The sequence below is a fragment of the Phyllobates terribilis genome, unplaced genomic scaffold (genome assembly GCF_046119375.1).
Source record: "Phyllobates terribilis strain yellow unplaced genomic scaffold, ASM4611937v1 Scaffold_2__4_contigs__length_985480577, whole genome shotgun sequence".
Taxonomy (NCBI): Eukaryota; Metazoa; Chordata; class Amphibia; order Anura; family Dendrobatidae; genus Phyllobates; species Phyllobates terribilis.
The window spans coordinates 675,659,729-675,948,086 of NW_027362762.1; positions in this window are offsets into that span (position 1 = coordinate 675,659,729).

The window sequence follows — 288,358 nt, forward strand, 5'->3', positions numbered from 1 at the left end:
GACAGCCAGTGCCTGATTATGTTTACTAGACTTTACTTTTTCAGTTGGCCATTATCATTTTTTCTTTTCAATATTTATTTTTGTTGTTTTTTTTTGTTTAATTTAATTTTGTTAATTTTCTTAAACTGCAAATAAGCAATGAAAAATTTCACACTGCAATTGAATAAAGCATAGGACCAAAAAAAAACTCTGACAACCCCAAGGGATTTTCATCTGAGATATGTTACATTTACTTTACAAACTATACAAAAAATTGACAAATGTTCCTGCTACTCCCTATACTAGTATATTCTTTTTTTGGTAGGGTGCTTCCACAGTACGAGTATATATTTCTTCTTTCTTGGCTATTTCTTTGATGTAACAAGCTTTGCGTTCCCTCCCAGCCATTTTTGGTGTTCAGAGTAGTGTGATGACACAGAAAGACATAAGTCAGAGCTGCAGTAAGCATCTAGCTCTCCGGGGGAGCATCTGATACAACATTAGACTCCCCACTAGAGTCTCTATGGCAACAATGTGAGTTTCGCTGATAGAACTTGTATTTTAAATGTCATCCACACCACTGAGCTATATAAAAAGTGTCTTGCGTTTGGCAATGTTGCAGTATTTTTGCTGTGTAATTTTCATTTGGATCAAAAGAACTGAGGAAAAGTAAAAAACTAAAGTCTTCAAACTTCTGACAAGTAAATGTTTTGCGTGTTTGTTTCCAAATAGGAAGTACAAGACAACAAAAAAGAAAAGTAATTGATGTAAAATTGACAAGAAAAGTAAACGGAAAATGCAATAGGGTAGACCTGACACCTGCCAGCAATTTTGTTTCTAAAAGTAGCTAAGTGATATTTTAAAGAACAAGGAAAGGAGATCCTGTGGTGATGCCATTGTGGGCCAAGCCTTTCAAATATTGGCTGATTTGTACTGTGCAGCATCTAAAAGTCAAAGAATTCGCAATAGAATTCAGTAGGTAGCATTAAGGAACATTTTTAGCTACTGCACCCAAGACCAGATTTTATAATGTAAATATTATGTAACATTTAGATTAATAGTTATAATATAGCTATTTAGACTTCTGTTTGGCAAAAAAATAATAAACTAAGAAATAGCTTGAAAATATATCAGTCCAAAATGAGTTACAATGTGACTTTAAAGGTGAATTCACTCCAGTGCCATAAAAGTCAAATTGTCGAATCCGCTCTGGACTAATTTCTGGAAAATGTAAGAGAGAAAGAAAATGATCATATACCCTGTTGTAAGTAAGTAAAAAACAATAGTACATATAAGTAACATAGGGTATTTAGTAAACACTGGTTTAGATTAAAAAAAAAAAGTGTTAAAAAGCCATCCCACCAGCAACAAGGTGTATCCTATCGGGGCAATTCTAACCTCTAATATTAAAAGCTTACCATTTGTCAAAAATGACCTCAATGTGAATAAGGGCCGAGCAGGACCAGGGCCGGATTATGGACACCCAGCCTTGAGAAGCTATATAAATTTAATGCCCAGCTCAAAAAAAGGAGACCACGCATTGAGTGCAAGAACCTAAAGCAAAACCGAATGAAATGAACTAGAGTAGAAGTTGGTATACATACATACTGAGGTATATATAGTGAATAATAGCCCCTGATATACTGGGTGGGACCTGGGGGGATCCACTCCTTGACAGAGGGTGCATTCATATTTACACAGTACCACTTTATGTTACATAGAGGGTTACCCAAATTGATTTTGGTTTGCTTTTTTTTGGTGTGTGTGTGTGTAGTTTACAATTTTAATGTATATCAATAAAGATGATTTTAAAGGAATTTTTATGTAAAACATTTTACTTGATTATATTAAAAAATAGTTATGTGCAGTGTGATTTCTAAGCAATGTGATGCTTAGTTGTGGTATAATTATTTCTGTACCATAACATAGGTTTTATGATGCTGTCCTCTTCTTACTGATATAATTATTGAATAAAAAGCACACAAAAAAAACGAGCTTGGTTTAAGTTGGTGTAAGGCAGAAGGGTTTGGGTTCATGGAGAACTGGGCCGACTTCGCGGTCGGCTACAGGCTCTACCGTAGAGACGGGCTGCACCTCAATGGGGAGGGTGCAGCGGTGCTGGGGAAGAAGATGGCTAATTGGTTGGAGGAGTATTTAAACTAGAGACTGGGGGGGAACCAAGGAAATAGGTGGGATGTGAGGCAAGCAAGGGGGACGGGGAGAAGTGAATATAATGAGGGTGGAGAGGGGGGTGGGGATTGTACAGTTAGATCGTTAGAGAAGAATAGGATGCTAAATAACCCCAAAATTTTATCTTGCATGCTGACCAACGCAAGAAGCCTGACCAATAAGGCGGATGAGCTGCGGGCGCTTATATCGGAGGAGAGGTATGACATCATAGGTATAACAGAGACTTGGCTAGACGATAGCTACAACTGGGCGGTAAATTTATTAGATTATAGTTTATTTAGAAGGGAGCGGAAACAGGGGAAAGGCGGAGGAGTCTGCTTATATGTAAAGTCATGTCTAAAGCCCAGACTAAGGGAACATATAGGAGAAGGAGAAGAGGGGGTCGAGTCCATGTGGGTAGAGATAGAGGGGGCAAAAAATAATAATAAAATATTACTGGGGGTCTGCTATAAGCCACCCAATATAACAGAGGAGAATGAGAATCTGCTATTAGGACAAATAGACAAAGTAGCAAAACATAATGAAGTGATTGTAATGGGGGATTTCAACTACCCGGATATTGACTGGGAAACAGAAACCTGTAGATCTCAGAAAGGAAAAAGGTTCTTGACAAATATTAAGGATAATTATCTCTCCCAACTAGTGCAGGAACCAACGAGAGGGAAGGCCGTGTTGGACTTAATATTGACTAATAGGCCTGATAGAATAACTGAGGTACAGATAGGGGGGCATCTAGGTAATAGCGATCATAATATTATCAATTTCAAAATGCCCTTCAGTAGGGTTATCAATAAGGGAACAACAAAAACATTTCATTTTAGGAGGGCGAAGTTTGATCAGCTGAAAGAAAACCTTCAACTTATAGACTGGGACAAAGTTCTTAATCAAAGGAATACGAATAGTAAATGGGAAACCTTCAAAAGAATTCTGAATACTCAGTGCGAGAGGTATATACCGTATGGGAATAAAAGGGCTAGAAATAAGAGGAAACCAATATGGTTGAACAAGAACGTAAAAGGGGCGTTAAATAGCAAAAAAGAGGCATTCAAGAGATTAAAACAGGAAAACAGTAAGGAGGCACTAATGTGTTACAAGGAAAAAACGAGAACTTGCAGAAAACAAATAAAAATAGCGAAGGAGGAAACAGAGAGACGTATTGCTAGGGAAAGTAGATCAAATCCCAAACTCTTCTTTACGTATATAAATAGTAAAAGGATTAAATCGGATAATATTGGACCGATAAAAAGTGATGAAGGCAAAATCATAGAGAAAGATGAGGATAAAGCTAATCTATTAAATAATTTTTTTTCGACAACTTTCACAAAGGAAATAGAACTAACAGGCGAAATGAGAAGTGACAAACTTAATCCTCCACTAAGTATGACAAATCTAACCCAAGTTGGGGTACAGAAACGCCTCAGTAATATTAAAATAAACAAATCACCAGGACCTGATGGCAAACACCCACAGGTACTAAGGGAACTAAGTAATGTGATAGACAGACCGTTATATCTTATAATTAAGGACTCTGTTGAGACTGGGTCTGTACCACTTGATTGGCGACAGGCGAATGTAGTGCCAATATTCAAAAAGGGAGCAAAAAGTGACGCCGGAAACTATCGGCCGGTGAGTCTGACGTCTGTTGTGGGCAAAATTTTTGAAAGCTTCATTAAAGAGGCAATTAGGGAGCATCTTGATGCTAATAATCTATTAACCCTGAACCAACATGGTTTCATGAGGAATCGCTCCTGCCAAACAAACCTGATTGACTTCTACGAGTAGGTTAGCTCTCGATTAGATCAGGGGGAACCAGTGGATGTCGTGTATCTCGACTTCTCAAAAGCGTTCGATAGCGTGCCACATAATAGGTTGGTATACAAAACGAGAATGATGGGGCTGGGGGAAAATGTCTGCAAGTGGGTAGCTAATAGTGTTGAGCCACCCCCGTAGTGTTCGGGTTCGGTTCGGTTCGTCGAACACCGGGATGTTCGAGGAACTGTTCGTCGAACTGTTCGTCGAACACCTTAGAACACCGTCGAACACCGTTAAAACCAATGGCAGGCAAACAAAAACACATAGAAACACATAGAAAACACCTGCAAAGGTGTCCAAAAGCTGACAAACTGCTCAGAAGACACTCTCTTTAAAAAAGCCGGCCGGCAAATTCAGCAGCGGCATACACCGGTACCCGACAATTTAGACAAGAAGGAATAGAGCATCACACATAGATTAGATAGATAGAAACATGTCAGTCACACATATAAGAAGCACAGTGACAGTGTTGGTTACTGCACTTGTCATTTAGTGTAAAGGATTTATTAAAAAAAATATTAGTGTTTTCATGCACCGTCTCTTTAAAAAAGCCGGCCGGCAATTCAGCATCTGTACCCGACAATTTAGAACAGAAAGAATAGAGCTTCACACATAGATTAGATAGATAGAAACATGTCAGTCACATATATAATAAGTACAGTGATAGTGTTGCTTACTGTACTTGTCATTTAGTGTAAAGGATTTATTTAAAAAAATAATAGTGTTTTCATGCACTGTCTCTTTAAAAAAGCCGGCCGGCAATTCAGCAGCGGTACCCGACAATTTAGAACAGAAAGATAGAGCATCACACATAGATTAGATAGATAGAAACATGTCAGTCACATATATATGAAGTACAGTGATAGTGTTGGTTACTGTACTTGTCAATTAGTATTAAAATAAAGGATTTATTATTAAAAAAATTGGCGTGGGGTTCCCCTTAATTTTAGGCTCTAGCGGAGGTTAAGCAGACGGCTGGGGCAGATGTTTGAAGCCTGGGAAGGGGGTAATACCCACGGAGCTTCCCAGGCTACTAATATCAGCCTCCAGCTGAATACATAGCCTTTACTAGCTATTAAAATGGGGGACCCCCCAAAAAAAATGACGTGGGGTCCCCCCTAATTTAATAGCTAGCAAAGGCTAGGCAGACAGCTGGGGGCTGATATTAATAGCCCAGGAAGGGAGCCATGAATATTGGCCCCCTCCCAGGCTAGAAACACCAGCCGTCAGCCGCCCCAGAAATGGCGCATTCATAGGATGCGCCAATTCTGGCACTTAGCCTCGCTCTTCCACGCTGCCCTGGTGCGGTGGCAGGGGGTAATAGGGTTGGGGTTGATGTCAGCTTATAATGCCAGCTGACATCAAGCCCAGGTTAGTAATGGAGAGGCGTCTATAAGACACCCCCATTACTAACCCCATAGTCAAAGTTAAAAAAAACACAAACACCCAGAATAAAGTCCTTTAATTGAAATAAAGACACAATCCTTTATTGTTCTAAATTAAACCATACTTACCATCACGCCCATTCCAGCTGAAGCCAACGATCTCCTGCAATAAAAGAAAAATAATAAAGCAACCTCATCCTTACCTTTCCATGGTTCCCACGACAGCTTCAGCTCTGCTACATCGAGATGACAGGCTGGACCGCAGCAGAACGCTGCCATCCAGCCTGTCATCCCGCAGACACTGAGAAGCGCAGGCTTGCTTGCGCTGCTCAGCGTCTCTCTGTGACGACATCCAGATGAGCCGAGTTCATGTCCAATGAACTCGGCTCACCTCATGCACGTCACTGACAGCGTGGGAAAATTCTCACGCTGAAGCGCTGATTGCAGGAGAATTTTCCCACGCTGTCAGTGACGTGCAGGAGGTGAGCTGAGTTCATTGGACATGAGCTCACCTCATGCACATCACTGACAGCGTGGGAGTATTCTCCTGCACTCAGCACTTCAGCGTGAGAATTTTCCCACGCTGTCAGTGACGTGCATGAGGTGAGCCGAGTTCATTGGACATGACCTCGGCTCATCTGGATGCCGTCACAGCGAGACAGTGAGGAGCGCAAGCATGCCTGCGCTTCTCAGTGTCTGCGGGATGACAGACTGGATGGCAGCGTTCTGCTGCGGTCCAGCCTGTCATCTCGATGTAGCAGAGCTGAAGCTGTCGTGGGAACCATGGAAAGGTAAGGATGAGGTTGGTTTATTATTTTTCTTTTATTGCAGGAGATCGTTGGCTTCAGCTGGAATGGGTGTGATGGTAAGTATGGTTTAATTTAGAACAATAAAGAATTGTGTCTTTATTTCAATTAAAGGACTTTATTCTGGGTGTTGTGTTTTTTTTAAATACTTTACTAGAAATTCATGGCGGTCATGTCTAATACTGGCGTGACCCCATGAATTTTGGGCTTGGGGCCAGCTGATAATACCAAGCTGGCCCTAACCCCTTTATTACCCAGTGAGCCACCGCACCAGGGCCCTGGATGAGTTGGGTACAGCACCAGAAGATGGCGCTTCTATGAACGCGCCATTTTCCGGGGTGGCTGCGGACTGCAATTTGTAGCGGGGGGGGGCCCAGAAAGCTTGGGCCTCCCTGCGCTGCAGATTCCAGCCCCCAGCTGCCTAGTTGTACCTGGCTGGACACAAAAATAGGGCGAAGCCCCACGTACTTTTTTTTTAATTATTTCATGAAATTCATGAAATAATTAAGAAAAAAAGGGCTTCCCTATATTGTTGTGTCCGGCCAGGTACAAATAGGCAGCTGGTGGATGGGGGCAGCCCGTTCCTGCCTGCTGTACCTGGCTGGACACAAATATAGTGCGAAGCCCCACTTCAATTTTTTTAAATTATTTCAGGAAATTCATGAAATAATTAAAAAAAAATTGACGTGGGGCTTCGCACTATATTTGTGTCCAGCCAGGTACAGCAGGCAGGAACGGGCTGCCCCCATCCACCAGCTGCCTATTTGTACCTGGCCGGACACAACAATATAGGGAAGCCCTTTTTTCTTAATTATTTCATGAAATAATTTAAAAAAAATTGACGTGGGGCTTCGCACTATATTTGTGTCCAGTCAGGTACAGCAGGCAGGAACGGGCTGCCCCCAACCACCAGCTGCCTATTTGTACCTGGCCGGACACAACAATATAGGGAAGCCCTTTTTTTCTTAATTATTTCATGAAATAATTTAAAGAAAATTGACGTGGGGCTTCGCCCTGTTTTTGTGTCCAGCCAGGTACAACTAGGCAGCTGGGGGCTGGAATCCGCAGCGCAGGGAGGCCCAAGCTTTCTGGGCCACCCCCGCTGCAAATTGCAGTCCGCAGCCACCCCGGAAAATGGCGCGTTCATAGAAGCGCCATCTTCTGGCGCTGTACCCAACTCATCCAGGGCCCTGATGCGGTGGCTCACTGGGTAATAAAGGGGTTAGGGCCAGCTTGGCATTATCAGCTGGCCCTAAGCCCGAAATTCATGGGGTCACGCCAATATTAGACATGACCACCATGAATTTCTAGTAAAGTATTTAAAAAAAACACAACACCCAGAAAAAAGTCCTTTAATTGAAATAAACACACAATTCTTTATTGTTCTAAATTAAACCATACTTACCATCACGCCCATTCCAGCTGAAGCCAACGATCTCCTGAAATAAAAGAAAAATAATAAAGCAACATCATCCTTACCTTTCCATGGTTCCCATGACAGCTTCAGCTCTGCTACATCGAGATGACAGGCTGGACCGCAGCAGAACGCTGCCATCCTGCCTGTCATCCCGCAGACACTGAGAAGCGCAGGCTTGCTTGCGCTCCACAGTGTCTCTCTGTGAGGGCATCCAGATGAGCCGAGTTAATGTCCAATGAACTCGGCTCACCTCATGCACGTCACTGACAGCGTGGGAAAATTCTCCTGCACTCACCGCTTCAGCGTGGGAGAATTCTCACACTGAAGCGCTGAGTGCAGGAGAATTCTCCCACGCTGTCAGTGACGTGCAGGAGGTGAGCTGAGTTCATTGGACATGAGCTCACCTTATGCACGTCACTGACAGCGTGGGAAAATTCTCCTGCACTCAGCGCTTCAGCGGGAGAATTCTCACGCTGAAGCACTGAGTGCAGGAGAATTCTCCCACGCTGTCAGTGACGTGCAGGAGGTGAGCTGAGTTCATTGGACATGAACTCGGCTCATCTGGATGTCGTCACAGAGAGACGCTGAGCAGCGCAAGTAAGCCTGCGCTTCTCAGTGTCTGCGGGATGAGAGGCTGGATGGCAGCGTTCTGCTGCGGTCCAGCCTGTCATCTCGATGTAGCAGAGCTGAAGCTGTCGTGGGAACCATGGAAAGGTAAGGATGAGGTTGCTTTATTATTTTTCTTTTATTGCAGGAGATCGTTGGCTTCAGCTGGAATGGGCGTGACGGTAAGTATGGTTTAATTTAGAACAATAAAGGATTGTGTCTTTATTTCAATTAAAGGACTTTATTCTGGATGTTTGTGTTTTTTTTAACTTTGACTATGGGGTTAGTAATGGGGGTGTCTTATAGACGCCTCTCCATTACTAACCTGGGCTTGATGTCAGCTGGCATTATAAGCTGACATCAACCCCAACCCTATTACCCCCTGCCACCGCACCAGGGCAGCGTGGAAGAGCGAGGCTAAGTGCCAGAATTGGCGCATCCTATGAATGCGCCATTTCTGGGGCGGCTGACGGCTGGTGTTTCTAGCCTGGGAGGGGGCCAATATTCATGGCTCCCTTCCTGGGCTATTAATATCAGCCCCCAGCTGTCTGCCTAGCCTTTGCTAGCTATTAAATTAAGGGGGACCCCACGTCATTTTTTTTGGGGGGTCCCCCATTTTAATAGCTAGTAAAGGCTATGTATTCAGCTGGGGGCTGATATTAGTAGCCTGGGAAGCTCCGTGGGTATTACCCCCTTCCCAGGCTTCAAACATCTGCCCCAGCCGTCTGCTTAACCTCCGCTAGAGCCTAAAATTAAGGGGAACCCCACGCCATTTTTTTTAATAATAAATCCTTTATTTTAATACTAAATGACAAGTACAGTAACCAACACTATCACTGTACTTCATATATATGTGACTGACATGTTTCTATCTATCTAATCTATGTGTGAAGCTCTATTCTGTCTGTTATAAATTGTCGGGTACCGCTGCTGAATTGCCGGCCGGCTTTTTTAAAGAGACGGTGCATGAAAACACTATTATTTTTTTTGATAAATCCTTTACGCTAAATGACAAGTACAGTAAGCAGCACTTTTACTGTACTTCGTATATATGTGGCTGACATGTTTATATCTATCTAATCTATGTGTGAAGCTCTATTCTTTCGGTTCTAAATTGTCGGGTACCGGTGTATGCCGCTGCTGAATTGCCGGCTTTTCATGTTTCACTGTTGACACTGTTCCCATCGATTTGGGCAATCACTGTAATGCCACAACCACCATGGCTGTGGCATTACAGTGAGTGACAGACAATCCCTGCATGATTGGTGCTCTAAATAGCGCCAGACATGCAGGACAAGCTTTTGGTGCACGAACAGTTATCGAACATAACCTCGAACAGCCGAATTTTTTGCAAATCGTTCGGGTTCGTCGAACAACTCGAACACCGCCCAAAACAGCTCGAATTTGAGATTGGCGAACAGTTCTAGTCGAACACCGCTCATCTCTAGTAGCTAACTGGCTAAGGGATAGAAGGCAGAGGGTGGTTATAAATGGAATATACTCAGATTGGGTAAGCGTCACTAGTGGGGTACCACAGGGATCTGTACTAGGCCCAATGTTATTTAATATCTTTATTAACGACATAGTCAACGGGTTAAATAGTAAAATATTAATATTTGCAGATGACACAAAGTTATGTAAAACAATTAATACAAAGTGGATAGTGCAGACCTACAGAGGGACTTGGATAAGCTGGGTAGGTGGAGCATTAAATGGCAAATGAGGTTTAATGAGGAGAAATGTAAGGTCATACATATGGGAAGGAAAAATGGAAGTCACCAGTACTCACTGAACGGCAAATCATTGGGGAATTCAGAGATGGAGAAGGACTTGGGCATCTTAATTGATAGCAAACTAAATTGGAGTGCCCAAAGTCAGGCCGCTGCTGTAAGGGCAAACAGGGTAATGGGATGTATCAGAAGAAGTATAGGTGCAAAGGATGAGAACATTGTTCTTCCACTGTACAAAGCACTGGTCAGACCACACTTGGAATACTGTGCTCAGTTATGGGCCCCAATATATAGAAAGGATATAAACGAGCTTGAAAAGGTACAAAGGAGGGCAACAAAATTAATAAGGGGAATGGAGGGACTGCAATACCCAGAGAGGTTGGCAAAACTAGGACTATTCAGCCTGGAAAAAAGAAGGTTGAGGGGGGATATAATAAATGTGTACAAATATGTTAGGGGACAGTATAGAGACCTTGCCAGGGATTTGTTCAAAAGGAGGGATATTATGGTAACAAGAGGGCACTCACTAAGACTGGAAGAGAAAAGGTTTCAGCACCAGCATAGGAAGGGGTTCTTTACGGTAAGAGCAGTGAGAATATGGAATTCACTGAGTGAGGAGACGGTAATGTCGGATTCACTAAACCAGTTCAAGCGGGGACAGGATGCATTTCTAGATACCAGGCAGATTTCATCATATACTTAAAAATAGAATAAAATAGTAAGTTGATACAGGGATTTATTCTGACTGCTGGTTTCAGAGTCGGGAGGGAATTTTTCCTCAGGTGAGGATTGGCTAAATCATTTGGGGTTTTTGCCCTCCTCTGGATCAACTTTAGCAATTACAGAACTAATAGGTCGAACTTGATGGACGCAAGTCTTTATTCGGCTTTACAAACTATGTTACTATGTTACTAAGTTGGTATACATGCAGCACAAAAATGCACGTTTACACTGGCCATAATTCAGAAAAAACTAAAAGAAGCAAAAATGATCGAAAACCCTGCTGTAAAAAAATAAAAATCAAAAGTGCATTTAAATAACATAGGGTTCTTAGTAGATCAAAAATAGTATAAAAGCTTTCCCCCCACGGCACGTTGACCCCATTCGGGATGGTCCTACTTGGTCTAATATTTAAAACCTTACCATATGTCAAAGCTGACCTCAGTGTGTGAATAAGGGCAGACAAGAGAACGGGTCCGGAACTGTGGACACCAGCCCAGGGAAGCTATATAAATGTGATTTCCAGCTCAAGGAAAGGAGGCGATACCCTGGCTAGCACATAATACAAGAATTTAAAAAAAAAAACACAAAAACAGAGCTTGTTCTTTAGACAGATAGGTGATAATCAGGTAAAGAAGTTTTCATTGTTTAATCGTCTACAAAATAACACTACAGTAGATTTGGTAGCATCCTGTGAACTTATAATAGCCCTTAGCCATCAACTTCTAGAATTCCGCTTTGCAATTGAAATAGAATATGTGGAACTGAAATTAAATGTTTCAACTCAAAGCACAAAATGACAAATAGCTGAGTGAAAAGATAAATACATTTCCACTCCATAAACATATTTGAGAGAAAAAATTATTAAAATTCCTATCTCCAATATTCAATTGATTAGCTAGTTCAAATGTGAAAACATGCACATCAGCATTGTTAAAATTGAAACCGCTTAAAGGGACACTCTAACTTTGGACAAAATTATCTGCTAGATATAGTGATAGATGCATGTTGACTTTTGCAAATATTATAAAATATTGCCTCAAGTATTAAAAGACAATACAATGTATCTATATATAAAATAAGTTAAAATGAAAATGAATATGGCTATGGAAGGCAGTAATGTTTTATACGACATCTCTAGAAATGATCAGTTCAGGAGGAGAAAGAAGCAATTTTATGAAATAAAATTTAAACAATGGTTACTCTTTAAAATACTGTACGTTGCTAGTGGGAAGATGTTATCAGAGAACAGTGCAGTGCATTTAGGCTAAGTGCCCACGTTGCGGAACTGAAGCATATTTTTTACGCTTCTCCCTGGCGGGAAAATCGCATGCGGATTTTACATGCGGTTTTCCCGCCAGGTAGAAGCGTTTGTGAGGCGTCTTTGCAGCGTCTTTGCATGCATTTCCGCATGCAGGTTATCAAGCACTTCTCCAAGTGATTTAAGCATCACTTGGAAAAGTGCTTGACAACTTGTTCACACTATATAAATCCATGCAACCGGCATGGATTTATATAGTGTGACCAAGTAATAGTTAAAAAAAAAGAATCAGAATGGTAAAAAATAAAAAAATAAAGTTTATACTCACCTTCCGATGCATTCTATGCCCCGTCCGGAGTCTTGAGCGGCTCACGCTGTTGTGTGCAGGACCTGCGGTGAAGTCATTGAGTCATGTGATGGGTCACATGACTCAATGACGTGGCAGGTCCTTCACACAACAGCGCGACGGAGGGAAAACATCAGAAGATAAGTATAAACTTTATTTTATTCTTTTTTTTACAGGTTCTTTGGTACCCAGGTCTGGATGAGAGTCTCCTCTCATCCAGACTTGGGTACCATCCGCACATTGATTCCGCTGCGCTTCCGCAAAATTAATGAACATGCTGCGGATTTTTGACCGCAGCATATACGCTGCGGAAAAATCCGCAGCATGGGCATTGACATTGCGGAATGCCATTGGGGACCATGGGGTGCAGATATACATGCGTTTTACAAGCGTTTACGCTGCGGAAATTCCGCAGCATATACGCTTGTAATACGCAACGTGGGCACGCAGCCTTACAACAAGAAGATTGTGGACTATTACAGGTAGTGTGTATGGAGAGCTGTACAATGCCTATAGAACAGGGAGTAGAGCAGTACAAGAATATAGTACTGGAATACAGTAAACGAATATACAGTGGCAAGTAAAATTTTGGGCACCCCTGGTCAAAATTATTGTTATTGTGAACAGTTAAGCAAGTTGAAGATGAAATGATCTCAAAGAGACCTAAAGTTAAAGATTAGTGATGAGCGAATGTGCTCCTCACTCATCGGTACTTGCCGGAGCATCTCACTGCTCAAGATAATTGGCGCTCTGCGAGTATTTCCTGGTTGCTCGATCGGGAGCTTGGGTGCCCTCCCTGCATGCTTGGCGCTCTTTAGAGAGCCAATGAACATGCAGGGATTGCCTGCCACACACTGTAATGCTGTAGCCATGTTAGTTGTGGCATTACAGTGATTGGCACAGCGTCATCAGGTCAATATCAGACCTGGTGCCGCAGTGTATGTGGCAGACTGCAGTGCATACAGCAAAAGAGGCTCCATTCCAGTTCTGTCTGTTGCTACTGTTACAGATATTTCTAGACATATCCCCAGGTATCAGGGGCCAGGGATAATTTTTTTTATCTTAATCCTGATTATTTGCTTAAAAAGCAATCCAGAGAACACCGTTTTTCTGCTAAATTTGCTTGTTGCCACTGTAGAATACAGCCAGATCCTTTCCATATTACAGCGACAGAAAGAGCAGGCAGATCTATGGCTGACACCGCTGAACCTACAGCCAGGCATGGTCGTGTGTGACAATGGGCAGAACCTGGTGGCAACTCTGAGGCGAGGCGAGCTCACACACGTACCATGCCTGACCCATGTGCTTAACCTTGTGGTTCAGCGGTTTCTTAAAACCTAGCCGGATCTCCTTGTCAAGGTACGCCACCTGTGTGCCCATTTTAGAAAGTCAGCTACAGCTTATGCCGCCCTCGCCATGCTTCAGCAACATTTGCAGCTTCAGGCTTACCGACTTATGTGTGATGCCCCCACACATTGGAACTCTACATTGCAGATGTTGGGAAGGATTTCAGAGCAGAAGAGGGCGGTTGTTGACTACCAGCATCAACAAGGCCATCGGTATTCAGTTCAGACTTCACATATAAGACCTCAGGAGTGGACATGAATATCAGACATAAGTACCATCCTCCAAAACTTTGAAGATGGTGAGCGGCGATGACGCCATAATTAGCGTCACCATCCCGCTTCTCTGTCTTCTGAAATGCTCTCTGCTCTCGGCAGGCAGAGCACGATGAGATGCAGCAAGGAACCATACAGGGTGATTTCACACAGCCAAGCCTCATCTCGTCCCAACGTGGATTGGGTGACAATGAGGAAGAAGAGGAGGAAGAACAGGAGCTAGTTTCCAGCGCTATAGATGGTACTACCTGCACAACTATCATACTGTCTGTTCAGCGTGGATGGCCTAAGGACAGGGAGGAGGAGGAAGAGGAGGAAGATGAGGAGTAGAACATGGTCAGTCATCCTCTTGGTGAGGACTCAAAAGTCTTGCCTCTTTGCAGTCTTGCACACATGGCTGAGTTTATGTTACGCTGCCTTTCCAGTGACCCTCGCGTTGTCCAAATTTTGGGTGACAGTCATTACTGGTTGGTGACGCTTCTAGACCCACGCTACAAGGAGAACTTTCTGTCTCTTATTACCTTGCGGGACAGGCCTAATAAAATTATGCAGTACAAGAAGGCCCTTGTTGTAGAATTATTAAAAAAATTCCCATCTGAATATGCTGGCGGCAGAGGTCACAGTTCATTGGACAACCGAGGAGCACAGGCGAGAGAGACACAAATCCAATCCAGCAGAGACAGTGGAACACTGTCAAAGTTCTGGGACAGTTTTCTCAGACCCGCCCATCGCACAGGCCCTGATCCTCTCACAAGGAGGGAAAAGTTTGGGAAGATGCTGAGGGAGTACCTTGCCTCTGTGATTCCTCTGTGCCTTATAATTATTGGGTATCCAAGCGGGACATGTGGCATAAACCGGCTCTCTACGCCTTGGAGGTCCTGGTCTGCCCTGCCGCTAGCATTTTGTCAGAGCAGGATTTTAGTGCCGCTGGTGGAATTATAACTGATAGACGCATCCGCCTGTCAACTGAAAATGCTGACAGGCTGACTATTATAAAAATGATCAAGGGCTTGATTGAACCAGACTTCTCAACACCACCGAGTGATAGCAGCTTAACATAAACTCAAATACAGTGTCTTTTTTTTGGGAGATCAAACTCTATTCCCATGCACCTCTGTCTTCACACCCAGACATGGGTATACGCTTCCTCATTTTGTCTCTTGTCCGCCTCCTTCTCTGCATCCTCATCCTCCACCACCATATCACCACTATATGTATCATATGAACATATCTACGTCTCTTGCAATGGGCATTGGAGTTTCTCCAAATTTTTGGCAGCCGTTGCTTCACTGCATAGGCAAACACTATGGGAGACCCACTTCCTAATAATGGGAACGTTGCTTTTAGCAGGCTCTCTGACCTCTACGTTTCTTGCAAGGGGCATTGTAGTGCCTTCAAATTTTCGACAGCCATTGTAGTCACTGCATAGGCAAACAGTATAGGAGACCCTCTCCTTTCTAATGGGAATATGTCGTTACTGTGGCCCTGCTCTATGTGTCTTTAAATTGTTAGTGGGGTTTTTCCTAAATTTTGTCAGCTGCTGGACTGGTACCCTCGTGAAAATTAAAAAATTGGGGTCTGAAGTAAAATTTTAGTGAAAAAAAAGTTAAATGTTCATTTTTCCCTTTCACGTTCAATTAATTGCTGTGAAGCATGTGAAGGGTTAATAAACTTCTTGAATGTGGTTTTGAGCACCTTGAGGGGTGCAGTTTTTAGAATGGTGTCACTTTTTGGTATTTTCGGTTATAAAGACCCCTCAAAGTGACTTAAAATATGGCGTGGACCCGAAAAAAAAATGATTTTGTAAATTTTGTTGTAAAAATGAGAAATTACTGGTTTAACCCTTATAACTCCCTAACAAAAAAAAATGTTGTTTCCAAAATTGTGCAGATGAAAAGTAGACATGTGGGAAATGTTATTAATTACCTATTTTGTGTGACATAACTCTCTGATTTAAGGGCATGAAAATTCAAAGTTTTAAAATTGGGAAATTTTCGAAATTTTTGACAAATCTCCATTTTTTTCACAAATAAACGCTAGTGATATCGAAAAAATTTTACCACTATCATGAAGTACAATATGTCGCGAAAAAATAATCTCAGAATCGGGGGATCCGTTGATGCGTTCTAGAGTAATTACCTCATAAAGTGACAGTGGTCAGAATTGTAAAAATTGGCCCGGTCATTAACGTGCAAACCACTCTGGGGGATAAAGGGGTTAAAATAGAATTCTTTGGCCACAATGATCAAAGGTATTTGTGGAGAAAAAAGGGCATAGAATTTCAGGAAAAGAACATCTCAGCAACCATCAATCATGGAGAACACTTCACGGGTAGAAGGAAGAATGGATTCAATGAAATTTCAACAAATTCACTATCTGTAAAAAATCTGAAGTTGAAAAGTAGATGGCTTTTACAAATGGATAATGATTAGTGATGAGCGAGCACTGAAATGCTCTGGGACTCATTGTTTGAGTTGAGCAAATTGGAATGCTCGAGTGCTCGGACTGAGTAACGAGCCCAATGTAAGTCTGTGGGAAATTCAAGCATTTTTCCAGCGGCTCCCCCCAGGGGTCTGCAGAGGGCCTTAAAAATTGCCCAAATTGATGGGAACAGTATTCAAATGACACGGGAACAGCATGGGGAAGACACCTGGAAGCATTTCTGACTCCCAGGTCACTGCTGTCAACAACGTTATCAGAAGTATTACGCAACTTTACGGACTCACAATAAAACATACAAAAACTAAACCTCAATGGATTTTCCTGGGAAAAATGTTAAGGAACATCCTTTCCAGGGTAATGACTAGTATACAAGGCAAAATAAATATACAAAAACAAAAATGCTCCTCCACTACATGGACTACGTTCACACGTAGCATTTTTGAAGCATTTTTGTACTTTTGCATTGCTTTCAACCAAGACAAATGCATTCACTGGGAAATGTCATTTTAACATTTTACAACCTTATCTAGCCATGTGGTGTGTGACACATGATCAGATACATCCTGTTTCATTTATGATGGAGGGACCCTGAAAGTCACAAAGCCTATTTTTATAGAGCCATCAGGCAGCCCTTATTATTCTTAAAGTTCCATCAGTCGGCCCTCGCTATTGTTAGAGAGCCGTCAGCCGGCTATGCTTTGTTGTTCTCATTATTAACGAGTGGGTCTCCTATACTGCTATTGCATATGCAGTGACTGCAACGGCTGTCAAAAATTTGTAGGAACTCCAATGCCCCTTGCAAGAGACTTAGAGGTCAGAGGCCCACCTGAAAACAATGTTACCATTATTAGGAAGTGTGTCTTCCATACTGATTGCCTATGCAGTGAAGCAACGGCAGCCAAGAATTTTGAGGAACTCCAATGCCCCTTGCAAGAGACGTAGATATGTTGATATGGTGCATATGTCAGCCTGTCAGCATTTTCAGTTGACATGCGGATGCTACTATCGGTTATAATTCCACTGGCGGCACTAAAAATCCGCTGACAAAATGCCAGCGGCAGGGCAGGCCAGGACCTCGAAGGTGTAGAGTGCCAGTTCATGCCACGTGTCCAGCTTGGATACCCAGTAATTATAAGGCACAGAGGAATCACAGAGGATGTTGGTACGGTCAGCAAGGTACTCTTTCACCATCTTCTGAAACTTTTCATTCCTTGAGAGAGTACCCTGCGCATCAGGGCTTGTGCGATGGGAGGGTCTGAGAAAACTGTCCCAGAACTTTGACAGTGTTCCTCTGCCTCTGCTCGATTGCATTTGTGTCTCTCTCGCCTGTAGTCCTTGGTTGTCCAATGAACTGTGATCTCTGCCAACTGTTTCATATGGGAATTTTTTTTAATAATTCCGGAACATGGGCCTTCTATTACTGCACCATTTTATTAGGCCTGTCCTGCAAGGGAATAATAAACAGAAAGTTCTACTTGTACCATGGGTCTAGAAGTGTCACTAACCAATATTGACTGTCACTCAAAATTTGGACAACGCAAGGGTCACGGGATATGCAAAGTAACATAAACTCAGCCATGTGTGCCAGACTGCAAAGAGGCAAGACTTCCGAGTCCTCACCAAGAGGATGACTGACCATGCTCTCCTCCTCATCCTCCTCCTCCTCCTCTTCCTCCTCCTTCCTGTCCTCAGGCCATCCACGCTGAACAGACGGCATGACAGCTGTGCAGGTAGTATGGTCAATAATTCAAGAAACTAGCTCCTGTTCTACCTCCTCCTCATCTTCGTCATTGTCACCCAATCCATGTTAGGATGAGATGAGGCTGGACTGTGTTGAATCACCCTGTATGATTCCTTGCTCCATCTCATTGTGCTCTGCCTCCAATGCATCCTCTTTAATTGTGAGCAGAGAAAATTTCAGAAGACAGAGAAGTGGGATGGTGACGCTAATTATGGCGTCATCGCTGCTCACCATCTTGTTGGAGTCCTCAAAATTTTAGAGGATAGTACATATGTCTGACATCCATGTCCACTCCTGAGGTCTTTTGTGTGGAGTCTGACCTGAATACCGATGGCCTTATTGGTGCTGGTAATCAACAGCTGCCCTCTTCTGCTCATAAATGCTTCCCAACATCTGCAATGTATAGTTCCAACTTGTGGGGGCAGATCTGTCCTGAGCTGGAAGCTGCAAATGCTTCTGAAGCACGGCAAGGGTTGCGGAAGCTGTAGCTGTATTTCCAAAATGGGCACACAGGTGGAGTACATTGACAAGCAGATGCGACAGTTCTGGGTAGGTTTTGAGAAACGGCTGAACCACGAGGTTAAGCACAAGGGCCAGGCATGGTATGTGTGTGAGCTCGCCTCACCTCAGAGCCACCACCAGCTTTCGGCCATTGTCACACACGACCATGCCTGGCTGTAGGTTCAGCGGTGTTATCCACAGATCTGCCTGCTGTTTCAGAGCTGTCCACAACTCTTCAGCGTTGTGCGGTTTGTCACCTAAGCATATTAGATTCAGCACAGCCTGTTACCGCTTGGCCGAGGCAGTGCTGCAGTGCTTTCAGCATGTGACTGATGTGGTCATTTCAGAGATAGAAGTGGAAGAGGAGGAGGCGGAGGTTCAGGAGCTGTAGAATGTGGGGACAACCTTGAATGACCAGGGCCCGCAATCCTCGGCGTCAGGAGGACGTGTTCCGTTCCAAGGTCCGACTGGGTCCCGGCTTCCACTATATTTACCCAATGTGCCGTCAGCGAGATGTACCGTCCTTGCCCACAAGCACTTGTCCATGTGTCTGTAGTTAGGTGGACTTTCCCGGTAACTGCATTGTTGAGGGTACGTCTAATGTTGTGGGACATGTGCTCGTGTAATGTGGGGATGGTACACCAAGAGAAATAGTGGCGGCTGGGGAACGAGTACCGAAGGACGGCCGCCGCCATCATGTTGCAGAAAGCTTCCGTTTCAAAGAGCCTAAAAGGCAACATTTGGAGTGCAAGAATTCGCGAAATGTCTGAATTTAGTAGTTTGGCCTGTGGAGCATTTGCTGCGTATTTGTGCTTGCGTTCCAAGGACTGGGATATGGACAGCTGAACGCTGTGCTGAGATAAGAATGTGGACGTGCTTGCTGATGGTGCTAGTTGAGAGTTTGCAATGACAGGTACAGGGCATCTTGGCATGTGCCATGGACAGGCGATTGGTGTGCACGCACAACAGCTGAACAAACAGTGGTGTCACCTGCAGACACTGTTACTGGACCCTGGGGTTCGGCCCACTTAGTCGGGTGCTTTTCTGCCATGTGCCTGATCATGCTGGCGGTGGTCAGGCTGCTAGTTTTGCTACCCCTGCTGATGCTGGCCTGGCAGGTGGCGCAAATTGCCTTTTTGGGGTTATCTGCAGAGTTTTTAAAAAATAACCAGACTCGGGAAGACCTAACAGTTGTACTGGCAACTTTCGTTGTGTTGGCGTTTCGAGGAATGCTTTTCCACCTTGTGTCTGTGGCCACCACGCTGCTTCTTCCTGCCTGTTGTGGTGCTACACCTCTCTCCCCCTGTGTGCTGCTGTCCTTGCTCTGTATGTCCCCCTGCCAGGTTGGGTCATTTACTATATCTTCCACCACCTCGTCTTCCACTTCTGCACCCTGGTCCTCCTCCTGACTTTCTGACAATTGTGTCTCATCATCATCATCATCCACCTCTTGTGACAGTATTTGCACTTTCCCACCATCGCCTTCATATGACCGTGGCTGCTCCAATTTTTGGGCATCGCTACACACGTTCTCCTCTTGATTCGCTTGAAGCCCTCTGTGAGAGATGCCCGAATCTATAAATGGAAAAGTGAACAGCTCTTCTGAGTGTCCAAGTGTGTCATCAGTTGTCTCTGGTCACTCGGCATGGTGGGAGGAAGGAGGATCAGGGTGAGGTATATGCGATCCAGACTCATGGCTACTGAGACTTGACCGTGTGGAAGACAGGGTGGTGGTGGTGGCTAAGTGACTGGAACATTATCTGCTATCCAATAAATAACCTTTTGACACTGCTGTGTTTTCAATAGTGGTGTTCTGCGGTCCCCTATTAATTGGGACAGGAAGGTCAAGCGACAAGATATGGGTGTTTGTTGTGGCACAATTTCAGCTTGCCCGCGACCACGGCCTCAGCCTCTGCATGCACCATTATGTCCAGTTTCCCATCCCTTGCCACACACCTTGCCTATTTTTAATGGAGGACAATATTTTCCACATTCACGAGAAATGGCTGATTTTGGAACGCAGTTATATGTGATACGTCTGATAGAGAACGACAATTTTAAATAGCAGGCCTGTAATTTGCTAATACTATTCTTCACAGACATCTAGCGTGAATAGCTTGACCGACACACTGCAACAAAATGAAAATGGAAGAAAAGTCTGATTATGGAACACTCTTATAGGTGATAAGTCTGACAGAGAACCATGCAATGACTAAGGACTAATATCCAAAACACGTCTGCTACTGAACTGCTCTCCCATGCTTGAGATGGTTGCGACTTAAAACTGCATCTATTTGGCGATATGAAATATTTTAAAATGAATTAATAAATATGGTTTTTATTCGAGATTGTTTTTGCTGGATATCCTTTTCCTGCTCACAGAGAACCATGGTCTTAAATAGAAAGCCTTTAATTTACTAATATTATTCTACACACAGACCTAGTGTGATTAGCTTCACCGACACACTGTAATGGAATGAAAATGGAAGAAATGTATGATTTTTGAACAGTCTTATAGTTGATATGTCTGACAGAGAACCACAGTTTAAATAGCAGGCCTGTGATTTACTAATATTATTCTACACAGAGACCCAGTGTGAATAGCTTTACCGACACACTGTAACAGAATGGAAAAGGAGGCCAATATTTTCCACGTTCAGTTCAAATTTCTGGATTTTTATCGCTGTAATATGGAACAGATCTGGATTTATTCTGCAGTGAGAACAAGCAAATGGATCAGAAAAATTGTGTACTCTGGATTGCTTTTTAAGCAAATAACCAAGATTAAGATAAAAAAAATTGCCTTTCTATGTATAGAAATATCTGTAATTATTACAGCAGCAGCAGACAGGACATTCAATGGACCCTTTTGTGCTGTATCATACACTGTAGTCTGCCACATACACTGCCTGCCTAGCACTGATTATTTGCAGCTGGATTAGTCCTCAGAAGGACTGTTAGTTCAGATGGAAATATATACTGTATATATGTTGTGGAATACCTATACTAACAGGACATTCAATGGACCCTCTTGTGCTGTATCATGCACTGCAGTCTGCTACATACACTGCTTGCCTGCCTAACTCCTGCTATCACCACTGAATATATGCAGCGGGATTAGTCCTCAGAAGGACTGTTAGTTCAGATGGATATAGATATATGTTGTGGAATACCTATACTAGCTATAAACAAGCAAATCTCTCCCTGACGCAGCAACAGCTCTCCCTACTGTGCCTGATTCCAGGGTAGACTGTGACAATCATGGCGGCACCCGGTCTTATATACACCTGATGATGCTGTGCGGCCAGCCAATCACAGTAATGCCCACAACCAACATGGCTACGGCATTATAGTGCATAGCAGGCAATCCCTCTAAAGAGCACCAAACATGCAGGGAGGGGACCCTAGTTCCCGCCCGTGCAACCTGGAAATACTCGCCGAGCGTGGAGCTCGTCGAGCACAGTGATGCTCAGGCGAGTACTGAGCAGTGGGAGCACATTCGCTCATCACTAATAATGATCCTAAAAATACGTCAATATCCAGAATAGACTACCACAAAAGGCTCTAGCTGAAGGTTTCCAATGGCCCTCACAGTCCCCTGATCTGAACATCATTGAAAATCTGCGGCAAGACCTCAAAATAGCAGTGCATGCAATATGACCCAGTAATCTCACAGAACTAATAGAATTTTCCGAGGAAAAATGTATGAAAATCCCTCAAACAAGAATCGAAAGACTCTTGTCTGGCCACAAAAATTGTTTACAAGCTGTGATACTTTCAAAAGGGGGTGCTACTAGGTACTAACTATGCAGGATAGGAGAGAGAGAGAAACAGAGAGCTCTATACAGTACATGTAGTACAGCAAGACAGTAAACAAATAAAAGAAAACTAATTAATATACTATAGCAAAGATTAGTACATGAAAAGTAGAATATGCAGAGATCAGTAGACATATTACAAGATAATAATAGTACTGTATATGTAGTTCAGGTACAGAGTAGTAGAGTATCTGTAATATAGGTAGAGAGCAGTATAGTGCATTTGCCAACTTCTACAGGAAAATAATAGAATAGTATGTATAGTACAGGTTGCTGTAGAGGCTAAGTTGTACAAGCAGAAAGCAGAACAGTACTTGTAATACATGTAGATAGCAATACAGTGCATTTAGTACAGGAATATAGCAGAATAGTGTATATAGTATTTGTAGAAAGCAATATAGTTCTTCTTGTATTTGAATTTAATAGACTAGTACATGTAGTACAGATTTAGTTGTACTAGTAAAGGCCAGTACAGTGCATGTAATATAGGCAGAAAGCAATAACAATGCATGTAGTCTAGGTAACTGACAATACCAAGCATCAAGATTCATCAAGATTTTCTTGTCTTGATAAGGAGGCATGTAGAAGTTAGCCGCTCTTGATTTCGGCAGAGCTGGGAGAAACTGTCAGGAGAACGACAAAAATCGCAAAATTTTTACACAACTTCGAGTTGCACCAAAATGTTACAACTTTTCAACTTTTTGTTGCAACTTTCAAAGCAATTTACTCCAGAATTCTGGCGAAATTGTTTTGATGAATCGGCGTTGTAGTTAGGGATGAGCAGATCCATGGAAGTTTGGGTTCTGGTAACTGACCCAAAATTTATTCCACAGTTCCTTTCGGATACCAGAATTGGTCCCAAACTTGAACCAGAACAATGGGACCTGGACTTTTTAACCTGAAAATAATCACTTTCTGCCTCTCTCTCTCTCTGCAATGAACTTCCCCCAAAACTTTGAACATTGCAGCGAACTTCAGGGAAAAGTCCATGTTTGGTGTTTAGCACCGGACAGTAACTCAGTAACTGTCTGGTATGAACGCCAAACTTTAATCCCTTTACTGCCCCAAGCCTGTTTTCACTTTCACGATCAGGCCAAATTTTACAATTCTGACCAGTGTTCATTTATGAGGTAACAACTCTGGAACGCTTCAGTGTATTGCACTAATTCTGAGATGTTTTTTTCAGGAAATACTGTACTTCATGATAGTGGTAAAATTTGTTCGATATGACTTGCAATTATTTGTGAGAAAAACAGAAATTTGGTGAAAATTTTGAAAACTGAAATTTTCAAACTTTTAACTTTTATGCAGTTAAATCAGAGAATTATGTCAGAAAAATAGTTAATAAATAACATTTCCCACATGTCTAATTTACATCAGTACAATTGTTGAAACAGAATTTTTTTTTGTTAGGAAGTTATAAGGGTTAAAAGTTGACCAGCGATTTCTCATTTTTCCAACAAAATTTGCAAAGCCATATTTTAGGAACCACATCACATTTGAAGTTAAATTGAGTGGTCTATATGACAAAAAATACCCAAAAGTGACATCATTCTAAAAATTGCACCCCTCAAGGTGACCAAAAGCAAATTCAAGAAGTTTATTAACTCTTCAGGTTCTTCACAGGAATTAATGGAATGTGGAAGGAAAAAAAATATATAACTTTTTTTCTAAAAAATGTTACTTTAGACCCAAATTTTTTACTTTCACAGGGGTAACACGAAAAAATGGACTAGCAAATTTGTTGTGCAATTTCTCTTGAGCTTGCCAATACCCCATATTTGGGGGAAAACCACTGTTTGGGTGCATGGCAGGGCTCGGAAGGAGGACCATTTGAGTTTGTGAATGTAAAATTTGCTGGAATAACTAGCAGACGTTAAGTCGCATTTGGAGAGTCCCTGATGTGCCTAAACAATGGAAACCCCCCACAAATGACACCGTTCTGGAAACTAGACACCTGAGGGATCTTACCTAGATGTGTGGTGAGCACCTTGAACCCCCAGGTGCTTCACAAAAGTTTGTAACGTTGAGTCATGAAAATGAAGAAATCACATTTTTCCACAAAAAAATGTTTTTTTATCCCCATAGTTTGCATTTTCAGATATAATCTGCGTGACAGAGTGGCAAATCAGGGATGTTCATGGGCGGAGACGATTTTTTGACGTGAGCAAGCCGGAACCCCGAACACGAACCCGAATTTGAAATGCCGAACAAATTTGCTCAACACTATCTATAACCACCAAAACCACCATTGTGCCTGCAGAAACCGGTAGGTCAGTAATAAAATCCATAGACAAGTGTGTCCATGGCCTGCTAGGGATAGGTAGCGGAAGAAGAGTACCAGACGGACAGGTATGCGATACTTTAGAACTCGCGCAATGCTACAAGCAGATATGTGTTCAACCACATCCCGATGCAACCCCGGCCACCAAAAACGACAATAGAGGAGGTCCGCGGTTGCCTAACCACCTGGATGCCCAGCAAGCACAGAGTTATGATGTTCTTTAATTACTTTGCGGCGCAAATTAGATGGTACAAATAACCTTTCTGAAGGGCAGGAGGCAGGGGCATCCTCTTGGGTTTCCAACACCTCACCCTCCAGTTATAATAATAATAATAATAATAATAATAATAATCTTTATTTTTATATAGCGCTAACATATTCCGCAGCGCTTTACATACATTATCGTCCCTGTCCCCATCGGGGCTCACAATCTAGATTCCCTATCAGTATGTGGGAGGAAACCGGAGAACCCGGAGGAAACCCACGCAAACACGGGGAGAACATACAAACTCCTTGCAGATGTTGTCCTTGGTGGGATCAGTTCAGGGTACAATGCCAAAATGACTACCCCCTTCTGTAATATCAGGGCAGGGTTCTCATGGTCAGCACCACCACCCGGGAAGCTTCGGGACAAAGCATCAGCCTTGACATTTTTGACCCCTGGACGAAAAAGTGACAACAAAATCGAACTTAGTAAAAAACATGGACCATCTAGCTTGCCTAGTATTGAGACGTTTAGCTGATTGAAGATATGGCAGGTTCTAAAGATCAAGAATAACATTAATAAGATGGACAGCCTCCTCCAATCAATGTCGCCATTCTTCGAATGCCAATTTGATCGCCAAAAGTTCTCTATTACCCACGTCATAATTTATCTCAGCCAAAGATAATTTCTTACAAAAGAAAGCTCATTGACGCCATTTACCAGGGGACGGACACTGAGACAACACAGCCCCAACCCCCACTTCTGATGCATCAACTTCCACAATAAATGGTTGGGAAACATCAAATTGACTGAGTATAGGTGCCATGGCAAAACAGTTCTTTAAGGAGGCAAAAGCCTGCAGGGAGGAGTCCGACCATTTGGAAAAATCAGACCCCTTCTTAGTCATGTCAGTAAGGGGTTTCGCAATTACTGAATAATTTTGGATGAATTTCCAAGAAAAAATTTGGAAAGCCCAGAAAACATTGCAGAGCCTTCAGGTTCTCGGGATGTTCCTAATCAAGGACCGCACGGATCTTCTCCGGATCCATCTGAAAACCCGAAGATTACAACAGGTATCCCAAAAACACAAAATACAAGCTATGGAGGACACCATCCAATCTATTTGGGATCAACATGCAACATACCAACTCCATATAACCAGTAACCAAAAGAAAAGAGGTATGCTAGTATGCAGTGATCACACAATATAAACAATACACCAATGGTATACAAAAATACACATGTAAATTTTATTCATGTCAATACAAATAACATCACAGACACATCAAATTCATTAAAACAAAAGTAAAAATATAGTGGAATTAACCGCTGATTAAAAGCCCATCTACTTCAGTGGTAGACGGGCGTTCAAACAACCCACCTATAACCGAGACAATTGGCCTACCTGGTGGCTCCACCAGTGACTTGTGCACTTTGGGCAGCAGATAAAAAGTCGGCACAATCGGATGTAGAGTGGTGAGGAAGTCCATTTCTTTTTTGTTCAGAATGTTGTTATATCCAGCCCTCCAAATCAATGTATCCAATTTGTCCTTAAAAAAGGAAGTAGGGCCAGATGGCAACATGTGATAACAGGAAATGTTTGATAACTGGCGGTTGGCTTCCTTAATGTACAATGCATTCGGCCACAAAACAATATTGCCGCCCTTATCCGCCTCTCGGATGATAAACTCCTGATTCGTCGTTAACTTAATAAATGCATCCCTTTCCTCTCAACTGTATTTGTGTGGGTCGGGCATTAAATAGTTAATGTCCCTGCACATGTTGTCAAAGAAAATTTGTACCGCAGGGAACATAGAAAACAATGATGTAGCCTGAGAAAGGAGTCTACCTGAAAATCTATTCCGAAGCCAAGGATCCTCATTTTCCTGCAAGAGGTCTAAGAGGTCCTGAAAAGTCTGTTTCTCTTCCAGTGGTAGGCCATCGATAAGAGAGGGCTGATAATATAAAAGTTTGAAGGTGAGTTGTCGACAAAAAAGGTATATATCCTTGACCACATCAAACTTATTTAAAGTATTCATCGGTGAAAAAGAGACAATACCTCATTCCCCATATATATACTGTGCACAGGTCACTTTAGCAACGGTGCATTTCTTGTACTATTGGGGGCTATTAGCCATTTATTTATTGTGCAATATTGATCACCAGGGATAGCCTGCATTTAGATTGTATATCTTTTTCTATCATGTATTCGATTTATTGTGATTATGCTTTGGGATGGTTTCTGAAGTAGATAGGCTTTCTATCAGTGGTAAATTCTAATATATTTTTACTTGTGTTATAATGAATTTGATGTGTCTGTGACGTTGTTATTTGTATTGACATGAGTAAAATTTACATGTGTATTTTAGTATACCATTGGTGTATTGTATATATTGTGTGATCACTGCATACTAGCATACCTCTTTTCTTTTGGTTGCTAGGTGTTAAGGGGACAGTTGCAAACAACTTTATTATAATGAAACGCAACCGAACCCTGGGGTCCGTGATGCAGCCTGGTGGACTGCGGCCGAACACCTTCCTGGTTAGAAGGAAATAACCAACTTAAATAACAATCCCCTCCATGTTACAGCACACCGGAGCGGGAATAGGAATCTGCACTATCTCCGTTAACTTTACGAGAGATGTGAGATAAATAAAGTATTCATAGTCCTGTTGCAGCACAGGGACTACAAAGTTGGCGCTAGGATGCGTGTGTGACTCACGCCGGCAAGTAAGAGCTCTCAGCCGGCGTGCTACGGGACTGAGGAGAATCACTCAACGTGGCTCACAGGCGGTACTGGGAATAGGGCGTCTAAAGACTGCTCGGGGTGTATGGCGACCCCCTAGTTGGAGCCAGTCTGTACGACGAAGCTACCAGCCTATTTCCACTAACCTGCCTATTTCCACTAAGCCTGTCTATTTCCACTAAAAGCACACGTGGAGCTCAAAGGCCAAGCGTCCACACAACACCATCACTGCTCAAAGATCAGAGCGCGCCGCCATGTTTGTGGGCGGGCCTTTTAAAGATTAAGCCCTGCCCACCGTTGCCCCATTGGTGACGTCACCCGTGACCAATCAGGCGGTGCCAGGTCACCGGATCATCTGACTCCCAAACCACCAATCACGGTCCACCATGACACGGGCATGCTCAGTGCGGTATATCCTGGACTTAGGCTGCAGTAGCCCTGTCTCCCTCCGCAACCTATGCTTCGTGTTGCTAGGCACAAATACCCAAGAGACAAGCTGTACATCTCGAGCACCAGCTAGGCGTTGGGACCGACGACAATGCTGAGCAGCATCTGCCCTGGCTGGACTAGAATGGGAAACCACAGAATCCACTGATGATTCTGAACCCATTTCAGATCCAGCAGACGCCTAACATTATCCCCCCTTCTAACATCCCCTCCACTTGACGCTCATATTCCTTAATGAGCAGGGGAGCATGAATGTGGTCCACTGGTTCCCAGGAACGATCCTCACATCCATGGCCCCTCCAGTGTACGAGGTAATATTTTTTCCCACGAACCATCTTAGACCCCACAATTGCCTGTACCTCGAAATCATCACCCCTGGTGTCTAGAGCAAATTGGGGTTCCGAGAATTTTGTCAGGAGAACCGGCTTAAGGAGCGACACGTGAAAAGTGTCGTGAATCCTCATGTGTCGTGGTAACTGTAACCGGTACACTACGGCTTTTATTTGGGCCAAAATCCTGAAAGGACCAATAAAACAGGGGGCAAACTTAGCGGACTCCCCGCGTACTCTGATATTGCGAGCCGCGAGCCACACCCTGTCGCCCGGGGAGAATACGGGGGCTGGACGGTGGTGAGTGTCAGCCGACTCTCTCATCCGATTCTTGGAGGCCAATATAGCATCCTGGGTATGATCCCAAACCTCCCGCGCCTCCAGAGCCCAATCTCTGACCCCAGGTTCCACAGAGGAAACTGGCATAGGAACCGGGACTCGCGGATGTTGGCCAATATTTAGAAGAAACTGAGTCTGACCTGTGGAATCCGCCACTGCGTTGTTTAGGGCAAACTCTGCCCAGGGAAGCAATATCGCCCAGTTATTCTGGTTGGCCGAAACGAAATGATGCAAGTATGTCACAAGCGTCTGGTTAGTGCGTTCCACCAGGCCATTGGTCTCCGGGTGATAGGCAGTAGAATGATTCAGTTCAATGCTGAGCAAGTTACACAATTCTTTCCAGAACCGGGAGGAAAACTGTGGACCCCGGTCACAGACAATCTTATCAGGCATCCCGTGGAGACGGAAAACGTGACGAATGAACAGTGATGCCAGAACCCGGGAAGAGGGAACCCTAGGCAGAGGAACCAGGTGAACCATCTTAGAAAAATGGTCAGACACCACCCATATTGTCGTGTTTCCCCGGGACTTAGGTAACTCGACAATAAAATCCATCCCAACCAGCTCCCAAGGTCTATCCGCCACGGGTAACGGTAGAAGAACAGCCGGCCTCTGACGGGAGGATTTATTTCTACACAGGAGACACACGCTTGGACATATTCTTTAACGTCCTGGGATAACCGAGGCCATTAATACGACCATTGGAGAAACTCCATGGCACGCTTGACCCCAAAATGACCACCGATCTTAGAGGCATGTGCCCAGGAGAGTACCTCATTCTGTAGATTAGGAGGAACGAACGTCCTCCCGGGAGGAACCTGGTTTAGGGACACTGGAGCCACCGTCCGCATACATTCTGGAGGAACAATAAGCCTAGGCTCGTCCTCGTCCTCAGCCATATCCATAGACCGGGACAAAGCGTCCGCCCGGGGGTTCTTTTCCCCTTTTAAAAAGTGAGTAGAAAAATTGAATCGGGAAAAGAAAAGGGACCATATGGCCTGCCTCGGGTTAAGATGCTGCACCGTCTGTAGGTACGAAAGATTTTTATGATCGGAATATACCACGAAAGGATGTTTAGCTCCCTCCAAGAGATACCTCCATTCCGAAAAAGCCATCTTAATAGCAAGTAATTCTTTGTCACCAATCGTATAATTCTTCTCTGATAGAGAGAAGGTTTTAGAGAAGAAAAAACATGGTCTTGTCCGACCCTGTTCATTCTTTTTAGAGAGAACCGCTCCTGCTCCCACAGAGGAGGCATCGACCTCCAGGAAGAATGGCTTGTCCACATCCGGGCGATGGAGAATGGGGGCTCTAGAAAAATAGGATTTAATCTGCCGAAATGCCTCGGATGTCTCTTTAGACCAATTCTTGGGATTGGCACCCTTCTTGGTTAAAGCGGCTAAAGGAGCCACCAGTGTGGAAAAATGTGGTATGAACTGCCGGTAGTAGTTGATAAAGCCCATGAAGCGTTGTACCGCTTTAAGGGAGTGGGGCTCCTGCCAGTTCTGTACCGCCACCAACTTTTGAGAATCCATATCCTTACTGGATATGATGTAACCCAGGTAGAGACTCTCGTTCAAACTGACACTTCTCCAGTTTACAATACAAAGAATTTGCTCGCAATCATTCAAAAACTCTGCGAACATCCTCTCTGTGTGTGGAGAGGTCCGGGGAAAAAATAAGGATATCATCAAGATAAACTACCACGGAAGATAGCAGCAAATCCAGAAAAATATCATTGACAAACTCTTGAAAGACTGCAGGGGCATTGCATAACCCGAAAGGCATGACGAGATACTAGTACTGACCATCACGAGTGTTAAAGGCTGTTTTCCACTTGTTACCTTCATGGATTCGCAGAAGATTATATGCCCCTCGCAGGTCCAATTTAGTGAAGATGTTAGCCCCTCGCAACCTGTCAAATAGTTCAGAAATAAGGGGTAGGGACTATTTATTTTTGATGGTGATGGCATTTAGCCCTCTGTAATCAATGCAGGGACGTAAATCACCCTCTTTCTTCTGGACAAAGAAAAACCCCGCTCCAGCAGGAGAGACCAATTTTCTGGTAAACCCCGGGGCCAGATTCTCTTTGATATAGTCTGACATGGCCTGGGTCTCGGGTACAGACAGGGGGTAAACCCTACCACGAGGGGGCTCCGTGCCAGGGACCAAATCAATAGGACAGTCATACGGTCGGTGGGGATGTAGAGTCTCTGCACCCTTTTTGGAAAAAACGTCCGCAAAACTCCGATATTGTACAGGCAGAGTGGACAAGTCGGGAGAAGGCTCAGAGACTACCCTCCGGGCGGCTGTAACCATACATTGAGGCACACAGTTCTTACCCCAGCAGAAATTCTCCCTGAACTCCAATCAATGTGTGGAGTGTGACAACGTAGCTAAGGGAGACCCAATAGCACCTCATCTAAACCCCCGGGGATAATAAGGAAGGAGATAACCTCCCGGTGACCCTGAGGAAACGACATGGTGAGGGGTACTGACTGGTGAGTGATTTGTGTGTCCAGCAGAGCACCGTTGACCTCCCTGATGTTCATCGGCTTTGGCAGTAACTCCATAGGGATGGCATGCCTCTGGGCAAATGTTGATGACAAAAAATTGCCATCGGCTCCAGAATCCACCCACACCCTGGCCGTAACCATGGTTGTCCCAAAGGACAACGACACCTCATACAATAATTTGGAGGAAGAAACCGCTGAATCTAACACACCTCCTCCAACGGTGGTTAGACACCTTCGTTTCCCGACTGCTTGGAAACCTAATTAATGGGGTACTCCAAGAGATGTTCAGGTCGGGAACGAGGGGGCTTAGACTTAGTCCAGGATATATCCATAGCCTCAGGCTCCGGGTCGGAAGCTGCGGGTTTGGAGATAGGTCTAGAGAAAGAGGGTGCCAACCGAAACCGAGGTCTAGAAACCTCCAGCTCTAACTTGCATTCTGCATGACGCAGATCTATTCGGTTAGTGAGAGTGATTAACTCTTCCAGAGAGGTTGGGATCTCTCTGGTAGCTAGAGCATCTTTAATATGCCCAGCCAGACCCCTCCAAAACACCGGGATTTGCGACCGCTCTGGCCAATCCAGTTCAGCCGCTAAGGTTCTGAACTGGATGGCATAGTGGCTGGTGGTGGCTGAACCCTGGATCAGCACAAGAAGCTTAAGAGCCATATCATGCGTGACCTGAGGACCAAGGAATACACTCTTTAGAGCCTTAAGGAAAAGACCCGCATTAGCCACAACCAGATCATTCCGCTCCCACAGAGGAGTAGCCCACTCCAGAGCCCTGTGGGAGAGTAACGAGATGACATAACCCACTTTGGCTGTTTCGGAGGGGAACCATGCCTCCATCATCTCCAAGTGAATGGAGCATAAATTAATAAAACCCCGGCAGGATTTACTGTCCCCAGAAAATTTTTTCCGGGGAGAAAAACGGGGTAATGGGGCAATTGCAGCTGTCGCAGCATTCACAGCAGCCGAGTTAACCAGATTGGCTGCTTGAGATGCCGCCTGGGTAGCTACTGCAGTGATATCAGCTACCGGGTGGGCTTGTTCCAGAGTCCAAAGTCTGGCCTCAAGCTGCTGTATATAGCGCTGCAGTTGCTGATTGTCAGCCATGTTCGGCAAGACCCTGGCGCTCTGATACTGTTAAGTGGACGGTTGCAAACAACTTTATTATAATGGAACGCAACCGAACCCTGGGGTCCGCGATGCAGCCTGGTGGACTGCAGCCGAACACCTTCCGGGTTAGAAGGAAATAACCAACTTAAATAACAATCCCCTCCGTATTACAGCACACCGGAGCGGGAATAGGAATCTGCACTATCTCCGTTAACTTCATGAGAGATGTGAGATAAATAAAGTATCTGTAGTCCTGTTGCAGCTCAGGGACTACAAAGTTGGCGCTTGGATGCGTGTGTGACTCACGCCGGCGTGTAAGAGCTCTCAGCCGGCGTGCTACGGGACTGAGGAGAATCACTCCACGTGGCTCACAGGCGGTATTGGGAATAGGGCGTCTGCAGACTGCTCGGGGTGTATGGCGACCCCCTAGTCGGAGCCAGTCTGTACGATGAAGCTACCTGCCTATTTCCACTAACCTACCTATTTCCACTAAGCCTGCCTATTTCCACTAAAAGCACACGTGGAGCTCAAAGGCCAAGCGTCCACACAATACCATCACTGCTCAAAGATCAGAGCATGCCGCCATGTTTGTGGACGGGCCTTTTAAAGATTAAGCCCTGCCCACCGTTGCACCATTGGTGACGTCACACGCGACCAATCAGGCGGTGCCAGGTCACCGGATCAGCTGACTCCCAAACCACCAATCACGGTCCACCATGTCACGGGCATGCTCAGTGCGGTATATCCTGGACTTAGGCTGCAGTAGCCCTGTCTCCCTCCGCAACCTATGCTTCGTGTTGCTAGGCACAAATACCCAAGAGACAAGCTGTACATCTCGAGCACCAGCTAGGCGTTGGGACCGACGACAATGCTGAGCAGCATCTGCCCTGGCTGGACCAGAATGGGAGACCACAGAATCCACTGATGATTCTGAACCCATTTCAGATCTAGGTAGATGCCTGACATCTAACACTAGGTATCCCAAAAACTGCACCTCCTGGACAGTGAAAACACATTTCTCTAGTTTGGCATATAGTTTGTTATCCCTTAATATCTGGAGCACCTGTTTAACATGTCCCAATGTGTCTCAAAGTCAGGTGAGTAAACCAAAGAAATCGTCCAGATAGACCACCACAAACCTCCCCACCAAATGATGAAAAATATAATTTATGAAATGCTGGAACACCGCATGTGCATTGGTCAAACCAAAAGGTATAACCGGACTCTCAAAATGCCCTTCAGGGGATTTAAATGCCATTTTCCACACCCCCTTCTCTGATTCTAACAAGAATGTAGCCTCCCCTTAAATCCAACTTGGAGAATACCTTGGCTCACATAATCTGGCTGTAGAAATCAGAGGAAGAGGATATGGATCTCGGATGGTAATTTGATTTAATTCCTGGAAATCTAAACAGGAACGTAGGCCGCCATCTTTTTTCTTCACAAAGAAGAACCCGGCCGAAACAGGCGAAGATGGGGGTCTGATATTTCCCTTCTCCAGACTTTCCGCAATGAAATCCTTCATGGCTTGTCTCTCAGGGCCAGAAAGATTGTACAGTCTGCACTTTGGTAGTTTAGCTCTGGGGGTCAGGTTAATAGGACAGTCATATGCACGATGAGGAGGCAAATCCTGACACCCCCTCTCAGAAAATACATCCTCAAAACGAGACAGAAAAGAAGGTAAGTTTTCCGTAGAGACTGTAGAAAGTGAAATATCTAAACAGTTCTCATGGCAGTAATCCCCCTATTCAATGATCTCCCTTGCTTGCCAATCCACCAATGGATTATGTTTCACCAACCAGGGTAGACCCAAAACAATTGGGGTGGCAAGACCGTCCAGGACATAGCAAGGGATTATCTCACAATGATCTGACCCCACCATCAGTTTTACATTATGTACAATCTGAGTTATAGCTTTCTGTGCAAGTGGTGCTGAGTCGATGGCGAAGATGGGAATAGGCTTAGCTAAAGTACAGCAAGCAAAACCATGAGTTATCACAAACTCAGCATCAACCATAGTGACTCCAGCTCCACTGTCAACAAACACAGAAATTTTTTCAGTTTTGTTCTCTAGCACCTCCTCTGCTGACAGGACAAACCGGGAACTGCAGGTTGACAATAAATGCACCCCTTGCTTATTCAACTCCAGACTACCAAGGGTTAATCGAGTTTCCTTTTGCTTAGGAATCAAAGGACAGGCCCAAATAAAATGTCCCTTTTTCCCACAAAAAAACCATATGCCTTTTTTCTATCAAATCTCCGGGGAAATGTACGATGCAGAGGCACCCCCTAACTGCATGGGTTCCCCCCCCAGTACTGGTTCACCACCAGATTGCTTCCCCCAGCAAAGGGGCTTAACCCCAACAAGATAGCCCCAGAGAATGTGGTCTCATTCATCTATCCTGAAGGCCCCTATCAACACTTATAGCCAACGAAATGGCAGCCTCCAAAGACTAAGGGGTCTCATACACTGCCAAAGCATTTTTCAACCTTTCAGTAAGGCCCTGACAAAATTGGCTTCTAAGAGTCATTCCATTTTGTATCCATTGCCCATCTACGGAATTCAAAGCTGTACGTCTCCACTGACCTACTCCCCTGCAGGAGGCGACGTAGCCTAGACTCAGCCAAGGCGACTCGGTCAGGATCATCATAGATGAGGGCCAGGGCCCCAAAAAAAACCTCCACAGACTGGACACAAACCGAATCCTGCGGCAGAGAGAAAGCCCAGGATAGAGGATCTCCCTGCAGCAGTGAGATCACAATTCCCATTCATTGTTGATTCCAAATATGTATACATTTTTTTTTTTCATAAAAATATTAATTTATGGGTACAATATATATTTATTTTTTTTATTATTATTTTGTGCTTTTTTTATATTTTTACAATTTTTTTAAAACTTTTTCTTAACTTTTTTACTTTGTCCCACTACTTTCACTTTTTGCAGGCTGACCGCTTATAAAGCATAGCAATGATGGGAGGGCAATGATATGCATTACAAGCTGTCAGCACTGCACTGACAGATAAACTTGCTACACCATGCTCTGTAACAAGTTTGCTAGCTCTGGTGAGCTGGATGCTGTCATGACGACATCGGGTCACTATGGCAATGATCAGGACCCCGCGGGGGTCGATTGTGCCACACCGAAACACATGTCAAGGTTCTATCCAGGGCAGGGGAGATGCTGGTATCCATTATGTTACTATGACAGCGAGAATAACACTGAATATTTCACACTTACCATCACAATACTGCATGTACAAGTCTTTGCCAGTAGCAAATGTTCTGTTGAATCATCATGGAGACGCTGGTGTTCATTATATTATTATGATTGCAGGTATTATATTTTCAAATATCTCTTTCACCGTCATAATATTGTATATACAAGTTCTTGCCAGCAATATTCAAGTTGATTATTCATGTCACATTGTATGAATTAACATTTATTCTTTAGAATTACTACCTTTTGTGACTTTTGTCGCTATAGCACTTTCTATATGTAATTTGGACTATTATATTAACCATTTGATAATACTCCCCATTCTCTGTGTGTCTCTTTCTTTTACATTTATTACTGACTAGATGGAGGGCCGATGCTATTGCATCGGGAGGGTGGTAATGTCACGCCGCGCTGCTGCGCTCTGCCTGCTCAAACCGCGCTGCTGCGCTCTGCCTGCTCACGCCACGCTGCCGTGCTCTGCCTGCTCACGCCAAGCTCTGCCACGCTCTGCCTGCTCACGCCAAGCTCTGCCACGCTCTGCCTGCTCACGCCGCGCTCAGCAAGCTCTGCCTGCTCACGCCATGCTCTGCTGTGCTCTGCCTGCTCACGCCGCACTCTGCCTGGTCATGCTGTGCTCTGCCACGCTCTGCCTGTTCATGCCGCCCTCTGCTATGCTCTGCCTGCTCATACCGCGCTCTGCCGCACTCTGCCTCCTCATGCCGCGCTCTGCTATGCTCTGCCTGCTCATGCCGCGCTCTCCCGCACTCTGCCTGCTCATGCCGCGCTCTGCCGTGCTCTGCCTGCTCTGCCTGCTCATGCCGCTCTGCTCTTCCTGCTCATACCACTCTGCTCGTACCACTGTGCTCTGCCTGCTCATGCCTCTCTGCTCTGCCTGCTCATACCGCGCTCTGCCGCACTCTGCCTCCTCATGCCGCGCTCTGCTATGCTCTGCCTGCTCATGCCGCGCTCTCCCACACTCTGCCTGCTCATGCCACTCTCTGCGGTGCTCTGCCTGCTCTGCCTGCTTATGCCGCTCTGCTCTGCCTGCTCATACCACTCTGCTCATACCACTGTGCTCTGCTTGGTCATGCCGCTCTGCTCTGCCTGCTCATGCCTCTCTGCTCTGCTTGCTCATACCGCAGGGCTCTGCCTGCTCATGCCGCTCTGTTGCTCTGCTGTGCTCTCCCTGCACATACCGCTTTGCCTGCTCATACTGCTCTGCTGTGCTCTCCCTGCTCATACCGCTCTGCCATGCTGCCCTGCCTGCTGAGACCGCTTGACACCGCTCTGCCCTGCTCCTTTTCCCTGTTCCTGTATCATGTCTTCTCAGACCAATTATTCAGTATAATGAGGTTATGTTGTATCAGGACTTAGTGCGGTAGTAAGCTCTGAATTGTACAGGTGGAGAGCTGAGTTTGTCTTTTGGTTCTGTGACGTTACTGCATAAGACTGCAGGGAATCCTACTGTCTCATAGATCTTATAGCACAAAGGCTGTCAATTCTGCCTGAGGAAACCCTGACATTAGATATGGCGGTCAGTGAATCATTCGGTTGATCCCGGTGGCAGCGTGTACGGCGTGCTCACGATGGTGCGCAAGAGACTGGTACCACCAGCGGTTTCCATATTGAGACACCCATCACTTGGGTGTACCAATATGGCGGTCCACGAACTTCCGCCGCTTGGAATTCTGGGATCCGGACATATCTGGACGGAACAGTATGTGAAGACATTACAAGGTAAGTATATATTAAGAAATTGTAAAATCCCCCCCTTTTTTCCTATTGCTTTTACTTTTCAAAATTACTGTCAATTTTTGTACCATTATGTATAATAAAGTACTGTAATTGATATATTATTGTCATGCTCCTGGGTTCAAACCTTTAAGCCTGTGTTTTTTGGTCAGTTTCTTTGTCCGCTGAGCCACAGTAGACACACCTTTTTTCTGGGTGTTTAGGTTCTGCTATTCTGGCTGCAGTCTTTTTAGCATAACACAGGTGTTTTCATTAGCCTGCTCTATCACCTTTCGGGTGTGGCTTTATATTCTGTCCCCCTGCTAGTATTTCCTATTGTTGATATTTTTATTTGGATGTTAAGCCATCTGCTTAAACTTCTGCTGTAGGTTAAAGCCAGTCAGTGAATTTCCAGCTAAGGTTTATCTCTTTTTTGTTTCTGTTCTTTGCTCCGCACCTATCTTCTGTTTCTTTTTAGAAAGTAGGGGGCATATTATCTAACAGTATGTTCTTTACTCTTTATTTTGCATTTTGTAGTTTATTTTACTCACTCTGGGATCTTTTCTTTTTTCCGCTTACTTTCCCTTTTGTAGGTAATTCTCACTCTGCTCTGCCCTCCAGTTCTTTAGGATGAACGTGAAACACTTGAAGGCCTTTTAGGGAGCATAGGTCCAATTTGTCATCTTCTAGTTTGTGATTAGTGCTATCTCTGCTTTCGCAGGAACCACAAGGGACTGTGGGGTCAGGATCTCTTGTCTGTACAGGAACTGGAAGGATCAGTTGCAGTATTTAGCTTTACCTTTTATGCCAAGTGAATAGTTACACCAGCATAACATTTATCTTCGCTATATCTCCACCTTCTTTTCTGCTTGGTTTTAACTATACTTTTAGAAGTTGTTTTCTATCATCTATAAGGAATTTTTTGGGTCTTCCCTAGCGTAAAGCCTGTATCCAAGAAAGAACTTGACCCAGTTCCTCAGAAATCCCAACCTCTCTTTCCTACACAAATACCTGAGCCAATTAACCTTACTTTTCTCCCGCTGCCTCTCTGACATGGTACACACAGCATTTCATAAAATGCTACTTTCAAAGTCTTTGCCTAAAGCTTACAGCCTAATTCCCTGAAATTATTTTTAAGGACCTTTCACCTACCTCTAACGTTTTAATTGGTGTCGATTAGTGATGAGAGAGCACACTCGCAAGTACTCGGTACTCGCCCGAGCATCACAGTACTCGAAATGCTCAGAGCTCGCCGAGTACTTGCGAGATGCTCAGACGGATGCTCGGGTCCGCTACCTGCATGTTTGGCACTCTTTAGAGCGCTAATCAACATGCAGGGATTGCCTGCCACTGATTGTAATGCCGAAGCCATGGTGGTTGTGGCATAATAGAGATTGGCTGGCCACACAGCATCATCAGGTCTATATCAGACCTGGCGCCGTTGTGCTTGTCACAGTCACTCCGGAATCAGGCAGTGTAGGGAGAGGTGCTGCTGAGCTAGGGAGAGATTTGGTTGTGTATTAGGTAGTGTAGGCAGAAAACAAGTGCATTACACATATCTATCTCAACAAACAGTCCATCTGAGGACTAATCCATCTGCAGAGATATCAGGCAGGTAGTGTATATAGGCAGGCTGGCAGTGTATAAAGCAGACAACAGTGCATATAGCACAAGAGGCTCCATTCCAGTTCTGCCTTCTGCTGCTGTTAGATATTTCTAGACAAAGGCCCAGGTCTCAGGGGCCAGGAATAATTTTTTGGGGATCTTAATCCTCATTATTTGCTTAAAAAGTAATCCAGAGAACATAGTTTTTCTGCGCCATTTGCTTGTTGGCACTGCAGAATACAGCCAGGTCCTTTAGATATTAGAGAGCTAAAAATCCAGCTATTTAAAACTGTGTTTTCTCTGTCACACGGATCACATATACGTTTTCAGAAAATACTGCAATTTTTGGCCTCCAATCAAATTTTTTTTAACTGTGTCAGAGAAGTTACCTACAGGCCAGGTATTTAAAATTGTGTTTTCTCCATCACACGGATCACATATACGTTTTCAGAAAATACTGCTGTGTTTGGACTCCACTCAAATTTTTTTTCACTGTGTCAGTGAACTTTTTGACACCAGTTTGCTGTTCAAAATAGTAACCTACAGGCCACGTATTTAAAACTGTGTTTTCTAAGTCACACGGATCACATATACGTTTTCAGAAAATACTGCCATTTCTGACCTCCATTAAAAAAAAATGTCAGTGTGTCAGTGAAGCAATTGACACCAGATTGCTGTTCGAAATAGTTACCAACAGGCCAGCTATTTAAAACTATGTTTTGTCCGTCAACACGGATCACATATAAGTTCGCTCCAAATTTAGTCATTTGTAGTGAGCGTGGAAGATATTGTCCTCCATTTAAAATGGCAAGGCACGTGGCAAGGGACGAGGAACTGGACGTGATGGTGATGGTGCATACAGAGGCCGAGGCCAAGGCCGTGGGCAAGCTGAAATTGTGTCACAACAAACACCCACATCTTTTCGCCCGACCTTCCTGTCCCAATTCCTAGGGGACCACAGCACACCACTATTGAACCCAGAGCAAAGTCAAAAGGTTGTTGGTTGGATAGCGGATAATGCTTACAGTCACTTAGCCGCCACCACCACCACCCTGTCTTCCACACGGTCAAGTCTCAGTAGCCGTGAGTCTGGAGCGCATATTCCTCACCCTGATCCTCCTTCCTCCAACCATGCTGAGTGCCTGGAGACAAATGATTCCACTCTTGGACACTCTGAATAGCTGTTCACTTTTCCATTTATAGATTCGGGCCTCTCGCCCAGTCCACTTGAAGCGAGGCAAGAGGAGATCGCACGTAGCGATGCCCAAATATTTGAGCAGCCACGGTCACACGAAGGCGATGGTGGGAAAGTGTCACAAGAGGTGGACAATGATGAGATGATGATGAGAAAGTCAGGAGGAGGACCAGGGTGTGGAAGTGGAAGACGAGGTGGTGGATGATATAGTAACTGACCCAACCTGGCAGGAGGACATGCAGAGCAAGGACAGCAGCACACAGGGGGAGGGAGGCAGAGCACCCCAACTGCAGAAAGAAGCAGTGTGGTGGCCACAGAGAGAAGGCAGGCAACCGTTTCCTGTAACACCAACATGAAGGAAGTTGCCAGTGTAACTGTTAGGTCTTCCTGAGTCTGTTCATTTTTTAAAAACTCTGCGGATAACCCCAAAAAGGCCATTTGCACCTCTGCCAGGCCAGCATCAGCAGGGGTGGCAAAACTACCAGCCTGACCACCACCAGGCACATGGCAGCAAAGCACCTGACTTTGTGGGCCGAATCCCAGTGTCTGCGGGTGGCACCATTGCTTCTTCCGCTGTTGTGCATGCAAGCCAATCCCCTGTCCATGGTGCATGTGAATATGCCTCCTGCCCTGCACCTGTCATTGCACACTCTCAAGTAGCAGCATCAGGAGGCACGTCCACATACTTGTGCCAGCGCAGCGTTCAGTTGTCCATACCCCAGTCCTTGGAACTCAAGTGCAAATATGCAATCAACGCCCCACAGGCCACACTACTAAATTCTCATATTTCAAGACTGCTTGCACTCAAAATGTTGCCTTTTAGGCTCGTGGAGACGGAAGTATTCTGCAATCTGATGGCCTCGGTACTCGGTCCCCAGCCGCCACTATTTCTCCCGGTGTGCCGTCCCCGCATTACACAAGCACGTTTCCCAAAACATTAGCCTTGCCTTCAACAATGCAGTTACCGGGAAAGTCCACCTAACCCCAGGACACATGGACAAGTGCTTTTGGGCAGGGACGGTACATCTCACTGACGACACACTGGGTTAACATAGTGGAAGTCGGGATCCAGTCGGACCTTGGGAAGGAACACGTCCTCCCGACGCCAAGGATTGCGGGCCCTAGGTCAATCAGGGTTGCCCCCACGGTCTACAGCTCGTGCACCTCATCCTCCTCAGCCCCCTAATCCTCTTCAACCTCCATCTCCGAAATGACCACATCAGTCACAAGCTGGAAGCACTGCAGCACTGCCTCGGCCAAGCGGCAACAGGCTGTGCTGAGGCTAATATGCTTAGAAGACAAACCACACAATGCTGAAGAGTTGTGGACAGCTCTGAAACAGCAGGCAGATCATTGGCTCACACCGCTGAACCTACTGCCAGGCATGGTCGTGTGTGACAATGGCCGGAACCTGGTGGCGGCTCTGAGGCAAGGCGAGCTCACACACGTACCATGCCTGGCCCATGTGCTTAACCTCGTGGTTCAGCGGTTTCTCAAATACTACCTGGGGCTGCCGGATCTGCTTGTTGAAGTACGCTGCCTGTGTGCCCATTTTAGATAGTCAGCTACAGCTTCCGCCGCCCTTGCCGTGTTTCTGCAGTGTTTGCAGCTTCCAGCTCACAGACTGGTGTGTGATGTCCCCACACGTTGGAACTCTACACTGCAGATGTTGGGAAGGATTTGTGAGCAGAAGAGGGCAGTTGTTGAGTACCAGCATCGACAAGGCCGTCGGTATTCAGTTCAGACTCCACACATAAGACCACAGGAGTGGACATGGATGTCAGACATATATACCAGCCTCCAAAACTTTGAGGACTCCACCAAGATGGTTAGTGGCAATGACGCCTTAATTAGCGTCACCATCCCACTTCTCTGTCTTCTGAAATGCTCTCTGCTCACAATCAAAGAGGATGCATTGCAGTCGGAGCACGATGAGATGGAGCAAGCAACCATACAGGGTGATTACACACAGCCCAGCCTCATCTCATCCCAACGTGGATTGGGTGACAATGAGGAAGTGGAGGAGGAGGAGGAAGGACAGGAGCTAGTTTCATGCGCTATAGACGGTACTAGGTACTACCTGCACAGATGTCATACTGTCTGTTCAGCGTGGATGGCCAGAGGACAAAGAGGAGGAGGAGGAGAGCATGGTCAGTCATCCTCTTGGTGAGGACACGGAAGTCTTGCCTGTTAGTAGTCTGGCACGCATGGCTGAGCTTATGTTACGCTGCCTTTCCCATTACCCTCGCATTCTCAAAATTTTGGGTGACAGTCATTACTGGTTGGTGACACTTCTAGACCCACGCTACAAGGAGAACTTTATATCTCTTATTCCTGAGGTGGACAGGTCTACAAAAATGGGGCTGTACCAGAAGGCCCATGTTGCGGAACTATTAAAAAAATTCCCATCTGATAACGCTGGCGGCAGAGGTCACACTTCATTGGACAACCAAGGAGTACAGGAGAGAGAGACACAACTTCAATCCAGCAGAGGCAGGGGAACACTGTCAAAGTTCTGGGAGAATTTTCTCAGCCCCTCCCATCGCACAAGCCCTGAGGCGTGGGGTACTCTCACAAGGAGTGAAAAGTTTTGGAAGATGCTGAGGGAGTAACTTGCCGACCATACCAACGTCCTTCGTGATTACTCTCTGCCTTATAATTATTGAGTATCCAAGCTGGATACGTGGAATGAACTGGCTCTCTTTGCCATGGAGGACCTGGCCTGCCCTGCCACCAGCTTTTTATCAGAGAGGGTTTTTAGTGCCGCTGGTAGAATTATAATTGATAAGTGCATCCGCCTGTCAACTGAAAATGCTGACAGGCTGACTCTTATAAAAATGAACAAAGGCTGGATTGGGCCAGACTTCTCAACACCACCGAATGATAGCAGCGTAACATAAACTCAAATCCAGTGTCTTTTCTTGGGAGGTGTATTCCCATGCACCTTTTCACACCCAGACATGGGTATACGCTTCCTGATTTTGGCTATTTGCTCTTGTCCTCCTCCTTCTCCTCATCCTCCACCACCATATCACCAGGGTGAACGTGGTCCGTGATGCAACACCCACATAATTTTTTTAAAGGGTGTTTATGATGCCCGCAAAAAAAATATTTTATACAGTATGTTCATGTATACCCCCCAGGGGTAAATGTTTGTCAGCCCATATACTTAGTGCATGGGCATTACAAGTATAGGAGGCCCGCTCCTTTCTAATGGGAACATTTTTTTATGAGGACCTACTCTCCGTCTCTTCCAAGGGGCATTGGAGTGCCTCCAAATTTTTGGCAGCCCTTGCATTCACTGCATAGGCAAACACAATGGGAGACCCACTTCCTAATAATGGGAACATTGTTTTCAGGAGGCCCTCTGACCTCCACGTCTCTTCCAAGCGGCATTGGAGTGCCTCCAAATTTTTGACAACCCTTGCATTCACTGCATAAGGAAACACAATGGGAGACCCACTTCCTAATAATGGGAACATTGTTTTCAGGAGGCCCTCTGACCTCCACGTCTCATCCAAGGGGTATTGGAGTGCCTCCAAATTTTTGACAACCCTTGCATTCACTGCATATTCAAACAAAATGGGAGACCCACTTCATAATAATGGGAACATTGTTTTCAGGAGGCCCTCTGACCTCCACGTCTTTTCCAAGGGGCATTGGAGTTCCTCCAAATTTTTGGCAGCCCTTTTATTCACTGCATAGGCAAACACAATGGGAGACCCACTTCCTAATAATGGGAACATTGTTTTCAGGAGGCCCTCTGACCTCCACGTCTCTTCCAAGAGGCATTGGAGTGCCTCCAAATTTTTGGCAACCCTTGCATTCACTGCATAGGCAAACACAATGGGAGACCCACTTCCTAATAATGGGAACATTGTTTTCAGGAGGGCCTCCTCTTAGTCTCTCCAAAGGGGTATTGGGGTGCATCCAAATTTTGGGCAGGCCTGCCACTCACTGCATACGTAATAACAGTATAGGAGACCCATTCTTTAGTAATGGGAACAATAAAATATAGCCGACTGATGGCTCTCTAAAAAGAGTGAGGGCCGACTGATGGCCCTTTAAGAATAGTAAAGGCCGCCTAATGGCCCTATAGAAATAGGCTTTGTGATTTTCAGAGTCCCTCCTTCATAAATGAAACACGATGTGTCTGATGATATCTCACACACCACATGGGCAGATGAGGTTGTAAAATGCTAAAATGAAATTTCCTGGTGAATGCATTTGTCACTATTGAAAGCAATGTAAAAGTGAAAAAACACATAAAAAATGCTACGTGTGAACATAGCCCAAGGTGTGGAGGAGCATTTTTGTTTTTGGTTATTTATTTTGCTTTATATACAAGTCATTACCCTGGAAAGGATGTTCCTTAACATATTTCCCAGGAAAATCCATTTTGGTTTCATTTTGGTATGTTTTATTTTGAGTCCATAAAAGTGGCGTAATACCTCTGACAACGTTGTTGACAGAAGTAAGCTGGGAGTCAGAAATGCTTCCAGAGGTCTTCCTCATGCTGTGCCCATGTCATTTGAGCACTGTTCTCATCAATTTGGGCAATTTTTAGTGAGTCCAACGGCTGCCAAAATTTAGGAAAAACCCCACTAACAATTTAAACACACATAGAGCTGGGCCACAGTAATGAGTACAACATGTTCCCATTAAAAAGGAGTGGGTCTCCCATACTGTTTGCCTATGCAGTGAATGCAATGGCTGCCAAAAATTTTGAGGCACTCCAATGCCCCTTGCAAGAGACATAGAGATTGGAGGGCCTCCTGAAAACAATGTTCACATTATTAGGAAGTGGGTCTCCCATACTGTTTACCTATGCAGTGAATGCAATGGCTGCCAAAAATTTGGAGGAACTCCAATGTCCCATGCAAGAGACGTAGAGGTCAGAGGGCCTCCTGAAAACAATGTTCCCATTATTGGAAAGTGGGTCTCTCATACTGTTTGCCTATGTAGTGAATGCACGGCTGCCAAAATATGGTACATATGGTAATAAGGAAGATATGGTAGTGATATGGAGGAGGATGTGGAGGATGAGAAGAAGGAGGAGTACAAGAGGAAATTGACAAAATGAGGAAGCATATACCCATGTCTCGGTGTGAAGACAGAGGTGCATGGGAATAGAATTAGTCCTCCCAAAAAAAACCACTGTATTTGAGTTATGTTATGCTGCTATCATTTGGTGGTGTTGAGAAGTCTGGCCCAATCCAGCCCTTGTTCATTTTTATAATAGTCAACCTGTCATTTTCAGTTGACAAGCGGATGCGCCGATCAGTTATAATTCCACCGGCGGCACTAAAAACCCGCTGACAAAACGCTAGCGGCAGGGCATGCCAGGACCTCCAAGGCAAAGAGAGCCAGTTCATGCCACGTGTCCAACTTGGATACCCAATAATTATAAGGCACAGAGGAATCACGGAGGACATTGGTATGGTCAGCAAGGTACTCCCTCACCATCTTCCCAAACCTTTCCCTCCTTGGGAGAGTACCCCGTGCCTCAGGGCCTGTGTAATCGGAGGGTCTGAGAAAGCTGTCCCAGAACTTTGACAGTGTTCCTTTGCCTCTGCTGGATTGCATTTGTGTATCTCTCGCCTGTACTCCTTGGTTGTCCAATGAACTGTGACCTCTGTCGCCAGGGTTTTCAGATGGGATTTTTTTTAAATAATTCTGCATGGGCCTTCTCGTACGGCACCATTAAGCTCAGCCAAGTGTGCTAGACTGCTAACAGGCAAGACTTCCATGTCCTCACCAAGAGGATGACTGACTATGCTCTCCTCCTCATTCTCCTCCTCCCTATCCTCAGGCCATCCACGTTGAACAGATGGTATGACAGTTGTACAGGTGGTACCATCTATAGTGCAGGAAACTAGCTCCTGTTCTTCCTCCTCCTCCTCTTCCTCATTGTAACCCAATCCACATTGGGATGAGACAAGGCTGGGCTGTGTGAAACCACCCTGTATGATTCCTTGCTCCAACTCATCGTGCTCCGCCAGAAATGCATGCTCTTTAATTGTGAGCAGAGACCGTTTCAGAAGACAGATAAGCGGAATAGTGACTCTAATTATGGCGTCATCGTCGCTCACCATCTTGGTGGAGTCCTTAAAGTTTTGGAGGATGGTACATATGTCTGACATCCATGTGTGGAGTCTGAACTGAATACCCATGGCCTTGTTGATGTTGGTAGTCAACAACTGCCCTCTTCTGCTCCCAAATCCTTCCCAACATCTGCAGTGTAGAGTTCCCTCACGTGGGGACATCGCACACCAATCAGTGAGCTGAAAGCTGCAAAAGCTGCTGAAGTACAGCAAGGTTGGCGGAAACTGTATCTGACTTTCTAAAATGGGCACACAGGTGGCGCACTTTGTCAAGCAGATCCAACAGTTCCGGGTAGGTTTTGAGAAATTGCTGAACCACGAGGTTAAGCACATGGGCCAGGCATGGTACGTGTGTGAGCTCGCCTAGCCCCAGAGCCGCCACCAGGTTCCGGCCATTGTCACACATGACCATGCCTGGCTGTAGGGTCAGCGGTGTCAGCCACAGATCTGCCTGCTCTTTCAGAGCTGTCCACAACTATTCAGCATTGTGCTGTTTGTCACCTAAGCTTGTTAGCTTCAGCACAGCCTGTTGCCGCTTGGCCGAGGCAGTGCTGCAGTGCTTCCAGGATGAGACTGATGTGGTCATTTTGGAAATGGAGGCTGAAGTGGAGAAGGATGAGGTGCAGGAGCTGTAGACTGTGGGGGCAACCCTGATTGACAAGGGACCGCAATCCTCGGCATCAGGAGGATGTGTTCCGTCCCAAGGTCCGACTGGGTCCCGGCTTCCACTATATTAACCCAGTGTGCCATCAGCGAGATGTACCGTCCCTGCCCACAAGCACTTGTCCACATGTCGGTGGTTAGGTGGACTTTCCCAGTAACTGCATTGTTGAGGGCACGGCTAATGTTGTTGGACACATGCTCACGTAATGCAGGGATGGCATACCGGGAGAAATAGTGGCAGCTGGGGACTGAGTACCAAGGGATGGCCGTCGCCATCAGGTTGCGGAAAGCTTCTGTCTCCACGAGCCTATAAGGCAAAATTTTGAGCGCAAGCATTCGCGAAATGTGTGAATTTAGCGGTGTGGCCTGTGGGGTGTTGGCAGCGTATTTGAGCTTGCATTCCAAGGACTGGGATAAGGACAACTGAATGCTGCTCAGGGACAAGGACGTGGATGTGCTTGCTGATGGTTGTACTTGAGAGTGTGCAACGACAGGTGCAGGACGGGAGACATCTTCACATGCACCATGGACAGGCGATTGGCATGCTTGCACAACAGTGTAAACAGCAGTGGTGTCACCCGCAGACACTGTTACTGGACCCTGGGGTTCGGCCCACAAAGTCGGATGCTTTGATGCCATGTGCCTGATCATGCTGGTGGTGGTCAGGCTGCTAGTTTTGCTACCCCTGCTGATGCTGGCCTGGCAGTGGTGCAAATGGCCTTTTTGGAGTTAACTGCAGGTCTTTAAAAAATAACCAGACTCGGGAAGACTTAACAGTTGTTCTGACAACTTATGTTGTGTTGGCGTTACGAGTAATGCTTTCGTGCCTTGTGTCGGTAGCCACCACACTGCTTCTTCCTGCCTGATGTGGTGCTACGCCTCCCTCTGCCTGTATGTTGCTGGTACGTGTGTGAGCTCGCCTCGCCTCAGAGCCGTCAACAGGTTTCGGCTATTGTCACACACGACCATGCCTGGCTGTAGGTTCAGCAGTGTGAGCCACAGATCTGCCTGCTCTTTCAGAGCTGTCCACAATTCTTCAGCATTGTGCGGTTTTTCACCTAAGCATATTAGCTTCAGCACAGCCTGTTGCTGTTTGGCCGAGGCAGTGCTGCAGTGCTTTCAGCTTGTGACTGATGTGGTCATTTCGGAGATGGAGGCTGAAGAGGAGGAGGAGGCTGATGAGAATGAGGTGCAGGAGCTGTAGACCGTCGGGGAACCCTGATTGACCTAGGGCCCGCAATCCTTGGAGTCATGACGTTTTCCGTCCCAAGGTCTGACTGGGTCCCGGCTTCCGCTATGTTAACCCAGTGTGCCATCAGGGAGATGTACCGTACCTGCCCACAAGCACTTGTCCACGTGTCCGTGGTTAGGTGGACTTTACCGGTAATTGCGTTGTTGAGAGCACGCCTAATGTTTTGAGACACGTGCTTGTGTAATGCGGGGACGGCACACCGGGAGAAATAGTGGCGGCTGGGGACCGCGTACCAAGGGACGGCTGCCGCCATCAGGTTGCAGAATGCTTCCATCTCCACGAGCCTAAAAGGCAACATTTCAAGCACAAGCAGTCGTGAAATGTGAGAATATAGTAATGTGGCCTGTGGGGTGTTGGCTGCATATTTGCATTTGCGCTCCAAGGACTGGGGTATGGACAACTGAATGCTGCGCTGGGACAAGGACATGGACGTGCATCCTGATGCTGCTACTTGAGAGTGTGCAATGACAGGTGCAGGGCAGGAGGCATCTTCGCATGCACCATGGACAGGGGATTGATTGCATGCACAACAGCGGAAGAAGCAATGGTGCCACCCGCAGACACTGTATCTGGACACTGGGGTTCGGCCCACAAAGTCGGGTGCTTTGCTGCCATGTGCCTGATCATGCTGGTGGTGGTCAGGCTGGTCGTTTTGCCACCCCTGCTGATGCTGGCCTGGCAGGTGGTGCAAATGGCCTTTTTGGGGTTATCGGCATAGACTTTAAAAAACAACCAGACTCGGGAAGACCTAATAGTTGTACTGGCAACTTCCTTCGTGTTGGTGTTACGGGGAATGGTTGCCTGCCTTCTGTCTGCGGTCACCACACTGCTGCTTCTTCCTGCCTGTTGGGGTGCTCTGCCTCCCTCTCCCTGTGTGCTGCTGCCCTCGCTCTGCATGCCCTCCTACCAGGTTGGGTCAGATACTTTATCATCCACCACCTTGTCTTCCACTTACGCACCCTGGTCCTCCTCCTGACTTTCTGGCAATTGTGTCTCATCATTGTCCACCTCTTGTGACACTTTTCCACCGTCGCCTTCATGTGACCGTGGCTGCTCAATTATTTTGGCATCGCTACACGCGATCTCCTCTTGCCCCGCTTCAAGTGGACCGGGCGAGAGACCCGAATCTATAAATGGAAAAGTGAATGTGTTGCCGCTGAGGGTTCAGTCACCACAGAGGTACTGCACCTCACCCAGAGGTGTGGTGTCTCCTTCTCTCAGGTAAGGAGGGAGTGCTGCCTGGAACCCCAACACCCGCATTCAACACTACAGTACTCCAGGCCGGCTGGAAGGGAAAGATGCACTGTGTCTCCTGCTGAGCCCTGTACCTGGCTTGAGTGGGGGGAACCAAAGAGAGGGGGAACCAGTAGTTGGTGTGGGTGGAGGTTGTAGAATAGGGGAGCACCATAATAGGAGTTATATATAAAGGGAAGCCATCTTAGGGTGGCAGAGGCTAGTCAGTGTGGATTCAGTAAGGAGAGGAGGGGAGCAGAGTCTCTTCAGGAGCTCTGCTCCACTAGTGGGGCCTAGTGATAGAGGCCCAGGAGGGGAGCAGAGGAGAAAGGCTCCGTTTTACAGAAGTGATCCCAGGGGGTACGGTGAGTGCAGGACGGCACCCGTACGCCCCGAATCTTCCAGGTGTCAGAGGGATCAGGCCGCAAGAAGGGGACCGGCCCCTGGACCAGCCGTGTTACTCCTGGTCTCAGCTGGAAAAACCGGAGGCTTCTGCACTTCCATGTTGCAGTTGCCGCAGTCTCACCCTAGTCACCGTGAAGGGCATCAAGTAGGTTCAGGAACTCCAGGTTGCCCAGAAGGACTGCAGAGCACCCGATCGGGAGTGTGTGTGGGAAGCGCAGGGCAGGAGGGAGAAGACCCAGCGCGGGAAGTCGGTCTAGTTAGGAACATAAAGAAAGCGAGGTTCCGTCATGCGCTCCTGACATATCTGAGGTAGAGCTGAACCCCTGTTCTGGTGGACGCAGTGCAACGTGGGAGGATGACACCCGTACAGTGTACCTGAGAACCTTGAATAAGAACTGTGAGTAAAACTCGGATGACTGCACCGCACTGCCTCCGTCAGTTATTTCAGCTGCGCCATCCCGACTGCACTACAAGCCCCAGCATCACCACCAACCATCAAACTCTACACTGCCCTGAGGCCCGCTCCACCTGTGGGGAGCTGTTCCATCCTAGCTGCCTATCAACTACCTCAGTGGTTTGCAGCAGCGCTGGTACAAATTACCAGAAACCACAGGTGGCGTCACGATCAAACTACAAATCCCATATAAACTATCCCCTTTTTGTTGACCGCCCTGGGCCCACGGACCGGGCCAGAAACTGTGACATAACCCCCCCAGCATCCATAGGCCTGGACACCGAGTACCCCACTGCCCTCGGGGCGCGTCATCTCTGGCGTCACGAACAGGATTTCGTGCCCGTTGCCACCGGGTACTGTGTGCTTTTATCTACTCCAGAATGATATAAATAAAAATGTCATCTCACCACCCCAAAAATGCCTCACCCAACATTGATTATAGAAAAACCCAAAGACAAATTGTCTTTGGCTTTGTAGTGCAATTTCACTGCATTTGGATTTTTTCCCATTTTTCAATGCATTCAATTGTAAAATGAATGGTGTCATTCAAAACTACAACTTGTCCCGCAAAACACAAACCTCATATCGTTATTTGGATGGAAAAGTTAGAAAGTCATGGTCTTTGGGAGAAAGGGAGGAAAAATAAAAGTGCAAAAATGAAAAATTGTCTGGTCATTAAGGGGTTAAACTTTCATTTGTAGACTTTATAATTGCTTTAAATATTCTGCAATGCATACATTCTTTGCATTAAGTGGGATAATCAAATTTGGGAAAGAATTTGTTTAATATCATTTGTAATGCTTTATTTCAAAAGGTGATATATGCCATAAAGTGCTGAAAATCCTGCAGTGAGGAAAAGCTTAAAAATGACATGCGGCTAAGAAGAATGAGGAACAAGAGTGCACTGAGCAATATTATACAATTATGATAATATGAAAATGGAACTTAAGGGACACTGTCGAAGAAAGATCTTTCACCATATAGTTTCATGGAACTCACTAAATACAAATTTGACATTAGACAAAGACAAAGTTATTACTAAAGAAAACCCTTACACTATCAATCATCTGAATTATATACTTCTTTCAATGCTCTTAAGTTACAATTTTTTTAAATTACCATATCCTTTCTAGAGTGATCATGTACCAAACTACATTCTAATTAGAACAAATTGGTGAGCATTGTATTATTATAAAACATTTAGTGATATATTGTCTAATATCATCTCTCTGCTGTATATGTTAGAACCCTCCTGTATGTTTTTTCCATCTTGTGTTTTGCGGTCACGTGACCATCTGCCTTTATATTCCAGCTCCGCCCTTTTGGCTTTGCTGGACTTCAGTGTTTGACTGTTTCTCTATCCAGGTGCTTCTGTGCCTTTCTCTGTCAGTTCGTTTGGTCCTTCTGAGACCTCTAGTACTTTTTTGTCTGTTTGTCTTTTTGTGTTCTGCAACAACTTCTCTGTTTAGGAGATGTCCCTTTTTGTCCCAGTCCTTAGTTCTTTTAGGGACCCCTCCCTTTATGCTGTAGGTCTCCGTTCAGACTAGCCGAGGACTAAGGCGGGTCTGTTCGCTAGGAACAGGCAGCCCGCTAGATCATAGGGATTCAGCTTAGTTTTACTGTAGGGACAGTTTTCCCTTTTCTTTCCTTAGTACTTGTTGCAGATCCTAACAGTATAGTTATTGCAAAAAGTTTTCAGATTAGCACAAATTTTGGTTTTCACAAAGTTTTCTGCTTCAGTGTTTTTAGATCTTTTAGTCTTTTAGTTAGTCTTTACATTTTTATTAACAAATACATCAAGTTTATGCGAGACTCAATGTTTACAGTTTTGACCCTTATTTTTCAAGACTTCTGCAATACCCCCTAGCATTCTGGATTTCAGTTTCTGGGCCAAATTCTGAGTGATGATAACCCATTCTTGTCTAATCAGTGCTTGGAGTGTATCACCATTTCTGTTTTTTGTTTGCCCACCCACTTTTTGAGGATTCAGCACAGGTTCCCAATGTGATTTCATTCTGGGATTTCAATGTTTTGCTCGCGAAGCCACTTAGTTATCATTTTTTCCTTGTGACATGGTGCTCTATCATGCTGGAAAAGGCATTGTGCATAACCAATTTGCTACAGGATAGCTGGGAGAAGTTGTTCATTAACAAGTTTGCTAAGTTGGCAGATGAGTTAGTGTCAGTACAGGGGTTAGCTATGTTGCAAGAAGACTAGTTCTCTGAAATCTGGATGAGTCTGTGCTCCAGTAAGGGGGAAAAATAGTAGGGCAGGGAAGACCAGACAGATGTTGGTAGTGGGGGATTCCATTATTTGGGGGAATAGATAGGGCAATCTGTCATAAAGACAGGGATCGCCAAACAGTGTGTCGATTTACTGCCGCTCAAGTTTGGCACATTGCTGTTGTCATGATTCATATCGGCACTAGTGATGAGAGAACATGCTCGCCACTGCTCGGTATTCACCTGAGCATCACAGTGCTCGGCAAGCTCGGCGCTCATCGAGTATTTCCGGGTTGCTCGGGCGGGAACTCGGGTCCTCTCCCTGCATGTTTGGCGCTCTTTAGAGAGCCAATGAACATGCAAGGAATGCCTGCCATGCACTGTAATGCCGTAGTCATGTTGGTTGTGGGAATTACAGTGATTGGCTGGCTGCACAGCATCATCAGGTCTATATAAGGCCTGGCGCCACTATGCTCGTCACAGTCTACCCCGGAATCAGGCAGAGTAGGGAGAGGTGCTGCTGCGTCAGGGAGAGATTTGCTTGTTTATAGTTAGCATAGGTATTCCACAACATATATGTATATCCAACTGAACTAACAGTCTTTCTGAGGACTAATCCAGCTGCATATATTCAGTGGTGATAGTAGGAGTTAGGCAGGCAGGCAGGGTATGTGGCAGACTGCAGTGCATATAGTGCAAGAGAATCCACTGAAAGTCCTGTTAGTATAGGTATTCCACAACATATATATATATATATATATATATATATATATATATATATATATATATATACTGTATATACACTGCTCAAAAAAATAAAGGGAACACTCAAATAACATATCCTAGATCTGAATGAATGAAATATTCTTATTGAATACTTTGCTCTGTACAAAGTTGAATGTGCTGACAACAAAATCACACAAAAATCATCAATGGAAATCAAATTTATTAACCAATGGAGGCCTGGATTTGGAGTCACCCCGAAAATTAAAGTGGAAAAACACACTACAGGCTAATCCAACTTTGCTGTAATGTCCTTAAAACAAGTGAAAATGAGGCTCAGTATTGTGTGTAGCCTCCACGTGCCTGTATGATCTCCCTACAATGCCTTGGTATGCTCCTCATGAGGTTGCGGATGGTCTCCTGTGGGATCTCCTCCCAGACCTGGACTAAAACATCCGCCAACTCCTGGACAGTTTGTGGTGCAACGTGACGTTGGTAGATGGAGCGAGACATGATGTCCCAGATGTGCTCAATTGGTTTCAGGTCTGGGGAACGGGCGGGCCAGTCCATAGCTTCAATGCCTTCATCTTGCAGGAACTGCTGACACACTCCAGCCACATGAGGTCTGGCATTGTCCTGCATTAGGAGGAACCCAGGGTCAACCGCACCAGCATATGGTTTCACAAGGGGTAGGAGGATCTCATCTCGGTACCTAATGGCAGTCAGGCTACCTCTGGCGAGCACATGGAGGACTGTGCGGCCTTCCAAAGAAATGCCACCCCACACCATTACTGACCCACTGCCAAACTGGTCATGCTGAAGGATGCTGCAGGCAGCAGATCGCTCTCCACGGTGTCTCCAGAGTCTGTCACGTCTGTCACATGTGCACAGTGTGAACCTGCTTTCATCTGTGAAGATCACAGGGCACCAATCCTGGTGTTCTGTGGCAAATGCCAAGCGTCCTGCACGGTGTTGGGCTGTGAGCACAACCCCCATCTGTGGACGTCGGGCCCTCATACCATCCTCATGGAGTCTGTTTCTAACCTTTTGTGCAGACACATGCACATTTGTGGCCTGCTGGAGGTCATTTTGCAGGGCTCTGGCAGTGCTCCTCCTGTTCCTCCTTACACAAAGGTGGAGGTAGCAGTCCTGCTGCTGGGTTGTTGCCCTCCTACCGCCCCCTCCACATCTCCTGGTGTACTGGCTGTAATGCACACGCCCGGACTGACTGGCGTGTGCGTGTTTATGTAGTGATTCCACTGTGCCATGAACCGGAGAGTGCCTGAAGGGGCGTAACTAAGTATCTGCCCGATCCGACCAAGGTCGCAAGACGGCATACGACGCCAGTGCACCAGGGAGGAACCGAGCAGAGGAACCAGGGTCTACTCCAGGTCAGACTCCGGACACGGCTGTTGACCCACACCGGGGAATACAGGAACAGGCAGACTAGAGCACAGGCTGGGTACGGTCCAGTACAGACTGGGAGACAAATTTGAAACCGCAGACGCGGTAGACAGAGCTGAGCAAAGCGAAAACCGCAGACGCGGTGGACAGAGCTGAGTAAAGCGAAAACCGCAGACGCGGTGGACAGAGCTGAGCAAAGCGAAAACCGCAGACGCGGTGGACAGAGCTGAGCAAAGCAAAAACCGCAGACGCGGTGGACAGAGCTGAGCAAAGCGAAAACCGCAGACGCGGTGGACAGAGCTGAGCAAAGCGAAAACCGCAGACGCGGTGGACAGAGCTGAGCAAAGCGAAAACCGCAGACGCGGTGGACAGAGCTGAGCAAAGCGAAAACCGCAGACGCGGTGGACAGATCTGAGCAAAGCGAAAACCGCAGACGCGGTGGACAGATCTGAGCAAAGCGAAAACCGCAGACGCGGTGGACAGAGCTGAGCAAAGTGAAAACCGCAGACGCGGTGGACAGAGCAGAGCAAAGCGAAAACCGCAGACGCGGTGGACAGAGCTGAGCAAAGCGAAAACCGCAGATGCGGTGGACAGAGCTGAGCAAAGCGAAAACCGCAGACGCGGTGGACAGAGCTGAGCAAAGCGAAAACCGCAGACGCGGTGGACAGAGCTGAGCAAAGCGAAAACCGCAGACGCGGTGGACAGAGCTGAGCAAAGCGAAAACCGCAGACGCGGTGGACAGAGCTGAGCAAAGCGAAAACCGCCAACGCGGTGGACAAGGCTTTGTTCACACAGAACAGACTAGAGGGGAAAGGCAGAACCAGATACCCACAGGGTACTTGCAGAGAAGTAGCGAGTGGACCACAAACTCACAAACGGAAGTACAGTGACAACGAGCAGGAGTTAGGTACGAGTACAGACTCTGCAGAAAAAGGAAAGGAACGGACATAGAGAAAAAACAGGTAAAAGATAGGAGAGAGTTCAGACTGGAACTGAGTGTACGGAGGAGACCGACACTACAACGGGATACAGGAGCGGGTCTGGGAATACGGCCCCCAGAGAGGCGGGACGAACAGGCAAGGAGCGTGTTCAGACTGGCCTGGAAATACAGCCTCCAGGAAGGCGGAACGAACAGGCAAGGAACGAGTACAGACTGCAGGTTAAGATACACAGATAGGACACAGTACAGACATGGAAACAGATACTGCAAGACAGGTAACATAGACAGGACCTGGCATGTCAGAGACAAAAGCCAACTGACAGGGCAAGATGCTCAGGCATGGGTTAATTGGAGCAGCTGTTTTAAATACCAGGTGACAGACAGCCATAGGCTGAGGACGCACAAGGGGTGTGCCTGCAGCAGGTACAAAAAGCAGGAAGTGATCGGGCGCCGCCCTTAAGCAGCAGACACAGAGGCAAACAGACAGCATGGAGGGAAGCCAGAGAGACACTCTGGACTGGAGATCAAGTGCGCGCTCTTGCACAGTGGGAGATGGACCACTATGCAAGGACGCCGCCAGGTATGTTACAGTACCCCCCCCTTACGCCCCCTCTTCTTCAGGCCTGCCAGAATGTTCCGCAGGGAATTCGAGGGCCAATCCTTCACTTCAAGGAGATCACTTCCACTGTCCACTGGAGAAACTGGTCTCATCTGGTTAGCTAGGATGCTACCTCCTATCCAGCCATCCTCAGCAACAGACAAAACGGGTGGAGTACCAGGAACAGCACACAGGGAAGTCTCTCTCCACTTATTATCAGGTAGCACCCCAGAGGGTTCAGGAGACAACTGGAAGTCCTCCGCCGGGTTGGAGGGGTGCAGAGACTCGGAGGTAACCTCTGCTTCGGGGTACAGCTTATCAAGCTCACAGGATGAAATGGGCGAGGTATCAGGTACAAGATGTAGAATAGTCCCTGTTACCTTGTTATCTGGTGGTACCCAGGAGGATTCAGGAAACAACTGGGGGTCCTCCGCCGGGTCAGAATAGTGCAGAGACTCGGGGGTAACCTCTGCTTCGGAGTACACTAGGTCGGACTCGCTAGATGAAGCGGGCGAGGTATCAGGTACCGAGTATAGGAAAATACCTGTCCATTCGTTATCAGGTAGCACCCCGAAGGGTTCAGGAGACAACTGGAGCTCCTCCGCCTGATTGGAGGGGTGTAGAGACTCGGGGATAACCTCTGCTTCGGAGTACACTAAGTCGTACTCACTGGAAGAAGCGGCCGAGGTAACAGGTACCGAGTATAGGAAAGTCTCAGTCCATTCGCTATCAGGTAGCACCCCGAAGGGTTCAGGAGACATCTGGAGGTCCTCCGCCTGGTCGGAGGGGTGTAGAGACTCGGGGATAGCCTCTGCTTTGGAGTACACTAGGTCGGACTCACTGGAAGAAGCGGCCGAGGTATCAGGTACCGAGTATAGGAAAATACCTGTCCATTCGTTATCAGGTAGCACCCCGAAGGGTTCAGGAGACAACTGGAGGTCCTCCGCCTGGTCGGAGGGGTGTAGAGACTCGGGAGTAACCTCTGCTTCGGAGTACACTAGGTCGGACTCACTGGAAGAAGCGGGCGAGGTATCAGGTACCGAGTATAGGAGAGTCTCTGTCCATTCGCCATCAGGTAGCACCCCGAAGGGTCCAGGAGACAACCGGAGGTCCTCCGCCTGGTCGGAGGGGCGCAGAGACTCATGGGTAACCTCTGCTTCAGAGTACACTAGGTAGGACTCACTGGATGAAGCAAGCGAGGCATCAGATCCAGGATATAGGAAAGTCTCTGTCCATCCACCACCAGGTGGCACCCCAAAGGGTTTTGGAGACAACTGGAGGTCCTCCGCCTGGTCGGAGGGGTGTAGAGACTCATGGGCAACCTCTGCCTCAGAGTACACCAGGTCGGACTCACTGGACGAAGCAGCCGAGGTATCAGGTACCGAGTATAGGAAAGTCTCTGTCCATTCGCTACCAGGTAGCACCCCGAAGGGTTCAGGAGACAACTGGAGATCCTCCGCCTGATCGGAGGGGCGTAGAGACTCAGGGGTAACCTCCGCTTCGGAGAACACCAGGTCGGACTCACTGGACGAAGCGGGCGAGGTATCAGGTGCAGGGTATAGGGAAGTCTCTCTCCAATTGTCCTCAAGTGGTATCCCGGGAGATTCAGGAGGCAACAGGGGGTCGTCCGGTGTGAATTCTGGGGGGGCAGCAGTCTCTTCAGGCAGGAGAACTGGTGCACTACCCACGCACATTACCCGTTGGGCTTCTCCGGGATACAGGGAGATGAAGCTTCAGTAGGGACTTTAAGGTTGGGGTCAGGAGGTCTCAGGGAGGACAGACCCTGTTGTGACGACTTGCCTCTACGTCTAGCACGTCTGGACTGCCTCTTGAGGTTGGGAGAAGTATTCCGGAGAGTGTAGTCACCCTGTGAGGATTCTGGGTGGGCAGTAGTCTCATTGGGCTGGAGGACTATTGCGCTACCCACACACATTACCCATCGGAGCTGCTCCGGGATACTGGGAAGTGAAGCTTCAGCAGGAGCCTCCGGGTTAGGATCATCGAAGACCATTAGAAAGGCCACCAGGAAGGCCATTATGTCTAGGACGATAGGATCCTCTGCGTCCCATAGGGGAATGATCCAATTCAAGGCATCACCCGCTAGGTAAGACATCATGAATCCCACCTTAACCCGATCTGTGGGAAAACATAGAGGGTAGAACTTGAAGTGTAGCATGCATTGCTCCACAAATGCACGACTCTGTCTTGGATCCCCATAGTAACGTGGCGGATCCGCAGGAACGAGAGCTGATAGATCCATCTGGACGGGTGCGTAATTCGCCTGGAACTCAGCTAAAAAAAAAAAAAAAAAATTATTTATTTTTAATGCACGTATTCGCTGGAAAAAGTCTCAGAGAGCGAAGGCCGTGGGGCTCAACGGGAACCATGGCCTGAGCATGCTGTAATGCACACGCCCGGACTGACTGGCGTGTGCGTGTTTATGTAGTGATTCCACTGTGCCATGAACCGGAGAGTGCCTGAAGGGGCGTAACTAAGTATCTGCCCGATCCGACCAAGGTCGCACGACGGCATACGACACCAGTGCACCAGGGAGGAACCGAGCAGAGGAACCAGGGTCTACTCCAGGTCAGACTCCGGACACGGCTGTTGACCCACACCGGGGAATACAGGAACAGGCAGACTTGAGCACAGGCTGGGTACGGTCCAGTACAGACTGGGAGACAAATTCGAAACCGCAGACGCGGTAGACAGAGCTGAGCAAAGCGAAAACCGCAGACGCGGTGGACAGAGCTGAGCGAAGCGAAAACCGCAGACGCGGTGGACAGAGCTGAGCGAAGCGAAAACCGCAGACGCGGTGGACAGAGCTGAGCGAAGCGAAAACCGCAGACGCGGTGGACAGAGCTGAGTGAAGCGAAAACCGCAGACGCGGTGGACAGAGCTGAGCGAAGCGAAAACCGCAGACGCGGTGGACAGAGCTGAGTGAAGCGAAAACCGCAGACGCGGTGGACAGAGCTGAGCAAAGCGAAAACCGCAGACGCGGTGGACAGAGCTGAGCAAAGCGAAAACCGCAGACGCGGTGGACAGAGCTGAGCGAAGCGAAAACCGCAGACGCGGTGGACAGAACTGAGCAAAGCGAAAACCGCAGACGCGGTGGACAGAGCTGAGCAAAGCGAAAACCGCAGACGCGGTGGACAGAGCTGAGCAAAGCGAAAACCGCAGACGCGGTGGACAGAGCTGAGCAAAGCGAAAACCGCAGACGCGGTGGACAGAGCTGAGCAAAGCGAAAACCGCAGACGCGGTGGACAGAGCTGAGCAAAGCGAAAACCGCAGACGCGGTGGACAGAGCTGAGCAAAGCGAAAACTGCAGACGCGGTGGACAGAGCTGAGCAAAGCGAAAACCGCAGACGCGGTGGACAGAGCTGAGCAAAGCGAAAACTGCAGACGCGGTGGACAGAGCTGAGCAAAGCGAAAACCGCAGACGCGGTGGACAGAGCTGAGCAAAGCGAAAACCGCAGACGCGGTGGACAGAGCTGAGCAAAGCGAAAACTGCAGACGCGGTGGACAGAGCTGAGCAAAGCGAAAACCGCAGACGCGGTGGACAGAGCTGAGCAAAGCGAAAACCGCAGACGCGGTAGACAGAGTTGAGCAAAGCGAAAACCGCAGACGCGGTGGACAGAGCTGAGCAAAGCGAAAACCGCAGACGCGGTGGACAGAGCTGAGCAAAGCGAAAACCGCAGACGCGGTGGACAGAGCTGAGCAAAGCGAAAACCGCAGACGCGGTGGACAGAGCTGAGCAAAGCGAAAACCGCAGACGCGGTGGACAGAGCTGAGCAAAGCGAAAACCGCAGACGTGGTGGACAGAGCTGAGCAAAGCGAAAACCGCAGACGCGGTGGACAGAGCTGAGCAAAGCGAAAACCGCAGACGCGGTGGACAGAGCTGAGCAAAGCGAAAACCGCCAACGCGGTGGACAAGGCTTTTTTCACACAGAACAGACTAGAGGGGAAAGGCAGAACCAGATACCCACAGGGTACTTGCAGATAAGTAGCGAGTGGACCACAGACTCACAAACGGAAGTACAGTGACAACGAGCAGGAGTTAGGTACGAGTACAGACTCTGCAGAAAAAGGAAAGGAACGGACATAGAGAAAAAACAGGTAAAAGATAGGAGAGAGTTCAGACTGAAACTGAGTGTACGGAGGAGACCGACACTACAGCGGGATACAGGAGCGGGTCTGGGAATACGGCCCCCAGAGAGGCGGCACGAACAGGCAAGGAGCGTGTTCAGACTGGCCTGGAAATACAGCCTCCAGGAAGGCGGAACGAACAGGCAAGGAACGAGTACAGACTGCAGGTTAAGATACCCAGATAGGACACAGAACAGACATGGAAACAGATACTGCAAGACAGGTAACATAGACAGGACCTGGCATGTCAGAGACAAAAGCCAACTGACAGGGCAAGATGCTCAGGCATGGGTTAATTGGAGCAGCTGTTTTAAATACCAGGTGACAGACAGCCATAGGCTGAGGACGCACAAGGGGTGTGCCTGCAGCAGGTACAAAAAGCAGGAAGTGATCGGGCGCCGCCCTTAAGCAGCAGACACAGAGGCAAACAGACAGCATGGAGGGAAGCCAGAGAGACACTCTGGACTGGAGATCAAGTGCGCGCTCTTGCACAGTGGGAGATGGACCACTATGCAAGGACGCCGCCAGGTATGTTACACTGGCCTGTCTTCTGGTAGCGCCTCCAGCCTCTGGACACTACGCTGACAGACACAGCAAACCTTCTTGCCACAGCTCGCATTGATGTGCCATCCTGGATGAGCTGCACTACCTGAGCAAATTATGTGGGTTGTAGAGTCCGTCTCATGCTACCATGAGTGTGAAAGAACAACCAACATTCAAAAGTGATCAAAACATCAGCCAGAAAGCATTAATACTGAGATGTGGTCTGTGGTCCCCACCTGTAGAACCACTCCTTTATTGAGGCTGTCTTGATAAATGCCAATAATTTCCATCTATTGTCTATTCCATTTGCACAACAGCATGTGAAATTGATTGTCAATCAGTGTTGCTTCCTAAGTGGACAGTTTGATTTCACAGAAGTTTGATTTACTTTGAGTTATATTCTGTTGTTTAAGTGTTCCCTTTATTTTTTTGAGCAGTGTATATATCCATCTGAACTAACAGTCCTTCTGAGGACTAATCCAGCTGCAATAATCAGTGCTAGGCAGGAGTTATGCAGGTGAGCAGTGTATGTGGCAGACTGCAGTGCATATAGCGCAAGAGTGTCCATTGAATGTCCTGTCTGCTGCTGCTGTAATATTCACAGATATTTGTAGACATAGCCCCAGATATCAGGGGCCAGGGCAAATTTTATTTTGATCTTAATCCTGGTTATTTGCTTTAAAAGCTATCCAGAGTACACCATTTCTCCTCCATTTGCTTGTTAGCACTTCAGGATACAGCCAGATCTGTTCCATATTTCAGAGAAAAAATTGAGAAATTTGAATTGAACGTGGAAAATATTGGCCTCCTTTTCCATTCTGTTGCAATTAGTGTTGAGCAAGCATGCTCGACACTGCTCGGTACTCGCCCGAGCATCTCACTTCTCGGGAAGTTCAGCGAGCACCGAACATTTCCTGGTTACTCGGGCGGGAGCTTGGGTCTCCGCCCTGCACGTTTGGCGCTCTTTACAGAGCCAATGGACATGCAGGGATTGCCGGCCAGTCACTGTAATGCTGCAGCCATGTTGTTTGGGGGCATTACAGTGATTGGCTGGCCGCACAGCGTCACCTCGAGTATTTAAAACCGGGCGCCGCCATCTTGGACACAGTCGCTCCGGATCAGACAGTGTAGGGTTAGTGCTGCAGAGCTAGGGAGAGATTTATACTGCAAAATAGTTAGTGTAGGATCTCTAAAGCCTGCCAAATCAAACAAACAGTCCTTCTCAGGATTAATATCCATCCCAGATATCAGACAGGCTGTATAGGAGATGCAGTGGTTATACCAACAAACACTGCATTACAGTCATGTATGCTCCTGCTGGTCAAATTTCTAGACTTAGCCCCAGGTCCCAGGGGCCAGGGAAAATCCTTTTTTTTTCATCTTAATCTTGTTTTTTGTTTTTTTTCCCTCAGTCAGACTGTACAAATACCCGTCTTACTAATTTTTTGGAATTCCCCCCCCCAAAAAAAAAATAATTGAGTGTGTCTGTGAGTTTTCAGACACAAATATATCTGTTTAAAAGAGTCTGGTGTAGGCCAGAGAACTAGAACTGTGTTTATCCTCTTCCATGGTTCAAATCTGGGTGTTATCAACCTGCTTGCCCTTTTTCCATAAAAAAAAACAGTTTGAGTGTGTCGCTGACTGTTCAGACACCAATATATCTGTTTTAACAAGTCTGGTAGACACCAGGAAATTATAAAGGTGGTTTTGCAGTTCCACGGGTCAAATCTCTGTATTATCCACGTTTTTGTCATTTTTGCATAAAAAAAAACAATTTCAGTGTCTCGCTGACTGTTCAGACTGTTAAGGAGACGGTTGCAAACAACTTTATTATAATGGAACGCAACCGAACCTGGAGTCCGCAATGCAGCCTGGTGGACTCCGGCCGAACACCTTCCGGATGAGAAGGAAACAACCAACTTAAATAGCAATCCCTTCCGTGTTACAGCACACCGGAACGGGAATAGGGATTCACACTATCTCCGTTAACTGCACGAGAGATGTGCGATAAATAATATATCTGTAGTCCTGTTGCAGCACAGGGACGACACTGTTGGTGCTAGGATGCGTGTGTGACTCACACCGGCGAATACGTGCCCCCAGCCGGCATGCTACCGGACTGAGGAGTATCTCTCCACGTGGCTTACAGGTAGTACCGGGAATAGGGAGTCTGCAGACTGCTCGGGGTGTAAGGCGACCCCTTTGTCAGAGCCAGACTGTCAGATGAAGCTACCTGCCTATTTCATCTAGCCTGCCTATTTCCACTAAACCTGCCTGCCAGAAACTAAAGCACATGTGGAGCCCAAAAGACCAAGCGTCCACACAACACCATCACAGCTCAAAGATCAGAGCGCGCCGCCATGTTTATGGGCGGGCTATTTAAAGATTAAGCCCTGCCCACCATCACACCATTGGAGACGTCACACATGACCAATCAGGCGGTGCCAGGTCACCGGATCAGCTGACTCCCAAACCACCAATCATGGTCCGCCATGTCACGGGCATGCTCAGTGGAGTGCATCCTGGACTTAGGCTGCAGTAGCCCTGTCTCCCTCCGCAACCTATGCTTCATGTTGCTAGGTACAAATGCCCAAGAGACAACCTCTACATCTCGTGCACCAGTTAGGCACTGGGACCGACGACGACGCTGAGCAGGCTGGACCAGAATGGGAGACCACAGAATCCACCGATGATTCCAAACCCATTTCAGATCCAGCAAACGCCGACGCCTAACATTATCCCCCCTTCTAACATCCCCCTCCACTTGACTCTCATATTCCTCAAAGAGCAGGGGAGCATGAATGTGGTCCACTGGTTCCCAGGAACGATCCTCAGATCCATGGCCCCTCCAGTGTACTAGGTAATATTTTTTACCACGAACCATCTTAGACCCCACAATCGCCTGTACCTTGAAATCATCAACCCTGGTGTCAGGAGCAGGTTGAGGTTCCGAGAATTTTGTCAGGCGAACCGGCTTAAGGAGCGACACATGAAAAGTGTCGTGAATCCTCATGTGTCGTGGTAACTGTAACCGGTACACTACGGGGTTTATTAGGGCCAAAATTCTGAAAGGACCAATAAAACGGGGGGCAAACTTAGCGGATTCCCCGCGTACTCTGATATTGCGAGCCGCAAGCCACACCCTGTCGCCCGGGGAGAATACGGGGGCTAGACGGCGATGAGTGTCAGCCGACTCTCTCATCCGATTCTTGGAGGCCAATATAGCATCCTGGGTATGATCTCAAACCTCCCGCGCCTCCAGAGCCCAATCTCTGACCCCAGGTTCCACAGAGGAAACTGGCATAGGAACCGGGACTCGCGGATGTTGGCCATTATTTAGGAGAAACGGAGTCTGACCTGTGGAATCCGCCACTGCGTTGTTTAGGGCAAACTCTGCCCAGGGGAGCAATATCACCCAGTCATTCTGATTGGTTGAAACGAAATGGCGCAAGTATGTCACAAGCGTCTGGTTAGTGCGTTCCACCAGACCTTTGGTCTCCGGGTGATAGGCAGTAGAAAGATTCAGTTCAATGCTGAGCAAATTACACAATTCTTTCCAGAACCGGGAGAAAAACTGTGGATCCCGGTCAGAGACAATCCTATCAGGCATTCCGTGGAGACGGAAAACGTGACGAATGAGCAGTTATGCCAGAACCCGGGAAGAGGGAACCCTAGGCAGAGAAAGCAGGTGAACAATCTTTGAAAAATGGTCAGACACCACCCATATTGTCGTGTTTCCCCGGGACTTAGGTAACTCGACAATAAAATCCATCCCAACCAGCTCCCAAGGTCTATCCGCCACGGATAACGGATGAAGAAGACCAGCCGGCCTCTGACGGGACGATTTGTTTCTCGCACAGGAGACACATGCTTGGACATATTCTTTAACGTCCTGGGATAACCGAGGCCACCAATTCGACCGTTGGAGAAACTCCGTGGTACGTTTGACCCCAAAATGACCTCCGATCTTAGAGGCATGTGCCCAGGAGAGTACATCATTCTGTTAATTAGGGGGAACGAACGTCCTCCCAGGAGGAACCTGGTTTAGGTACACTGGAGCCACCGTCCGCATACACTCTGGAGGAACAATAAGCCTGGGCTCGTCCTCGTCCTCAGCCGTATCCATAGACTGGGACAAAGCGTCCGCCCGGGGGTCCTTTTCCCCTTTTAAAAAGTGAATAGAAAAATTGAATCTGGAAAAGAAAGGAGACCACCTGGCCTGCCACGGATTAAGATGCTGCACCGTCTGTAGGTACAAAAGATTTTTATGATCGGAATACATCACAAAAGGATGTTTAGCTCCCTCCAAGAGGTACCTCCATTCCGAAAAAGCCATCTTAATAGCAAGTAATTCTTTGTCACCAAACGTATAATTCTTCTCTGCTGGAGAGTAGGTCTTGGAGAAGAAAAAACATGGTCTTGTCCGACCCTGTTCATTCTTTTGAGAGAGAACAGCTCCTGCTCCCACAGAGGAGGCATCGACCTCCAGGAAGAATGGCTTGCCCACATCCGGGCGATGGAGAATGGGAGCTCTAGAAAAATAGGATTTAATCTCCCGGAACGCCTGGGATGTCTCCTTAGACCAATTCTTGGGATTGGCACCCTTCCTGGTTAAAGCGGCTAAATGAGCCACCAGTGTGGAAAAATGTGGTATGAACTGCCGGTAGTAGTTGATAAAGCCGATGAATCGTTGAACCACTTTAAGGGAGTGGGGCTCCTGCCAGTTCTGTACCGCCACCAACTTTTGTGGGTCCATAGCCAATCCCTTACTGGATATGATGTAGCCCAGGAACGGTAGAGACTCTCATTCAAACTGACACTTCTCCAGTTTACAATACAAAGAATTTGCTCGCAATCATTCAAAAACTCTGCGAACATCCTCTCTGTGTGTGGAGAGGTCTGGGGAAAAAATAAGGATATCATCAAGATAGACTACCACGGAAGATAGCAGCAAATCCCGAAAGATATCGTTGACAAAATCTTGAAAAACCGCGGGGGCATTGCATAACCCGAAAGGCATGACGAGATACTCGTAATGACCATCACGAGTGTTAAAGGCTGTTTTCCACTCGTCACCTTCACGTATTCGTACAAGATTATATGCCCCTCGCAGGTCCAATTTAGTGAAGATGTTAGCCCCTCGCAACCTGTCAAATAGTTCAGAAATAAGGGGCAGAGGGTATTTATTTTTGATGGTGATGGCATTTAGTCCTCTGTAATCAATGCAGGGACGTAAATCACCCTCTTTCTTCTGGACGAAGAAAAACCCCGCTCCAGCAGGAGAGACCAATTTTCTGATAAACCCTCGGGCCAGGTTCTCTTTGATATAGTCTGACATGGTCTGGGTCTCGGGTAAACCCTACCGCGAGGAGGCTCCGTACCGGGGACCAAATCAATAGGACAGTCATACGTTCAGTGGGGAGGTAGAGTCTCTGCACCCTTTTTGGAAAAGACGTCCGCAAAACTCTGATATTGTACAGGCAGGGCGGACAAGTCGGGAGAAGGCTCTGAGACTACCCTCCAGGCGGCTGTAACCATACATTGAGGCACACAATTCTTACCCAAGGAAGAAATTCTCCCTGTACTCCAATCAATGTGTGAAGTGTAACAACGTAGCCAAGGGAGGCTCAATAGCACCTCATCTAATCTCCCAGGGATAATAAGGAAGGAGATAACCACCCGGTGACCCTGAGGAAACGACATGGTGAGGGGGACTGACTGGTGAGTGATTTGTGTATCCAACAGAGAACCGTTGACCACCCTGATGTTCATTGGCTTTGGCAGTAACTCCATAGGGATGGCATGCCTCTGGGCAAATGTTGATGACAAAAAATTTCCATCGGCTCCAGAATCCACCCACGCCCTGGCAGCAACAATGGTTGTTACGAAAGACAACGTCACCTCATACAATAATTTGGAGGAAGAAACCCCTGAATCTAACAAACCCCCTCCAACGGTGGTTAGACACCTTTGTTTCCCGACCGCTTAGAAACCTTATTAATGGGGTACTCCAAGAGATGTGCAGTTCGGGAACGACGGGGCTTAGACTTAGTCCGGGATATATCCATAGCCTCAGGCTCCGGGTCGGGAGCCGCGGGTTTGGAGATAGGTCTAGAGAAAGAGGGTGCCAACCGAAACCGAGGTCTGGAAACCTCCAGCCCTAACTTGCATTCTGCATGACGCAGATCTATTCGGATAGCGAGAGTGATTAACTCTTCCAGAGATGTTGGTATCTCTCTGGTAGCTAGAGCATCTTTAATATGACCAGCCAACCCCCTCCAAAACACCGGGATTAGTGACCACTCAGACCAATCCAGTTCAGCCACTAAGGTTCTGAACTGGATGGCATAGTGGCTGGCGGTGGCCGAACCCTGGATCAACGCAAGAAGCTTAAGAGCCGTATCATGCGTGACCTGAGGACCTAGGAATACACTCTTTAGGGCCTTAAGGAAAAGACCCACATTAGCCACAACCGGATCATTCCGCTCCCACAGAGGAGTAGCCCATTCCAGAGCCCTGCGGGAGAATAACGAGATGACATAACCCACTTTGGCTCTTTCGGAGGGGAACCGTGTCTACATCATCTCCAACTGAATGGAGCATAAATTAATAAAACCCCGGCAGGATTTACTGTCCCCAGAAAATTTTTCCGGGAGAGCAAAATGGGGTAATGGGGCAGTTGCAGCTGTCGCAGCATTCACCGCAGCCGTGTTAACCAGATTGGCTGCTTGAGAAGATGCCAGGGTAGCTACTGCAGTGATATCAGCGACTGGGGCAGCTTGTTCCAGACTCCTAAGTCTGGCCTCACGTTGCTGTATATAGCGCTGCAGTTGCTGGTTGTCAGCCATGTTTGGCAAGACCCTGGTGCTCTGATACTGTTAAGGGGACGGTTGCAAACAACTTTATTATAATGGAACGCAACTGTCTGCGATGCAGCCTGGTGGACTGCGGCCGAACACCTTCCGTGTGAGAAGGAAACAACCAACTTAAATAGCAATCCCCTCCGTGTTACAGCACACCGGAACAGGAATAGGGATTCGCACTATCTCCGTTAACTGCACGAGAGATGTGCGATAAATAATATATCTGTAGTCCTGTTGCAGCACAGCGACTACACTGTTGGCACTAGGATGCGTGTGTGACTCACACCGGCGAATACGTGCCCCCAGCCGGCGTGCTACCGGACGGAGGAGTATCTCTCCACGTGGCTTACAGGTGGTACCGGGAATAGGGTGTCTGCAGACTGCTCGGGGTGTAAGGCGACCCCTTTGTCAGAACCAGACTGTCAGATGAAGCTACCTGCCTATTTCCACTAAACCGGCCTGCCAGAAACTAAAGCACACGTGGAGCCCAAGAGACCAAGTGCCCACACAATACCATCACAGCTCAAAGATCAGAGTGCGCCGCCATGTTTATGGGCAGTCTATTTAAAGATTAAGCCCTGCCCACCGTCGCACCATTGGAGACGTCACCCATGACCAATCAGGCGGTGCCAGGTCACCGGATCAGCTGACTCCCAAACCACCAATCACAGTCCGCCATGTCACGGGCATGCTCAGTGCAGTGCATCCTGGACTTAGGCTGCAGTAGCCCTGTCTCCCTCCGCAACCTATGCTTCATGTTGCTAGGCACAAATACACAACAGACAACCTCTACATCTCGTGCACCAGCTAGGCATTGGGACCAATGACAATGCTGAGCAGCATCTGCCCTGGCTGGACCAGAATGGCAAACCACAGAATCCACCAATGATTCCAAACCAATTTCAGATCCAGCAGACACTAATATATCTGTTTAAAAGAGTCTGGTGTAGGCCAGAGAACTAGAACTGTGGTTTTCCTCTTCCATGGTTCAAATCTGGGTGTTATCAACCTGCTTGCCTTATTTCCATAAAAAATACAGTTTGAGTGTGTCGCTGACTGTTCAGACACCAATATATCTATTTTAACAAGTCTGGTATACACCAGGAAATTATTACTGTGGTTTTGCAGTTCCACGGTTCGAATCTATGTATTATCCACTTTTTTGTCTTTTTTGCATAAAAAAAAAACATTTTCAGTGTCTCGCTGACTGTTCAGACACCAATATATCTGTTTAAAAGAGTCTGGTGTAGGCCAGAGAACTAGAACTGTGTTTTTTCTCTTCCATGGTTCAAATCTGGGTGTTATCAACCTGCTTGCCTTTTTTCCATAAAAAAAACAGTTTGAGTGTGTCGCTGACTGTTCAGACACCAATATATCTATTTTAACAATTCTGGTATACACCAGGAAATTATAACGGTGGTTTTGCAGTTCCACGGTTCAAATCTCTGTATTATACACATTTTTGTCTTTTTTGCATAAAAAAAAACATTTTCAGTGTCTCGCTGACTGTTCAGACACCAATATATCTGCTTAAAAGAGTCTGGTCTGGGCCAGAGAACTAGAACTGTGTTTTTCCTGTTCCACGATTCAAATCTGGGTGTTATCAACCTGCTTGCCTTTTTTCCTTAAAAAAAAACAGTTTGAGTGTGTCGCTGACTGTTCAGACACCAATATATCTGTTTTAACAAGTCTGGTATACACCAGGAAATTATAACTGTGGTTTTGCAGTTCCACTGTTCAAATCTCCTTTTTATTACCCTTTTGCCATTCATAGTGCGAGTGTAAGCTATTTTCCTTCATTTACAATGGGCAAGGCGCGTGGCAAGGGACGTGGAACTGGACGTTCTGGTGATGGTGCGTACAGAGGATGGGGCCGTGGCCAAGGTGAAAATGTGCCCCAACCAACAGCCACATCTTCTCGCTCCCAGTTCTTGACCGAATTACTAGGGAAGCACACAACAGCACCACTATTGCGAACTGATCAGTGTGAACAGGTTATTAATTGGATAGCAGATAATACTTACAGTCACCTGGGCACCACCACCTCCGGTCTGTCTTCCACACGGTGAAGTGTTAGTAGCTGTGAGTCTCGACTGCATACTCCTCCTCACCCTGATATTCCTTCCTCCCACCATGCCGAGTGTCGTCAGACAGCAACTGATCCCACAGTTGGACACTCTGAAGAGCTGTTCACTGGTCCATTTCCATATTTGTGCCCCTCGCCTGCTCCGCTTGAAGTGGTGGAAGAGGAGATCCCATGTAGCGATGGCCAAATATTTGAACAGCCACAGCCACAGGAAGGCAACGCTGGCAATTTGTCACAAGAGGTGGACGATGACGAGACACAATTGCCACGAAGTGAGGAGGAGGACCGTGGTGCGGAAGTGGAAGAGGAGGAGGTGGTGGATGATCTAGTAACTGACCCAACATGGCAGGAGGACACACAGAGCAAAGCCAGCAGCACACAGGGGGAAGGAGGCAGAGTACCCCAACAGGCAGGAAGAAGCAGTGTGGTGGCCGCAGACAGAAGGCGGGCAACCGTTCCCCGTAACACCAACACGAGGGACGTTGCCAGTACAAACGGTAGGTCTTCCAGAGTCTGGAATTTTTTTAAAGACTCTGCTGATAACCCCAAAAAGGCCATTTGTACCACCTGCCAGGCCAGCATCAGCAGGGGTGGCAAAACTACCAGCTTGACCACCACCAGCATGATCAGGCACATGTCAGCAAAGCACCCCACTTTGTGGGGCGAACCCCAGGGTCCACGACCAGTGTCAGCGGGTGTCACCACTGCTTCTTCCGCTGTTGTGTGTGTAAGAGAACCCCCTGTTGTGCGTGCAAGGCAATCCCCTGTCCATACTGCATGCAAAGATGCCCCCTCCTCTTAGTCTTCACTTGTTATGGCAGTTTCTCAAGAAACAGCATCAACGTCCACGTCCACGTCCCACCGCAGCGTTCAGTTGTCCATATCCCAGACCTTTGAACGAAAGCGCAAATTCGCAGCCAACGCCCCACAGGCCACAGTCCTAAATTCGCACATTTCACGACTGCTTGCGTTGGAAATGCTGCCTTTTAGGCTGGTGGAGACAGAAGCCTTCCGCAACTTTATGGCGGTGGCCGTCCCTTGGTACTCGGTCCCCAGCCAACACTATTTTGCCCAGTGTGCCTTCCCCGCACTACAAAAGCACGTGTCCCAAAACATCTGCCATGCCCTCAACAATGCAGTTACTGGGAGAGTCCACCTTACAAAGGACAAGTGGACAAGTGCTTGTGGCCTGGGACGGTACATCTCCCTGACGGCACACTGGGTAGACATAGTGGAAGCCGGGAACCAGTCGGACCTTGGGGCGGAACACATCCTCCCCACACCGAGGATTGTGGGCCCTATGTCAGTCAGAGTTGCCCCCACAGTGTACAGCTCTTGCGCATCATCCTCCTCCTCCTCCTCATGTTCAGCCTCCATCTCAGATATCACCACATCAGTTACAAGCTGGAAGCACTGCAGTACTGCCTCAGCCAAGCGGCAACAGGCTGTGCTGAAACTCATAAGCTTAGGTGATAAACCTCACGCTGCTTGTGAGTTATGGACAGCTGTGAAAGAGCAGGCAGATCTGTGGCTGAGACCGCTGAACCTACATCCAGGCATGGTCGTGTGTGACAATGGCCGTAACCTGGTGGTGGCTCTGAAGTGAGGCGAGATCACACACGTACTATGCCTGGCTCATGTGCTTAACCTCGTGGTTCAGCGGTTTCTTAAATCATACCCCGAGTTGCCAGATCTGCTCGTCAAAGTATGCCGCCTCTCAGCTCATTTTCGGTAGTCGGCTACAGCTTACACCACCCTTGCTGTGTTGCAGCAGCGTTTGCAGCTTTCGACACACTGACTGGTGTGTGATGTCCCCACACATTGGAACTCTACCCTCCATATGTTGCAAAGGATTTATGAGCAGAAGAGAGCAGTTGTGAAGTACCAACTTCAACAAGGCCGTCGATATTCAGGTCATACTCCACACATAAGACCTCAGGAGTGGACCTGGATGTCTGACATATGTACCATCCTGACAAACTTTGAGGAGTCCACCAAGATGGTGAGTGGCAATGATGCCATCATTAGAATCAGCAACCCACTTGTCTGTCTTTTGCAACGCTCTCTGCAGAGAATTAAAGAGGAGGCATTTCAGCCAGAGTATGATGAGATGGATCAAGAAGCCGAAGCGGGTGATTACACACAGCCCAGCCTCATCTGATCCCAACGTGAATTGGGGGACAATGAGGGAGAGGAGGAGGAGAGCATGGTCAGTCGTCATCTTGGTGAGGACACAGAAGTCTTGCCCGTTACCAGTCTGGCACGCATGGCTGACTTTATGTTACGCTGCCTTAACCGTGACCCTCGAGTTGTCAAAATGTTGGGTGACAGTCATTACTGGTTGGTGACACTTTTAGACCCCCGCTACAAGGGGAACTTTCACTCTCTTATTCCTGAGGTGGAGAGGTCTACAAAAATGGGGCAGTACCAGAAGGCCCATGCTGCAGAACTGTTAAAAAAATTCCCATCTGAACACGCTAGTGGCAGAGGTCACAGTTCGTTGTCCAACCATGGCGTACAGGCGAGAAAGACGCAACTCCAATCCAGCAGAGGCAGGGGAACATTGTCAACATTCTGGGAAAGTTTTCTGAGACCCGCCCTGCTTACAGGCCCTGAGGTGCGGGGTACTCGCACAAGGAGGGAAAGTTGCAAAAGATGGTGAGGAAGTACCTTGCCGACCGTACCAGCATCCTCCGTGATTCCTCTGTGCCTTTTAATTATTGGGTATCCAAGCTGGACACTTGGAATGAACTCGCTCTGTACGCCTTGGAAGTCCTGGCCTGCCCTGCCGCTAGCGTGTTATCGGAGCGTGTTTTTAGTGCCGCTGGGGAATTACAACTGATAAGCGCACTCGCCTGTCAACTGACGATGCTGACAAGCTGACCCTTATCAAAATGAACAAGGGCTCGATTGGGCCAGACTTCTCATCACCACCAAATGACAGCAGAGTAACATAAAGTCAAATCCACTGTGTTGTTTCGGGATGTGTATTCCCATGCACCGCTTCACACCCACACATGGGTATACGCTTCCTCATTTCAGCTGTTTTTTGCTCTTCTCCTTATCCTCAACCTCGACCACCACTATACCACCAGGGTGACCGTGGTCCGTGTTGCCAGCATTGCAAGTTCCTCCGTCCTAATTTTTGGCAGCTTTTGCACTGTGACTTCCACGTCTCTTCCAAGGGGCATTAAAACCGTCTTGTTAAGCTACTGCGACCTCCACCACTCTTCCAAGGGGCATTAAAACAATCTTGTTAAACTACTGCGACCTCCACCACTTTTCCAAGGGGCATTGATATTGTCTTTTTATTCCACTGTAACTTCCACATCTCTTCCAAGGGGCATTAAAAAAGTCTTGTTAAGCTACTGTGACCTTCACGTCTCTTCCAAGGGGCATTAAAACCGTCTTGTTAAGCCATCTGCGACATCCACCACTCTTCCAAGGGGCATTAAAACCGTCTTGTTAAGCTACTGTGACCTCCACATCTCTTAAAAGGAGCATTAAAACCGTCTTGTTAAGCTACTGTGACCTCTACGTCTCTTCCAAGGGGCATTAAAACCGTCTTGTTAAGATACTGCAACCTCCACCACTCTTCTAAGGGGCATTAAAACCGTCTTGTTAAGCTACTGCGACCTTCACCACTATTCCAAGGGGCATTAAAACCGTCTTGATAAGCTACTGCGACCTCCACCACTCTTCCAAGGGGCATTGATATTGTCTTTTTATTCCACTGTGACCTTCACGTCTCTTCCAAGGGGCATTAAAAGCGTCTTGCTAAGCTACTGCGACCTGCATCACTCTTCCAAGGGGCATTAAAACCATCTTGTTAAGCTACTGCGACCTCCACAACTTTTCCAAGGGGCATTGATATTGTCTTTTTCTTCCACTGTGACCTCCACGTCTCTTGCAAGGGGCATTAAAACCGTCTTGTTAAGATACTGCGACCTCCACCACTCTTCCAAGGGGCATTAAAACCATCTTGTTAAGCTACTGCGACCTCCACCACTCTACCAAGGGGCATTAAAACTGTCTTGTTATCCTACTGTGACATCCACGTCTCTTCCATGGGGCATTAAAACAGTCTTGTTAAGTTACTGAGACCTCCACCACTCTTCCAAGGGGCATTAAAACCGTCTTGTTAAGCCACTGCGACCTCCACCACTCTTCCAAGGGGCATTAAAACCGTCTTGTTAAGCTACTGTAACCTCCACGTCTCTTCCAAGGGGCATTAAAACCGTCTTGTTAAGCTACTGTGGCCTCCACGTCTCTTCCAAGGGGCATTAAAACCATCTTGTTAAGCTTCTGCGACATCCACAACTCATCCAGGGGGCATTAAAACCATCTTGTTAAGCTACTGCGACCTCCACCACTCTTCCAAGGGGCATTAAAACTGTCTTGTTAAGCTACTGCAACCTCCATGTCTCTTCCAAGGGGCATTAAAACCATCTTGTTAAGCTACTGTGACCTCCACGTCTCTTCCAAGGGGCATGAAAACCATGTTGTTAAGCTACTGCGACCTCCACCATTTTTCCAATCAGCATTGATATTGTCTTTTTCTTCCACTGTGACCTCCACGTCTCTTCCAAGGGGCATTAAAAACATCTTGTTAAGCTACTGTGACCTTCACGTCTCTTCCAAGGGGCATTAAAACCGTCTTGTTAAGCTACTGCGACCTCCACCACTCTTCCAAGGGGCATTAATACCATCTTGTTAAGCTACTGTGACCTCCACGTCTCTTCCAAGGAGCATTAAAACCGTCTTGTTATCCTACTGTGACATCCACGTCTCTTCCATGGTGCATTAAAACCGTCTTGTTAAGCTACTGCGACCTCCACTTCTCTTCCAAGCGGCATTTAAACCGTCTTGTTAAGCTACTGCGACCTCCACCACTGTTCCAAGGGGCATTAAAACCATCTTGTTAAGCTACTGCAACCTCCACCACTCTTCCAAGGGGCATTAAAACCGTCTTGTTAAGCTACTGTGACTTCCACGTCTCTTCCAAGGGGCATTAAAACCGTCTTGTTAAGCTACTGCGACCTCCACCACTCTTCCAAGGGGAATTCAAATCGTCTTGTTAAGTTACTGTGACCACCACATTTCTTCAAAGGGCCATTAAAACCATCTTGTTAAGCTACTGTGACCTCCACGTCTCTTCCAAGGGGCATTAAAACCGTCTTGTTAAGCTTCTGCGACCTCCACAACTCTTCCAAGGGGCATTAAAACCATCTTGTTAAGCTACTGCGACCTCCACCACTCTTCCAAGGGGCATTAAAACTGTCTTGTAAAGCTACTGTAACCTCCATGTCTCTTCCAAGGGGCATTAAAACAGTCTTGTTAAGCTACTGTGACCTCCACGTCTCTTCCAAGGGGCATTAAAACCATGTTGTTAAGCTACTGCGACCTCCACCATTCTTCCATTGGGCATTGATATTGTCTTTTTCTTCTAATGTGACCTCCACGTCTCTTCCAAGGGGCATTAAAAACATCTTATTAAGCTACTGTGATCTTCACGTCTCTTCCAAGGGGCATTAAAACAGTCTTGTTAAGCTACTGCGACCTCCACCACTCTTCCAAGGGGCATTAATACCATCTTGTTAAGCTACTGCGACCTCCACCACTCTTCCAAGGGGCATTAAAACCGTCTTGTTATCCTACTGTGACATCCACGTCTCTTCCATGGTGCATTAAAACCGTCTTGTTAAGCTACTGCGACCTCCACTTCTCTTCCAAGCGGCATTTAAACCATCTTGTTAAGCTACTGCGACCTCCACCACTGTTCCAAGGGGCATTAAAACCATCTTGTTAAGCTACTGCAACCTCCACCACTCTTCCAAGGGGCATTAAAACCGTCTTGTTAAGCTACTGTGACTTCCACGTCTCTTCCAAGGGGCATTAAAACCGTCTTGTTAAGCTACTGCGACCTCCACCACTCTTCCAAGGGGAATTCAAATCGTCTTGTTAAGTTACTGTGACCGCCACATTTCTTCAAAGGGCCATTAAAACCATCTTGTTAAGCTACTGTGACCTCCACGTCTCTTCCAAGGGGCATTAAAACCGTCTTGTTAAGCTTCTGCGACCTCCACAACTCTTCCAAGGGGCATTAAAACCATCTTGTTAAGCTACTGCGACCTCCACCACTCTTCCAAGGGGCATTAAAACTGTCTTTTTAAGCTACTGTAACCTCCATGTCTCTTCCAAGGGGCATTAAAACCGTCTTGTTAAGCTACTGTGACCTCCACGTCTCTTCCAAGGGGCATTAAAACAATCTTGTTAAGCTACTGCGACCTCCACCACTCTTCCAACGGGCATTCATATTGTCTTTTTATTCCACTGTAACCTTTACCACTCTTCCAAGGGGCATTAAAACCATCTTGTTAAGCTACTGTGACCTCCACGTTTCTTCCAAGGGCCATTAAAACCGTCTTGTTAAGCTACTGTGACCTCCACGTCTCTTCCAAGGGGCATTAAAACCATCGTGTTAAGCTTCTGCGACCTCCACCACTCTTCCAAGGGGCATTAAAAGCGTCTTGTTAAGCTGCTGCGACCTCCACCACTCTTCCAAGGGGCATTAAAACTGTCTTGTTAAGCTACTGTAACCTCCATTTCTCTTCCAAGGGGCATTAAAACCATGTTGTTAAGGTACTGTGACCTCCACCATTCTTCCAAGGGCATTAAAGCCGTCTTGTTAAGCTACTGTGACCTCCAAGTCTCTTCCAAGGAGCATTAAAACCGTCTTTTTAAGCTACTGCGACCTCCACCACTCTTCTAAGGGGCATTGATATTGTCTTTTTATTCCACTGTGACCTCCACGTCTGTTTCAAGGGGCATTAAAACCGTCTTGCTAAGCTACTGTGACCTCCACGTCTCTTCCACGGGGCATTGATATTGTCTTTTTATTCCACTGTAACCTCTACCACTCTTCCAAGGGGCATTATAACCATCTTGTTAAGCTACTGTGACCTCCACGTCTCTTCCAAGGGGCATTAAAACCGTCTTGTTCAACCACTCTGACCTCCACGTCTCTTCCAAGGGGCATTAAAATCGTCTTGTTAAACCACTCTGAACTCCACAGCTCTTCCAAGGGGCATCGAAATGTTGTTTTTAATTAACTCTAACCGCCATGACTCTTCCAACGGGCATTGCATTTCCTCCTAATTTTAGTCAGCTTTTGCTTTTCAATGCATAGGTGAACACTAAGGGAGACCCACTCCCCTATAATGGGTAAAAGGTTTTTAGTACGCTGTAATCCATGTCTGTTTCAAGGGGCATTGCAGTTCCTCATAATTTTTGGAAAGCCTTCCATTTACTGCTTAGGCCAACAGTGTACAGGAGACCCAGTTGTTATAAATGGAAAAAACGGTTTAGTTAAGGCCCTCTGACCTCCATGTCACTTCCAAGGGGCATTGGAGTGCCTCAAAATTTTTGGTAGGCATTGCACTCACTGTATGCCCTATAACTGTGTAGCCGAACATCTCCTTTTGGTACAGAAACATATCCTTCAAGACATGTGTGGTTGACTGGCCTGATATTGATGTGAATGGTCCCTGTTCCTCCTGCTCTTTCTCCTTTGCCAACACCTCATCCATCATTCAACACCTGAAGCTTTGTTTTAACGGGAGTCATAGAACTGGGATAGTAGCAGGAAAATATCCAGCAATCCTCGGAGGAAGTAGGATATGCACCAAAACGCTGACCACCTCAGGCCTAGCCGCTACTACATACATGCGCTTGCATTCCAAGAAACAGAAAGCTAAGGAGATGGATGGCCTCATGATCATGAATAATTTACTCATTGTGTAGGAGGCCGACCACTGCTGCTGTCTACCTTCTGAACTTTGTGTTGAAGCCTGATTGACGCAGTACCCGCAATCCTCTATGTCTGAAGGACGTGTTGCATCCCAGTGTCCAACTGTGTCCCGGCTTCCACAATATTAACCCAGTGTGAAGGGGTCAGTCAGATGGACCATCCCTGGCCACATTCACTTGTCCACGTGTTTTTCGTTAGGCTGTCCTTCAAATAGGGGCGGCTGAGGACCGTTTATGGACACCCGGCCGTCCCCAGGCGGCTGGGGACCAAGCGTGGACACCTGGCCGCCGGGCGGCTGGGGACTGAGTATGGATACCAGGCCGCCAACGCAGCCATGATGTGGTGGCCAGATTCCGCCTCCACATGTCTAAAAGGCCCAATTTCAAGTGCAAGCAAGCAAGCAATATGGTATTGCAGCCTGGGGGAGGGTGGGTGGCAGGCTGCATACTTGCGCTTGCATTGCAAGGAATGGGGGAGGTACAATTGAACACTGCCCTGGGACAAGGACTTGCACGGGGATGGTTGCAAGTCTGCATCTTCTGATGCGTCAAGGATCACTTCTGATGGGCACACTTTTAGGCAGTGACCTGGGTGTCAGAGATGCTTCCTCGGGTCTTCCCCATGCTGTTCCCATGTCTTTTCAGCACTGTATGCATATGTCACACAGCACATGGCCTGATAAGATTGTAAAATGTTAAAATGACATTTCCCGGTGAATGCATTTGTCACGGTTGAAAGCAATACAATAGTGCAAAAATGCATAAAAAATGCTACTTGTGAACATAGCCCAAGGTGTGGAGGAGTATTTTTGTTTTTAGTTATTTATTTTACCTTATACACAAGTCTTTACCCTGGAAAGGATGTTCCTTAACATATTTCACAGGAAAGCAGTTTCAGTTTCCTTTTTTGAACGTTTTGAGCCCGTAAAAGTGGCTTAATACCTCTGACCACATTATTGACAGCAGTGACCTGGGGGTCAGAAATGCTTCCTGGGGCGATCCCTATGCTGTCCCCATGTCATTTGAGCACTGTCACTATCGTTTTGGGCACCTTTTAGGCTTTCTACAGACTACCGGAGGTGCTGCTGCAAAAATGCTCGGGTCTCCCATAGACTAACATTGGGCTCGTTGCTCGGGTCGAGCACCCGAGTATCACGGTGAGCTTGGCCCGAGCTTCGAGCACCTGAGCATTTTAGTGCTCGCTCAACACTAGTTGCAATGTGTTGGTCAAGCTATTCACACTAGGTGTCTGTAAAAAATAGTATTAGTAATTTACAGAACTGCTATTAAAAACCGTGGTTCTCTGTCAGACATATCTCCTGTAAGACTATTCCAAAATCAGACATTTTTTCTATTTCTATTCTGTTGCAGTTTGTAGGTCAAGCTATTCACACTAGGTGTCTGTGAAGAATAGTATTACTAAATTACAGGCCTGCTGTTTAAAACCGTGTTTCTCTGTCAGACATATCACCTATAAGACCGTTCAAAAATCAGACATTTCTTCCATTTCCCTTCTGTTGCAGTGTTTCGATGAAGCTATTCACACTAGATGACTGTAAGGAATAGTATTAGTAATTAACAGGCCTGCTATTTAAAACCGTGGGTCTCTGTCAGACATATCACCAATAAGACTGTTCCAAAATTACATTTCTTCCATTTACATTCTGTTGCAGTGTGTCGGTCAAGCTATTCACACTAGGTCTCTTTGTAGAATAATATTAGTAAATTACAGGCCTCCTATTTAAAATTGTGGTTCTCTCTCAGACGTATCACATATAACTGTGTTCCAAAATCAGCCATTTCTCGTGAACGTGGAAAATATTGTCTTCCATTTAAAATGGGCAAGGTGCGTGGCAAGGAACGGGGAAGTGGATGTGATGGTGCATGCAGAGGCCGAGGACGTGGCAATGGGAAAGTTAAAATTGTGGCACAACAAACACCCACATCTTGTAGCTCGACCTTCCTGTCCCAATTAATAAGGGACTGCAGTACACCACTATTGAACCCAGAGCAGTGTCAAAAGGTTGTTGGTTGGATAGCAGATAATGCTTCCAGTCACTTTGCCACCACCACCATCACCCTGTTTTCCACACGGTCAAGTCTCAGTAGCCGTGAGTCTGGACTGCATATTCCTCACCCTGATTCTCCTTCCTCCCACCATGCCGAGTGCCCGGAGACAACTGATCCCACACTTGGACACTCAGAAGAGCTGTTCACTTTTCCATTTGTAGATTTGGGCATCTAGCCCTGCCAGCTTCAAGCGAGTCAAGAGGAGAATGCATGTAGTTTTTTTCTAAAATTGTAACTGTATAGCAGACCCTCTCCTTTCTAATGGGAACATGTCGTACCTTGTTACTGTGGCCCTGCTCCATGTGTCTTTAAATTCTTAGTGAGGTTTTTCCTAAAATTGGTCAGCCGTTGGACTCACTGCATATCTTATAACTGTATAGCAGACCCTCTCCTTTCTAATGGGAACATGTCGTACCTTTTTACTCTGGCCCTGCTCTATGTTTCCTTAAATTCTTACTGGTATTTTTCCTAAAATTGGTCAGCCGTTGGACTCACTGTTTACCCTATAACTGTATAGCAGACCCTCTCCTTTCTAATGGTAACATGTCGTACCTTTTTACTGTGGCCCTGCTCTGTGTGTCTTTAAATTCTTAGTGGGGTTTTTCCCAAAATTGGTCATCCGTTGGACTCATTGCATACTCTATAACTGTATTGCAGACCCTCTCCTTTCTAATGGGAACATGTCGTACCTTGTTACTGTGGCCCTGCTCCCTGTGTCTTTAAATTCTTAGTGGGGTTTTTCCTAAAATTGGTCAGCCGTTGGGCTCACTGCATACCCTATAACTGTATAGCAGACCCTCTCCTTTCTAATGGTAACATGTCGTACCTTTTTACTGTGGCCCTGCTCTGTGTGTCTTTAAATTCTTAGTGGGGTTTTTCCCAAAATTGGTCAGTCGTTGGACTCATTGCATACTCTATAACTGTGTTGCAGACCCTCTCATTTCTAAGGGGAACATGCCGTACCTTGTTACTGTGGCCCTGCTCCGTGTGTCTTTAAATTCTTAGTTAGGTTTTTCCTAAAATTGGTCAGCCATTGGACTCATTGCATACCCTATAACTGTATAGCAGACCCTCTCCTTTCTAATGAGAACATGTCGTACCTTTTTACTGTGGCCCTGCTCTGTGTTTCTTTAAATTCTTAGTGGGGTTTTGCCTAAATTTGTCAGCCGTTGGACTCACTGCATACCCTATAACTGTATAGCAGACCCTCTCCTTTCTAATGGGAACATGTCGTACCTTTATACTGTGGCCCTGCTCTGTGTGTCTTTAAATTCTTAGTGGGGTTTTTCCTAAAATTGTCAGCCGTTGGACTCACTGCATACCCTATAACTGTATAGCAGACCCTCTCCTTTCTAATGGGAACATGTCGTACCTTGCTACTGTGACCCTGCTATATGTGTCTTTAAATTCTTAGTGGGGTTTTTCCTAAAATTGGTCAGCCGTTGGACTCACTGCATACCCTATAATTGTATAGCAGACCCTCTTCTTTCTAATGGGTACATGTCGTACCATTTTACTGTGGCCCTTCTCCATGTGTCTTTAAATTCTTAGTGTGGGTTTTACCTACAATTGGTCAGCCGTTGGACTCACTGCATACCCTATAACTGTATAGCAGACCCTCTCCTTTCTAATGGGAACATGTCGTACCTTGTTACTGTGGCCCTGCTCTATGTGTCTTTAAATTCTTAGTGGGGTTTTTCCAAAATTTTGGCAGCCCTTGCAGTCACAGCATGGACATTACCACTATAGGAGACCCGCTCCTTTATAATGGGAACATTTTTTTACTGAGACCCTCCTCTATGTCTCTTCAAAGGGGTATTGGATTGCGTCCAAATTTTTGGCAGCCCTTGCAGTCACTGGATACGCAATAACAGTATAGGAGACCCACTTGTTAATAATGGGAACAACAAAGCATAGCCGGCTGATGGCTCTCTAACAATAGCCACGGCTAACTGCTGGCCTTTTAAGAATAGTAAGGGCCGTCTGATGTCCCTGTTAAAATAGGCTACATGATTTTCAGAGTCCCTCCATCATGAATAAAAAAGGATGTGTTTGATGATGTGTCACACACCACATTGCCAGATAAGGTTGTAAAATGTTAAAATGACATTTCCCGGTGAATGCATTTGTCTTAAAAAATAACGTAAAAAAACCAAAACAATAGGATCTTTCTTTAGTATAAAAAACAGTGTCACCAATTTATCCTCAATAAAATCACATTGTTCAGCTCATGCACCTCCTCCTCCATCTCCGAAATGATCACATCAGTCACAAGCTGACAGCACTGCAACACTGCCTTGGCCAAGTGGCAACAGGCTGTGCTGAAGATAACAAGCTTAATGCTTAATTGACTAACTGCCCAGCACTGCAGAGGAGTTGAAAGCTGTAACACAGCAGCCTGATCTGTGGCTCTCACCGCTGAACATACAGCCAGGCATGGTCGTGTGTGACAATGGGCGGAACCTGGTGACGGAGAAATGACAGCCGGGGTAGATACGGTTTCCCTCTATGCCAGCCCTTTCACCGAGCTAAAGAATATGGCTGTGGTGAAATACAACTCCCACTGAGAAGCTGTTTCAGATTGAAAAACATTGTGCCCACAAGAGGATTTGATTCTGAGGGCTATCCTTTCTCACCCGCTCAAGAGCCCCATAGCAGCTGCAAAGTTAGCGCTATCATGAACTCTCGTGAGGTAGAAGCCAAGGCACACCGGAGGATTCTCTGGTGGTACCGACCAACCCTGCTGAGAAGCAGTCCTGTCTAAGAAAAGTGTGTGGGAAGGTTCTTGGACACTCTATGGCTGCTTTTTTACTGAGGAGGAAACACATGCAAACATGGGGAGAACATACAAAGTCCTTGCAGATGTTGTCCTTGCTAGGATTTGAACCCAGGATCCCAGCGCTGCAAGGCTTCAGTGCTAACCACAGATCCAATGTGCTGCCGTTCACTCTCTAATATCTAACAGGCTGGAGAAACTTGCACCTACTGCCACTCTATCTTCAGCTCCTTTGTGAGAAAATGTATTCGGGCAGCCACTCAGTCTACCAAATAAAATTCCAGAGAAGGAAATTGGGGATGGCTTCGCAACTGGTACTGGGGGCAGTGCTAATACCATGGCGTCGTACCATAGTTTGCTGGAAATATTCCAGGCTGGTAGGAGGCAAGAAAATTCCCACAGAAAAGTACCAGCAGTAATGTTCAGGCTACATTTCAATTGCAAGCAGCTTTAGAGGACTTCCTGGGAGAAATGACATGCATGGTAGATATGGTTTCCCTCTATGCCAGTCCTTTCACCAAGCTAAATGGAACTCTCAGCCAAAAAAGTTGTGGACTAGCTCCATACCGTCCCTGGCCAAATTCACCTGTCCACGTGTTTGTGGTTAGGAGGTCCTTCCCAGTGAGTGTACTGGGGAGGGCACGGGTAATGTTGTGGGATCCGTGCTTGTGGAAGGCAGAGTCGATACCGGGAAATAAAGTGGCAGCTGGGGACCGAGTATGGACACCCGGCCGCCGCCGGCATGAGGTTGTGAAAGCTTCAGCCTCCACGAGCTTAAAAGGCCATATTTCAAGTGCAAAGAGTTGCCCAGAAATCTGGCAGTTTAGTGTTGCGGCCTGTAGGTGGGTGGGTGACTGGCTGCATACTTGTACTTGCATTCCAAGTAACAGAAAACTAAGCAGATGGTGGCCTCTTTCATCATCATGGCCTCACCTCAACACTATGAACTCTCCTGAAGGAGAAGCCAGGGCCCGCCGGAGGAGTCTCCGGTTCTCTGGTGGGCCCGTCCAACCCTGCCGAAAAGCAGCCCTGACTAACAAAAGTGTGGGGGAAGGTTCCCGGACACTCTATGGCTACTTTTTTAATGTGGATCGGCCATGCTTATGCATGTTATTTCTCAAAACGCATTACAGATCAGGCCATTGTCCAACTCTGTATTCAAGAAATTAAATGCGCAAAGAAAGATGTGTGTGTGTGTCAAAGCACCACCGACAAGTGCGAGTTGATGTTGGATGGGCTGCCATTGCTTCTGCAACAAGCTTAATTACAGGACTTCCTGGGAGAAATGACACGCAGGGTACATAGGGTTTCCCTCTATGCCAGTCCTTTCACCGAGCTAAATACAACTCTTAACAAAAAAGTTGTGGACAGGCTCCGTACCGTCCCTGGCCACATTCACCTGTCCACGTGTTTGTGGTTAGGCGGTCCTTCCCAGTAAAGTGCACTGGGGAGGGCACGGGTATTGTTGTGGGACCCGTGCTTGTGGAAGGCGGAGGCGATACCGTGAAATATAGTGGCGGCTGGGGACCGAGAATGGACACCCGGCCGCCGCCGGCATGAGGTTGTGAAAAGCTTCAGTTTTCACAAGCTTAAAAGGCCACATTTCAAGTGCAAAGAGCTGCCCAGAAATCTGGCAGTTTAGTGTTGTGGCCTGTGGGTGGGTGGGTGGCTGGCTACATACTTGCACTTGCATTCCAAGTAACAGAAAACTAAGCAGATGGTGGCCTCTTCCATCATCATGGCCTCACCTCAACACTATGAACTCTCCTGAAGGAGAAGCCAGGGCCCGCCGGAGGAGTCTCCGGTTCTCTGGTGGGCCCATCAAACCCTGCCGAAAAGCAGCCCTGGCTAAGAAAAGGGTGGGGGAAGGTTCCCGGACACTCTATGGCTGCTTTTTTAATGTGGATCGGCCATGCTTATGCATGTTATTTCTCAAAACGCATTACAGATCAGGCCATTGTCCAACTCTGTATTCAAGAAATTAAATGCGCAAGGAAAGATGTGTGTGTGTGTTTCAAAGCACTACCGACAAGTGTGAGTTGATGTTGGACGGGCTGCCATTGCTTCTGCAACAAGCTCAATTACAGGACTTCCTGGGAGAAATGGCACGCAGGGTAGATATGGTTTCCCTTTATGCCAGTCCTTTCACCAAGCTAAATACAACTCTTAGCAAAAAAAAGTTGTGGACTGGCTCCGTACCATCCCTGGCCACATTTACCTGTCCACGTGTTTGTGGTTAGGCGGTCCTTCCCAGTTAGTGCACTGGGGAGGGCACGGGTAATGTTGTGGGACCCGTGCTTTTGGAAAGCAGAGGCGATGCTGGGAAATATAGTGGCGGCTGGGGACCGAATATGGACACCCGGCCGCTGCCGGCATGAGGTTGTGAAAAGTTTCAGCCTCCACGAGCTTAAAAGGCATATTTCAAGTGAAAAGAGCTGGCCAGAAATCTGGCAGTTTAGTATTGCGGTCTGTGGGTGGGTGGGTGGCTGGCTGCATACTTGCACTTGCATTCCAAGTAACAGAAAACTAAGCAGATGGTGGCCTCTATCATCATCATGGCCTGACCTTGGCACTATGAACTCTCCTGAAGGAGAAGCCAGGGCCCGCCGGAGGAGTCTCCGGTTCTCTGGTGAGACCGTCCAACCCTGCCGAAAAGCAGCCCTGGCTAAGAAAAGTGTGGGGGAAGGTTCCCGGACACTCTATAGCTGCATTTTTAATGTGGATCGGCCATGCTTATGCATGTTATTTCTCAAAACGCATTACAGATCAGGCCATTGTCCAACTCTGTATTCAAGAAATTAAATGCGCAAAGAAAGATGTGTGTGTGTGTTTCAAAGCACCACCGACAAGTGCGAGTTGATGTTGGACGGGCTGCCATTGCTTCTGCAACAAGCTCAATTACAGAACTTCCTGGGAGAAATGACATGCAGGGTAGATACGGTTTCCCTTTATGCCAGTCCTTTCACCAAGCTAAATACAACTCTTAGCAAAAAAAGTTGTGGACTAGCTCCGTACCGTTCCTGGCCACATTCACCTGTCCACGTGTTTGTGGTTAGGCGGTCCTTCCCAGTAAGTGCACTGGGGAGGGCACGGGTAATGTTGTGGGACCCGTGCTTGTGGAAGGCGGAAGCGATACCGGGAAATATAGTGGCGACTGGGGACCGAGTATGGACACCCGGCCGCCGCCAGCATGAGGTTATGAAAAGCTTCCGCCTCCACGAGCCTAAAAGGCCACATTTCAAGTGCAAGCAGCTGTCAAAAATTTGGCAGTATAGTATTGCAGCCTATGGGTTGGTGGGTGGCTACCTGCACACTTGCGCTTGCATTCCAAGGAATGGGGTTGGGACAACTGAACGCTGCAGTGGGACAAGGATGTGGACAGTGATTGTTGCAAGTCTGCAACGACAGGTGCATGGCGGGAGGCATCTTCGCATACACCAAGGATCACTTTTGATGGGCACACTTTTAGGCAGTGACCTGGGAGTCAGAGATGCTTCCAGAGGTCTTCCCCATGCTGTTCCCATGTCTTTTCAGCACTGTATGCATGTGTTTGATGATGTGTGACATACCACATGGCCAGATAAGGTTGTAAAATGTTAAAATGACATTTCCTGGTGAATGCATTTGTCTTGGTTGAAAGCAATTCAAAAGTGCAAAAACGCATCAAAAAGGCAACGTGTGAACATAGCCCAAGTTGTGAAGGGGTATTTTTGTTTTGGTTATTTATTTTGCCTTATATACAAGTCATTACCCTGCAAAGGATGTTTCTTAACATATTTCCAAGTAATATCTATTTTGGTTTCGTTTTTGTATGTTTTTTTTTGAGTCCGTAAAAGTGGTGTAATACTCTGACCACGTTGCTGACAACAGTGATCTGGGAGTCAGAGATGCTTCCAGGGGTCTTCCCCATGTCATTTGAGCAACCATTCCCATCGATTTGGGCAATTTTTAGGCCCTCTGCAGACCGCCAGGGGGAGCCGCCTGAAAAATGCTCGAGCTTCCCCTAGATTTACATTGGGCTTGTTGCTCGGGTCGAGCACCCGAGTATTCCAATTTGCTTGACCCGAGCAATGAGTACCCGAGCAATTTAGTGCTTGCTCACCACTAGTAAGCGCTACTAAAAGGAAACCTTTCACCTTGGAAAATGCTGTTTAACTACATAAAATATATAGGGTTAATCTTCATATATATACAATAGTGTAACAATGCTACTTGGCAACCTAAATAAAAGTGAAAATGAGCTTATATCTTCCATGGAGCCACTGGCTTTCAGTCACCGACCTTGCGTGAGCACCTGTAAGCATGCTTCAGAACTTTGATTGACAAAATACTCTGCAGAGCATCTGCAAAGCAAGCTATCAATCAAAATGCTGGGACATGCTTCCAACCGCTGCTCACAGAATGATGAGCAGTTCAGTATTAGCGATAACTGTAGCGGCTCCATGCATGCCCCCATAATTGAAAGCCGGTCAGAGGAAATTAGTTAATTTTCTCATAGCGGTAAGGATGGCAGGCAGCATTGTAATGCTATTTACCTGCAGATTAATCCTATATCTGAGGGTAAATAGTGTTTTCAAGGTGACAGGTCCCTTTAACAAACATCCTTACACATTTATTAAGCAGCTCAGCTAAAAGAACATTTCGCCCACACCGTTCCTGGATGCTCTATCTCAATCATACAATTTAAAGAAACTCACAACACTGTTTGGCTGTTTTTGATAAACTGTTTTTAAGTATTCTAGCAGTGATGACCATTCACAGTCTCAGAGATCACTTGATTTACCCATTCTAGTTGTATTCATGCTGAAAATGATCCATAGAACACTTGTTCACTAATCTTAGGTCCCATGTGTAATTTTCATACAGGGAAGCGACCATCCTGAAAAGACAGGTCTCTAAAAAAGTGATCATTCAATGTACAGTATGTAGAGGATCTTTCTTTAGCATGCTGCACTGGCCACATCATGGAATTGTGGCTACAAAGCTGAATAAAATGTATTTCTCATTTTCTAATTTTTCATCTCTATTCTAGAGATTATAGCTTGTAAAGTTTAGGTTATAAATTATGATAAACCCAATTTGGAATTACCAGAGATTATTTTCTGTAGTCATGTACTTTGTCCCTTGCATGACATTAACCAATCATAAGTAGGAGAGAGAATACAGCAAACTGAGTGTGATTACTAACACTTCCAGAGCTCTTCTCACAGCAGTCACTTTGGTGGTATGGGTCCAGCAGAGCTGTGTGTGCTTACAAACAGTTCTTCTCTCAAGACAGTATCAATGTTTAGGGAGAGACAGTTATGACAGAGCCATGAGATTAGAATTGCAACTGCAGATGTGTTAGTAATGACACTCAACTCTGCTGAATTCCCTCTCCCTCGCCACTGATTGCCATGAAAAGAGATCTGGAAATGTTTGTGATCACATTCAGCTCTGCCCTATACTACACAGTAGCTGCAGAGATGAAAGACCTCTGACATAAATACAAGAGGACTGAAGGGTACAATTTCTCCTTTCTGAGAATATCAAGGGGGTGTAAGGAGACTTATAAGCCATGCAATACTCCTCTAGAAATTTAAATGTGCAAATAACCTCTATAGATAGAAAGGGGTCAGAACTTGAGTGTCACCTATTGGAAGTAGCAATTCTAAAAGTCTATATCAACCCTTTAAAAGGTCTTGTCACTTGACTTAGCATAAAAAGACAAACTGGAAGCTTCATTTGCACTATAAACGCAAAAGTTTTGGCTGTTTGCTTTCCTGAAGCATTCAGGCATGTGTGAACCCAACGCCAATGAGAATAGACATCAGCAATTATCTTACAGAAGCAAATAATGCTGTTCATTAATCTGAGAATAAGGCCATTTCCAAATAATTCAGAGTCCGGAATTCTGCAATAAGAAAGATTATTCACAAATGAAATTACATTCAAACAAGATGACAATCTTTCCAGAAGTGGATGTCCCAACAAATTCACATCAAGATCAAATTGTGCAATGCTTGGGAAAATAGCAAAAAAAAAATTGCGACCTACAGACCAGACTTTAAAGGCATCATGTTTAAGTTCATGACAGTACAATTAGAAAAACACTCAACAGGTATGACTTGTTGGGAAGGGTTACCAGGAGAAAGCCTATTTTTTTCTAAACAGAACATGGCAGCATGGGTAAAGTTTGCAAAGTTTAATCCAAGCAAACCACAAGTCTTTCAAATGTCCTTTTAACAGATGAGACCAAAGTGGAAGATTTTGGCCATTATGCCTTGCACCATGCTTAATGAAAACCAAACACAACATGTCAGCACAAACACCACTTACCAACACTCAAGCATAGTGGTGGAGGTAATTTGATTTTTTCTTATTTTGCAACCACAGGACCTGAGCTACTAGCAGTCAGAGTAAACTCTTCTGCATAGAAACATTCTAGAGTCAAATTTAAGCACATCTATTCAAGTTAAAACTTAGCAGAAAACTAGGTCATGCAACAAGACAATTATCCCAAGCACTCGAGTGCTGACATCAGAATGGCTGAAAGATAAAAATAATCTAGTTGTTGCAAAGAGTTAAAGTCAAGACTTCAACCTAAATGAAATACTTTGGTGGAACTTTAGGAGTGCTGTGCATAAAGGAACAACAACAAACCTCAATGGACTTCTGCAATGTTTTATAGAAGAACAAGCCAAAATTCCCACCCAAATGATAAGAGAGACATAAAAAATCCTAAAAAATCTGATTAGTTCAAGTCATTGAGGCCAAAGGTTCTACAAGCTATTGTTTCATGAGGTGTACATAGATTTTCACACATGCCATCTGCATTTTGGCCTAATTTTTGTTAAATAAATAACGACACGATGTAATTTGTCTTGTGCTGTTGTTCATCTGAGATTATATGTACCTAATTTTAAGACCTTAGAAGGTCCAGTTGTTTTTTTTTGTTATATCCTGATATGTAAAACTATAGTATTCAAAGAAGGCAGTGTGTAATGACTATCATTTTTCTTTTTTTTTTTACTACTATAAAAATGTTAGATGATATTCTGTAAAACTTGGAGTGTAAATTTATGGTCTTACTAACCAATATGTATGCAATATTTTTTTATGAGGTACTGTGGTGTAATGAGAGAGATTCATGTAGAAACATGGTTATGTAATTCTGTTTTTCAGCATTGAGCTGGTTAATGTCAAGCAGCTCAGGGTACCATATTGAAACAGACAGGTAACATCATACATTTCTTCTACTATGTAATTTTTTATACAATGCTCGGCTGACAAAGCAATTCTGTTGACAGTAGATTGTCATGGATATTGCATTCTCTTTGTAAATAATGAGCCAGCACAGTATAATAAAATATTCATAAGCGTTTCCTGATTGTCCCAAATCAGCTTTTAAACACATTTAGCACTATTAGGGTAAACAAATTGCCAAGGTTTGTGAAACAACTCATCAATTTAAGTATGCATTCATTCTCAGCTGAAGGGTCAGCGTGAGTGCAAAAATGTAAAGTGTCTTTGTTCTTAAGCAAACAAGAGCATTTTCCAAATCAGAGTTACAACATCAAACATCGGGACCATCAAATGCAAGATTTTCCACTGAACAGTCATATGAGTTACTGAGAGTTAAATAAATTTATACATTTTCTGATAATTTCGCAATTACATCTAAGAGGATAATTTCAATGTCTAATTAAAATTACAATTTTATCAAAAGGTGTAATATCCTTTAAAAAAATTAACAGAAATAGTTGCTCTTTGGCTACATATATATATATATATATATATATATATATATATATATATATATATATATATATATATATATTATATATATATAGTACAGACCAAAAGTTTGGACACACCTTCTCATTTAAAGATTTTTCTGTATTTTCATGACTATGAAAATTGTACATTCACACTGAAGGCATCAAAACTATGAATTAACACATGTGGAATTATATACTTAACAAAGAAGTGTGAAACAACTGAAAATATATCTTATATTCTAGGTTCTTCAAAGTAGTCACCGGAAATGGTATTCACTTCACAGGTGTGCCCTGTCAGGTTTAATAAGTGAAATTTCTTGCCTTATAAATGGGGTTGGGACCATCAGTTGTGTTGTGCAGAAGTCTGGTGGATACACAGTCCTACTGAATAGACTGTTAGAATTTGTATTATGGCAAGAAAAAAAACAGCTAAGTAAAGAAAAACAAGTCCCCATCATTACTTTAAGAAATGAAGGTCAGTCAGTCCGAAAAATTGGGCAAACTTTGAAAGTGTCCCCAAGTGCAGTTGCAAAAACCATCAAGCGCTACAAAGAAACTGGCTCACATGAGGACCGCCCCAGGAAAGGAAGACCAAGAGTCACCTATGCTTCTGAGGATAAGTTTATCCGAGTTACCAGCCTCTGAAATCGCAGGTTAACAGCAGCTCATATTAGAGACCAGGTCAATGCCACACAAAGTTCTAGCAGTAAACACATCTCTACAACAACTGTTAAGAGGAGACTTTGTGCAGCAGGTTTTCATGGTAAAATAGCTGCTAGGAAACCACTGCTAAGGACAGGCAACAAGCAGAAGAGACTTGTTTGGGCTAAAGAACACAAGAAATGGACATTAGACCAGTGGAAATCTGTGCTTTGGTCTGATGAGTCCAAATTTGAGATCTTTGGTTCCAAGGTAAACGAATGGACTCTACATGCCTGGTTCCCACCGTGAAGCATGGAGGAGGAGGTGTGATGGTGTGGGGGTGCTTTGCTGGTGACACTGTTGGGGCTTTATTCAAAATTGAAGCCATACTGAACCAGCATGGCTACCACAGCATCTTGCAGCGGCATACTATTCCATCCGGTTTGCGTTTAGTTGGACCATCATTTATTTTTCAACAGGACAATGACCCCAAACACACGTCCAGGCTGTGTAAGGGCTATTTGACCAAGAAGGAGAGTGATGGGGTGCTACGCCAGATGACCTGCCCTCCACAGTCACCAGACCTGAACCCAATCGAGATGGTTTGGGGTGAGCTGGACCGCAAAGTGAAGGCAAAAGGGCCAACAAGTGCTAAGCATCTCTGGGAACTCCTTCAAGATTGTTGGAAGACCATTTCCGGTTACTACCTCTTGAAGCTCATCAAGAGAATGCCAAGAGTGTGCAAAGCAGTCATCAAAGCAAAAGGTGGCTACTTTGAAAAACCCAGAATATAAGACATATTTTCAGTTGTTTCACACTTTTTTGTTAACTATATAATTCCACATGTGTTAATCCATAGTTTTGATGCCTTCAGTGTGAATGTACAATTTTCATAGTCATGAAATACAGAAAAATCTTTAAATGAGGTGTGTCCAAACTTTTGGTCTGTACTGTATATAAATATATATATATATATATACAGTATATATATGTATCTATATTTAAAAACTGGTTTGTACCTGTTAACATGGGGCTCTAGTCTGCAGTAGCTCTATGTAACTGCAGACTTGTGAATCCTTATAGCGCACACAGTCAGGATTCTCATGATGTCGGCATCGAGAGCTGGAGGTCATGTAACCAACCGTAAGTATACGATTAGCATACTTTCGGCCACATTCCGAATACACATATCTAGCCTCACTCAGTTCACTTGTATTGAGTGAGACCGAGCACGTCTGGTTGGCATGTGACCGGATGACTGCAAATTGCATACTTACGGTCATGCGCCTGCCACTCCTGGCACCAGAGAATCCTGATACTGTGCACACTGTGCGCTGTGAGGATTCACAAGTCTGCAGTCACCATTAAGTGAAGCTTGTACGGTTAATTATTGAACAACATTGTATGATAATACTGCATTTATCAAACTAGTCAGACCAATCTACCCTATAGACCCACCAGTGGAAATCATTCTGAAGGCTTGTAGAGAGCATTTGCTCATCCATTTACTGAACTTTGCTGTTATCATTGCCCATACAGGATACATTATCAGTAAGATCAATTAATGTACAGATGTGTCTACCCTAACCAGGGGCATATACTAAATACAATGGCTTTTGAGTCTGTGTCAGCAGTTTGAGAACCCACCCCCATCATTTTCATCAGGAATTTACATACACACACGGGAAATAAGCTAATTCACATACATGGCCATATTACATATACAACGTAAATAAGATAAATATGTTCTACAAAAGAAAGTGAGAAAAAAACAAAAGCCACACAGTTAGTAATTCAATATTCTACTGTTATAATTTAAGTGATACATTTGTTCAGATTCCCACATTCAAAGAAATTGCAGCCATACCTTTTATTTCTATTTAAGTATTAATATGTAAGGTTTGGGGGTTTTTTTGTGCAAAATGAACTGTATTTTATTAGGTGCAATTTTGAAACAAACGTATGTAAGCATTACATTTATATTGACATTTATAATGGATAAATGCACACAAAAAAAACAAATGTGCTATTTCTATTTATGTAATTTACCAATCACCATGAATAAGTTCTTTAGTGGTAGCTGTATTGTATGAGTTGTAACATATATGGTGATTCCAAATAGCTCTTTAATTATCAGCTTCTGATGTTTATTTAAAACTTAACTGTGCCTGACTCTGCTTCATCTGTACTACCTGCTCCACGTCTGTCTGCCATCCTGCATACACTGCTGTTCTAGTCCTTTCTGATCCATATAGTATGTCGTCCGTGAAGGCTCACTTTGCTTCACTGTTGCATTTGATCCGTGCGCCTACACAGACATACAGCTTAAAGAATCTAGCTCACTAGTTGACCCCATAACATAATTGTGTTTGCACTATTACATTAAAGACATTTTGGAAAATATCTCTTTCTTTTTTACCTATATACTGGCAAATAGAAAAAGATTTATATACAGTATACTGTAAATCAGCACATTATGCCTGCAATAAAGAAGGAGATTTTTAGGCAGAAAAATGGCTTGCTAATAATGTTTTTGCCTTCCATACACGTGGTCCTGAGTTTGAATCCTGCTAGACAATGACTATATTTATTTAACAATAAATATATAAAACCATCTAGTGGGTATTTAATATGTTTTCTTTAGCAACTGTTTGTATTTTTTTAGTAATAAAGCTTGCATTTTTTCATCAGTATGTATTTAAGGTTATTGAAATTGTATTATAAGTAGGGATGAGCGGATCTAATGAAATTCAAATTCATCAACTTCCTTGACATCACAACATGCGCCGCGACCTTACGATGCACACCCTAGGCCAGGGCTTCCTTCCATGATTAGGGATGACCCTGCGAGTGTGCAAGGCTTGTCTCGGACTTAGTCGTGGCCTAGCAAGAAGATGCAGCATGCGGCAGCAGTAAGATGTGCCGAGAACCATTAGGGATAGAGTATCGAAGGTGGTCGGAAAGGTGAATGGTGATGTATTAGTTTTGAAGTTTTTTTAACCTGTTGCCAGCCCTCTACTGTTCAGCAAAATGGTGGTCAGTCACTAGCCAATTCCGCTGAATTCACATAAAGCAAATTACCAAAAAATCTGCATTCTGGAGAATATGGATTTTTGTAAAATTCAAGAAGAACTCTATTGCACTTGAATAAAATTGCCCAACTCCAATTATAACTGCTCTGGGCTTGAGAGTAACTTGTAGGACATTGCATATTTATTGAGACTCTCTAGTACTGGTAGGGATCTATTATGGGTCTTGAGCTCCGAAGTTGGTTACTCATCTAATAAGCATATTCGGATGTTGGTAGGGCCATCATCTCTTTGTCCTTAGAGTATCAACTTGGCAGAGACAAGAACAAATCAGCATTCTGTGTATTATGTGTAAAAAAACAAGACCAAACACCTAGTAAGAAAATAGTAGAAGTACCTGCAAAAGCTGCATAAATGCTCAGATAGTCACAGATCAAGTTCCTGAGTGCTCTTTTCTCTCACCATGGACCCAGCTTCACAAGCACTATCTCTACAAATTGAGTTTTATCCTTTGGTACTTTAAACCCTTTACAACCTATGACGCATAAGTACGTCATAGTTCGCCTCCCCATTTTTGGTGTGGGCTTCGAAGCTGAACCCACACCTTTTCAGGCACATGGCAGCTGATTTCATCAGCTGTCATGTGCCTCTAACAGCCACAGGTGGAATCGTGATCCACCCGCGGCTGTTAGCATGTTAAATGCTGCTGTCAATCTCCGACAGCGGCATTTAACATGATCACTCCGGAAGTGTGTCATTAGCCCCGCCTATCGGCACCCCTGTCAAATGATCATGGGGTGCCGATGGATTGCTATGATAACCCGGGGTTTGCAGGAGACCCCTTTGATTGTCATTGCCAAACTGTTATGAGAGCCACCCCATGGTCGGAGGTCATAGCAGAATAACATTTTTGTTACACAAAGCAGGGCTAAGGCTAAGTGGTCAAGATGCAGAAATGCTCCAGATTTTTCCCGCATCTCCCTGGCAGGATTTTACATGCGTTTTTCCTGCCAGGTAGAAGCGTTTGTCAAGCGTTTTTGCATGCATTTCTGCATGCGTGTTATCAAGCTCTTTTCCAAGCCATTTTAGCATCACTTGGAAAAGTGCTTGACAACTTAGCCACACTATATAAATCCATGCAACCGGCATGGATTTATATAGTGTGACCAAGTAATAGTTAAAAAAAAGAATAAAAATGGTAAAAAATAAAGGACCTGCGGCCATCGGAAGGTGAGTATAATGTATTTTTTATTTTAAATTCTTTTTTTTACAGGTACAATGGTACCCGGCTCTGGAGGAGAGTCTCCTCTTCTCCAGACCCGGGTACCATCCGCACATTGAATCGCTTAATATCAGCATGTGCACATGTAGTCATGCGGATATTAAGTGATTCAGTGCCAGTCAATGGCAGCAATTACACTGCGTGTCTGCAAAATTAATGGACATGCTGCGTATTTTTCCGCAATGATAATGCACAGCGGAAAGAGGATTGATACTTCCAATAGGGGGCTCTAGAAAGTCTTCTTACTCTCTGAAGAGGCAATTTGCATATTTAATTTCTCAGAGGATCACTGCATTTTCTATAATTCTCCTTACACTGGCATATCAGGCATGTCACTCACCACAAGGAGAGATGTTACACCTTGGCCACCCCAAAATATGGTGATGCACCTCAGAGTTCCTTAACCTATATGAATGTTGTCATTGTGAGACCTTGTGTTGTATTTGGTCATGGCACTCCCCATTGACTACTAACTATCTTATTATTTACTGTAAGACGTACATCAAATAACCAAAATATCTCAGTCTAATCTGTGTGTCTGTTAGAAGTTCACAATCTTAATTCATATATGACCTTGCTTCTTTATCTATGATTTAATGAAGCATTACTCGACACCCCCACACTACTAATTGTTTGCTGGCATGGACAGGCACAGGAATTCTAGTACAAGTTATGTGATTACTTCTCCAGGGTCACATTGTCAGGTCTTACAGGGCAGTGTTTGGGTGCCTCCAATTACTCTCCGCTTCACAAGGGCTCCAAGGCTGAGATGCATCAGCTTTTTAATTAACCTTTCATCCATCTTAGCTAGATAAACAGTCTGATCAAAGCACAGAATAATGTCCTGCTAACAGTTGTGGATATGCATGCTGTGCCAGGGATAGTTTTGAAAAGCAGAAAAGTCAAACTTTTTCCTGCAAGGACACAGTTATGTCCAAGTTGGAGAAAATGGGAAATTAGCATGCTGGTGTTGTTAACATGGTATACTGTGAATATAATTTTTTTAACACTAAGGTTGCAAAGAAAGCTTGATAGAAAAATAGATATATAAGGTAAATCTGGTATTTTACAGATCACAGATATACAAAACTGCATAGTCTTAGTGAATTAGGTGCTCGTTTCCATTCATGTTGATATCTGAAATGCAAATTAACATATATTATTTTATAAGGTTATTCTGTTGAGGTGGTTTAGGTTGTAGGATCAGTAGAAATGATTGAATGTTTTCAAATTTGAATTCGCCAGCTTCGGCAAATATAAAAAAAAAATATTCATTTGAATAAATTTGCAAATCGCAGGTACTCCAATGGCCCTGAAAAGATGTGTATAATACTTTGAGGACGCCTTGAACTGTATCCAACCCTTTTCAATCTCTTTAGGGCAAATGCAGCCTTAGTAATGTCCAAGTAACCTGACCATAGAAATAGATGGCAAGGCACTAAACCATCAGTCCATTTACTGACAGTGCACTTTTAAAAATAAAAAAAATGATACAAGAATTAGTCCTCTTAGTAATTTGTGATTAGGCAGACCATTCTGTGCAGTACACTGACTCAAACTGATGGTGTCACTGTTAAAGGTAAAATATGAAAAACATAATAACAGTTCATTACAACAGCAGAACTTTATTCCTGTTGTTAGACGCATGCCGCTAGGTTCAGATAGGGTGAGACGGGTTTCATGAATTCTTTGGAATCCTGGGGGAACCATTACTCAGAGCGACCACAGGCTGCAGCTTCTCTCAGGCACACAATAGATTCAACTGCTGACCAGACACATCTGACAAGAGTCTTTTTCAACAGTTTAACAGTGGAATTTAATCTGAAGCATGACCAGTGCAATTCAGGGATATTACAGCAACAATCTTCATTACAGTACAGTCTGAGTTTCTTGAGCAACCAGCTCCAGTAACAATACAGTAGTTTGTTCACAAGGCACAGTATTACAATAGCATAATTCAGCATAGATTAGATCTCTTAGCAGCACAATTCTATGCATACACAACCACAGGCTTTTCATTCACAAGTACACAATTGTACACAGCATTCTTTATCCTGCATGGAGATGGAGGGGGGAGGGTTTGATAAGGGAGATGATCCTTGGGACACAATTCCTTCCAGTCCTTATCTTCCTGCCCAATAATACTCTGCACTGTTAGTACAGGGAGTTTATCTGACCTGTGTTAAGTTTCTCTCCTGATCTGAATCCTGTTCTCTTGCCTTCTGTCAGATCCAGATAACACACCACCTTTCTCTTCGGCTTCAGCCAGACTACAATAACAAGTTCCCCACAATCCCCCTGGGGCTCCGCTAAAACACTCCCTGTCTCCTGTGACTGTGTTAACCTCTCTAGTTGCTGGATGATTCTGAAGCACAATACTTCCTGTCTCCTGTGTTTGTGTTATTTGTAACAGTTGTTGGATGCTTTGGAAGCAACATCACTACTTCTGCATGTCACACTGATACTAAGAGCAATGGCAGCAAATCCAACATGAAAAAAGTTTAATTCCATAATGAGTGAGATGTCTGTAGACTTGTGTTTATAAGTGTTTTTTAATGCTTTGTTGAAGAAAGCCGGACGTGTCGGCTTTTATAATATTGCTGTTAAAAGTAGCAACATCTTGCTATGGCTGAGAAGAATGATGCAACATGTATTCCATAACACCTTCTGCTTCTTCCCCATTAACATACTTGCTGGAGGCAGAGGAGGTCAATTGTGACCTGCAATTGGCATTACTACTTCCTGGATGACTGGTGCCAGTGGTGGTGATGGTGCTTCTATTCCTACTACCGGCTCCCACATTCATAGCCATGGTATGTATTTTATTCTTTTACACTACCCCACCCATTGCCATTGCCACTTTTTCTTTTACCATAAATTTTGTACAACACTTTAATTCACTTTTTATAATATTTTAAACCCCAATTTTACAACCCTTGCCAAAAAGGACGTAGTAAGAAATGCTAGGTACGTAGGTACAAGTACAGAAAGTTTTATATGGCAGCAGTATTAGTGTGTCATGTATGGTTGACATTTGAACAAGATGGGGACCCAGATGAGGGACATTACTATAAGATAAGATGAAGTAAGATAATTTTACAGGGGGACATTTTTCTAGTATGGGAAACATTATTACAGGATGAGAGACATGATGGGGACATTATTATAGGAAGAGGGGACATTATTAGAGGATGGGGCCAGAATGGGGGATATTATTATAGAATGCTAGCAAAGATGGGGTACATCATAACAGGATGGGGGATATTAAGACAGGATGGGGACAGAACAGGGGATATTGTTACAGGACATTACCTAGGACAGAAGGACATTATTACAGGAAAGAGTCATTATTAAAGGACAGGGCGACATTATTACAGGACGGGAGACATTATAATAAGATGAGGCTAGGAAGGGGGACAATTTTATAGAGAGACATAATTGAAGGATTGGAGACATTATTACGGGAAGAGGGACAATATTATAGGATGGGGGACATTATTACTAGATGGGGGCCAGGATGAGGGACAATATTACAGAATGGAGGACAATATTACATGATAAGAGACATTACTACAGGATGGGGAACATTATTACAGTAAGGGGGGTCAATATTACACGATTGGGCCAGTACAGGGGACATTATTACAGGAGGGTGGACATTATTAAAGTATGGTGGGCATTATTACAAGAAAGGGGGGACATTATTAGAAGAAAGGGAGACATTTCTACAAGATGGGGTACATTATTACAGGATGGGGGTCAAAATTACTATATGGTGCCAAATATAAGACAAATATTGCTGTAATGGACCAATTGGGGGACATAAAAAACAGAAAAATGTGGTTAAAAATTATAAAAAAAATAAAGCATGAAAAATAACAGAAAAATATTTTGCCACTTAAAATGCTGTTTTATGTAAAAACTAAAGTAAAAAAGTACACATTTGTTATTGCCACATCCATAATGACCCAATAACCCATACAATAAACAACATAAAAATGAATAACAAATAAGCAAAAATTGTTTAAAATACTGATCAAAAGGCATTTAGACAAAAATGTTATCACTGAAAATGTAATTTTGCACCTGCAAGGAAAGTGGCCTGTCAAATTCAATTTTTTTTTTATGTGCAGCCCATTTACGCAGCCGAGTTTGTGACCCTTGACACAATGCCACCAATGTAAAATCTAAAGAAATCCTGTCATGCAGTCTGATGGATGGACAACATGGTATAGAGGAGAAGCTGAGCAGAATGATATATATATAAGTTTGTTTGAAGGATAAAGAACCTGTTATGTTGAAAATGGTACCTGATCTGTAAGCAGTGTGTTATAGAGCAGGATGAGCTGATCAGATTGATATAGATGTTTGTATGAAAAATTTCAGCATTACTTACTTTTTATTCATTGAAATTCCTGGTGTTTATAAGCATATGAATCCACGGAGCAGTCCTTTTAGTGATTAATCGTTATTTCCCGCATGCTTAGTCATATCGGAAAGACTTACAGTCTCTGAGTAGAACCGCCCACTGGACTCATACATAAAAACACAAGGAAATCCAATGAATAAACTGTAAGCTTTACTAAAACTTTTCCCTCAAAAATATCCATCAATCCGATCAGCTGCTCTTGATCTACATTCATGGCCGAAAGTGTTGGCACCCTTCAAATTATTCCAGAAAATGAAGTATTTCTCCCAGAAAACTATGGCAATTACACATTTTGTTATACACATATTCATTTCCTTTGTGTGTATTGGAACAACACAAAAAAACAGAGAAAAAAAGGCAAATTGGACATCTTTTCACACAAATCCCCAAAAATGGGGGGGACAAAATTGTTGGCACCCTCCATTTAATATTTGGTTGCACGCCCTTTGGAATAAATAACTGCAATCAGTCACTTCTTAAAACCATTAACAAGTTTCTTCCACTTCTCAACTGGAATTTTGGACCATTCTTCTTTTGCAAACTGCTCCAGGTCTCTTATATTTGAAGAATGCCTTCTCCCAACAGCAATTTTAAGATCTCTCCACAGGTGTTCAATAGGATTTAGATCTCTTTTTGTGTTTTTTCAATACACACAAAGGAAATGAACATATGTATTACAAAACACGGATAATTGCAATAATTTTTTGTGAGAAATACTTCATTTTTTCAAACAATTTCAAGGGTGTCAACACTTTTGACCATGACTGTATAACACCTCGACTCCAGATCTGATGACATTTTCAACATAACAGGTTCCCTTTAAGATTACATTCTGGGGTATTTAGAAGAGCTTTGCGTTGAAATGTTTTTTGTGTCATTTTACTTGCAATACAAATATGACTTTAGCAAAACTTCAGAAAAAATAATTTGCAGCAAATGCTAATTATTGCGGTTCCATTTAAGAATGTTGATGTTTGAATGTGTAAATGAGAAATGGATGGCTTTGTTCTCATTTGCATGTCGGTGCTTGGTTATTCCTGTCTGCAGAGCACTCGCTCTATGTTTTTTATGCTTATGTAAACATTTGCTTTTATTTGTAGTGCTTTGTTTAGTACTGCTGAATACAAAATTCTTACCGTTCCTGGAACCAGCACAGTCCTTCAGTACATTACATTAACTTAAAATGGAGATTTGCACTACCATTTACTTTAGCTGCAGACAACCAGTTTGACTCTCCTATTATATTGTAACCCTGTTTTTACAAGAAGTTTCTAGCGAAAGCCATTTTTTCACTCAAAGTAGGTTCCTGTAATAACATGCTTATTAACAGAACTATGGACAGATCTTGTCCGGTGTGTACTTAGTGCCTCAGCCTGAATTGTTCCTCTCTAAAACACACCTGGTCCATCAAACCAATTTCAGAGCTATTTATTTCTAATAATCATGAAAATAACTAGTCATTGTCATCCTTCTTCAATCATTTTAAGGAAACATAGTTAAAGAATGATACCTGTCACTCAAGTTTCATTGAAGTCTACATTTCTACACTTAAACGGTTGGCCATTGTGAAGTACCATCCACTTATTAGTGTAGCCTTCCTCACAGAGCCATTTAACCAAAATTGTCCACCAGTCTGTTTCAATTGAAAAAACAGCATACATGAAATAAGTCTATTTCTACTGTATCATTCTAAGAAACATATCTGAAGAGTTCTACCAGTTTTGATAAAGGCTCAGAAAATGGAAAATCCATCCTTCCTTGTCCTGGACTGATCAAAGAATTCCTGGTGTCCTACTTTATCTCCAAGAAGCTGAAATTGTGGAAGAATCTCTCAGTTAAATACCAAAACACAAAGTGAAAAACCGCTCCAACACAATTAAAAGATGGAAGCCAGAGATTTTATTATATTCAGACGTAGAGGCAGATATAACATTGGTGCAACCTGTGCTTCCACACAGGAACCTGAATTGTAGGGGGTCCACATTTTGCTCCAAAACAGGTGGAATTATGCATTAGGGCCCATGCACATGTAGGGGATCGGCCCTTATAGGAAGTAGAGACCTCATGTGGATGTGTGTGTGTCTGAGGTAACAGGGAGACAAGTGCAGGTACCCTGATCAGCAGAGACTATAAAGAAGACATTGTTAATCTATGGAAAGAGAAGATTGCGGACTATAGCAAGATTTGTTTTTTGGTACTGTGTCAAGGAGTAGAGAAATTCATACTTTTCTTGAAGAGTGTTTTCCCTGGAGACTGAGGACCTGAGATAACACACAACACAGCGTGTCCACCATTTCTGTGAGAGTGAAGCAAGGTTTGCCTGCCGGATGGAAGAGAGGGACCCCGTACACAAGGAAAAGACTCAAGTTAATTCATCTGGCTCTTTCACACCAGGAACAAGCGGCGGCCGCCATCTGCGTCTGATCTGCGCATTCATGAGTGACCCATCGATGTGAACTGTGTTAGGCTTTAGCGTAGTTTTCTGTAGCTAGGATGCTGTAGCATCATGACCTGACAAGCGGAAAGCCAGATAGAGAATTAGCTCAGAGTAGTTTGTGAAACTTGTTGTGCACTGCTTGTTCTGAGCTTTCATTGCCATAGCTGGAGTGCAGTTTGTGACTCGCTCCAGCTATTTCTTCCTATGTTCATGTTGGTAATATTGTTATTGTAAATATTGTTATTCTCATCTCCCAGCATATAATTCCTTTCAGAGGGGGGAGCTAAAGAGCAAGGAAAAACGATCAAGGGATCACTTAGTATAAAAATACAAATCTTTATTGAACCAAGCCTTTGAAAAAGAAGGGGTAAACATTACACAGACATATATATAAAAACAACGAATGACATACAACATATGCAAGGACCACCTATTTTCATATAATATATCATTTATAGAGCCCGTATATAATTTGGTGGAAAAACGGAAACGGATGGGCACACCTCCGGGCAAATATTAATCACTTTACTACTCATATAAATATTTCAATTACCAAATTTTCAAGGGAGAAAGGCTAGCTCCGAAATGAGCGTAGGGGGACGCATCCCTATGCAGGTGTATACAGTGGTCACTCTCCCTATTAGGTAAGATAAGCTATAATGATTTGGTAATCGACATATTTATATGAGTAGTAAAGAGATTAATATTTGCCCAGAGGTGTGCCCATCCATTTCCATTTTTCCACCAAATTATATACGGGCTCTATAAATGATATGTTATATGAAAATATGTGGTCCTTGCATATGTTTTACGTGATTCGTTGTTTTTATACATATGTCTGTGTAATGTTTACTCCTTCTTTTTCAAAGGCTTGGGTCAATAAAGATTTGTATTTTTTTACTAAGTGACCCATTGATCGTTTTTCCATGCTTTTAGCTTCCCCCTCTGTTAGTTTTGCTGTAACGTTGGGTCCATATACATCACAGACCAAAAGTTTGGACACACCTTCTCTTTAAAGATTTTTCTGTATTTTCATGACTATGAAAATTGTACATTCACACTGAAGGCATCAAATCTATGAATTAACACATGTGGAATTATATACTTAACAAAAAAGTGTGAAACAACTGAAAATATGTCTTATATTCTAGGTTCTTCAAAGTAGCCACCTTTTGATTTGATGACTGCTTTGCACACTCTTGGCATTCTCATGATGAGCTTAAAGTGGTAGTCACCAGAAATGGTTTTCACTTCACAGGTGTGTCCTGTCAGGTTTAATAAGTGGGATTTCTTGCCTTATAAATGGGGTTGGGACCATCAGTTGTGTTGTGCAGAAGTCTGGTGGATACACAGCTGATAGTCCTACTGAATAGATTGTTAGAATTTGTATTATGGCAAAAAAAAGCAGCTAAGTAAAGAAAAACGAGTGGCCATCATTACTTTAAGAAATGAAGGTCAGTCAGTGCGAAAAATTGGGAAAACTTTGAAAGTGTCCCCAAGTGCAGTTGCAAAAACCATCAAGTGCTACAAAGAAACTGTCTCACATGAGGACCGCCCCAGGAAATGAAGACCAAGAGTCACCTCTGCTTCTGAGGATAAGTTTATCAGAGTCACCAGCCTCAGAAATCGCAGGTTAGCAGTAGAGTTAAGCCAACCCCATAGTGTTCGAGTTCGGTTCGGTTCGTCGAACACCCGTATGCTCGTTGACCTGTTCGTCGAACTGTTCGTCGAACTGTTCGTCGAACACCATTAAAACCAATGGCAGGCAAACAAAAACACATAGAAACACATAGAAAACACCTTCAAAGGTGTCCAAAACCTGACAAACTGCTCAGAAGGCACAACTAACACATGGAAAAGTGACAAGTACATATAGTCATGCGAAAAGAAAACAGGTGGAGGAGTAAAAGGAGGGGGAGACACAGATATAGGCATGTCTTGCCCTTCTAAAACCAAAAAAGTGCGAATCTGACACGGCCAGTCCGTTCCTGCCCGTGTGACCTCCGTGTCGCCGGGTTTGTGCCAGAGCTGCGGTGGACCCTGACGGCAAGTCCCCCTCTCCCAATACTGTTGCCTGTCCGCTGGTGGGTCGAGCGAGCCCCCCTGCGGTGGAGGCAGGTCTAAGATTTTTAATTTAAATTGTCTCTGTAATTTGAATGATTACACTTTAAATCCTTTTACAAGGATCTATTGGAGGGTAAGTCTGATGCCAGCAGCCGCGGGAATTCCAGCTCCAGTAGCGTCCACTAAAGCTGCTGCAGTTAAAAAGCTTTTATAACGATCGAGCTTGGCGGTCCACCACAAGGCATCCTACCGCCAATCCCAGCCCCTGTGCCTTGGGGTGCCTCCCCAATGCTCTTCACTGAGTGTCCCGGGGACCGGAAGCATTTCCTTTGAAAAAATTAAGTGTCCAAACTACAGGTGGTGTAGCTTGCTTAACAGGTGGGATAATCCGCTGACTAGCAGACACTGCTACTAGGTCCAAATTATTTCCTGGGCTAGATGCAGTTAAAAATTTGTAATTAGATCTACAGGCGGTGGCTACTCTGCTGACTAGCAGACACTGCTACTAGGCCCAAAGTATTGCCGGGGCTAGATGCAGTTTAAAATTTGTAATTAGATACTCTCGTTGGATGCTGAGAAAGCATTCCATAGAGTCTCCTGGCACGCCATATATTATTCTCTTAAAAAGATTGGGGTAGGGGTCTAGGGGACCCTTTTGTAGCCAAAATCTTGGCCCTGTATCGCAATCCGTCAGCTAGGCTGAAGATAAATGGAACATTTTCATCACCTTTCATAATCACCAATGGGACAAGGCAGGGATGTCCTCTGTCCCCTCTCTTATACATCCTAGTGATGGAGCACCTGCTCTCATCAATTCGCGATAACCCCAATATTAGGTGGATTGAGGTGGGAGGCACTGAGTACAAGTGCTCTGCATTTGCTGATGATGTCCTAGTATATATCACTCAATCACATATATCCATCCCTGCTGTTATGGCTGAAATAGATCACTTTGTTGCATGGTCAAATTTTAAAATCAATTCAGCGAAGTCTGAGGCCCTCCATGTCTCCCTCCTCAAATCCATACAGGATTCCATCCAGTCCAACTTTCCCTTTGCCTGGCCCTCACAGGGTATCAAATACTTAGGAATTTGTATTCATAGAGACCTCTCTCGTCTATTTTATCTTAATTTTGGGCCCTTTATTGAACAACTCCATAAAGATCTTACTTCTTGGACGGTGAAGGTTTTTTTCCTGGTTCGGCAGAATAAGTATACTAAAAATGAACGTCCTACCTAAACTCTTATACCTCTTCCAAACCATTCCCGTGGTAATTCCCTCAAATTTTTGGAAAAGACTGCACAGTAGCTTTTAGTCTCCCCAGGATGACACAGGTGGGGCAGATGGTGGTTGTCCCGGCCCGCTAGGCCGCATTGAGGCACAGTGAGCTTCGCTCTGCAACTTATGCTTCATATCCATGTGACGGATCATGCATGAAGTGCTCAAACTATGGATTTTTTGGCCTCTACTTAGCTTTTGGTGACAAATGTTACATATAACACGAGTTGGGTCATCCTTAGCGATCGGAAAAAATGCCCAGGATATGCAAGGTTTAGAGCCCATGCGACTCTGCTACTAGCAATACTATCAAATGATTGGCTGGGTTACATGCAGAGCATCTGGATTTGGTTGGGGTTCCCCACAGTCTGCCTATGCTAGATGCAGCTAAAAATTCTCATTAGATACACAGGCGGTGCAGCTTGCTTAGCAGCTGGGCTAATACGCCCAAAGTATTGGTAGACTCTATACTAAATAAGGAAGGATTCACTGACTGTGGTGGCCCCTCCGTGGGCCGTGGCGATTGGTGGAGATTTGGTGGATGATTATAGGAGAAAGCTCCTTAATAGAGAAAGTTGGTGGATTTATACTTTAAATACACATGTACCAGTGGGTTTAAACATCAGACATGATTTGATGTATCATTATGAGTGATCATTTATAGATTATTATTATATATGTTCCTTTTTTCTTCTTTTCTTTTTCTTTTTGATTATTTACATTTATATGCATTGTTTCTATGCTATACGATTTTAACATGGTATATGTGTTTAAATTTCTGATTAACTCAGCCTTGAACAGGTGCATAGCAGGACATGACATATAAATACCACTTCCTTGCTGTTTTTTGCTATGCAATTGACGCGCCCCCTGGGCCTAGTGTGGACGTGTGTGGGTTACCCGGAGCCGGGTCTCTGGGGGTTATAGTCTCCGTGGCGGCGACCCGGTCCCGTGGCTCAGGGTGGTCAGGCCGATGGCAATCAGGATGAACCGCCGCTGCAAGGCAGTCCGCTGAGGCCGGTGTGGTGTGTGCAGCTAAAGATGGGATAACTCCCCACGGGAAGAGTGTGGCCTCAGGGCAGGGAATGTGGATGATGGGAGTGGTGGTGCACGGGCGTCCCAGCACTAGTAGTGCTGGTGCAGCGATGAAGCCCAGAGACGTGGGGTTGCAGTTCAAGTTCTTTACTCACAGTTCTTTATATTCCAAGTCACTCCGCCGACAATGACTGCCCAAGCCGTGCTGCGTCCACCAGGCAGGGGGCTCGGTCAACCCCCAGGTAATTCCAGAGTGTGGCACAGGACTCCCTTCTATTCCTTTCTCTGGCTGTGCCCCACCAGTGACATTACTTTTGTCCAGCTGTCTCAGGTCTTCTCTTGGGAGGCTGGTTGTCCACTTCCCTGACCCTATGTGGTGTGCCTTTCTAGTAGGTGTAGTGAGGGGTCGCACCAAGATATGATCACGACCGCCAGTCCTTGGCTGAGGATTAGTCGCCTCCACCAACTTGGGATCCGGTACCCTGTTCTGCCAACCCGTCACCCGCAATCTCCTGGGCCTTTTGGGTTCCTTCTATCTTCGTGTCTCTGGGCCTCTCTTAGTGCTTTGTTTCTTCTTACTTCCCTTTCTGTTCCTCTCTGTTCCTTTCTTCTGGCTCTGGCCTCCTCTCCAGGCCTGCCTCGTGGAGCTGGGCCCAGACTCAGCCACAGCTCCCTGTCAGCACTCTTGGCTGAACTCCTTCTCTCCACCTCCTCACTGTCTGAACTCACTTCTTCTACTCCCAGAACTAAGATGGTGCCCACCTTTTATACCTCCCTCTCTGTGTATGAGCCCAGGTGACTTGCAACCAATGGGCTCCTGCCTATGCTCAGAAACCGTCCCCTCCTGCTCCTGCTTCACTGGGTTTTCCTCCCCCCTCCCCACTCCAGCCGGGGACAGATTCTGTCGTGCCTGCATTACTGTCTAATGGGAGCACCGTTGAGCTGTCCCCCGGAAATGGGGTGTGTGTGATGCATGCCGCCTACCGAGCCCTGGTCCACACTCCATCCTCACCCGGGAGTGGAATATCACACCTCTGGCACAGTTGCAATACCCCTGTAGCGGCCGAACCCTCGGGGCACTACACAATGATTAAGAACTCCTATATATATTGAGCAGAAAGAAAGGTGAAAGTCCGCCCAGGCGGGAGGAAATTGGAGTTTCATAACACATATTTGAACTGGAGAGGTAATAAAGGCCTGCAATGGCCACAGGTACTAATGGAGGTAATCAAGGTAGGGAGAGAGGCAAGAGGTCTGGTCATCTTAGTTATACAGGCCGGGGGAAACGACATAGCTTATCACAAGAGCGCATAACTAATGGCAATAATGAAACTAGACACTGTGCGCTTCAGAGAATTTTTCACAAAACTAACTATAGTATGGTCAGAGATTGTGCCGAGAACGGTATGGCAAGGTGCGTGAGACATCACGGCCATCGAACGGACAAGGCAGGTAATAAATATTCGGATGGCAAAATTTATAAGAGACAGAGGCTGTGTGGTGATACGACACCGACAACTGGAAGGAGATAAAGCAGGCCTCATACGGCCCGACCGTGTTCACTTAATGGATATTGGACTGGACATATTCCTGTCAGGACTCCAGGATGGAGTGGAACAAGCGTTAAGAGTGATGGATGGGGGTCGGAGTCCTGCATACGAGTAAGCAGGATCCTCCGTGGCCTGGAAATAGAAAGGACATGTTGGAGAGTTACACTTGTTGGCCAACTTGCCGTTGTGGAGACTGGAGACACAGGGCATGCTGCAACAAGCTGAATTATTTTAGAAATAAAATGCATTTCTAATGGAATGAGTATAAACAGTTAATAAAGCTGTGACCGATCCTCACCCATCCAGTTGTAAGAGTTACATGATTGTATTGTGAATGAAAGGGGGGCGTTAGGGGGTTGAGTGTCTGGGTTTGGTTAGGGGTCCCCACAGTCTGCCTAGGCTAGATGCATTTAAAAATCATTATTAGATACACAGGCGGTGCAGCTTGCTTCGCAGCTGGGTTACTACGCTGACTAGCAGACACTGAAGCTTTGGAGCAGACCTCTGAGTAAACAACTCTTCAGACTCAACCATCTATGTTACCCCAAGCCATAGTGTATGTATTTTCTTACTGTTAAAAGGGGGGGAGAGACCCAACCCACCTCTAATTGACGATGGCAACATCACGTAAAACAAAGCAAGGGGACTCCAAAAAGCGTCTCCTTTTTTTCAAAAAATTTATGGCACAGACACCACTTAAGTGGCATCAATTGCCCCAGAGTTGCTTAAAACGGTTGGTTAGAATGAGTACCACACACTGCTACTATGCCCAAAATTATTTTCCAGACAAGATGCAGCTAAAAATTATTATTAATTTGCAAGCTGGTGGAGCTTAGTATAGATGGCATAATAGAATGAGTACCGCACACTGCTACAGGCCCAAAATTATTTTCCAGGCAAGATGCAGCTAAAAATTATTAGTAATTTGAAAGCTGGTGGAGCTTAGTATAGATGGCCTAATAGAATGAGTACCACACACGGCTAATATGCCCAAAATTATTTTCCAGGCAAGATGCAGCTAAAAATTATTATTAATTTCAAAACTGGTGGAGCTTGGTATAGATGGCCTAATACAATGAGTACCACACACTGCTACTATGCCGAAAATTATTTTCCAGGCAAGATGCAGCTAAAAATTATTAGTAATTTGAAAGCTGGTGGAGCTTAGTATAGATTGCCTAATAGAATGAGTACCACACACTGCTAATATGCCCAAAATTATTTTCCCGGCAAGATGCAGCTAAAAATTATTATTAATTTCAAAGCTGGTGGAGCTTGGTATAGATGGCCTAATACAATGAGTACCAAACACTGCAACTATGCCCAAAATTATTTTCCAGGCAAGATGCAACTAAAAATTATTAGTAATTTGAAAGCTGGTGGAGCTTAGTATAGATGGCCTAATACAATGAGTACCACACACTGCTACTATGCCCAAAATTATTTTCCAGGCAAGATGCAGCTAAAAATTATTATTAATTTCAAAACTGGTGGAGCTTGGTATAGATGGCCTAATACAATAAGTACCACACATTGCTACTATGCCCAAAATTATTTTCCAGGAAAGATGCAGCTAAAAATTATTATTAATTTCAAAACTGGTGGAGCTTGGTATAGATGGCCTAATACAATGAGTACCACACACTGCTACTATGCCCAAAATTATTTTCCAGGCAAGATGCAGATAAAAATTATTAGTAATTTGAAATCTGGTGGAGCTTAGTATAGATGGCCTAATACAATGAGTACCACACACTGCTACTATGCCCAAAATTATTTTCCAGGCAAGATGCAGCTAAAAATTATTATTAATTTCAAAACTGGTGGAGATTGGAATTGATGGCCTAAGACAATGAGTACCACACACTGCTACTATGCCCAAAATTATTTTCCAGGCAAGATGCAGCTAAAAATTATTAGTAATTTCAAAACTGGTGGAGCTTGGTATAAATGGCCTAATACAATGAGTACCACACACTGCTACTATGCCCAAAATTATTTTCCAGGCAAGATGTAGCTAAAAATTATTATTAATTTCAAAACTGGTGGAGCTTGGTATAGATGGCCTAATACAATGAGTACCACACACTGCTACTATGCACAAAGTTATTTTCCAGGCAAGATGCAGCTAAAAATTATTATTAATTTCAAAACTGGTGGAGCTTGGTATTGATGGCCTAATAGAATGAGTATCACACACTGCTACTATGCCCAAAATTATTTTCCCGGCAAGATGCAGCTAAAAATTATTATTAATTTCAAAACTGGTGGAGCTTGGTATTGATGGCCTAATACAATGAGTACCACACACTGCTACTATGCCCAAAATTATTTTCCTGGCAAGATGCAGCTAAAAATTATTAGTAATTTGAAAGCTGGTGGAGCTTGATATAGGTGGCCTAATACAATGTGTACCACACACTGCTACTATGCCCAAAATTATTTTCCAGGCAAGATGCAGCTAAAAATTATTATTAATTTCAAAGCTGGTGGAGCTTGGTATAGATGGCCTAATACAATGAGTACCACACACTACTACTATGCCCAAAATTATTTTCCGAGCTTGATGCAGATAAAAATTATTTGTAATTTGCAAGCTGGAGGAGCTTAGTATAGATGGACTAAGAATAAGTCCTAAACACTGCTACAAGCACAAAATTATTTTCCGAGCTAGATGCAGATAAAAATTATTACTAATTTGCAAGCTGGTGGAGCTTAGTATAGATGGCCTAATAGAATGATGCTATGCCCAAAAGGTTTTACTTGGCTAGGTGAAGTAAAAAAAATTATATTCTATACACAGGTGGTGTAGCTTGCAACACAGATACACTACTCCACTGACTAATACACACTGCAAGAGGCCAAAAAGGATTTGCTTAGCTAGATTTAGCCAAATGCTGTGAAAAACACTTGCACAGCACTGGCACAGACCAGCCTGGCAAAAAGTCCTAGGAAATGCTATAAAATAGTCCTCAAAAGGACTGCAATTACAATTAGTCCCTACTTCCAACCTATCTATTTCAGAGCAGAGACCTGCCTGCTAAAAGTCGTAGGAAATGCAGTAACCTAGTCCTCAAAAGGACTGCAATTACAATTAGTCCCTATTCCCAACCTAACTATTTCAGAGCACAGACCTGCCTGCTAAAAGTCGTAGGAAATGCTGTAACCTAGTCCTCAAAAGGACTGCAATCATAACTATTCCCTACTCCCAAGCAATCTGTATATTTCAGAGAAAATTGGCTTGAAATTAACACTGAAATTATAGCGCACACAGCAACAGCGGTGCCGTCTAACAAGCAGCTGCAGCAGTGAGAAAATGGTGGCGACGGGGAAAATGGCTGGGTCTTATAGGGCAAGGACATGTGACATACACAGCCAATGACACATGCCCTTGCTTGTGTAAAAAAAAGCAGTTCGCTCCGTGTGTGCACTGCTGATAGGCTGACAGATTGCACCTCCCCACTGTAAATGCGGGAAAGAGAAAAAAAAATGGAGATCTTCATTATTTCTGCAGAGATACATCCCCTGCCCCTCCCCCCACCCCACTGTACACTCAAACTGCATATTAACATTGATTATCAGCATTACTGTGAAAAAATCCAGTTATGATTTTGGTGCACGAACAGTTATCGAACATAACCTCGAACAGCCGGACTTTTTTGAAATCGCTCGAACACCACTCAAAACAGCTCGAATTTGAGATTGGCGAACAGTTCGAGTCAAACAACGCTCATCTCTAGTTAACGGCAGCTCAGATTAGAGACCAGGTCAATGCCACACAGAGTTTTAGCAGCAGACACATCTCTTCAACAACTGTTAAGAGGAGACTTTGCGCAGCAGGCCTTCATGGTAAAATAGCTGCTAGGAAACCACTGCTATGGACAGGCAACAAGCAGAAGAGACTTGTTTGGGCTAAAGAACACAAGGAATGGACATTAGACCAGTGGAAATCTGTGCTTTGGTCTGATAAGTCCAAATTTGAGATCTTTGGTTCCAACCACCGTGTCTTTGTGCGACGAAGAAAAGGTGAACGGATGGACTCTACATGCCTGGCTCCCACCGTGAAGCATGGAGGAGGAGGTGTGATGGTATGGGGGTGCTTTGCTGGTGACACTGTTGGGAATTTATTCAAAATTGAAGGCATACTGAACCAGAATGGCTACCACAGCATCTTGCAGCAGCATGCTATTCCATCCCGTTTGCATTTAGTTGGACCAGCATTTATTTTTCAACAGGACAATGACCCCAAACACACCTCCAGGCTGTGTAAGGGCTATTTGACCAAGAGGGAGAGTTATGGGGTGCTACACCAGATGACCTGGCTTCCGCAGTCACCAGACCTGAACCCAATCGAGATGGTTTGGGGTGAGCTGGACCGCAGAGTGAAGGCAAAAGGGCCAACAGGTGCTAAGCATCTCTGGGAACTCCTTCAAGATTGTTGGAAGACCATTTCCGGTGACTACCACTTGAAGCTCATCAAGAGAATGCCAAGAGTGTGCTAAGCAGTCATCAATGCAAAAGGTGGTTACTTTGAAGAAACTAGAATATAAGACATATTTTCAGTTGTTTCACACTTTTTTGTTAAGTATATAATTCCACGTGTGTTAATTCATAGTTTTGATGCCTTCAGTGTGAATGTACAATTTTCATAGTCATGAAAATACAGAAAAATCTTTAAATGAGTAGTTGTTTCCAAACTTTTGATCTGTACTGTATATAGGTTCATGGGCTTTGCAATATGATGGGCCCTAGCAACTATTATTGCTATATATTTCTGATATGGGTTACCATTACAAATGTGTGCAATACTGTGCCCTTCTCTAACAGGTCTTCTAACATATAATTCCTTTGTATATAATAAAGCCGGAGTTTTGTTTCAGTCTTCTCGTCTGCTGTGTCGTACTTGAATCCTGTCTTGCAGTATTCTTTGGGCACCGCTACAAGTGGCACTGCGAGCAGGGTACAGTTACAGAGATGGAGATAGCCGACAGCAATGTGGCTAATGTGAGTACCGCAGGTAATGGTGGAACCCCTGCAAGGGCCCTCCCTATGAGCAAGTTGTTTAGTGTTCTGTCCAAATTTGATGGCCAGAATATACCCCTGACAGACTGGTTCACCAGATTGCATAGCCCTGCCAAGATTCTGACAGACTGGTTCACCAGATTGCATAGCGCTTCCAATATTTATAATGTCAGACCAGAACTACAAGTTGAAATCGCTTTGGCAGTGCTGGAGGGTGAGGTGAGCAGAAATGTTTTCTTGCAATTGGAAACCACACGTAGCACCTTAGAAGAGATGGTGAAGTTTCTGGAAGAGATATACGGTGAAATGGCTAATGCGGGGCATCTCCGGGCAAAACTCTTATATCGATTGCAGCGAGAAGGGGAGGGAGTCTCCCAATATGCCACAGCGTTGCAGGAAGTACTTGTAGAGGTATAAAAGAAAGAGGCAGGTGGAGTAGGCGGCATGGGATCTGAGATAACATACCCGGCTTTAGAAGATCCTTATCGGACCTTCCCTCAGGCCCCTGAACCTCGACCTCCCTACACTGGTCCGTTGAACCCTTACGGTCCCCCGCCTACAACGTCTGTGGGTTGGCCGTATTACCAAGGTCCTCAATATCATCCACCAGTTGTTCCCCGGCCTGAGCCACTCTATCCAAGGCCCCAGCGTCCTTCACTGCGGTCAGGCGGTTGGATGCCAAAAAAAAATGCCAAAAGCAGACGAAGAGAGGGACGTCAGGTTGCACAGTGCTGGCGAAGTGGAAGTGAACTTTCACTTCGCTAGAGAGTGTCGGAGTGATTTGCAGGGATGACCACCACCGTCATTAAACTTCCAGCCCCTGCAGTAGTGGGGCATAGTGCAGGGGGAATAGAAGGACTAACCACCCAGCACAATTGTGAACATCTGGTTGCAGGCTGTCCCATCCGGCAAGCTGAGTTCGAAGGAATCCCAGTGGACTGTTTGGTGGATACCGGATCACAGGTAACGACTATGCCTGAGTCATACTTCAATCACTACTTCCAGGCGATAGCCAAGCCAGAGTGGGAGGCGTTAATTCAGATGACAGCGGCTATTTAGCAACTGATCCCAGTTATGGGGGTCGTGTGGATGAACGTGCGGTTATGTGGACAAGATGTGGGAAGGAAAGGTATCCTGTTGGTCCCTGAACCATTCAAAGAAGATGTACCGGTAATAATGCGTATGAATATTCTGCAGGCGTTAGACCAGATCATGTTCACTAAATGGGGGCCTGGCTACTGGAAACAGGCCACCCTGCATAAGCTCACTCATATAGCGTTTCAGTGGCTGATCCATGTTTGTGGGACTCAGAAGAGCGTCTCGATACACCAGTCTGTGGGAATTATCCGAGTGCCGGGAAGGGCATCCCTCACCCTCCCTCCTGGTCAGGAGAGCATTCTCCCACTGCCCATGAGGTCTTTCCGCAATCTTAAAGGTTTGAAGGTGGCTATTGAACCAGTGGATATAGGTGAAGTAGACCAGAATGCCCAGGTGGCCCGGACACTGGCAGCTATCCGGGAAAGGAGAGTACCCATCCGAGTTGTGAGTATGGGGCAGATAGAAGTCCATTTACCCTCGAGAGTGAAGCTGACTCGGTGTACCTACATCGAAGTCAAGTGTTGAGTCTGAGAGAAATAACCCTGGCCCCAGTAGATGATGCAGTCTGAACTCTGGCCGTCACAGCCGAGGAGAAGGATGCACTGGCTCCAGAATGGAATGGGCGAGCCCTCCTGACTCGGGGGTGGATGTGAAAGCCCTCAATTCGGAAAACATGCAAGCAATGAAAGCAATGCTGTGGGAGAATCAGGCCACATTCGCCCGTCACGCTGACAACTTTGGCTGCACGGATGCCAACACCTATGAGATACCGACGGGGGACACTCCTCCGATTCAAGAAAGATATCGACAGATGCCCCCTAAGCTGTACCAAGAGGTGAAGTCCCTGCTGAAACAGATGTTGGATTCGGGAGTGGTACAGAGTAGTCAGAGCCCATGGGCAGCATCAGTTGTGCTTGTCAAGAAGGACGGGACCCTTCATTTCTGCGTGGACTACAAGCGATTGAACGCGTTCATCGTGTGAGATTCATACCTCCTACCCCGTATCGAAGAGTCTTTTATGGCCCTCGGAAGAGCAAAGTATGTCTCTACTCTGGATTTGGCTAGCAGGTACTGGCAAGCACTGGTGACAGAAAAGGACAAGGCAAAGACAGCGTTCATACTCCCCATGAGACTTTTTGAATTTAATAGAATGCCTTTCGGATTATCCAATTCACCGGGGATGTTCCAGCAGTTGATGGAGAAGTGTTTGGGTGACCTAAACTTTGAAGCTACTCTGATCTACCTGGATTACATCATTGTCTACTATGCTACTTTTCAGGAACATCTGGACAGACACGGGCAGGTGCTCGGACGATTGCGGACCCATAGCCTGAAGATAAAGCCGAAAAAGTGTCATCTTTTCAAGAAAGAGATCAAGTACCTGGACCACAAGGTGTCTCAGGATGGAGTCTTGCCTTCCCTTTTTCAATAATTTTTATTGAACATTTTTTATAAGATAAATATGGGGAGGGAAGAGTAAAGGAAATATTGAGGAGGGGGGGGGAGATAAACAAATTTTAATAGGTGGGAAAAAGGGAAGGACAATGGAAACAAATGGTAATACCGGGGAGATAGTCCCGAAAGAGGGACGATGACAAGGGTACATTATGTTTCCATTCTTTAGTAACAGATAAATATTGCTTAGTGTTAATCACAATTGACAGCTTATGGAGAAGGAGTCTTGCCTTCCCGAGCTAAAATTGCTGTGATACAACAATGGCCAGCACCTAGAACCCTACGGGAGTTAAAGGCCTTCCTTGGATTGACCGGGTACTACCGGTGGTTCATCAAAGACTATGCGAAAATAGCGGGCCCGCTGCACAAGCTGCTGAGAGGGACTGTTGGGGGACCAAGAAACCAGGGTATACCCTGGGAAAAGAAACAGGAGGAGATCTTCCGGACACTGAAAGATGCCCTAACATCAGCCCCCATCTTAGCTAACGCAGATTTCCACCGGACGTTCCTCTTATACATGGATGGCAGTCTTCATGTACTAGGAGCAGTCCTCTCACAGATTCAAGATGGGCATGAAAGAGTCATCGCCTATGCCATTAGGAACTTGAGGGATACGGAGTGAAACCCCCACAACTACAGCTCCTTGTGGCTGGAACCATGATGAGCATCTAGAAGAAGAGGAGAACCCAGATTTCAGCAAATTCACACCCATCGCAGTAGTGGCACAGTCAAGTGGGGAGGCTCGACCTCTACCCAAGTCACTGGGAAGGACTAATGAAGAATGGGGTCGGGTCCAAGATGAGGATGCAGGGTTGCAGCAAGCTGGGTAGCCCAAGGAAAATGTCCAGACAAGGAAGAAAGAGCTGCCCTAGATCTCGAAACGAAGTCCGTGATACGCCAGTGGGATAGATTGAAAGTTTGAAAAGCCATTCTATATGGCAAGTTGCAACAGCCTGCTGACTTAGAGCCAAGATGGCAAGTAGTAGTCCCTGGAAGAGTGGCACGAGAAATTGCCAAAGAAGCTCATGAGTTTGGAACTCAGGTCGGCCCGGGAAAAACTTACAAGTGGCTGTAGCGTTATGTATATTACCCCCGGCTGGAGGAGATGGCTGAAGAAGTGTGCTGACAGTGTCAAATGTCTCGCCTCACCAAAAGCACAGAACAGAGGGCACCCATACAGACCATACAGACCAAAGAGCCACTTGAAGTGTTGATGATAGACTACTTCCTCATGGGACAATCGACTAGAGGCCCACAGTACTGTCTGGTAATGACCGACCACTTCTCCAAGTTTGCGGTGGTCACCTCGACTCGGGACCAGATGGCTGAGTCTGCTGTGCGAGCTGTCTGTCAGGATTTCATACGGGTCTATGGGTGTCCGAAGCGGATTCATTCAGACCAAGGAGCGTGTTTTCAGGGTAAAGTGATGCAGGAACTGTACCAACTGTACGGCATTGAGAGGTCCCGAACAACCCCATATTACCCCCAAGGGAATGGGGCCTGTGAGGGTTTTAATAAAACTCTGCTTCAAATGTTGAGGACATTAGAAGAAGACAAGAAGACACAATGGCCTGACTACGTACCCAAACTAGTCTGGACCTATAACAATCAGGTCCAGACTAGTGTTGAGCCATCCCCGTAGTGTTCGAGTTCGGTTCGGTTCGTCGAACACCCGTGTGTTCGCCGAACTGTTCGTCGAACTGTTCGTCGAACTGTTCGTCGAACACCTTCGAACACCGTTAAAACCAATGGCAGGCAAACAAAAACACATAGAAACACATAGAAAACACCTTCAAAGGTGTCCAAAAGCTGACAAACTGCTCAGAAGACACAACTAACACATGGAAAAGTGACAAGTACATATAGTCATGCGAAAATAAAAGAGGTGGAGGAGTAAAAGGAGGGGGAGACACAGATATAGGCATGTCATGCCCTTCTAAAATCCAAAAAGTGAGAAGCCGACACGGCCAGTCCGTTCCTGCCCGTGCCACCTCTGTGTCGCCGGGTTTGTGCCAGAGCCGCGGTGGACCCTGACGGTCAGCCCCCCTATCCCAATACTGGTGCCTGTCCGCCGGTGGGTCGAGGCCCCCCACGGTGGGGGGGGAGTAACATCTGCAGAAGAAAGACCATCTTCCAGCCAAACTAAGATGTCGACTTCTTTTCGTGGACAATGTGATACGATCCCATTCTTACGGACACGCCCATCGCTACAAATTCTAAATGAGGCACAAAAACAGCAGGTGCTTCAACGGATATCAAGTGCTCCTTCAAGTGGGCTCTCCATCACCTCAATTTCAACATCACAAATACTCCAGTCCTCAGAGGTGTCACCCCAATCGCACTTGCTTCCTCACAGCTCCCAAGTCTCCAGCTGCCCGTCTGAGTATGGGGTAGCACAGATGGTTGAGTCTGCACAGCTGTTTACTCATACTATAGCCTGGGAAAAGGAGGTCTGCTCCAGAGCTTCTGTTAATCCAGATGAGGAAATGATCTGATCTGATGCCCAGAATCTTTATAAGTCGGATCCAGGACCAGATGAAGAAGGTTCTGAGCATAATGTAGACTCTTGTTCCCAAACTGTAACTTCTGTTGGTGGAGACAATGATGAAGACGATGATGAGACTCAAATACCTGATTGGAGCGACAACTTGACTTTTCGGTCAGGGCAGGAAGAGGTTGGCTCTGAGGACGACGGGTGTGATAACACACAGGGTGATGATGACGAGGTTGGAGATCCCACTTACTGTCAACCCACAGTCAGCCAGTCGATGAGGTCAGCAGAGGAGGTGGAGGAGGATGTGACTAGCCCTGGGGATGGGGATAACTCGGTACCCGGGCATTTGCCTGGCCTTGGGGATGTCGCGGTGGTCGGCTCCCTGGCCCGTACCCTGGGGTCTCTCTTTAAAAGGGTGGATAATTGTTAATTTTATAAGAGTTCATGACGCAACCTGTGGTATCTGGTGACAAGCACCAGCGCTGCAGCAGTCCACTGAGGCCGGTGATAAGGCAGCTCGATGGTATAGCTCCCCACAGGTGGACCTAGGTCTCAGGGCAGCGTATGCAGGGGGAATGCAGGACAGGCGAGACCCAGCTGGGTCAGAGCAAGAATGGGAACGGACACGGTAGTCACTTCAGTACCTTTTACTGGTGGAAATTCAGGCACATCCCGGAGCACTGTAGGGTGAAGGGTGCATATCAGGATCCTCCCCAATGAGCGGGTGTAGGGCCTCCTGTTTCTTGCCTCTGCGTAGTAAGTTTCTGACCTGCCTGGAGCTAGGCCTAACTTTGTCTCTGTCCTGCGCTGGCTGACCTTGTGGTAGGGCCTTCTCTTGGAGTTCACGCTCCCAGTATGCGGGGCCTAAGCGTCTCCTGGCTCTGTTACATATCAGCACCTTAGCGATCCTGGGACTTGTAGTTCTCCAGGGATTCCGGTTATGCCTTACTGGGTCATAGAGATACCGGTAAGCTCGGATGCTGTGTCCGGTAAATGCTTCGGGGTGAGCTGGTTAAGCTCCTCTGCCCCTTATGTACTAACTCGCCACTCGCCTTCGGCCTACTCGGGCCCTCACTAGGCTATACACACTAACGGCAGCTTGCCGCGCTTCACTGATCTTACGGCACCGGCACACCTTAAGCTCTATCTGGGCTCCCTGAATCTAGCAAGCAGGAGCCTCGTGCTCCACTGCTGAACTATTAACTGCGTTCTCTAGACTAGACTGAGCTCCACTGCAGACTGACCTCTCTTAGGCTTCTCTACTGCAGGAACTCTTCAGAGGAACTGAACTGCCTAGCTCCACCTTCCCTATTTATATCCCTAACGGGCTCCCTCTGCTGGTCTGAGGTGGAAGGTGGAGATGTGTGAATGTTTATGGGGGCCTCTTGTGGAGGATTCCATCAATGCACTCTTCTAGGATCTGTGATACCAAGCGCAGCGGGGCATCACAGATGCTATTGACGATGAGGTTAGGTTGCGCCTTCCTGAACAGAGACGGAGTACTGGAAGCACGTCAACAACTGCATCCTCAACCACAACTCTGCCTCTGACCACAAGTCGTAGTGGCTCTTCAGGTCACATGGGCTCTAAGCCTTGCATAGCCTGGGCATTTATTCAGATCGATAAGGATGACCCAACTCGTGTTATCTGTAATATTTGTCAGCAAAAGCTAAGTAGAGGCCAAAAAATCCATAGTTTGAGTACTTCATGCATGTACCGTCACATGGATATGAAGCATAAGTTGCAGTGGGAAGCTCACTGTGCTACAATGCGGCCTAGCCGGCTGGGCCAACCACCGTCTGCCCCATCTTGTGCATCCGCAGCCTCTTCATCCTCTGTGACTGGGGGGACAGCAGTCACACATGTTTTTGGACGCAGACCTGCCACCTCTTTACCCGCAACAGCCAGTGTGATTGTCAGGTCGTCAGTTCATTTCGAAGTGGAAACACCTGCTAGTGTTGAGCGCTCTCCGACATCGAGAGCACCACCTTTGGATCAAGGCAACCTAACATGTCCGCCTGCATCTTCCTCACAGACCGGCAGTTTGCCGGGGACACCCTACTCAACACCGTCTAAGCACAACAGCCAGACCTCGGTCCCTCAGATGTGGAAAAGTAAAAGACCATTTCCTCCTAGCCATGAGAAAGCTAAGAGGTTGAAATTCACCATCTGCAAGCTATTGGCTACAGAAATGATGCCTTTCCACCTGGAGGACACAGAGGATTTTCAAGACCTTATGTCCGTCACAGTGCCCCAGTACCAGATGCCCAGTCGGCACTACTTCTCAAAGAAAGGTGTGCCTGCGCTCCACTAGCATGTCGCACACAACATCACCGCTTCTTTGAGAAACTCTGTGTGTGACAGGGTGCACTTCACCACAGACACTTGGATGAGAAGGCATGGACAGGGGCGTTACATGTCGCTGACTGGGCACTGGGTAACTATGGTTACAGCAGAACAAGGGGCTGCTGTCCAAGTCTTACCGTCCCCACGAGTTGTGCGTCAATACTCTTTATCTCGAAGTTCCTCCACTGCTTCTGCCTCCTCAACCTCCTCTCGGTCCTCCACCTGCACCCAAAGCCTGTCTAGTAATGCCACCTGCTTTCTAACTGCGCAGAAGGAATCCTGCACACCTCCTTACTATGCTGGCAGCAGGGCTCAACGGCATCAGTGTTTACTTTGAAATGTCTGGGAAATGTGAGTCACACAGCTGAGGAGTTGTGGTCAGCTCTGGAGACCCAGTTTCATGAAAGGTTGTCTCCACTCGACCTGCAACCAGGGAAGGCCATGTGCGACAATGCTGCAAACCTGGGTGCGGCACTTCGCCGGGGCAATGTCACACACGTGCCTTGTATGGCTCACGTGTTGAACCTGGTTGTCCAGCAATTTTTAGCCCACTATCCCGGACTAGATGGCCTTCTGCAGAGGGCACGGTCGCTCTGTGCTCACTTCCGCCGTTCGCATCCCGCAGTTCAACGACTTACATCTCTACAGAAGTCGTTGGGCCTGCCAGTTCACCGGCTGAAATGCGATGTGCCGACACGGTGGAATTCAACTCTGCACATGTTGCAGCGACTGTGGCAGCACCGACAAGCCCTGGTGCAATACGTTCTGACGTATAGCCTGGGCCAACGAGATCCAGAGGTGGGGCAAATCACGCTGCAGGAGTGGTCTCAGATCAGGGACCTATGAAGTTGACGCGCCCCCTGGGCCATGGGGTACCCTGAGCCGGGCCGGTAGACGCTGGGGTTTGTAGTCACTGTGGCGGTGACTCAGTCCGTGACCCAGGGCGGTCAATCCAAGGGTAATTTGTATACTTGGATTTTATAATGTCTGACTACGCCACCTGTGGAGTGCGGCCAAAGGGGCCGTCGCTGCGGAACAGTCCTCTGAAGCTGGTGGTTTTGCAGCAACGGTATTATTACTCACCACAGGAAGAGTGTAGCTTCAGGGCAGTGTGGGTGGATGATGGTGGTTGTAGTGCAGGGAGTCAGTAATGAACACAGAGTCCATGTGATGCCGTCTCAAGATATTACTCACAGTTGTTGTAGTCCAGATTACAGGTACCAGAGCAATCTCCCCCGTCGTGCTGTGCATACTCAGTGAGGGGCTCAGTCCACCCCCAGATAGCTCCGGAGTACTTAGCAGGACCCCCTTCTGTGTGTCCTTTCTCTGGCCTTCTCCCTGCACCTCACACCCAGTGACACTTCTATCCGGTATCCTCGGGCCTTGGCGGGTGACGTGTGTTCCGTCCCCTGGGTCCTATGTGGCTACCTTCTTAGTGAGACTGGTGTGGACTTTGGCCTGCAGTACATGAAATGCAGCAGCCTCCGGTTTCTAGTTGAGCCTTGCTGTTTCTCCGCTAGTTGAGGGACCGGTTCCCCTTATCTGGCCTGACCCCTCTACCTCCTGGTAGCAGTGGGAGTACGGGTGGCCTTCTGCACGGCCTGTAGCCGTAGGGTCCCTTCGGTTCCTGGAGCCTTCCAGCTCCCACTCCTCTCTTCTCTCCTTCAGTCCTGGGCCTCCCAGGCTAGGCCCGCCTCCGGAGCAGAGCTCATGCCTAGTCTCTGCTCCTGTCACTTTTCCTCCTCTGTCTGGCTTGCTCTTTCTAAGATGGCTTCCTATTTATACTCTCCTTGTCATGTGCTCCCCTAAGCTGCTCCCCTAAGCACCCACTACATAGGACCCTCAAACCAGCTAGGGACCTGGGACTGTGCTCTCCCTTAGGAGCAATCTCGCCCTACCCCCACTGCGGGTATGTGTTGGATGCAGGAGTCAGGGTCCCGAGCCATACGCCTTCCTTACCTGAGGGTGAGATACCACACCTCTGGGTGAGATGCAGTAACTCTGTGGCGACTGAACCCTCAGGGGCGCCACACACCCTTCTGCACAGTTTTGAAATGGCGACGAAGATGTTTAGTGCTGACGACGATGCCATTATCAGCATGACTATTCCGGTGATTTACATGCTGGAGCACACATTAAACAGAATTCAGAGTCAGGTGGTGGGACAAGAGGAGGTGGAGGAAGTAGAGGAGGAGTCGCATGCGGAAGGGATAACATCTCCAAGGTCCAGACGGTTGGCAGCACCAAGGCGGCAGGCATGGGAGGGTAGGGGAGAGGGATTAACCAGGGCGCATGGTAGCAGCCAAACTGTTGAGGAATGTGCAGGAGCCGAGGAAGAAGTGGAGGACGAACTGGCGATGGGCATGGAAGACTCATCAGATGAGGGAGACCTTGATCACATTTCTGTTGTGCGAGGTTGGAGGGAGAGGGCAGAGGAAGGAAGCATGATTCTTACCTCGCTACCAACACAACAAGGACTTGGTACTTCTGGATGCGCAAGACACATGAGTGCTTTCTTGCTGCACTACCTGCAACAAGGCCCCCCGGATTGTCAGAATTCAAAGTAATCCCGACTACTGGGTTGCCACACTCTTAGATCCCCGGTACAAAAGTATATTTGCCGAAATAATTCCTGCCATAAAAAGGTATTGACGAATGCAGGAGTATCTGCAGACGCTTTTGCAGAATCTTACATGTGCTTTTCCACAAAACACCAGTGGTGCACGTAGTGAATCTCACAGTTCTAACTTGCCAACGGTGGGACTGTCGAGTCTTCATCACTCAAACAGTAACAGTAACACAGTATCTGCTGGTAACAGCGATTTTGTGGAATCGTTTCACCACTTTTTTAGACCATCCTTTGCAAGGCCGCAGGAGACAAGAAGTCTGACACATAGTCAATGCCTAGAGAGGATGGTACAGGAGAATCTCCAAGTGAACATCGAAGCCATGACTGTGTCACTGGACCCTTGCTCATTTTGGTATTCCAATCTGGAATAATCGCCGGAGCTCGCCACTCACGCCTTGGAGATCTTGTCATGCCATGCAGCCAGCGTTCTCTCTGAACGTGTGTTCATCGCTGCTGGTGGTGTGCTGACAGATAAGCGCACGCGGCTGTCCACTGAGAATGTAGACAGACTCACGTTCATAAAGATGAGCAAATCATGGATTCGCAAGAACATTTCTACCCCTGTGTCATCCTTGGGAGACTAAAAGCATGGGGATTTGGTAAAATCACCTCACCAACCGTTTTAAGCAACAGTGGGGCAATTGATGCATGACCATAAAAATCTACACTTTCACATACCTGGGGCCCTTTAGGCCCGTGTGCAAATAACATGGAATAACTCAAACTCAAATGACAAACAACTATATACATGAAGAATACCTAGAGTTTCAAAATTCTAACTAAAGTAATCTTGCAGAAAATAGAAAACAATTAACTGGGCGGGCCTGCAAGGCCACAGGTATGCGTTCTAGGGTTAAGTGGTGTCTGTGCCACAATTTTGGGAGTCCCCTTACTGTGTCTTACGTGACGTTGGCATCGTCAATTCCAGGTGGGTTGGGTCGCACCCCCCCCATTTTAACTGTAAGAAACTACATACATTATGGCTTGGGGTAACACAGATGGTTGAGTCTGAAGAGCTGTTTACTCAGAGGTCTGCTCCAAATCTTCAGTGTCTGCTAGTCAGCGTAGAATTTTAACTGCATCTAGCCTAGGCAATACTTTGGGCGTAGTAGCCCAGCTGCGAAGCAAGCTGCACCGCCTGTGTATCTAATAAGAATTTTTAAATGAATCTAGCCTAGGCAGACTGTGGGGACCCCCAACCAAACCCAGACGCTCAGCCCCCCTACCGCCCCCCTTTCATGGACAATACAATAATGTAACTCTTACAACTGGATGGGTGAGGATCGGTCACAGCTTTATTAACTCTTTATACTCATTCCATTAGAAAGGCATTTTATTTCTAAAATAATTCAGCTTGTTGCAGCATGCCCTGGGTCCCCACTCCGGCAAGTTGGTCAACAAGTGTAACTCTCCAACATGTCCTTTCTATTTCCAGGCCACGGAGGATCCAGCGTACTCGTATGCAGGACTCTGACCCACACCCATCACTCTTAACGCTTGTTCCACTCCGTCCTGGAGTCCTGACAGGAATATGTCCAGTCCAATATCTATTAAGTGAACACCGTCGGGCCGTATGAGGCCTGCTTTATCTCCTTCCAGTTGTCGGTGTCGTATCAATACACCGCCTCTGTCTCTTCTAAATTTTGCCATCCGAATATTTATTACCCGCCTTGTCCATTCGATGGCCGTGATGTCTCGCGCACCTTGCCATACCGCTATCGGCACAATCTCTGACCATACTATAGCTAATTTTGTGAAAAATTCTCTGAAGCGCTCAGTGTCTAGTTTCATTATTGCCATTAGTTATGCGCTCTTGTGATGACCTAGGTTGTTTCCCCCGGCCTGTATAACTAAGATGACCGGACCTCTTGCCTCTCTCCCTACCTTGATTACCTCCATTAGTACCTGTGGCCATAGCAGGCCTCTAATACCTCTCCAGTTGAAATATGTGTTATGAAACTCTAATTTCCTCCCGCCTGGGCGGACTTTCGCCCTTTTTTGTGCCCAATATATATACGAGTGGCCTATCACTCACACTGTTGGCTTAGCGTCACCTGTAAAAGAAACAAACCACGTTAGGATAACAAGTCCGGTCTTATGTATCTCGCCAAACACGTGGATCGCCATCTCCCTATCCTCTGAACTTCCGTTTCTGACAGTCCTGCTCTTGCTGCTTCCGTGGCCGCACCTATGCGGAATGAGTGTGTCCCGTAATCTTTGGGGTGGTTCCCTGCCGATGTTATGCATTTATTAAATATAGCTTGGAACAGGTATCTTGATAATGGCGTTCCATCAATGTGTGATAGGAAGAAATTACTTTGTGATCTGATGGTTAGATATGCTTTTACTATTGTTACCCAACTCAGTGTACCGTTTGTGGGTTGTAGAAGTACCCAAGTACCCCTGCCCGCTGGAACCGTTTTCGATTGGTGTACGCGTACACGTATTGCATTATTGGCTATGACTACGTCCTGGTGTAATAAGCCTCCACTGGTGGTAATTTTGGATTGAGGGACTAATTCGCTTATACATAGCGCCCCGAAGAAGGCGATCACAAATGCAGTAGACATTAGTGTTGCTTCAAATTGTGAGTGTCATGTTAATGGTGTTAGGGATAGGATGTGAGAAATCAGTTTTAGTGACACAGGATGGGACGTCTACATTTCTGACTTGGCTGACCCCTTTTCCACCCTTTTATGGATTGTCTGATGATGAATCTTTGTCACATCTCCCCAATTCAGTAGTTGGAAGTGAAATGCTACTCCAGTCAGACACCGCTGCGCTGACGCTCCTGATATGCCCCTCATCATTAGCTGGTGGAGAAATTCTATGGTGACTTGTGATCTGGCTTGTTCACATTGGTCAACCCGTCTGCCTGCTACTAGTCGTGTCCACTCTTCCCATGCCTTACCGTATGCTTGCCACGTTGACGGGGCAACTGACGCTCTGATTAATGGCATCAACTATTCGCCACTAGATCCCATAGAGAGGGTGGGCAACTGTTGCCCGATGGGTGGGCGTTGTGGAAGAGCTCTGTGAAAATCTGCCAATTGAATTGTTATAAAGCGTTAGCAGCAGCTTTATACCCCTCAGCATAGTGGCTAGCGCGGACCCATACATTGTGTTTTAGGCACAGGAATGCTAGCCTGCGTAGTAGGCCTAGCACTGGGAGAGACGATGATGCCATCTTATTAATGCAGTGCGCTAGGCTGGTGTTTTGTGTTATGAAGCGTATATTTTTGTTAGCCAGGCGCGCGCCCCATATTTCTATTGCTACCACTATTGGGAAAAATTATTTTCAGGGCTAGATGCAGCTAAAAATTATTATTAATTTCAAAGCTGGTGGAGCTTGGTAGAGATGGCCTAATACAATGAGTCCCACACACTGCTAGAAGCCCAAATATTTTTTCAGAGCTAGATTCAGATAAAAATTATTTTTAATTTGCAACCTGATGGAGGTCAGTATAGATGAACTAATAGACCAAGTCCCACACACTGCTAGAAGCCCAAATATTTTTTCAGAGCTAGATGCAGAAAAAAAATATATTCAATTTGCAGCCTGATGGAGGTCAGTATAGATGGACTAATAGAACAAGTCCCACTCACTGCTAGAAGCCCAAATATTTTTTCAGAGCTAGATGCAGAAAAAAATGATATTCAATTTGCAACCTGATGGAGGTCAGTATAGATGGACTAATAGACCAAGTCCCACACACTGCTAGAAGCCCAAATACTTTTTCAGAGCTAGATGCAGATAAAAGTTATTTTTAATTTGCAACCTGATGGAGATCAGTATAGATGGACTAATAGACCAAGTCCCACACACTGCTAGAAGCCCAAATAATTTTCAGAGCTAGATGCAGATAAAAATTATTTTTAATTTGCAACCTGATGGAGGTCAGTGTAGATGGACTAATAGACCAAGTCCCACACACTGCTAGAAGCCCAAATATTTTTTCAGAAGTAGATGCAGAAAAAAATGATATTCAATTTGCAACCTGATGGAGGTCAGTATAGATGGACTAATAGAACAAGTCCCACACACAGCTAGAAGCCCAAATATTTTTTCAGAGCTAGATGCAGATAAAAATTATTTTTAATTTGCAACCTGATGCAGATCAGTATAGATGGACTAATAGACCAAGTCCCACACACCGCTAGAAGCCCAAATATTTTTTCAGAGCTAGATGCAGATAAAAATTATTTTTAATTTGCAACCTGATGGAGATCAGTATAGATGGACTAATAGACCAAGTCCCACACACTGCTAGAAGCCCAAACATTTTTTCAGAAGTAGATGCAGAAAAAAATGATATTCAATTGGCACCCTGATGGAGGTCAGTATAGATGGACTAATAGAACAAGTCCCACACACTGCTAGAAGGCCAAATATTTTTTCAGAGGTAGATGCAGATAAAATGTATTTTTAATTTGCAGCCTGATGGAGGTCAGTATAGATGGACTAATAGAGAAAGTCCCACACACTGCTAGAAGGCCAAATATTTTTTCAGAGCTAGATGCAGACAAAAAATTATTTTTAATTTGCAACCTGATGGAGGTCAGTATAGATGGACTAATAGAGAAAGTCCCACACACTGCTAGAAGGCCAAATATTTTTTCAGAGCTAGATGCAGATATAAATTATTTTTAATTTGCAACCTGATGGAGGTCAGTATAGATGGACTAATAGAGAAAGTCCCACACACTGCTAGAAGGCCAAATATTTTTTCAGAGCTAGATGCAGAAAAAAATTATTTTTAATTTGCAACCTGATGGAGATCAGTATAGATGGACTAATAGACCAAGTCCCACACACTGCTAGAAGCCCAAACATTTTTTCAGAAGTGGATGCAGAAAAAAATGATATTCAATTTGCAACCTGATGGAGGTCAGTATAGATGGACTAATAGAGAAAGTCCCACACACTGCTAGAAGGCCAAATATTTTTTCAGAGGTAGATGCAGACAAAAAATTATTTTTAATTTGCAACCTCATGGAGGTCAGTATAGATGGACTAATAGAGAAAGTTCCACACACTGCTAGAAGGCCAAATATTTTTCAGAGCTAGATGCAGATATAAATTATTTTTAATTTGCAACCTGATGGAGGTCAGTATAGATGGACTAATAGAGAAAGTCCCACACACTGCTAGAAGGCCAAATATTTTTTCAGAGCTAGATGCAGAAAAAAATTGTATTCAGTTTGCAACCTGATGGAGGTCAGTATAGATGGACTAATAGAACAAGTCCCACACACAGCTAGAAGGCCAAATATTTTTTCAGAGGTAGATGCAGATAAAAATTATTTTTAATTTGCAGCCTGATGGAGGTCAGTATAGATGGACTAATAGAGAAAGTCCCACACACTGCTAGAAGGCCAAATATTTTTTCAGAGCTAGATGCAGACAAAAAATTATTTTGAATTTGCAACGTGATGGAGGTCAGTATATATGGACTAATAGAACAAGTCCCACCCACTGCTAGAAGGCCAAATATTTTTTCAGAGCTAGATGCAGAAAAAAATTATATTCAGTTTGAAACCTGATGGAGGTCAGTATAGATGGACTAATAGAACAAGTCCCACACACTGCTAGAAGCCCAAATATTTTTTCAGAGCTAGATGCAGAAAAAAATTATATTCAATTTGCAACCTGATGGAGATCAGTATAGATGGACTAATAGAATGATGCTATGCCCAAAAGATTTTACTTCACTAGGTGCAGTAAAAAATTGGTATTCTATACACAGGTGGTATGTCTTGCAACACAGATAGGCTACTCCACTGACTAACACACTCTGCAATAGGCCAAAAAGGATTAGCTTTGCTAGATTCAGCCAAATGCTGTAAAAAAAACTTGCACAGCACTGGCACAGACCTGCCTGGCAAAAACTGATAGGAACTGATGTAACCTAGTCCTGAAAAGGACTGCAATTACAATTAGTCTTTACTCCCACAATCTATCTATTTAAGAGCACAGACCTGCCTGATAAAAGTCGTAGGAAATGCTGTAACCTAGTCCTTAATAGGACTACAATCACAACTATTCCCTACTCCCAAGCTATCTGTAGATTTGTGCGAAAATTGGCTTGAAATTAACAAGGTATAGCGCACACAGCAACAGCGGTGCCGTCTAACACGCAGCTGCAGCAGTGAGAAAATGGTGGCGACAGGGAAAATGGCTGGGTCTTATAGGGCAAGGACATGTGACATACACTGCCAATGACACATGCCCTTGCTTGTGTGAAAAAAAGCACTTCGCTCCGTGTGTGCGCTGCTGATAGGCTGACAGATTGCACCTCCCCACTGTAAATGCGGGAAAGAGAAAAAAAAATGGAGTTCTTCATTATTCCTGCAGAGATCCATCCCCTGCCCCTCCCCCCACCCCGCTGTACACTCAAACTGCGTATTAACATTAAATTTCATCATTACTGAGAAAAAATCCAGTTATGATTTTGGTGCACGAACAGTTATCGAACATAACCTCGAACAGCCGAATTTTTCTCAAATTGTTCGTGTTCGCCGAACGGCTCGAACACCGCCCAAAACAGCTCGAATTTGAGATTGGCGAACAGTTCGAGTAGAACAACGCTCATCTCTAGTCCAGACCACCACAGGTTATAGCCCATATACTCTACTGTTTGGTAGAGCCAGCTGAGAAATCGTCAAGCTAAATTTGGAACAGCTAGAGGATCTATTCGAATGATCTACCACCTCCTGGTTGAAAGAGCATCAGCGATGACCTCAGACCATCCGCTGGCTAGCAGGCCAGTGGTTACAAGAAAAGGCGCACAGCGGTCAACCGCCAATCCAGGAAGTTTCGCTCCATGTTGGAGACCGAGTGCTGGTGCGAGAAAAACGTAGAACCATACAAAGTGATCAAGAGAGTGTATCCCAACAGTCCAGTGCACAAAGTGCAAGCTGAAAATGAGGAGTCTGGTGGGAGAACTCTACATAGGAATATGTTTCGACCATGCTGCTCTGAGGATCCTACACCTGTCCCAAGAGTTACTCTTCCTGCTCCTTCACCAAGACCGGTTTTCCCTGACAGTGACTTTGTTGAAGACTGGTGGACCGTTCCTGAGTCCGTAGAAGGTCCCCAATCAGTGGGAGTTGATATTCCCAACATGGATGCATTGGCAGCTCGCAGAGAGGAGGAAACCATGGCTCCAGCCAAACTTTCAGTTGAAGATGACAGTCACATGGCCGTTATGCCTATGGAGGGCTGTCAAGATCTCTGGAGGTCCAGTACGCCTAATGCAGGGATTCCACCGAGAAGGTACAATGCTGATCAGTTTATTTGGAACACTTATGTATTGTGATGAAAGTGGTCCTGTGATGTATACCGCTGCATGAAGCCTTTATTTCTTTCAGAGCTATACAACGAGGCCAAGGACGGCCGTCTTTAAGTGGGAAGGCATGTGGGAGATCGGCCCTTATAGGAAGTAGAGACCTCATGTGGATGTGTGTGTGTGTCTGAGGTAACAGGGAGACGAGTGCAGGTTCCCTGATCAGCAGAGACTATAAAGAAGACACTGTTAATCTATGGAAAGAGAAGATTACGGACTATAGAAAGATTTGTTGTTTGGGACTGTGTCAAGGAGTAGAGAAATTTATCCTTTTCTTGAGAGCGTTTTCCCTGGAGACTGAGGACCTGAGATAACACACAACACAGCGTGTCCACCATTTCTGTGAGAGTGAAGCAAGGTTTGCCTGCCGGCTGGAAGAGAGAGACCCCGTACACAAGGAAAAGACTCAAGTGAATTCATCTGGCTCTTTCACACCAGGAACAAGCGGCGGCCGCCATCTGCGTCTGATCTGCACATTCATGAGTGACCCATCGATGTGAACTGTGTTAGGCTTTAGCGTAGTTTTCTGTAGCTAGGATGCTGTAGCATCATGACCCAACAAGCGGAAAGCCAGATAGAAAATTAGCTCAGAGTAGTTTGTGAAACTTGTTGTGCACTGCTTGTTCTGAGCTTTCATTGCCATAGCTGGAGTGTAGTTTGTGACTCGCTCCAGCTATATCTTCCTATGTTCATGTTGGTAATATTGTTATTGTAAATATTGCTATTCTCATTTCCCAGCATATAATTCCTTTGTATATAATAAAGCCGGAGTTTTGTTTCTTGCAGTGTTCCTTGGACACAACTACACACATGTCCGATTATTTTCCTTGGTTTCAGTTTTTTCGATGAAAAAAACGCAGTATGCATGATTTGCATCTGATATTCGGATTGCACTCGGTCATACAAGTCTATGAGTCCATAAAAAACATTGGACCACACTTGGATGAAAACTCAGTGTGATCCAATTTTCACAGACTGATAAAATGGAGAAGATGGAGAATTTTTTTTCTCATCTTTTCCACATCTGAGAAAATTAGATCACGCTATGGTCACGATCTGACCAGAATGTGATTAGCATAAATGACCAATTTTCTCAGATGAGAGAAAATAGAGTTGTGTGACCTTAGCCTTGTAGAGGGCTATTTGAATTCAAAGGGTTCATATGTTGTTCTCGCACAGGGGCCCTCTGCCCCTCTCTTATCTGTGTTGGCTCCTGCTCGTACAAGTAGCTTAGTGTACTAAGTGAAAATATGTTAAAAATCTTAAGAAATGTTCACATATGGCAGATACACTATGGATTTTCGATCTATATTTGTAGGTGGAAATACTTCATATTTTAAGTTGAAATCTGTATCAAAGTTCACAAGTCCTCAAGTAGCACAAGTGAACTTGACAGAGAACATATATATATGTACAATTAATGCAACTGCAAACAAAGTACATATGCCGTAGATATTCTGCATGGATTTATATGCAAAATCAGCCACATAATGTAATATCAGCAGTTTTATAAAGCATAAATTGACCTGCAGAACAGGTTTTAAAATCCTCATTATGTAAATTCTTTCAACGTATTTTCATTGCAGAATCCATACTTTTTAAAACAGAGGTTGAAATCTGCAGCATTTAAATGGCAAAATAGCCAACAAAATCTGCATGTAGCACATCCAAATATTGCTGAAGGCTAGCTGCAAAAAATCTGCAGCATGTTTTCTACATAAGCTGGTAAGTCCAAATTAATAATTAGTCATGTCCTACTTGATTCAAAGTTTGCCTTTGGGGCCTTCAGGGCATCATGTATCAATTTTTTTTTAATAAAGACAAGTTGTAAATATCTGCAGCTACCATGAATCTGACCTGATAGAGAGAATCAGATTATATTATATACAGTTGTGCTCAAAGGTGTACATAGCCCAGCAGAATTTTTGCTTTCTTGGCCTTGTTTCTATATATATATATAGATACAAGGATCTCAATATCTAGGAGGGTTAGTACAGGGTATGTAGGGCTAGTAAGTAAAGAGGTCACAAGAGAAGAGAGATACTCAGCCATGTGTTGTTATGTCCATCTCTCCAACAGTCAAAGATGGCTAGCACATGAGTGCTCTGGGGTTTTAAGTCCAGCACAGGAAATGAGGTATTATTCCCCGCCCACTGGCTAAGGTCTTTGTTCATGTCCAACCATACTCGCAAAACCTGTTTTAGTACATGGCTGGACATTTTGTTGTTCCTCCCACAGCAGCAGCAAACAGATTGAAACACATAGGGAGATGTGAGGCCAATATATACATGTATACGTATCTGCAAACATGGCTAGCATGCAGATACATATATACATGTACAACCTAGGACACTTTCCTTTACAATCCCCCTGTTGTCGAGAACACGACAATGAAATTTGAGGGAAGTGTTGTACTGGGATATATTTTCCTACTCAAGCCCCATTTATAAGTTGTGACAGTTCAGGATGGAATGAAGTATAATGCTGCTTTTAGGTACCTAGACATCAGCCATTACGGCCATCAACTCTTCCCTGCCTTTCACCGTAATCCAACGTATCCCTCCACAGAATACACTCTGCTTCTTTCTTGGATCTTTAGTCAAAGTCTTTGTGTTGTTAAATTTTTTTTGCTGTGGTCATGTTGTTGCCAGTCTTCAGGTATCTGCCTATCCCAAAGTCGTCTTGCTGATCAGACTCTGGAATGGCTTTACCCTCAGTGTATAGGTTGGCCCAAGTCACTATCCTGTGTACACCCCTCACCCTGCCAGTCTTTCTATTCCTCTCCCGCAGCTTGCTTCTGCAGGGTTATGAGTAGGTCTGGCGTGATGAGACTGCTGGGTGTCACAGTCTGTAGTTGGGCCTCACCACGTGGTTCTCCTTCTTTTTGGGGTACGGTCAATCGTGGTCTTTCAGTAGAGGCACGACATCCCTCAGGCACGACTTTCATCAGGCCTGTAGTCTTGATTGAAGATCGTTGATGAGTTTCTTCCATGGATAGATACGCAGATCTTTACTAGGCAGGTCGGAATTTCTCGAGTAGGGAGTGATGTCACAATACCTAAGTAGACTGCGGGAAGAAACATCGTCTGATTCTAATAGACATTCAATTCATCCCTTACGAACTTCACAATAGCAAGGGTTGAAGTGGCAAATACCTTATAAAGTGAGGGGACCTGTCCCTAGAGAAACCTAACTCTATTCCCCCATTCACATAGAACACACATTACAATTCCATTCCAAAATAAGCTATTGGTTTGAATGCATATAGAGACTTGAGCTAAAATAGCATGTATTCTAACTGATCCATAAAGCACATGCAGATCATTGACCCATGTGCAATTAGAGTTCACTACCGGCGGCAAATTCATGAACACCGTCACATGAACCCACTTACTGTGGACTGAGTATGTCCATGCACAGGTAGTTCTGCACTTACACCAAAAGTGTCTATATGCACACATATGGAATTTCAGTATACAGTAAAACTCAAATTTACATTAAATTATATATACACAATATATATTGGATTCGGAGTAAAGGACTGTGTTTGTCTTATGTCCTTAACCCCCGTCTCTGGCTGTGCACATGGGTGCTCAGCCTGACTTCTGTGCAGTTGGGCAGACAGTCTTTTGATCCTCCTGCAAATCAGAAACAGTCCAATATATAAGATTAAGACCAGGAGGCAATGACCGGAAGAGGCAGCTTTGGGGCTTTATTACAGTCTCCTCCTCATGGCTGAAATCTGAGAGGAGATGTTTCAGCTCTGTGACAAACACAAGAGAGGTCTTCTCTCATCTCTCAGGGGTATCTGGGTGAAGGTCAAGATTTCTCTCAGGAGTGATAGGTGTTCTTCAGCACTATGCTCTGCTATATCAATACCTAAAATGGGATTAAGGGAACAATACGCTCCTGGGAGTTCTCCCGGTGCAGTTATTCAACATCCTGGCACTGGATATCTTCCCTGTTCCATCAAACTCCTGTTCCTTCAGGTTGACCTCCCCCTGTTAACCTTCCTCAGCTGCCTAGCAAGTTCCTATTGCATAGGCAATGCCTTGACTCTCTTGAACCCCACAAAATGAATGCAACTTTTCTTTAGTATGCTCCTAGTCAATTGCTTCTGATTCCCATACAGACACCCCTTCCAGTTTTTCACAATACAAAAAAGTAACACACAGCTCTCGCAGCTACTTATTCTCCTATACATAGCTTCAAACAGACTACACAGAGACAAAGGCTCATCGTGTATAGTTGGCTTGAACTAATTCAGGATTTCTGGAGTAACATCCCAGTTTGCCAGCCTCATGCCTCATCATGAAACTGCCCATCCTTGGGTTTGGTACTCCCCGTTGCCACATACTACCGATTAAGATATGTAGGCAACCACAACCAGCTGGAGCTTCAAGGCCTAGGTGCACAATATATACCTATCCAAACCTTTCTACCTATCTTAGTCCATGATGAAAAACCAGCTCACTCGTGGATATGGCTCTATTATCAAAGGGAAAATGTTAATATACTTAGGAAAACTAAACATCAAACTCAGGTTCACTGTTTTAAGTTGTATCCTGCATCAAGATTTAAATAAAACCAGGTTATCCATCCAAACTTCAAGGTCTAAGCACACAGTATAACACGACACTCCATCGTGTACGTCCGTTACCTGTCCATACTTCTCTGCCTGTCTTAGCTCATGTAATACACCCTTTATTCAATCCAAAATGCACAGAAAACAAAAAAAACAAACCATTAACAAATTATCCGACTGAACTTCAAGGCCTAGGTGCACAATATATACCTGTCCACACCTTTCTACCTATCTTAGTCCATGCAGCAAAACCAGCTCATCCATGGATGTGGCTCTATTACCAAATGAAAAACAAAACAATGAAATAAACATTCCTGCGATCTGTGCTACTCCTAACCTTATGAATTCTATGGAAAAACTGGAGTTAAAAATCCTCATTTACTTGACAGGGGGTCTGATAGAAAACAGAAAACAACCAGCATACTAACAAATCCTGTTATACAATGCATACACATTGAGACTCCTATAAAGCCTTTCTGCCACCTGTCTGAGCCTCACAGGTCTAACGATGTATTTAAACTGTAAAAGAACAAACCTAGTAAACAACAGAACAGTAAAATAAACTAATAAGACAAAACAACTGTATACATGTAGAACAGTACAGGTCTGTTAGACACTCTGCTGATAGAGTTTAAATCAAGGCCTTACTAGGGAGGGAAAATTTACCCTTTCATCCCTTGCTTGTAGTCGGCCATTTTGACACATCTGCACATGGTGGGGCACATGAGACTGAGAGAAAATACTATTTTGTCTCTGTAAATGTCTGTTCTCCATGCTGGACTTCTCACAATTAATTGTGGAATGACAATTCCTTGCAATGTGTCCAAAGTGACCACATTTAAAACATTTAACAGAGCAATATTTCCTCTCTCTCCTTGTACCTGACAATTTGCAGTACCTGGCAATATGACCTGAGCCATGACAGGCATAACATCTAATGGATGCCATGCTTGATGTAGGGCCCCTAACAGAACATACTTCCTTTTGTCTGGATATTTTAAACTGTTCCATCACTAGGGATGCACTTTTAACAATTTTACGCTTGCATTTTCTCATTATTTTACACTTGTCGTTACATTTATTGATTGGATCAAAATTTGATGAAATATTTGATCCATCACTCCCCCCTTTTTGCCCTGCACAGGGCACAATTGGTAGAGAATCTGGCCTTGGTCTCAGAGACAAAGAGAAGGCTGGCACCATGTTTGAAAAATCATTGATGATATTTTGCAAATTTGTAATCAGTTGGGATCTAGTATCAAGATCAACACTCAACTGATTGATTATGGCATCACTAGTTGCTACCTTGTCCTTAAAAGCTTTGATCTCAGCCCCTGACTGAGTCAGCTGTGCACCAACATCAACACAATGATTTTTCATCTCAAGCAGTTGCGATTCAAGCATGCAGATCTGCTTATCTCTATCCATATCACATTTACCATTCTCTGCCAGTTGTGTCTGTAAGGCACAAACTCTCTACAAATTTGTTACACAACACTGGCAGTGAAACTTTGGGGGATCTTCCTTACACAGTGAGTCCTCATAAACACAAATCAGTTTTGCTAGCATGTGGAGCCATTTGCTTGTTTTATTCAAAACAGACCATTTGTCTATACACATGCTATCATGAGCTCCAATAGAGCAGACCACAGCAATTCTGCAGATTTGGGTGTACTGGGGTGCACTGGGTTAAATTTACTGTGTTTTGCCAAGCATTTCAGGGTAGATAAATCCATACTCACTCTTCCTGGAGCCATCATGGTCATCCTCCTTGTCCCTTCTGTGCTGCTTGAAAAAGGTCCTTTTACCTCTGGAACGCCTTTTCCTGACCAGCTGGACTTTCTCTTGAGAACGACTATGCCTCTTTGGAAGAATGCCTTGGTATAGATCACCCCAAATGCTCAAAGATTGTAAAGCAAGCAGAAAAATGTTAAAAAAAAATCAGAAGAAAACAAAAAGATTTGGTTCTCTGTTATAGATTTTGTCCCGTGTACAGCTCATGCTGAAAAGCTGTGTCATTCGTCTGAACTTTCAGCGCTCTGAACACACAGAATTACACAACAGTTCACTCTGTATCAATGTAATCTGTCCATGTCCCCCTGGCCTGATCACTTCACAAACAATGACCACAAATAATCACAGAGCAAAACACGAAAAACCAAATCACAACAGTTGGGCCTGGCTCGCCATTGTAAAAGGGCGAGTTCAAAAGAAAACAAAAGATTGGGTTCTTCTGTTGTGGATTTTGTACTGTGTATCACTCAGGCTGAAGAGCTGCATTGCTCATCCGAACTATCAGGGCACCGAACGCACAGAATAGCACAACACTTCACCGTGTATCAATGGTATCTCTGTCCACGTCCCTCCGGCCTGATCAGCTCACAGACACAGGTCTTCACAGAGTGAAACACGAAAACTAAATCAACAGTTGGGCCTGGCTCGCCATTGTAAATGGACGGGGTTTCCCTCCAAAAATATCAGTTATTAATGGGGAACTCTCCTACACCTCTATTGAGGTCCGATATTAACTATTAACATCAAACTTGATTATTAATAATTAATATCCACTAACGTTATCTGTGCCTTATACTACACACCAACTGAGACAAAACCGTGTGCTCATAAAAGGTATTTATTATACAAAAATCTACAGTTAATATACTACTATTTATCCCACTAACACAGTACACAATAATAATAACAATATACAATTCCCAATTACCTATATTCCACCCATTTTTCCTAATCACTCATGCGGCCCACCCAACTATACTAACTTTCCCTATATATATATAGATACAAGGATGTCAATATCTAGGAGGGTTAGTACAGGGTATGTAGGGCTAGTAAGTAAAGAGGTTACAAGAGAAGAGAGATACTCAGCCATGTGTTGTTATGTCCATCTCTCCAACAGTCAAAGAGGGCTAGCACATGAGTGCTCTGGGGTTTTAATCCAGCACAGGAAATTAAGTTTTATTCCCCGCCCACTGGCTAAGGTCTTTGTTCATGTCCAACCATACTCGCAAAACCTGATTTCGTAAATGGCTGGACATTTTGTTGTTCCTCCCACAGCAGCAGCAAACAGACTGAAACACATAGGGAGATGTGAGGCCAATATATACATGTATACGTATCTGCAAACATGGCTAGCATGCAGATACATATATACATGTACAACCTAGGACACTTCCCTTTACGCAAACCCTGGTGATTTTGGCCTGATAACATGCACAGAATTTGACACAAATGGGTTTGAATGGCTACTAAAGGTAACATCCTTACCTGTGACCCGTTTGCTTGTAATCAGTGTGTGTGCATAAAAGCTGAGTGAGTTTCTGGGATCCAGACAGACTCTTGCATCTTTCATCCAGCCACTGACGTTTCTGGATTGTGAGTCATAGGGAAAGCAAAAGAATTGTAACGAATCTACGGGAAAAAGGTTGTTAAACTGTATAACACAGGAAAGGGATACAAAAAGATATCCAAGGAATTGATAATGCCAGTCAGCAGCATTCAAACTGTGACTAACAAATGGAAAATCAGGGGCTCTGTAAAAACCAAACCACGGTCAGGTAGACCAACAAAATTTCGGCCACAACTGCAAGGAAAATTGTTTGGGATCTAAAGAAAAACCCACAAATAAAATCCGCTGAAATTCAGGACTCTCTGAAAACTAGCTGTGTGGCTGTTTCAAGGTGCACAATAAGGAAGCACTTGAAGAAAAATGGGCTGCATGGTTGTGTCGCCAGAAGAAAACCATTACTGCTCAAATGGCACAAAGTATCTCACCTACAATACGCCAAACAGCACAGAGACAAACCAAAAAACTTCTGGCACATGGAAATTTGGAGTGATGAGACCAAAATTGAACTTTTTGGCCATACCCATAAACGTTACATTTGGAGAGAGCTCAACAAGGTCTATGATGAAAGGAACAACATTCTTACTGTAAAGCACGGCGGTGGATCTCTGATGTTTTGGGGATGTGTGAACTACAAAGGCACAGGAAACTTGGTAAAAGTTGAAGGAAAGATGAATGCAGCACGTTATCAGCAAATACTGGAGGCAAATTTGTATTCAGCCCAGAAGCTGTGCATGGGACGTACTTGGACATTCCAACATGACAACAATCCAAAACACAAGGCCAAGTCGACCTGTCATTAACTATAGCAGAACAAAGTGAAGGTTCTGGAGTGGCCATCTCAGTCTTCTGACCTCAATATCATTCACCACTCTGGCGAGATCTCAAGCGTGCAGTTCATGCTAGACAGCTCAGGAATTTACAAGGCTGAAACAAGGCCAAGAAAGCAAAAATTCTGCCGGGGTATGTAAACTTTTGAACACAACTGTATTCATAGAATCATAGAATGGTAGAGTTGGAAGGGACCTCCTGGGTCATCTGGTCCAACCCCCTGCTCAAAGCAGGATTCACTAGATCATCTCAGACAGATGTCTGTCCAGCCTCTGTTTGAAGACGTCCATTGAAGGGGAACTCACCACCTCTCGTGGCAGCCTGTTCCACTCATTAATCACCCTAACTGTCAAAAAGTTTTTTCTAATATCTAATCTGTGTCTCCTCCCATTTAGTTTCATCCCATTGCTTCTAGTCTTTCCTTGTGCAAATGAGAATAAAGATGATCCTTCTACAATGTGACAGCCCTTGACATATTTGTAGACAGCTATTAAGTCTCCTCTCAGTCTTCTTTTTTGCAAGCTAAACATTCCCAAATCCTGCAACCGTTCCTCATAGGACATGGTTTGCAGACCAGTCACCATTCTGGTCGCTCTTCTCTGAACTTGCTCCAGTTTGTCTATGTCTTTTTTAAAATGTGGTGCCCAAAACTGTACACAGTATTCCAGATGAGGTCTAACCAAAGAGGAGTAAAGACCGATAATGACTTCACGTGATCTAGACTGTATGCTTCTGTTAATACATCCCAGAATTGTATTTGCCTTTTTTGCTGCTGCATCACACTGTTGACTCATGTTCAGTCTATGATCTATTAGTATACCTAAGTCTTTTTCACATGTACTGTTGCTTAGCTCTATTCCTCCCATTCTGTATATGCTTTTTTCATTTTTATTGCCCAGATGTAGTACTTTGCATTTTTCCCTGTTAAAAACCATTCTGTTGGTTGCTGCCCACTGCTCCAGTTTATTTAGGTCTTTTTGAATCCTCTCTCTCTCTTCTCTAGTATTAGCTATCCCTCCTAGCTTTGTGTCATCAGCAAATTTAATCAGTTTACCCTCAATTCCTTCATCTAAATCATTGATAAAGATGTTGAACAATACAGGTCCCAGGACGGAGCCCTGTGGTACCCCACTTGAGACATTCATCCAGCTGGATGTGAAGCCATTTACAACCACCCTTTGAGTCCGATCACTAAGCCAGTTATGAATCCACCTAACAGTTGCCTGGTCCATTGCATACTTGGTCATTTTTTCAATAAGGATGGTGTGAGATACTTTGTCAAATGCTTTGCTGAAGTCAAGATATACTATATCTACAGCATTTCCCTGATCCACCCAGTCAGTGATTCTGTCATAGAAGGAAATTAAGTTAGTCTGACATGACTTGTTAGTTACAAACCAATGCTGACTCTGGTTAATCACTTCATTCTTATCCATGTACTTACATACATGTTGTTTAATAATTTGTTCAAAGATCTTTCCTGGTATAGAAGTCAGACTCACCGGCCTATAGTTCCCTGGGTCCACCTTCTTCCCCTTTTTGAAGATAGGAACAACATTTGCTCTTCTCCAGTCTTCTGGGACTTCTCCTGTTCTCCAAGAATTTTCAAAGATTATGGAGAGTGGTTCTAAAATTTCTTCTACGATCTCCTTCAGTACTCTGGGGTGTAATTCATCTGGACCTGGAGACTTGAACTCATTTATGTTAGCTAAATATTCCCTCACAATCTTTCTGTTTACAGATAACTTGGATTCCTCTATTCCTTTAAAAGGACAGTGAAGATCAGTTGATGTTACATTTTCTTTCTGAGAGAAAACAGATGCAAAATAGGAATTAAAAAGTTCGGCCTTCTCAACATCCTCTCTTACCATTTCTCCATTTTCATCCTGTAAAAATCCTATAGCATCTTTGACTTTTCTTTTACTTTTGACATACCCCCAAAATCCTTTTTTATTGCTTTTGACATCTCTTGCAAGCCTTAATTCATTGTCAGCTTTAGCTAACCTGATACGTGCCCTGCAGGATCTGCAGACTGCATTATAATCTTCTTTAGATATGCCTCCCTCTTTCCATTTAATAAACATTTCTTTCTTTCTTTTTAGCATGTGTTTAAGTTCTGTGTTCATCCATCCTGGTTTCCTTAAATGCTTGCCATTCTTCCTACTTTTCGGGATTGTTAACGATTGTGCTTTGAGAATCTCATTTTTAAAAATTTCCCATCCTTCCTGGACATTTTTGTCCTTAAGGACATCCAGCCATTGGATCCCTCCTATTCTCTTTCTGAGTCTCTTAAAATCTGCCTTTCTAAAATCTAACCTTGAAGTTTGAGTCTTCACATGTCTTCCTCCTCTAGTTATCCAAAATTCTATAATAGCATGATCGCTGCCTCCTAGGGTCCCAGCCACCTTTACCTCCTCAACCATTTCCTCCCTGTTTATAAGGATTAGATCCAAAGTAGCAGATCCCCTTGTTTTCTCCCCTACCTTTTGGAAGATAAAGTTGTCAGCAAGAGAGGATAAGAATTTGCTTGACCTGTTAGTTTTACTTGAGAGAGATTCCCAACAAATGTCTGGATAGTTGAAATCTCCCATGACCACTACGTCATATTTTTTGGAGAACTTGGTCATTTGATACATAAAGAGTTCATCCATATCTTCAGCTTGCCCAGGTGGCCTGTAGTAAATGCCTACAATGGTGTCCTTTCCGTTGTTCTCTCCTTGTATTCTTACCCAAACAGTTTCCACAGAACTCCCAGTCTCTGAAGCTTCAATCTCTGTGCAGATATACGCTTTTCTAACATACAATGCAACACCTCCTCCTCGTTTATCAAGTCTGTTTCTTGCAAATAAGTTGTATCCTTTTAGCCTTTTATTCCAATCATGTGTATCGTCCCACCAAGTTTCAGTGATTCCAATGACATCATATTCCTTTTCCTGCATTAGTAGTTCCAATTCTCCTTGTTTGTTGCCCATGCTTTGTGCATTTGTATAAAAACATTTTAGTTTGTGATTGGTTTCTCTTCCTCCCATATTTTTATTATTTAAATTGTTTTGTCTTTGTTCTTCCTTTCCACTTCCAGTAGCAGAGATCTCAATAGTATTTGTCAGCTGTATGGCTTTTTCTGGCCTTTTGCTTCCCTTCCCACATTGTTCTAGTTTAAAGCTCTTCTGATGAGTGTAGCAAGGCGACTTCCAAATACATGTTTTCCAGTCTTCGTAAGGTGCACCCCATCTCTAGCAAGTAGTCCATCGTATAGGTAATTCATTCCGTGATCCAGAAATCCAAATCCTTGTTGACGGCACCATCGACGTAGCCAGTTGTTCACCTGTAGAATCTTATTCCACCTCATTGTTCCATGGCCATCCACTGCGAGGATGGATGAGAAGACCACCTGCGCTCCCAAATCTTTCACTTTCTTGCCTAAGTCTTCAAAGTCACTGCAGATGGTTTCCAGGTCCTTTCTTGCGGTGTCATTTGTCCCCACATGTATTAGCAGGAATGGGTAGTGATCTGTAGGTCTGAAGAGTCTTGATATCCTGTCAGACACATCTTTAATTTTTCCTCCTGGAAGACAGCACATTTCTCTTGAGGTTATGTCTGGTCTGCAGATAGCGGCCTCTGTTCCTCTTGACAGGGAATCCCCCATGACCACCACTCTCCGTTTTTTCTTCACAACATTCTTCTTTCTCCATCCAGGAGGATTCTGAGGGCTTACAAGGTTATTCATTGCTGGCAAAGTCTTATTTTGCTGTATTTCTTCATGGTTCTCCTGCGTGAGAGCCTGGTACTGGTTCCTGAGCAGTATGGGTGCTGACTGCCTCTCGATCCTCCTGCTTCTGTGGGTCACATGCTTCCATTCCTCTGTTTAGTCAGGTGCAGTTTGAATTTCTTCTCTTTCTGAATCATGAAGAGATAATTCTGCTCTGTCTAAGAACTCTTCACCTTCCTTAATGATTTTCAAGGTAGTTAACCTCTCTTCTAGATTTCGCAACTTTTCCTCCAACAGGGACACAAGCTTGCATTTCTGGCATGTGAAGTTTGGCTTTTCCACTGGCAAGTCTGTGAACATGTAGCAGGATAAGCAGCTCACCAAATGGCTCCTGGACTCTTCCATGTTCTTATTGTTAATGTTCTGAAAACAGTGAAAAAAGCTTAAACAAAAAGCTTCAAAATGCGCGCTCCGGTTCTGCTCCAACAGCCAAAATCCAGTGTTCTTTGAGCTCGCGGAGACTCTTCACTTACCCCAAAATGCAGTGGGAATATGCAAATTATCTCCTCAGGACTCCTCCCCTGGTTTACCGATGTCCTCTTTTCTGCTCCAACAGCCAAAATCCAGTGTTCTTTGAGCTCGCGGAGACTCTTCACTTACCCCAAAATGCAGTGGGAATATGCAAATTATCTCCTCAGGACTCCTCCCCTGGTTTACCGATGTCCTCTTTTCTGCTCCAACAGCCAAAATCCAGTGTTCTTTGAGCTCGCGGAGACTCTTCACTTATCCCAAAATGCATTGTGAATATGCAAATTATCTCCTCAGGACTCCTCCCCTGGTTTACCGATGTCCTCTTTTCAGCTCCAACAGCCAAAATCCAGTGTTCTTTGCGCTCGCGGAGACTCTTCAATTATCCCAAAATGCATTGGGAATATGCAAATTATCTCCTCAGGACTCCTCCCCTGGTTTACCGATGTCTTCTTTTCAGCTCCAACAGCCAAAATCCAGTGTTCTTTGAGCTCGCGGAGACTCTTCACTTACCCCAAAATGCAGTGGGAATATGCAAATTATCTCCTCAGGACTCCTTCCCTGGTTTACCGATGTCCTCTTTTCAGCTCCAACAGCCAAAATCCAGTGTTCTTTGCGCTCGCGGAGACTCTTCACTTATCCCAAAATGCATTGGGAATATGTAAATTATCTCCTCAGGACTCCTCCCCTGGTTTACCGATGTCCTCTTTTCAGCTCCAACAGCCAAAATCCAGTGTTGTTTGAGCTCGCGGAGACTCTTCACTTACCCCAAAATGCAGTGGGAATATGCAAATTATCTCCTCAGGACTCCTCCCCTGGTTTACCGATGTCCTCTTTTCTGCTCCAACAGCCAAAATCCAGTGTTCTTTGAGCTCGCGGAGAATCTTCACTTACCCCAAAATGCAGTGGGAATATGCAAATTATCTCCTCAGGACTCCTCCCCTGGTTTACCGATGTCCTCTTTTCAGCTCCAACAGCCAAAATCCAGTGTTCTTTGAGCTCGCGGAGACTCTTCACTTACCCCAAAATGCAGTGGGAATATGCAAATTATCTCCTCAGGACTCCTCCCCTGGTTTACCGATGTCCTCTTTTCAGCTCCAACAGCCAAAATCCAGGGTTCTTTGCGCTCGCGGAGACTCTTCACTTATCCCAAAATGCATTGGGAATATGCAAATTATCTCCTCAGGACTCCTCCCCTGGTTTACCGATGTCCTCTTTTCAGCTCCAACAGCCAAAATCCAGTGTTCTTTGAGCTCGCGGAGACTCTTCACTTACCCCAAAATGCAGTGGGAATATGCAAATTATCTCCTCAGGACTCCTCCCCTGGTTTACCGATGTCCTCTTTTTTGCTCCATCAGCCAAAATCCAGTGTTCTTTGAGCTCGCGGAGACTCTTCACTTACCCCAAAATGCAGTGGGAATATGCAAATTATCTCCTCAGGACTCCTCAGCTGGTTTACCGATGTCCTCTTTTCAGCTCCAACAGCCAAAATCCAGTGTTCTTTGTGCTCACGGAGACTGTTCACTTACCCCAAAATGCAGTGGAAATATGCAAATTATCTCCTCAGGACTCCTCCCCTGGTTTACCGATGTCCTCTTTTCTGCTCCAACAGCCAAAATCCAGTGTTCTTTGAGCTCGCGGAAACTCTTCACTTACCCCAAAATGCAGTGGGAATATGCAAATTATCTCCTCAGGACTCCTCCCCTGGTTTACCGATGTCCTCTTTTCAGCTCCAACAGCCAAAATCCAGTGTTCTTTGAGCTCGCGGAGACTCTTCACTTACCCCAAAATGCAGTGGGAATATGCAAATTATCTCCTCAGGACTCCTCCCCTGGTTTACCGATGTCTTCTTTTCTGCTCCAACAGCCAAAATCCAGTGTTCTTTGAGCTCGGGGAGACTCTTCACTTACCCCAAAATGCAGTGGGAATATGCAAATTATCTCCTCAGGACTCTTCCCCTGGTTTACCGATGTCCTCTTTTCTGCTCCAACAGCCAAAATCCAGTGTTCTTTGAGCTCGCGGAGACTCTTCACTTTCCCAAAAATGCAGTGGGGATATGCAAATTATCTCCTCAGGACTCTTCCCCTGGTTTACTGATGTCCTCTTTTCTGCTCCAACAGCCAAAATCCAGTGTTCTTTGAGCTCGCGGAAACTCTTCACTTACCCCAAAATGCAGTGAGAATATGCAAATTATCTCCTCAGGACTCCTCCCCTGGTTTACCGATGTCTTCTTTTCAGCTCCAGCAGCCAAAATCCAGTGTTCTTTGAGCTCGCGGAGACTCTTCACTTACCCCAAAATGCAGTGGGAATAATCATTAGTATTATCATATGTAGTGTGTAAACTAGGCTGGAATATCAAAAGAGGAGGAAAAGTAGGGAAAAACTGGATGCAGATATGCAACTGCGCTGAGCAGTTTTCTTTGTATTTGCAGGAAGGACATGATGGGGGATCCAGAGGCATGTCCTCCCCAAGGACCCTTATCTCTCTATATACTGTACATATAGATAGATACAGTATCTACTGTGCATGAAGTGCCTCTGGGACTCCCGTCATGTCCCTCCAGCATATGCTGTACATATGCGTATATATGAAATACTCTGGCTTATAACATTAAACTCATACATACAGATGGGAAAAAAGTATTTAGTCAGCTACCAATTGTGCAAGTTCTCCCACTTAAAAAGATGAGAGAGGCCTGTAATTGACATCATAGGTAGACCTCAACTATGAGATACAAAATGAGAAAACAAATCCTGAAAATCAAATTGTCTGATTTGGAAAAAAATCTTTTTAAAATTCTGGTGGAAAATAAGTATTTGGTTAATTACAAAAGTTAATCTCAATACTTTGTTATTAGTGTTGCGCGAGCACTAAAATGCTCGGGTGCTCGAAGCTCGGGCCGAGCTCGCCGTGATACTCGGGTGCTCGACCCGAGCAACGAGCCCAATGTTTGTCTATGGGAGACTCGAGCATTTTTGCGGCGGCTCCCCCGGCAGTCTTTTAAAAGCCTAACAAGTGCCCAAAACGATAGTGACAGTGCTCAAATGACATGGGGACAGCATGGGGATCGCCCCAGGAAGCATTTCTGACCCCCAGGTCACTCCTGTCAACCATGTGGTCAGAGGTATTAACCCACTTTTACAGGCTCAAATAAAACGTTCAAAAACGAAAGTGAAAGTGCTTTCCTGTGAAATATGTTAAGGATAGTGTTGAGCGATACCTTCCGATATCAGGAAATATCGTATCGGATTGGATCGGACCGATACCCATAAAGTATCGGATATCGCCGATTCCGATACCGGAAACCAATGCAAGTCAATGGGACACAAATATCGGAATGAAAATAAACCCTTTCTTTCCTTGTAGGTTATTTCTACATGAAGTAAAACAACTAAGAATAATGTAGAATGTATTACGCGAAAAGCCGGCAATTCAGCAGCGGCATACACCGGTACCCGACAATTTACAACAGAAAGAATAGAGCTTCACACATAGATTAGATAGATAGAAACATGTCAGTCACATATATATAAAGTACAGTGACAGTGTTGCTTACTGTACTTGTCATTTAGTGTAAAGGATTTATTTAAAAAAATAATTGTGTTTTCATGCACTGTCTCTTTAAAAAAGCCGGCCGGCAATTCAGCTGCGGTACCCGACAATTTATAACAGACAGAATAGAGCTTCACACATAGATTAGATAGATAGAAACATGTCAGTCACATATATATGAAGTACAGTGACAGTGTTGCTTACTGTACTTGTCATTTAGTGTAAAGGATTTATTTAAAAATATAATAGTGTTTTCATGCACCGTCTCTTTAAAAAAGCCGGCCGGCAATTCAGCATCTGTACCCGACAATTTAGAATAGAAGGAATAGAGAATCATACATAGATTAGATAGATAGAAACATGTCAGTCACATATATATGAAGTACAGTGACAGTGTTGATTACTGTACTTGTCATTTAGTGTTAAAATAAAGGATTTATTTAAAAAAAAATTGGCGTGGGGTTCCCCATAATTTTAGTCTCTAGCGGAGGTTAAGCAGACGGCTGGGGCAGATGTTTGAAGCCTGGGAAGGGGGTAATACCCACGGAGCTTCCCAGGCTACTAATATCAGCCCCCAGCTGAATATCTAGCCTTTAACAGCTATTAAAATGGGGGACCCCCCCCAAAAAATGACGTGGGGTCCCCCCTATTTAATAGCTAGCAAAGGCTAGGCAGACTGCTGGGGGCTGAAATTAATAGGCCAGGAAGGGTGCCATGAATATTGGCCCCCTCCCAGGCTAGAAACACCAGCCGTCAGCCGCCCCAGAAATGGCGCATCCATAGGATGCGCCAACTCTGGCACTTAGCCTCGCTCTTCCACGCTGCCCTGGTGCGGTGGCAGGGGGTAATTGGGTTGGGGTTCATGTCAGCGCCAGCTGCCATGAAGCCCAGGTTAGTAATGATGGGCGTCTATAAGACACCCCCATTACTAACCTGCAAAGTGTTAAAAAGAAAAAACACACTACACCCAGAAAAAAATAATTTATTTGAAATAAAACACACAATTTTATTTAATTCTTAGTTTAATAAAAAAAAATAGTTACCTGTCCACGTTCCTGCGCTGATCTCCCATGCACAGCTGTCACATCTAGAGATGGTGACAGCTGTGCATGGCTGCTGTAAGCTCACACTGCCGGGAACACGTCCGCTCCCGGCAGCGGGAGCCACTGACTGAGGTCACCGGAGTGCATTCAGGCAGCGCAGCTCCGGAGACCTCCTTTACGGCACTGCTGTACCGTGGGAATTTCTCACGATACAGCAGGGCCGTAAAGGAGCTAACCGGAGCAGCGCTGCCTGAACTCCGGCGAACCCGCTTATGCAATGACGGGGCTGCTTTACGGCCCCATCATTCTAGCGGCGGCAGCGATTCAGAGCGGTCACATTCTATGTGGCTGCTCTAAACTGGAGATCTTCGTGGGACACTCGTGGACTTCTACGGAGGGGTAAGGATAAGGTTGTGGTTTATTATTTTATATTTTATTACAGGAAATCGATGGCTTCGGGGAATTAGGTGTCTAGGTGAGTATAGGTGTAGTTTTTTATTTTTTACTTTATTTTAGGTGGCGATCGGCGGGGACAGGTAATGTATGAACTAATTTATTGTAGGCAACCACTGGCCACCAATGACATGTACTTAAAATTTATTGGGGACACAGTAGGGCAATTTAAATAGCAGGATCAGGTTGATGAGAACTACTGCTCCCATCGAGCTGATCCTGCTGGCACGAGTGGACCGGGGACAGACATAGGCCGATGGGAGTAGTAGTGTCACATCGGCCTATGTCTGCCTGCACGCACACACCCGCAGACATCGCACAGACACCGCACACACCCGCAGACATCGCACAGACACCGCACACACTCGCAGACATCGCACAGACACCGCAGACATCGCACAGACACCGCGCACACCCGCAGACATCGCACAGACACCGCACACACCTGCAGACATCGCACAGACACACGCACAGACACCGCACACATCGCACATACACCGCACACACCCGCAGACATCGCGCAGACACACGCACAGACACCCCGCACACACTCGCAGACACACGCACAGACACCCACACACACCAATCATGATGGGCTGATCGTCTGGGAGGTGACGCTGTGCGGCCAGCCAATCACTGTAATGCCCACAAACAACATGGCTGCGGCATTACAGTGACTGGCTGGCAATCCCTGCATGTTCATTGGCTCTGTAAAGAGCACCAAACATGCAGGGCGGAGACCCGAGCTCCCGCCCGAGTAACCCGGAAATGCTCGGTGCTCGCCGAACATCCCGAGTAGCGTGATGCTCGGGCGAGTACCGAGCAGTGTCGAGCATGTTCGCTCAACACTATTTGTTATATATCCTTTGTTGGCAATGACAGAGGTCAAACGTTTTCTGTAAGTCTTCACAAAGTTGGCACACAATGTTGCTGGTATGTTGGCCCACTTCTCCATGCAGATCTCCTCTAGAGCAGTGATGTTTTGGGGCAGTCGCTGGGCAACACAGACTTTGACCTCTCTCCAAAGGTTTTCTATAGGGTTTAGATCTGGAGACTGGATAGGCCACTCCAGGAGCTTGAAATGCTTTTTATGAAGCCACTCCTTCATTGCCCTGGCGGTTTGCTTGGGATCATTGTCATGCTGAAAGACCCAGCCACGTTTCATCTTCAATGTCCTTGCTGATGGAAGGAGGTTTGCACTCAAAATCTCAGGATACATGGCCCCATTCATTCTTTCATGTACACTGGTCATTCGTCCTGGTCCCTTGGCAGAGAAACAGCCCCAAAGCATGATGTTGCCACACCCATGCTTCACAGTAGGTATGGTGTTCTTTGGATGCAACTCAGCATTCTTTCTCCTCCAAACATGCCGAGTTGTGTTTCTATCAAACAGGTCTACTTTGGTTTCATCTGACCATATGACATTCTCCCAATACTCTTCTGGATCATCCAAATGCTCTCTAGCACACTTCAGATGGGCCCAGACAAGTTATGGCTTAAGCAGGGGGACACGTCTGGCACTGCAGGATTTGAGTCCCTGGCAGCGTAGTGTGTTACTGATGGTAGCCTGTGTAATATTGGTCCCAGATCTCTACAGGTCATTCACTAGGCCCCCCCATGTGGTTCTGGGATTTTTGCTCACCATTCTTGACATCATTTTGACATCAAGGGATGAGATCTTGTGTGGAGCCCCAGACCGAGGGAGATTATCAGTGGTCTTGTATGTTTTCCATTTTCTAATTATTGCTCCCACAGTTTATTTCTTCACACCCAGCTGCTTGCCTATTGCAGATTCAGTCTTCCCAGCCTGGTGCAGGGCTACAATTTTGTTTCTGGTGTCCATCGACAGCTCTTTGGTCTTCACCATAGTGGAGTTTGGAGTGTGACTTTTTGAGGTTGCGGACAGGTGTCTTTTTTATTGATAACAAGTTCAAACAGGTGCCAGTACTACAGGTAATGAGTGGAGGACAGAGCAGCCTCTTAAAGAATAAGATGCAGGTCTGTGAGAGCCAGAAATCTTGCTTGTTTGTAATTGACAAAATACTTATTTTCCACCAAAATTTGAAAAACATTTCTTTCCAAATTAGACAATGTGATTTTCAGGATTTGTTTCTTATTTTGTATCTCATAGTTGAGATCTACCTGTGATGTCAATTACAGGTTTCTCTCATCTTTTTAAGTGGGAGCACTTCCACAATTGGTGACTAAACAACTTTTTCCCCACTGTATATTTTCAACTAAATCTCAGAAAAAAACCTACCGCACCTTAAAAAGTGGAGAGAAAGCTGCTTGCCACTAAGTTTGCAAAATATTAATCCATTTACTAATGTAAATAATGGAGATACACTAGTTCAGATGCTAAAATAATTATTTTTGTCTTCACTTTCCCCCGGTCATACTGTTGCAATAACAATTTGATTTTGTAAATCCACCTTTGGTGCCTGAATCCTTCTGAGCATGCTCTTGCTCAGATTCAAACATGTCTCAACCAAAATCTGATCCCAGGTCTCTTCCACATGTTTCCAAATTTGGTGAATTCTTGTCAACTCACTTGGATATGTATACAGTTTCTTCAACTCTACCCACAAGTGTTTGATTACGTTGATGTCTTGAGATTGTGGAGGCCAATCAAACATCTATACTTTATCTTCATTGAACCATTTCTTCACCAATGCTTTGGCTCATTGTCCTGCTAGACCACTATGTCATCCTTTTCATACTCATTGTACTCAAGTGTTCAAAGTAGCTCATATTGAAGGATACTCACATATAGCTCAGCATTTAGACCACCATCAATCCTGGTCAAGTATTCCATGCCATTGGCTGTGAAGCAACCCCATATCATCAGGCTTCCTCCACCGAACTTGACAGTTCCTTCAATTTCTCGATCTGTTAGCCTCTTTTTCCTTTGTTTCTTCCAGACCCATTTGCACCCATCAGAGCCTATTCTATTGACTTTTGTCTTGTTGCATCAAATCACCCGTTTCCAAACCCCTACTGTCCACTTTTCGCACCTTTTTGAAAACTCGAGCCGACGTGTCTTATGATGATATTGAAGTCGAGGCTTCGTCACCTTTTTTTGAGCCACCATTCCAGACTTGTGTAACTTGCATCACACAGTGCTTGCGTGGACGTCTGTGATCTCACTATTACGAAGAATACAAGCCACCTCCACTGCTGTGTTTGTCGCTCCAGAACTGAAAGATTTTGTGTTGTGCCGACTTTTTGACTCCAATATTTTACCTGGACGTCCACCTCTTGGCTTTTGAATGGATGGATGGACTTCATTTCATAGTCTTCCAAGTGTCATGGCACTCACATGATGCAGTTTGGCAATATTCTTGGCTGAGAGACCACTATTGATGAGCTGGTTGATGCTGTTTTTCTTTTCTTGGAAAAACTTCTTCATGGCTGCTGCTCAATTCAAACCAGCAACCTCTCGCTTTGGAATCAACATAATAATACACTGAGCTATTAGGGAATGTGAGAACATGTATTTTGTAGTATACAGGAAGAAAAATATTTTTTCACCACCAGGAGCAAAACATTAACAATGTAGATACATGACAATAATCTGCATAACTAATCATATGCTAAATAGTTGCAAGTCAAATTTAAGTATGAGATAGCCAAGATGATTGTCTTTAAAATGATGGCAGTCTTATGGTCTAAGCAGTAGTGAATAGTGAGATGTGGAGCCTGAAAGTCAAAAGTTCAAAACATTGTTACCCTTTTGCTCATCAGTGTAGTTTTGCTTAGCACTGCACATCATCCAAACCTATGACTTTAACCCAGTGCAAAAAAAAACATATGAGCTAAAAGTTCAGTGGTTCAGACCAAGTACTAGAATAGGAAAGGAAATGTGATCTGAGTGACTTTGAATATGTCATGATGGCTGGTGTCAGACCCATTGGTTTTAATATATCTAAGAAACTGTAGTTCTCCTTGGATTTTCATGAATTCCAGCTTCCACGGACCTCAGATTAGTAGTCCAGTGAGTGAAAACACCTTGTTAATGAGAGAGGTCAGGGAAGACTTACCAGACTGGTGCCGACAGAAATATGACAGTGCTAAAATCATCATTTGTTACAAACATGGTGTGTATAAAGGCATATCTGAATGCACTATTTCACGAAGATGGAAGGTGATAGACTTCCGCAGTAAAAGTATTTATTCCATCAGTTAGCTTTTCTCTGGCTTGAAATGACATTATACATACAGTAAAAAAGATGCCAACAATTTTCCTAGATATAAAATATGAAATCCAGTGAAGCCTGTAATAATACCATTTATAGCCCACCATATCCTATCTTTCATGGCATTATATGATATGAAAACTTGGTACATAAGATGTGCAAGATATAAATGTATGGGACTATTTAGTCACAATAAGGTCACTTCACCAATTCAATGGATATGATTCAACAGGAAAATCCCCTAACTGAACTAAGGCATACTAATAATCACCTAATTGTCTTCAATGAACTGATGTCCCCAACTGAAGCTGTGTATTTCTCCTGTGGTGGAAGTGTAGTACTTGATGACACCCATATAATTAACCACTTCGCGCCAGAGCCTGTTTTTGCCTTCGTGACCGAGCCAATTTTTTCAATTCTGACCACTGTCACTTTATGAAGTAATTACTCTGGAACGCTTCATCAGATTCCCCTGATTCTGAGATTGTTTTTTCATGACATATTTTACTTCATGATAGTGGTAAAATTTCTTCGATATCACTTACGCTTATTTGTGAAAAAATCGGAAATTTGGCGAAAAGTTTGAAAATTTTGCAATTTTCAAACTTTGAATTTTCATGCCCTTAAATCAGAGAGATATGTCTCACAAAATAGTTAATAAATAACATTTCCCACATGTCTACTTTACATCAGCACAATTTTGGAACCAAAATTTTTTTTTGTTAGGGAGCTATAAGGGTTAAAAGTTGACCAGCAATTTCTCATTTTTCCAACAAAATTTACAAAAACATTTTTTTAGGGACCACATCATATTTGAAGTCACTTTGAGGGGTCTTTATGACAGAAAATACCCAAAAATACCCAAAAGTGACACCATTCTAAAAACTGCACCCCTCAAGGTGCTCAAAACCACATTCAAGAACTTTATTAACCCTTCAAGTGCTTCACAGGAATTTTTGGAATGTGGAAGAAAAAAATTAACATTTAACTTTTTTCACAAAAATGTTACTTTAGACCCAATTTTTTTTATTTTTTTCAGGGGTCACAGGAAAAAATGGACCCCAAAATTTTTTGTGCAATTTCTCTTGAGTGCGCTGATAACCCATATGTGAGGGAAAAACCACTGTTTGGGTGCACTGCAGGGTTCGGAAGGGAAGGAGCGCCATTTGACTTTTTGAATGTAAAATTTGTTTGAATAATTAGCAGACGCCATGTTGCGTTTGGAGAGCTCCTGATGTGCCTTAACAGTGGAAACCCCCCACAAGTGACACCATTTTGGAAACTAGACCCCGTAGGGAACTTATCTAGATGTATGGTGAGCACCTTGAACCCCAAGGTGCTTCACAGAAGTTTATAACATTGAGCTGTAAAAATAAAATTTTCACATTTTTCCCACAAAAATGTTTTTCCTCCCCTAATTTTGCATTATCATAAGGGTAATAGGATAAATTGCACCATGAAATTTGTTGTGCAATTTCACTTGAACACGCTGATACCCAATATGTGGGGGATAACCACTATTTGGGTACACTGCAGGGTTCGGAAGGGAAGGAGCGCCATTTGACTTTTTGAATGTAAAATTTGTTTGAATAATTAGCGGACGCCATGTCGCATTTGGGGAGCCCCTGATGTGCCTAAATAGTGGAAACCCCCCACAAGTGACACCATTTTGTAAACTAGACCCCTTAGGGAGCTTATCTGGATGTGTGGTGAGCACATTGGGAGACATAATAAACAAATCAGTAGCAGGTGAAGAATTGGTTTTATTTATTTTTTACGCCGTTCCTCGTGCGGTTTAAGTGATGAGATTACTTTATTCTTCGGGTCGGTGCGATTACAGAGATACCAGATTCATATCGGGTTTTTATAATTGACAGCTGTCACACACTAAAAGACGCTTTTTTTTGCAAAATCTAGTTTTTGCATCGCCATATTTTGAGAGCTATAATTTTTCCATATTTCGGCCGACAGAGTTATGTGATGGCTTGTTTTTTGCGGGACGAGTTGACATTTTTATTTGTACCATTTTTGGGTACGTGACATTTTTTGATCGCTTTCTATTTCGTTTTTTGGGAGGTAAAATAAACAAAAACAAACAATTCAGGAATTGTTTTTTGAGGTCTTTTTTTATGTCGTTCTGCGTGTGGTAAAAGTCAGCATTATTCTTCGGGTCAGTACGTTTACAGCGATACTACACTTACTGTATATTTTTTTATGTTTTAGCGCTTTTACACAATTAAACAATTTTATAGAAAAAATATTTTTTTTGCATCGCTTTATTCTGAGATATAACTTTTTTATTTTTCAGCTGATGGAGCTGTATGGTGGCTTTTTTTTGTGGAACAAGATGACGTTTTCAGCGGTACCATTTTTATTTGCTTTTTGATCGCATTTTTTTCCACTTTTTGTTGGCGATATGAGGAAAAAGCATAGTTTTTTGCTCCGTTTTTTATTTATTTTTATTGCGGTGTGCAGAGAAGGAGTTAATTAGTGTGACAGTTTTATAGCTTGGGTTGTTTCAGAAGCGGCGATACCAAATATGTGTACTTTTTTTGTTTTGCATAAATATACGGATTTATCGGTTTAATATTTTATTTATTTATTTTTATTTATTTTGTGATTTTTTTTAACAGTTTGAAAACATTTTTTAGAATTTCTTTTTACATTTTTACTTAGTCCCTGTATGGGACATTAATTTTTATTTTTCTGATCACTGATCTCATGTAATGTAATAGACATATATTACATTGTATGAGATCACTGCTGACAGTTTCACACTGTGTCTCCTGCTGGACTCAGCTTGCAGGCTGAGCATAGCAGGACACCATATATGGCAGATCTGGAGGCGGTCATGTGACCTCCAGCTGCCATAACAACGCCAGGTTCTGGAAGGTATCAGGGGTCGTCGGAGAGGTAAATAGATGACCCCCTCTCCTCTTACTATCTTCTATATGCCGCGATCACTATAGATCGCGGCATATAGAAGACAGCAAAGGGTTAACATCACTGGGACCTGATCCAATCAGGTCCCGATGATGTTCCCTGTCAGAGCTATCACTCTGCACCACACCCGCAGCGATTGCAGGACCCTGGGGACCACCCACCGTTTTTAAACGTCGGCGCTGCACAGAGCCCAGGCAGCGCCGACGTTTATCTACAGTGGGCGGTCGGGAAGTGGTTAAAAAGCAGGGATGAGCAAACCCGTGGAAGTTCGGGTTTGTCAAGTTCGACAGAACTTTAGACCAAAGTTCTGTTCTGGTACCAGAACTGTACCCAAACTTGAACCTGAACCCGAAACCCATAGAAATCAATGAGAACCCAAACTTTTAAGCTGGAAAATCACTCTCTCTCCTTCCCGAACTCCTGAACTATAAAACGCACTTCCAGGAGAAGACTGTGATCAGAGTTGAACACCAGACACTAGGTGTCTGAAAACGAACCCCCTAAATTTACAGTTTGGGTTCCCTCATCTCTAATAAAGAGTAACCGTTGTTTTAATTTTTATTTCGTGAATCAATATTACACATGAAAATAACCAACTTTGTGATATATCTTATCAGAGAAATCTGCTTCTTTCTCTGCCAAAATTGATTAGTCATTATCAAAAATCTCAATTCTAAGGTAAAATCTGTACGTACATCATTTGTCGGTAAGGTGTTAATGCAACAATTACAGTACCGATAAATGGAAAATATTACAGTTGTAAATACAATGATTTATTGAGTAAAGTACTATCAGTGTCCTTTTGTTTTATCATGAAAATAAATCCCGATATCATAAGCTGACCGTATTTGATTGACGTCTTTTTCTATTTAGAATCATTGCTTGTCTATTTACCAAGATGATGTCGGTAGCTGCTGTTGGGTCAACCTGTCCTACAGAGCAAATTCCAATTGTGCGTATACTTATTTCACAAAGCACAGAACCATAACACTACACTGTTTTCATACAAGGTTGGCCTGACTGCGCTCTTCACAGATATTACCATTTTGTTCTATCACAATGAAATCATACATTTTCAATGCAACAGCCTGTTTTGGAGGCAATGAACATTGACCTATGTATGCAGTGTAAATGTCTGGATAAATGTGAAAGAAGAAAAGTTTACTATGGTAAACAGAAAAATTCACAGAAACAATTCCATTTTTCATGTTCTTTAGCAAATAATGTGACTTCTCCCATTTTCTTAGTCAATAGGTCAAAAGAAGGGTTAACTTGATTTAGTGAAGATGTCTTTCCCAACATGAAAAATGTTTTCTTTAAGTGGCATTGAGCAATTTCCAACATTCACATGCTGGGAAAGGTCTGTCCACCATGATATATCTATCCCAGCTCATACAGACGGCATCCTTAAGTCTGACTGATGCAGTGAGTCCACTTTGGAGTTTTGTCCATTACCATTGATTTGTCCCTGTTCTAACCGATTGAGATGGATGACATTCCTGCTGAAGAAAGAGATTGGATGAACCTCATCAGGGTGGATAAAAAACACAATTACTTTTCTCTTCCTTATAATGCATACTTTGATTTAGTAAACTGTATTAAGACATTTGTTTTTTAAGACTTGAACAAGATCCAAAATGTGTTTTAGTGCCCATCACAAAGTACGACGTGAAAGGAGAGAACATTTAGAAAAAAAAAGAAAGCTGTAATACAGAGTATCCCTTAATGCCAACTGTGTATTGGATTTTGGTTGCAAAAAGAAAAAGTTATTTACTTAGCTCCCAGTGTATCTAAAGATGTAAGAAATACTTTTTGTATTAATAATGTTTCCACTTATGGAATATAAAAAGATTGTTTGAGATAAATACACATACTGTATGATAGAAAGAAAGATGATAGACAACAGAGACTGTAAGCCGGGGAGGGTAGGGTTCTCTCCGCTCTGTACTAGTCTGACACTGTTATTTTGTTCATTGTAATTTATATTTTATATGTAAACCCTTTTTACATGTCCAGCACCATACAATGGTGCTCTAAAATTAAATAATATTAATAATAACAATAATGATAACAGAGGCAAGCAAATAAATTCAAATGTAATCAAATTCTATTCGAATGTTACAAAAATCCACATTCGCTTCATTGAGGATTCAGCAAAATAATAGCCACTAGCCACCATTTTTATAAAAGGTAAAAGGCCATCAAGAGGTTAACAAAAATTAAAATCTTAATACTCACCTTACCTCTCACCTCCTCCTCCCAGGCCTCATGAAAGGCTAAGTGTGACAGGAACAGGGATTCCAACACAAGTAGCAAGGGATCAGAAGATGTGGTGAGGACTGGACAGTTGGCAGTAAGTTTCGGATGGTCCGGAAAGGTGAGTATAAGAATTTATTTTATTTCATTATAAATTAGGTCTATTATTCTCTGGGGTCTGGAGAAATCCAAGAGCACAATAAGGGATATTACACTTGTCGAGAATAACTTCTCTGAAATTCCTGGGAAAAAAGTGCAATCAGGAAAATTCGAATTTTGCATTATTCCCTCATCTCTAATTGTCAGATACAGTATAAGATATCGATAGATAGAAAGATAGATAGATAGATAGATAGATAGAATAAAAAAGTAGCATTCCAATTTGGTAAAGAAAAAATAACCTTTAATAGCCCATGAGGTTTATTAAATGTTCTCTTTTCTTTGCTAAATTGGAGTGCTGCCTATTTTTTATTTTATCTGCTTACAACTGGATGATTGTTAGGAAGGTCTTATACCTTTTTTTTCCCTTTTAATGCTGATCCATCTTTTTTGCATTAGATAGAAAGATAGATAGATAGAGTGGGGAAAATGAGTATTTGAATCACTGCCAATTTTGCAAGTTTTCCCACCTACAAGGAATGGAGAGGTCTGTAATTTTTATTTTAGGTACACTTCAACTGTGAGAGACAGAATCTAAAAATAAAAACCAGAAAATCACATTGTATGACTTTCAAAAACTGTAATTGCATTTTATTGCATGAAATAAGTATTTGATTACCTACCAACCAGCAAAAATTCTGTCTCTCACACACCTGATAGTTTTTTTTTAAGAAGCCCTCATACTCTGCACTCATTACCTGTATTAATTGCACCTGTTTGAACTTGTTACCTGTATAAAAGACACCTGTCCACACACTCAATAAATCACAGTTCAACCTCTCCACCATGGCCAAGACCAAAGAGCTGTTTAAGGACACCAGGGACAAAATTGTACACCTGCAAAAGGCTGGAATGATCTATAGGACAATAGGCAAGCAGCTAGGTGAGAAGGCAACAACTGTTGGCACAATTATTAGAAAATGGAAGAAACACAAGATGACTGTCAATCTTCCTTTGTCTGTGGCTCCATGCAAGGTCTCGCCTTGTGGGGTAAGGATGATTCTGGGAATGGTCAGGAATCAGCCCAGAACTACACGGGAAGATGACAATGACTCTAAACACACAGCCATGGCAACTATAGAGTGGCTCCATAAGAAGCATTTCAAGGTCCTGGAGTGGTCTAGCCAATAGAAAATCTTTGGAGGGAGCTGAAACTCAATATTGCCCAGTGACAACCCTGAAACCTGAAAGATCTGAAGAAGATCTGTAGGAGAAGTGGGCCAAAATCTCTGCTGCAGTGTGTGCAAACTTGGTCAAGATCTACAGGAAACGTCTGACCTTTGTAATTGCAAACAAAGGTTTCTGCACCAAATATTTTGTTCTCTTTCTCTATTTTATCAAATACTTTTTTCATGCAATAAAATGCAAATTAATTATGTAAAAATCATACAATGTGATTTTCTGGATTTTGTTTTAAGATTCTGTATCTCACAGTTGAAGTGTACCAATGATAAAAATTACAGACCTCTCCATTCTTTGTAGGTGGGAAAACTTGCAAAATCGGCAGTGTATCAAATACTTATTTTCCCTTCTGTAGGTAGAGATCACAATGCATGTAATTTTACACCTATTCAATAATGTCGCTTTTTGGTCTCTCTAGTGATGGTCTCTCTTGGTGAGAGAAAATACAGTGTGCCTCCGGTCTTCAATGTTAAGATCCAGGTTAATTTAATGTTGTACTTCAAGTATTGAACAATACAAAAAATAATCAGGAAACTTTATCCCTCTGAGAATGTAGGCTGATGGTCCTCAGCTTTCAGGATCCAGCAAAATATTATGCCAAAAAATGACCAACTATTATAAATTAAAAAAATAAAAAGGAGAAATACAATGAAATGAATATTTTTTATAGTATATAAATGGCTTCATAATTAGTGTTGAGCCACCCCCGTAGTGTTCGAGTTCGGTTCGGTTCGTCGAACACCCGTGTGTTCGTCGAACTGTTCGTCGAACACCTTCGAACACCGTTAAAACCAATGGCAGGCAAACAAAAACACATAGAAACACATAGAAAACACCTTCAAAGGTGTCCAAAAGCTGACAAACTGCTCAGAAGACACAACTAACACATGGAAAAGTGACAAGTACATATAGTCATGCGAAAAGAAAAGAGGTGGAGGAGTAAAAGGAGGGGGAGACACAGATATAGGCATGTCATGCCCTTCTAAAATCCAAAAAGTGAGAAGCCGACACGGCCAGTCCGTTCCTGCCTGTGCCACCTCTGTGTCGCCGGGTTTGTGCCAGAGCCGCGGTGGACCCTGACGGCCAGCCCCCCTATCCCAATACTGGTGCCTGTCCGCCCGTGGGTCGAGGCCCCCCACGGTGGGGGGGGGTAACATCTGCAGAAGAAAGACCATCTTCCAGCCAAACTAAGATGTCGACTTCTTTTCGTGGACAATGTGATACGATCCCATTCTTACGGACACGCCCATCGCTACAAATTCTAGATGAGGCACAAAAACAGCAGGTGCTTCAACGGATATCAAGTGCTCCTTCAAGTGAGCTCTCCATCACCTCAATTTCAACATCACAAATACTCCAGTCCTCAGAGGTGTCACCCCAATCGCACTTGCTTCCTCACAGCTCCCAAGTCTCCAGCTGCCCGTCTGAGTATGGGGTAACACAGATGGCTGAGTCTGCCCAGCTGTTTACTCATACTATAGTCTGGGAAACGGAGGTCTGCTCCAGAGCTTCTGTTAATCCAGATGAGGAAATGATCTGATTTGATGCCCAGAATCTTTATAAGTTGGATCCAGGACCAGATGAAGAAGGTTCTGAGCATAATGTAGACCCTTGTTCCCAAACTGTAACTCCTGTTGGTGGAGACAATGATAAAGACGATGATGAGACTCAAATGCCTGATTGGAGCGACAACTTGACTTTTCGGTCAGGGCAGGAAGAGGTTGGCTCTGAGGGCGACGGGTGTGATAACACACAGGGTGATGATGACGAGGTTGGAGATCCCACTTACTGTCAACCCACAGTCAGACAGTCGATGAGGTCAGCAGAGGAGGTGGAGGAGGATGTGACTAGCCCTGGGGATGGGGATGACTCAGTACCCGGGCATTTGCCTGGCCTTGGGGATGTCGCGGTGGTCGGCTCCCTGGCCCGTACCCTGGGGTCTCTCTTTAAAAGGGTGGATAATTGTTAATTTTATAAGAATTCATGACGCCACCTGTGGTATCTGGTGACAAGCACCAGCGCTGCAGCAGTCCACTGAGGCCGGTGATAAGGCAGCTCGATGGTATAGCTCCCCACAGGTGGAGCTAGGTCTCAGGGCAGCGTATGCAGGGGGAATGCAGGACAGGCGAGACCCAGCTGGGTCAGAGCAAGAACGGGAACGGACACGGTAGTCACTTCAGTACCTTTTACTGGTGGAAATTCAGGCACATCCCGGAGCACTGTAGGGTGAAGGGTGCATATCAGGATCCTCCCCAATGAGCGGGAGTAGGGCCTCCTGTTTCTTGCCTCTGCGTAGTAAGTTTCTGACCTGCCTGGAGCTAGGCCTAACTTTGTCTCTGTCCTGCGCTGGCTGACCTTGTGGTAGGGCCTTCTCTTGGAGTTCACGCTCCCAGTATGCGGGGCCTAAGCGTCTCCTGGCTCTGATACATATCAGCACTTTAGCGATCCTGGGACTTGTAGTTCTCCAGGGATTCCGGTTATGCCTTACTGGGTCATAGAGATACCGGTAAGCTCGGATCCTGTGTCCGGTAAATGCTTTGGGGTGAGCTGGTTAAGCTCCTCTGCCCCTTATGTACTAACTCGCCACTCGCCTTCGGCCTACTCGGGCCCTCACTAGGCTATACACACTAACGGCAGCTTGCCGCGCTTCACTGATCTTACGGCACCGGCACACCTTAAGCTCTATCTGGGCTCCCTGAATCTAGCAAGCAGGAGCCTCGTGCTCCACTGCTGAACTATTAACTACGTTCTCTAGACTAGACTGAGCTCCACTGCAGACTGACCTCTCTTAGGCTTCTCTACTGCAGGAACTCTTCAGAGGAACTGAACTGCCTAGCTCCACCTTCCCTATTTATATCCCTAACGGGCTCCCTCTGCTGGTCTGAGGTGGAAGGTGGAGATGTGTGAATGTTTATGGGGGCCTCTTGTGGAGGATTCCATCAATGCACTCTTGTAGTATCTGTGATACCAAGCGCAGCGGGGCATCACAGATGCTATTGACGACGAGGTTAGGTTGCGCCTTCCTGAACAGAGACGGAGTACTGGAAGCACGTCAACAACTGCATCATCAACCACAACTCTGCCTCTGACCACAAGTCGTAGTGGCTCTTCAGGTCACATGGGCTCTAAGCCTTGCATAGCCTGGGCATTTATTCAGATCGATAAGGATGACCCAACTCGTGTTATCTGTAATATTTGTCAGAAAAAGCTAAGTAGAGGCCAAAAAATACATAGTTTGAGTACTTCATGCATGTAACGTCACATGGATATGAAGCATAAGTTGCAGTGGGAAACTCACTGTGCTACAATGCGGCCTAGCTGGCTGGGCCAACCACCGTCTGCCCCATCTTGTGCATCCGCAGCCTCTTCATCCTCTGTGACTGGGGGGACAGCATTCACACATGTTTTTGGACGCAGACCTGCCACCTCTTTACCCGCAACAGCCAGTGTGATTGGCAGGTCGTCAGTTCATTGGGAAGTGGAAACACCTGCTAGTGTTGAGCGCTCTCCGACATTGAGAGCACCACCTTTGGATCAAGGCAACCTAACATGTCCGCCTGCATCTTCCTCACAGACCGGCAGTTGCCGGGGACACCCTACTCAACACCGTCTAAGCACAACAGCCAGCCCTCGGTCCCTCAGATGTGGAAAAGTAAAAGACCATTTCCTCCTAGCCATGAGAAAGCTAAGAGGTTGAATTTCACCATCTGCAAGCTGTTGGCTACAGAAATGCTGCCTTTCCACCTGGAGGACACAGAGGATTTTCAAGACCTTATGTCCGTCACAGTGCCCCAGTACCAGATGCCCAGTCGGCACTACTTCTCAAAGAAAGGTGTGCCTGCGCTCCACTAGCATGTCGCACACAACATCACCGCTTCTTTGAGAAACTCTGTGTGTGACAGGGTGCACTTCACCACAGACACTTGAACGAGAAGGCATGGACAGGGGCGTTACATGTCGCTGACTGGGCACTGGGTAACTATGGTGACAGCAGGACAAGGGGCTGCTGTCCAAGTCTTACCGTCCCCACGAGTTGTGTGTTAATCCTCTTTATCTCGAACTTCCTCGACTGCTTCTGCCTCCTCAACCTCCTCTCGGTCCTCCACCTGCACCCAAAGCCTGTCTGGTAATGCCACCTGCTTTCTAACTGCGCAGAAGGCATCCTGCACACCTCCTTACTATGCTGGCAGCAGGGCTCAACGCATCAGTGTTTACTTTGAAATGTCTGGGAAATGTGAGTCACACAGCTGAGGAGTTTTGGTCAGCTCTGGAGACCCAGTTTCATGAAAGGTTGTCTCCACTGGACCTGCAACCAGGGAAGGCCATGTGCGACAATGCTGCAAACCTGGGTGCGGCACTTCGCCGGGGCAATGTCACACACGTGCCTTGTATGGCTCACGTGTTGAACCTGGTTGTCCAGCAATTTTTAGCCCACTATCCCGGACTAGATGGCCTTCTGCAGAGTGCACGGTCGCTGTGTGCTCACTTCCGCCGTTCGCATCCCGCAGTTCAACGACTTACATCTCTACAAAAGTCGTTGGGCCTGCCAGTTCACCGGTTGAAATGCGATGTGCCGACACGGTGGAATTCAACTCTGCACATGTTGCAGCGACTGTGGCAGCACCGACAAGCCCTGGTGCAATACGTTCTGACGTATAGCCTGGGCCAACGAGATCCAGAGGTGGGGCAAATCACGCTGGAGGAGTGGTCTCAGATCAGGGACCTATGCACCCTTCTGCACAGTCTTGAAATGCCGACGAAGATGTTTAGTGCTGACGATGCCATTATCAGCATGACTATTACGGTGATTTACATGCTGGAGCACATGTAAAACAGAATTCGGAGTCAGGTGGTGGGACAAGAGGAGGTGGAGGAAGTAGAGGAGTCGTATGCGGAAGGGATAACATCTCCAAGGTCCAGACGGTTGGCAGCACCAAGGCGGCAGGCATGGGAGGGTGGGGGAGAGGGATTAACCAGGGCGCATGGTAGCAGCCAAACTGTTGAGGAAGGTGCAGGAGCCGAGGAAGAAGTGGAGGACGAACTGGCAATGGGCATGGAAGACTCATCAGATGAGGGAGACCTTGATCACATTTCTGTTGTGCGAGGTTGGAGGGAGAGGGCAGAGGAAGGAAGCATGATTCTTACCTCGCTACCAACACAACAAGGACTTGGTCCTTCTGGATGCGCAAGACACATGAGTGCCTTCTTGCTGCACTACCTGCAACATGACCCCCGGATTGTCAGAATTCGAAGTAATCCCGACTACTGGGTTGCCACACTCTTAGATCCCCGGTACAAAAGTATATTTGCCGAAATAATTCCTGCCATAAAAAGGTATTGACGAATGCAGGAGTATCTGTTGCAGAATCTTACATGTGCTTTTCCACAAAACACCAGTGGTGCACGTAGTGAATCTCACAGTTCTAACTTGCCAACGGTGGGACTGTCGAGTCTTCATCACTCAAACAGTAACAGTAACACAGTATCTGCTGGTAACAGCAATTTTGTGGAATCGTTTCACCACTTTTTTAGACCATCCTTTGCAAGGCCACAGGAGACAAGAAGTCTGACACATAGTCAATGCCTAGAGAGGATGGTACAGGAGAATCTCCAAGTGAACATCGAAGCCATGACTGTGTCACTGGACCCTTGCTCATTTTGGTATTCCAATCTTGAAAAATCGCCGGAGCTCGCCACTCACGCCTTGGAGATCTTGTCATGCCATGCAGCCAGCGTTCTCTCTGAACGTGTGTTCAGCGCTGCTGGTGGTGTGCTGACAGATAAGCGCACGCGGCTGTCCACTGAGAATGTAGACAGACTCACGTTCATAAAGATGATCAAATCATGGATTCGCAAGGACATATCTACCCCTGTGTCATCCTTGGGAGACTAAAAGCTTGGGGATTTGGTAAAATCACCTCACCCACCGTTTTAAGCAACAGTGGGGCAATTGATGCCACTTAACCCTAGAACGCATGACCATAAAAATCTACACTTTCACATACCTGGGGCCCTTTAGGCCTGTGTGCAAATATCATGGAATAACTCAAACTCAAATGACAAACAACTATATACATGAAGAATACCTAGAGTTTCAAAATTCTAACTAAAGTAATCTTGCAGAAAATAGAAAACAATTAACTGGGCGGGCCTGCAAGGCCACAGGTATGCGTTCTAGGGTTAAGTGGTGTCTGTGCCACAATTTTGGGAGTCCCCTTGCTGTGTCTTACGTGACGTTGGCATCGTCAATTCCAGGTGGGTTGGGTCGCACCCCCCACTTTTATCTGTAAGAAACTACATACACTATGGCTTGGGGTAACACAGATGGTTGAGTCTGAAGAGCTGTTTACTCAGAGGTCTGCTCCAAATCTTCAGTGTCTGCTAGTCAGCGTAGAATTTTTAACTGCATCTAGCCTAGGCAATACTTTGGGCTTAGTAGCCCAGCTGCGAAGCAAGCTGCACCGCCTGTGTATCTAATAAGAATTTTTAAATGAATCTAGCCTAGGCAGACTGTGGGGACCCCCAACCAAACCCAGATGCTCAGCCCCCCTACCGCCCCCCTTTCATGGACAACCCAATAATGTAACTCTTACAACTGGATGGGTGAGGATCGGTCACAGCTTTATTAACTCTTTATACTCATTCCATTAGAAAGGCATTTTATTTCTAAAATAATTCAGCTTGTTGCAGCATGCCCTGGGTCCCCACTCCGGCAAGTTGGCCAACAAGTGTAACTCTTCATCATGTCCTTTCTATTTCCAGTCCACGGAGGATCCAGCGTACTCGTATGCAGGACTCTGACCCCCACCCATCACTCTTAACGCTTGTTCCACTCCGTCCTGGAGTCCTGACAGGAATATGTCCAGTCCAATATCTATTAAGTGAACACCGTCGGGCCGTATGAGGCCTGCTTTATCTCCTTCCAGTTGTCAGTGTCGTATCACTACACCGCCTCTGTCTCTTCTAAATTTTGCCATCCGAATATTTATTACCCGCCTTGTCCATTCGATGGCCGTGATGTCTCGAGCACCTTGCCATACCGCTATCTGCACAATCTCTGACCATACTATAGCTAATTTTGTGAAAAATTCTCTGAAGCGCTCAGTGTCTAGTTTCATTATTGCCATTAGTTATGCGCTCTTGTGATGACCTAGGTTGTTTCCCCCGGCCTGTATAACTAAGATGACCGGACCTCTTGCCTCTCTCCCTACTTTGATTACCTCCATTAGTACCTGTGGCCATAGCTGGCCTCTAATACCTCTCCAGTTGAAATATGTGTTATGAAACTCTAATTTCCTCCCGCCTGGGCGGACTTTCGCCCTTTTTTGTGCCCAATATATATACGAGTGGCCTATCACTCACACTGTTGGCTTAGCGTCACCTGTAAAAGAAACAAACCACGTTAGGATAACAAGTCCGGTCTTATGTATCTCGCCAAACACGTGGATCGCCATCTCCCTATCCTCTGAACTTCCGTTTCTGACAGTCCTGCTCTTGCTGCTTCCGTGGCCGCACCTATGCGGAATGAGTGTGTCCCGTAATCTTTGGGGTGGTTCCCTGCCGATGTTATGCATTTATTAAATATAGCTTGGAACAGGTATCTTGATAATGGCGTTCCATCAATGTGTGATACGAAGAAATTACTTTGTGATCTGATGGTTAGATATGTTTTTACTATTGTTACCCGACTCAGTGTACCGTTTGTGGGTTGTAGAAGTACCCAAGTACCCCTGCCCGCTGGAACCGTTTTCGATTGGTGTATGCGTACACGTATTGCATTATTGGCTATGACTACTTCCTGGTGTAATAAGCGTCCACTGGTGGTAATTTTGGATTGAGGGACTAATTCGCTTATACATAGCGCCCCGAAGAAGGCGATTACAAATGCAGTAGACATTAGTGTTGCTTCAAATTGTGAGTGTCATGTTAATGGTGTTAGGGATAAGATGTGAGAAATCAGTTTTAGTGACACGGGACGGGACGTCTACATTCCTGACTTGGCTGACCCCTTTTCCACCCTTTTATGGATTGTCTGATGATGAATCTTTGTCACATCTCCCCAATTCAGTAGTTGGAAGTAAAATGCTACTCCGGTCAGACACCGCTGCGCTGACGCCCCTGATATGCCCCTCATCATTAGCTGGTGGAGAAATTCTATGGTGACTTATGATCTGGCTTGTTCACATTGGTCAACCCGTCTGCCTGCTACTAGTCGTGTCCACTCTTCCCATGCCTTACCGTATGCTTGCCACGTTGACGGGGCAACTGACGCTCTGATTAATGGCATCAACTATTCGCCACTAGATCCCATAGGGAGGGTGGGCAACTGTTGCCCGATGGGTGGGCGTTGTGGAAGAGCTCTGTGAAAATCTGCCAATTGAATTGTTATAAAGCGTTAGCAGCAGCTTTATACCCCTCAGCATAGTGGCTAGCGCGGACCCAATACATTGTGTTTTAGGCACAGGAATACTAGCCTGCGTAGTAGGCCTAGCATTGGGAGAGACAATGATGCCATCTTATTAATGCAGTGCGCTAGGCTGGTGTTTTGTGTTATGAAGCGTATTTTTTTGTTAGCCAGGCGCGCACCCCATATTTCTATTGCTACCACTATTGGGAAAAATTATTTTCAGGGCTAGATGCAGCTAAAAATTATTATTAATTTCAACGCTGGTGGAGCTTGGTATAGATGGCCTAATACAATGAGTCCCACACACTGCTAGAAGCCCAAATATTTTTTCAGAGGTAGATGCAGATAAAAATTATTTTTAATTTGCAACCCGATGGAGGTCAGTATAGATGGATTAATAGAGAAAGTCCCACACACTGCTAGAAGGCCACATATTTTTTCAGAGGTAGATGCAGAAAAAAATATATTCAGTTTGCAACCTGATGGAGGTCTGTATAGATGGATTAATAGAACAAGTCCCACACACAGCTAGAAGCCCAATATTTTTTCAGAGGTAGATGCAGAAAAAATATATTCAGTTTGCAACCTGATGGAGGTCAGTATAGATGGACTAATACAACAAGTCCCCCACAGTGCTAGAAGCCCAATATTTTTTCAGAGGTAGATGCAGAAAAAAATATATTCAGTTTGCAACCTGATGGAGGTCTGTATAGATGGATTAATAGAACAAGTCCCACACACAGCTAGAAGCCCAAATATTTTTTCAGAGGTAGATGCAGATAAAAATTATTTTTAATTTGCAACCTGATGGAGGTCAGTATAGATGGACTAATAGAGAAAGTCCCACACACTGCTAGAAGGCCAAATATTTTTTCAGAGCTAGATGCAGATAAAAATTATATTCAATTTGCAACCTGATGGAGGTCAGTATAGATGGACTAATAGAACAAGTCCCACACACAGCTAGAAGCCCAAATATTTTTTCAGAGGTACTGTAGATGCAGATAAAAATTATTTTTAATTTGCAACCTGATGGAGGTCAGTATAGATGGACTAATACAACAAGTCCCACACACAGCTAGAAGCCCAATATTTTTTCAGAGGTAGATGCAGAAAAAAATATATTCAGTTTGCAACCTGATGGAGGTCTGTATAGATGGATTAATAGAACAAGTCCCACACACAGCTAGAAGCCCAATATTTTTTCAGAGGTAGATGTAGAAAAAAATATATTCAGTTTGCAACCTGATGGAGGTCAGTATAGATGGACTAATACAACAAGTCCCACACACAGCTAGAAGCCCAATATTTTTTCAGAGCTAGATGTAGAAAAAATTATATTCAATTTGCAACCTGATGGAGGTCAGTATAGATGGACTAATAGAATGATGCTATGCCCAAAAGATTTTACTTCACTAGGTGCAGTAAAAAAATTGGTATTCTATACACAGGTGGTATATCTTGCAACACAGATAGGCTACTCCACTGACTAACACACTCTGCAATAGGCCAAAAAGGATTAGCTTTGCTAGATTCAGCCAAATGCTGTGAAAAAAACTTGCACAGCACTGGCACAGACCTGCCTGGCAAAAACTGATAGGAACTGATGTAACCTAGTCCTGAAAAGGACTCCAATTACAATTATTCTTTACTCCCACAACCTATCTATTTAAGAGCACAGACCTGCCTGATAAAAGTCATAGGAAATGCTGTAACCTAGTCCTTAAAAGGACTGCAATCACAACTATTCCCTACTCCCAAGCTATGTGTAGATTTGTGCGAAAATTGGCTTGAAATTAACAAGGTATTGCGCACACAGCAACAGCGGTGCCGTCTAACACGCAGCTGCAGCAGTGAGAAAATGGTGGCGACGGGGAAAATGGCTTGGTCTTATAGGGCAAGGACATGTGACATACACTGCCAATGACACATGCCCTTGCTTGTGTGAAAAAAAGCACTTCGCTCCGTGTGTGCGCTGCTGATAGGCTGACAGATTGCACCTCCCCACTGTAAATGCGGGAAAGAGAAAAAAAAAATGGAGATCTTCATTGTTCCTGCAGAGATCCATCCCCTGCCCCTCCCCCACCCCGCTGTACACTCAAACTGCGTATTAACATTAATTTTCATCATTACTGAGAAAAAATCCAGTTATGATTTTGGTGCACGAACAGTTATCGAACATAACCTCGAACAGCCGAATTTTTCTCAAATTGTTCGTGTTCGCCGAACGGCTCGAACACCGCCCAAAACAGCTCGAATTTGAGATTGGCGAACAGTTCGAGTAGAACAACGCTCATCTCTATTCATAATATGTAACTTTTTGAAAAATGTAACAGCATTGTAAATTTGCAGTAAAGCAGAAAATATATAACAGATACTCTAGATATTAACTTGGAAAGTTACTTTTTTGTAAAAAAGTATAACCCTACACTAGTGTATGTACCAACATTTACACCAGCTGTGTCATTGCCTGCATTTTGTCACGGAGCTACATGACATACTCTATGATGCTCACTTTGGGTGAGTTCAGTTCCCCTTCACAAGATTCTCTTACCAGACCAAGGGGCCCATGGACTCGTCTGTCATGCAGGAGCTCGAAGGGGGAGAACTCCGTTGAGGCTTGTGGTACCTCTCTGTAAGCAAAGAGCAGGTGTGGGAGGTACCACTCCCAGTCGCGCCCATGGGACTCAAACAGCATCTTAAGCATCTGCTTAAGTGTACCATTGAATCGTTCACACAAACCATTGGTCTGTGGGTGATACAAACTTGATATCAGGTGCTGCACCTGCATTTTCTTACAGAGAGCTTCTATTAATCAAGACATGAACTGAGTTCCCTGCGCCGTAAGCATCTCCCTGGGAAATCCTACCTGTGAAAAAATGGCCAGCAGGGCATCCACCACCTTATCGGCTCGAATGGAGTACAGAGCTACTGCCTCTGGGTACCGGGTAGCATAGTCTACCACAGTAAGGATGAACTGCTTTCCAGAGCTGCTGGGGTTGGCAAGAGGGCTAATGATGTCCACAACAATCCTCTGGAATGGCTCCTCTATCACTGGCTAAGGGATCAGGGGAGCCTTGGGGGTACGCCCCGACTTCCCCAATCTTTGGCACGTGATACAGGAGTGGCAGTAGTTGGTAATGTCTGTCCCCATTTGGGGCCAATAGAAGTGGTGCGACAGCTGGACCTTGGTTTTGCGGCCCCCCAAGTGTCCAGCTAGTGGAATCTCATGAGCAACCTGCAATAACTCCTCCCTAAACTGATAGGGCACGACCAGCTGTCTCTCCCTCATCCAGTACTGCTGGGTGTTACAGGGGACATCCCCTGATCCCAGAATACCCTCTCCTTATCGGATTCAGAGATGGGATTCTCTGCGAGGTCCCATAACACCTCTAGGCTGGCATCTGTGTGCACAGGCGCCTGGAACTCCTGGCTGGAGGTAGCCAGAAGCGACGATAGTGCCCTCACCTTGCTGGAACTGTCTGGGACCAGCTCTGGGTCCACAGCCAGTTCTGCTGTCCCACCATGGGATGAGGGCCAAGAAGGCAGCGCATCGCGTGCATTCTGGGTACTCATACTCCGGGTGACAGCGGCTATGTAGGCCGTCTCCCCGAAGGACAACAACCCCTTACCATCAGCCCGACAGGCTGGAGGCACCACCTCCCCACCATCCCCCAATACCTCAGGAGCTGTGCCAGTCATGGGGCAGTTGCTACCAGCCAAGTCACAGTCCGTAGTAACACTGGTTGGCGGCACGGGACCACTGGCTTCAAGGGCCACTTGCCTCCTCCCATCGTCCTTAGCACTCATGCTGGCTCTGTCTTGGGGGTCCTCAGCATCATCACTCCGCAGGGCGACATTGCTGAGCACTCCGTTACCACAATACAAATCATTATTATGTATTATATTAATGTTTATATCATTCGCATTTTCATCACAGACGTCATTTGTGGCATTATATGACATATCAGACCTGGGAGGGTTGTCAGTAACATATTGGGCAATCAACTGTCCCAGATCAGTCCCAATAAAACATTGGTAGGTAGGTTCTCTGACACCCCCACTTCCTGCAACCCCCTCCTCGCACCCCAGTCTAGGGAAAACCCAGGCCATGGACAAAGGACAGTGAACACCCCCAGTCCCGGTGACAGTCAGGGTTTTCCCAGGGATAAGGTCTCCGGTGACTCTGAGCCCCATAGTGACTTTATCACCCACGGTGACTGATTGCAAATTGTCACAGACCCCCCCAACCGTGCCACCCACAAAAAGAACTGCTGCAGTAGGCCCCAGGGCCTTAGGTGTGGGGCTCTTCTTCTGCCTCTGCGGGCAGACGAGGCTGATGTGACCAATCTTGTCATAGGTATAGCACCAGAGTGCGTCAGATGCAGGTCGGGTGCTGGAAGATGGGGCAGGACCCACTAAGGGCCGGCTGGGACACTGGGGGTGGTTGTAGGCTTACCCCCTTTCTAGCTGGCGGTGGCTGACTTCTGCACCTCTGGTGTGCGGTTGGCCTCATAGGTATCAGCGATCTGCGTTGCTTTGGTGGCTTCCTTTGGCTCCCGGTCCAGCACAAACTGTCTCACCTCCACAGGGCACAGATGAAGAAACTGGTCCTTCACCATCAGATCCTTCAGGTCCTCGAAGGTGGTATGGACAGTCCTTGGACCCACTGCTCAAAGTTTTTTCTGATCTTATCCGCCAAATCACTGTAGCTATCATGGGGTCCACATTGGAGGGCTCTGAACTTTTTCCGATAAACCTTTGGGGTCAGCTGGTACTTTCTTATCTGGGCCTGTTGACGGCCTCATAGTCTCCATCTTGTTCTCGAGGGAGAGAAGCAAACACCTCCAGAGCTTTTCCTCTGAGTCCTGGAGTTAAGTACCTTGCCCACTGGTCTATAGGCAGCTGATATTGCCTGCAGGCCTTTTCAAAGCCTTGCAGAAATATGTCTGAGTCCCCAACCTTTTCCATCACAAGGAAATGCTCAGGACAGGGTTTAAAACAGTTGGCACTGTTAGACTCATGGGTCTGTGTGGAGGATGTCTGCAGCTGATTATGGGCTAGCTCCAGCTGGAACTGTCACTACTGCTCAGCTTGTCACTCTGCTTGCTCCCGGAATTTCAGGATCAGCTGCAGTCATCCATCATGATCATCTGCAGAGAGCTGCTCCAAGGCCATCAGCAGGTGTGGGTCCACACTGCCCTGGCTGCGGGTATGGCTGGCAGTCACAGGTGGGACCCCTGCAGCAGCGCCATCCGGGCCTTGGCTGGCCACCCCATCATCAGGGCTCTGCTGCACCTTGCAACAGTTCAGCAATCATTTGGGCCCTGTTTTTGCCCATGGGGTCAATCTGTCTCATCTCATAGAGGGCAGTGAGAGTGGCCTTCATCTGCTGTTCATACCAGAGCTCTACACGTGTAGCCATCTTTGCCGAAAAAAAGATAGGACAGATAAACAAGAGAAAGGAGGGAATGCAACCGCTTTACGTACAGTAATGTCCCAGATAAAAAATATTAAAACACTGAGTCTGATTTCTTAAATCTCTGCACAGAATTCTCGCAAGAACCATGCAAGTTTTCAGTGGCAGAAATGATTGCCCAATCCAGCCACTGATGTTCTGTAATATCCCACCGCTTGCCATCAATTTGTCAGGGATCACCACACACAGAGGAACGACACCTGGGAGATCACGCGATTTCTCACTGTGCCGTCATGCTGTCAGTATTTCGTCCGGAATCGCGAGCACGCGATCCAGACTACTCGCTCCGTGGATTTCAGCAAGCGACCAGTGAGAGTATGGCATCACACTTCTGGGTTCCAAAGCCTGGAATCCGTGTTTACACCCTCCGTACTTTCACTCTCAGCTTCATGATAGCCCAATTATTATTATTCTCTGCCACCACCGGCCGATCTTGAAATATAATACAGGTCTGACTGGACGCCTGCACTTTGGTAGCATGTATGGCTTCGGGGAAGGGAAGGATTACAGAACAAAAGAAACAGAACTATTAAATTTTATATTTTTTCCAAAATGGAGGCAGTGTTTAAGAAAAATATCTACAAGTATGTTACAAAGGAGACATTAAAATACATAAGCAGTTATATAAAATTAACAGGATAAAGGAAGAAGACTTACGCTATACAGTTCGCAGGGACGAATCAGCATAGGTGAAGGAGGGGCTCCCCAGTTGGATTTGAACGTTATTGAACTTGACCCGTTGCTTACAAGTCTTATACCCCCCTGGCAATGAGTGAGTCTGTATTGTCCATGGGTTCTCTTATACCTAAGGGGGGATCTGGCCATACGCCCCTTGCAGTGACATCATGTGGGCCAGTCTCCAGTCTGTACATTTTCATTAAAAACTTTTGCAATAACTCATTGCTCGTTGATCGCAGAAGCTTGCAAATGATACCATTTTTTTCCCTTATGATTTTATCTTCATTTAGAGACCACACATCGCATAGCTGCAGTCTGCTATTCTGGTGTTATTGCGCTACAGCTCTAGGTAGCGTTTTTCAGCAGCAGAAAAAATATCCCTATCATTCCCTCGCTGACTTTACCTGTAAAAATATGGGTCCCGTTATTGCCGGACATATGGAACTCACAATATTTCATATTTCATTTCGGAGTCGGCTAGACATTTCTGTTAAACTCTCTTTGAAGCAGGCTTTCCCAATTTCACACAAATTAGTGAAATCCTGGCAGTAATTGCCCCCTGCATCTTCCAAGAGCAAGAGGCTCTCATCTTATGGAAGTTTAGTGACACCTCTTGGCTGGCAATTGTTTGTTTAAGGCCTTTTGGCTGTGGGTGATAATTTGCAGGAAGACACTGTATAATTGTCATCTCTGGACAAAACTACAGGAGAGTGTCCCTGACACTATATTTATTTATTTTTTTCTACTCACCCCAGTGGTTATGATGTGAGGATGTGGCTTGCAGCCTTGCAACTATTTTGCTACCAAGTTTAAATACTGTATTGAATTTGCTTTATTAGAAATTGGAGTCCTAAATGAAATTCAAGAAAAGGTTAAGGTGGAAACATATGTGAGTGGTACCATGAAGGATAGTTGATGAACGAGCATCATGGACATGGGCAGGCACCTAAGGTTCAATGATGTGCATATGAACGAAAGGCTGGCTCATCTGAAATAATCCCATGGAAATACTGTAGCACACATTGTTGAAGAAGTTAATACTGTCTATAAGAGGAAGGTATGAGGATACAAAGCATGTCACAGCTTGCATCATAAGTCCAGGTCCACATTACTTTTTAACCACACACCACTAATTGCATCAGAGCTTCCTTCTGAAGCCCTGAAAACGAAGATTCAGGAGAATTTCCTGACAGGAACATTGATCTTAATAAAGCAGTTGGAATATCTATACTTTCTCTGACCTTTTTTTTGGCATTGACCACTATTGTGAGACGGGCACAAAAGCGTTGTCAACCACACTTTTATGCCCACCTCAAAAAGTTAGAGAGACTCCTGAAAAGCAGGTCACACAGAGAAAAAAGTGATTCCATCTGCTTCATTAAAGTCAATGGCCCTGTTGATAGGTCTGGCTGAATCTCGTTTTTCAAGTCCCGAGAGAGCTAATGACGTTTGACAACAACGCAATGTGAATCCGACCTAACGTCACTCTATAGTGGTTTTAAAGTTAAGGCTGATCGGGTGCATATTTTCAGTACAGTATATTTATTTTTAATGTAAATATATATATATAAATAAATAAATATATATATATATGTGCTGCTCCCATCCTGCTCCCCCATTCCGGTATGTGCTGACCCCATCCTGTCATGTTGTGCTCCCATCCTGCACCCCCATCCTGTCTTGTGCTGCTCCCATCCTGCGCCCCCATCCTGTCATGTGCTGCTCCCATCCTGCGCCCCTATCCTGGTATGTGCTACTCCGATTCTGCACACTCATTCTGTCAAGTGCTGCTTCCATCCTGCACCCCCATCCTGTCATGTGGTGCTCACATCCTGCGCCCCCATCCTGTCATGTGGTATTCCCATCCTGCACCCCCATTCTGGTATGTGCTGACCCCATCCTTGTATGTGCTGCTCCGATTCTGCGCCCCCATCCTGTCAAGTGCTGTTGCCATCCTGCGCCTCCATCCTGTCATGTGGTGCTCCCATCCTGCGCCCCCATCTTGTCATGTGGTGTTCCCATGCTGCGCCCCCATCCTGTCATGTGCTGACTCCTCATGTGGTGCTCCCATCCTGCGCCCCCTTCCTCTCATGTGGTGCTCCCATCCTGCGCCCCCATCCTGTCATTTGCTGCTCCCATCCTGTGCCCCCATCCTGTCATTTGCTGCTCCCATCCTGCGCTCCCATCCTGTCATGTGCTGCTGCCATCCTGCCCCCCATTCTGTTATGTGCTGCTGCCATCCTGCTCCCCCATTCTGTCATGTGCTGCTGCCATCCTGCGCCCCCATTCTGTCATATGCTGCTGCGGGATTGGGGCACCGGAATCAGTGCCTGCGAAGTCCGCGTTTTCCAGTGCTATTTTGTTGAAGACACTCTGCAAGTGTGTCTTCAATAAAAAGGCGCTGGAAGTGCGCTATGCGCATGTGCCATTTCCGATGGCGGATTCATCTCCCAGCCTCCGGCCCCCGGCCCAAAGAGACCCCACGGCAATCGCAGATCGGTAAGTTGTTGTGCTGGAGATCGCTTACGCATACCGCAATCTCCTGCGCCACAATCTTCATCCTTGTTTAGGATGTGGATGCATTCCTCTGTGGGGTCCATACTGCGCAGGCAAGTGGAGCTTGCGCAGTCTATAAAGGCTTCGGACAGAGGAACGCTCCCAGGATTATATTATATATACACTGGTCAAAAAAATAAAGGGAGCACTCAAATAACACATCCTAGATCTGAATGAATGAAATATTCCCATTGAATACTTTGCTCTGTACAAAGTTGAATGTGCTGACAACAAAATCACACAAAAATCATCAATGGAAATCAAATTTATTAACCAATGGAGGCCTGGATTTGGAGCCACCCCCAAAATTAAAATGGAAAAACACACTACAGACTGATCCAACTTTGATGTAATGTCCTTAAAACAAGTAAAAATGAGGCTCAGTATTGTGTGTGGCCTCCACGTGCCTGTATGACCTCCCTACAATGCCTGGGCATGCTCCTGATGAGGTTGCGGATGTTCTCCTGTGGGATCTCCTCTCAGACCTGGACTAAAGCATCTGCCAACTCCTGGAAAGTCTGTGGATGGAGCAAGACATGATGTCTCAGATGTGCTCAGTCGGATTCAGGTCTGGGGAACAGGTGGGCCAGTCCATAGTTTCAATTCCTTCATCTTGCAGGAACTGCTGACACACTCCAGCCACATGAGGTCTGGCATTGTCCTGCATTAGGAGGAACCCAGGGCCAACCACACCAGCATATGGTCTCACAAGGGGTCTGAGGATCTCATCTCGGTACCTAATGGGAGTCAGGCTACCTCTGGCGAGCATATGGAGGGCTGTGTAGCCCTCCAAAGAAATGCCACCCCGCACCATTACTGATCCACTGCCAAACTGGTCATGCTGAAGGATGTTGCAGGCAGCAGATCACTCTCCACGGCGTCTCCAGACTCTGTCACGTCTGTCACATGTGCTCAGTGTGAACCTGCTTTCATCGGTGAAAAGCACAGGGCGCCAGTGGCGACTTTGCCAATCCTGTTTTTCTGTGGCAAATGCCAAGAGTCCTGCACGGTGTTGGGCTGTGAGCACAACCCCCATCTGTGGATGTCGGGCCCTCATACAACCCTCATGGAGTCGGATTCTAACCGTTTGTGCAGACACATTCACATTTGTGGCCTGCTGAAGGTCATTTTGCAGGGCTCTGGCAGTGCTCCTCCTGTTACTTCTTGCACAAAGGCAGAGGTAGCAGTCCTGCTGCTGGGTTATTGCCCTCCTATGGCCCCCTCCACGTCTCCTGGTGTAATAGCCTTTCTCCTGGTAGCGCCTCCAGCCTCTGGACACTATGCTGACAGACACAGTAAACCTTCTTGCCATAGCTCGCATTCATGTGCTATCCTGGATGCTGCACTACCTGAGCAACTTCGGTGGGTTGTAAAGTCCGTCTCATGCTACCACGAGTGTGAAAGTACAACCAACATTCAAAAGTGACCAAAACATCAGCCAGAAAGCATTGCTACTGAGATGTAGTCTGTTGTCCCCACCTGCAGAACCACTCCTTTATTAAGGGTGTCTTGATAATTGCCAATAATTTCCATCTATTGTCTATTGCATTTGCACAACAGCATGTGAAATTGATTGTCAATCAGTGTTGCTTCCTAAGTGGACAGTTTGATTTCACAGAAGCTTGATTTGCTTGGAGTTATATTCTGTTTTTTAAGTGTTCCCTTTAGTTTTTTGAGCAGTGTATAAAGATTTTTCTGTATTTTCATGATACATTCACACTGAAGGCATCAAAACTATGAATTAACAGATATGGAATTATATACTTAACAAAAAAGTGTGAAACAACTGAAAATATGTCTTATATTCTAGGTTCTTCAAAGTAGCCACCTTTTGCTTTGATGACTGCTTTGCACGCTCTTGGCATTCTCTTGATGAGCTTCAAGAGGTAGTCACCGGAAACGGTTTTCACTTCACAGGTGTGCCCTGTCATGTTTAATAAGTGGGATTTCTTGCCTTATAAATGGGGTTGGGACCATCAGTTGTGTTCTGCAGAAGTCTGGTGGATACACAGCTGATAGTCTTGCTGAATAAATTTGTATTATGGCAAGAAAAAAGCAGCTAAGTAAAGAAAAACGAGTGGCCATCATTACTTTAAGAAATGAAGGTCAGTCAGTGGGAAAAATTGGGCAAACTTTGAAAGTGTCCCCAAGAGCAGTTGCAAAAACCATCAAGCACTACAAAGAAACTGGCTCACATGAGGATCGCCCCAGGAAAGGAAGACCAAGAGTCACCTCTGCTTCTGAGGATAAGTTTATCCGAGTCACCAGCCTCAGAAATTGCAGGTTAACAGCAGCTCAGATTAGAGACCAGGTCAATGCCACACAGAGTTCTAGCAGCAGACACATCTATTCAACAACTGTTAAGAGGAGACTTTGTGCAGCAGGCCTTCATGGCAAAATAGCTGCTAGGAAACCACTGCTAAGGACAGGCAACAAGCAGAAGAGACTGGTTTGGGCTAAAGAACACAAGGAATGAACATTAGACCAGTGGAAATCTGTGCTTTGGTCTGATGAGTCCAAATTTGAGATCTTTGGTTCCAACCACCATGTCTTTGTGCGAACCAGAAAAGGTGAACGGATGGAGTCTACATGCCTGGTTTCCACCATGAAGCATGGAGGAGGAGGTGTGATGGTGTGGAGGTGCTTTGCTGGTGACACTGTTGGGGATTTATTCAAAATTGAAGGCATACTGAACCAGAATGGCTACCACAGCATCTTGCAGTGGCATGCTATTCCATCCGGTTTGCGTTTAGTTGGACCATCATTTATTTTTCAACAGGACAATGACCCCAAACACACCTCCAGGCTGTGTAAGGGCTATTTGACCAAGAAGGAGAGTGATGGTGTACTATGCCAGATGACCTGGCCTCCACAGTCACCAGACCTGAACCCAATTGAGATGGTTTGGGGTGAGCTGGACCGCAGAGTGAAGGCAAAAGGGCCAACAAGTGCTAAGCATCTCTGGGAACTCCTTCAAGATTGTTGGAAGACCATTTCCAGTGACTACCTTTTGAAGCTCATCAAGAGAATGCCAAGAGTGTGCAAAGCAGTCATCAAAGCAAAAGGTGGCTACTTTGAAGAACCTAGAAGTATATAATTCCACATGTGTTAATTCATAGGTTTGATGCCTTCAGTGTGAATGTACAATTTTCATAGTCATGAAAAATCTTTAAATGAGAACGTGTGTCCAAACTTTTGGTCTGTACTGTATGTATATATATATATATATATATATATATATACATATTTTTTTTTTTTAAGGCTTACAGTAAGGTTTATACCACTCATGCCATGCTTTTTAATCATTTAATGGATCTTTATTTCTCTATTCTCAGAGCTGAGTTTGTTGATCTTTTCAGATGTATTTAATTCTTTTATGTATCAATGCTCCACACAAAGTGCACATTACAAATATCACAATGGCTTTTTTTCCCCAAAACATTTTTATGTTTGTCATAACGCTGCTTGCTGTAAGCTTTGACATGGAAGATAGATGCTATCTGTTGCTCATTCAGACACCTCATCTTTTACTGAAATTCAGTTTTTTCCTCTCAGAAGATTACTACCTCTGCATTAAGCTGTGTGACATATGAGAGATATAGTAAAGGAGACAGGACAAACTAACAAAGTCTGGCATTCTTCGTTTCTATCTTTATAATGTATTTGGCTATATTTTGGTGATAATATATCTTTTTTTTTGTAAATCCATTTATTTCTTTTTTTTTCATTGCAGTATGACATTTTAATAGAAATTAAATGTGGTAATAGATGTCTAATTGTTATTTGGTTCTGTCATTATTTATAGCAATGTACTTGACAATGGTAGCTCGGTTTTTAGGAGTAGGAGCAATGTGGGCACTGTGGCAGGCTATAAAAAGTCTGTGACAGGTAATGGGACATGGTGGCACATAATGGGGCCCATTAAGCTCAGGATTGGGGCATTGTGGATGACAAGCCACTGCTTCTCTTCCTCATAGCATCTCCCAGTCTATTCACTCTATTCCAGGGCTTCCAGTCACAACCAGGTCACAGAGGTCACTGCACATCGTACATAGTGACATCACAGGTGTGCGATAAGCAGTGACCTCTGAGGCCTTGTTGCGGTTGGTACCTGCCTAGAGAGAATATGCTGGTTGGACAATGGAAGAAAAAAGATGCTCTGAGGTGAGCAGCCGAGAGGCCAGTTGAGCGGTGAGATGAGTATAAGTTTTTTTTTGTTTGTTTTTTAACTTTTACCAGCCATCCATGGTTGAGCAAAATGGCAAATTTACAAAAATTCATGCTGTCAAAAATGCAGAATTTTTTGTATATTCAAGTAGTACTCAATTCCAATAAATAAAAATTGTTCATCTCTCATGGCAATTTGAAAGGTATTTTCATTAGACAAACGCATTATTATACAACCAGAGGTGTACTTATTGTTTTATTAACCTTTAACTATACCTAGTCTTTTTACTTTTTTGCCAAATCTGGTATGCAAAGTGCAGCTTTATAACTTTATATTGACATTCAACACCAATTAATAACATTTAAAAGAAACAGATTACTATGGTACAACAGACCATTTAGACCATTTAGCTGCAAGACATATTCGGGAAGTTGACATTTCTCTTGTGCATATTATATAAGCCTTTGTATGTGATGTATTCTTCATGAGAAATTGTCCAAAGAGTTTACATCAGAAGTACTTTGACTTGCAATAATGGTGCTTTCAAAAATATAACTTAATATTTTATGTGTTTTAATTGTCTTTTCTGATTAGTGTTAGAAGTTATTTAATTGTCAAACAACATGTATTAGTTTTTTTTGTTCACAAGTTAATTGCTTTATTTTTGGTAATACTTAACATTCTATGTTACCCCATTCTCCATTTTCCTAATTTCTTTTCAGCACAAGTTTATGCATCATTGCTTTTAAATAACTGTATTCTTCACATTGAGAAAGATAAAGGAACAATATAAAATGAGAAATCTTACAGGCATAAAATGAAGAAAGATGAAAGGAAAATATAATCTGGCACTCTAATGGCTGGTCATTTTCATTTTTACTTTTGTGTCAGAATGTAAGGAGCAAACTTTAAAAGCTCTCATGGTCTAGGACTTATTTCCCTTGGTGTATGTTTATCAGTTTCCTAATAATCTTCTTTTTCTCACTGGTATTTTAGTAATTTGTACTTCTGCCACTGCTCTAATATAAATCAGCTCTCCATGTGCTGATCTCCTGATAACCCTATAATAGACTTGAGTTTATAGGATGCAGCTAGAAATCAGAAGAAACAGCAGGTGGGAGACAAAAAAGCAGACTTAACCAATGATGAAGCAGGGGGTGTGTCTCAGACTACCTAAGTTTCCATGTAGACAGTGTAGCTAACTGTAGTCATAAATCACAGCTCTAACGTAATGAATTAGAGTTAATTAAAGCAACCAATGAGGAGGCATTGAGAAAATTCAAGGAGTTTTTGCCATGAAAAAAGTACAATAAAAATAAGTTCTACAATTGGATGTGTTTAAATAAAATGTTCCTGTGCTGAGAAAATCTTATAATTGTGCCCCTGCTGTGTACTGTGTAATGGCTGTGACTCACCATACAGGAACATGGTGTGATCATACCATATCTCCTGGGCAGGGAAAGAAGCAAAATAAAGTATACAGACATCACAGCAGGGGACTGCAGCTCATTCTTTTTGTGAGGCAAAATATTTCACTGCCCGTTTTTAAGCAATGTTTTATCTCAAAGAATGAATCAGCTGTGATCCCATGGTGCAATATCTGTATACTCTTTTGTGTCCTCCCCTGGCCAGGAGATGTGGTATAATCAGGCCATGTTCCTGCTCTGCCAGATTCATCCATTACACAGGGGCACATTTATAAGATTATCTCAACACAGGGACCTTTTTTTTTAAACACATCCAATTGTGGAGCTTAATATCATTCAAAGACCTATTGACTAAAATGTTGATTAAAATTAACTTTGTTTGTGGAAAGCACCTTTAAATATGAGGTAATCATTTATATATTCTGACATTTTTGTTCTGACTTAACCACTCGACAGGACAGTTGCTTTAAAAGGAATCTGTCACCAGGTTTTTGCTAACTCATCTGAGAGCAGCATAATGTAAGGGCAGAGAAATGGATTACAGTGATGCATCACTTACTGGGCAGCTTGCTGTCGATTTGATAATATCACTGCTTTATCTGCTGAAGATCTCACAGTTCTCTTCCCTGAATGCTGAGATTTGTATAACCCTGCCCACATCATTGATTGGCAGCTTTCTGTGTACTCTGTCCACAGGTGGAAAGCTGAGAATCAGTGGTGAAGATAGGGTTATACAGAGCTCATGATACGGATGACTGCATGCCAGCAAATTTACTAGTCCTCTAGTGACCGTCTCCTATTGATAAAACATTTTCCAAAACTACACAAGCAGCCCTTTATAACTTTATAATATACCTTTATAATCAGGGTCTTGTCTCTACATTATGTACTTTTAAAAAGCATCCAAAATCGGAACCCAGGGCAGGTACAATAATAAACCCTTAATATTAAGCTCAATATTATGAATACATTAAAGAAGTACACTTAAATATTTCAGATCATAAAACAAATGTAAATATTAGACAAAGATAACACAAGTAAACACAAAATGCAGTTTTAAATGAAGGTCTTTATTATTAAGGGAAAAAGAAATCCAAACCTATAGGGCCCTGTGTGAAAAAAGTGATTGCCCCCTAAACCTAATAACTGGTTGGGCCACCCTTCGCAGCAACAACTGCAATCAAGCATTTGCGATAACTGGCAATGAGTCTTTTACAACTCTCTGGAGGAATTTTGGCCCACTCATCTTTGCAAAATTGTTGTAATTCAGCCACATTGGAGAATTTCCGAGCATGAACAGCCTTTTTAAGGCCATGCTACAGTATCTCAATCAGTTTAAGGTCAGGACTTTGACTAGGCCACTACAAAGTCTTAATTTTGTTCTTCTTAAGCCATTCAAAGGTGGACTTGTTGGTTTGTTTTGGATCATTGTCTTGATGCTTAATCCAAGTGTGCTTCAGCTTCAGGTCACAAACAGATGGTCGACATTCTCCTTGGTAGACAGCAGAATTCATGGTTCCATTTACCACAGCAAGTCTTACAGGTCCTGAATTGGCAAAACAGACCCAGATCATCATACTACAACCACCATATTTTACTGTTGGTATGATGTTCCTTTTCTGAAATTCTGTGTTACGTCTACTCCAGATGTAATGGGACATACACCTTCCAAAAAGTTCAACTTTTGTCTCGTCAGTCCACAGAGTGTTCTCCCAAAAGACTTGGCGATCATCAAGATGTTTTCTGGCAAAACTTTATGTTCTTTTTGCCCAACAGTGGTTTTCACCTTGGAACTCTGACATGCATGCCATTTTTGCCCAGTTACTTTCTGAACACTAATCTTAACTCAAGCAAGTGAGGCCTGCAGTTCTTTGTGTGTTCCTGTGGGGTCTTTTGTGACCTCTTGGATGAGTCGTCTCTGCGCTCTTGGGGTAAATTTGGTCTGCCAGCCACTCCTGGGAAGGTTCACCATTGTAACATGTTTTGCCATTTGTGGATAATGGCACTCGCTGTGGTTTGCTGGAGTCCCAAAGCTTTAGAAATTGCTTTATAACCTTTTCCAGACTGATAGATCTCAATTACTTTGTTTCTCATTTGTTCCTGAATTTCTTTGGATCGCAGCATGATGTCTAGCTTTTGAGGATCTTTTGGTCTACTTCACTTTGTCAGGCAGGTCCTATTTAAGTGATTGAGAAAAGGTGTTGCAGTAATCAAGCCTGTGTGTGGCTAGGGAAATTGAACTCAGCGTCCCAAAGATGTGATAAACCACAGTTAATTTATGTTTTAAGGGGGCTGGGATCACTTTTTCACACAGGGTCCTGTAGGTTTGGATTTCTTCTTCCCTTAATAATAAGACCTTCATTTAAAAACTGTAGTTTGTGTTTACTTGTGTTATCTATGTCTAATATGTAAATTTGTTTTGTGATCTGAAACAATTAAGTGTGACAAATATGCAGAAGAATGGGGCAAACACTTTTTCACACTACTGTTATATGGTACTGTCAACTTACAATTGCTAATTATGCCATTCTACCCAGTTAATTATTCTCTTTCCACTAGGTGTATGGCTTCACGTTATTAAAACAGACAAGATGAATCCTTCTGAGCTCTAAGTAGAAGCAAGAATTCTCTTCTCCCTGCATAAGTCATCGCTGCAAAAGTCCCTGGCAGAGAGGAGCAGATGGTCAGGAGTATAAGAGGGGGATGATTCAAGAAGGGAAAAAAGAGAATTCCTGTTTCTGCACAGAGCAGAGAAAAGAGAAAAATGAACTGGGTAAAATGGCAAAATGAGCAATGTAGGTACACGGTGTTATATATAAAATGATTACAATATATTAAGAGGATAAAAACTTTGATGGAAGTGCTTCTTTAAAGATGCTTTTTATTAAATAAATTAATCCTTTACATGTACGTGTATAAATAATCTTCAAGCAGCATTGATAATATAAAAAAATGAAGATAAATGAAATAAGGACTTGCATCTTGCTACAATGTAGCAAAAAATATCTTAAAAGATGCAGCTTGATATATATTGCTACCATTGCTCACAATGCTGATGATCTTACCCAGCTTCTAAATAAAAATACATTTATTAGGCATATAATCGCATAAAAAACCCACAGACACATCCTTCAATAATCTGATTACATTTAGTTAAATTGAAATAGTTTATAATCCATTTAATATTGAACATGTCTAGTAAAAGATCAAGGGGAACTAAGCACATTGCTTCCTCTGATCTTTTTATTAATTATACAAGAAGCAATGTAATAGTGAATGCAAAGCCAAATATGAAGGTAATCTTTTTTCCTCACTGACAGATAATGCTCAATCACCTCAATATAAAATCTAGCAAGCAAAAACAGCAGTGTCAAAACAAAGGGTAAAAGAAACAAGTATTTTGCAATGTAGAAATTTTAATACTATAGTTCACGTGACCAGGTTTTTCCCATATAACCTACGGCCGCCACCTTTCAGCCCCATGTGACAACATTCTATAATGCTGTATATATGACTCCAATTCGACCTGTAAGGCAAAAATCACCTTTTATTATACTCACCTGATGGGCATCTCTGGTCTTTATCCTGCTCCTCCTCTCCTCTTACGATGCTGTCCACCTTTTCTGCTTAGTGCAGATGACTGGTCCTACATCATGAACACAATGTTCCCCTTTGCGCTTCTACGGAGGAACACTTCTCTCCGCCCTGTCGAGGACTGTTATTTGCATGCGTGAGTAAGGGCCAAAGAGCATCGATGCATGCGCATTACAGTACTTTGATTTGCCCTCGTCAGGGAATAGAGAAGTGCTCCTGCATAGGAGAGTGAAGGGAACATTATGTGGAAGACATATGACATGTCATCCACATAAAAAAGAGAAGGTGAACAGCATGGCAAGAAGAGAGGAGGTTCTGGACCAAGACCATTGACACCCATAGGACCTGACCGCCCCAGTATGAGAGTATAATAAAAGGTGGGTTTTTTAACTTACAGGGTGAATTGGAGTCATATATACATCCTTATAGAATGCTGCCACATGAGTCTGAAAGGTGATAGCTGTAGGTTATATGGGAAAAACCTTGTGGCAGGTTCCAATTAACTATGGAGCAAAAATTTAGTAACTAGTTCCACTGATGTTCCCACTACCTGATCAGCAGTTTTCTATAACCCATCATATATTATTTTATGGAGTGTAATCCCAGTCCATTTAACTTCCTGATTGTGATTTTCTTTTTCCTCCCCTAGTTCCAAGAGCAATAGTATCATCTGCAAATATTGAAATTCTATTCTATATGTCCTCTACAAGATCATCAATAAATATAAAGAAGAGGTCCCAATACTGACTTCTGAGTTTACCCATTGTTAATTGTAATCCAATCAGAGGCTGTGCCATTACAAATACTCTCTGTTTCCTACCACTAAACTAGTTGTTAATGCAATTGCACATATTTTGCCCTTTTCCCATTGCCCTCATTTTATGCATCAGCCTTTTATGTGGCAACATATGAAATGCCTTTGAAAAGTCCAGATATATAACATCCTGGTCCAGTCTATATCTCTTCATAAAAGATAATCAGATTAGTTTAAAAGGTATAATGTCTAGTGATGAGCGAGCACTAGTGATGAGCGAGCACTAAAATGCTCGGGTACTCTTTGCTCGGGTCGAGCAAATTGGAATACCCGGGTGCTCGACCCGAGCAACGAGCCCAATGTAAGTCTATGGGAAACTCGAGCATTTTTCAGGCAGCTCCCCCCGGCGGTCTGCAGAGGGCCTAAAAATTGCCCAAATCAATGGGAACAGTGCTCAAATGACATGGGAACAGCATGGGGAAGACCCTTGGAAGCATTTCTGACTCCCAGGTCACTGCTGTCAACAACGTTGTCACAGGTATTACAAGCACTTTTATGGACTCACAATAAAACATACCAAAACAAAACCAAAATGGATTTTCCTGGGAAATATGTTAAGGAACATCCTTTCCATGACATGTACAATGTATATAAAGCAAAATAAATAACCAAAAACAAAAATACTCCTCCACACCTTGGGCTATAGCATTTTTGATGAGTTTTTGCACTTTTGCATTGCTTTCAACAAAGACAAATGCATTCACTGAGAAATGTAATTTTAACATTTTACAACCTTATCTGGCCATGTCATGTGTGACACATCATCAGATACATGCATACAGTGCTGAAAAGACATGGGAACAGCATGGGGAAGACCTCTGAAAGCATTTCTGACTCCCAGGACACTGCCTAAAAGTGTACCCATCATAAATGATCCTTGGCGCATGTGAAGATGCCTACCGCCATGCGCCTGTCATTGCAGACTTGCAACAATCACCGTCCACGTCCTTGTCCCAGTACAGCGTTCAGTTGTCCCTACCCCATTCCTTGGAATGCAAGCGCAAGTATGCAGCCAGCCACCCACCCACAGGCTGCAATACTATACTGACAAATTTTTGACAGCTGCTTGCACTTGAAATGTGGCCTTTTAGGCTCGTGGAGGCAGAAGCTTTTCATAACCTCATGGTGGCGGCGGCCGGGTGTCCATACTCTGTCCCCAGCCGCCACTGTTTCTCTCGGTGTCGCCTCCGCCTTCCACAAGCATGGGTCCCACAACATTACCCATGCCCTCCCCAGTGCACTTACTGGGAAGGACCGCCTAATCACAAACACATGGACAGGTGAATGTGGCCAGGTACGGTACGGAGCCAGTCCACAACTTTTTTTGGTGACAGTTGTATTTAGCTCGGTGAAAGGACTGGCATAGAGGGAAACCGTATCTACCCTGCGTGTCATTTCTCCCAGGAAGTCCTCTAATGCAGCTTGTTGCTGAAGCAATGGCAGCCCGTCCAACATCAACTCGCACTTGTCAGTGGTGCTTTGACACACACACATCTTTCTTTGCGCATTTAATTTCTTGAATACAGAGTTGGACAATGGCCTGATTTGTAATGCAGTTTAAGAAATAACATGCATAAGCATGGCCGATCCACATTAAAAAAAGCAGCCACAGAGTGTCCGGGAACCTTCCGCCACACTTTTCTTAGCCAGGGCTGCTTCTTGGCAGGGTTGTACGGGCCCACCAGAGAACCGGAGACTCCTCCAGCGGGCCCTGGCTTCTCCTTCAGGACAGTTTATAGTGCCAAGGTGAGGCCATGATGATGATAGAGGCCACCATCTGCTTAGTTTTCTGTTACTTGGAATGCAAGTGCAAGTATGCAGCCAGCCACCCACGTACCCACAGGCTGCAACACTAAACTGCCAGATTTCTGGGCAGCTAAATGCACTTGAAATATGGCCTTTTAAGCTTGTGGAGGTGGAAGCTTTTCACAACCTCATGCCGACGGCGGCTGGGTGTCCATACTAGGTCCCCAGCTGCCACTGTTTATCCCGATATCATCTCCGCCTTCCACAAGCACTGATTCCACAACATTACCCGTTCCTCCCCAGTGCACTTACTGGGAAGGACCGTCTAACCACAAACACGTGGACAGGTGAATGTGGCCAGGGACGGTACGGAGCCAGTCCACAACTTCTTTTGCTGAGAGTTGTATTTAGCTCGGTGAAAGTACTGGCATAGAGGGAAACCGTATTTACTCCGGCTGTCATTTCTCTGTCACCAGGTTCCGCTCATTGTCACACAAGACCATGCCTGGCTGTATGTTCAGCGGTTAGAGCCACAGATCAGGCTGCTGTGTTACAGCTTTCAACAACTCTGCAGCGCTGGGCGGTTTGTCAATTAAGCATTAAGAATGTTATCTTCAGCACAGCCTGTTGACGCTTGGCCAAGGCAGTGCTGCAGTGTTGTCAGCTTGTGACTGATGTGGTCATTTCGGAGATGGAAGAGGAGGTGCATGAGCTGAACAATGTGATTACATTGAGGTTAAATTGGTGAAGCTGTTTTTTGTACTAAAGAAAGATTCTATTGTTTTGGTTTTTTTACGTTATTTTTTAAGACAAATGCATTCACCGTGAAATGTCATTTTAACATTTTACAACCTTATCTAGCAATGTGGTGTGTGACACATCATCAGACACATCCTGTTTTACTTATGATGGAGGGACTCTGAAAGTCATAAAGCCTATTTTTATAGGGACATCAGACGGCCCTTACTATTCTTAAAAGGCCAGCAGTCGGCCCTCACTATTGTTAGAGAGCCATCAGCCGGCTATGCTTTGTTGTTCCCATTATTAACAAGTGGATCTCTTATACTGTTATTGCGTATCCAGTGACTGCAAGGGCTGCCAAAAATTTGGACGCAACCAAATACTGCTTTGAAGAGACATAGAGGAGGGTCTCAGTAAAAAAAATGATCCCATTATAAAGGAGCGGGTCTCCTATAGTGGTAATGCCCATGCTGTGATTGCAAGGGCTGCCAAATTTTGGGAAAAACCCCACTAAGAATTTAAAGACACATAGAGCAGGGCCACAGTAACGACAAATTCCCATTTGAAAGGAGAGAGTCTGCTATACAGTTATAGGAAATGCAGTGAGTCTAACTGCTGACCAATTTTAGGAAAAACCCCACTAAGAATTTAAAGACACACAGAGCAGTGTCACAGTAACGAGTACGACATGTTGCCATTAGAAAGGAGAGAGTCTGCTATACCGTTATAGGTTATGCAGTGAGTCCAACGCTGACAAATTTTAGGAAAAACCGCACTATGAATTTAAAGACACATGAGCAGGGCCACAGTAGCGACAAATTCCCATAAGAAAGTAGAGGGTCTGCTCTACAGTTATTGGGTATGCAGTGAGTCCAACAGCTGACCAATTTTAGGAAAACCCCACTAAGAATTTAAAGACACACAGAGCAGGGCCACAGTAACAAGTATGACATGTTCCCATTAGAAAGGAGAGGGTCTGCTATACAGTTATAGGGTATGCAGTGAGTCCAACGGCTGACCAATTTTAGGAAAAACCCCACTAAGAATTTAAAGACACATAGAGCAGGGCCACAGTAACGACAAATTCCCATTAGAAAGGAGCTGGCCTCCTTTACTTGTAATGCCCATGCACTAAGTGTATGGGCTGACAAACATTTACCCCTGGGGGGTATACATAAACATACTGTATAAAAAAAATTTTTTTACGGGCATCATAAACACCCTTTAAAAAAAATTATGTGGGTGTTGAATCATGGACCACGGTCACCCTGGTGATATGGTGGTGGAGGATGAGGAGAAGGAGGAGGACAAGAGCAAATAGCCAAAATCAGGAAGCTTATACCCATGTGTGGGTGTGAAAAGGTGCATGGGAATACACCTCCCAAGAAAAGACACTGGCTTTGAGTTTATGTTACGCTGCTATCATTCGGTGGTGTTGAGAAGTCTGGCCCAATCCAGCCATTGTTCATTTTTATAAGAGTCAGCCTGTCAGCATTTTCAGTTGACAGGTGGATGCACTTATCCGTTATAATTCCACCAGCGGCACTAAAAACCCGCTCCGATAAAACACTGGCAGCAGGGCAGGCCAGGACCTCCAAGGCATAGAGAGCCAGTTCATTCCACGTATCTAGCTTGGATACCCAATAATTATAAGGCACAGCGGAATCACGGAGGACGTTGGTACGGTCGGCAAGGTACTCCCTCAGCATCTTCCCAAACTTTGCACTCCTTCTGAGAGTACCCCGCGCCTCAGGGTCTGTGTGATGGGAGGGTCTGAGAAAACTCTCCCAGAACTTTGACAGTGTTCCCCTGCCTCTGCTGGATTGAAGTTGTGTCTCTCTTACCTGTACTCCTTGGTTGTCCAACGAAGTGTGCCCTCTGCCACCAGCATTTTCAGATGGGAATTTTTTTAATAGTTCCGCAACAATGACCTTCTGGTACAGGCCCATTTTTGTAGACCTGTCCACCTCAGGAATAAGAGATATAAAGTTCTCCTTGTGGCATGGGCCTAGAAGTGTCACCAACAAGTAATGACTGTCATCCAAAATTTTGAGAACGCGAGGGTCATGGGAAAGGCAGCGTAACATAAACTCAGCCATGCGTGCCTGACTACTAACAGGCAAGACTTCCGTGTCCTCACCAAGAGGATGACTGACCATGCTCTCCTCCTCCTCCTCTCTGTACTCTTGCCATTCACGCTGAACAGACAGTATGACAGCTGTGCAGGAGCTGTCAAAGCAACTAGACTCGGGAACACCTAACAGTTGTACTGGCAACTTCCTTCGTGTTGGTGTTACGGGGAACGGTTGCCTGCCTTCTGTCTGCGGCCACCACATTGCTTCTTCCTGCCTGTTGGGGTGCTCTTCCCCCCACCTGTGTGCTGCTGTCCTCGCTCTGCATGTTCTCCTGCCAGGTTGGGTCAGTTACTATATCATCCACCACCTTGTCTTCCAATTCCCCACCATAGTCCTCCTCCTGACTTTCTGGCAATTGTGTCTCATCATCGTCCACCTCTTGTGACACTTTCCAACAGTCGCCTTCGTGTGACCGTGGCTGCTCAAATATTTGGGCATTGCTACATGTGATCTCCTCTTACCCCACTTCAAGTGGACCAGGCGAGAGGCCCGAATCTATAAATGGAAAAGTGAACAGTTCTTCAGAGTGTCCAAGTGTGGGATTAGTTGTCTCCGAGCACTCGGCATGGTGGGAGGAAGGAGGATCAGGGTGAGGAATATGCGGTCTAGACTCACGGTTACTGAGATTTGGGTGGTGGTGGTGGCTAAGTGACTGGAAGCATTATCCGCTATCCAACCAACAACCTTTTGACACTGCTCTGGGTTCAATGGTGGTGTACTGTGGTCCCCTAGGAATTGGGACAGGAAGGTCAGGCGAGAAGATGTGGGTGTTTGTTGTGACACAATTTCAGCTTGCCCACGGCCTTGTCCTCGGCCTCTGCATGCACCATCACCATCACGTCCAGTTCCCCGTCCCTTGCAACGTGCCTTGCCCATTTTAAATGGAGGACAGTATCTTCCACGCTCACTACAAATGACTGAGTTTGGAGTGAACTTATTTGTGATCCGTTTGACGGAGAAAACAGAGTTTTAAATACCTGGCCTGAAGGTAACTAGTTTGAACAGCAAACTGGTGTGAATTGCTTCACCGACACACTGAAAGAAATTTTTAATGGAGGCCAGAAATGGCAGTATTTTCTGACAACGTATATGTGATCCGTGTGACAGAGATAACAGAGTTTTAAATACCTGGCCTGTAGGTAACTAGTTTGAACAGCAAACTGGTGTCAATTGCTTCACTGACACACTGAAAGAAATTTTTAATGGAGGCAAGAAATGGCAGTATTATCTGACATCGTATATGTGATCCGTGTGACAGAGATAACAGAGTTTTAAATACCTGGCCTGTAGGTAACTAGCTTGAACAGCAAACTGGTGTCAATTGCTTTACTGACACACTGAAAGAAATTTTTAATGGAGGCCAGAAATGGCAGTATTTTCTGAAAATGTATATGTGATCCGTGTGACACAGAGAAAACACAGTTTTACAATGCTGGATTTCTAGCGCTGTAATATGGAAAGGATCTGGCTGTATTTTGCAGTGCCAACAAGCAATTGGCACAGAAAAACGGTGTTCTCTGGATTGCTTTCTAAGCAAATAATGAGCATTAAGTATTCCTGGCCCCTGAGACCTGGGCTTCTGTATAGAAATATCTCTGTATAGAAATATCTAACAGCAGCAGAAGGCAGAATTAGAATGAATCCTCTTGTGCTATATGCACTGCAATCTGCTCTATACACTGCCTGCCTATATTCCCTGCCTGCCTGATATCTCTGCAGATGGGTTAATCTTCAGAAGGACTGTTTGTTAAGATGGATATGTGTAATGTACGGTTTTTCTCCCTACACTACCTAATACAAAATCAAATCTCTCCCTAGCTCAGCAGCACCTCTACCTACTTTCACTGATTCCGGGGTGACTGTGACGAGCACAGCGGCGCCAGGTCTGATATAGACCTGATGATGCTGTGCGGCCAGCCAATCACTGTAATGCCACAACCACCATGGCTGCGGCATTACAATGAGTGGCAGGCAATCCCTGCATGTTGATTGGCACTCCAAAGAGCACCAAACATGCATGGAGGGGACCCGAGCATCCGCCCGAACATCCCGCAAGTACTCTGCGAGCTCCGAGCATCTCGAGTACTGAGCTGATCGGGCGAGTACCGAGTACCTGTGAGCATGCTCGCTCATCACAAATAATTAGGGTTGAGCGAGCATGCTCCACACTGCTCGGTACTCGCCCGAGCATCTCACTACTCGATATGTTGGATGAGCACCGAGCATTTCCGGGTTACTCGGGCGGGAGCTCGGGTCTCCGCCCTGCATGTTTGGCGCTCTTTACAGAGCCATTGAACATGCAGGGATTGCCAGCCAGTCACTGTAATGGCGCAGCCATGTTGGTTGTGGGCATTACAGTGATTGGCTGGCCGCACAGCGTCACCTCGAGTATTTAAAACCGGGCGCCACCATCTTGGACACAGTCGCCCAGGATCAGACAGTGTAGGGCCAGTGCTGCTGAGTTAGGGAGAGATATATAGTACGAAATAGGTAGTGTAGGGTCTCTAAAGCCTGCCAAATCAAACAAACAGTCCTCTCAGGACTCGAGATGAGCGTTGTTCTACTCGAACTGTTCGCCAATCTCAAATTCGAGCTGTTTTGGGCGGTGTTCGAGCCGTTCGGCGAACACGAACAATTTGAGAAAAATTCGGCTGTTCGAGGTTATGTTCGATAACTGTTCGTGCACCAAAATCATAACTGGATTTTTTCTCAGTAATGATGAAAATTAATGTTAATACGCAGTTTGAGTGTACAGCGGGGTGGGGGGAGGGGCAGGGGATGGATCTCAGCAGGAACAATGAAGATCTCCATGTTTTTTTCTCTTTCCCGCATTTGCAGTGGGGAGGTGCAATCTGTCAGCCTATCAGCAGCGCACACACGGAGCGAAGTGCTTTTTTTCACACAAGCAAGGGCATGTGTCATTGGCAGTGTATGTCACATGTCCTTGCCCTATAAGACCAAGCCATTTTCCCCGTCGCCACCATTTTCTCACTGCTGCAGCTGCGTGTTAGACGGCACCGCTGTTGCTGTGTGCGCTATACCTTGTTAATTTCAAGCCAATTTTCGCACAAATCTACAGATAGCTTGGGAGTAGAGAATAGTTGTGATTGCAGTCCTCTTAAGGACTAGGTTACAGCATTTCCTACGACTTTTATCAGGCAGGTCTGTGCTCTTAAATAGATAGATTGTGGGAGTAAAGACTAATTGTAATTGGAGTCCTTTTCAGGACTAGGTTACATCAGTTCCTATCAGTTTTTGCCAGGCAGGTCTGTGCCAGTGCTGTGCAAGTTTTTTTCACAGCATTTGGCTGAATCTAGCAAAGCTAATCCTTTTTGGCCTATTGCAGAGTGTGTTAGTCAGTGGAGTAGCCTATCTGTGTTGCAAGATATACCACCTGTGTATAGAATACCAATTTTTTTACTGCACCTAGTGAAGTAAAATCTTTTGGGCATAGCATCATTCTATTAGTCCATCTATACTGACCTCCATCAGGTTGCAAATTGAATATAATTTTTTTCTGCATCTAGCTCTGAAAAAATATTGGGCTTCTAGCTGTGTGTGGGACTTGTTCTATTAATCCATCTATACAGACCTCCATCAGGTTGCAAACTGAATATATTTTTTTCTGCATCTACCTCTGAAAAAATATTGGGCTTCTAGCTGTGTGTGGTACTTGTTCTATTAATCCATCTATACAGACCTCCATCAGGTTGCAAACTGAATATATTTTTTTCTGCATCTACCTCTGAAAAAATATTGGGCTTCTAGCTGTGTGTGGGACTTGTTCTATTAATCCATCTATACAGACCTCCATCAGGTTGCAAACTGAATATATTTTTTTCTGCATCTACCTCTGAAAAAATATTGGGCTTCTAGCTGTGTGTGGGACTTGTTCTATTAATCCATCTATACAGACCTCCATCAGGTTGCAAACTGAATATATTTTTTTCTGCATCTACCTCTGAAAAAATATTGGGCTTCTAGCTGTGTGTGGGACTTGTTGTATTAGTCCATCTATACTGACCTCCATCAGGTTGCAAACTGAATATATTTTTTTCTGCATCTACCTCTGAAAAAATATTGGGCTTCTAGCTGTGTGTGGGACTTGTTGTATTAGTCCATCTATACTGACCTCCATCAGGTTGCAAACTGAATATATTTTTTTCTGCATCTACCTCTGAAAAAATATTGGGCTTCTAGCTGTGTGTGGGACTTGTTGTATTAGTCCATCTATACTGACCTCCATCAGGTTGCAAACTGAATATATTTTTTTCTGCATCTACCTCTGAAAAAATATTGGGCTTCTAGCTGTGTGTGGGACTTGTTCTATTAATCCATCTATACAGACCTCCATCAGGTTGCAAACTGAATATATTTTTTTCTGCATCTACCTCTGAAAAAATATTGGGCTTCTAGCTGTGTGTGGGACTTGTTCTATTAATCCATCTATACAGACCTCCATCAGGTTGCAAACTGAATATATTTTTTTCTGCATCTACCTCTGAAAAAATATTGGGCTTCTAGCTGTGTGTGGGACTTGTTCTATTAATCCATCTATACAGACCTCCATCAGGTTGCAAACTGAATATATTTTTTTCTGCATCTACCTCTGAAAAAATATTGGGCTTCTAGCTGTGTGTGGGACTTGTTCTATTAATCCATCTATACAGACCTCCATCAGGTTGCAAACTGAATATATTTTTTTCTGCATCTACCTCTGAAAAAATATTGGGCTTCTAGCTGTGTGTGGGACTTGTTCTATTAATCCATCTATACAGACCTCCATCAGGTTGCAAATTGAATATAATTTTTTTCTGCATCTAACCCAGCCAATAGTTTTGGCCTAATACCACAGTTTGGCCACTCAGCTCTGCTCGGTTACCATCCATTGTTTTTTTGTGCAAACAACTCCAGAGTTGTGAATTAGTTAACCACCAAAATGAGTGGAAAAAGGCCTGCTGCTGGTGGAAAGGGGAATAGGCGTGTTGGGAAGGGGAAAAAAGGTTGTGTCCGTGGGGTAGGTGTTAAAGCAACAGTAACATCTGCAGAAGAAAGACCATCTTCCAGCCAAACTAAAATGTCTACTTCTTTTAGCAGACAATGTGATAAGATCCCTTTCTTACGGCCACATCAATCGCTACAAATTCTTGATGAGGCACAAAAACAGCAGGTGCTTCAACGGATATCAAGTGCTCCTTTAAGTGGGCTCTCCTCCACATCAACTTCAACATCACAAATACTCCAGTCCTCAAAGGTGTCACCCAAATCGCACTTGCTTCCTCACAGCTCCCAAATCTCCAGCTGCCCGTCTGAGTATGAGGTAGAACAGATGGTTGAGTCTGCAGAGCTGTTTACTCATACTATAGCCTGGGAATCAGAGGTCGACTCCAGCGCTTCTGTGAATCCAGACGAGGAAATGATCTGCACTGATGCCCAGAATCTTTATGAGTCGGATCCAGGACCAGACGCAGAAGGTTCTGACCATAATGTAGACCCTCATTCCCAAACTGTAACTCCTGTTGGTGGAGACAATGAGGAAGACGATGATAAGACTCAAATACCTGATTGGAGCGACAACTTTAGTTTTTTGTCAGGGCAGGAACAGGTTGGCTCTGAGGACGACGGGTGTGATAACGCACAGGGTGATGATGATGAGGTCGGAGATCCCACTTACTGTCAACCCACAGTCAGCCAAGAGATGAGGTCAGCAGAGGAGGTGGAGGAAGATGCTAGTGACGACGAGGTCAGGTTGCGCCTTCCTGGACAGAGACGTAGTACTGGAAGCACGTCAACAACTGCATCCTCAAACACAACTCTGCCTCTCACCACAAGTCGTGGTGGCTCTTCAGGTCGCATGGGTGCTAAGCCTTGCATAGCCTGGGCATTTTTTCAGATCGATAAAGATGACCCAACTCGTGTTATCTGTAACATTTGTCAGCAAAAGCTAAGTAGAGGCCAAAAAATACATAGTTTGAGTACTTCATGCATGAACCGGCACATGGACATGAAGCATAAGTTGCAGTGGGAAGCTCAGTGTGCTACAATGCGGCCTAGCCAGCCGGGCCAATCACCGTCTGCCATATCTTGTGCATCCGCGGCCTCTTCATCCTCTGTGACTGGGGGGACAGCAGTCACACCTGTTTTGGGGCGCAGACCTGCCACCTCTTTACCCGCAACAGCCAGCGTGATTGGCAGGTCATCATTTTCTTTGGAGGTGGTAACACCAGTTGGTGTTGAGCGCTGTCCGACATCGATAGCACCACCTTTGGATCAAGGCAACCTAACATGTCCGCCTGCATCTTCCTCACAGACCGGCAGTTTGCCGGGGACACCCTTATCAACCCCGTCTAAGCACAATAGCCAGCCCTCGGTCCCTCAGATGTGGACAAGTAAAAGACCATTTCCTCCTAGCCATGAGAAAGCTAAGAGGTTGAATTTCACCATCTGCAAGCTCTTGGCTACAGAAATGCTGCCTTTCCGCCTGGTGGACACAGAGGATTTTCGAGACCTTATGTCCGTCGCAGTGCCCCAGTACCAGATGCCCAGTCGGCACTACTTCTCAAAGAAAGGTGTGCCTGCGCTCCACCAGCATGTCGCACACAACATCACCGCTTCTTTGAGAAACTCTGTGTGTGACAGAGTGCATTTCACCACAGACACTTGGACGAGTAGGCATGGACAGGGGCGTTACATGTCGCTGACTGGGCACTGGGTAACTATGGTGACAGCAGGACAAGGGGCTGCTGTCCAAGTCTTGCCGTCCCCACGAGTTGTGCGTCAATCCTCTTTATGTCAAAGTTCCTCCACTGCTTCTGCCTCCTCAACCTCCTCTCGGTCTTCCACCTGCACCCAAAGCCTGTCTGGTCATGCCACAAGCTTTCTAACTGCGCAGAAGGGATCCTGCACACCTCCTTACTATGCTGGCAGTAGGGCTCAACGTCATCAGGCGGTTTTTACATTGAAATGTCTGGGAAATGTGAGTCACACAGCTGAGGAGTTGTGGTCAGCTCTGGAGAACCAATTTCATGAATGGTTGTCTCCACTGGACCTGAAACCAGGGAAGGCCGTGTGCAACAATGCTGCAAACCTGGGTGCGGCCCTTCGCCGGGGCAATGTCACACACGTGCCTTGTATGGCTCACGTGTTGAACCTGGTTGTCCAGCAATTTTTAGCCCACTATCCCAGACTAGATGGCCTTCTGCAGAGGGCACGGTCGCTGTGTGCTCACTTCCGCCGTTCGCATCCCGCAGCTCAGCGACTTACATCTCTACAGAAGTCGTTGGGCCTGCCACTTCACCGGCTAAAATGCGATGTGCCTACCCGGTGGAATTCAACTCTGCACATGTTGCAGCGACTGTGGCAGCACCGACAAGCCCTGGTGCAATACGTTCTGACGTATAGCCTGGGCCAACGAGATTCAGAGGTGGGGCAAATCACGCTGGAGGAGTGGTCTCAGATCAGGGACCTATGCACCCTTCTGCACAGTTTTGAAATGGCGACGAAGATGTTTAGTGCTGACGATGCCATTATCAGCATGACTATTCCGGTGATTTACATGCTGGAGCACATGTTAAACAGAATTCGGAGTCAGGTGGTGGCACAAGAGGAGGTGGAGGAAGTAGAGGAGGAGGAGTTGTATGCGGAAGGGCTAACATCTGCAAGGTCCAGACGGTCGGCAGCACCAAGGCGGCAGGCATGTGAGGGTGGGGGAGATGGTTTTACCAGGGCGCATGGTAGCAGCCAAACTAGTGAGGAAGGTGCAGTAGCCCAGGAAGAAGTGGAGGACGAACTGATGGAAGACTCATCAGATGAGGGAGACCTTGATCACATTTCTGTTGTGCGAGGTTGGGGGGAGAGGACAGAGGAAGGAAGCATGATTGTTACCTCGCCACCAACACAACAGGGACTTGGTGCTCCTGGATGCGCAACACACATGAGTGCCTTCTTGCTGCACTACCTGCAACATGACCCTCGAATTGTGAGAATTAGAAATAATCCTGACTACTGGGTTGCCACACTGTTAGATCCCCGGTACAAAAGTAAATTTGCAGAAATTATTCCTGCCATAGAAAGGGATGCACGCATGCAGGAGTATCAGCAGAGACTGTTGCAGAATCTTACATGTGCTTTTCCACAAAATACCAGTGGTGCACGTAGTGAATCTCACAGTTCCAACTTGCCAACCGTGGGACCGTCAAGTGTTCAGCACTCAAACCGTAACAGAACCACAGTAACATCAATTTTGCGGAATCATTTCACCACTTTTTTAGCCCATCCTTTGCAAAGCCACAGGAGACAAGAAGTCTGACACATAGTCAACGCCTAGAGACGATGGTACAGGAGTATCTCCAAGTAAACATTGAAGCCACGACTGTGTCACTGGACCCTTGCTCTTTTTGGGCTTCCAATCTGGATAAATGGCCGGAGCTAGCCACTTACGCCTTGGAGATCTTGTCATGCCCCGCAGCCAGCGTTCTGTCTGAACGTGTGTTCAGCGCTGCTGGTGGTGTGCTGACAGATAAGCGCACGCGGCTCTCCACTGATAATGTAGACAGACTCACGTTCATAAAGATGAACAAATCATGGATCCGAAACGACTTTTCTACCCCTGTGTCATCCTGGGGAGAGTAAAAGCTTGATGATTGGTTAAAATCACCCTACCAACCGTTTTAAGCTTTCAAATTACTAATCATGTTTATCTGTATCTTGACTGGAAAATAATTTGGGCTTTGTAGCAGTGTGCAGCACTGATCCTATTAGGCCATCTATACTAAAGCTTCACCAGATTTAAAATTAAAAATAATTTTTAGCTGCATCTAGCCCGGAAAATAATTTTGGGGCTCCGAGATGCGCAAGGCACATAAGTGCCTTCTTGCTGCACTACCTGCAGCATGACCCTCATATTGTCAGAATTCGAAGTAATCATGACTACTGGGTTGCCACACTCTTAGATCCCCCAAACTTTTCGATCAACCTTTTCATTTTAATAAAGACCAAAAAAATGGTCATTTTTGAAATTATAAGCATTAGCAGGTTGTTAGAAACTGAAATCAAACAGTTTTCAACTCAAAACTTTATTCTAGGTGATGTTACATTTTCACATAGGACCCCTTGTTCGAAAGGAGCTTCTGAACTCTCTCGTCCATTGAATTTGTCAGGTTTTGGATGGTTTCTGCTTCAATTGTTTTGCATGAGGACAGAATACCCTCCCAGAGCTGTTGCTTAGATGTGAACTGCCTCCCGCCATCATAGACACTCCTTTTAATGATGCTCCAAAGGTTCTGAATGGGGTAGAGGTCAGGGGAGCATGGGGGTCACACCATAAGTTTGTCCCCTTTTATGCCCATATCAGCCAGAGATGCAGATGTTTTATGTGCAGCATGAGATGGTGCATTATCATGCAGAAAAATGATCTTGCTGTGAAATACACGGTTCTTCTTCTTGAACCATGGCAGGAAGTGCTGTTTGAGAAAATCCACATACATTATGGAGTTCATCTTTAGCGCCTTCAGGGATCCTAAAGGGGCCGACAATCTCTCTCCCCATGATTCCAGCCCAAAACATTACTCCACCTCCTCCTTGTTGGCGCTGTAGCCGTGTTTGCGTGGGGTGTCCATCAACCAGCCATCCTCCACTCCACTCCATCCATCTGGACCATCGAGCGCTGCACGGCACTCATCCGTGAACAAAACAGTTTTGAAATCAGTCTTCATGTAATGTTTGGCCCACTGGAGCCGTTTCTGCTTGTGTGAAGTGGATAGAGGAGGTCGACAGGATGGCGCATGCACAGCTGCAAACCTCTGAAGGACCCTGCATCTTGTTGTTCGGGGGACGTTGGAGGCACAAGCAGCTTCAAAAACTTGTCTGCTGCTATGACAAGGCTTTTTTGCCGCTGCTCTTTCAACCTGACGTAATTGCCTGTAGGAAAGAGTCCTCAATTTGCCCTTATCAGCACGCACACGTGTGTACTGTGAATCAGCTACATACTTCTTGATTGCCAAGACACTTCATCCTGATCATATGTTGATTGTAGTCATGCCTTGACCTAAACACTCCACAATTTGTTGCTTCTCAGCAGCCGACACATCCTTTTTCTTTCCCATTTTGGCAGAAAATGTAGGCTGCTTAATAATGTGAGAGAGCCTTCTTAAGTAGTCTTGCCTTTCATTGGACACACCTGCCAAACTAATTAGCACAGGTGTCTGCAATTGCTTACAGTGATATAAAGAGCCCTGACACACATCACCATCAATGAGTTTAACTGACAAACAAACAAATTCTTCCCTTATCACTCCTAAACACTTTTTGTATAATAATTTGGAACGCAGTGTACATGTGCTTTTCCACAAAACACCAGTGGTTCACGTAGTGAATCTTACAGTTCTAACTTGCCAACCGTGGTCTGTATGGAGTTGTTCAATAAAGGGCCCAAAATTAAGATAACATCGATGGGAGAGGTCTCTATGAATAGGAATTCCTAAATATTTGATACCCTGTGAGGGCCAGGCAAAGGGAAAGTTGGACTGGATGGAATCCTATATGGATTTGGGGAGGGAGACATCGAGGGCCTCAGACTTCGCTGCATTGATTTTAAAATTTTACCATGTAACAAAGTGATCTATTTCAGCCATAACAGCATGGATGGATATATGTGATTGAGTGATATATACTAGGACATCATCAGCAAATAGAGAGCACTTGTATTCGGTGCCTCCCACCTCAATCCACCTAATATTGGGGTTATGGCGAATTGATGAGAGCAGGTGCTCCGTCACTAGGATGTATAAGAGAGGGGACAGAGGACATCACTGCCTTGTCCCATTGGTGATTGTGAAAGGTGATGAAAATGTTCTGACGCACCCCCTGGGCCTTGGGACACCCGGAGCCGGACCCTTTTTGGTGGATGCTGGTGGTTGTAGTCTTCGTGGCGGCGACCCAGTTCCGTGGCTCAGGGCGGTCAAACCAGTGGCTGAACTATTTATGTGGTTTTCATGTTTAAATGTCCGACTACGCCACCCGTGGATTGCGGTCAGAGTGAACCGCCGCTACAGGGCAGACCACTGAGGCTGGTGTTGTGGGTGCAGCAGAGCGTAGCATAACTCCCCACGGGAGGAGTATAGCCTCAGGGCAGTGTATGCGGAGGATGGGGGTGATGGTGCAGGGCAGCAGCAGTAACGACACGGAGTCAGTGATGCAGTTCAGGGCCTTTACTCACAGTTCTTATTATCCAGACCACGTCTGCAGGTAACGGCTGCCCACGTCGTACTGTGCTCACCAGGTGAGGGGCTCAGACAACTCCCAGATAACTTTGGAGCACTTCACAGGACCCCCTTTGTGTGTCCTTTGTCTGGCCTTTCTTACCAACACTTCTGTCCGGCTGCCTCGGGCCTCCTCTTGGTAAACTTGGCGCCAGTTTCCCTGACCCTATGTGGTGCCTTCCTAGCGGGTGTAGCGAGGGGCTGCGCCACATAAAATGTCAGAGCCTCCGGTTTCTAGCTGAGGGTCGTTTCCTGCCTCCACTAGTTCGGGGACCGGTCTCCCCCTTTGACCTGACCCCTCCACGCAGGTGGATTCGGGCGTGCGGTGGCGACTCGCCCGTCCGCAGCCCTGGGATCCCTTCATTCCTCATTCCTGGAGCCTTCTCCGCTCCTCTTCCTTCCTTCTCCCTCTTCCAGGCCTGGGCCTCTGTTACTAGGCCCGCCTCCGGAGCAGAGCTCATGCAGAGCCCCTGCTCCCTGCCACTTCTGCTCAGACTTCTCTGCACTGAACTAAGATGGTGCCCACCTTTTATACTCCCTTCTCAATGCACCCAGGAACTGCTTCCTCCCTGCTCCTGCACTACAGGGTTCCCCTTCCTCAGTGTTCCCTCCCCCCACTCCAGCCAGGGACAGGGACTGTCGTGCCCATCTCAGGGGCATATTGGTCGCCCTGCCCCACGGCAATGTGGTGTAATGCATGCAGGTGTCGGGTCCTGATCCACACTCCATCCTTACCTGAGAGTGAGATATCACACCTCTGGGTGAGGTGCAATACGTCTGTAGCAACCGAGCCCTCAGGGTGCTACAGTTCCATTTATCTTCAGCCTAGGTGACGTATTGCGATACAGGGCCGTGATTTTGGCTATAAAAGGGTCCCCTAGACCCCTACCCCAAGCTTTTTAAGAGAATCATATATGGCGTGCCAGGAGACTCTATGGAATGCTTTCTCAGCATCCAACGAGAGTATCTAATTACAAATTTTTAACTGCATCTAGCCCAGGAAATACTTTGTGCCTAGTAGCAGTGTCTGCTAGTGAGCGGATTATCCCGGCTGTTAAGCAAGCTGCACCACCTGTAGTTTAGACACTTAATTTTTTCAAAGGAAATGCTTCGGGACCATGGGATACTTAGTGAAGAGCATCAAGAGGCACCCCAAGGCATAGGGGCTGGGACTGGCAGTAGGATGCCTTGCGGTGGACAGCCGAGCTCGATCCTTATAAAAGCTTTTTAACTTCAGCAGCTTTAGTGGACGCTACTGGAGCTGGAATTACCGCGGCTGCTGGCATGAGACTTGCCCTCCAATAGATCCTTGTAAATGGATTTAAAGTGTATTCATTCAAATTAGAGAGACAATTTAAATTAAAAAGCTTAGAGCTGCCTCCACCACAGGGGGGCTCGCTCGACCCACCAGCGGACAGGCACCAGTATTGGGAGAGGGGGGCTGGCCATCAGGGTTCACCGCGGCTCTGGCACAAACCCGGCGACACGGAGGTGGCACGGGCAGGAGCGGACTGGCCGTGTCGGCTTCTCACTTTTTGGATTTTAGAAGGGCATGACATGCCTATATCTGTGTCTCCCCCTCCTTTTACTCCTCCACCTCTTTTATTTTCGCATGACTATATGTACTTGTCACTTTTCCATGTGTTAGTTATGTCTTCTGAGCAGTTTGTCAGCTTTTGGACACCTTTGAAGGTGTTTTCTATGTGTTTCTATGTGTTTTTGTTTGCCTGCCATTGGTTTTAACGGTGTTCGAAGGTGTTCGACGAACAATTCGACGAACAGTTCGGCGAACACACGGGTGTTCGACGAACCGAACCGAACTCGAACACTACGGGGGTGGCTCAACACTAGCGATGACGTCATCATTTGCGTCAACATCCCACTTGTCTTTCTTTTGCAACGCTCTCTGCAGAGAATTAAAGAGGAGGCATTGCAGCCAGAGTATGATGAGATGGATCAAGAAGCCGTAGCGGGCGATTAGACACAGCCCAGCCTCATCTCATCCCAACGTGCATTGGGGGACAATGCGGGAGAGGAGGAGGAGGAGGAGGATGAAGAACAGGAGCTTGTATCATGTGCTGTAAACGGTAGTATCTGCACAACTGTCATACCGTCGGTTCAGCGTGGGTGGCCTGAGGATGGGGGAGGAGGAGGAGGAGGAGTAGAGCATGGTCAGTCATCATCTTGGTGAGGACACGGAAGTTTTGCCCATTGCCAGTCTGGCACGCATGGCTGACTTTATGTTATGCTGCCATAACCGTGACCCTCACGTTGTCAAAATGTTGGGTGACAGTCATTACTGGTTGGTGACACTTTTAGACCCCCGCTACAAGGAGAACTTTCACTCTCTCATTCCTGAGATGGAGAGGTCTACAAAAATGGGGCAATACCAGAAGGCCCTTGCTGCAGAACTGTTAAAAAAAATTCCCTTCTGAACACGCTAGCAGCAGAGGTCACAGTTCGTTGCCCAACCAAGGCGTACAGGCGAGAGAGACGCAACTCCAATCCAGCAGAGGCAGGGGAACACTGTCAACGTTCTGGGACAGTTTTCTGAGACCTGCCCAGCTTACAGGCCCTGAGGCGTGGGGTACTCTCACAAGGAGTGGAATGTTTCAAAAGATGGTGAAGGAGTACCTTGCCGACCGTGCCAGCATCCTCCATGATTCCTCTGTGCCTTTTAATTATTGAGTATCCAAGCTGGACACTTAGAATGAACTCGCTCTTTACGCCTTCAAGGTCCTGGCCTGCCCTGCCGCTAGCGTGTTATCGGAGTGTGTTTTTAGTGCCGCTGGGGGAATTATAACTGATAAGCGCACTCGCCTGTCAACAGACAATGCTGACAAGCTGACCCTTATCAAAATGAACAAGGGCTGGATTGGACCAGACTTCTCATCACCACCGAATGACAGCAGAGTAACATAAAGTCAAATCCACTGTGTTATTTCGGGAGATGTATTCCCATGCACCGCTTCACACCCACACATGGGTATACACTTCCTCATTTCGGCTGTTTTTTGCTCTTCTCCATATCCTCTGCCTCCACCACCACTATACCACCAGGGTGACAGTGGTCTGTGTTGCCAGCATTGAAAGTTCCTCCGTCCTGATTTTTGGCAGCTTTTGCTTGGAAGGCATAGGCAAAGACTATGGGATACCCACTCCCCAATAATGGGAATAATGTTTTTAATATGCTGTACTGCATGGGTCTTGTAAGTGGCATTAAAACTGTCTTGTTAAGCTACTGTGACCTCCAAGTCTCTTCCAAGGGGCATTAAAACCATCTTGTTGAGCTACTGTGAATAGAGATGAGCGGTGTTCGACTAGAACTGTTCGCCAATCTCAAATTCGAGCTGTTTTGGGCGGTGTTCGAGTTGTTCGACGAACGCGAACGATTTGCAAAAAATTCGGCTGTTGAAGGTTATGCTCGATAACTGTTCGTGCACCATAAGCGTGTCCTGCATGTCTGGCGCTATTTAGAGCACCAATCATGCAGACGGTGCATGAAAACACTATTATTTTTTTAAATAAATCCTTTAACAATAAATGACAAGTACAGTAACCAACACTGTCACTATACTTCTTATATATGTGACTGACATGTTTCTATCTATCTAATATATGTGTGATGCTCTATTCCTTCTTGTCTAGATTGTCGGGTACCGGTGTATGCCGCTGCTGAATTGCCGGCCGGCTTTTTAAAGAGAGTGTCTTTTGAGCAGTTTGTCAGCTTTTGGACACCTTTGAAGGTGTTTTCTATGTGTTTCTATATGTTTTTGTTTGCCTGCCATTGGTTTTAACGGTGTTCGACGGTGTTCGGCGGTGTTCTAAGGTGTTCGACGAACAGTTTCACGAACATCTCGGTGTTCGACGAACCGAACCGAACCAGAACACTACGGGGGTGGCTCAACACTAACTGTGACCTCCACATCTCCTCCAAGGGGCATTAAAACCATCTTGTTAAACCACTCTGACCTCCACGTCTTTTCCAAGGGGCATTAAAACTGTCTTGTTAAGTTACTGTGACCTCCATGTCTCTTCCAAGGGGCATTGAAACTGTTTTGTTAAGCTACTGTGACCTCCACGTCTCTTCCAAGGGGCGTTAAAACCGTCTTGTTAAACCACTCTGACCTCCACGTCTCTTCCAAGGGGCATTAAAACCGTCTTGTTAAACCACTCTTACCTCCACGTCTCTTCCAAAGGGCATTAAAAAAGTCTTGTTGTGCTACTGTGACCTCCACGTCTCTTCCAAGGGGCATTAACACCATCTTGTTAAGCTACTGTGACCTCCACGTCTCCTCCAAGGTGCATTAAAACCATCTTGTTAAACCACTCTGACCTCCACGTCTCTTCCAAGGGGCATTAAAACTGTCTTGTTAAGCTACTTTGACCTCCACGTCTCTTCCAAGGGGCATTAAAACCGTCTTGTTAAGCTACTGTGACCTCCACGTCTCTTCCAAGGGGCATTAAAACCATCTTGTTAAACCACTCTGACCTCCACATCTCTTCCAAGGGGCATTAAAACCGTCTTGTTAAAACACTCTGACCTTCACGTCTCTTCCAAGGGGCATTAAAACAGTCTTTTTAAGCTACTGTGACCTCCACGTCTCTTCCAAAGGGCATTAAAACCATCTTGTTGAGCTACTGTGACCTCGACTTCTCTTCCAAGGGGCTTTTAAATTGTCTTGTTAAACCACTCTGACCTCCATGTCTCTTCTAAGGGGCATTAAAACCGTCTTGTTAAGCTACTATGACCTCCACGTCTCTTCCAAGGGGCATTAAAACCATCTTGTTAAACCACTCTGACCTCCACGTCTCTTCCAAGGGGCATTAAAACCGTCTTGTTAAGCTACTATTACCTCCACGTCTCTTCCAAGGGGCATTTAAATTGTCTTGTTAAACCACTCTGACCTCCACGTCTCTTCCAAAGGGCATTAAAACCGTCTTGTTAAGCTACTGTGACCTCCATGTCTCTTCCAAGGGGCATTAAAACCATCTTGTTAAACCACTCTGAACTCCACGTCTCTTCCTAGGGGCATTAAAGCCATCTTGTTAAACCACTCTGACCTCCACATTTTTTCCAAGGGGCATTTAAACCGTCTTGTTAAGCTACTGTGACCTCCATGTCTCTTTCAAGGGGCATTAAAACCGTCTTGTTAAACCACTCTGAACTTCACGTTTCTTCCAAGCGGCATTAAAACAGTCTTGTTAAGCTACTGTGACCTCCACGTCCCTTCCAAGGTGCATTAAAAGTGTCTTCTTAAACCACTCTGACCTCCACATCTCTTCAAAGGGGCATTAAAACCGTCTTGTTAAACTACTCTGAACTCCACGTCTCTTCCAAGGGGCATTAAAACCGCCTTGTTAAACCACTCTGAACTCCACGTCTCTTCCAAGGGGCATTAAAACCGTCTTGTTAAGCTACTGTGACCTCCACGTCTCTTCCAAGGGGCATTAAAACCATCTTGTTAAACCACTCTGAACTCCACGTCTCTTCCAAGGGGCATTGAAATGTTGTTTTTAATTACCTCTAACCTCCACGACTCTTCCAATGGGCATTGCATTTCCTCCTAATTTTAGTCAGCTTTTCTTTACAATGCATAGGCGAACACTAAGGGAGACCCACTCCCCAATAATGGGTAGAAGGTTTTTAGTACGCTGTAATCCACGTCTGTTTCAAGGGGCATTGCAGTTCCTCACAATTTTTGGAAAGCCTTCCATTCACTGCTTATGCCAACAGTGTACAGGAGACCCTGTTGATATAAATGGAAAAAAACGGTTTAGTTAAGGCCCTCTGACCTCCATGTCACTTCCAAGGGGCATTGGAGTTCCTCAAAATTTTTGGTAGGCATTGCACTCATTGTATGCCCTATAACTGTGTAACCGAACCGCTCCTTTTGGTACAGAAACATATCCTACAAGACATGTCTGGTTGACTGGCCTGATATTGATGTGAATGCTCCCTGTTCCTCCTGCTCTTTCTCCTTTGCCACCACCTCATCCATCATTCTTCACCTGAAGCTTTGTTTTAACGGGAGTCATAAAACTGGGATAGTAGCAGGAAAACATCCAGCAATCCTCAGAGGAGGTAGGATATGCGCTAAAATGCTGACCACCTCATGCCTAGCCACTGCTACATACATGCGCTTGCATTCCAAGGAACAGAAAGCTAAGGAGATGGATGGCCTCATGATCATGAATAATTTACTCGTTGTGTAGGAGTCCAACCACTACTGCTGTCTACCTTCTGAACTTTGTGTTGAAGCCTGATTGACCCAAGACCCGCAATCCTGTATGTCTGGAGGACGTGTTGCATCCCAGTGTCCAACTGTGTCCCGGCTTCCACAATATAACCCATTGTGAAAGTGTCAGAGAGATGGACCATCCCTGGCCACATTCACTTGTCCACGTGTTTGTGGTTAGGCTGGGGAGGGCACAGGTGGGCACAGGTAATGTTTTGGTATGCGCGCTTGTGTATAAGGCGCACTGGGACAAATAGGGATGGCTGGGGACTGTTTATGGACACTCGGCCGCCCACAGGCAGCTGGGGACTGTGTGCGGGCACCCGGCCGTGGGGCGGCTCGGGACTGAGTATGGATACCAGGCGTGGTGGCCAGATTCCGCCTACACATGCCTAAAAGGCCCAATTTCAAGTGCAAGCAAGCAGTATGGCATTGCAGCCTGGGGGTTGGTGGGTGGCAGGCTGCATACTTGCGCTTGCATTGCAAGGAATGGGGGAGGTACAATTGAACACTGCCCTGGGACAAGGACTTGTATGGGGATAGTTGCAAGTCTGCATCTTCTGATGCGGCAAGGATCACTTCTGATGGGCACACTTTTAGGCAGTGACCAGGGTGTCAGAGAGGCTTCCAGGGGTCTTCCTCAAGCTGTTTCCTTGTTTTTTCTGCACTGTATGCATGTGTCACACAGCACATGGCCAGATAAGGTTGTAAAATGCTAAAATGACATTTCCCAGTGAATGCATTTGTCACGGTTGAAAGCAATACAAAAGTGTAAAAATGCATAAAAATGCTACTTGTGAACATAGCCCAAGGTGTGGAGGAGTATTTTTGTTTTTGGTTATTTATTTTACCTTATAGACAAGTCTTTACCCAGGAAAGGATGTTCCTTAACATATTTCACAGGAAAGCAGTTTCAGTTTTTAGACTTTTTATTGTGAGCCCGTAAAAGTGGCTTAATACCTCTGACCATGTTGTTGACAGCAGTGACCTGGGGGTCAGAAATGCTTCCAGAGGCGATGCCCATGCTGTCCCCATGTCATTTGAGCACTGTCTCTATCGTTTTGGGCACTTTTTAGGCTTTCTACAGACTGCCGGGGGTGCCGCCGCAAAAATGCTGGGGTCTCCCATAGACTAACATTGGGCTCGTTGCTCGGGTCGTGCACTCGAGTATCACGGTGAGCTCAGCCCAAGTTTCGAGCACCTGAGCATTTTAGTGCTCGCTCAACACTACTAATAATGTCTCATAAACCCAAGTTAGTGCAAGGTTACAAGTTTTTTTTTCTGTCATAGATAAATTGCAGAATAGCATCTCTTAGAAAACCTTTTAAATTATTTTGCCCACAATAGACATTACACTTACAGAACAATAGTCTCCAGGCCTGTTTTTGAATGCTGTCACAATGTTTGCTAAGTGACAGTTCTCTGTAACTGACCTTGTTATTATTTAATCATTAAATATTAGAAATAATGGTCTGTCTATCACGTACTTAATTTCTGCAGATCTCTTAGGTGTATGCCATATGGGCCTCAGGGATTTGTCTATTTTAGTGTTTTTTCTATGTTAACATGACATTTAATGGAGAATTTATGGCATCTCTAAACATGTCATCTGTCATTGTATTTTAATGTGCAAATACTGCAAAGAGGAAGGAATTTATTAAAAAGTTTTTCCCTTTTCCTCTGCCACCATTCCACTCATTTTTGAGGGTGTCAATGCTACCTATTTGAGTGAGTGGTGCTTTTAATCTAAGGTCCTTGTACCTAGTCTTATACTTACTTGCCGCCGTCTTCACCTTCAAACGCCACCACTCCCATCATCTCCAGCAGTTTGTTACCTGCCAGATCGCTTCAGTGTTTGCTAGAGGCAGCCAGAGGTCACTTTTCAATGCAAGTCTATGAGAGCCTCGTTCTGGCCCTCATAGACATGCATTGAGAACTTGTGACCATGACTTTTGAATTCTGGAGAGTCAGAAAGTACGTTCACAATTTGGCGCCAATAGAAGGTGAACACGGCAGCAGGTAAGTATAACACTACAGTCAGGGACCTTAGATTAGAGGTACCACTCCAACTCTGAAAAAAATCCCTGCTAGAGTTGTGCTTAACTGTTTATCTAGTTAAAGAACCTTTTTTATTATTTTTACTTTTTTTCACTGTGAGTCTCTGTGTCTTAATCTTTGCTGCGTTGATTCGTTTTTTACCCAATTTATTTTTCTATTTGTAAGTTTTGTAATGCCTACTCACTACCCTTTTGCTTTAGTTCTCTAAATGCTTTCTTTTTGTTTATTGTGCCCCTTAGAACTCTATTTACTTGTAGTGCTTTTTTACTATTTTTATCTTGGTTATTGCCATATTGTTGGGTCTTGCAAAATTTGAGAAAGTTAATTGCTTTTTAATAGGGTATGTGCACACCACATCTTTTTCAGACAGATTCTGTCTGAAAGACGCCATGTGCACAAACTCTTAACATCAAAAACATGTTTCCTTTGCTGGACCTGCAGGTTTCTCCACCCAATTTATATCAGTGTAGTTAAAGTCCCCCATTATAATTACTTCTCCCTGATCTGCTGCCTCATCTATTTGCTTTATGGGGATTTTCTGCTGCTTCCATTATACTTGGAGACTTAACAAATAAAAAACCTCTATCAGTATTTTATTTCTCTTCTTCCCTCCTTTTATTTATTCCCAGAGGAACTGTACATTTTAATTTGCTTCACATATATTATTATGACACAAAATTGGTTTTAGGAAAGATTTTTTTCATTTCCATCTCTTCTGGGCTTCCAGCTTCAAATAGTTGACTGTGCGGTCCTATTCCTATCTGATAAAACTAAATTTCCTAGAAGCACCCTGCTTCTTCTCAGTGCTCTAGATTCTCTCTCCCTCTCCTGTGTGCTTCTGATATAGCCCCACCTCTCAGAATTGATGACTCAGGGCAGAGCTGGAAGGAGGCTGATTGATGAATGTGTAAAATCTAATTCATATGCCCTGCTTTGTTGCCTCTCCTAGTTCTAACATGACATGCAGTTTGTGTCTGCAGCTCCTGCCATTAACGCATTAAATTGCTACACAATTGTACACTTCCTATGGTCTTTCTTCGTGTCCTTGTTTTAACAGTTTGCATGCTTACCTGTACAGATAAGGTCAGATTGATAACACAATCACCACTTTTGGATTGCAAGAGGCTTGATTGTAAATTTTAAGGTAAATCTTCTGCAATGCATTACCTGGTGATTTAGGTGCACATTATTCCTGATTCTTATACCTGGTGTGACAGGGTCACCGGCAATGTAAGTGAGGGAAGATATGTATCACAAAGGTTGCTATCTTCCGTGATGTGAAGATCCAGAAGTTTTTCTCCAGAATGTTATATGGTGAAGGGGGTTAATCGGCCATGATACGGTTGGGCTTTTTTATGATTGGTTGTAAGAGATGAACGTGATGGCCGCTCACCATATCTCTGTGGTTCAGCAAGTTAAATGTTCAGCCACTGAGTATTTTTTCTCTGTCTGTGTGTCTGGAGGAAGGAAGCTCCAGAGAAGTGTTTATGTGCAACTGATCTGGACTCTGTTGATTGTACCCTGAGCAGGCTGATCTTCACAGGCATATGGACTGTGCTATATGTTATCTTTTGTTTTCCCATTTTTCCAGAAAGTCCAAGTTTGTGTTGTTGAACTCTGCACTGGTTTATGCTGTGTTTGAATAAACCAGCAGAAGAAACGATCCTGTGTCTACCTCTGTGAGCAGTCGAGTGAGTCACATTACCACACTGGGCATTGCTATTGACTACACTGCTTGTTCATGATCTGGATCTCATTGTTCCTCTGAATGTCTGTTGGTATCTATTGTCTGATTTCTGGTACTCTTTTGTGGCAGTACACTGTCAACTCATCTTTTGGCCTGTCATATCATGATTGCTCCTCAGGTGATGACCCAGCATTAGCATTTCAGCTAAAAAAAAGAAAACAATATTATAGATACAGTGTATATATAAATATATATAAATATGCTCACCTATAGGACCTCTTCTGTTCATCTGTACTGCTGCCAATGGTTGCCTTTAGTGGTAAAATGACAATTTCAGCCAGTATAAGCAGTTTCCTAGCTCTCTTTTCTGGATCAGATGCCACGTGACTGATATAGTCAATAAAAGACAGCTGATTGGCTGCAGCAGTCATGGTAAATTCCCCAACTGGAAGAGAAAGTGAGAAGACTGACAAGAAAAATTAGCAACAGTCCAGTGAAATGATCTGGTGGGTGACTAGTTGACTTTTTTCACAGCAATATGAGCTGATTTTTAAAATAATAAAAAGTAATGGATAACCCCTCAGTGGTGTCATTCTGGCCGGTCACATGACATTGTTGTGTCACTTGAACACTGCAGCTTTTATTATTTTGTCAGAGTGAATATCTACTTTATAAAATTCTGATGAGCTGCAGCCAGTCAGCAGCTACTGATTGGTTGTAGTGGTAGTCAAGTGAAAAAAGAATGTCATGTGACCTGCCAGGAACAGCAGCATCAACATCGTTGGAATAGTGCAACTGCAGGTGGTAAGTATAATTTTTTTTATTTTCTATGACGCTTTGAGTGATTAAGTGCCGGTAATGGAGAAACAAATGGGTTAATTCTGCCTATCCTGCCTTATATGAGGTATGCCAATCGGAGTGTAAGTGGTTTATTTAGTCAACGCGTTTCGAAGTATACATACTTCTTCCTCAGGACAACCAGCTGCTGAATGTATTGTTATCGTGGTTGTCCTGAGGAAGACGTATGTATACTTCGAAATGCGTTGACTAAATAAACCACTTACTCTCCGATTGGCATCCCTCATCCTTCTTATAAGGCAGCGCAGAATTAACTAATTTGTTTCTCGATTACCGGCATTTTCATCTCCTCGTGGGTCTGCAGCAGCCTAAGCATTATTAGTGGTTGTGTGCACACAACCTGACCAGGTGAGCACTAACAAGTTATTTTCTCAATATTGTTACTCAGATAAGACCCTATTTTGCACTTTGTGTCTTTCCAGTTCTCTCTTGACTTTGAGTGATTAAGTAACTGTTGTCCAATAGTGAACAACCCCTTTATCTCTTAGACTTTCACCTTAACTTTTACCTTTCTAGCCAGTACCAAATAGATTAGACCTTAGAGGATCCACATTTCTAATACATGGTGAAAGGTGATACCAATAATAGAGTCCAGATTTTATTATATTTGTTGTCTATGCATCAGAAAAATAAGGTGTGCATTTTTTAGGAAACAAAATCATTATAAGCTTGTTTAGACCTCAGATATTAACCTATAAATCAAATCACATAAAATGAGATGTAATCCTGAAACGACCCACATTACCAAAAATGTGTAGCTTCTAACAGAAAGGGGAATAGTATGTACAATTATGCTACATACAGTTGAAACCAGAAGTTTACACACACTATATAAAAAGACACACATGCATGCAAAGTGGCTTAAGGATAGCAAAGTCAATGTTTTGGAGTGGCCATCACAAAGCCCTGATCTCAATCCTATTAAAAATTTATAGGCAAAGCTGAAAAGGCAGGTGCGCGCAAGGCGACCTACAAACCTGGATCACTTACACCAGTTTTGTCAGGTGGAATGGGCCCAAATTCCGACCAACTATTGTGAGAAGCTTGTGGAAAGATATCCCAAATGTTTGACCCAAGTCATTCAGTTTAAGGGCAATGCTACCAAATACTAATGAAATGTATGTAAACTTTTGACTTTGCAGTAAGTAATAAAAATGCCATAAAACATTCTCTCTCTCTCTTTATTCTGGCATTTGGCAAATATTAAAAATTATGGTAATCCTAATTGACCTAAAACGGGAAAGATTTATTCTAATTTCATGTCAGATATTGAGAAAAACATGCATATGTGTCTTTTTACATAGTGTATGTAAACTTCTGGTTTCAACAGTATGTCTCAGTTGATGAAGAGACCCGATAACCAAAAAGGATATAGAAATATATTCAAGTTTATTTAAAAAATATTAAATATCATATAATACAGACAGGGGAATAGTATGTACAATTATGCTACATACAGACAGTACACATGGATGATAAGGGGGCAATACCGCTAAAAACAATATAAGGAAAGATAGAATAAACACCCCCAAAATTTTCTTACTATGTAATCTTTTGATATATTTGAGGGTCTAGTTATCCTTTGGAGGTCAGTTTCGGGATTCTCATGTCTCTTATATATGGGGTTTATTCTATCTTTCCCCATATTGTTTTTAGCCGTACTGCTCCCTTATCCATGTGTACTGTCTGTATTATGTGATATTTAATATTTTTGTAATAAACTTGAATATATTTCTTTATCCTTTTGGTCATCGGGTCTTTTCATCAATTGAGATATATATAGGATATCTGTACATATTATTCCCCTTTGTTTAGACCTCAGAGCCTGCCTGATAATAATGCACTGATCACTTTCTTCAGTTTTTGTTTATTTTCCTTATTTCTGTACTGTCAATTATTAGATATTGTAAAATGTAGTGTAACTATCACATATCTTGTTCATATGCACTATTTTTGCTTCAACATTCAATTGTATTCATTTTATTTAACGCACCACTCAAGCTTTTTTTTTTAATTGCAGCGCTGGAGTGGTACCACTAATCTAAGTTCCCTGCATCTACTAACCAGCTGCCATCTACATCTTTGATTGGCGCTGCTCCGGTCTGCAGCAATTTGTGATCTGCTGGATTGCTATAGCTTTTACTGGAGCAATCCAGAAGTCTCAACTCAATGTAAGTCTGAGAGCCAGAATGAGGCTCTCATAGACTTACATTGAAAAATTGTGACCGCAATTTCTGACTTCAGGTCAGACAGAAGTTGTGGTCATAAAATGGTGGTGCAAGACCAGAGCAGAGCCAGGAAAAAGACCTAAAAATTGCTATTGAATTCAGAAGTGATATGTAATTGTGTAATTAATGGTTATTGTGGATGATGGCAGGTAAGAGAAAGAAGTCAAGATGTGTAACAATTTGTTGATGGTTATGCCTCAAATTTTTCACTTTTGCAAGAGGTAACACAAAAAAGTAGACCCAACAATTTGTTACCCACTTTCTTCTGAGCATGCATGTACCTCACATGTATTCAAAAAGTTCTGTTTGGACAAAAAACAGGGCTCGGAAGGTAAGGAGCGACATTTCATATTTGGACTGTACGCTTAGCTGGAATAGATTGTAGACACCATGTCTCATTTGCAGAGCAAAGGGAGAAAAAAAAGCTCACCATTATCAATACCCATGTAATTTCGGATCATGGAAATGGAAAGAAGAAAGATCCCAGCTCCACAGAATAAAACTTATTCTTTCATTAGTGAATGAATTCAGATAATTTGCTGAGCCGCTGAGGTACCAAAACAGTAGAAACCTCCAAAACTGACCACATTTTGGAAACTAGACACATGAAGCAATTCATTTAGAGGTGTGATGAGCTTTTCAACACATATGTGCTTCAAAGAACTTTTTAAAATGTGGATGTGAATACGAAAATGTGTTTATTTTTGCAAAGTGTTGTTTTGGCCCAAAATGTTTTAATTTTTAATTTTCACAATGGATAATAGGAGAAAATGGAAGCCATAATTTGTTACATAAATTTTCCTGCACACAGTGATACCCCATATGTGGTCAAAAACTGGGCACATGGTAGGGCTTGGAAAGGAAAGAACACAATTTCATTTTTGGTGCAAAAATTTGTCTGGAATAAATTATGAATGTCATGTCACATTTGCAGAGCCCCTGACATGCCAAAACAGCAGAAACCTCCCACAAGTGACCCCACTTTGAAAACTAGACTCTTCAAGGGATTCATTGAGGGGTGTTCTGAGCATTTTTAACCTACAGGTGATTCACGAAACTCTAAAAAATGTAGATGTAAGAACAAAAATTTTTTTTTCCACTAAAATACTGTTTTAGCACCAAATTTATAATTTTCATGAGGGGTAATAGGAAAAAATGGACCCCATAGTTTGTTATGCAATTTTTTACAAATGTGTCAATACAACATATGTGGTTGTACACTACTGTTTGAGCGCATGGCGGTGATCAGATGGGAAGGAGCGCTACATGGCTTTTAGAATGCAGATTCCATTTGAATAGATTGCAGGCTCAATTAGCTGAGCCCCTAAGGTGCCAGAACAGTAGAAACCCCCACAAGTGACCCCATATTGGATACTTCACTGCTTAAGGAATTCATCTATTTGTTTAGTGGATATTTTGAACCCATAGGTGTGACTCGCCCCCTGGGCCGTGGGGCACTCGGAGCCGGGCATTCGGGAAACGATGGGGGTAGTAGTGGCAACCCGGTTCCGTGGCTCAGGGTGGTCAGACCATTGGTAGTCTGCGACGCGCTGTTGATGTGTCCGACTACGCCACCCGTGGATTGCGGTTATTAGGAACCGCCGCTGCAAGGCAGACCTCTGGGGCTGATGATCTATGCAGCTGGGATAGTGTGACTCCCCACGGGAAGAGTGCGGCCCCAGGGCAGTATAATGGAAGATGGGGGTGATGGTGTAGGGCGTCCCAGTACCGTTAGTGCTGGAGGAGCAAGGAGCACGCAGACAACAGGTTGCAGTCCAGGGTCTTTACTAGAACAGGTGAACTGACCCACAAACAGTCCCGGCTAGGAGGGGACCTGGATGTCTGAGAGCAATTGTGAAATTGGCCCTGGTCAGGATGAGGGTGTAGGCCTACCGTTCTCTCTGCGCTCCTTCTGGCTATCTCCTCCTGATAGGGTAACAGCCCACGGCCTGAGCTCACCGTGTATTCTCGCCTGTATGGCCTGCAACGTGGGTCCCTTTCTACTCCCAGCCTGGTACGGCTTTGCTGGTCCCTTCTGTTGAGGCAGAGCCTCCGGGCTTCTCAGGCCAAGGAACATACATTCCCCTGCGGACTGGTTATCTGCTGCAGGACGTGGAATCCTCCCAGCCTCAGACATCAAAGTCTGGTAAATTGAGTTCTTTGTCTGCCAAGACAGGCTCACTTCGCCTCTTGTCTCTGGCGTGTGGCTCTCCTACTGCCACACTTCCTCTTAGGGTGCAATACAACTGTCCCTCACTGCTCTGGGACACTACTCAATCCTGAGACAGGTCGTCCAGTTCTCTCTAACCCTGCCCCCAGTTCCAGCTTTTATAGGGGCAGCCTGCTCCCCCTACTGGCCTGTGACAGGAGGTATTGCATGCTAATATTCCCCTGACCAGAGAACCTCCCCCTTGCTCTCAGACACAGCTTTATTATATTTGTGGCATCCAGGCCAGGGTGACACATTCCCCCCTAGTAAAATGTAGTACTCCGGGACTAAACAGTAAACAAAGATAATATACATGACTATAAAACATTATCAGGAAAGTGACGCACAGATTGAGTTCTTAAGGTCACAGTGCTGTCTGTGACCGGGTGTCCATATCACCAACACAACGGGGAGCCTTAACCAGGTGGGGGTCTGTCCTTCCCCAAGTCCTTTACAGTCTTAGTTCATTCCTTGGTCAGGCTCCGAACGCAGTCCATACAAAGTCCCGGTTATTAAAAGTCCATAACCTTTGAGTCCGTACGGTAACTGCAAGAAACTGAAATACACTATTAATAATCATGCAGGTAACTTGGCAAACATTTCAACATTTGGCAACATGGTTATTTACAATTTTAGTGCACCCCATATTCTCCAGCGAGCGGGTATCTGCCCCTTTGTGCTCCTGGTTGACCTCCTTAACCCACTGTCTGGTGGTGGACCGACCTGGCTTTCCCCACTAGCGTTAGGGGTACAGCTACCAGCTGGGTGTACAGGTAGGGCAGGCAGCTGTCTGTGGGTCCTTTGGCTTACCGTAAGCATGGCAGGCTCACTGTCAGCAGAGGGTTGACTCTCCTGGGCTGCTGGTACAGGCTCTTCTGCCTCTGGAACTGCTGGCTCCTCTTCACCTTCCGGCTCTGGTGCAGGTTGTTGCTCAGTCGGTTGCAGGAAATGCAGGACGGGTACCACTATTGCATCGTTTATTCGAGTCCAGGACTGAGGGAACTCTCCGAGAACATTGCTGATCATTTCTTCCTTGTCCTCTGCGGGTTCAAGGTCACTTTGATCCTCTTCTGCACTATGGAGTTGCTCAGGGCACCTTTTTAGGTGGTCTCTGGAGACGGTACTAGTGGTTTCTCCTCCGCCCTTGGTGATCACGCACACCTTCGGGTTGTCGTGGTCAGACTGCAGTACGGTGTAGGGTTCCCTTTCCCACTGGTCATCCAACTTATGTAGCCTTCTCTTTCGCTCCAGGACCTGCTCACCAGGTTCTAGGGGACCAGCAGGGGCGTGTTGGTTGAAGAGTTTTTCTTGCCTCTCTCTCACCTGGGCCAGGTTCTTCTCCACACTCTCCTGTACCTTCTTGTACTGCAGTTGCCTTTCCGTATCCCAGTCCGCATCCGGGGAGGTGTCCTCAGGTGTTAGGACTCCCATCTCCAGGTCTACGGGCAGCTTACCTGGTCTAGCTCGCATCAGGTAAGCTGGGGTGCAGTTTGTAGCATTCACCGGGATATGATTGTATAAGTCTATCAGGTCCGGCAGTTTTTCTGGCCACAGGCTGCGTTCCTCCAGGGGCAACGTCTTCAGGAGATCAATGACTATATTGTTCATTTTCTCACACATCCCGTTGGTTTGTGGGTGGTAAGGCGTTGTCCGAATCTTTTTACAGCCATAGAGGTTGCAGAATTCTTGAAAGATTTCAGCTTCGAACGCTGGACCCTGGTCCGTCAGGACCTGTTCCGGATACCGGTGTGGATGGCAGAAGTATTGCTGGAAGGCTCTGGCTGCTGTTTGGGCTTTCACCGGGACCACCACTAGAAAACGGGAATAGTGGTCCACGATTGTCAGGGCGTAGATGTATCCTGACCGGCTTGGAGCCAGTTTGACGTGGTCCAGAGCTACCAGCTCAAGAGGCTGCTGGGTGGCGATGGGCCTCAAGGGTGTCTTCTGGCTGGCACGGTCCTTCCTCCTTAGGTGACAAGGGCCACAGTCTCTGCACCACTTTTCTACAGCCCCTCTCATGCCGACCCAAAAGAACCATCCTTTTAGCAGGAACTCCAGTTTCTTCCAACCGAAGTGCCCCGCTATGTCATGGTAAGCCCCCAGGACCATAGCTGCATCCCCCCTCGGGACCACAACTTGCCAGGTCAGCTCATGTGTCCGGTGGTTGACAATCCTTCTACACAGCTTGCCTTCATAGAGGAACAGCTTGCTCTTCTCTTTCCATAGCTTCTTGGCTTCCTCTGGAGCATCCGGACCTAAGTGGGCGTCTTTCTGGGTCAGCAGATCTTTCACCAGGCGGATTGCAGGGTCTTGGGTCTCGGCCCAGCTGTGGTGAGGTAGGGGATTGATCATAACGGTTGTTAGATCTTCCTCCTTCACGCGGTGGGAGTATTGAGCGGCTCCATATCGGTGAAACGCGGGGAGTTCTACCTCCTCCAGCTCTTCTGGGTCTTCGTCACCTTCAGGTAAGTGAGGCATTCTCGATAGGGCATCAGCATTGGCATTGGTTTTGCCTGCCCGATACTTGATCACGAAGTCATAATTGGAGAGACGGGCCATCCACCGCTGTTCCAGGGCACCAAGTCTTGCACTGTCTAGGTGTGTTAACGGGTTGTTATCCGTGTACACAGTGAACTTTGCAGAGGCCAGGTAATGCTTGAAGCGTTACGTTACGGCCCACACCACCGCCAACAATTCTAGCTTGAAGGAGCTGTAATTCTCCGGGTTCCTCTCAGTGGGCCTCAGCATCCGGCTGGCGTACGCGATCACCCTTTCTCTGCCCTGTTGGTTTTGTGACAGTACGGTTCCCAGTCCCACATTACTGGCGTCTGTGTGGAGAAAAAAAGGCTGGCCATAATCAGGGTAGGCCAGGATCTCATCCCCTGTGAGTGCCATCTTCAACTGGCGGAAGGACTCCTCTTCCGGTTTATCCCACTTGAAGGGTGGCTTTTGGCTTCTGGACTTAGACTGTCCTATCAGGAGGTCCTGCATAGGAACTGCCATCTTAGTGAACCCGGGGATGAACCTTCGGTAGTAGCCTACCAACCCGAGGAACTGCCTTACTTCTTTGATGTTCGAGGGGCTTGGCCAGCTCTTGATTGCCGTGCCCTTGTCAGGGTCGGGGGCCACTCCTTCCACACTTACCACGTGCCCTAGGTACTGGACCTTTGGTTTCAGGAGGTGACACTTCAATGGTTTCACCTTCAGGCCATAGCCTGCCAGGGCTTCGAACACCTCGGCCAGGTGCTTTAGATGATCCTCGTAAGTCTTTGAATAGACGATCACGTCGTCCAGGTAAAGGAGGACCGTCTCGAAGTTTCGGTGCCCTAGACAGCATTCTATCAGCCTCTGGAAGGTCCCTGGTGCGTTGCAGAGCCCGAAGGGCATACAGTTGAACTCGCTCAGTCCCATCGGGGTGGTGAAGGAGGTCTTCTCCTTGTCAGCCTCTGCCACAGGAACCTGCCAGTACCCGCTAGTAAGGTCCAAAGTAGAAAAGAAGTTAGCTGATTTTAGTGCGGCCAAAGACTCCTCTATTCTAGGCAGCGGATATGCGTCTTTGTGGGTGATACGGTTGATTTGTCTATAGTCCACGCACATTCTCATGGTGCCGTCTTTCTTTTTTACCAGAACCAAGGGGTCTGCCCAGGGGCTACAGCTATCTCTAATGACCCCAGCTTCTTTAATTTCCCTCAGCATACCCTTGGCGTTCTGATAATGTGCAGGGGGTACAGGTCTGTGTCTCTCTTTTATTGGTGGGTGGCTCCCTGTGGGGATGTGGTGTTCTACCCCTTTTACTCTGCCGAAGTCTAGCGGGTGCTTTCTAAAGACTCTCTCGTACTCCTGTACCACCCGGTAGACTCCTTGTTTTTGGTGCAGGGGAGTGGAGTCAGCACCTACATGGAGTTTCTGGCACCAGTCCTTCTTTTGTTTCTGGGAGCCATTACCCTCCGCCTGTGGAGATGGAGGCAAAGGCTCCACGGCCCTGATAGCTTTGTGTTCGACAACAAACAGTTTGGCAAGGGTAGCGTACCTGGGTAAGTGTACCTCTCTCTCCCCAATGTTGAGGATGCGAACGGGCACCCTCCCATGACGGACATCAACCACCCCCCGGGCTGTCAAAATGGTGGGCCTGCTGTCCGAGTACACGGGTTCTGCCATGGCTTGGTAGTCCCTACCTCTCAACCCAATTGCAGTCCGACACCAGATCATCATTTCACTTTTGGGAGGCATGGAAATGGGGAATGGGTCACTCAGTCTTACGCTACCGATCACACCACCAGACAGTTCTACCTGCTGCCGTCTCTTCAGGGCTTTTATCTCCTTGTTGAGGACTCTCTGTTGGCTGGAACTAGCATTCACCGCCACCTGTTGTAGAACTACAATTACCTCTGAAAGACAATTTTCAATCACGCTAGTACCCACAGTTATTTTAGGGTGACTTTCACGACAGTCAATGTCCACAATAATCACTCCCTGTGCCGGTAGTTCAACTTTACCAATTTTAATGGTCATCTCCTTGAACCCCATCTGCAGCACGGGCAAGCCATTACTGGCGATGATGTTCAAGTTACTGTCTGGATATCGTGTGATATCAGCATCAGTCCAATACTGCTTAAAAAGTACATAAGGGATAGTGGTTACTTGCGACCCAGTATCCAGCAAGGCGCTCATGGGGATACCGTCCAGCACCACGGGTAAAACCGGGCGCCCCCCAACGTACTTATTACGCCAATTGTAAGGGCCTGGTGATCTTACGCCTGGGGGTTGGCCCTCTGCCCCAGGTTGGACCCGTTTAAATTACAGTACCTGGAAATGTGTCCGGGCTGGTTGCATCGATGGCAAATGGGCTGTCCATCCTCTGCGTAGCGGTCTGTGGGCCTCCCTCGGAACGACGGGATCCTCCTCTGTCGACGCCACGGGACATCCTCCAGACTTGAAGCCAACTCGATGGGTCTTGACGGGTCCACTTGTAACGCCTGGACGGTCCTGGTCAACGCTGCGACGCTCCTGGTCAGCTCCTGGACTTGGTGGGGCAGATCTTTCGACTGGGCTTGGTTCAGGGCCTGTGCATCAGCCCCCTCAGAGTCCATAGGGGAGGGCGCTGCCTCCTGGTGGTAGGTGAGAGCAGGACGTCGGGGGTTTATAGCGCCACTGGTTGCGGGTTCACGGAGCAACCTTATGGCCCTGTCCTTAAATTGGGCAAAGGTCAGATCAGGGTTCTGAAAGAACATGAGGCGTAGTTGGGCCCTGTGGGCGCTAGACAGCAGACCTTCTATGAATTGTTCGGTTAGCAGCTTGTCCGTTTCCTGCACGCTGCCAGGGTCAGTTTGTTTGATGGCCCTCAAGGCTTCCTGCAAGTTTAGGGCATAGTCTCTGATGCTGTCCTGTGCCCGCTGCTTACATCCATAGAACCGCATTTTAATTTCAGCGGAGGTACAGGTATCAAAGGTACCTCGCAGCCGGGCCAGAATGTCCTTCACAGTCCTTTTCTCCTCATCGGGCCATGACTTTACCTCCCACTGGGCTGCGCCAGTTAGCTGCCCTGTCAGTATGCTGACCTTCTGTTCCTCTGTCAGGGGGTAAACTTGGAACAAACTGTACAGCCTTTCCTTAAAATCAGTCAGGGCATGGGGCTCCCCTGAGTACTTAGGCAGCCAGGCCGCTTCAGGGATGTAGGGCAGGGAAAATGGCATCACCGCTGCTGCAGCTGCGCTGGTGGTAGTGGGCGCCTCTGTGTCCGACATCTTCCTCCCCCCTAGTTACGCGTGGCCTACTTTCCGACGATCCTCTTCTGTAGGCTCCGCTGGTGCTGCTCCGGACGAGGACCTTGCGTCGCGTCCTGGTGACGTCAGCGTCGCTCTCTCTCCCTTCCAGGACCTTGCGCAGCGTCGGTGCGTGGGGCGGAGCTTCGGGTCTCACGCGCTTTGGACATCCACGCCCCTCTTCTTCCCGCGCGGCATCCTGAAGATGGCGTCCGATGGCGGGAAAATGGCTGAAGATGGCGGGAACCGACGGAAGATGGCGGGAGACGGCTGAAAATGGCGGGAAACGGCTCCGGATGGCGGGAAACCTCTTCTTCAGGTACGTGTACAGTCTTTTCAGGCACGCAATACCCGTTTGTGGCGGGTTGGTCTCAATCCTGCCGACTACGCCAAAGCTGACTCGCCCCCTGGGCCATGGGGCACTCGGAGCCGGGCAATCGGGAATCGATGGGGGTAGTAGTGGCCACCCGGTTCCGTGGCTCAGGGAGGTCAGACCATTTGTAGTCTGCGACGCGCTGTTGATGTGTCCGACTACGCCACCCGTGGATTGCGGTTATTAGGAACCGCCGCTGCAAGGCAGACCACTGGGGCTGATGATGTATGCAGCTGGGATAGTGTGACTCCCCACGGGAAGAGTGCGGCCCCAGGGCAGTATAATGGAAGATGGGGGTGATGGTGTAGGGCGTCCCAGTACCGTTAGTGCTGGAGGAGCAAGGAGCACGCAGAAAACAGGTTGCAGTCCAGGGTCTTTACTAGAACAGGTGAACTGACCCACAAACAGTCCCGGCTAGGAGGGGACCTGGATGTCTGAGAGCAATTGTGAAATTGGCCCTGGTCAGGGTGAGGGTGTAGGCCTACCGTTCTCTCTGCGCTCCTTCTGGCTATCTCCTCCTGATAGGGTAACAGCCCACGGTCTGAGCTCACCGTGTATTCTCGCCTGTATGGCCAGCAACGTGGGTCCCTTTCTACTCCCAGCCTGGTACGGTTTTGCTGGTCCCTTCTGTTGTGGCAGAGCCTCCGGGCTTCTCAGGCCAAGGAACATACATTCCCCTGCGGACTGGTTATCTGCTGCAGGACGTGGAATCCTCCCAGCCTCAGACACCAAAGTCTGGTAAATTGAGTTCTTTGTCTGCCAAGACAGGCTCACTTCGCCTCTTGTCTCTGGCGTGTGGCTCTCCTACTGCCACACTTCCTCTTAAGGTGCAATACAACTGTCCCTCACTGCTCTGGGACACTACTCAATCCTGAGACAGGTCGTCCAGTTCTCTCTAACCCTGCCCCCAGTTCCAGCTTTTATAGGGGCAGCCTGCTCCCCCTACTGGCCTTTGACAGGAGGTATTGCATGCTAATATTCCCCTGACCAGAGAACCTCCCCCTTGCTCTCAGACACAGCTTTATTATATTTGTGGCATCCAGGCCAGGGTGACACAGGTGCCTCACAGAATTGTATAACATTGGGATGTGGAAATATAACATTTTAGTGGAGAAATGTAATTTTTTTTACTAGCGGCAAATATGTCAGTTACACAAGGTTTGTTAATAGGTGAAACTGGACTCCACAATTTTTTCCCGAATACAGTAATGCTCTATGTGTTATCAGAAGATTCTGTTTGACCACATTCCAGGGCTGAGAAGGAAAGAGCGCTATTTGGCTTTTGGAGCCCCAGAATAGTTTGCAGGCGACATTTGTTGAGCCCCTAAGGTGCCAGGAAAGCAGAAAACCTCCCCAAAGTAGCCCCATTGTATGAATTGCACTTCTCAATGAATTTATCTATTGCTGCAGTGACTATTTTGTAATATCCCCGCCATGCTTTTTATCTGAAGAATAGCAAATACACAAGTTTAGTGCCCATACATTGTGCCCCCATACAGTGTAGTGCCCCCATATATTGTAATGCCCCCATACATTGTGCCCAACTTGTGCTTCTGGTGGCACGCACCTCATAAATTGTTAAATGCGCTCTCCCCACTACAGTAGTTCAAAACATGTGGCCGCTTGCTACGATTTAGGTATAGTGGGGCCCAAAAGGAGGGGGCATTTAGGTTTCGTAGTGCAGATTTCACAGAATTTTATTTGAGGGGGTGGGAGCCATGTCGCTTTTCCAGAGCCTTCGTCTACCAGTAATGTGGGAAACCCCGATATTTGAAGTGACAGGTGATGGACCTGAGTGGGGGCTAGTTTTCTGCAGGATATGTAAGGGTTTTTCTTGGTAACATTTTGGGGTACATAATATTTTTTGATCGCTTTCAGTATAAGACTGGGATTACATCTTTGTTTTCTACTCTGAGCAATTGCATCAGGGTTTTTGTGTAAATGTCACAAAAATGCAGTTCAGATGAAACCACCAATGGATCCACTCACTATAATGAGGCAGATGGAGATATTTTGGACTCTGTTTACCATTATTGATTTTCAAGAGCAACATCACTGCTGCTTCTTTGCAAATCCCTGCCTCACTGTCAATGCGCAGTTCGCCAATTAAGATGGGTGTACAATTCCAGGCTTTTTTGGAACACTATGCATGCCCAGGTAGGCAATGACTCAGGACTCAGCAAGAAGTGAGATTTGCAAAGAGACAGTCGTAACGACTGTCTGAGTGCTACGTCACTGCTGCCTTGATGAGCATGTGCAGAGTGCCAGTGAAGCCAGGAAATGTACCCTGGCTTCATTGCTAATTGTTAGTGAGGCAGAAAGAGCTGGTGGTTTTGCAAGCTCTGGCAAGTCATGTTTAGTGAGAAGATTAGTCCAGGGAAAGCAACACCCCCACAACTAGTCACCCATTAATTAACATATCGCGAGCCCAGTTATAAAATTGATTTTATGGAAATTCGAAAATCACAAAAATGGACTTGTTAGGAAGTACATAAAAGGTTCAATACAGATTTGGGATCCTGGGGAAGCTGACAGGTTCCCTTTAAGGTTGTCTCCTGAAGAAGACATGCAGAAGGTTTTTTTAACTGATTCTTTTCTCGGGGGCAACGTTTAGAGAAAGCAATATATTCATAGAAAAAAAAGTAATACTTTTGCTAAAAGTATGTATTAATAGACTTTGCTTATTTAATGCAGTGTGGAACTCTTATTTCATCAGACAACTTGTCATCTTAATGAAAGTGACTGTTGGGGTCCATTTTTATGCACTTATTCTTTATGGATTATATGAATTTATGCTTCTCTTTGCCCTCAAAATGCCACTGCAGAGCAGTTAATTCATGTTCATGAGTTAAAGGAAGAGTAGAATTTGTTCCATATTCACTGACAGCTTTACCCTTAAGGCCTGTGTGCAATTCGTTCATCAAACACAATGCATATAGCAGATTGATGGAGATCTTCTAATATACACTATTTAAGCACAGCATGAAACACTCCTTACCTGTTCTTTACACAGGGTGTATGAATAATTCCCTTTTCTCTACTGTCAGTCTAACATTAAGATCTCCCACTCTGTCTTTATTCTTTTCCATTTATACTGTCAGTCTCATAGCATGCTTTACATACAAATGCATAATGCAACCTCCATTTTTTTTTTAATCCGGTAACAAAATTTCAAACAAATGCAAACAAAAGATGTTATCTATTATTCCGTTTTTTACGACAGGTGCAAGGAAAGGCTCGCTTTCACAGAAATATTAAATGCTTTTGTTATCTAACAGCAGCCGGAATATATTAACATGTAAAAGACCTTTCACTTATAATTGTAGATAAAATACAAATGCAGATATAAATAATACAATGGTTGTATTTGAAGATGACTTGGCGTCTGATGAAGGAAATTCTCGCTGGTGTCAAATGTATGCAAGTTGTTAGTTCGGGGTGTTCTGTTTCATTGTGATGTTTACAGCATAGTGATTAACACTGAATTAGTCCTTATGGCTTTTACCTATGTACCAAGAGTCTTATGTAGAGAGATTGTGATAGTTAAGGGCGATATTTTATACATGCCGTGAAAAGACAATCCCCTAATCGCCATTTCAATAACTCGTAGTAACTATCACGTGATTCCTCCCACAGCAACATGTTAGTAATTAGTTTGCTGTTCATTAATCTAATGCACACTAGGCAAAGCAAAATTAATATTCAATCCCTTGGCTGTTACAGGTTAGAAGACAGAAATGCTACAAGCTTCTAATGCATTATTAAATGTTACTGCCCGCATTTCCTCTAAGGGAATTTAGAGCCACTTTGTGGTTATTGATCACATTACGAGGAGCCATAATTAGCCTTACCTATGTGGTATTTTGGAAGTACTTAGAATTAACCTTGTCACTCATGCCAGGACACAGAGGCTGATTTATAATATCTAGGAAAACTGCATATAAAGTTACTTGTATTACTGCGGTATACCTATAAACGAACATCCAGCACATGTAGGCTTACAATTATTATTAGTGCTATCATAATTCAGAATAAAATTATTAATAAAAATGTTCTTGACTTGATATCAATAATTTTGGTGCATTCAAAATATTCCACACAATATTGTTCTCCTGTGTGTGTAGCCCTCAGTGGGGCCTGGACCACTCCAACAAACGACACAGCAATAGCTAGTTCTCGAGAAGACTAATAGCTGCTTAGCAAAGAATTAAGCAAAGGGAAAAAAAGTGAGGTCCATATACAGCCACTTACCAGAGCCAATAAGTGGTGAGCCGCAACCCATTCTCCCCTCATTATAAATTGGGTAGATACTAACTCCGGTGGATGAACATTTTGTACAAAGGATTACAGATATCTTCTTGCTATGTGAATTACAAATAACTGTTATAAACTATGTGGGTTACAATTATTCCCTTAAATTCTAGGAAAATTATGAAAATACATGGAGATCAACATCCTTAAACCCTTCCCGAGTTGGCTATTTTCTGTTTAGCACTTTAGTTTTTTTTCTCCTTCTTCTAATAGCCACAATGTTTATTTTTTCCATCCTTATACCCGTGTGGAGGCTTTTTTTGTGTGGAATAAGTTGTAATTTCGAATGACACCATTAATTTTACCATATAATCTCTTGAAAAAAATTGAAAAATTTCCAAGCGAGATGAAGCGCAAAAAACATAATTCCACAATAGTTTTTGCTTTTTTTTCTTATGGCATTCATTGTGCTGTAAAAATATCCTGAAAATATGATTCTCCACATCAATACACTTACAAAGATCCCAAACTTGCATATGTTTTTTTTTTTAGTTGTGCAAAAATGTTTAATTCGTAAAAAAAAAATTGATTGTGTTGCCATTTTTCTAGCTTTCATTTTTCTATCCATAAAATTGTGTGAGGGATTCTTTTGTGGGCAGAGAGCTCATATTTTTATTGATACTATTTTGAGGAAGATGTGACATTTTATTGCTTCTTGTTCCATTTTTTCTCGGAGTTGAGGTAACCAAAAAAACGCTGATGTGGCGATACCAAATATGTTTATTTATTTAATTATTTTTATTTTCAATAAGGAGAAAAGGGGTAGCTAGATTTTTTTAATAATATTTTGTTTATTTTTTTTTTGTCCCCTTATGGGACAAGAACTTGCAATCAATCAATGGATTATACTATATACTGGACTATCATAGTATTGCATTATACACTGAATATCACCATCCATCTCCTATAAACGCCAGTCACTGGTGGTCCTATGGGCATGTGAAATGGCATACCCACCCAGTCCATAAGCTTTAAATGCCACTGTCAGAGGTTGAAGACAGAATGAAAGTGGTTAACAGCAGCAGTCAGAGCTCAGCTCCATATGATGCTGATAGAAGCTGGCTGCGGGAAAAAGCCATTAACTGTTAGGAATGATGCAAGCTCATCGAAGTAGGGGATTCGACATATGATGTAAACATATGTCATATGTCAGGAGGGAGTTAAAGATATTTAGCATACTATAGTATATATTTTGCAGTATTATGGCATGTTTACAAATGGCAAATTTCAAATCAGTTCCATACATGTGAATGAGATTTTATCTGCAGAAGATGCATGAATTTTTATAAATTCAGTTTCATTTTATTGAATTGCACAGTGTCATAAATTTTTACAATAAATCTGGCATGTGTGAAAATACCTTAATAAAGCCTGTCATTAATTCTATGCCTTTTGTGCTATAAAATATTTCCCTAGACTTTAGCTTTTGACAATTTTTACTCAAAAAATGATCTTCCCCATCCTCATGCCCATGGGAGTGAGGTCAAACAGTCTAAGGCCTCCTTCATATGTCCGTGTTTCCAGTACGTGTGGCATCCATTTTTTTCATGGATGCCACACATACCCATTCTGACCCTTTGGTGCTATGCACATGTCCCTGTTTTTACACGGACCGTTTTTTTCCAGCAGCACTGATGACAAGGTCCAATTCAAGTCTATGGGTACATGAAAAACATGTTCAGCACACTGATTGGGTCCAATGTAGCAATAACTTATGCTAACATCTTTATGGCTGTTTTTGAGAATAAGTACGTGTACAGCTTTTTTTTAGATATATCCGATGCTGGCAACTTTATATTTACGCCCTTTTTTTTTTTTAGAAAATCTTACATCAAGATTTATTATTATTCACATGTGTCCTGAATAAAGTATTTCCAGGATTACAACTTACAGTGACTTAATCCAGAAGATCCAGTTCTTGGACCCCTGGGTGTATTGTGAAAGTTTAAAATTTCATTAAACTAACAGATAGAAATAACATGTTAGATTATCAGAGTTGTCACCCCAGAAATATGTTTGACTCACTTCCTTGAAGTCAGTGTCTGAGGGTGAAACGGATATTGGAAAATGATCATACATCCCGCAAACATTTGGTTAAAATGGAAACAAACAATTATTTAGAGAGGTTACCCTGTACAAAAGGGTAGAAATGTTAGGGACATTAGGTGGTTATTATTATACCAGGTGTTTTTATTAAATGTGTATAAACTATATAAATTTAGATACCATTTGTAGGTGATTTCAGGGGGTGGATGTCGTACCTGTAAGTGCTATATAGTCATAATGTTAGATTTGTGATTGGTGTATTGCAATGATGAATATTTACAGCGAATAAACATGAGAATTGTAAGATTTTGATAAACACCATGAAGGTCGAAATGTTGCTTTGTGTAAGGAGAAATAAAAAAAAGTTTTGGTTATTTTGCAACCTCTGAGTCCTTTCAAGATTATTTTCATTGCTTGTCATTCATGTGCTGTACATTTTTCATGGACTGTTTGATATAAGAAGGTTTAAATTTGAGAAAAACTGATGAAACTCTGACCAAACTCTTTTGATAAAAACTCACACACTCACCAAACTCTGATAAGATTCTAATAAAAAAACACTGATGATACATGGACCATTTTTCATATATGAGAAAAGAACTAACATCTGAATAATTCCTTAATCGCAGGAGTGCGGTAACACACAGGAGCTTCAGAATTGAGTAAGCTATCTGGCATCATTTTGCTGTTGTGCAGGAGCACACGGGAATAGTAGAGATGATAAAGTTGGCAGATACCTTGATAAAGCAGAGTTGTGAGTGTGGACAACCCCAGGAAGACCTGTGATATGTTAATGATCAGGTATCTTGATGAAGCGGACTTGAGGGTGTGACAGCATCAAAAAAGTGTTGGTTATCAGGTCCCTAATAACAAAATTGACAGTGTGAACAGCACCTGGAAATGCAAATATGATTTGGTTATCTTGTGGACAGCACCAGGAATAGCAGGACTAAGCTGGTAGTAGAAGCTGGTTTATGGATATCAATCATTTGCAGCTGAGAAAATAAGAAAACACCTGATGATAACTGAGCAATAGGAAAATATTGACTCCTGGAAAGCACATGATAGCAGAGTTCCCTACTGCCTGAATACTCAGAAAACATGCAGCCACCTGAACCTGTATTGAAAGGCTTTAGACGATGACATCAGAGGTGACCATAATTACCATGGTAGCTTGGAGCAGACAAGAACAGAGGTAGCAGGGTAAGGAAGCTGAGCCCAGCGCTACAGCCATGACTGGTGAGTAATTGGTAGAACTAGAGTAGTTGGGTAATGATGCTAACTAGAGATGAGATGACTGGGTGGAACTGTGGAGGATTGAGTTTGAGTGGAATTTACTGACATTTGTGGTTTCGATTCACAAGGATCGACCAAAAAAAATCACTGTACCATTTCACACAGTGCTGAGCATGACAATGGCATCAGGTGCAGTTTCATAGGCTTTCCCCACAATGCCTTGCACCAATCAGATTACATGGTCTAGCCAAACCAATCACCAATCAGGGAGGAATAACACAGCCATTATAAAAGTTATGGGCTGGCCAATGAACACTCAGGCCAGCTCAGAGCACATAGCATAGGGATAGAAAAAAGCCGAATGAATGCAATTGTGTACTTCAGGGCTGATACAAATGTGGATGCAAATACTAAGATTCAAGTGAAATATAGGGAAATGCCGTAGCTGTAATTTTACTCAGGGGATGGCCCCACTATCAGTGTTTGGTCAGTATTCGGTCAGTATTTTTTTTCAAGAGTGTGTGCTAAAACCAGTTGAGGAACAATCAGAAAAAAAGGTATAATAGAAACAAGTCACCAATTCTGCATTTATCACCCACTACTGGTTTTGGCTCCCACTCCTGAGAAAAAATACTGACCAAATACTGACCAAATACTGATAATGGGACCGTGGCCTCGGTGTGAAAATGAATTGATTGATCTGTGATATACTGAAATAACAGCACCTTAATAGCTGCATTATATTTCAGACAATGGCAGCGAGGAGGGTCAGTATTAAATCCTTCATTGCTAGTTGTGTAACTAAAACCAAATTTTGAATTCAAAGTTTGTTTGTGACTGAAAATGACTCCTGGATTTTGATACACGCAAGTAAAAATTATTTATTTTTAAAAGACAAATCTCCATAATCCTGAAATTTAAACGCAAGTGTTTAACTACCAAAGTGGGTGTGTTGATTAAAATAGTTTTAAACCCATTAAAGCTTCATTGCTCTAATAGTCTAATATTAGATGCGTATACACACCTGAATATAGCAGCCAGTTGCAAGTGTTTGCTTTTGGGATGTGATTCTGGTCCCAACATATTTTGAAAAGGCACCTAGCTGTGATTTTTTTTACCTTTAATATTAAAGCTCTGTATTTATTTTTTTAATATCTGTTTTAATTATGTAAGACACTGGTGGCCAAAAGTATTGGCACCCCTGCAATTCTGAAAGATAATACTCAGTTTCTTCCTGAAAATGATTGCAATCACAAATTCTTTGGTATTATTATCTTCATTTAATTTGCTTGCAAGGAAAAAACACAAAAGAGAATGAAGCAAAAATCAAATCATTGATCATTTCACACAAAACTCCAAAAATGGGCCAGACAAAAGTATTGGCACCCTCAGCCTAATACTTGATTGCACAACCTTTAGCCAAAATAACTGCGAACAACCGCTTCCGGTAACCATCAATGAGTTTCTTACAATGCTCGGCTGGAATTTGTAGACCATTCTTCTTTGGCAAACTGCTCCAGGTCCCTGATATTTGAAGGGTGCCTTCTCCAAATTGCCATTTTGAGATCTCTCCACAGGTGTTCTATGGGATTCAGGTCAGGACTCATTGCTAGCCACCTTAGAAGTCTCCAGTGCTTTCTCTCAAACCATTTTATAGTGCTTTTGAAAGTGTGTTTTGGGTCATTGTCCTGCTGGAAGACCCATGACCTCTGAGGGAGACGCAGTTTTCTCACACTGGGCTCTACATTATGCTGCAAAATTTGTTGGTAGTCTTCAGACTTCATAATGCCATGCACATGGTCAAGCAGTCCAGTGCCAGAGGCAGCAAAGCAACCCCAAAACATCAGGGAACCTCCGTCATGTTTGACTGTAGGGACCGTGTTCTTTTCTTTGAATGCCTCTTTTTTTTTCCTGTACACTCTATGTTGATGATTTTTACCAAAAAGCTCTACTTTTGTCTCATCTGACCAGAGAACATTCTTCCAAAACGTTTTAGGCTTTCTCAGGTAAGTTTTGGCAAACTCCAGCCTGGCTTTTTTATGTCTCGGGGTAAGAAGTGGGGTCTTCCATGGTATCCTACCATACAGTCCCTTTTCATTCAGATGCCGACGGATAGTACGGGTTGACACTGTTGTACCCTCGGACTGCAGGGCAGCTTGAACTTGTTTGGATGTTAGTCGAGGTTCTTTATCCACCATCCGCACAATCTTGCGTTGAAATCTCTCGTCAATTTTTCCTTTCCATCCACATCTAGGGAGGTTAGCCACAGTGCCATGGGCTTTAAACTTCTTGATGACACAGTGCACGGAAGACACAGGAACATTCAGGTCTTTGGAGATGGACTTGTAGCCTTGAGATTGCTCATGCTTCCTCACAATTTGGTTTCTCAAGTCCTCAGACAGTTCTTTGGTCTTCTTTCTTTTCTCCATGCTCAATGTGGTATACACAAGGACACAGGAAAGAGGTTGAGTCAACTTTAATCCATGTTAACTGGCTGCAAGTGTGATTTAGTTATTGCCAACACCTGTTAGGTGCCACAGGTAAGCTACAGGTGCTGTTAATTACACGAATTAGAGAAGCATCATATGATTTTTCAAACAGTGCCAATACTTTTGTCCACCCCCTTTTTTAGGTTTGGTGTGGAATTATATCCAATTTGGCTTTAGGACAATTCTTTTTGTGTTTTTTCATTGAAGACAAATTAAATGAAGATAAAAATACCAAAGAATTTGTGATTGCAATCATTTTCAGGAAGAAACTGAGTATTATCTGACAGAATTGCAGGGATGCCAATAATTTTGGCCAACACTGTATATACCCTACACCCCAGGACCATGCTGCTATTGTTGGTGCATATTCATATCCTGAGTCTATGTGTAAAAACTTTTCCAACCTGACATTTTATGGTTGCTTAAATTACATTTCGGTTTGGTTAAAAGGGGAGGATTGTCAATATTAAAACTAGATAGAAAAAATCTAAAAGATGCAAATTAAAAGAAAACATTAAAATAAATAATAGAAGATGTAGGTTTTGCAACAGTTTGAATAGTCAAATTTAACACTTCAAGGGTCACAACAGTACTGCTGGCTCTTTATTTGAGGTTAAGCATTTTTTGTTAAGGGTGGGAAAAATTTTAAGCCATTAGTATCTCGCAACCACAAAATGAAAAGAAAAATGAAAAGAAAAAACACAGTTACATATGTTTTACCTTTTGTCTACCTATACTGTATCAATTTTCCATTTTGGCAATAGGACACCAAATAACTAAACTATGATCTGTTGCATTTTTAGGCAGTGCTTCTACCTACTGGCATTAGTTTGTCACTGTCTTTATTGGCCAGGGAGAATTTACATAACATTTAAATGTTTTACAGAGCGGAATTTCTATTCTGTCAATGACGCCTGTTTTTGTTATGACCCTTAGCCCTCTAACCCACAGCTTCTGGTGGCTAAGGAACATACTACAGCAAAATAAAATTCCAGTTAACTTATTGGAAGAGATAAACAGTAAGCCTTTGTTCTCGTATGATACCCCTTAGATACCTGTCTGACGCCTCTCATCCAGCCAAACCAGAACTCACACTTTGCACTTATGAGGGGCAGTACCCTGAAGCACAGTGTCTGCAAATTAAGTTTCTGGTTCTGGCTTATATCCTAAGTCATGTGATAAGGCTCGTTAAAGGGTCACTATTGACTTTTAGGATTGCTACTTCCTATAGGTGGCACTAGAGTTCTGGTCCTCTTCCTCTCTGAAGAGACAATATATTTATGATATAGTGCCGGAGCACATGGAGAACATGACTGTAATGCAAAGCAGTGTTGCTGACTCTGCAAGCCATGATGATAGGAGTACTGGAAGTGGTAATAGCCCTCAGGCCAGGGCCAATCTCAAGTTGGCAATCAAGCAGGAGGCAAGCATCTCAGTTCATTTCCCTCACCAAGGCAACTGTCAGCCAGATCAGGGATGATAACCATGATGATAATTCTGTGCTGGACAAGACGCGAGAGGCAGACAGGGGTACCAGGGAGGTGATGTAATCAGAGGAGGAGGATATTGAGCTTAGCAATTCACAGTGTAGGAAATGAGTGGCTCAAACAACGTCTAGGCAAAATCTGTTTGTTCTTCGGTCAGCTCTGAAGCAGGTGATGTTGCGACTAGTGTTGTTAATGTAGGAGGCTCAACAGTGCCTGTAAACTGTGGTAGAATTGAGGGCTATATACGGGCATCTTGTATGTGTAGATTCTTCTTCACATTGCAGGAAAACTAATTTATTGCGGTCTGCAAGCTGTGCTTCTGGAAAATATAAGGACACATTAACAAAGAACTACATCACTCTATCACCTGCTCATCTGGGGAAAGCAAACGGACCAGCAAAATTAAAAAGGTTTAAGTTTACATCCTTCCTTGATTGTCTTTGTAGTATCCAGTCTGCACCCGCAAATAGTGCATTGTCATTGTTTTTAGCCCCATCATCTTCACCTACTGCTTTACATACACATCCTCTTCTACCTCCATTGCTTCATTTGATCATTGTTTGCCCAAAAAACATTGATTCAGTCATCCAATTACATGGAAATTGTACTCCTACATGACCAAGATCACCACAATTGATGCCTGACCACCTGGATTGTACTGCCTTTTGCAAAAGAATCGCATGCGCTCAGAATTAATAAAAGATAACTAGCCACCATTGTTTATTATTATTTTAAAAAACATTTTAAAGAATAAATATGAGTGGATTGATACACGGGGGAGTCAGATTTCCTAAAATTTTCAGTTTCAAGCAAATTCCAACACTTTGAGATTCAATTCACAGTTTGCAAAAGAAAAAAAGAAAACTTGACCAGCACCCTTTCCCATATAGCTAAAGCATCAGTGACCAGGTTAATGTATTTTTGTGTGGCTGTGAAAGCTTCCCTATAATTCTATTCAGAGTATTACTATACTTTGTACATTGGTGGTCAGTACCTGGGCCCAGATATGTATCTAGGTTTTCCGGCACCCAGACAAGAATTCAGTTTAGCAGCCCCCCCCCCCACAAAGCACATATGCGATTTGCACACTTAGTCACATGCAGATAAGCTACTCTTCCTAATTCTCTCAATGTTCAGAGAAAAATTGAGAGAATCATTAAGAGAATCTAGTTGTCACTTGACTGTAAGATTGAAAATTGCATATGAGTAAAGTGGTCATGGTATGACTGCTGGAACTACCAAGCAGAGCAGAATCCTGACAGTATATTACATGCTGTTAGGAATTGCATGCTATAGGGTGTCATTTTACAACTAAAGGGCTTGTCCAGGTTTTAGATGAAAGCCTGCAGTCATTCTAGGTGACCGCAGACTTCTGAATCCTCACAGAGGATGCACTGTACACTTCTAGGATTCTCCCTTGCACAAGTATGTGATTTGTATACTTCTGGCCACATTCTGACTTGACATGTCCGGCCTCATTTTCATTCAGTGAGGCCATGCACGTCTAGTCGGCACATGACCGCATTTATGCCAATCGCTGGAACAAGAGAATCCTGACAGTGTGCAGTGCGCACAAACAATTCAGAAGGGTCTGTAGAATGACTGCAGAGTGACTTATCACAAACTTGGACAACCCCTTTAATGCTCCTTAAATAAATAAAAATATGAGAATAAGTCAGTATCACAAAAAAAAAATTACATCCAGGTACCTGACAGATGACGTTGTCTCTGATGGGAGTTGTTCTCTTTGTTTTCTTCATCTTGTTCAGATGCCATAATGATTTTTCCCAGCCCCTGCCCATCTCTGCAGACTTCCATCTTCTCCAGCCTTCTGCAGCACATCCCCACACGATGCCCTTAAAGATAGCAGTGGCATTAAAATGCATTATAATAAAAATATCTGCCCTACGCTTAGCCCCTGAATACATAATTGCCCCTCACTACATTCCCTGCACAAAATATGACCCCACACTGTCACTTCTTTGATACATGTGTGGCACCCCAGGGGTCTGGTTACCACAGTACTAGAAATATTATGTCTGAGAGCAAGTGGGAGATTTCTCTGGTCAGGAGCCCTAAGCATGCAACACTGCCCGCCCAGACCTGGGAGGGGAGGAATCTGCCCTTATAAACTGGGTCTGGGGTGGGATTAGGGAGTGAAGTCCCAGACAGAGATGCAGTCAGGTCTGGAGGACAGCAGACATAGGGAAAGCAAGAACTAGGAGCTATGTAGGAGCAGGAGCGAGTGCCAGAGGCTGGAAGCTAGAAAGCTCGCCTTGGCTGAAGACACTGAACTCGGACACGGAGTCCGAAGCTGTGGGGACATCCAGGTCCAGCAGCAGAATCCAAACGGCAGGGGATTCCTTGTCCTCTGGCCATAGAAGCCCGGATGCCCGGTCACAAGCAAGGGACTAGCACCGCCATCGTGAAGCGGAGGCTAACGGAAGGCCCCAAGTCACCGGCCATACTGGTGAGCACCACACGGTATACTCAGGGACGTGGGCTACTTCTACCCGCATAGAGCAAGGTAGCCAGGAAAGAGTGCAGATAGTCGGGAGGCCTACAACTCCACCTGGCCAGGGGAGATCCTACTTGCTTACAGACTGACCACGCCCCTACTGCTAACCAGTACTCCCGGGAGGGTCTGCGTTATTCCATCAGTAAAGACCCTGAACTGCATCACACGTCTCTGTGTTTCATCGCCGCACCAGCACCATCAGTACTGGGACGCTCACACCATCACTCCCATCATCCACACTAGCTGCCCAGAGGCAATACTTCTCCCGTGGGGAGTCATCCCATACTTGGCTGCACATACAACATCAGCCTCAGCGGTCTGCAGCGCAGCGGTGGTCCCCACTGACCGCAATCCACGGGTGGCGTAGTCGGACATTTATCACACTCCGACTGCCACTGGTTTGACCGCCCTGGGCACGGACCGGGTCACAGCCACGGAGGACTACAACCCCCAGCGATCCGGCTCTGGGTATCCCCTGCACAGCACAGGCCCAGGGGGCACGTCAACTTTGGCGTAGTCGGCAGGATTTCGTGCCCGCAACCACCGGGTACTGCGTGTCTGAAAAAAGACTTTTATACTTACCTGTGGCGAAGTTTCCCGTCGTCCGGAGTCGTTTCCCGCCATCGGACGCCATCTTGGGTCGTTTCCCGCCATCTTCTGCCGTCTTCCCGCCATCCGCAGCTGCTTCCCGCCATCGGACGCCATCTTCGGGACGCCGCACGGGAAGAAGAGGGGCGTGGACGCCGAAAGCGCGTGAGATCCGAAGCGTCGCCCCACGCACTGACGCTGCGCAAGGTCCTGGAAGGGAGGAAGAGCGACGCTGACATCATCGGAGTGCGACACCAGGTCCTCTACCCCGTCGATTGACTGCGGAGCCGCGGCCTACGGAAGAAGAGCATCGCAAGGTAGGCCACGGTCGACTAGGGGGGTAGAAGGATGTCGGACACCGAGGGGAGCTCCACCGCCACACCGGCTGCCAGCGCAACCGCTGCAGCGGTCATGCCATTCACCATGCCCTATATCCCGGGGGCAACCTGGCTACCCCAGTACTCAGGGGAGTCACATACCCTGAGTGACTTTAGGGAAAAACTGGATAGCCTCTTCCAGGTATACCCCCTCAAAGAAGAGCAAAAAGTAAGCATCCTGGTGGCCCAGTTAATCGGGGCAGCCCAAAGGGAGGTAAAGTCCTGGTCACCTGGGAAGAAGAGGACTGTCAGAGAGACACTAGCCTGGCTGAAAGACACATATGACACCCGCACCTCAGCCGAGATAAAACTAAGATTTTACGGGTGCAAACAACGGGTACATGAAAGTATAAGAGACTATGCTCTAAACCTACAAGAGGCCCTGAGAGCCATTAAACAGGCAGACCCTGACAGCGTGGGGAATGAAGACAAGCTGTTGACCGAACAATTTATTGAGGGTCTACTGTGCAATGCCCACCGAACCCAGTTGCGGGCAATGGCCTTACAGCACCCTGACCTGGACTTTGCACAGTTCAAGGACAGAGCCATCCGGGTGCTCCGAGAACCGGCACAAGGTGGCGCTGTGACCCACAGGCGCCCTGTTATCACTTATCACCAGGACGCGGCGCCCTTGTCTGCAGGGCCCGTGGGAGCTGATGCGCAAGCTTTGAACAATGACCCGGCTACAGACCTGCACCATCAGGTCCAAGAGCTGACTAAGAGCGTTGCCGCGCTAACCAGAACTGTGCAGTCTTTACAGGTCTCTTCTCCAGGAAAGATCCAGCTGGCATCCAGACCGGAGGACGTCCCGTGGCGCCGACTGAGGAGGACTCCACCGGCCAGAGGAAGACCCAGTGACCGGTACAACGAGGACGGACGACCCATCTGCCGCCGCTGCAATCAACCCGGACATATGGCAAGGTACTGTCATTTAAACGAGCACAACCTGGGGTAGAGGGCCAACCCCCAGGTATAAGATCATCAGGCCCATCGAACTGGCATGATAAATACATAGGGGGACGTCCAGTCTTGCCTGTGGTACTGGATGGCATTCCTATGAGTGCCCTACTAGACACTGGGTCACAGGTGACTACCATCCCGTACGTGCTCTTCAAGCGGTACTGGAATGACTCGGACATAACCCGCTACCCGGATGACGACCTGAGCATTATAGCCAGCAATGGTCAGCCCGTGCCCCAGATAGGATTTAAAGAGGTGACCATCAAGGTCGGTAAAGTTGAACTGCCAGCACAAGGACTGATCATTGTGGACATTGACCGTCGCGAGAGTCACCCAAAAATAACCCTAGGTACTAACGTAATCGAAAACTGTCTTGCAGAGGTGATTCTTATTTTGCAACAGGTTGCCAAGAACGCCAGTTCCAGCCAGCAGCGTGTCCTCCAAAAAGAGATCCGGGCACTGATGAAACGGCAACAGGTGGAACTATCTGGTGGTGAGATAGGTAGTGTGAGAATGTGTGACCCGTGCCCTATTGCCATGCCCCTGAAAGGTGAGATGATGATTTGGTGCCGGGCAGCTATTGGTCTGAGAGGTAGAGACTACCAAGCAATGGTAGAACCCGTCTACTCAGACAGTAGGCCCACCATTTTGACAGCACGGGGGGTGGTCGATGTACACCATGGGAGGGTGCCCATCCGCATCATCAATATCGTGGAGAGAGAAGTATACCTGCCCCGGTATGCCACGCTAGCCAAATTGTTCACCATCAACCAGAACTCTGTACAGGCCATGGAACCCTTGCCTCCATCTCAACCAGAGGAAGGTAACGGCTCTAAGAAACCAATGGAGGACTGGTGTCAGCAACTGCATTTCAGTACTGACTCCACTCCCTCACACCAAAAACAGGGAGTCTACCGGGTGGTTCAAGAGTGCGAGCGAGTGTTTAGCAAACACCCGCTAGACTTCGGGCGAGTAAAGGGGGTAGAACATCACATCCCCACGGGAGACCATCCACCCATAAAGGAGAGATACCGACCCGTACCACCTGCACACTATCAACACGCCAAGGGGATGCTAAAAGACATGAAGGAGGCTGGGGTAATTAGGGACAGCTGTAGCCCCTGGGCAGCTCCACTAGTCTTAGTGAAAAAGAAAGACAACACAATGAGAATGTGTGTAGACTACAGGAAGGTCAACCATATCACACACAAAGATGCGTACCCGTTACCAAGGATAGAAGAGTCCTTAGCTGCATTAAAATCTGCTAACTTCTTCTCTACTTTGGATCTCACTAGCGGGTACTGGCAGGTTCCTGTAGCAGAGGCGGACCGGGAGAAAACCGCATTCACCACCCCGATGGGACTCAGCGAATTTAACTGTATGCCGTTCGGGCTCTGCAACGCACCAGGAACCTTCCAACGGTTGATGGAATGCTGTCTGGGACACCGGAACTTCGAGACGGTCCTACTATACCTGGACGACGTCATCGTCTATTCCAAGACCTATGAGGACCATCTGGAACACCTGGCAGAAGTGTTTGAAGCCCTGGCAAACTATGGCCTAAAGGTAAAACCCTCAAAGTGTCATCTACTGAAGCCAAAGGTACAGTACCTGGGACACGTGGTGAGTGCTGACGGAGTAGCCCCCGACCCTGACAAGATCACCGTGATTAAGGACTGGCCAAGACCATCCAGCATAAAGGAAGTGCGGCAGTTCCTCGGGTTGGTAGGCTACTACCGAAGATTCATTCCCGGTTTTACCAAGAAGGCAGCTCCTATGCAGGACTTCCTGATAGGCCAGTCCAGGAAGGCCAAAAACCAGAAGCCACCCTTCAAATGGGAAAAGCTGGAAGAGGAGTCCTTCCGCCAGCTGAAGATGGCCCTCACGGGGGATGAAATCCTGGCGTACCCTGATTACAGCCAGCCCTTTATCCTCCACACGGACGCAAGCAACATCGGGCTAGGAGCCGTACTGTCCCAGATCCAGCAGGGGAGAGAACGGGTAATTGCTTACGGCAGCCGAAAAACTGCGACCCACGGAAAGAAACCCTGAGAATTACAGCTCGTTCAAGCTAGAGTTCCTGGCAGTGGTGTGGGCAGTAACCGAACGTTTCAAGCATTACCTTGCCTCTTCCAGGTTCACCGTGTACACGGACAACAACCCGTTGACACACCTGGACACTGCAAGACTGGGTGCCCTGGAGCAGAGATGGATGGCCTGCCTGTCCAATTAAGAGTTCACGATCAAATACCGGGCAGGACGCTCCAATACCAACGCGGACGCCCTGTCCAGGATGCCAAACCTACTGGACGAAGGGGAGGATCCAGAAGAATTGGAAGAGATCGAACTCCCTGCGTTTCACCGTCATGGGATTACCCGGTATTCCCACCGTGTGAGGGGCCAGCGATCCGCTACGTTCAACCCCTTACCCCACTACAACTGGGGGGAGACGCAAGACAGTGACCCCGCAGTCCATCTGGTGAAGGAGATGCTGACCCAGGCTGACGCCCACCTGGACCCAGACGCTCCGGAAGAGACCAAGCAACTGTGGACGGAGAAGAGCAGACTGTTCCTCTACAAGGAGAAGTTATGCCACAGAATGGTCAATTCCCGGACACATGATCTGATCTGGCAGGTTGTGGTACCGAGACGGGACACAGTTATGGTGCTGGAGGCCTACCACAATGGGGCAGGGCACTTCGGATGGAAGAAGCTGGAGTTCCTGCTGCGTGAACAGTTCTACTGGATAGGCATGAGAGGAGCCATTGAGAGGTGGTGTAGAGACTGTGGCCCGTGCAATCTAAGAAGAAGGGACCGTGCCAGCCAGAGGACTCCCCTGCAGCCCATCATCACCAGGCAGCCGCTGGAACTGGTCGCTCTGGACCATGTTAAACTGGCTCCAAGCAGAAGCGGGTATGTCTACGCCCTAACCATTGTGGATCACTACTCCCGGTTCCTGGTGGTGGTCCCTGTCAAAGACCTGACGGCTCAGACAGCAGCCAGAGCCTTCCAGCTGCACAACTGTCGCCCACATGGGTACCCGGACCAAGTGCTGACGCACCAAGGACCAGCCTTCGAAGCGGAGGTCTTCCAGGAGTTCTGCAACCTGTATGGCTGCAAGAAGATAAGAACAACGCCCTATCACCCCCAAACCAATGGGCTCTGCGAGAAGATGAACCAGGTGGTGATAGATCTGCTAAAAACATTGCCCCTGGAAGAACGCAGCCTGTGGCCTGAGAAACTGCCCGATCTGGTGGACCTGTACAACCACATCCCGGTAGGTTCCACCAACTGTACCCCGGCTTACCTAATGAGAGCAAGACCTGGTAAGCTGCCTATTGACCTGGATATGGGAGTCCTGACACCTGAGGACACCTCGCCAGAGGCAGACTGGGATACAGAACGGCAGCAGCAGTACCGGAAAGTACAGGAGAGCGTCGAGCGAAGTCTCTGTCAATCAAGAGAAAGGCAGGAGAGGACTTATAACCAACATGCTCACGCTGTTCCCCTGGTACCTGGAGAGCAGGTCTTGAAAAGAAAAAGGCGGCTCCATAAGTTGGACGACCAGTGGGAAAAGGACCCGTACACCTTACTGCCCTCAAGCCACAATAATCCAAAGGTGTACGTCATCAGCAAGGATGAAGGAGAGACCACAGCCACTGTCTCCAGAGACCACCTGAAAAAGTGCCCCGAGAAGTTGCAAAGCACGGATGAAGATCAGGAAGACCCTCAACCCGTAGAGGAAAAGGAGGAAATGATCAGCACCGTACTCGGAGACTTTCCCCGGTCCTGGACACAAGTAAACAACGCTATCGTGGTGCCCGTCCTCACCTTTCTCCAGCCAGCACCTCAAGTGCCTACAGAAGACCAGGTAGAGCTGGAAGAGCAGCCGGCCCAGGAGGCAGAAGAGTCCACACCAGCAGCGCAGGAGGATCAACCCTCTGCTAGTAGTGAGCCTTCCGTGCCCCTAGTGAGCCAAAGAGTGCGCAGATAGCTGCCCAGCTTGCCCATAACACCTCCTACACCCCGAAGTGCAGGACCAGTTAGTGAGCTCCATAGGTCCACTAGAGTCACTAGAGGTCAGATGCCCGCTCGCTGGAAAGTCTAAACTAATGCACTGTGAATTTATCTGTTTAACTGTTTATGGTTTATGTTTGTTGCCTGTTATTAATTATGTCTCTCAGTTACCGTGCAGATTTCTATGGACTAACAGGTTATGGACACTGGATAACCGGAACAATTCTTGTAGATAGTTGCACATTGTGCCTCTTGCGAAGACGGCCCCGGAAAAGAAAACCTGTCTGGCGTGGCCTCCTTGCGGTCCAAAGTAGCTAGCTTCAGCCTTGCAGCCACGCCCACGTAAGGGGTTTGCTTTGGACAGGTCCCCTACTTCGCTTAAAGCTTCACCTTGGGTGACATGGACGCCCTCTTGTTTCACAAACTTCACCTTGGGTGATATGGACACCCGGTTGCCGACACGGCGTGACCTTTAAAGAACTAAAGCTTCTTGTAAATGTGTTATTGTATTATTGTTTATACCCTTGTATTTATGTTTCTTTAAAAATGTGTTTAGTCCCGGAGTACTAAAATTTACTAGGGGGGAATGTGGCACCCCAGGGGTCTGGTTACCACAGTAATAGAAATATTATGTCTGAGAGCAAGGAGCCCTAAGCATGCAACACTGCCCGCCCAGACCTGGGAGGGGAGGAATCTGCCCTTATAAACTGGGTCTGGGGCGGGATTAGGGAGTGAAGTCCCAGACAGAGACGCAGTCAGGTCTGGAGGACAGCAGACACAGGGAAAGCAAGAACTAGGAGCTCTGTAGGAGCAGGAGTGAGTGCCAGAGGCTGGAAGCTAGAAAGCTCGCCTTGGCTGAAGACACTAAACCCGGACACGGAGTCCGAGGCTATGGGGACATCCAGGTCCAGCAGCAGAATCCAACCGGCAGGGGATTCCATGTCCTCTGGCCATAGAAGCCCGGAGGCACGGTCACAAGCAAGGGACCAGCACCACCATCATGAAGCGGAGGATAACGGAAGGCCCCAAGTCACCGGCCATACGGGTGAGCACCACACGGTATACTTAGGGATGTGGGCTACTTCTACCCGCATAGAGCAAGGTAGCCAGGAAAGAGTGCAGATAGTCGGGGAGGCCTACAAATCCACCTGGCCAGGGGAGATCCTACTTGCTTACAGACTGACCAGGCCCATACTGCTAACCAGTACTCCCGGGAGGGTCTGCGTTATTCCATCAGTAAAGACCCTGAACTGCACCACACGTCTCTGTGTTTCATCGCCGCACCAGCACCATCAGTGCTGGGACGCTCACACCATCACTCCCATCATCCACAGTAGCTGCCCTGAGGCAATACTTCTCCCGTGGGGAGTCATCCCATACTTGGCTGCGCATGCAACATCAGCCTCAGCCGTCTGCAGCGCAGCGGCGGTCCCCACTGACCGCAATCCACGGGTGGCGTAGTCGGACATTTATCACACTCAGACTGCCACTGGTTTGACCGCCCTGGCACGGACCGGGTCACAGCCACGGAGGACTACAACCCCCAGTGATCCGGCTCCGGGTATCCCCTGCACAGCACAGGCCCAGGGGGCGCGTCACATGCTCTCTACACTTTCCTCTCCTTTCCATTCTAGGCCCTCCCTTGACACTGTGTTTTACACTCCTTTTACACTGTGTTCCCCCTATAGGGCCCAGTCTCTATACTGTGCCCCCTCATCACACTCCCCCTCCTTGGTATACTGTCCCCTCCTGGTTGTGCCCTTACACTGTTCCTCCATGCTACCCCCCCACACTACTTCGTCTTTATTCTGTGCCCACTCACAATTTTCTCCCCCATGCTATCTCTTCGCACTATTTCCCTCAATAGTCTCCTCACACTTTTCCCCTCCCTTATCATACATTTACCCTCTCCATATTGCCTCCTCACACATCCTACTGGCTCCCCATATTGTGTATGCAGACATCCCATCACCCTGGCTTCTCATACTGCATACATTTTCCCCCTAGCTATTCATACTGTGTCTGCACCCATCCCCCCATCACCATGCTGTGTCTGCACCCATCCACCCATACTGTTTCCTCACACGTGCCCCCCATCTCCCCTCTTGCTCCTCATACTGGGTCTTCAAATTTTGTCCCACTCCCCATATTGTGTCTCCATTCGACCCTTCCTTGCTCCCCAAACTTTATCCTCAAATCTTCCCCCATTACACTAAATCTCCCCTACACTAAATATCCCCCACACTAAATACCCCGCACCACAGTAAATCTTCCCCCATAGACAGTTAATCTCCCCCCACACACAGCAAAGCTCTCCCCACATAAAGTAAATCTTCCCCACACACACAGTAAATCTCCCCTGCACACAGTAAATCTCCTTCACCATACACAGTAAATTTCTCCCACCACACATAGTAACGCTCCCCCACCAAGTAAATCTCCCCCCGCACACAGTAAATCTCCCCCCGCACACAGTAAATCTCCCCCCCACAGAGTAAATCTCCCCCCCACACACACAGTAAATCTCCCCTGCGCACAGTAAATCTCCTCCACCATACACAGTAAATTTCCCTCACCACAGTAAATCTCCCCCCACACACAGTAAATCTCCCCTCCACACAGTAAATCTCCCCCCATACACAGTAAATTCCCCCACACACAGTAAATCCCACCGACACACAGTAAATCTCCCCACACACAGTAAATCTCCACCACATACAGTAAATCTCCCCCCACATACAGTAAATCCCCCCACACACAGTAAACCCCCCCAAACACAGTAAATTTCCTCCACACATAGTAAATCTCCCCACCACACACAGTAAATCTCCTCATATGCACAATAAATCTCCCCGCCACACAGTAAATCTCCCCTCAAACTCAGTAAATTCCCCCCACACATAGTAAATCTCCTCCACCACAGTAAATCTCCCCCACCACACACAGTAAATCTCCCAACATTACATTTAATCTTCTGTGTCTTCAGCTCCACTAGTATGGAGCAGTTACCATCAATACTCTTCGCCCTTCTGCACTTTGGCGAGTGACATCAGCAGCATGATCACTTGACCTGATCCTGCTCCTGATGTAATGAGTACAATTGATCAGTGGACTCTAGGAGCTGACTCACTGCGCCTTCTCTGAGCCGGCTGTCAGCTTGACAGCCAGCTCAGAGAACGGCTAACTCCCAGTCCGGGGGGATGGCAGAATGCAGCCGCCGAGGGAGACACCTCAAATCGCCGCATTAGGTGGCCTGACTGCGTCCCCCTGCCAGCTGCGTTCGGGGCAGACACCCCATTTGCCCCACCCTAGATACGCCTCTACCTGGGCCATTAGAGATCAGCAGTACTCACGGGAGCACAATTTGTATGACATTTGAGTCATTTTACATTTCCAGAGTCCCTGAGTGAGTCTCTTTCTCAAGTAGAGTGTAAGCTATTATGGTCAATGGGGTTTTCTCTCCTATAAAATGTAAGCGCTTATGGTCACCAGGGTTCTCTTCTTTCTCTCACTCTCTCTTCTTCTCCCCATGTGTATTTTTCCAGCAATTGCAAGCTTTCCAATATGAGATTTGCACAAATTTATTCATCTGGAATGAAGTTTTTCATGAAAATTTGGCAAATCCATCAAATTCAAATTTCAAAATATCCACTCATCTCTACTAAACACCAATACCTGTCAGGTTTAGGAACAAAATGCAACATTTTTTTCACAACAAAATTTATCGTGTTACATGTATCAATATTGTTGATACAACATACAACACCTTGTTTGTAATGTTGGATGAAATTTTATTTTATTGCTACTGCATATTTAGTGAATGTTCTGAGTAGCACTCTGATCAGTATTGTGAGAAAGGTCAAAATTGTTTAAAATTATCAAACCAAATTTTTTTAATTCTTTTTTTCAAAAAAGTACCAATATTTTCCCAAATTCTTAAGAAATTTCTGTGAATTTCTGGCAAAATAGTTGTATTGCCAAGAAGATCTGTGTTCCCTAATCTGTAAAGCTTTTATACTGCAGACCATTCCTGGTCACATAAATGACCACTATGTGCTCCCTACAGAGTCAGCACTTCCTCATGTGTGCAGGGCAGGTCACAAAGGGAATCACTGTCAAAAAGGGCTAAATTTTCTTTTAAATCATCAAGCCAAAATTCTTTAACTTCTTTGAGCGCAGTTTTCTTTCGGAAATTTTATAGTTTTACAAATAATCCAAGACAGCAGCAGCACTAAGTAAAAATATATATGACTGTGCACCCTGTGCTCCAATCTAATGGACTTTTGGGTCACACTCAAGCATAGCAGGATATCTAGCACCACTGTGGAAAACTTAAAATTTAACTAAATCAATCAGGCATGGATCAGTGCTGACTTTTATTATCGTACGGCCCCACAGATCTCCTGGCTGCCCATTATGTTTCATAGTGCTAGACTGTAATACTGATGCTGGAAAACATGTTCCCTTTAGAGTACACAAACATAAAAGTGCTTCCAAAATAAATCTAATTATTGAAGAAGGCTTGGTGACAACAAGCCACAGCTTCTTCAGTCTGAAGGCAGCACTCCTGTTTTGTTTCGCTAAAAATGGGGATGATTTTTAAATGGCATGATGAAAAGTGTTTGTATTTACCTAATCAATTTGTGATTGACAAACCAGTTGCAAATGACAAAAAGGGATAATTTTTCACTCCCAGTTGAGAAGCCATAACTTCTTCATGTTCCAAACAGCACACATGTTTTGTCTCTCTAATTACATGGATAATTTTTGGATGGCCTGTGAAAGCTTTTACATCTTCCTTTATCAAAATACTAAGCTCTGCTGAATTCTTTTTGCACCTCCTAATGTAAAAATGTGATGGCTTCATCTTCTTGCACCGCCTCTCTATAAGCAACAGTAAAATATGCGTCTGCCCCTTCCCGGAAGGGATAATTTTTTTATTGATTATACAATATAAAGTAGCCTACAAAGTTTGACGCTGTGTGTGGTTAAACAGGCTGCTGGTTACTACTGCTCACCATCCATTTTTCCCGAGCCATATAGGTTGAGATCACTTAGTTATTAAAAAGGTTGTGTTTGCATTGCAGAGCTCAGAACAGGTTCAATCAACTGCAAGGGGAATTCAGAGTATAACATACATATTTATCAGGCAATTAGAGGCTTTTTAGTTATGTGTTTTGTGGCAAATTTATTTATCTGAAATCTAATTCTTGGGGAAAATCGAATCTCAAAAAATCCGTTCACCAATACTCCTAACTAAAATATTCTGTTCTCTACCCGTAACTTCCTCCCAAATAAAGAGATTTCTAGTTTATTTACCTTTATTTGTCTCTGGCCGCAATAGCATTGACATAATATCATTGATATAATATTTTTTTTTTTATTTGTATGAATGTGTTGTATGATATAAACATGCTGAAAAAGTTATAGAGTATCTTCTCAAAAGACTTTTTCGGGGCCAGATGTAAATTTAAATGAATTCACGCTTTACCATCTTTTCCTTTCTAAGTTACCTACTAAAATGATTCATTATAAGTGGCAGCTTATGGAGAAAACCATCAAATGTCTTAGAGCAGAACAATATTAAGCCTCGTTAAAAATTCAACTTTCTTATTATAATTTTAACATATTTTAACATTGCCTAAGGAAAAAAGAGTGACTTTGCACTCAGACAGAGACAGACAAATATAGTACATTTTTTTCTAATTATTTTTGTGACCGGGATGATAAAGGAAATGTAAAAATAAATTGCCAAATAGGGAGTAATAATTGACAGGTTGTATGCCCTCAAAATTAACAACAGATCTATTCATGGCAACAATTATTCTAATGCTTTAAAGCCATATTTTCTAACCAAAATGTCTAATTTTTTGTTCCCTGTCGGCTTCAATTCACTTGTTATTTTGACACTGATTATTGCAGCCTTGAGGTTTTTCATTATACTTGTCTTTTGTACAAATGCATCAGTGTGAAATAACCAGTCATACTGTTATGGCTGATTGTTTGTAGATTATTAACCCTAAGTAGAATAGTCACATGCTACAATATACTTGAAAGCCACTGCAATAAAAATGGGGGCATTAACCCTTCACAGTTAAGACAAAATTTAACGCATCCTCCATTTTGCTTTTGGAAAGCAGCTGATATTTTTGTTTTTTCAAGTGCAATTTATAAAGTACAGGGCACTGGGAAAATATTAGCCAAACTTTAACATCATGAATGGCACTTGATCTTTATTTTATTATCACAAAAAATCTTTATTTTTTGTGAATGTTGTGTCAGCTTTCCAGTAGCAGAAATCTCCACAGTACTAAAGAGTTTAATATCTCTATAGAGAACTTCCTTTCTGGGTATCAATGTTGGCCTGAGATCAAATTATTTTAATTGATTTTTTTATGTTTTGAGTTTAAAGGGGTATTTAAGATTATGATAACTTCCCCCCAGGATAGGTTACCAATATAAGATTGGTGAGCTTCGTCAGCCAACACCAACATCAGCTGCTTCTTGCTGCAAAGATGACTAGATGTACACTGGGTACAGAGAAAGAAAGGCATAGCTTCGTCAACTAGATCAGTGAGACTTGTCACAATTTCCATGGTATCTGCCCCCTCAGAGAGCAAATACCGTTGTACAGAATGATGTAATTAGTAGCCGGCAGCTCCTTGCTACTCCATTCCACATGATTGTCTGAGTCTCAAAGCAGCAGGCGCGATAACATCACTAGATCATGACTGCTGTGTGGAGCTTCAGTCCACGTACTACACAGAGTGGAGTAGTGCATATTAGGAATTATGTGAGGTGAATCGTTTTATTTGATTAATGTCAGTACTTATGGGAGTCTGTGGATATCCTGATACTGTGTGAGCTGTTCATAATACTTTCTGTCGGGCTGTAGATGCATCATATGGTGTGGGGACCATAATATTTTATTGAGCATCATATTGTATATGGACTACCAAATTGTGTGTGTGGCTGTGGGGGCCATCAGTTTGAGTTTGATGGGCTGTGGGGAGCATAATAGCATCATACTATGTGGGTGCATCATACTGAATGGGAGTCATAATACTGTTTGTAGGGCTATGTGAAAATAATACAGTGTGTGTGGACTGTGGGGACATTCATATTGTTTGGTATGCTGTAGGTGCATCATACTGAGTGGGAAACTGTGAGGGTAATCATATTATATGGAGGCACCATATTGTGTGGGTGCCATCATACTGAGTAGGGTGCTGTGGGGGAAATCATACTGAGCGGTGGCAATGATACTATACATGCAACTGTATGAACCATCATACTGTGTCTCGAGGTCTATAGGGACCATAATACTGTGTGGAGGAATCATACTGAGTGGGGGTCATCATACTGTGTGTGTGTATGTATGGGACATCATACTGTGTGTGGAGAGGAAGTTTGGAGAACCATCATACTATATGTGGGGAGCTGTGGAGACCATATTGTGCTTGGGAGGGAGTGTGGGAGTCATGATACTGTCAAAATAGTGGGCATTCAGGATGGGAAGGGAAAATCGACTCACCAAGTGCAGAAAAAATATTACCTCAATCTATAGAGTGGTGCACGGACTACAGAACGACTCCTGGGTAGAGAAAAACACAAAGAAAGAAAATCCAGCATCTGCAGCAATGGAGGAATGCATTAAAACATGACTTTTAATAGCAACATTTAAAAAAATTTAAGATCAAAGATGCATATAAAGTCAGAAAAATAAAACGGGGGTAGAGGATAGAGGGGTTGGAAGAGGGGGCACAGGTATATGCGTTTCGGGCTCAGAAGCCCTTAGTCCTGAAGCAAGATTTTTTAAATATCGCTATTAAAAGCCAAGTTTTTATACCTTCCTCTATTGCTGTATTTTCTTTCTTCGTGTTAGTCATGATATTGTGTGTATAAAGATGTAGTCGACATTATATTGTGTTGGGGGAACTTTAGGGGCATCATGCTGTATGGTTATCGTACTGTGCATTAGGTGTTTGCTGGATCCGAAATGGGTTCAGAACCATCAGTGGATTCTGTGGTCTCCCATTCTGGTCCAGCCAGGGCTGATGCTGCTCAGCATCATCATCAGTCTCAACAACTAGCTGGTGCACGAGATGTACAAATTATGGCTCAGGTTTTTGTTCCTAGCAACATGAAGCTTAGGTTGTGGAGGGAAACAGGGCTGTTACAGCCTAAGTCCAGGATTCACTGCACTGAGCATGCCCGTGACATGACGGACCGTGATTGGTGATTCGGGAGTCAGCCGATCCGGTGACCTGGCACCGCCTGATTGGTCGCGGGTGACGTTACCAATAGTGTGATGGTGGGCAGGGCTTAATCTTTAAATAGCCCGCCCACAAACATGGCGGCGTGCTCTGATCATTGAGCAATGTAGTCCCTGTGCTGTAAACAGGGCTACAGATACATTATTTATCGCACATCTCTCGTGTAATTAACGGAGATAGTGCGAATCCCTATTCCCGTTCCGGTGTGCAGTAACACGGAAGGGATTGTTATTTCAGTTGGTTGTTTTACCTTCTTACCCGGAAGGTGTTCGGCCGCAGTCCTCCAGGCTGCATCGCGGACACCGGGTTCGGTTGCTTTCCATTATAATAAATTTGTTTGCAACCGTCCCCTAACACTGTGTTTGTGGGGCTGTGGGAGCTGTTATACTGTTTTGTGTGTCACTGTTGAGACATCATACTGTGTTGATGACACTGTGGCTGCATCATTAAGTGAGGAGGGAAACTATAGGTGAATCAAAATGTGTTGGGGCACTGTGGTGACAACTGTGGTGGGGTCACTATGGTGACATCATATTGTATTGGGGACACTATGAGGGCATCACACTTTTCCAGAGGGGCTTTTGTAGAGGAACATTGTGTGGGGGATTTCACTGTGGGCATATCATACTGTATGGGAGGGGGCATTTTTGGGAGCATCACATTCTATGGCGGACATAAAAGGGGTATTTTAGTGGATGAAAACATTAGGGGACTTCAGTTGGAGAAAAACTATTGTGTACGTGCCAAAATATATTTCCCTTTCCTTGTTTTAAAAGTTGGGAGGTATAACTCCACCTTTTTTGTGGTGTGTGTTAAGGGGACCCTATTAAAGACTTTTGCTTTGGGGCCCCTTGATTTCTATGTATGCACCTGAACTGGGTAATCAGTACCACAACTCAGTATGAATAGAAGCTGAGCTGCAGCCCTTGAAAATAGTCATTACACATTGAATGAAACTGTACTTTTCAGGCTCCATATACTCTCTACATCGATGCAGCAGGAAAGCAGCAAACAGCTGAACAGCTGATCAGTGGGAGAGAAAGGTATCAGACATCAATATCTAATATTGATACTGCCCCTCCATTCTGATGATAAGGGCAATCTGTGAAAGAAAAGCATCCCCACAGCATTAGGTTACCACCACCTTGTTTGACGGAGGGAATGGTGTTTTCAGGGTGATGTGCAGTGTTAGTTTTCCTCCACACATAGCGCTTACATTTTGTCTAAAAAGTTTTACTTTGGTCTCATCTGACTAGAACACCTTCTTCCACATTCTAGCTGTGTCCCCTATATCACATGTGGAAGAAGGTGCTTTGGTACAACGGGATCAAAGTAGAACTTTTTGGGCTAAATGCTAACCATTATATGTGGCCGAAAACAAACTCTCCACATCACCCTGAAAACACCATCCTCATCATCAAACATAGTGCCGGCATCATGTTGTGGGGATGCTTTTCTTCAGCAGGGACAGGGAAGCTGATCAGAGATGATGTAAAAATGGATGCAGTTAAACATATGGCAGTCCTGGAGGAAAACTGTTAAAGGCCGCAAAAGTCTCTAGATGTGCAAAGCTGGTAGAGACATATCCTAAAAGACTTACAGCAATAATTGCAGCGAAAGTTGGTCCTATAAAGTATTAACTTGGGAGATGGGGGGCTGAATACAAATGCGCATCATAATTTTCAGATTTATATTTTTTAAATATTTAGAAAATTATGCATTATTTTATTTACACTTCACAAATACTTGTTGGTACATCACATAAAATCCATATAGAATACATTTAAGTTTGTGGGTGTAATGTGAAAAACATTTAGAAACATTCACGGTATATAAATACTTTTTCAAGATACTGTAAATATACCCTTTGAGATTATGACAGCATTCAGTCTTTTTGGATAGAGGTCATTCTGCATGGCACATCTAGAATTGTGCCCCCAATTTGTGCCCACTATTCTTTGCAGTAGCCTTCCAAATCTGTCAGATTGCATCTCATCTGTGTAGCCCACTTGAGGTCAACTGAAATATTTTTATTTGGATTAAGGACTGCATTTTGGTTGGGCTATTCAAAAATTCTACTGTTTAAACCATTCTTTTGTTAATTTGGAGATATGCTTGGAGGTATTGTTGTGCTAAAATGGGAAATTCCTCTTCATCTTCAGCTTTTCTGCACAAGGCTAAAGATTTGGTTACAAAATTGAGTGATATTTGGAACTGTTCATAATTCCCTCCACCTTGACTAAAGCCACAGTTACAACTGCTGAAAAAGAGCACTAATGCATAATGCTGCCTTCATCATGCTTCACAGTGGGTATTGTGTTATTTTGGATACTCTCAGGGTTGGCTTTGCGCCAAGCACACCTTTTAAAACTTTTTGCATGTGCTTTTGGCAGACTTTATGTTGGTTTTGGCAAAACATAAGCGGGCTTGGATGTTTTTCTTTGCAAGAAAAGGCTTGTATCATGTCACCCTACATCTCAGGCCAGATTGTTTTCACATGCAATATACAATCTGTACTTGCCAAAAATTCTTGCAGCTTCTTTAATATTGCTATAGACCTCTTAGTAGCCTCCTAGACCAATTTTCTTCTTGTCTTTTCATAAATTTGAAGGATGTCCGATTCTCTGTAATGTCACTGTTGTGCCAAATTTAAGCCAATTCTTGATCACTGTCTTCACAGTATTACATTATATATCTAATGCCCTGGAAATTTGTATTTACCTTTCTCCTGACTGTTAACCTTCAATAGTGAGATCCCTTTGCTGTATGGCAAACTGTTTATAGCCAATAGGTTTTGCTCTAAAATGCAATTAAGAAAAAGTCAAGAAAATCCAACTAGAACAGCTAAACTAAATATGGAGCTAATCGGAATCATTTTAAGTGGTGGCAGCTGTTTCTCAAAGGATTTGTACACATTATAAGTGTCATTAAAGGTAGAAAAAGTTCTGAAATTATTCTTCTTCGCATGATTTTTTTCATATGAAAAAAAACCTGCCATTTCAATATAAATTCTATGGCTATTACTAAATTCACCATCATCCTCCTTTTTGTGTAAATTAGGAGTATTTCGGCATTAACTTGTGTGAATTCCATCAATAGGCCCCTCTTGCAGGATTTACAAAAAACTAAACAATTTTGTTTTTAAAAATCTTAAGATTTCATGATTACTATTTTATTTACCATCATCTTCTTTTGTTAATTTTAAAAATGAGAATTTTTGGGCATTGACTAGTAAGAATTCCCCAAGTAGGTCCTTGATCAGGGCTGGAAACAAAAAGTCTGTTGTGGTGTTATTTTTTATCACTAACTGACCATGTCAGAGAAGGTAATTGAACTAGGAATCAAACCCTTCTTCTATATTGGCATTGATCTGGTAGCCACAAAAAGCAACATACAAAGTTGACAGTGACAAGTGAATAGGTGGTTTCAAAAAAGGCCACTGCCTTGTGGTCATCATTTATATGTTGCTTGGTCTGTATATTGCTTGGTTTGAGGTAGGTGAAATCTGCCGATAGTCCCCTGTGCAGAAAATTTTAGTCGCACTACTGGACTTATATGCAGCAACACAACGGTCTGCCTGATCACAAAACTGAATAATTTTTGGATCATTTTTTTTAAGTTTAAAAAGCATAAAAATTTTGTCAGTGCAATGTGCAAGGCAGGCTATTTTTTACTAGAGCTGGCCTGGTTATGCGTTGCCATGTATATTGACGACACTCACTTTGACATTATTAATGCTGTGTTTATGTTAGAGCTTGAAAAGGAGATCTCAGAGCCCCATACACATCTTTTCAGGCTAATTCTAGGCTTTTGATTTGCCATGAATCAATTGATCACAAATTTAACTTTTTGGAAAAATAGCACAAAGCTGGCGAATTCAAATTTTAAAAGATTCATTCATCTCTAAAAATAAATTTATATTGATTTTTGCTGCTAGTCTTAAAATATTCCTTGTGCTCTATAGAAAGTTGCAGTCACAGATTTAGTAATTGTGCTTCCATAGATAGATAGTAGAGTTGGACAGGCCATAACCAGTATTAACCATCAGCAGTATTTGGGTGTCTTGTATGGGTCTAATATTGGACTACAACAACAAGGAAGTGTGCATAAAACTAAAATATTTGTTTAACAACATGTACATTCTGTGAAGTAGACAATTGTGTATAAATTTCTGGATTATGGAGTATTTTCTTTTGGCTTTAAAAAAATTATGGCTTGCCTATCTTCCAATATAGGAAGCACACTTTCTGTGAAATACAAGTCTTGGTTTCAGGACTTTGGCTAGCACTGAGGGGTTTAATACTGACCCTCCTTGCTTGCAATGTGTGAAAAATAAAAAATCCACCCCACTTTTAATGATTCAGCATTGCAGTGGTACACCATAAAAAGTCCTTTTTCTGTGCCTATTTGGAAAGATATTTGTGCTCTGACCTTCTATCACCATAGTGGAAAATGCGAAAATGGCCTACATGGCCAGCCCCCATCTTTCATACTGGCTGTAATAGCCAACCCTGATTGGCTGGTTACACCATGTGATGTGATAGCTTCAAACCATTATGGGGAAGCCTGTGTGGCTGTGCCTGATGTCATTAGCCTACTCACTGAGTTTCTATCAGTGTGTGAAATGCGACTTTTTGGGGGTGATCCTCGCAAATCGATTCACAGAGTGCTCAAATTTGCAGTCATTCTTCCATGGATCTATCTATTATTGAACAGTAGATTATGTTTTTAGATGACTGCCTAATAATAATGAGAAAAAAAAGAAGTTATACCACATACCCCAACATCAAAAATACATATTGCATATCAGTATTCACACTTTAGTAAAAAGGCTTACAGTAGAGATGAGCAATATTAATATGTTTAGAAGAACTCAAGGGCTATGCTTGCTTCAATGCTGTCATAAGGTATATGCTACTTTGTAATGGTGACAGATTATGAGAACATGATATCAAATAATGATTGACAACATGTCTTATGGGAAATTTGTCACACAAACAGGGATTATGATTCAGAAAGATATATACATAAAAACATGTAAACATGATGCAAATACTCAGATTTTAAGCACAAAACTTGACAAGATTTCCATGCATATGCTATGAATATAAATTAATGTAAATGTAGAATTATGTATCTATTGTAGACAAACATATAATAAGAGACAGATTTATGTTTATACCGGTTGCCAGTGTTGTCTGTAGCTGCCACTGGCTTTACAGAAGCATATATTTAGAAGCGCACATTGGGGATTAGTATGAAAGGCATTGATTTTAGAATGACCTTGACCCTACTTACCCATGGCATATAACTCTTCAATAAATGTATCTTTACCATGCACCTTTATTAGGTTGACATTAGTTGCACAGGAATATTGAGGCATCTAAAATGAATTTTCAAGGTCAGGTTCCAATGTAATTTAAAGTTGACTGTGATAATGGCTCTATCAGTCATAACAACCCATGTTAGACATTGAGTGACAGCTAAACTCAGTGAATGACATATGCAGCGTCATTCCCATGTAATCATGGAGTCAGAATTACTGACATTTTTCAGCTCCAGTGAAGGCAAACTTGGCACAAAAATATAACCAAAGGTCTATGTCTTATACATAAATATATATTTGAATACATATGTTTAATGTTATCAGATTGTATAACCTTCATATTATTGTATCTAATATTCACTGATGCAGGTAGGTAGCTGTGTTGTTTTACATAGCCTCTGAAAAGATAAGTATGAATAGTGAGATTTAAGATGTAAAAAATAATAAGAATTTTAATGGCTCATAATTTGGCTTCTATTCTACACAAAAACTTGTTATAAAATTAATAGGTTCTGAAATATCTGAAGTCTGTGCTGCAGGATACAATAAGCTATGCAGAGTCCTTCTTGTTACTCTCAACTTACTCTTCAGCGCTGCAAAAGCCTAAAACTCTTGCTCCTGCACTGACTGTGGCCTAGCATCAGGGGAAGGATGCTGCTGAATCTAGTGCAGCCTGCTGAACAGTCTTCAGATGGTCCGTACTGCGGGTTATCAGGAAAAATCGCTAAAAGAGAGATTTAAAGAAGCACTCCCATCAAAGTTTTTATCCTCCTAATATATTGCAATCATCATATTATATAGTACTCTGTACTTACAGTTGCTCATTTTGCCTTTCTACCAAGCTAATTCTTCTGTTTTCCATTAGGTCTCTGACACGTGATTAAAACCTGGCTAGCTGATTCCTTCTAAGCTCTATGTAGAAACAGGAGATTAATTTTCTCTGCACAAGTGATGAGTTACTGCAAATGTCTATGGCAGGGAGGAGGAGCGGAGAAGATGGTCAGGAGTTGAAGAGGGGAATGATAAATGCAGGGACTAGAGACTTCCTGTATCTACAAAGAGCAGAGAAAGAAGAATAATTAACTGGGTAGAAAGGCAAAATGAGCAATTGTATGTACACAGTGCTATGTAATATATGATGATTGCAATGTATTAAAAGGATAAAACTTTGATGGGAGTGCTACTTTAAAATAATATTTATGTTGCAGAGTCCTGCACCTTAATCATTTCCTTGGGAAATTGAAGGTACACTTTAAATTAGGAAAATTTGTACTTTTATACGTATAATTTGTTAAGTTCTTAACATATTCTTAGTTCTCTACATACAGTTCTGAACCGATAGGTAGTAGAGAAGTAAAAACGCAGTGGAATGCGTTTTTTTGCATGCAGGCAAAAAAACATATGCTAAATTCATATAGAAACAGAGAGACCACATAAGAAAGAAAATCAGATCCAATATACTGATGAATAATGGTCGGAATCAATAAGGATGAAAACCAGACCCAACATACTGATGAATAATGGTCGGAACCAATAAGGATGAAAATCAGATCCATTATACTGATGAATAATGGTCGGAATCAATAAGGATGAAAACCAGACCCAACATACTGATGAATAATGGTCGGAACCAATAAGGATGAAAATCAGATCCAATATACTGATGAAAAATGGTCGGAATCAATAAGGATGAAAACCAGATCCAACATACTGATGAATAATGGTCAGAACCAATAAGGATGAAAATCAGACCCAACATACTGATTAATAATGGCCGGAACCAATAAGGATGAAAATCAGATCCAATATACTGATGAATAATGGTCGGAATCAATAAGGATGAAAACCAGATCCAATATACTGATGAAATATGATCTGCTTTTTTTCTCTCACACAAAAAAACAGACATTTGAATGAAGTATTATTTGTAGAAATTTAGGTTACAGCCACAATTTTTTCCCTCTTTTATACCTGTAGGGATATTGATACTTACGATTTTCTGATGCAAGACAGTAGCAGCCTCACCTTGACTAATCTGTAACACTGTATGGCAAATTGAAATGTACCAAATGTATTGTAAATGTTTTTAGAAAAATATGTAGAGGCTAGTGTTGACCGAGCACTAAAATGCTCGGGTGCTCGAAGCTCGGGCCGAGCTCACCGTGATACTCGGGTGCTCGACCCGAGCAACGAGACCAATATTAGTCTATGGGAGACCAGAGCATTTTTGCGGCGGCACCCCCGGCAGTCTGTAGAAAGCCTAAAATGTGCCCAAAACGATAGTGACAGTGTTCAAATGACATAGGGACAGCATGGGGATCGCCCCAGGAAGCATTTCTGACCCCCAGGTCACTGCTGTCAACAACGTGGTCAGGGGTATTAAACCACTTTTACGGGCTCACAATAAAACGTTCAAAAACGAAACTAACGGTTTTCCTGTGAAATATGTTAAGGAACTTCCTTTCCAGGGTAAAGACTTGTGTATAAGGTAAAATAAATAACCAAAAACAAAAATACTCCTCCCCACCTTGGGCTATGTTCACAAGTAGCATTTTTTATGCGGTTTTGCACTTTTGTATTGCTTTCAACCGTGACAAATGCATTCACCGGGAAATGTCATTTTAACATTTTACAATCTTATCTGGCCATGTGCTGTGTGACACATGCATACAGTGCTGAAAAGACATGGGAACAGCATGGGGAAGACCCCTGGAAGCATCTCTGACACCCAGGTCACTGCCTAAAAGTGTGCCCATCAGAAGTGATCCTTGCCGCATCAGAAGATGCAGACTTGCAACTATCCCCGTGCAAGTCCACGTCCCAGGGCAGTGTTCAATTGTACCTCCCCCATTCCTTGCAATGCAAGCGCATGTATGCAGCCTGCCACCCACCCACCCCCAGGCTGCAATACCATACTGCTAGCTTGCACTTGAAATGGGGCTTTTTAGTTTGGAGGAGGCTGAAGCTGGCCACTACCTCATGGCTACTTCGGCAGCGAGGTATCCATACTCAGTCCCCAGCCGCCCGGAGGCCGGGTGTCCACGCTCGGTCCCCAGCCACCAGGGGGCGGCCGGGTGTCCATACTCGGTCCCCAGCCGCCCCGCAGCTGGGTGTCCACACACGGTCCCCAGCCGCCCCTATTTCTCCTGTCAACTTCCCCCACACTTTTCTTAGCCTGGCCTGCTTTAGGTCAGCATTGGACTAGCCCACAAGAGAACCAGACTCCTCCGGTGGGCCCTGGCTTCTCCATCAGGGGACTTGAGAGTGCCAAGGAGAGGAGCATGATGATGATGATAGAAGTTAGCATCTGCTTTGTTTTCTTCGAATGCAAGCGTAAGTGTGCAACCTGCCACCCACCCACCCCCAGGCTGCAATACCATACTGCTAGCTTGCACTTGAAATGGGGCCTTTAAGTTTGGAGGAGGCCGAAGCTGGATACTACCTCATGGCTGCTTCGGCAGTGAGGTATCCATACTCAGTCCCCAGCCTCACGGAGGCTGGGTGTCCACGCTCGGTCACCAGCCACCAGGGGGCGGCCGGGTGTCCATACTCGGTCCCCAGCCGCCCCGCGGCCGGGTGTCCACACACGGTCCCCAGCCGCCTGGGGGCGGCCGGGTGTCCATAAACGGTCAGCAGCCGCCCCTATTTCTCCTGTCAACTTCCCCCACACTTTTCTTAGCCTGACCTGCTTTAGGGCAGCATTGGACGATCCCACCAGAGAACCAGACTCCTCCAGTGGGCCCTGGCTTCTCCATCAGGTGAATTGAGAGTGCCAAGGTGAGGAGCATGATGATGATGATAGAAGTTAGCATCTGCTTTGTACTCTTGGAATGCAAGCGTAAGTCTGCAACCTGCCACCCACCCACCCCCAGGCTGCAATACCATACTGCAAGCTTGCTTGCACTTGAAATTTGGCCATTTAGGCATGTGGATGCAGACGCCAGCCACCATGTCATGGCTGCTTCGGCGGCCTGGTATCCATACTCAGTCCCCAGCCGACCGGCGGCCGGGTGTCCACGCTCTGTCCCCAGCCGCCAGGGGGCGGCCGGGTGTCCATACTCGGTCCCCAGCCGCCCAGCGGCCGGGTTTCCACACACGGTCCACAGCAGCCTGGGGGCGGCCGGGTTACCATAAACGGTCCCCAGCCGCCCCTATTTCTCCTGTTACCTTCCCATACACTTTTCCTAGCCTGGCCTGCTTTAGGGCAGCATTGGACGAGCCCACCAGAGAACCAGACTCCTCCGGTGGGCCCTGGCTTCTCCATCAGGGGATTTGAGAGTGCCAAGGTGGGGAGCATGATGATAATGATAGAAGTTAGCATCTGCTTTGTTTTCTTGGAATGCAAGCGCATGTATGTAGTAGCGGCTAGGCCTGAGGTGGTCAGCGTTTTGGCGCATATCCTACCTCCTCCGAGGATTGCTGGATGTTTTCCTGCTGCTATCCCAGTTCTATGACTCCCGTTAAAACAAAGCTTCAGGTGATGAATGATGGATGAGGTAGTGGCAAAGGAGAAAGAGCAGGAGGAACAGATACCATTCACATCAATATCAGCCCAGTCAACCACACATGTCTTGTAGGATATGTTTCTGTACCAAAAGGAGTGGTTCGGCTACACAGTTATAGGGCATACAGTGAGTGCAATGCCTACCAAAAATTTTGAGGCACTTCAATGCCCCTTGGAAGTGACATGGAGGTCAGAGGGCCTTAACTAACCTTTTTTTCCATTTATAGCAGCTGGGTCACCTGTGCACTGTTGGCCTAAGCAGTGAATGGAAGGCTTTCCAAAAATTATGAGGAACTGCAATGCCCTTTGAAACAGGCGTGGATTACAGCATACTAAAAACTTCTACCCATTATTGGGGAGTGGGTCTCCCTTAGTGTTCACCTATGCATTGAAAAGCAAAAGCTGACTAAAATTAGGAGGAAATGCAATGCCCGTTGGAAGAGTAGTGGTTGTTAGAGTTAATTAAAAACAACATTTAAATGCCCCTTGGAAGAGTTGTGGAGTTTAGAATGGTTTAACAAGACAGTTTTAATGCCTCTTGGAAGAGACGTGGAGGTCACAGTAGCTTAACATGACTGTTTTAATGTCCTTGGAAGAATGTTGGAGGTCACAGAGGAATAAAAAGACAATAGCAATGCCCCTTGGAAAAGTGGTGGAGGTTGCAGTAGCTTAACAAGACGGTTTTAATGCCCCTTGGAAGAATGGTGGCGGTCGCAGTTGCTTAACAAGATGGTTTTAATGCCCCTTGGAAGAGACGTGGAGGTCGCAGTAGCTTAAAAAGACTGTTTTAATGCCCCTTGGAACTGTGGTGGAGGTTGCAGTAGCTTAACAAGACGGTTTTAATGCCCCTTGGAAGAGACGTGGAGATCGCAGTAGCTTAGCACGACAGTTTTAATGCCCCTTGGAAGAGACGTGGAGGTCGCAGTAGCTTAACAAGACGGTTTTAATGCACCTTGGAAGAGACGTGGAGGTCGCAGTAGCTTTACAAGATGGTTTTAATGCCCCTTGGAAAAGTGGTGGAGGTCGCATTAGCTTAACAAGACGGTTTTAATGCCCCTTGGAAGAGACGTGGAGATCGCAGTAGCTTAGCAAGACGGTTTTAATGCCCCTTGGAAGAGACGTGGAGGTCGCAGTAGCTTAACAAGACGGTTTTAATGCACCTTGGAAGAGACGTGGAGGTCGCAGTAGCTTTACAAGATGGTTTTAATGCCCCTTGGAAAAGTGGTGGAGGTCGCATTAGATTAACAAGACTGTTTTAATGCCCCTTGGAAGAGACATGGAGGTCGCAGTAGCTTAACAAGATGGTTTTAATGCACCTTGGAAGAGACGTGGAGGTCGCAGTAGCTTTACAAGACGGTTTTAATGCCACTTGGAAAAGTGGTGGAGTTCGCATTAGCTTAACAAGGCGGTTTTAATGCCCCTTGGAAAAGTGGTGGAGGTCGCATTAGCTTAAAAAGACGGTTTTAATGCCCCTTGGAAAAGTGGTGGAGGTCTCAGTAGCTTAACAAGACGGTTTTAATGCCCCTTGGAAAAGTGTTGGAGGTCGCAGTAGCTTAACAAGATGGTTTTAATGCCCCTTGGAAGAGACGTGGAGGTCAGAGTGGTTTAACAAGACGGTTTTAATGCCCCTTGGAAAAGTGGTGGAGGTCGCAGTAGCTTAACAAGACGGTTTTAATGCCCCTTGGAAAAGTGGTGGAGGTCGCAGTAGCTTAACAAGATGGTTTTAATGCCCCTTGGAGAAGTGTTGGAGGTCGCAGTAGCTTAATAAGACGGTTTTAATGCCCCTTGGAAGAATGTTGGAGGTCACAGTGGAATAAAAGAACAATGTCAATGCCCCTTGGAAAAGTGGTGGAGGTCGCAGTAGCTTAACAAGACGGTTTTAATGCCCCTTGGAAGAATGGTGAAGTTCGCAGTGGAATAACAAGACAATATTAATTCCCCTTGGAAAAGTGGTGGAGGTCGCAGTAGCTTAACAAGACGGTTTTCATGCCCCTTGGAAGAGACGTGGAGGTCGCAGTAGCTTAACAAGACGGTTTTAATGCCCCTTGGAAAAGTGGTGGAGGTCGCAGTAGCTTAACAAGACAGTTTTAATGCCCCTTGAAAGAGACGTGGAGGTCGCAGTAGCTTAACAAGACGGTTTTAATGCCCCTTGGAAGAGACGTGGAGGTCGCAGTAGCTTTACAAGATGATTTTAATGCCCCTTGGAGAAGTGTTGGAGGTCGCAGTAGCTTAACAAAACGGTTTTAATGCCCCTTGGAGAAGTGTTGGAGGTCGCAGTTGCTTAACAAGACGGTTTTAATGCCACTTGGATAAGTGGTGGAGGTCGCAGTAGCTTAACAAAACGGTTTTAATGCCCCTTGGAGAAGTGTTGGAGGTCGCAGTAGCTTAACAAGACGGTTTTAATGCCCCTTGGAAGAGACGTGGAGGTCAGAGTGGTTTAACAAGACGGTTTTAATGCCCCTTGGAAAGGTGGTGGAGGTTGCAGTAGCTTAACAAGACAGTTTTAATGCCCCATGGAGAAGTGTAGGAGGTCGCAGTAGCTTAACAAGATGGTTTTAATGCCCCTTGGAGAAGTGTTGGAGGTCGCAGTAGCTTAACAAGATGGTTTTAATGCCCCTTGGAAAAGTGGTGGAGGTCGCAGTAGCTTAACAAGACGGTTTTAATGCCCCTTGGAGAAGTGTTGGAGGTTGCAGTATCTTATCAAGACGGTTTTAATGCCCCTTGGACGAGATGTGGATTTCAGAGTAGCTTAACAAGATGGTTTTTATGCCCTTTACAAGAGCCATGCAGTACAGCATATTAAAAACTTTATTCCCATTATTGGGGAGTGGGTCTCCCATAGTCTTTGCCTATGCCTTCCAAGCAAAAGCAGCCAAACATTAGGATGTAGAAACTTGCAATGCTGGCAACACGGACCACAGTCACCCTGGTGGTATAGTGGTGGTGGAGGCTGAGGATATGGAGAAGAGCAAAATACAGCCAAAATGAGGAAGCGTATACCCATGTGTGTGTGTGAAGTGGTGCATGGGAATACACCTCCCGAAATAACACAGTGGATTTGACTTTATGTTACCCTGCTGTCATTTGGTGGTGATGAGAAGTCTGGCCCAATCCAGTCCTTGTTCATTTTGATAAGGGTCAGCTTGTCAGCATTGTCAGTTGACAGGCGAGTGCGCTTATCAGTTATAATTCCCCCAGAGGAACTAAAAACATGTTCCGATAACACACGAGCGGCAGGGCAGGCCAGGACCTCCAAGGCGTACTGAGCGAGTTCATTCCAAGTGTCCAGCTTGGATACCCAATAATTAAAAGGCACAGAGGAATCACGGAGGATGCTGGTACGGTCGGCAAGGTACTCCCTCACCATATTTTGAAACTTTCCACTCCTTGTGAGAGTACCCCGCGCCTCAGGGCCTGTAAGCTGGGCGGGTCTCAGAAAACTGTCCCAGAATGTTGACAGTGTTCCCCTGCCTCTGCTGGATTGGAGTTGCATTTCTCTCGCCTTTACGCCTTGGTTGGTCAACGAACTGTGACCTCTGCCGCTAGCGTGTTCAGATGGGAATTTTTTTAACAGTTCAGCATCAAGGGCCTTCTGGTACTGCCCCATTTTTGTAGACATCTCCACCTCAGGAATAAGACAGTGAAAGTTCTCCTTGTAGTGGGGGTCTAAAAGTGTCACAAACCAGTAATGAATGTCACCCAACATTTTGACAACGCGAGGGTCATGGTTAAGGCAGCGTAACATAAAGTCAGCAATGTGTGCCAGACTGGTAACGGGCAAGACTTCCATGTCCTCACCAAGATGACAACTGACCATGCTCTCCTCCTCCTCCTCCTCCTCCTCCCCCCTGTCCTCAGGCAACCCACGCTGAACCGACTGTATGACAGTTGTACAGGTACTACCGTCTACTGCGCTTGATACCAGCTCCTGTTCTTCCTCCTCCTCCTACTCCTCCTCTCCCTCATTGTCCCCCAATGCACGTTGGGATGAGATGAGGCTGGGCTGTGTGTAATCGCCCATTACGGCTTCTTGATCCATCTCATCATACTCTGGATGCAATGCCTCCTCTTTAATTCTCTGCAGAGAGCGTTGCAAAAGACAGACAAGTGGGATGCTGACACTAATGATGACGTCATCGCCACTCACCATCTTTGTGGTCTCCTCAAAGTTTGTCAGGATGGTACATATGTCAGACATCCAGGTCCACTCCTGAGGTCTTATGTGTGGAGTCTGACCTGAATATTTACGGCTTTGTTGCAGCTGGTACTCCACAACTGTTCTCTTCTGCTCACAAATCCTTTGCAACATGTGGAGGGTAGAGTTCCAATGTGTGGGGCCCTCACACAGCAGTCAGTGTGCCGGAAGCTGCAAACGCTGCTGCAACACAGCAAGGGCGGCGGAAGCTGTAGCCGACTTCCGAAAATGAGCTGACAGGCGGCGTACTTTGATGAGCAGATCTGTCAACTCGGGGTACGATTTAAGAAACCGCTGAACCATGAGGTTAAGCACATGAGCCAGGCATGGTACGTGTGTGATCTCGCCTCACCTCAGAGCCGCCACCAGGTTACTGCCATTGTCACACACGACCATGCCTGGATGTAGGTTCAGCGGTCTCAGCCATAGATCTGCCTGCTCTCTCACAGATGTCCACAACTCACAAGCAGTGTGAGATTTATCACCTAAGCTTATGAGTTTCAGCACAGCCTGTTGCCGCTTGGCTGAGGCAGTACTGCAGTGCTTCCAGCTTGCAACTGATGTGGTGATATCTGAGATGGAGGCTGAACATGATGAGGAGGTGTAGGATAATGCGCAGGAGCTGTACACTGTGGGGGCAACTCTGACTGACATAGGGCCCTCAATCCTCGGTGTGGGGAGGATGTGTTCCGTCCCAAGGTCCGACTGGGTCCTGGCTTCCACTATGTTTACCAGTGTGCAGTCAGGGAGATGCACTGTTCCTGGCCACAAGCACTTGTCCACATGTCCGTTGTCAGGTGGACTCTCCCAGTAACTGCGTTGTTGAGGGCATGGCAGATGTTTTGGGACACGTGCTTGTGTAGTGCGGGGATGGCACGCTCGGCAAAATAGTGTCGGCTGGGGACCGAGTACCGAGGGACAGCCACCGCCATAAGGTTGCGGAAGGATTTCATCTCCACCAGCATAAAAGTCAGCATTTCCAACTCAAGCAGTCGTGAAATGTGCAAATTTAGGACTGTGGCCTGTGGGGCGTTGACTGCGAATTTGCGCTTTCATTCAAAGCTGTGGGATATGGACAATTGAATGCTGCGGTGGGACGAGGACGTGGACGTTGATGCTGTTTCTTGCGAAACTGCCATAACAAGTGAAGACTGAGAGGAGGGGGCATCTTTGCATGCAATATGGACAGGGGATTGCCTTGCAGGCACAACAGGGGGTTCTATTACACGCACAACAGCAGAAGAAGCAGTGGTGACACCCGCTGACACTGGTCGTGGACCCTGGGGTTCGCCCCACAAAGTGGGGTGCTTTGCTGACATGTGCCTGATCATGTTAGTGGTGGTCAGGTTGGTAATTTTGTCACCCCTACTGATGCTGGCCTGGCAGGTAGTACAAATGGCCTTTTAGGGGTTATCAGCAGAATCTTTAAAAAAATTCCAGACTCTGGAAGACCTACCGATTGTACTGGCAACGTCCCTCGTGTTGGTGTTATGCGGAACTGTTGCCCACCTTCTGTGTGCGGCCACCAAATTGCTTCTTCCTACCTGTTGGGGTACTCTGCCTCCATCCCCCTGTGTGCTGCTGGCCTTGCTCTGCGTGTCCTCCGGCCACGTTGAGTCAGTTACTAGATCATCCACCACCTGCTACTCTTCCACTTGTGCACCACGATTCTCCTCCTCACTTCGTGGCAATTGTGTCTCTTCATCGTCCACCTCTTGTGTCAAATTGCCAGCGTCGACTTCCTGTGGCCGTGGCTGTTCAAATATTTGGGCATCGCTACATGGGATCTCCTCTTCCACCACTTCAATGGAAATGGACCAGTGAACAGCTCTTCAGAGTGTCCAAGTCTGGGATCAGTTGCTGTCTGACGACACTCGGCATGGTGGGAGGAAGGAGCATCAGGGTGAGGAGGAGTATGCGGTCGAGACTCATGGCTACTAAAACTTGACCGTGTGGAAGGCAGACCGGAGGTGGTGGTGCCCAGGTAACTGGAAGTAACTGGAAGTATTATCTGCTTTACAATTAATAACCTGTTCACACTGATCAGTTCGCAATACTGGTGTTGTAGTGTGGTTCCCTAGTAATTTGGTCAAGAAGTGGGAGTGAGAAGATGTGGCTGTTGGTTGTGGCACATTTTCACCTTGGCCACGGCCCCATCCTCTACACACACCATCACCAGAGCGTCCAGTTCCACGTCCCTTGCCACGCGCCTTGCCCATTGTAAATTAAGTAAAATAGCTTACACTCGCACTAACAATGGAAAAGGGTAATAAAAAGGATATTAGAACTGTGGAAGGGGAAAACCACATTTCTATTTCTCTGGCCTACACCAGACTATTTTAAACAGATATATTGGTGTCTGACCAGTCAGGGAGACACTATTACAGGTTTTTTTTACGGCAAAAAATGCCAAAAGCAGAATAATACAGAGTTTTGACCCGTGGAACTGCAAAACCACAGTTCTATTTCTCTGGCCTACACCAGACTCTTTTAAACAGATATATTGGTGTCTGACCAGTCAGGGAGACACTATTACAGTTTTTTTTACAGCAAAAAATGCCAAAAGCAGGATAATACAGAGATTTGACCCGTGGAACTGCAAAACCACAGTTCTATTTCTCTGGCCTACACCAGACTCTTTTAAACAGATATATTGGTGTCTGACCAGTCAGGGAGACACTATTACAGCTTTTTTACGGCAAAAAATGCCAAAAGCAGGATAATACAGAGATTTGACCCGTGGAACTGCAAAACCACAGTTCTATTTCTCTGGCCTACACCAGACTCTTTTAAACAGATATATTGGAGTCTGACCAGTCAGAGAGACACTATTACAGTTTTTTTTTACGGCAAAAAATGCCAAAAGCAGGATAATACAGAGATTTGACCCGTGGAACTGCAAAACCACAGTTCTATTTCTCTGGCCTACACCAGACTCTTTTAAGCAGATATATTGGTGTCTGACCAGTCAGGGAGACACTATTACAGGTTTTTTTATGGCAAAAAATGCCAAAAGCAGGATAATACAGAGATTTGACCCGTGGAACTGCAAAACCACAGTTCTATTTCTCTAGCCTACACCAGACTCTTTTAAACAGATATATTGGTGTCTGACCAGTCAGGGAGACACTATTACAGCTTTTTTACGGCAAAAAATGCCAAAAGCAGGATAATACAGAGATTTGACCCGTGGAACTGCAAAACCACAGTTCTATTTCTCTGGCCTACACCAGACTCTTTTAAACAGATATATTGGTGTCTGAACAGTCACAGACACACTCAATTTTTTTTTTTTGTGGGGGGGGGGGAATACCAAATGGTTAATAAGACGCGTATTTGTTCAGTCTGACTGAGGGAAAAAAAATACAGGATTTAGATGAAAAAAAAGGATTTTTCCTGGCCCCTGAGTCTGGGGGATAAGTCTAGCAATTTGACCAAGAGGAGCACACAGGACTGTAATGCAGCGTTTGCTGGTATAACCACTGCGTCTCCTATACAGCCTGCCTGCCTGATATCTGGGATGGATATTAGTCCTGAGAAGGACTGTTTGTTTGATTTGGCAGGCTTTAGAGACCCTACACTACCTATTTCGCACTATATATCTCTCCCTAACTCAGCAGCACTGACCCTACACTTTCTGATCCGGAGCAACTGTGTCCAAGATGGCGGCGCCCGGTTTTAAATACTCAAGGTGACCCTGTGCGGCCAGCCAATCACTGTAATGCCCACAAACAACATGGCTGCGGCATTCCAGTGACTTGGTGGCAATCCCTGCATGTTCATTGGCTCTGTAAAGAGCGCCAAACGTGCAGGGCGGAGACCCGAGCTCCCGCCCGAGTAACCCGGAAATGCTCGTTGCTCGCCGAACATCCCGAGTAGTGAGATGCTCGGGCGAGTGCCGAGCAGTGTCGAGCATGCTCGCTCAACACTAGTAGAGGCCCATATAGCCACACAGCCTAATGTCACGAGCAGTGGTACCACCATGTTAGAGGATCTAATGCTGATAGCACAGTGCAGGATATACACGATGTAGTTGTGCTTATGTATGACACAGCACTATCCTCTTGAGAGCTGAACAGAGGATACCTGCTTTAAGTACCTTGCAGTTAAGCGAGTACACACATAAGGTGCCACCCTCTCCTCTGCCACAGTTTATGTTCCCAGTGCATGATAATGGAGAACAGAAAATTCAGACAAGCACAATAAGTAGTAAGCAGTGGTTAGGAGGCCAGTTTTTAAGTAATTTGGCATCGGTCCATTAAATATCCTGCTTCTAAGCCCATGGCCCCACTATCAGTATTTGGTCAGTATTCGGTCAGTATTTTTTCTCAGGAGTGAGAGCCAAAACCAGGAGTGGGTGATAAATGCAGAATTGTTCATTGGTTCTATTATACCTTTTCTCTGATTGTTCCTCACCTGGTTTTGACTCCCACTCCTGAGAAAAAATACTGACCGAATACTGATAGTGGGGCCGTGGCCTTAAAGGACCAATGCCAAATTACTTAAAAAGTGATTTGCAAGGTTAAATTACTTTCATTGCTGGATAGATTCAGCAGGAAAAGATTGAGGGTTTACCTGTCCTTTAAAATCAATCAGGGTAATATTAAGACTGGCACACTATGATGAGGCTGATGCACGTGTCCAACAGCCATGTGGCCACTAATAAATCTATGAGTTTGCGGCAACACTGTTTTAGCTTACGGTCAGTGACTCCATCGGGGCTTACGTCTGAAACCCTGGGAAATGGGATTCAGACCTATGCACTTTTGGGGATATTGACTCTAATGATGCAGACAGAATCACTGTGTGCTGTGTTGGTCATTACTTTAAGCCATATTGCCTATATGCCATATATGCCTATTAGAGGCATGCTCCAAAAAGCAATAAACCACATCTTGGAGCCCACTTCATATAGTCAAATACAGCCAAAATGATGATCGACAGAGCACACAGTTACTCTGTCTGCATCACTACAGTCAATGGCTCCAACAGCACAAATTCCCGAATCTGGTTTTTCAGGGCTTCAGACATAAGCCTAGATTGAGCCACTGACCGTAGGCTAAAATACCATGTGAACATACTCTAAGGTGTTACGTGCAGCAAATGCATCTCCTCATTTGCCACTGCAGTAGGGCATGGCTGCAGTATGATATGTGGTACCACAAAGAGTGAACACAGCAAAAAAAAGTGGTTTAATCCTAGTGTTGAGCCACCCCCGTAGTGTTCGAGTTCGGTTCGGTTCGTCGAACACCCGTGTGTTCGCCGAACTGTTCGTCGAACTGTTCGTCGAACACCTTCGAACACCGTTAAAACCAATGGCAGGCAAACAAAAACACATAGAAACACATAGAAAACACCTTCAAAGGTGTCCAAAAGCTGACAAACTGCTCAGAAGACACAACTAACACATGGAAAAGTGACAAGTACATATAGTCATGCGAAAAGAAAAGAGGTGGAGGAGTAAAAGGAGGGGGAGACACAGATATAGGCATGTCATGCCCTTCTAAAATCCAAAAAGTGAGAAGCCGAGACGGCCAGTCCGCTCCTGCCCGTGCCACCTCCGTGTCGCCGGGTTTGTGCCAGAGCCGCGGTGAACCCTGACGGCCAGCCCCCCTCTCCCAATACTGGTGCCTGTCCGCTGGTGGGTCGAGAGAGCCCCCCTGTGGTGGAGGCAGCTCTAAGCTTTTTAATTTAAATTGTCCCTCTAATTTGAATGAATACACTTTAAATCCATTTACAAGGATCTATTGGAGGGCAAGTCTCATGCCAGCAGCCGCGTAATTCCAGCTCCAGTAGCGTCCACTAAAGCTGCTGCAGTTAAAAAGCTTTTATAAGGATCGAGCTCGGCTGTCCACCGCAAGGCATTCTAGTGCCAGTCCCAGCCCCTATGCCTTGGGGTGCCTCCTGATGCTCTTCATTAAGTATCCCGTGGTCCCGAAGCATTTCCTTTGAAAAAATTAAGTGTCCAAACTACAGGTGGTGTAGCTTGCTTAACAGCCGGGATAATCCGCTGACTAGCAGACACTGCTACTAGGCACAAAGTATTTCCTGGGCTAGATGCAGTTAAAAATTTGTAAGTAGATACTCTCGTTGGATGCTGAGAAAGCATTCCATAGAGTCTCCTGGCACGCCATATATGATTCTCTTAAAAAGCTTGGGGTAGGGGTCTAGGGGACCCTTTTATAGCCAAAATCACGGCCCTGTATCACAATACGTCACCTAGGCTGAAGATAAATGGAACTGTAGCACCGAGGGCTCGGTTGCTACAGACGTATTGCACCTCACCCAGAGGTGTGATATCTCACTCTCAGATAAGGATGGAGTGTGGATCAGGACCCGACACCTGCATGCATTACACCACATTGCCGTGGGGCAGGGCGACCAATATGCCCCTGAGATGGGCACGACAGTCCCTGTCCCTGGCTGGAGTGGGGGGAGGGAACACTGAGGAAGGGGAACCCTGCAGTGCAGGAGCAGGGAGGAAGCAGTTCCTGGGTGCATTGAGAAGGGAGTATAAAAGGTGGGCACCATCTTAGTTCAGTGCAGAGAAGTCTGAGCAGAAGTGGCAGGGAGCAGGGGCTCTGCATGAGCTCTGCTCCGGAGGCGGGCCTAGTAACAGAGGCCCAGGCCTGCAAGAGGGAGAAGGAAGGAAGAGGAGCGGAGAAGGCTCCAGGAACGAGGAATGAAGGGATCCCAGGGGTGCGGACGGGCGAGTCGCCACCGCACGCCCGAATCCACCTGCGTGGAGGGGTCAGGCCAAAGGGGGAGACCGGTCCCCGAACTAGTGGAGGCAGGAAACGACCCTCAGCTAGAAACCGGAGGCTCTGACATTTTATGTGGCGCAGCCCCTTGCTCCACCCGCTAGGAAGGCACCACATAGGGTCAGGGAAACTGGCGCCAAGTTTACCAAGAGGAGGCCCGAGGCAGCCGGACAGAAGTGTTGGTAAGAAAGGCCAGACAAAGGACACACAAAGGGGGTCCTGTGAAGCGCTCCAAAGTTATCTGGGAGTTGTCTGAGCCCCTCACCTGGTGAGCACAGTACGACGTGGGCAGCCGTTACCTGCAGACGTGGTCTGGATAATAAGAACTGTGAGTAAAGGCCCTGAACTGCATCACTGACTCCGTGTCGTTACTGCTGCTGCCCTGCACCATCACCCCCATCCTCCGCATACACTGCCCTGAGGCTATACTCCTCCCGTGGGGAGTTATGCTACGCTCTGCTGCACCCACAACACCAGCCTTAGCGGTCTGCCCTGTAGCGGCGGTTCACTCTGACCGCAATCCACGGGTGGCGTAGTCGGACATTTAAACATCAAAACCACATAAATAGTTCCGCCACTGGTTTGACCGCCCTGAGCCACGGAACCGGATCGCCGCCACGAAGACTACAACCACCAGCATCCACCAAAAAGGGTCCGGCTCCGGGTGTCCCAAGGCCCAGGGGGTGCGTCAGAACATTTTCATCACCTTTCACAATCACCAATGGGACAAGGCAGGGATGTCCTCTGTCCCCTCTCTTATACATCCTAGTGACGGAGCACCTGCTCTCATCAATTCGCCATAACCCCAATATTAGGTGGATTGAGGTGGGAGGCACCGAGTACAAGTGCTCTCTATTTGCTGATGATGTCCTAGTATATATCACTCAATCACATATATCCATCCCTGCTGTTATGGCTGAAATAGATCACTTTGTTACATGGTAAAATTTTAAAATCAATGCAGCGAAGTCTGAGGCCCTCGATGTCTCCCTCCCTAAATCCATATAGGATTCCATCCAGTCCAACTTTCCCTTTGCCTGGCCCTCACAGGGTATCAAATACTTAGGAATTCCTATTCATAGAGACCTCTCCCATCTATGTTATCTTAATTTTGGGCCCTTTATTGAACAATTCCATACAGACCACGGTTGGCAAGTTGGAACTGTGAGATTCACTACGTGCACCACTGGTATTTTGTGGAAAAGCACATGTAAGATTCTGCAACAGTCTCTGCTGATACTCCTGCATGCGTGCATCCCTTTCTATGGCAGGAATAATTTCTGCAAATTTACTTTTGTACCGGGGATCTAACAGTGTGGCAACCCAGTAGTCAGGATTATTTCTAATTCTCACAATTCGAGGGTCATGTTGCTGGTAGTGCAGCAAGAAGGCACTCATGTGTGTTGCGCATCCAGGAGCACCAAGTCCCTGTTGTGTTGGTGGCGAGGTAACAATCATGCTTCCTTCCTCTGTCCTCTCCCCCCAACCTCGCACAACAGAAATGTGATCAAGGTCTCCCTCATCTGATGAGTCTTCCATCAGTTCGTCCTCCACTTCTTCCTGGGCTCCTGCACCTTCCTCACTAGTTTGGCTGCTACCATGCGCCCTGGTAAAATCATCTCCCCCACCCTCACATGCCTGCCGCCCTGGTGCTGCCGACCGTCTGGACCTTGCAGATGTTAGCCCTTCCGCATACAACTCCTCCTCCTCTACTTCCTCCACCTCCTCTTGTGCCACCACCTGACTCCGAATTCTGTTTAACATGTGCTCCAGCATGTAAATCACCGGAATAGTCATGCTGATAATGGCATCAACAGCACTAAACATCTTCGTCGCCATTTCAAAACTGTGCAGAAGGGTGCATAGGTCCCTGATCTGAGACCACTCCTCCAGCGTGATTTGCCCCACCTCTGAATCTCGTTGGCCCAGGCTATACGTCAGAACGTATTGCACCAGGGCTTGTCGGTGCTGCCACAGTCGCTGCAACATGTGCAGAGTTGAATTCCACCGGGTAGGCACATCGCATTTTAGCCGGTGAAGTGGCAGGCCCAACGACTTCTGTAGAGATGTAAGTCGCTGAGCTGCGGGATGCGAACGGCGGAAGTGAGCACACAGCGACCGTGCCCTCTGCAGAAGGCCATCTAGTCTGGGATAGTGGGCTAAAAATTGCTGGACAACCAGGTTCAACACGTGAGCCATACAAGGCACGTGTGTGACATTGCCCCGGCGAAGGGCCGCACCCAGGTTTGCAGCATTGTCGCACACGGCCTTCCCTGGTTTCAGGTCCAGTGGAGACAACCATTCATGAAATTGGTTCTCCAGAGCTGACCACAACTCCTCAGCTGTGTGACTCACATTTCCCAGACATTTCAATGTAAAAACCGCCTGATGACGTTGAGCCCTACTGCCAGCATAGTAAGGAGGTGTGCAGGATCCCTTCTGCGCAGTTAGAAAGCTTGTGGCATGACCAGACAGGCTTTGGGTGCAGGTGGAAGACCGAGAGGAGGTTGAGGAGGCAGAAGCAGTGGAGGAAAAATGACATAAAGAGGATTGACGCACAACTCGTGGGGACGGCAAGACTTGGACAGCAGCCCCTTGTCCTGCTGTCACCATAGTTACCCAGTGCCCAGTCAGCGACATGTAACGCCCCTGTCCATGCCTACTCGTCCAAGTGTCTGTGGTGAAATGCACCCTGTCACACACAGAGTTTCTCAAAGAAGCGGTGATGTTGTGTGCGACATGCTGGTGGAGCGCAGGCACACCTTTCTTTGAGAAGTAGTGCCGACTGGGCATCTGGTACTGGGGCACTGCGACGGACATAAGGTCTCGAAAATCCTCTGTGTCCACCAGGCGGAAAGGCAGCATTTCTGTAGCCAAGAGCTTGCAGATGGTGAAATTCAACCTCTTAGCTTTCTCATGGCTAGGAGGAAATGGTCTTTTACTTGTCCACATCTGAGGGACCGAGGGCTGGCTATTGTGCTTAGACGGGGTTGATAAGGGTGTCCCCGGCAAACTGCCGGTCTGTGAGGAAGATGCAGGCGGACATGTTAGGTTGCCTTGATCCAAAGGTGGTGCTATCGATGTCGGACAGCGCTCAAGACCAGCTGGTGTTACCACCTCCAAAGAAAATGATGACCTGCCAATCACGCTGGCTGTTGCGGGTAAAGAGGTGGCAGGTCTGCGCCCCAAAACAGGTGTGACTGCTGTTCCCCCAGTCACAGAGGATGAAGAGGCCGCGGATGCACAAGATATGGCAGACGGTGGTTGGCCCGGCCGGCTAGACCGCATTGTAGCACACTGAGCTTCCCACTGCAACTTATGCTTCATGTCCATGTGCCGGTTCATGCATGAAGTACTCAAACTATGTATTTTTTGGCCTCTACTTAGCTTTTGCTGACAAATGTTACAGATAACACGAGTTGGGTCATCTTTATCGATCTGAAAAAATGCCCAGGCTATGCAAGGCTTAGCACCCATGCGACCTGAAGAGCCACCACGACTTGTGGTGAGAGGCAGAGTTGTGTTTGAGGATGCAGTTGTTGACGTGCTTCCAGTACTACGTCTCTGTCCAGGAAGGCGCAACCTGACCTCGTCGTCACTAGCATCTTCCTCCACCTCCTCTGCTGACCTCATCTCTTGGCTGACTGTGGGTTGACAGTAAGTGGGATCTCCGACCTCATCATCATCACCCTGTGCGTTATCACACCCGTCGTCCTCAGAGCCAACCTGTTCCTGCCCTGACAAAAAACTAAAGTTGTCGCTCCAATCAGGTATTTGAGTCTTATCATCGTCTTCCTCATTGTCTCCACCAACAGGAGTTACAGTTTGGGAATGAGGGTCTACATTATGGTCAGAACCTTCTGCGTCTGGTCCTGGATCCGACTCATAAAGATTCTGGGCATCAGTGCAGATCATTTCCTCGTCTGGATTCACAGAAGCGCTGGAGTCGACCTCTGATTCCCAGGCTATAGTATGAGTAAACAGCTCTGCAGACTCAACCATCTGTTCTACCTCATACTCAGACGGGCAGCTGGAGATTTGGGAGCTGTGAGGAAGCAAGTGCGATTTGGGTGACATCTTTGAGGACTGGAGTATTTGTGATGTTGAAGTTGATGTGGAGGAGAGCCCACTTAAAGGAGCACTTGATATCCGTTGAAGCACCTGCTGTTTTTGTGCCTCATCTGGAATTTGTAGCGATTGGCGTGGCCGTAAGAAAGGGATCTTATCACATTGTCCGCTAAAAGAAGTAGACATTTTAGTTTGGCTGGAAGATGGTCTTTCTTCTGCACCTACCCCACGGACACAACCTTTTTTCCCCTTCCCAACACGCCTATTCCCCTTTCCACCAGCAGCAGGCCTTTTTCCACTCATTTTGGTGGTTAACTAATTCACAACTCTGGAGTTGTTTGCACAAAAAAACAATGGATGGTAACCGAGCAGAGCTGAGTGGCCAAACTGTGGTATTAGGCCAAAACTATTGGCTGGGTTAGATGCAGAAAAAAATTATTTTTAATTTGCAACCTGATGGAGGTCAGTATAGATGGACTAATAGACCAAGTCCCACACACCGCTAGAAGCCCAAATATTTTTTCAGAGCTAGATGCAGAAAATTTTTTTATTCAATTTGCAACCTGATGGAGGTCAGTATAGATGGACTAATAGACCAAGTCCCACACACTGCTAGAAGCCCAAATATTTTTTCAGAGCTAGATGCAGAAAAAAATTATTTTTAATTTGCAACCTGATGGAGGTCAGTATAGATGGACTAATAGACCAAGTCCCACACACCGCTAGAAGCCCAAATATTTTTTCAGAGCTAGATGCAGAAAAAAAATATTTTTAATTTGCAACCTGATGGAGGTCAGTATAGATGGACTAATAGACCAAGTCCCACACACCGCTAGAAGCCCAAATATTTTTTCAGAGCTAGATGCAGAAAAAAATTATATTCAATTTGCAACCTGCTGGAGGTCAGTATAGAAGGACTAATAGAACAAGTCCCACACACTGCTAGAAGCCCAAATATTTTTTCAGAGCTAAATGAAGAAAAAAATTATTTTTAATTTGCAACCTGATGGAGGTCAGTATAGATGGACTAATAGACCAAGTCCCACACACTGCTAGAAGCCCAAATATTTTTTCAGAGCTAGATGCAGAAAAAAATTATTTTTAATTTGCAACCTGATGGAGGTCAGTATAGATGGACTAATAGACCAAGTCCCACACACTGCTAGAAGCCCAAATATTTTTTCAGAGCTAGATGCAGAAAAAAATTATTTTTAATTTGCAACCTGATGGAGGTCAGTATAGATGGACTAATAGACCAAGTCCCACACACCGCTAGAAGCCCAAATATTTTTTCAGAGCTAGATGCAGAAAATTTTTTTATTCAATTTGCAACCTGATGGAGGTCAGTATAGATGGACTAATAGACCAAGTCCCACACACTGCTAGAAGCCCAAATATTTTTTCAGAGCTAGATGCAGAAAAAAATTATTTTTAATTTGCAACCTGATGGAGGTCAGTATAGATGGACTAATAGACCAAGTCCCACACACCGCTAGAAGCCCAAATATTTTTTCAGAGCTAGATGCAGAAAAAAAATATTTTTAATTTGCAACCTGATGGAGGTCAGTATAGATGGACTAATAGACCAAGTCCCACACACCGCTAGAAGCCCAAATATTTTTTCAGAGCTAGATGCAGAAAAAAATTATATTCAATTTGCAACCTGCTGGAGGTCAGTATAGAAGGACTAATAGAACAAGTCCCACACACTGCTAGAAGCCCAAATATTTTTTCAGAGCTAAATGAAGAAAAAAATTATTTTTAATTTGCAACCTGATGGAGGTCAGTATAGATGGACTAATAGACCAAGTCCCACACACTGCTAGAAGCCCAAATATTTTTTCAGAGCTAGATGCAGAAAAAAATTATTTTTAATTTGCAACCTGATGGAGGTCAGTATAGATGGACTAATAGACCAAGTCCCACACACTGCTAGAAGCCCAAATATTTTTTCAGAGCTAGATGCAGAAAAAAATTATTTTTAATTTGCAACCTGATGGAGGTCAGTATAGATGGACTAATAGACCAAGTCCCACACACCGCTAGAAGCCCAAATATTTTATCAGAGCTAGATGCAGAAAATTTTTTTATTCCATTTGCAACCTGATGGAGGTCAGTATAGATGGACTAATAGACCAAGTCCCACACACTGCTAGAAGCCCAAATATTTTTTCAGAGCTAGATGCAGAAAAAAATTATTTTTAATTTGCAACCTGATGGAGGTCAGTACAGATGGACTAATAGAACAAGTCCCACACGCTGCTAGAAGCCCAAATATTTTTTCAGAGATAAATGAAGAAAAAAAATATTTTTAATTTGCAACCTGATGGAGGTCAGTATAGATGGACTAATAGACCAAGTCCCACACACTGCTAGAAGCCCAAATATTTTTTCAGAGCTAGATGCAGAAAAAAATTATTTTTAATTTGCAACCTGATGGAGATCAGTATAGATGGACTAATAGACCAAGTCCCACACACCGCTAGAAGCCCAAATATTTTTTCAGAGCTAGATGCAGAAAAAAATTATATTCAATTTGCAACCTGCTGGAGGTCAGTATAGAAGGACTAATAGAACAAGTCCCACACACTGCTAGAAGCCCAAATATTTTTTCAGAGCTAAATGAAGAAAAAAATTATTTTTAATTTGCAACCTGATGGAGGTCAGTATAGATGGACTAATAGACCAAGTCCCACACACTGCTAGAAGCCCAAATATTTTTTCAGAGCTAGATGCAGAAAAAAATTATATTCAGTTTGCAACCTGATGGAGGTCAGTATAGATGGACTAATAGAATGATGCTATGCCCAAAAGATTTTACTTCACTAGGTGCAGTAAAAAAATTGGTATTCTATACACAGGTGGTATATCTTGCAACACAGATAGGCTACTCCACTGACTAACACACTCTGCAATAGGCCAAAAAGGATTAGCTTTGCTAGATTCAGCCAAATGCTGTGAAAAAAACTTGCACAGCACTGGCACAGACCTGCCTGGCAAAAACTGATAGGAACTGATGTAACCTAGTCTTGAAAAGGACTCCAATTACAATTAGTCTTTACTCCCACAATCTATCTATTTAAGAGCACAGACCTGCCTGATAAAAGTCGTAGGAAATGCTGTAACCTAGTCCTTAAAAGGACTGCAATCACAACTATTCCCTACTCCCAAGCTATCTGTATATTTGTGCGAAAATTGGCTTGAAATTAACAAGGTATAGCGCACACAGCAACAGCGGTGCCGTCTAACACGCAGCTGCAGCAGTGAGAAAATGGTGGCGACGGGGAAAATGGCTTGGTCTTATAGGGCAAGGACATGTGACATACACTGCCAATCACACATGCCCTTGCTTGTGTGAAAAAAAGCACTTCGCTCCGTGTGTGCGCTGCTGATAGGCTGACAGATTGCACCTCCCCACTGCAAATGCGGGAAAGAGAAAAAAAAATGGAGATCTTCATTGTTCCTGCAGAGATCCATCCCCTGCCCCTCCCCCCGCCCCGCTGTACACTCAAACTGCGTATTAACATTAATTTTCATCATTACTGAGAAAAAATCCAGTTATGATTTTGGTGCACGAACAGTTATCGAACATAACCTCGAACAGCCGAATTTTTCTCAAATTGTTCGTGTTCGCCGACCGGCTCGAACACCGCCCAAAACAGCTCGAATTTGAGATTGGCGAACAGTTCGAGTAGAACAACGCTCATCTCTATTTAATCCCTTACTGATATTTTTAATTTTTTTCTTTCATTATCTCATCCCTATTTTCCAAGAGCCATAATGATTTTTTTATTTTACCGTAAACATAGCTGTATTATTAAGACTTGTATTTTGCACAACAAGGTATAATATATTGGAAAAAAGTGAGGTTTACATGAAGAATATTTACACCATATTTTTTTTTTTTTTTGGGGGGGGGGGGTTTAGCTTGTATGGCACTCACTGTGCAGCAATAGCAAGTTTATATAGTTTTTGTTATATTTTGCTACTTTTTTTTTTTTACCCCTGAGGAAGAATAGTCACAAAAAACATGTTAGTGCAGGAAGGAGCACACAGTTATACTATACTATAGATGGGATAAAACTAGAGATCGGTGGATCTTTTGAAGTTCACCACAGTGCAGTGTGTGAAGAATAAAAAATACTTTTTCTACTATTGCTGTAGTATTTCTCAGAGCATTTAATTCACAGTCTTAGGCTCATCTGGTGAGGTAGATGCATGAAGCCGCAGGTCATGGTGGACACCGGGCGTCGGCACAGCAGGCTGTCAGTCACTTGGTACAATGAGAACTTAGATAGCTGGATTTGTGAGACAGCAGACAAACTGACAATGCAGGACTCACTGGAAGCTACAAAACCAGGAGGACGGCAGGTCTGAAGGAGACACACAGGTGTAGGTAATGTGAACATACTCTTAGGGTCCGTGCCCACAATGCATTTTTCAAGCGTTTTTGCTGCGCAATTTTTGCAGCATAAACGCTTGTAAAATGCTTGGTAATCCTTCCCCTATGGTTCCCAATGTCAATCCACACTTTCAATGCCCATGCTGCGGAATTTTCCGCAGCGTTTTTGATGTGCGGAAAATTCCGCAGCATGTCTATTATTTGTGCGTTTATGCATGTGCAAAACGCTTCAAAAAAGGGCGAAAAACGCGTGTCAAATTCCGCACACGTTTTTCCGGGCAAGGACATGCTGAAATGAAGAGGAAATTTTCCGCTTCACTTCTGCATCGTGGGCACATAGCCTAACAACAGTTCAGGATGTTCACAGTAGGTAGTGGGTTCAATGGCAGAATATATGGCAAGGACGAGTTAACCTGCTTGTATGATGTAAAGTTCCCAGAAGTCTGTGGAAATAACAGGAATCGAGGACTTGGATAAAGTCAGAGTTCAAACACAGACATGTAGGACACAGTTCTGGATTAACACTCAGACACATGGGTCGGTCCGAATGGGTCTTAGAAACTCTAAGGAGATAATGTTATTAAGGTACACCGGGCCACTTGTAAAAATTGACTTGGAGCACAGCAGAGGGCAGAGGCCGAAGGGGAAGTGGGTGGAGCCCTCCAAATCAAGACAGGTGCATAACACACAGCTACACTGAGTGACTGGATAGGTACAGCACTCTCCTATGTCACTTTAATCTTTGGATTATTATTCAAAGCCTTAAACAATTACTCCCATTTTCAATGTGTTTCAGCACTGAAATAGTAAACCCCAATCAGATTAGGCCTTTTTCTATCCATATGTGGAATGAGCTGTGCACTCTGACCTCCAATCCCTACACTGTTCAAGCATAAAGTAGCCCTACTTGGCCAGACCCCACCTTTTATACAAGCTACGATAGCCCTCCTGATTGGGGTGTCACCACCATGTGATTCCATAGCTGCAGGGCATTAAGGGGCAGCCTACGCAGTCACGCAAAACATTATTAGCATGCATGCTGATACTTCAGCAATGTGTAAAATGGTAAAAGGCATTTTTTTGGAATCCTCGCGATTCGAAATGTAAACTGTTTGTATTCACAGAGACATGGAAATTTTTCGAAAATTTGACTTGAAGTTGATCCTCTGCAGATCATTCCCCTAATCTTTAGCTAGCATCTAACTTAAAGGGGTATTCCCATCTCCAAGATCCTATCCCAATATGTAGTAGGTGTAATAATAAAATATTAGCAAACACCTCCACATACAAATGTGGTATAGTTCTTCTGATAAGCTATGTCGCTTACTTCATGTGCAGGGCATTGCAGAAGCTTAGTTACAATCACTCATATAGTGACAGACAGTGACAGCTAGTTAGTTGTTAGTGGTCATAACCATGAATACCTAAGCTACTGCAATGCCCTGCACATGGGGTAAGCAGCATAGCTTATCAGAAGAACTATATAACATTTCTAAATGGAGGTATTTTTACACCTACTTCATGTTATTATTATTATTATTATTACACCTACTAAATATTGGGATAGAATCTTGGAGATGGAAATATCCCTATAATGCAATTGATTATTTTTTCAGATAGTGGTTGGCTGCATGAAGTGCATAATCACAATTAGGAATATAGTGCATCCGCATAACAGCAGCTCATCTATTATTGTGTTATTTATGCAGTTATACTTATTACTATCGGTTTTCCCAGAAAATAAGACCTACCTGAATATAAGCTCTACCATGGTTTATCTGGATTTTTGGAGTTTGATATGTAAGCCTTACTCCAAAAATAAGCCTTAGGCTGCGTGCACACGATGCTTTTTTCATGCGTTTCCGCTGCGGAATTTCTGCAGCGGAAACGCTTCAAAAACGCATGGTAATCCGCAATGTCAATGCACATGCTGCGGATTTTTCCGCAGCGTTTCTGCAGCGCTAATAAATTCGCAGCATGTTCATTAATTTTGCAGAAGCGCAGCGGAAGCGCCGCCATTGACTTGCATTGAGACGCATAGAATGCGCGTCTGTACATTTGTACAAGCGGATAACATGCGTCTCAATGTGCGGATGGTACCCAGTTCTGGAGGAGAGAAGACTCTCATCCAGACCTGGGTACCATTGTACCTGTAAATAAAAGAATAAAATAAAAAAAAAAGTTTATATTCACCTGTCCGGTGGCTTCTCTCTGCTTCTCCTTCCAGGACCAGAGATGACGTCGCGGTCTTGTGACCACAGGCTGTCTCGCGAGATGCCGGCAACCCGGAAGAAGCCAGGACGAGCGCTGCAACACATGCCGGGGCATCGGGGGTGAGTATAGCTTTATTTTTTTTATTTTTACTGTCACACTGTATAAATCCATGCCATTTGCATGGATTTATACAGTGTGACCTAGTTGTCAAGCACTTTCCAAGTGATGCTATCGCCTGGAAAGTGCTTGTCAGTCCGCATGCGGAAACACATGCGTTAACGCATGTGGATACGCATGTGAATCCGCATGTATTCTGCAGGAAAAATGCATGCACAATCTGCATGCGTTTTTTCTGCCAGGGAGATGCAGAAATGCTGCAGAAATTTTCTGCTTCATTTCTGCATCATGGGCACATAGCCTAAGTTACAGTCAGAATGCACGTTTGGAGAGGTGTGGGCAAACTGGTCAATTGTCCAGGGACCCTACACTCTTAGGGGCAAGCAGCATTTCTGTTTCGAGGTTAAAACTTCTTAAGGAACTTTGGTGACATCACGGTCATGTGACCATGATGTCACCAAAAGTCCTTTAACTGCAGGAGTCTAGAGGAACTAAAGAGGATACAGGCTGGTATGCAGGGCCAGCGTTACGGGGAAAGGGGGAAACTGGGCAATTTATCAGGGTCCCCACTCTCTTAAGGGATGCCAGAATTTCTATTCTGAAGTTAAGAATGCTTAAGGACCTTTCGTGACATCACGGTCATGTGACCCTGATGTCACCAAAGATCCATTAACTGCAGGAGTCTAGAGGAGTTGAAGAGGAGACAAGCTGGTATGAACCATATGTGCAGTGTGTGCATATACATGTGTATGTGCAGTATGTGTGTCATGATACAATTATATTTTAATAAATGTTTATTGTTTTGTGCAAGAATAAATGTGGATTGTTGTTCATGGAAAAAAATAAGACATCCCCTGAAAATAATCTCTGACCCATCTTTTGAAGAAAAAAATAATATAATACTGTCTTATTTTTGGAGAAACACTGTACCTATTAATTATATTGAGAATGGAGACTAATAAACTTTAAATAGCTTCTACCCTAACAACATCTGAAGCATTCTACAATGGACACATTTTATGCTGTATATTGTTCTTAGCTTTTTTAATTAAAGTTTGTACTTTTTAGAGTATTGTTTGGGGTGATGACTGATGACTGGTTAGGGCTTCATAGGTAGCAAGAATTTTTGATATGCCACTTTTTTTTTCCCATTGATGAATCTGTGTGAGGGCTTGTGTTTGTGAAATAGGCTGAAGTTTTTATTAATACAATTTTGTAATATGCAAAACTTTTTGATTACTTTTTATTCCATATAATACATTGAACTAATTGGATCAATAATTGGCATAATACATTAGACTAATTCACTATTGCAGCATCCATGTTTGTCCTGTCAGTGTTCTCCTATTAAACAATACCTGTAGTAGGTCAATAGGAATAACATGTTACACTAGGGTCTTTCCTTAGGCTCTGACTGCCATGCTCCCTGTGCTACATACATTGCTTGGTTAGAGGGGCTTCCCAGGAGATAAATATTGATTGACTATACTTAAATGGTTACTGTTACTTTAACAAATTTTGCACAAATTAGGGAATATAAGAAAATTTGTAATCAGGCAAATTTGATTCTATTCACATGTATGAGCAGCTCATCCTCCTCACTATCTCCTGAACTTATCATTCATTCTGAAATACAGTTGAAATCCTTCTTGGTCAAAAAAAGAAAGACTGACAGCTCACTGAGGGATCAGATTACTGCTGTTCATTGAAATCTTTAGAGCGGGGAGGAGGGAGGAGAGAGGTGCAAAAGTGAGAGTCAAAGAGAAATACAGACAGATATACTGCAGCTTTCTAGCAACTGATTAACACTCCCCAGTGCTAGATTCATAGCAGCACTGTTTAATACAGTACATTGTCCTCAATGCTGCTGGTATTTTCTTAACATGTGGTGTATATAGGCAGGAGAGCAAAAATGTCTTATATTTATGTGTACTGTGTATTGAAGAAATTACAGCAGCTAGTTTGCATACACTAGCCCAGAGGCAACTGAAAAGTAAAGAGAGGGAGACTGAAGAGGGGAAAACTGATGAAAAATACATATGCACACATTAAAGCTTATTCTAAAGCTCATTCTAAACAGTCACCTAAAGTTACACCTTTGTAACTCTTTGTATGAGTCCCAATGAACAGCAGAATCAGTAATTAAACTACTGTACCAGGCTCCACTACTTTTACAGAAGAGCAATTCTTTACAATCCCTACAAGCAAATATGGGGAATAACTCAAAAAATCATGGAAAGAACATAAAGTTCTCCTTCTCTCTGAAGAGGCAATTTGCATATTAAATTTCCCAGAGGAGCACTGCACGGCAAATAAGCCTCCTTAACTTGGCATGCCAGAGCCTGTATGTCACTCTCCATGGGGAGAAACGTTGCTCCTTAGACCTCAGTCCAGAGCCTCTCACCTAGCCAAATCGGGTCTCATACTTTACACTGATCAGGGCGAATAGCTCAAAACACTGTGTCTGCAAATTGAGATTCTGATTTGGCTATAATCCTAAGTCATATTGCAATACTCATTAAAGGGTTGATTGTGACTTGTAGGATTGCTGCTTCCAATAGGTGGCGCTATAGAGTTCAAGTTCTCTTTCTCTCTGAAGAGGCAATTTACATATTAAATTTCCCAGAGGAGCATTGCTCAGCGAATAAGCCTCCTTACCTTGGCATGCCAGAGCCGGTATCTCAGTCTCCAAAAGGAGAAACGGTGCCCCTTAGACCTCAGTCCTGAGCCTCTCGCCTAGCCAAATCAGTTCTCATACTTTGCACTGAGGAGGGCCAATAACCCAAAACACCGTGTCTGCAAATTGAGATTTTGATTTGGCTATTATCCTAAGTCATATTGCAAGACTCGTTAAAGGGTCGATTGTGACTTGTAGGATTGCTGCTTCCAATAGGTGGCGCTATAGAGTTCAAGTCCTCTTTCTCTCTGAAGAGGCAATTTGCATATGGAAAGAACATGGGAAGATTTTAGCTCATTTTCATGTAGGTCTACAATATATATGAGACTAAAATATTAGACCATGCAGCTGCTAGAGGGCCTGTGAGTTGGGGGCGTAGTGCCAAGCGGTACTGCCCACTTCGCCTGGTTTCTTAATTTTGAGTGGAATATTCATCTCCAAGATTTAGATACAGTTGAATAGAAAGCAAGCATGTTGATGGGGCTTTGGGTGCCCAGATACTGTGTGTGGGTGGCCGTGGGGACCATGGTATTATATAGGGGCCTTTAGGCATCATGCTGTGTGTCGTAGGCTGTGAAGGTCATAATACTGTGTTCCAGGGGGAGAGGAGTCCATAATTCTGTATGGGGGCTGTGGGGACCATTGTACTGTGTGTAGTGGACTGTGGGGGCAATGTATTGTGTGTGTGTGTGTGGTACTGTGGAGGCATCATAATATGTGGGGCCATCATACTGTATAGGGGATTGCAGGGACCATCATACTGTGGGTGTGATGACTGTGGAGGCATTATACTGTGTGTTAGGAACTGTAGGAGCATCATGTTGTGTAGGAGGTTTACTTTAGAGGCACAATACTGTGTTAAAGGAGATGGGTATTATTTTAATGTGTTGGGGGACAGTGGGGGGCATTATATTGTGTTGGATGTTCATGTGGGGACATCATATTGCATTGAGAGAACTGCAGCAGCCTCATACTGTGTTTGGAGTACTGTGGAGACTTTGCTGGTAGCACTGTGTGGTGATCATACTGGGCGTGAGATGGAATGTACTGTGGTAGCAATTTGTGTGAGGAAATTCAATGTGAGGGAGCATTTTTAGGGGCATCATACTCTATGGGGGCCATGAAAGGGGAATGGTAGTGTATAACAACACTAATCGGCTTCAGTAGGGGCATAATTACTGTGTTTGTGCCGCAACACATTTTTCTCCTTGTCTTTAAATGTTAAAATTTAAGGAAGTATGCACTTCTGTAATTGCTCCTATTTGCAGTGACCCTTCCTTTTCTGATCAATATATTTTTTTAAAGAGAAGTGGGGATCCAGGGAGAGGAGGGGGTAAGACTGGCAAATATGACTTTTGGTATGGTGCCCCATGATTTCTATTTATGCCCCTTGAGAAAAATCTACTATAAAATTATGTTTGCTTGAACCAAATAAAAATACTTATGTAGTATTTCTGTCATATATTTTACTGTTGTGAAATATGGTATAAAGTTGGAATTGGAACACTAAAACCCATTTAAAGTAATGCATGGTAAATGGGACACCACCTGGGGCTTCGAAGAAAACTGTATCTAAACTCACTACGCTTATTATTATTGATTTCTCTAAAGGTTAAAAGTCCTGATTTTAAAAGAGAAATACTTTTTGTTATATGTATAGTGCAAAAAAAAATTCAAACTCCCATTACATAAAATGCCTGTAGCAAAAGTTTCAGCCATATGAAGAAAGTGTTTGTACAGCCATCTTTAACAAAAAGAAAAAAAGTTACAACAATTTTCAGATTACAAAATTACATTAAGATTCAACAAACAAAAACTAGCTTCTGCCTTTATTGGCTAGAGTAGGGTAGACATTGGAGCGAATCACGATAAGAGAAGCATTTAAGAAAAGGGCAAACAGAATTGACCAATTAACTTTTCATATCCATTGTAAAATGTAATGATTCTCTCCAATACAATGCAGATACACAAACCATTTTTCCTTCCTACACATACTCAGTTAGCAATGCAGTTTGCCAATAATGCTTCCAGGGGAAGCAGAAGATTTTTTTTTTGTGGAAACTCATTAGAATGAATTGCCTCCCATTGAATGTGGATGAGCCTCAGCTGATAACTGTGCGTGGATCTACAAAATCCTTTGTGCTTGGGGTTTTATTGTGATGTTCATTTTACATCTTGGCTCGCGTTGTACCCCAGAAACCTTTAATAAAGTCCTGGGTACCCTTAAGCTTTTTCTGTGGTGCTTTATATATGAGCCATCATCTCTTGTGTGACCATCTCT